This window comes from Athene noctua, chromosome 1 (assembly GCF_965140245.1).
Source record: "Athene noctua chromosome 1, bAthNoc1.hap1.1, whole genome shotgun sequence".
In the NCBI taxonomy this organism is placed as follows: Eukaryota; Metazoa; Chordata; class Aves; order Strigiformes; family Strigidae; genus Athene; species Athene noctua.
In genome coordinates, this window is record NC_134037.1 from 134,731,281 (window position 1) to 135,015,997 (window position 284,717).

The 284,717-nt window shown below is 46.7% G+C and overlaps 8 protein-coding genes and 1 long non-coding RNA gene across 18 annotated transcripts in view; 4 read left to right on the top strand and 5 right to left on the bottom strand.

Annotated features, from left to right (window-relative positions):
- The first annotated feature begins 35,747 nt into the window (after positions 1–35,747).
- Positions 35,748–40,770, top strand: NHLH2 (nescient helix-loop-helix 2). Its single transcript, XM_074927858.1, has 2 exons — positions 35,748–37,226; positions 39,109–40,770. The coding sequence occupies exon 2, from the start codon at positions 39,130–39,132 to the stop codon at positions 39,583–39,585; it is 456 nt and encodes a 151-aa protein (XP_074783959.1). The 5' UTR covers positions 35,748–37,226; positions 39,109–39,129; the 3' UTR covers positions 39,586–40,770.
- Positions 40,771–44,196: 3,426 nt separating this feature from the next.
- LOC141956504 (uncharacterized) lies at positions 44,197–95,498 on the bottom strand. Of its 2 annotated transcripts, none has more exons than XR_012632922.1 (3): positions 95,377–95,498; positions 45,251–45,348; positions 44,197–44,432 (listed from the first exon to the last, which is right to left on the bottom strand). It is a non-coding gene; the product is annotated as an uncharacterized LOC141956504 (long non-coding RNA). The 2 variants fall into 2 exon arrangements; XR_012632923.1 differs by lacking the exon at positions 95,377–95,498 and adding an exon at positions 87,620–87,819.
- On the top strand, positions 75,730–111,513 carry CASQ2 (calsequestrin 2). The gene is made up of 11 exons (XM_074897249.1): positions 75,730–76,176; positions 90,580–90,664; positions 92,117–92,217; positions 94,394–94,505; positions 95,922–95,995; positions 96,459–96,589; positions 101,712–101,757; positions 104,236–104,290; positions 104,983–105,083; positions 105,426–105,500; positions 109,289–111,513. The coding sequence occupies exons 1-11, from the start codon at positions 75,943–75,945 to the stop codon at positions 109,493–109,495; spliced, it is 1,221 nt and encodes a 406-aa protein (XP_074753350.1). The 5' UTR covers positions 75,730–75,942; the 3' UTR covers positions 109,496–111,513.
- An 8,734-nt stretch (positions 111,514–120,247) lies between these two features.
- On the bottom strand, positions 120,248–166,409 carry VANGL1 (VANGL planar cell polarity protein 1). The gene is made up of 8 exons (XM_074897277.1): positions 166,316–166,409; positions 158,530–158,821; positions 156,625–156,751; positions 153,217–153,824; positions 133,397–133,530; positions 129,919–130,051; positions 127,636–127,870; positions 120,248–126,469 (listed from the first exon to the last, which is right to left on the bottom strand). Exons 2-8 carry the CDS (start codon positions 158,610–158,612, stop codon positions 126,209–126,211), a joined length of 1,581 nt encoding a protein of 526 aa, XP_074753378.1. The 5' UTR covers positions 158,613–158,821; positions 166,316–166,409; the 3' UTR covers positions 120,248–126,208.
- A 7,585-nt stretch (positions 166,410–173,994) lies between these two features.
- Positions 173,995–197,249, bottom strand: CHD1L (chromodomain helicase DNA binding protein 1 like). 4 transcript variants are annotated; one of them, XM_074897299.1, is made up of 23 exons: positions 197,010–197,249; positions 195,316–195,428; positions 194,426–194,532; positions 193,071–193,185; positions 192,307–192,338; positions 190,217–190,299; positions 188,790–188,960; positions 188,289–188,444; positions 187,267–187,359; positions 186,711–186,807; positions 185,403–185,476; positions 184,208–184,318; positions 182,538–182,652; positions 181,944–182,097; positions 180,683–180,848; positions 179,233–179,378; positions 178,713–178,876; positions 177,790–177,995; positions 176,647–176,745; positions 175,824–175,894; positions 175,446–175,560; positions 175,088–175,196; positions 173,995–174,394 (listed from the first exon to the last, which is right to left on the bottom strand). In XM_074897299.1, exons 1-23 carry the CDS (start codon positions 197,104–197,106, stop codon positions 174,316–174,318), a joined length of 2,673 nt encoding a protein of 890 aa, XP_074753400.1. In that variant the 5' UTR covers positions 197,107–197,249; the 3' UTR covers positions 173,995–174,315. The 4 variants fall into 4 exon arrangements, with proteins under 4 accessions (XP_074753400.1, XP_074753392.1, XP_074753418.1 ...); XM_074897291.1 differs by having other exon boundaries at positions 188,790–188,952; positions 190,218–190,299; positions 197,010–197,248; XM_074897317.1 differs by lacking the exons at positions 190,217–190,299; positions 194,426–194,532; positions 195,316–195,428; positions 197,010–197,249 and adding an exon at positions 193,302–193,716 and having other exon boundaries at positions 188,790–188,952.
- A 15-nt stretch (positions 197,250–197,264) lies between these two features.
- On the top strand, positions 197,265–217,419 carry LOC141956532 (uncharacterized). The gene is made up of 20 exons (XM_074897327.1): positions 197,265–197,450; positions 197,533–197,589; positions 199,551–199,588; positions 200,827–200,967; positions 202,740–202,802; positions 203,946–204,066; positions 204,500–204,592; positions 205,827–205,987; positions 207,432–207,517; positions 207,734–207,817; positions 209,011–209,073; positions 209,209–209,286; positions 209,379–209,467; positions 210,208–210,244; positions 211,513–211,661; positions 211,871–211,933; positions 212,245–212,320; positions 212,990–213,074; positions 213,717–213,804; positions 214,364–217,419. Exons 1-20 carry the CDS (start codon positions 197,292–197,294, stop codon positions 214,472–214,474), a joined length of 1,842 nt encoding a protein of 613 aa, XP_074753428.1. The 5' UTR covers positions 197,265–197,291; the 3' UTR covers positions 214,475–217,419.
- On the bottom strand, positions 217,405–238,353 carry TMEM39A (transmembrane protein 39A). Of its 3 annotated transcripts, XM_074897339.1 has the most exons (10): positions 238,017–238,105; positions 232,519–232,604; positions 226,174–226,367; positions 224,446–224,668; positions 222,959–223,042; positions 221,391–221,533; positions 220,577–220,925; positions 219,568–219,755; positions 218,939–219,059; positions 217,405–217,838 (listed from the first exon to the last, which is right to left on the bottom strand). In XM_074897339.1, exons 3-10 carry the CDS (start codon positions 226,284–226,286, stop codon positions 217,605–217,607), a joined length of 1,455 nt encoding a protein of 484 aa, XP_074753440.1. In that variant the 5' UTR covers positions 226,287–226,367; positions 232,519–232,604; positions 238,017–238,105; the 3' UTR covers positions 217,405–217,604. The 3 variants fall into 3 exon arrangements, with proteins under 3 accessions (XP_074753440.1, XP_074753450.1, XP_074753460.1); XM_074897349.1 differs by lacking the exon at positions 232,519–232,604 and having other exon boundaries at positions 238,017–238,353; XM_074897359.1 differs by lacking the exons at positions 232,519–232,604; positions 238,017–238,105 and having other exon boundaries at positions 224,446–224,627; positions 226,174–226,282.
- A 7,948-nt stretch (positions 238,354–246,301) lies between these two features.
- On the top strand, positions 246,302–281,396 carry B4GALT4 (beta-1,4-galactosyltransferase 4). 4 transcript variants are annotated; one of them, XM_074927879.1, is made up of 8 exons: positions 246,348–246,417; positions 248,959–249,123; positions 264,680–265,161; positions 266,723–266,955; positions 271,099–271,286; positions 277,457–277,579; positions 280,218–280,322; positions 280,737–281,396. In XM_074927879.1, the coding sequence occupies exons 3-8, from the start codon at positions 264,894–264,896 to the stop codon at positions 280,876–280,878; spliced, it is 1,059 nt and encodes a 352-aa protein (XP_074783980.1). In that variant the 5' UTR covers positions 246,348–246,417; positions 248,959–249,123; positions 264,680–264,893; the 3' UTR covers positions 280,879–281,396. The 4 variants fall into 4 exon arrangements, with proteins under 4 accessions (XP_074783972.1, XP_074783980.1, XP_074783997.1 ...); XM_074927871.1 differs by lacking the exon at positions 248,959–249,123 and having other exon boundaries at positions 246,302–246,417; XM_074927896.1 differs by lacking the exons at positions 246,348–246,417; positions 248,959–249,123 and adding an exon at positions 246,765–246,782.
- Positions 281,397–282,460: 1,064 nt separating this feature from the next.
- Positions 282,461–284,717, bottom strand: part of LOC141970930 (beta-1,4-galactosyltransferase 3-like) — a 15,223-nt gene continuing 12,966 nt past the window's right edge. Inside the window, exons 5-6 of the mRNA XM_074927909.1 lie at positions 284,002–284,106; positions 282,461–283,058 (exon numbers count right to left, since the gene is read on the bottom strand). Coding sequence (XP_074784010.1) covers positions 282,917–283,058; positions 284,002–284,106 — 247 coding nt within the window. The 3' untranslated portion in view covers positions 282,461–282,916. The remainder of the gene's footprint in view (positions 283,059–284,001; positions 284,107–284,717) is intronic.

Below are 284,717 nucleotides of genomic sequence, written 5' to 3' on the forward strand. Positions count from 1 at the left end.
GGGATCTGGTTCTTCTGTTATTTGAAAGTCAATAGACACTTGCTGTGATCAGAGCCAGATCAGGCCTATGCAGAAACCACAACACCTGAGAAAGTTAGTTCTTGGCTTTAGGTTGGGGGATCAAGCTTTTCCCTAAGCCGGAAAAAGCTGGGGCCAGATTTGGATAGTCTGAAGTATTTTCACTCCATGTGCCACCCGATCCATCCATCATTACTGCCTCTAAGTGAGACTGTTTTAAATATATACTCATTAATTGCTGATTTCTGTGGAGTTCCAGTTGGGCTCACTGAATGAGTTCCATTCCCAATTATCTGTAAATAAAACATAACAGCTACACAGACACCAAAGGAGGGGGAAGGCAGAAATGGAAGAAAGAATAGTCAAGGGAGCCTTTTGGATGCAGTTAAAAGAGGTTTGTCCTTAATTCATGCTATACCAAATCAGTATGAGGCTTTGGGATTTTCTTAGATTGAAAAGTTTCTTGAAGTGATTCGAATCTGCACTTTGAAGTTTAACCCATTTCACATCAACTGGACACCCTCTACCCCGTGGTTGGTACTTCCAAAACCATATGTATTTTTCCTAGTGTCAATCTCAGATTTTCCAAGCAACACCAGACAAGCCATTTCACCTCTGTGCCTCCATTCCCCACCGTCCCCCCCATCAAAAGGAAACAGATTGTTCTCCTTGCCTACATGCCAGGATTTTCCAGAACCTACATATTTCCTTGTTTTGGCACTGATCCAAAAGCTACTTAAGGTCAACACAAAGATTTCAACTGATTTCCCTGAGCTTTACCTTAGTTAATAAATATACTCGGAAGTCTTTGGACAAATAGCACCGTGGAAACGCACTGTTAGGACTAGTGCATCTTACGCTGTCTTCAGTCAGTTCTTTGGCTGGCAATATTCCCACAGAAGACAGACTGAGTGAAAGCCAAGTGTCAAGCTCCAGATTTCACCCATTGTCTTCTAAAACAAATGACTTGTAATGCAAATTGTTCTGCTTTGTTAGGAATTAAGTGTAGCAACTCACCAGAAGTGTTTATTCCCAGGGACATTTCTTGATAGGCAAGATGCATTGCACCCAGGTGGGGAGATCTAGCTTTTTGTTACATCCTAGGCAGCGCAAATCCAAGGAGAGCTTCCCTAGTGAGCAGAACAATTCTTATTCCCTAAGTAGGGAAGAAGAGGCAATGACAGTTTAAAGCCAAGCTCCTGGTAGACAACAGGAAACCTCCCATTAGCCCCAGAAGTGCCCAGATTTATCTAGTGAATCGGTAACACACGCAGGGAAGTGACCCAAACCTTACATGAACACCAGTAGCTCTGCAGATTGGTCCCATGACTCTGCTCCTTTTAGCATTGTCTAAACTCCTTGCATTCATTTACTCGTGTTGATGAATGGTTGCAACTTTGGCCATCCATCAGTGATAATGCTGGGAAATGCTATGGAGGCACTTCTGGCCTTTTAAGTCCCATTTGGTTTAACACTGCTGTGCTGAGGTCTCTGTTTAGTGCTTAAGACCTTACAAGAATCTTTCTGTGGTGAAGATCCAGCACTAGTTAATACTGGAAAAGAATCCTGCCAGGCAGAGAAATCCTGCAACGTTTCCTCAGTGTCTCCCAGGCTATAGGGGTTTACCTCTTAACAAGATTGCCGAGATGAACAGATGCGCCCTGACCTGAAAATTCTCAGCATTTTAATCAGTGTATTAACACACAACACTGGAATTGTCAAAATTATTTACACCTCCAAACCACATTCCTTTTGCCAGGCAGTTGGAAGAAGTGTGTTGAATGTCTAAACAAAGCCACTGACCTGTATGTGAGACTCAGCTAGCTCTTTGAATTGTACACCCTGCAATGTTTCTTGTCAAAGCAGGACAGAGGTAGCAGTCCCTGAGTCTGAACTACCACTCTGGAGTCACACCAGCCACCCCAAACATTTGTTTCTGGCCTAGAAGAGGTGCCACATACAGAGAATCCCCTGTAAGCTTTCAGTGGTGCTGCTCATGCAAGCGCACCGTGTCAGATGGGTAAGCAGGGAAAGCCAATTGTGCTGCTTCTCACAAGCTGCTTCCCAGGGCTGGGCAAGAGGGGCAGCGTTTATGGTCAAATAAAAGTCAGGCATTGGTAGGTTTCAGGGCACATTTCTATGATCTGTTAATAAGCAAGTTCATCCTGAGATCCTGTTACAAAAATGTGCTGCAGCATTCATCCTCAGGGGTTGTCTTTGAGGGCAGAGGTTGAAGATTTCAGTTTCTGTAGCCTAGGATGTCTTTGAGAAGCTGCCAACATCTTATTGCTGTCTGTCAAGTAATATGCCAAAGCCATCGTTTCATCTCAGAGAGGACCCAGGGAGAAGGGAAGAAGTGGATAACAATAATTCATTATTAGACCTGGTCTGTTGACTCCTTCCACCAGTGGATAGTTTAGACATCAGGGATGAAAGACATTGCTTCCAGCAGGAGGGATTTGCACACACATCTGCTTGGCACTAACAAAGTAACTACTAAACAAAGTGGAGACTCCAGCCTTTGAGCTTTGTTTGGGTCCCGAGGCTCACAGTGCCTTGGATTTTGAGGATCCAACAAAAGGCATCTGTTCTGAGGTAGCGGTTTGTGTCAAAGTGGGAAGAAAATAAAGGGGGAACTGGAAAATCAGTGTATTTTAATGCTGGCTGCCATATAATTGTAAAAAGACATCTTCATCCCTAAGGAGTCTACTTCTCTTTTATAGATGGAGCCCTTTCTGGTTCTTACCCAGTGATCACGTGGCAATATGGAAGAGGATGACTTCCCTGCAGTCCTGTGAGATCCACGGCAAGAATGAGACTATACGGAAAGAAAGTAACTTGCAGAAATGGTGCAGGGAAACTCTATTTCCAGTCTCAAAACGACATACCCAAGCTTGCTTTGATGCTAACACTGTTGGTCAAGGGACACATGGACACAAAAGTTCCCTTTTACATCTCGCTGGAGGAAAAGGATAAGTAGTGAGAGAGATGCACTGGTGGGTAAACACCCCCACACCCACATGACATAGGGAAGCCTGCATTGGTGAGTACAGTGGCCCCAGGGAAATTAAGAGTTCAGAGAGCTGCTTTTGGGGAAGTAACAGTGTATTGGTGCTTATACAAACATAGCACAGAAGAAACGTACACTTAAAGCAAGAACAACAGCAAAACTGGCATTAACACTCATTAAAGATCCCTGCAGATGATCCCATCTCTGAACTGAGAGAACTCCAGTTTGTCCAGAGACACAGACCCAGGCTCAGGGAAAGAGTATCAAGGGCTGCTGAACCGAACCGAAAACAGCATCAAAACAATGGCTGCTACAGTAGAATAAGTGTATTTGCCACAGCTAACAGTTTTCATGAAGCAGGAAAGCCAACGAATAAATCATAATCCAGTGCATACCCCACAGAAACAATTCAAGAGACAAGGAGGATAACATACAGGTCATGAACAGGTGTGGAAGATGTTGGAGAAATAACACCATTTCACCTCCCAGTGGGGTACCTTCTGTGGAAAGAAAGCACAGCTGTGTAATGGACAGTAAGGTACATAACACAGACTTCCAGCGAAGAGGATTTGCGTGGTGTGATAACAGAGCCAGGGAGATTCACACATGCTAGGCACATCTCTGAAGACTGCCATTCAGCTACCATTGTAGTAACTCTGCTCCAAGATCAATGGCCAATCTGATTTCTGCTGGACTGCACACCCAGCTGCCGTGTAATACTAACAAAAATGATAAGCAGGAAAATGAGCTGGGAGAAGTACATCCATGTGCTGACGGTATGCATTGATCAGTGCAGGGCAAATGCAATTCATTGTAGGAAATGCATTATTCTGGACAAGAAACAGCAACCTAATATGTGCTTGAAACAGCTAAATACATCCTGCTCTCAGGAAGGATTCAACGTATGCCACAACCACACCTCAGAAAGGTCAGGAGCAAAACCACAACAGCAGGAAGTATTTCACTATTGATGTGTGCAGCATACTAAAGCAAGCTTATCCGGGTGCCAGCATCCCCCTGAAAGTTAGAGGCATGATGAGTTCCTTGTGGTAGACCCAGAGAAACAACAACATCGGGCCACTTCTCCTGACAACAACGAGAAAGTTCTCTGCTTTTTACTGCCATGGAGTTGACAAGACAAGACATGCCTGACAGTACCAACAGGAGTGGCATGATAAGGGCTACTCCACAAAGGAGGGCAGGCAGGGAGCTGAGGGTAACCCCAACACAGGCAGGGCAGCACCTTCACCAACACAGTCTCACAGGAGTAGTGATAGGCCACTGGCAGTCCCAGACAAGGTGAAGTGATATATTAGGTCAGGAAGCCTGATCAGGAGCAGTAGGAGATGGGGTCAGAGCCAGAACAAAGCTGCTTACAACATAGGTCTGACATCCAACCTTGAAAAGCAGGATGAGGCAGAGGTACACCAAGGACACAGCACAGCCTAGATCTAGAGGTACCTGTGCCCTGAGCTTATATAGAGTCCGTGGGCCTATGGGCAGAGGGTGTTTGGGCAGAGAGCCTGATAAAGGCTGGGCAGGGCCATTAAAGGCAGTTGGTGCTCTCAGGTCCTAATAGCACCCAGAAACACCCTTTTCAAGTACTGAGTATTTAAAATTTTCGGTTTGAAAACCTCAGGAAACAAGCAGTGCTATTGCTTAGTTTATGATACAGGATCATGGTGGAATGTCAGAACATCCTCGCCACGTGTAAGGATGAAAAGATTATTGTAAATCTCACCCCGTACTGTAGCAAAATATTTCAAGAAGCTCTGTGAGGCTAAGATGAAGTTAGATATTGACGTCTTTGTGCCACCTGTGAGACTACTGAAGTATAGCGTTCTGCTGGCCTTGACCATCAAGCCAGCAAACAACAGCTCCACATCTACAGCCATCTATAGACTTTTTATGACAACATGAAGAGGAAAAGCCAGTGGCAAGGCAAGCCCTGGTTGTATAGAGAAAATTAAGTGTGTGGTCTGCTACACTCATACACAGCGTTAAAATAACTCCTGAAAATGACTGGACCCTTAGAAACCAAGATACAAGGATGAGATGGGAATATAGGAATTTATAAGACATATATTCTGCCTACACCCTTGAGAAGTGTACAAGTCCTTGAATCGTGCTGCACACTGTGGGTGTATCTACTGTATTTCAAGGGCAAATCTAGACATACACTTAAACTTACCTGATGTCATCAGCACACACGTAAGCAGCATCTACTTTCAGTGTGGGCAATGGGAGACACGCTGTTTCCAGCCTGAGGCTGCCACTACGGTTCATGTGTACCCTCACAGTGATACCACAGTGTTGCGAAGATAAGACAGTTCAGTCCTTACAGTGCCACACACTGCAAGGGTCCTTGGGAACTGGAGGAGGCCCAAGGTTGGAACATCCTTATAGCAGTGTGATTAGAGGAGTCACAGGCTGGTGATGGACATACATGGAGCGTGGTGAGGGGAATCCTCCACAGTTTTTGCTCATTTACCGAAAGTGCATAAACATAACCAGTGAAGCAGTGTGAGAACAGCCAGGGAGTTGCAAAAAGATTTCTGAAAGGAAATCACACGGAAGGAATCAAACGTGAAATGCTACAATTTCTGGGACTTTTATTTAAGAGATCACTAAACTAGCAACACTGGAAAAGGTCCCTCTCTGTTTATCTTATTTTTTACATTCTTCCCTAGTCTGCTGCTGCTGGCCACTGCTGGAGGCAGGACACTGGGCTTGAAGTACATTTCATCTGATCCAGCATGGCTATGTTTGCAGGATGTGTGAAATGAGTGATGAGTATAGCAACTAGTAACAGAATCTACATAGATGTAAAAAAGGCAACCCATCTCTAGAAAGAGCCAGAGGGGATGCTCATTGTTCAGTGACAGGATTGTGAAAAGTTACTCAAGCAAGGACTGTGATCAGGATGTTGACGGTGAGTTTTGCAAGGGCTGGCATACCAGACCCACCTTACTCACACAGTGGATCAGAGGGCACTGCAAGACGTGACTAATTAGCACTAATATGGAACCTCTGTTCCAGATGCTGCTCCTTTAGAACACAGCAATCTTTGGGAAGGTAGTCAGTAGTGGAGGCAGCCACAAAAGCAAAGGGAGTGGAAAGGGATGCATGCCAAGCCAGACCATCACAGGACAACCTTCCTGCGTAACAGAATCACCCAGTGTAAAGACTTGGCCAGAAGAGCAACACTTCTTCACCTGAGAAGTAGTAACCTGCAACCCATGGCAGGTATGATGTGTGGGATGCAGAAAGGGCTATCAAGATAGGCAGGCCACTGTTACAGCAAAAGAGTCTGAGACTGTGCTCAGGAGTAGGTCTACTTCAGCTATCAGGCAGTTACACAAAGGGTGACTTTTACGATTTGAGCTACAGTGAGATGTAAGTGCTGAGGTAGCTCAGGATAGGGGGGCAAACACCAACTGAAGGCAATGGAAGAGAAGCAGCAGAGAGCACACCCAAAGAAACAAGAGCCATGTCCAGAAATGGGACCACTTACAAGTAGCCTCTGCCATCAGCTTGCTTGACATAGGAGAGTTGGGTAGAAAAAGCTGTGAGAGCAGCAAGAAGGGTCAGCAAAATGATTGCAGCAGCAAGAGGAAGAAAATCATGGTCCTGAGGACAGCAACAGTGCAAACAGTGGGTAAGAGAGGGATTCAAAGTCTGGCAAACAGTAACAAATGTTCATTCTTGATGGGGCTGTGCGCTGGTAACTGCAGGGTATGGCAAATCAGCAAACATTCAAACAAAATAGAGCAACAAAAGCAGCTAAATAGGAAGCAATAGCAAGCTGCATGGGCCAGGGAGCAGTGAGGCTTGGAGGAGGCTAGAGTTTAGAGGATGCCCTAGGAAGTCTGTCCAGCCACATGCAGGTACCACACCTGCTGTAGCTGGAATGCCTCTAAAATAGCTGTTGCCAGTGAAGCAGAGGTTTAGTCTTAGGACAAACTGTTCCTTGCTGTGTGTCCTACTAAGCAGTGCATTAAATCATCTCAAAAGCTCTACTCCAGGTTGAATTCGCTGCCAGTGGCCCCAGAGAGATTTAAGGCTCTCTCCTCCTGCCTCAAACTGCATCAACCCCAGGACAGGGCAGGATCCTAGAAGAACCTCAGGTCCAAAACATACCAAACCATACCAGGACCCCTTGATTTTCCATTTGAATTGGCTTTTGGGCTGCTGAGGGCGAGCAAAGCCTTGCGATGTGACAAGCTGAAACAGCCGACCCAAAGTCCCAGTCTCTAATTCTTTCAAAACAAATAGCATGCAAAAAAAGGAGCAGGTTTTAACCAGCCTTGGTTTGCAGCCAACATGGGCACATGGTTAGCTTTAGCAGGACTGGACAGCATATGGCACAGCGACCTGGCTTGTTGTGAATAATGGAGTATAATAAAACCTGTCAAACTGCTATTGGCAGCTAGGGTGAGGAAAAACTCTCTGTGCACAGACAGTTTGAGAAAGCATACTTGTCACTGCCATGCAAAATATTTCATGGCAGTAAATATACATTCTAACATGCCTCTCAGGCTAGGGTGTTTTATCCCCAGTTCCTGAATTTCTACAGGAGTCCTGCACTGCTGTGGGGATGGTGAAGTGGGGAATGCTAACAGCTGGGAGGAACAAAAAACAGGTGCACGGGGACGGGAAGGAGAAGGAAAAGAGCCAAGAAGCAGGTCCAGAAGCAAGAACAGCAGGAGGAGCTAGAAGGGGTGGTAGGAGGACAGAGGAGAGTCATGGCCACCAGCAGGTGTGTTGGCTGAGAAACACGAGGGGGCTGCCTGGTGACAGGGATGGAAGATGGGATAATGGTGTGTCCTCAGCCTGGCAAAGGGAGGAGGAGACAGAGTCCTGCTGGAGAGGGCAGCACTGGCTGGCTCCGTGATTGAGGAGGGCTCTGTGGGTGAGGGGAGGGCTGCATTTGGAGTGCTAAAGCTTGAAGGCAAGGAATCAACAGAGGAGTTTCTTTGTAATCCATCCACTCAGCCAGTACCAGAAGGGAAATGTGGGATGGGGGAACTGCAGCTCTTTACCTGTGAAAGTTCAGCCAGTGCCTGGCCTCTGCGACATCTCTGCAGAGCACGTGGGGCCATGAAGTGGGCTTGCAAGTGCAACTCCGGCTGACATGCAGGGGACTCCAAGTCCTAGTTCCACCCCCAGCCTGAGAAGGCTGAACAGAGCTCTGCCAGAGCAACACAGGTCAGAATTAACCTTGAATTTTCATGTCTTGAGTCATCAGCCTGAGCTTTGATTTTAAGCTGCATCTCTGGACGAAAGCAAGTACCGCAAGGTTAAGGGCAGCTTGTTTGTGCCCTGCAATGTTCTCCCTTTGGCCTTGGACTTGGCTGGTTTCTGCAGTTGTCCTGCTTCCCGACAGCATAACAGGGAATCAGGAGCTCTGCTTAGTCATTACATCCTGCCGTTTCAAACATCGCTCTTGGTTTTCTGAAGAGAATGCTGAAAGTGCCTCCCTATAGCCTCAAATGACTTAAAATGTTGCTACCGCTGCTTGGGGTGGCTGGTTTGTAATATCAATGACCTGCCTTAGCTGTGCTAAATGCACTTACATGGGAGCAATAGCAACAACCTGGAATTCAGAAAGTCTACAAACAGGCAGCCTCGTTTTAATTAGTTGAGTACAGAGACTAATTAATATGCAAATGAGGAGCTTACCAATATTAATCATCTGTTTTACTAGGCTGCTTTACTAAAGAGTTTCTAACGAATTTGCAGGTGAAGTTTCCGTGACATTAAAACTCAGATAAACACCTATCTGAGAAACACTCTCCACTTAATATACTGGAAAGAGAGAAAGGGAGAGCGGGGCTTTTTTTTTTTGGAAGGAAAACAGCAGTGACTAAAACTAATTTTGTCTTTGGCAAGTGTTGCATCGGCTGACTGAGTCAACCTTTTCCAAACCCTAATTGAAAGCATTTCAGCAAGCTGGACACCAAAAAGCTCTTGGACCAGTAGCCACGTACGCGCATCCCTCTGTGTGTGTGTGTGTTTGTGTGTGTGCGCGCGCACGCATATCTGTCTGTGAAGCAAGATGATTGACTAAAAAATTACTATCTACCTTTGACATCTCTCCATAGCTGTCAACACTGTGGAACGTAACCCCCAAGTAAAATCACACTGGAGTGTATCTTCTGTGATTTCCTATCTCTATTCCTGTTACAAATGCCTTAAAACATGGTAACTGAAATCCTGCCCCTGAGCTGTGCCACTCTTTACTCTGCTACGTTTACATTTTGCACTTCGCTGAGCCTCTAGGTGAGTTTGGTAGAGCTTCTTGTCAAATTCACTCTCTGATTCTCATGCATTACTTCAGTACAATTCCATATGGGTTCCCCTCACTGCCCCAGGGAACGCAGAAATCAAATAAAGAATGTTTTCATTTCTAACAAATCTGCCAAAGAATTTCTGTACCTTCTGGTTTTCTTTTCATATCCCTTTACCCCCATGTTCCCTCTATTAAAAGTGGAGGCTAAATTCTTGGTGTGATGTGTCCCTTTAAATGGCTGAAAAAGTGAAAGTGAGATTTGCAAATCTCTTCTTGTGTCACAGGTGGGACTAAAAATCCACCAGCAAGATACTTCAAAAAATTGAAGACAGCCTTAAAAATGAATCCAAAAACACTGGCTGATCTTCAGTGCCAGTGAATGGAGCTTGGCGGGTGGTTTGGATTAAAGAGGTCCCTGAGGTTGCAGAGCTGGAAAATGGAAATAGCTCGGCAGCACCTGCCATCACTCCTGAGATAGGCTTCTCCCTCCCAGCTGACCATGTGGAAGATACACATTTCATTTATTCTGAAACAAGACCTGGGCTGAGGCTGCCTTTGCTCTTCATTCACCTGCACTTAAGTGACAACCAAGGCATCTTTTCTTCCTGTGCGGGGGAAGGATGGCTCAGCCCTGTGCTTATTCCCAACGTCACCTGAAAAATCCTACTGCTGCTAACTGGTAACCAGTTTTTCTACAGCTGTCTGCAACATGGAATATTGCTTTAATTTCAGTTTTTGCATTTAATGGAGGAGCATTGCTCATTGTTCCTTCCTGCACTGTCCGTTCTCATTGCTCCTTCTGTGACGCTTTTAGCTCCCAGGCTCAGGAGCTCTTGGGGCAGTGCAGTAGTGCCAGGGGAGCTCCAGGCATGGGGGTCACACTGAGGTGCTTTAAGGACATTGTTGGGTATAGAGAAGTTGCAACGGAGAAAGAACAAGCAGTGGATGCATGTCTGGAAGTTCTTGGTGTGCCTGGGAGTAAAGAAGGGAAGCAGGGATTGGGAAGTGAGGACTGGAAGATGTCATGTTAGTGTGGGAGGCTCTTCAGGCTTTGAATCTACCGGGGGAGGAGGCTTTACTCCTGACTGCCCCGCTGTTGTGAGTGTGTGAGCTCCAATAGTCCTCATTGTCCTAACTAACCCAAATCCAGTTTTTGCAGGAAGAGGTGAGGTGTGCTTTTGAACCAAGGACACTTCTCTGGGTGTTTCAGCTCTTTCTGAGGGGTTGGGCTATTAGGCAGGTAGGTGTGTAGTGTCTCCGTCTGTACTCTATGCAGTAAAAAGGACTTTGATTTCTTCTCTTTCTTCTTCCATAATTTTTCTGGGTAAGGCTTCCCTTGTTTGCTCATGTCTCAACATCACTGGGAGAAGGCCTTCTTCCTGATGGCAGGAGTGTGCTGGAGGGACTGTGCCCCTCTCCTGCCTCAGCCTACCCTGTCCCACCTTACACAGCCCCCCCCACCTCGGCCCAGGATCTCCCCATCCTCCTGTCACAACCCTCACCCTGGACCCCATCTCCATGCTCCCACACACCTCCCACATGTGAAGATCTGAGCCTCAGCCCTTTGGGTACTTGTGGCACATCCCATCTGCCCAGCTTGTGGTCTCTACCTCTGCCTGTGGAGCCAGAAACACTGATCCTGGCACCCACCGAGTCCTCAGCTGCATCTTGGGGATGGAGCAAGCCAGGGGATGGGAGGCTGACAACCTCCTTGTGTAGATTAAGGATCCTCTTCTCCCGGAGGGATGCCTTTCTGCCACCTCTCAGTCTCATCCCCCTGGTCACCAATGTGATAGAAATATCTCCTACAGAACTGCTGAATGGCTTGGGCTCATCTTTCCCAGATAAATCCACCTTGGAGGGGTCACGAGGAACTGGCAGGTTGCAGTCTCCAGAATGAACATTTTAGAAAGTTATGAGTGACTGAAAATTGGCGAACGGAAGAAAAATGTTTAGCTGGCTTTAGCTGTAGCTGTCACTAGCACGACACCCACATCAGCAGGCAGAAAGAAGGCGAGCGCAAGAGGCAGGGAGGTGCAATAAATACAGCCAAGTACTCCAAAAAGCAAAGACCTCTGATTTTGCTGATACGAGCAAGGTAAAGGAACCTCAAAATTTAGGGTCTGTGAAACAAGCTCTTTCTAAGCTTAAGACTAATAATAACATTCTCATGGGGGGAGGGGGAAAGACCCCATTGATTGGAGAGATTTTTAACAGGGAAATGTTTTCTCTCAGTATTAGCAAATAACAACACGGTGCTAGAGTTTGGTAATGGAAGGATGAAATCATGTAGAAACCAACAGGAAAAACCAGAAAAGCATGTCTTTTTTTTTCCTTTTCCATGGAAAGATAAGCAGAACTGAATGAGAGAAAAAAAAAAAAAAAAAAAAAAAAAGAGGCAGGATGTTTCAGACTATTTTGTAAAGGAAATTTCCACTGTGTCATTAGCCAAACTTCTGGGGTCATTTTGGTTTGGGCTTTTTTTAAGGAACATCTACGATTTTTGATACGGCTTCATTATTTTTACGACATGTTAAAAGTTTCAGGGGAAAATGAGGAGCAATCTTCTTGTTCTTTTAAAGAAGTACAAGGATAGGAGAAAAGACAGAAAGAAAAAAGCAAGTCTGGATAAACAGAATCAGTGAAGTGTCTCATCTCTGATACAGAATCCAATAAAAAATACATTGACATGGTCTTTCCAAAACCTGGTGTCCTGTATCTGTATAATCCCTTCAAAATAGCGTAAACCTCAGGGATTATTAATATATTTTTGGTGGTTTAGATGAATCTTGAGGGGGAGAGGAAGCTTCTGCCATTTTAATTCCTTTGTTAATGTCTTTATGAATGCAATTAGCACTTCATTCACGCTTCTTTGTTTCTGGATCCCATTACGATATGGCTTCTGCCAACTTCTCTCTCCCAGGAGAGGTGAGGCATCATGCAGCACTCCACTCAGCTGTGTGGCTGAGCACTGACAAACTCAATTTACTAGAGGAGACCGTGAGATGACACCATGCAGTTGCCGTTGCTGTGATATGAACAAATGGCCTCTTTCGTTCCAAACAAGACATCACCTGTCCACCTGTCCTGGGGAAACTTGTCTGTACATACGTAAGTGAATGAAAAACAAGGTTGATTTACCTGACAAGAAAGTAATCTACTGCTGCTGGTCTTAAAACTGAAATATCTAATTATTCAGTCCCTTTTTTACGTTGCACCTCACCTGCTTACAAGATACCCATTCAGTTGCTTTTTATTTCTAAATATGACACTGAAGTCTTCCCTCTTACAACCCCATCAGTCCCTACAGTCCTAAACTAGAGATGGATTTGGCTCCTCAAATTTTTTTCCTGTCTGCTCCAAATGGGCTTTGATGTGAGCTGAATGCCACAAGCTCCAGCTTCTGAAGCTGCATGGCTGGAAGCTGGACTTTTACATTATCGGGGTCTGGGGCTCACTCGGGTCTGATCCTGACCTCGTGGTCCATCGGTGTAAGTCAGGAGGAAGCCCAGTGAAATGAGTGAGCTTGCAGTGGTGTAAAACTGAAGTGAGAAGGACCTCAAGCCTATCAGTCTGTGAGGGCAGCTGTTCAACACTACATTACAGATGCAGGGACTGTAAGCGTTAGGTGCTCGAGTGCTGCAGCACCCATGAGCAGTGAGGAGTTTCTAAATACCCCCCCAGGTACCAATTCACACCTAAATGCTTTCAGAAGTACAGTTCTGAACTTCTCCGAGGCAAGGAGCCCAACAGCATCTCTGATTTAGGAGTGTGCTAACTGTGCACAGCCAGGAAAATCCAGATAGATTTGAGCCCGTTGGAGCCCAGCAGTGCTCCCAGCTGCAGGGTGACAAGATTTTTGCCACCTCCATCAGGGCAGAGGGTGGAGGTGGATGCAGTTTACCACAGGATCAATTCTTTATAATGACTACAAATATTCCGTGAAGGGTGAAGACTTTTCTCCCCAGACAGCAGGATGAGGGCAATGAACTCCTGCCAAAAACTTCTGGAGAGGGGGACTGGAAGAAGCTGGTTTACAGTGTTGTAGACCCTTTCTCCATCTTTTTTATGCTGGTCCCAGGTACTCTTTGCCTTCCCCAGTGCATCCTGGCACACAAAGCACATCATCAGACACAAGTCCAGACACTCCCTGTGGGCTCCAGATCCCCTCCTGCACTGCCCCCACATCCCTAAGGAGCCCGCAGCCAGGTAAAGGGGATCGTTGTTTCCATCACAAAACAGAAGAGAGAGAAAAACTGTGGGCTAAAAGCCCAAGGAATAGGGACAGGAATTCTTTATCGCTTATTAAATGTGCAATTCAAAACCTCGTGAATAGGGAGATGAAAAGCTCCTGCTGAGAAATGGAGAGAGAAATTGCATTTTGGCCTCAGGGAAACCTGTGCCTATAATATTAAAGATGTGCAAATAAATAAATAAAAGCAATAGCGAGATTTACGTGTCTAATATCCTTGCATGCCGTGATCAATGTAGATATTTTACTTTTTTATGAGGTTCTCCAAAAATCTATGGCCCTTTCCTTTATTAATTGTAGATCCTCATTGCAAAGGTCTTTCGCATGTCTCCAGCAACTAGGTCTTAGCTGTCAACTCCATTATATTCTATTATAATATGGCATGATTGAATGCTCCAGTGGGATTGGCCAGCCAGTGTGTATTAATATATTATGGAGCACGCAGAGGCAGGCACCAGCACCTTGCTGCATTCACAAAGATGCTGTTGTGTTTACATTTTTTTTTCCTCTCCTTGTACACGTCTGCTGTTTTAGTGGAAACCAGCTTTACCGTAAATTATCTCTTGCAAAAAGAACAATGTAAACTGCGAGGGAGCTTTCCCCGGGACATGGAAGCCAGCGGTCTTCCCTCAAGTGAACAGATTCTTATTCTCTGCCTGGGATGTATTTGTACAACTTTAATTAGTTTGTGTTTGTACAGTATAAAAATCTAAGAGGCCCATGGTATTTAGCGTTAAGGAATATTGAAAAGCAGAGGATTTTTCCACCTTGCTGGTTAGAAACAAGGATGTTGTGCTGCTGGGAGGAAGCAGAATACAAATAGATGGGATCACAGATTTTTTTTAAAAGTAGTATACACTGAAACATGACCCGTGGCTGCCTACAAATGAGGAAATATTTCTAATCGAGACAGCTTTTACTGGGGTGGTGGGAGGTTGTGTGACATATTTTTCAAAGACTGGGGAGAGGACTTTTGTGGCACAAACACCACTTCCTTCCACACCAAAAGCTCTGTTTGCTGTCTCCATGGGAGGAGGAACTACCTGATATGGCTACAAAGCCCATCTGCCAAATCCCTTGCTTCTCTTAGAGCCCAAGCAGCCAGCTAGTGCAGAGCTCTGAGCTGGTGTGAGCTGAAATGGCCCTCCTGCAAGCTGCTCCCCTCTACAAAGGTGAGGAGAGTCTGTGACATGCCACCCTGCCTCCTCCTACCCCATCACATTTCATCTTCTGACACCCAGCCTCACCCTTCTTTGCACATGTGGATATGGCCAAATCCTTGCACCTCTTGGATATCTGCACCAATTCAGGCTGACATTTTGCTCCAAGAGTCAGGCTGGGGCTCAGCTGCTTGCATGCCTGCTGGTCTTTTAAACCCCTATAGCATACAAAGGAGTTTGGCAGATCATACATAGGCATAGTTGAAGACCTGTGCCTTTTTGGGGCAGTGCATGTAGGCTGGATAGAATGTCACCTGCAATGACACCATTTAGATGATTTATTCCCACCCTCAGTGCTTATTTTCAGCCTGAACTGAGCCACCCAACTTGGGCACCTTCTGCTTCTACTAGGAAGGCAAAAAAAGCAAAGCAAGGCCACCGGCTCCAACTGAAAATCATCTTGATTCAGAATTGGGGAAGAGAAAAGACATGTAAAGGCGTATCCAGCTCCCAAACCATGTGTATTTCTGTGATGGGATGCTCTGACCGGATACATTTCATAATCAGCAGCAGTAAGTCAGCACTTCTAGGTCTCTGGAGAGCTCTGCTGGGTCTCCAGACTCTTGGGCCATCTCAGCTGTGTACATTGGTGCTATTAGCTCCCTTTGCCTGTGTTTGCACGTGACATTTCCAGAGCCCTATGTGCCACCATGAGCAGGAACGTGGCCAGGGCGGCACCAGCCACAGAGGTACAACAGATGAGCTTTGATGAGCATTAACACTGTGGCTGCAGCCAGAAGACAGAAGATGTAGCTTGCTTGCCTTTTGGGAGCCATGCTGAGGTCAAATCAAAGACTAATTCATGTCTGTGGCTGTCGGGGAACCAGGCAGGGCTCTGTCTACCTGGGTGATGCACTCTAGGCAAACTTCATGAAATTTCTGGATTATTGAGGGGCAGCTGCCACAGTGATATTGCCCGAAATGCAGCAGCAGCATCCTCCCTCGATTCATGCAGGATCATATACTGCACTGCGTGGTTGCAGTTCCTGTGCTCCTGATGCACTAATTGCCATGGTCAGAGATGTTGCTGTGCCCAAGTCAATCTGCTTTTAAAGACAAAAAACTCACCTAATTCCATAATTCATCCTTAGCATCACACTCCAGTTGCTTTCAAACAAGAATCATAGACAGATTGATTGATCTGTCACAACAAGGGCTAAAGATGGTCTAGTGTTAGGGGCTGAGGCCAGGGAGAAAAAGATGCTGCTCATACTAATACATTGCAGTTCTTTTCCCAGAGGATACCATTGCCTTTAGCCAATTCAAGAGACTAACCATCCAATTTAGAGGAATAAAAATAATCATTATGGTTACAACAGTGCCAGGGGAAAAAAATAAAAAGTAAAACTCAAATCTTTCTGAGAAGCAAAAGGGGAAAGGGTAGCTTCTGCTTTCCCAAAGATGTGCTTCACCTTTATGCCTGCACCGCGCAGAGAGGAAAACAAGTCTGCTTTGTTCCTTCTGGAGCTAAGTCAAGGGGTAACATTGTAAAACAGAAACACGGGCTACGTTTTCCTAGATCCGAGGAAGATGTAAATGCGTAAAATGTGATGGAAGAGGTTTGATTTTTTTTTTCTTTCTTTCTTCTTTCTTTCTTTCTTTTTTTTTTTTTTTTTTTTTATTATTTCTCTCAGGAATGGTCTGACAGCCCCAGGCTGGAGTATGTGTCTCTCCCAACTACTCTGTCACCCGGGTAACCATGGAGACCATGACGATCGATTAGATGCCATCTGATCTCAACCTCATAAAAAAAACCCCACGTGCACCCGCGCGCGCGCATACGTGCACGCACTCACAAAAAAAAAACCCAGGCAGCAGATGGCAACCAGGCCACTAGACCTGTCTCCAGAGAGAGTGAGCCGGGGAGAGGACTGAGAGATGGAGGCGGAGGGAGATCGTGAGGGAAAGGAGAAAAAAAGACAAAGACAGAAAAGGTGGGGAGGGGAGAGACAAAGAAGCGAAGAGATCAGGAGAGAGAAAAGAAAGAGGGAGAGATGGGAGCGAGTCCACAGCTGGTGGGATTTCTAGGGGACCTGTTTGGGTGGAGCAGCGTTTATTTACACTGTCTGCAAGTCTGTCGTGCTCTGATGGTGGAGAGTGAGGCTGAGAGAGATCAGAGAAGAGGAGAAAAGTATAAAAATACCATGTCAAATCCAAGCAAAAGCCTGTGGAAGTGCAGTAAAGGCACCTTTGCCCACTTCTGCCCCTGCAACAGCTAATCCCCCCACCCCACAACTGGTCTGTGCCACCAAGGGGGCTGCTGCTATGTTCTGGCCATCCTGCTGGGGATCTGTGAGGGACAGAGCCAGAGGAGCCACCTCACCTCTGGGGACCCATGGTTGCCTGGCCAGACACTCTCACTAGCCTGGAGGTGACTGGCAGGAGTAAAACTGCCTGAAATCCCTCACAGCAAGAACTCCTGTGTCTGTACAACACCTACAACGACTGAGTCCCTCCACCTGCTGTAGCCTCCTGTGGAAATGCCAAATAACCAAATAAATCATAAAGGGATCTTGGAATTGTAGGGCGAGTGATTGGATTGAGGTCCCAGTAGTGTCTGGGAAAAATACCTGGGGCTCGGTCTCTGTAAGGAGATACCAAAATGAGAGAGGTTAGAGCCTCTCTGAAATCCCACAGCAAGGGTCCTGGGGTCCATTTTTCTGCTGCTGTCAGCTGGAGAAGAAGTGGAAATGCCTTTTTAATATGAACTGATTTGAAAATAATCAGGCCCAGAGTGAAGAAGCGAGGGTGCAAGGAGAAGATCAGGTGAGGAGAAGGCCAGGACTACGTATGTGACTGCACAGGGCCTCTTCTGGAAGCCAGGACTGGGTTTTATGTGGTCAGCACTGAGTGTCTCCATCTGCAGTCATCAGTCTGGGCTCCCTTTAATGGGGAGAAAAAGGTCCTTCTGGTGGGTATGTCACCTCGCTCGACCACAAATGTCTAAAATAGTCTAGATGAGTTGCACCATCACAGTGTCTCCTTTTCTCCAGTAAGTGTAAAGGGAGCCACGAGGATCTATCTCAGATGAAGTGAGGACATAAGAAGTTAACTGAGACAAATCCCACTCCAGGTGTGTCAGCGGCACCAAGTCTCCTGCTGAATGACTTATCTTTCTCCTTACTATCATCCTTTTACAGACACCTATGCAATCACATCTCAGCAGACAGGAGCTAGTCCCTAGGGATACCTTCCTTGGATACTGTCAAGAATGGTGGGCACTGTGTGGATGATACCTTCACTGTGAGGACATTGTCAGGTGAGGAAAATGGTTTGTGTTCAAAACATGTTGACTCGGGTGAGTTTGAAAATTGCTCTCAGGAACAGTGGACACCTTGAGAATTCAGTAACTGACAGCACCTATAAAGTTAACCATATATAGTTTAAATAGGGAAATGAGGATCATCCTTTCCTGAACATGGTACCTACCTGGTGTTTGGGGAGGGTGGAGAAGGCAAGGGGCTGATGACTCTCTGAAGTGGGGCTTCTTTGAGACTAGTTCTCAAGAAGGTGCTAGCTTGCCTTTACTTTAAGGAGTAGGTGAAGAGGACCAGATATGTATTCATGCTCCATAGAGATTAGTCATATATATGTTCTACCTTTCCTGGTGTTTCCTGAAACAGGAATGTTCAAAACAGGATGCTACTTACACTGATATCTAAGTTTGCTTCTTAGGTTGACCCTTACCCTAGTTGACAGAGCAATCCAAACTTGAGTCAAGAACACTAACCATGAATATTAGTGAATTCAGAGAATAGTTTAGCAGAATCCCAGGATGGCCTACAACCCAAATCCTTATTTTCAGAATTCTCAGTTTTACTGATTTCTTCTCTGAATCACTCCCAGTAAAAGAAAGCTTCATTTACCTATCCTCAAGTAAGTATAGAAGGGAAATTAATCATAAAGCCAAGAAGAGGTTGGTGATGGTGAACTGTACCCCTGGAAGCATTTTTTCCTAGATACCTTCAAGGAAGATGAAGGCACAAAGTCATCCTCTGTTCTCAGCTACCCCTCTGAAAAGTCACACAGAATATTTCTGCAGCCAAAAAGCTGCTCTTAATTTGCAATGAAGAAACTGAAAAGGTAGCATGAGGAGTCATCTCACAGCAGTCTGATCAAGTCTAATGTAATTCACCTGACCACGCTGGTTATTCTGCTCAACCTTAGTCCTTCATCAGGAAAGTGTCCTGCACTTCTCTGAGTGTAAGCCAGTGACACTGGATTAGTGTCGCTAACCAAGGGATGAAATTGCTCTAAAGAAGGCTCAGAGTCTAGCTATCATGTGTGTGATTCTTGAGATGAATGGGCAATGGCTCAGGCACCCAGAAAGAGCTGAGTTCCAGGACCGTTAGAACAGTGTCATGTCTAAAGACTAGTACTGTTTCAGATAAAATCCGTTTTATTAAGTAAAGTGCGAAATTAAAAGCACAAAGAGACAAGGAATGTTCTATGACCCGTATTACAAAATACAAAACCCCACCCAAACCTCAGTGTTCAAGTCCACTTCTCAGCCTGGGGGTAAAATTCTGCTCCCTTGAAATCGAGAGCAAGTTGTTCAGTGGTTCAGATTTCCCTCTCTGGATTTTCCTAGCAAATGAGTAATGGGAAAATAAGGGATATGGCACATGTTACCCAGAAATGTGTGGCACTGACCCAGCCTGCCTTGAGACACTTGTCTTGTGAGGGAGGAGGTTGATTAGGTTTGGTGTTTAAGCAACTTCTGTACTTATCACCAGCTCCCATAGCATTTTTTTTCTGGGATGACAGGCCCCAAACAATTTCTGGCTTCACAGGGAGATGACAGAACTGATGGTTCTGGTTCTCTTAAGGGTCCACCAGAGGCTCATACCAAACCTCCCTGCCCTTCACAGCCTTTCCCAGGTTGTACCAACTGATGGAGCCTAAGAGAGGGACCACGGCTCTACCCACATTGATCACACAGTAAGATATGCTTCAGGGCACCTCAACAGCACCAAGGACAGATGTATGCCCTAGTCAGAAGGATATTTTTTTTAAGTTAGCATCAAGTTGGGTGTAGATTGACAGGGTGGAAGCATGTTCAAACATTTGCTAATTGCTAATGCATCTATCTTCCAGCAGAACTGAATATTCATTATCATCGGGGCGGGGGCAACATTATTGCTGCAGTGTTTTGTCACCAGGGTACCATGTCGAGAGGTGGCAGAATGTGATACCGTATTTTCAGGCAAATGATTCTAAATTCCACCTGATTAGCAAACAAATACAAACACGGGCTCAATTCCACTTCAGAAGTACTGCAAGAGGAACAGGAACTGGACAATCATCTGAATTTGGTCTGTTGGGTCTCAGGGGCTTCCTTGACAAGCAAGCTGTATTTCTTTCTCCTGCCTGCCAAAAGATGACCGAGATGCCCAGTTTGGAGCAAATCACCAGAGCATTACCCAGGGAATTTTCTGAAATGCACAATAACGGAAATCAATATCCCATAACGATGTAACACGGGAGAACAAGAAAATTGGCATCTTTGGTGTCTGTGACAAATTCTGAGCAGTTCATTTCTCTGGTTTGGATTAATTGCTGTCAATTACATGACCATATTCTTAGGAACAGAGCGCAGAATGTTTTGATTTGGGTTAAGTTCTCAAAAATCAAGAGGCACTGAAACAAATATGGCCTGATCTTCAGAGCTCCTGGACATCCATAAAGCCTCTAGCCTTAGCTGCTGTGAAAAATAAACGACATTTTTACTTAGATGGTAGAATCTGAGGGATTAATTTTATTCATTCGGGTATAAGAATATAATCAACTGTGCTTGCATAGGTAGCTAACAGTGCTTGTGGGGATTCCTCTTGAAATGACACCCATGATGGACCCTCACCAAACAGAACTCACTGTTCTTGCTCTTTAGATAATGGTTCTTTCCCACTGGCTTAACTGGGAGAGGTGGCAGATTCCTCTCACAAGTAAGTACTTCCCTACAGCCTGTTATCACCTGTCCCCATTTCCAAGAGTCCTACCAGCCACTCTGTGAGCCACAAGGCGTCCCTTACCTTCAGTGGAGGGAACGTACCCTCCACTTTTCTTTTCTTCTTTGTCTGTTTTCAGCTGAACTCAATGTTTTCCCACAACTCTGCCTCCTCATCCTGTATCTCATTTTCTACTTGCACACTTAGCCCAGCTACCCCAAAAGACTGTGACCATTCCAGACTCCTCTATGCCAAGACCCACTCCTCCTTCAAATAACTTCTCAGAGCTTTCCCAAGTCTTATTTAACCAACAAGGCAAGAAAAATATTCTTGCTTGAACCCCAGGCTCTCAAATTCAAAAGCCTCAGCTTACAAAGCAGGACAAAGACAGATTCAATTTAAAGATCTCCAAAATGCCCTCTTTGCCTAGTGAACTCATCATAAATACCTGATTTCCACAGAGTCAAGACAATCTATAAGGGAGAAACTGAAGAGCAATAGCAATACCCCTAGACTGGGGCAAGATGGTTTTATCTGGGGGAAAGAGTATGCACGGGAAGAGTACCTAGCTTGGCTAGGCAGCAAGCAAGGGAGAGCACAGTCTGCAATTACTCATAAGTACAAGGAAAGTATCATGGGGGTGCAGTAAGGAACAAAACAAGAAAGCATACATGGCATAACAGTAAGAGAATCTGAACTGGACTCTTAAAGATAGAGGTTGCCAGGGGGTGGGTGGCCAGGCACACAGGCCTGAATTACCATGAGTGAAAGAGTGGTGGGCACTGCCTGATGTCAGTGGAGGACCCTGGTGGCCCACATAGCATGGTCTTACTAATGAGAGGTGTAAGACTCGATTAGCTTCCTGGGAAACCACCCCTGCTAGCACTCTCTGAGACAAAATAGTCACTGAAATTGAACGGAACAGTACTGAAATGCTTCTGAGTGTCTGAGTGATGCCACGGCCTTTTATTGGGGTGATAGCGCTCAAGCAGTAACTGGGTAAGCTTTCAAGCATATATGCTCTCTTTGGGTCTGACTCAGGGTGGAGGACTGGAGAAGGTCTCATGAGGCACCTGTCTGCAATGCTGGGTTCCCGAGGGTGTGAGGAGCACTGGTTGATGGAAAAGCCTCCCATGGAAGTCCTATTGGCTAGAATATTTAAAACTAGGCAAAACACTAGTGAAGGTACTTAGTTCATAAGCATAGGCCAGAAGAAAAAGGGAACAGACGGGACATCATAAAACTTTTCCATCTCTAGTTTTCATGAGCCCCTTTTCTAGTTTGAATTGCCCCATGCTGCATGCTGTATATGTAAGGGAGTCAGCAGATGGGTGACCCTACCAATATTTGAAAAATGTCACTTATACCTATGTCTGCTTAAAGAAATAATGACACTGGTAATAGTGTGAACTGGGAGCTTTGAGGAGGCCCAAGCTCTGGGCCAGAAGCAGCAGGGCTTGGGAAAGCCATTATGAGCAAAAGTCTTCATCCTGGGCTGTCCTTCTGAAAGGGCGAGCTTGCTTCTGGGTTGTTTTGTGTCTTTGCTAATGAAGCTAGCTAGAGTTTTACCAGGTCTCTGTACTTACTCAGCCATCCTGTTCTTATGACAGAGGGCCTTAGGCTAAAGAGCAAGAGGGCTGCTTACTCCCAGCTGCTCAGGCTGGGCCACTTCACTAATTCCAAGCCCTTCTAGGTTCATTTGCCCGTTGGCTGGCCACAATCATTGAGACCAGCCATGAAGCTCATCTTTAGATCCTTGTTTTTCAATACTACAAGTCCCAAGCTTTGTTTCCATCTCAAGTCAAAAACCATGCAAAATTCTGAAGTGTGAATAGTTTACATTAGGGAATGGTGTGACAGCCAGTTAGATTAACACACTCAGATAAGTTCTCACCCTTCAGGGATGCTTGAAGCTCAACATGACCAGATCTTACTGCTAGGAACTCTTTTTAATTTTTTTTTTTTCCTTTTTTCTTTACCTTCTCCTTCCTCTTTTTGTACTCCTTTCTCTACCTTTTTCTACCTTTTCCCTCCTTTCCTCCTTGCAGTACACTGTCACCTCTCCTTGCCCTTAGGACAAAGCCCTTTTTTATCTCAAGAGAGCAGGATTCAGACAAGATGACCCGGAGTGGGCACTCACAGCTTCCAGGCCTCTTTCAGACAGCGCTTAGACCAACAACTCTCTTCCTCATTCAGCTTTTTGTCAAGGCTTGCTCTGGATTTGATTCCCCCCAGCCTTCAGGACTGCATCCCACCAGTTTGATATAGTGCGATGCCAATTATTTCAGCTGTGACATGTGAGGATAAGGTTGTGGGGGAGGAGGCTGAATCAGTCCCTGAGAAATCACACCGGCCAGATCTTCAGAAGCACTGACGAAACTAATTCCCTTCAAAATCAATACTGCAATGCCGTTGAGAAATCAAAGCAATGTACTTGAGGGAAAGCAGAGCTGAATATACCTGTGAACAAGTGTCCTGATGGCGTACACCACAGTGCCTGATCCGCTCTCCCTTGCAATATTACAAGTCACAAGGAAATTAATTGCAGTCCACAGGGCAGTGCAATCATAAAGCATGGGTAAATGAGTGGAGACTCAGGGCCAATAAAAATACACTCACGGTGATCGAAACACTCTTTGCCAGCCCAATTTTTTCCTCTTCTATTTTTTGTCTTCTCCTCTTCATGCTTAACTTCACTTCTCAGGCTTCCTAGCACTATGATTATTATTATTGCTATTATTATTATCATTGTGCTTTGTGGGCTGAGAGTTACAGATCTCAAGAATAAAGCAGATGTCAGCAGCTCCGAAGGATCCTATTCTATTACACAGCAGAACAAATGAGTATGTCAAGGAAGGGCTTACCAATCTAACAAGAAAACAGCACAAACAGACACAAAATAAATAAATAAAGAAACCCTGCGGGGACAGGCAGGCTAGTTCTGATTAGATATTATGCTAACATGATGCCTACTTTCTACGCTAACAGTGTTTTAATACATTTAAATGATACTGGGGAAATAAGTCATGAAATAGGAGAAGAAGCCTTCATGTCAGAAACGATTAAGATTATCCAAGGGGGCCTCTCTCATGGAAACACAGCTCATGGTGTGGGATTACGAATGTAGCCCAAACGATATTTACATAGTGCACCCGATGCCATCTCATTACCTTTGCCAATAATTGCTTTTCCCAGCTGCTAGAAGAGTAGCCCAACTGGTGCAGAGGAGGCCAGCACCAGTGTCTGCACCACAGTGAAGTCTCAGACTCTGCTGGGGCTTCAGGATGCCCCTGGGTTTTGCAGGATGATGCCACAGGGAAGACGCCCGGGCTGGCATAAGAGGGGCTGGAGCCAGTTGCCACATTGGTTCCCGCTTTCACGCAGAGGGACCACGAGCAAACTTTCTGAGAAGGGAGAAAACCAAGTCTTGCCTGACTCAACCTGTAGCCTTCCATCTCCTTCTTCTCCCCACTACCTCTTCATGCTCCCCTATCCCACAGACAGGGAGATGTCTTTTCTCTTGACAGCCTTGCATAAAAATCCAGAATACACTTGTCAAGCTCTGTGCAGCAATGATAATTCTGCTTGTGAAACTGCAGCCTTGGAAGATCCTCCATCTCTTAAGTCTATGTAGCCCTGGTAAGGGGCCATTTATTAGCTGCAGCCCATAATTTGCCTCCTCCTGTGACATATCCTGTAATTTTCCTTGAGATGACAAGCTCTCAGTGAGAAGCATACTCGTTTTCCAGCAATAGCATATAAAGTATGGATATGGGCATGAAATCTTGAATCCATCAAGAAAGCAGAGACTTTTCCTTTGAGGACCTAAGGCTCTAAGGACCCAGGGCAGGGCCGGAGCCTCCATACCCTGCGAGCTGGAGTCTGCTCAGGCTCAGAGCAACAATACCGATCCCAATTAGCAGTAACTTGATTCGCTCAAGTGCTCTGACAGATGAGCTTGGCCGGGCCCCGCAGCAGCAGTTTAAGAACTTCCTGGTGACCCTCCTGCCATTACTCCCTTTGCAGTTTCGGCAAACGGGAACATGTGTCCTCCTGTGGCTCTGCCATGGAGGAGTCTGGTGCATTAGCTTAAAAGCACTGAGACACCACATGATGAACTGGAGCTGCTGAGACTTTCTGTCACAGGGGCAATAACTTGTGGCTGATGGACGAGGCAGACAGCTGGATATGAAAGTAGCCTAAACTGCCACAAAAAGACTTGCCAGCTCATCTGTCAACCCTAAGTGAGCGGTGAATCAGACCACATTAGCTTCTGCTCAATACCACAGATCAGCAGTTGTCAGGAAGATCATACCCAGTACGCACAGGGGGGCAACTCACAACAACTCAGCCCTCATTTTAAGAGACAGTGGAGAAAGTGAGCAGAGGAGAGACCATACATGAGAAAACAAGAAGAGGATCTCAAGATGGCCTAGCATACAACTTTATTTCTTTAAACCTAGACCCTGAATACAAACAAACTACGGCCAATACCAAGCTAGAGTCATTGCATTCTAAAACCAGCTCAGAGGTTTGATTTTGTGGAGCTGAGGACTTGGGGATGCTGTGCTTCATAAATGCCCCTATGGAGGCTACGGCTACCACCAGTATGTGGATGAATTCCCTTGAGAATGTTCCTCAAACATCAGGGACAGTGAATGACTGCATCAACAGACCTGGGAATCTGATCTCATTTGGTTTAGCAGAGCATCAATAGATACTGCTCTATCCTAAGCCACAGAGGTAGGCAGCGGCCTGTTCTCCTCCTGGATACAAACGCCTGACATCTGAGTCTTGGTGGAGAGAGGTTTGGATCATGTTCCCATCTGTCCTTTACCAGATTTCTTCTGTGCCTATAACTCACGCATCTTGCAAAACCAGTGGAGCTATTTACCTTTTAAAAATAGTTTGAGATCAATGGATAAAAATCTCCTCTGTGAACAGGTGGTATTGTACTGAAGCCCTTCAACAAGAGTTTCTGGGGGCAATGGGTATAGGCCTGGCAGGGATAAGAAGGGCAGCTGAAGTGGAGCTACACAGAACTGAACATTTAACTACAACCTGCAGAAATGAAAATATCTTCTCCCCCACAGCCTTCAACACTGGGCACACTACACCACCTGGAAATGCATACACTGGCTAAGCTGTATGGGCTTTCAAGTGCTTTACAGGGTCCTGCTATGACCTCTAGCTTTATTAAAAGTTTTATGAGTAACTTTCCGTGGTGAAATGAGACCATATCAAATTGTTGCAAGATACTTTATATCTCATAGAGTAAAATATGACCTCAGGATGCTACAATACACATTCAGCCTTCCCTGCATCGAACACTCTCCAGGCATATTTTCGAATTCATCTGAAAGCCAGGAGGGCTAGAAGCACTTTTTTAAGAGGATGCTGTAATTTTACGTAATCATGATTCCAGAAGAAATCCAGACTCCCTAACTAGATATAAGGCTTATCCTAAAACTGCAGAGATGAACACACAGGCCACGGAAGAAGGAGTAAATGAGAATGTGAATTATAGCATGCAATTTCATAGACATACAATTTTTCTGCTTTTTTTTGTTTCCTTCTTTAAATGTAGCCCTAAAGTGGAGTTTTCTTGAGAAGACAAGCAGAAAATCTGGAGCCTGAGAGGAATCTAAAGAAGCAGCCTTACAAATGTGCTTATCTGAATACATATGTATATTTTTATATATATATATAGTTATTGCCCTAGGAGGATTTGGTGGATTTCTTATAAATATCAGGCATTTTGCTAGATACAAGTAGGTCTGGATTCATGAAGAAATCCTAAAAAGATAATAGAGGTTATTTGATCCTTCATGGAGGCTGTGTTTTTGGCTTGGACTGAGCCCTGACCAGCCAGTCTTCTTGGTAAGACTTCTTCCCTTCAAACAAGGGACCACTCAGCTGAGCGGTTTGAGGATCATTTATGATGAACAGGAACAAATAACAGCATGAGGAAACAAAGGAGAAAATAGGGGATGCAGGCAGGAAAGATAATTGTGGCCAACTGACAGATTTCATATTGAAAAAGATGTGAGGAGGAAACACGTTCAAGAAGAGGATGCAAAACCAACTCTAGAGCCCACGGCAGGAGACAGAGGTCACAAATAGGGGAACAGACGGAGAGGGACATCCAGCAGTTTGTGACACAGCTGGTCTAAGTTCAAAGAGGATTTCAAAAGTCCGGAGGGCAGTGCTACATAGCCTCAGTGGGATGGGGGAAGGTGGTCAGTGGAGATGAATGAGAACAGAGAAGGCCCAGCACCACCTTCTATATGCTCAGGACTAGAGAACCAGAGGTCTGGAGGCTGAAGGAGAAGCAGCTGCTGGAGCACAGAGGAGCTTAAAGCCTGCACAGAGATGAAGCCTAGGATATGGTGTGAACCTCTGTGGGAAGGGAATGGCTTTTTAGACATTTGACTGTATTTCCTGGGAATATTTTGTTAGGAAAAAACATTTCTTAGGCCTGAGTGACTTCTTGGAGTGAAAAAAATTTCCCTTCTGTGCCAGGTAGGACCATACAGCTCACAGGAGCCAGTGTAAAGCCAGTTACAGCTGGCCCAAGCTATAGAATTGGAAATAAACTGGTCGGTCTGCACCCCTAAATGTTCTGCACACTAGCAATACCCTTGCTGCTCATTCCAGGCATTAGAGCTGTTTGAATTTTCATTATGCTTTTTCATTATTAATCAGTTAGTTTCAGTCCCTGTTTACAAGGGAGTGAGAACACAGGGAACACAACAAGCCAGGAAGAGATGCGAGGAAGAGTGTTACGACTTTCATTGTGTGAACATAATTAGGGCTGACCCTAATTAACACTGGTCTTCCCTTTCCTGGCAGCATTCATCCAGGGATCTCAGACACACCTTGCTTCACACTGTTGCTTCTGCATTAGGTTAGGAAACTCCCCCCTTTCCTTGAGACACAACTGAGGCACAGAGAGGTGAAACTGTTTATTTGAGACCACTTTCTGTATCATTTGTGGGTCTGGGCTTAGACCCAGGAAGTCTTGGCTTCCTCTTCATCCAGTATCACCCCCAGACACCTCTGGACCTCTCATCCAGGCATAAAACTACAGGGAAGGAAGGCTGAACAAGGAGCCACCTGCCTGTGCCAAGCATGGAAAGAAAGGGGATACATGACATCACCAAAAGCACCGCTGTGTCACCATATGAATCTGTGATGCGTCCACATCTTGAAGAGTACATTGTGGTGCTATCCCCACACCAAATGACATAGCAAAACTTGTCGCGGGAAAGGAAGGGCAACAAGGGTGGACAAAGGTATGCAGCTTCTCCCATGCAAGTTACTACATAGATAAAGTAACTCCATAGACTTGGGAATTTTGTGGCTGGAAAAGCGACTGCAGGGGGGAAGATATGATAGAGGTGTACAAAAGCAGGAGGAGTGGAAAAGCTAGTGCAGGGGGAAAGAAAAGCTGAGAATGGTTGTTCATTGTTCCTAGAAATCAAGAAGTAGGATGTAAATTAAAAATAGCATGTTTAAAACAAGCAAAAGGAAGGAGGAGGGGTGTGGGGGGGTGTGTATGACTTGAAAAAATAAAAAAAAAAGAAAAAAATAATGGAAAACAAATCCTTCAGGGTTTTTTAAACCCCCCCAAACCACTTCTGACCCCAGGAAATAACTAAGTCACAGTTTGCTAGAAGACAGGAGAACATGCCTGGTGATGTTACTCACCTGTTCTCACCCTCCTCCTCTAAGCCTCTGTTACAAACCAGTGTCAATACGGGGCAAGACAGCCCTTTGACACGGCACAACAGAGCCACTCAGGTATCTTTAGGCTAGTGAATAGCTGTCTGTCTGATTAAACTGCTCCTGAAGAGCACTTACCTGGTTGCCATAGGCCACTTGCATGATGGGGTGAACCTTAAAATGACATTTATTACTGCCTGGTTGCTAGGTGCCCATTCTGTCACTCCTACAATCACAGTCTTAACCTTTGCACTCTGTTTGGTATGGGCACATCCTATTTTCAGATTGCAACACCAAACGTTTGCATCAGCATCTTCCAGAGGGCTCAGTGCACGCACCTGTGAGATGCCCAGTACTGGCTGTGGCTGGGGAAAGGACACTGAGCTGGGCAGAGCAGCTGGATCCTCCAGTGAGGCAGTTCTTATACTGCACGTATCACATGGAAGGGTTTTTATTCCCTGGTCAGCTGGCCTAAGCTGTCTAGTTATGATCACTTAGTTTTACAAGTTCTTCTCAGTGAAGAAAGGAGACGTGGGGGCTGGGGGGTGCGTGGCGTCACTGGAGGGAGAAATATCTGCTTATGGAATGCAGGTGGCTTCAAAATCTCCTTCCTTTTTTTTTTTTTTTTTTTCCTTTTTCACAAGAAAGAGCATTCCCCATGGCTACACACACAGACATCAGATTTAAAAATAGCCAAGTTCCACCTCGACTGTGGGGGAGTGAAAGACAGAAGACAGATGCATTGGCTGCCAGCTAGACTTGACATCCACTTTTTCTTTCCTCACCCAAGCAGCCAGCAGTTGCACACACATGCACAGGTAAGGTCCTCTGTGGCAAAGCACATGGTGTCTGCCTCCCCCTTGATTCCCTGACTGCTGCACCCCAGCCATGTGTGTTTGGGAGCTGCGTAAGCTCCCCCACACTATTTAGTACACCAGGCAAGTATCACAATCACCAAGTTCCTCCTATTTGTCCTGCTTAATTCACAAACCACTCACTAGTCATTTGTGTGTGTGACTTGTTAGAGCATTGCAAAGGTTACCATTCACATCTCTGTTTCTGGCTTGTTTTATTAACTGCTTTAGTGCTCGCTCCACACAGCCACTTTCCATGGCTCTGAGCTATATAACAAATGTGTGTGTGTGTGCATGACTGGTTGTATTTGCAGACCTGGCCCGGGTCAATTTAAGGTAATCAGCTGCTTTCAAGGAGCCAGACCTTGGTTTTGTAACCTTAGGAAGTAGGAGATTCCTCCTCTTTTCCCTAACTGGCTATAATCCACCCACTGTTTATGCTTTCAACCAAATGCATTCATTGAAAACATAAGGCACTACTGCCCACATACTCAACACTCTTCATGTACTCATCAGTAGTAGAAGCCACAGTAATACAGCAAACTTGGCTAATTTATTTGCAAACATGTTTACAGGCATCTCTTTATGCATTTACCTATGTTGCTTGGCTCACAGACAACTCCTTGCCATGGGAAATTCTGGATGTTGAAAGTTTACATGAATTCAAAAAGCAACTTGACAAATTTATAGAAGAAAAGTTCATCCAGTGCATTAAACTGCAATTAACTGGATGTCAGAAGAGTATTTGGTCATAGTACCACTGTAGATTTATGTTATTCTCAGGGGTTTCCCAGACACCCTCTTTTGGTTCTGCTGAGAACAAGATACATTTGGTCTAATCCACTGTGGCTGTTCTTAGGTTCTTATATATGTTTTTTGTGATTTTAGTGTGATATGATTTCTAATACGCCTGTTCCAGGAGCATCCAGGCTGCATTAGGATCTTACAGACACACTGAAAAGCATGATATGCGTTTCTTGTTCTATATTCAGAGCTTGGCATGCCAAGCATCTCATTTCTGGGCTAGGATTATGGATGGGAAGAATGGGAAATATCCCATACCAAAACCACCTTAAAAGTTAAGCAGGCTTAGGCTCTTCTGCATGATGACATGGCATTCAAACCTGCTCAGTTTAACAAAAAGGACGCAGAGTTGATACGGCCACTGCTAATGAATACTGACCTAGGAAGGACCAACAGATGTCTGGGTTTACTTAGGCATGTCTTCTCTTTCTGCCCAAAATATTTTCCCAGGTGGAATTTCCCCGTTTGCCCAGAATTTCCAGGCGTCTGTCTGGAGCAGCAGCAATAGCTGTATCTAGGATCCTCACGACCAGAGAGTCCAATCTAGTAACTGGTGCATGCAGGCATATCAGCTGTATAGCACACATGCATACACCTGTTTGCAAAATCCCTGCCTAAACCTGATCATATGATAATAGGGTACTCTTAATCCAGGGGGCCAAGTTATAACAGAATCTTATGGCTGGATGCTGAAGGTGTGCACACTCATTTTCCATAATAGTGTTTTCAACAGTGGGGAGAAGCAGCCAGTGGAGTAACTTATCAAGGGTCATAGTGAACCCTCCAACAACAACGTTTAGACCAAACAGAATATTATTTCCGGAAAATGCACGCTTATTCATATAGGAAGCAAATAGGGAAGTCCTGTGGCCTTCAACCACCAGAGAGATGCTCACAGTGGTCTCTTCTGCTTTTAAAAACTCCACATCATCCTCCATCTCCAGAGACACCCTACTTCAAGAGAGCTGTGAATATTAACTAACATTGCAAGGATGATCTTTGGAGATGTCAAGACAATATGGCAGTCAAGATTCATGAACACCCTCATGATGGCACCTGGCTTTTTGAAGTAACAGCTAGAACTTGATCTTAATTTCATGGCTCCTCTAGTCCAACAGGCAAAGGAAAAGACTGGAACCAGAACAGACACCAAGGGACATGAGGCAATGGCTGCAACAAGGTAAAAAGGATCGGGATTTACAAAAGCCATCAATTCCAACTATTAGCTGGCCTGGTGACTACTGGTTTAATCATAGCAGCCACTCCCAGAGACAGTCATGCTCCTGTTTGCAGGGGGGCAGCTGAGGGGGCCTGCCTGTCCCGCAAATGCTGGCAGATCTCAGCCAGGGTGGCCTCGCATCCAGAGCTGGTGGCCCTGGTATCTCTGTTCATGGCGCAGAAGGGAAACTGTTTTTTCACCTTCCCCAATTGCAGGTCAGTCCTGCCAGCAGCCTCAAAGCTCCTGACCTGTTATCAGAACAGCCTCAATCCCACTGCCTAGAGAAAGCAAACGTGACTGGTGGAAAACAAAAAATATCACCCAAACACCCAAGGAACCATGAGCAGAGGCACCGAGCTATATCCAGCACAGATTTTTCAAAAGGACAAGGATTTTCATGGCTCAGCGTTCTAATTTGTTTGACCGTTTATTTCCAAGGAACACATCCAAGAGTGACAAGCTCCATTTATTTCAATGGGCAGCATATGCCAGCAACGTGAATGGCGTATGCTATAAAAGAGAATGGATGTTCTCAAGCATCCTGGAAAGCTGTCCTTTCGGCAGATAGAGGACGTGTCGGTAATGGAAGCACCGCTCTGCTCTGACAAGCAACGCCATAAAAGCAGGTTGTGGGTTCCCGTGTTTGATGTCTCCCCATGGCAGCCCTGCGATATTTGCTCAGGCTGCAAGTGAAAAACGATTTTCCTAATACCTGGCTCAGCGCTGGAGAGCCCCGCTGGGTTCTCTCGTTCTTCTGCTTTGCCAGGCCACAAGGATATCTCCTTCGGACAAGAGTGTTAGTGCTGCACCCTTGCAGACTTTTAGTGAGTACAAACTGACCCAGGCTATTTTCACAAAAGATATTACCTCCAAATGACCGTGTGACATGAATCGGAGACATTCACTCAATGAAGTGCCACCTTTCCATAAAACGCCATCACATGGCAGCACTGTTGTCAGTCTTGTCTCTTCCAACTACACCCTGAAGTCAATTCCCTTCTGAATCTTGCCTTTCCAAACCCCATCCCACCGGTCCCCTGGAAAACCCCGGGTTGTGTGTCTCTGTCGCAGATTCAGTGCCACCAGTTGCTTGATATCATTTGGTGGCCTGTGAAACTTTGCTGTAAGTCTCAGAGCAGAGAGCAGCTTTTATTCGCTATCATTAATGAATTAATTAATATTAGTTCCATAATAGGTCTTATCTAGTGAGCAGTCCGGGTCATAAGGTTTTATTGGCTTGTCAGCAAGCGCTGGAAGTCAAAACCAGCGTGATTTTCTTCTTGCTTTTCAGTGAGATGGCTGCTACAAAGGGGGGAAGTAGGGTTTTTTGATATTGAATCTTTCTCTGGCCACCTTTCATTTTCATTAAACTTATGAGGTTGCTGGGAATGAGATAGGTGTTGTGTGAGCTGCAATGCCATCCACAGGAAACCGCCCTCACTTCTCCTATACCTCCAGCCCTGGGAGCAATGTCTCAAGCTGGGTAAAGAAGAAAAGATGCTCATGGCTCCCTTACAGCCCCACAGCATGGCAAAATGTAGTCCCAGATTCTCCTCCAGGAGGTGTCTGTGCACTTGTGCTTCAAGGCCCACTAGCCTGGATTTAGCCTGCAGTAAGGCCACAGTCACACAATGTCCCTGGACGTCCATTGTACAAACTGGAGACCCTTGTTATGCCTCAGATTTTCCTATTCACTTTCTCTTCATCAGGTGCAGCTTGGAGGCTGTGGTTGCACCTTTTATGGAGAAGCCAAACCAGTGCTATGCATGCCACGGAGGTCACCTCTGATACCATTTGGGAATTTCAGCTTGTCTTGTTGCCAGTGAGGTGCTTGCTTAGTGAAGAGACCAACCGTAGGCTTGCACTGGCCATGCTTGTAGTGGGGGCTACAAGTCATAAGGCAGCCTTGCATCCATGCAGCTTCCTTTGGGACTACACTGATACCCAGAGTGCAGGTCCCCATTTGCATCACGTTGTATTCTAAGAAAAAGACACAGAGATCTTGAGGAAGAGCTTTGGTCATCCCTCCGCTGCCAAACTGGAACAATTTTCATTTCTATCAACTGCACTTTTGTCCCGTAATTTCTGATCATTTTGGGTGACCTCCACATCTGGTGGTTGGCCCCACGAATGTTGAGCTCTGGAGAATGGCATCTTCTTCCAAGTGAGTAGTGGAAGGCAGGAGAGCTCTCTGATGGGAGAATTTGGGCCTTTGTCCGCTCAGAGAAGAGACAGGCTGTCAGCTCCAGCATTTCTGACCGGCTTCTTAGGGCTAAAGATACAGAGGCTATACCCTGGCTCTCGCAGTGAGAAGATTCACAGGATCCCAGCAGGGCTGTTCAGGTAGATGCTGCAGGCCTGGCATGCCCAGGGCAGGGTGGGAACCTCTAGATTTAACATGTCTGGGAGCAGAGCAGCGGGGTAATCAGATCACCGTGGCAGCAAACAGCCCGTTATGATGTGTCAGAAATGTCCGCTCATAACCGAAGGGCATTGAGAAGCAACTGCTTGGTCTCTTCCTGGAAATTAAAAATAAAAAGCAAGCCATGTGATGACAGCATCTGCAGCAGAGAGCAAGGTGGCTTGCATGAATTAGCAGCCTGCTGGCTGTTATCTGCGGCAGCCTTAGCCAGCTACTCGTTCCATCACCTGCAGCTTCTGTGGGCTGAGGCCTCAGACTTACACCTTGAGGAGGGCTGCAAGCCAAAGCCCCCAGCACTGAGCCACAGCCAGGTAGGGGCTGGAGAAGGTCTCCTTCACAGCTTGCACCTTGACGGGTGGGATGGTGGTCATTCGATGGAATGTGACCCCGGGTCTTTCAGTGTGGAGCACAGGGACCTTGAACTGCTCAGATCCTGATCTCCAACGAGCACCTGTGAAGGTTACCAGAGAGCTGAGCTGAATGGGGATGTGCCACAGCTTCGGTGATATGCATCTCCATCTTCCTGGCAGGGTAGCTGAGGTTTTAGTTACTTCTCTTCACAGTAGCAAAGGGGTTTACTGAGTGCCTAGGAGCTCAAACACACTCTGAGCACCCAGCAAGGCCTCCCTGCTCCCCTGGAGCTTGGCAGGAGGTTTTCTGCAGAGCTGGGGACTGGCAGAGAGGTGAGCTGAGGGCACACACCTTTCAGACCCTCCCGGCCAGAGGCTGGACCACATTTCTACACTCAGTCTTCCATGGAGGGTCCTTGACAGGCCATGTCCCATGGCAGCCAAGGATCGCTTAGCCAAGCACCTCCAGAAGCCCCACTGGGATTGTGTTGGATTTCCATGAATCCATTGCTGGTCTGTAGAGTCAGAGCACCTACACAAGTGACAGGCTCCTGCTGCCTTGGAGACCTGGTGTGGGCAGGGGAAGGGAGAGAAATTCCCACATTTCCCTGGAAGGAATGTCCATGAGGAACCTCTTGCAGGCTTTCCTTTGGCTAGTGGGCCAGGTGACGTGCAGGGCGACTGTATTCTTTGCCAGAGTATCTATCACTTTCAGAAAAATTGACAAACCCCGAAATTATTCAGGCACGTTACTCATTCTTGATAAGGTCCTGTAAATCATATCAAGAGCAGAACCTCTCCCCATTTGGAGATCTCCCGGCCTGCTGCATATGTTACTGGACGAACCACAGGGCCCCCCACAAGTGTTTTCCTGCCACCTCGCTCCCGATGGGACCCAGGGAGAGGAGAGTCTCTGGCAAGACCAAGCACCCACTGAGCTGCCAGCGAGCAGCAGGACCAGCTCTGCTCTGCGCAGGAGCCCTCTGCCTCGCCCTTTTGGGGGGCTCCGGAGGGAGCCTGCCAGCACAGGCACAGAAGAGTCTCCAGGGAGGAAGATGATTACACGGGAAAAAAGTAGCTACGATCCCCATTTGATGGGAGCTGTAGGGAGGGAGATGGGGAAAGGGGGATCAGAGTGGAGAAGGGGCTGCCAGGTGTGGGGGGGGGGCAAGGTGGCAGTGAGAAGAGTCACCTTGGTCACAGGCGTCCCCTGACTCCAGCACGAAGGGGCCTGGCTCCATCCAGCCTCTGGCGAGCAGAAAAGCCAGAGACCCGTGGCCGGCTCCCTCGCCTCATTGTGTGCCGGAGCGGGGAGGGCGGGGGGCAGAGGGACCTCAGGGGGGGCCCCTCTCTGCCCCCCAGGTGCACACACCGGGATTGGGGGTGGGTGGGAGACGGGGCAGGGGGACTGCAAAAAAATAAACGTACTAGAAAAAAACCCCAGTCTGACGGTTCTCCGCACGCTTGGTGTACGTGATGCAAATTGATGTTTAAAAGCTTATTTATTATCTTGCATGGGAAATGCCAGCGGTGTTTTTCTAGATCAGTGGGTATCCGATATTTTGGGCGGGGGGGGACACAAACGACAGCGGTGGGAGCGAGCGTGGCTAGAGACTGTGTATCCAGAGGCGAGGGTTTTTATCGTGGGCTGCTCTCGACTGTTATAATTTGTGGCACAGATTCAGCGAGAATCTGATCTGCTGAAAATATTTGGGCTGTGAAAACTCCCACACTGTGACAGATGTCAAGTCCAATTAAGTGACTCGTGTCCGGGTTTCTGGCCAATAGGCTTTCCCATTAAATATCAATTTAAAAGGGAAAAAATGCCGTCCCCTTTTCCCCGAGCCTTTATCTCTTCCGACCATCTCTAGGCTGAAACCCTTCGGCACCAGGAGCGGATCCGCAGGCATCTCCGCTCTGTCTGTCTGTCTGTCTGGCCCCTGCCACCGTTCGCACCCCTCCTTGGCTTCTTTGCCACTCCGGGAGGGGGTGGGAGGAGGAACCGCACTTTTTTTTTTGTGCGTGTGAGCGTACCTTTCCCCGCACCGACGTTATCTCTCGCAGCCGCTCGGAGATTTTCGTTTATTTTGTTTTGGTTTGCTTGCCGGCGTTCGCGTTTCTTTCTTCTCACTCGAGAGATGCAGGAGGAGTTGGGAAGCTCAGGGACGGATGGGGGTTTCGTTTATCCTTTTTTCCCTCCCCCTCTCGCCAGCTCTTGAAGGACCAGAAGAAAAACTAAACCAAACATTTATTTATTCTCCGACGGCGTCTCCCCTTCCTGCCCCTCTCCGCCGGACCGCTGAATTAACAAAAAACGCCCGTTACACCCCCAAAAAATACTAGAGAAGAAAGGAGGGAGCGACGCATTGTTACCCCGACCCGCGGCGTGCCTGCGCGCCGGGCCGCGGAGAAACAAAGCCGGCAGCAGCTCCGCGCCCGGGGCTCCGCGCAGCGCGCAGCGGCCGCCGGGCTCCGCGCCCCGGCCCGGGAGCGGCGGGGGCGGGCGGCGGCGGCTCCTCCGTGGGCCGCGGCCGGGAAGGAGCGGCCGAGGGGGCGGGGGAGAAGGGAATAATCCCGGCTGGTGCTATCGCCGCGACCCTTTTGTTATTTATCGCGATCGGGGAAGAGGAAGGAAGAAGAGAGGGGGAGACGGCACTTCGCAGCGCGGTTTTTGGGCGCCCCCCCCCCCCTTCCCGTCGCCCTCCGCCCCCCCCCCCCAAAAAAAACCCACCCGACTCGCAGCCGCTGCCGGTGCGTGGCAGCCCGCTGCCCCGAATTAACGGGCGGAGGCTGACTTTGAGGGGGGAAAACGGTTTTTCTCCCCTGATGCATCGTAAGTAACTTAAGTTGTTATTTATACTCCGCAAAGAAACACGGCGGGAAGATCTCGCATCTCTGGAGCGCTGGAGGCCGCGGCGAGGGATGAGATCTGCCTTTCCCCATCCGAGCAGGACACTTTTCCGCTCGTAATTCATTTGATTTTGATTTTTTGTTGTTGTTGTTGTTTAATTTTTCCATGCTCCGCTCCCGGAGGGTCAATTGAACTGTAAAGAAAATCGCCGAGGGGGCGAGGGGACCCGGAGAGAGAGGCTGTCCAAAGGACTCCGCCGAGGTAAGCAGCATTAACCAGATCTCCCTCTTCCAGGTAGCACGGGCATGGGTTTACTGAAAGAAATAAAAAATAGGAAGGGGGGGGGAAGAAAAAAAAAGCCTCTTTCCGGCTCAGCTGGCCAAAAGTCAGCTTATGGATAAACCCAGACCAAAGGGGAAAATTCAATACATGGAGTAGAGAAACCTTTAAGCAACTTTCTCCGGGAAGCACCGCTGTAATTTGCCCGTTTTGGTACAATCGCCCTGCAAATCCTCCCGCTGGTAGTGGGCTCTCGCATAACCCCCTCGGCTTGGCTCTCAACTGAAAGGTGATTTTAAACCTTTTCTATTTTTTAATTTCCCCCCCCCCCCCCCCCCCCCCCAAGAGATGGCTGGCCCCTGACCTGCGCTCTGGCCGGGTTTCTCCCCTGCCTTGTGGGCCTGATTAACGCTCCGGATTAAAAATAGCAGTGGACGCGTTTCCCATGGCCCCTGCAAGCGGCAGCCCCTGCCCGGGGAAACAAGAACTCCCCTCGCTTCCCCCCTCCCCGGGCCTTTCCCCCCGTGCCCCGCCACGCGTGTCCGCGGCTCACCCCGTGGGGGGGGAAGCTCGGATCTAGCCCTGCCGGGAAGTCCTCTCCTGGCCGTCGTTTAATGTCTATTATTATTGTTGTTATTATTATTATTATTATTGTTGCTTTTAACTTCTTCTTTCCTAACCGGGTTTGAGGCCCGAGGGGACTTTGCCTGGAAACTTTAGATACAAACACTTGACCATCTGAACTGAGGGGGACGCGCTGTTCCCTCCCCACCCCAGCCCTACACACACACACACAGACACTCGTGTCCAAGGTTATTCACGAGTTGCCTGATGTATTGTTTTATTACATACCGGCATGTCCACGGACGCGCTCGGGTTTGTATTGCTGTCTACATGACAGATGGTGCTCTGTGAGGCCGCAAGAAGATACGATTCAATTTTCTTTTGAAAGGCACGTCCGCATTTATTTATTTATTTAGCCTCCCCCTTCCCCTCCCGCCCCCCCCCCCCCCCCGCCCCGTTTTTTCACGCAGGGAGGGGAGAGGAGGGAAAATTTAAAGGAATGGAAAAGTTGGGTCGTTGCTTTGAGGGTTTTGTTTCTTTTTTGAATCTCAAGCTTAAAAAACCGGAGCGTCTCCAAAGAACTGAGTGGTGGCAAATCGCTGCCCGCACAATTAGCAGCAGGAAAGGGAAAAAAAAAAAAAAAAAAAAAAAAGAGAAAAGAAAAATGAAGAAGAGCAGAGGAAAGAGCCAGGGAGGGGGAGAGCCCAGCAGATACATCAGATTCTGTAGTTTTGATTGGGGAAATAAATTTCCCCATCGGCCTTGTTATGGTTGGGGGGCCTTGAGCTGTGTCTGTACAAGCATCATGTCTGTAACCCGGATCCCAGAGAGAGCTACCGAAGGAGAAATGGTTCAGCAGATTGGCAAGGGAGGAAATACGCTATTAAAATTCGGGGGGGAAAAAAAAAATTAAATTAAAAATCGACCTAATATTGAGCCACTATATATGAGCTTGTTTGAAAAAAAATATAAATCTTTTATTGCTCTGCGGGCCTGTTCCTCCGGCTGAGCAAGCCCGGGGAATAATGGAAGAATATTGGGTTGCAGCTGCCGCCAGGCGCTGGGAGCGGGACGGCAGATGTCGGGGCGTCGTTCACCCCCGGTGTTACTCGTCGCGGTGCTCCCCGGAGGAGCAGCGACCGGCCCGGCTCTCCCGTTGCTCCGTCCGCGGGCGGAGCGGGGCCGGGGCGCGGGGACCGGCGCGTCCCCCTCTCCCTCCCCCGCCCTCCTCCCATCCCACATTCTCCCGTGCCGGTGCCGGTGCGCTGACCCGCTCTCTCTGCTTCTCTGTCCCGGGAAGGCTCCTCCGCCCCCCGCCAAGATGATGCTTAGCCCGGACCAAGCTGCCGACTCCGACCACCCCTCCTCGGCGCCCTCCGACCCCGAGTCCCTGGGCGGCGCGGACGCCCGGGCGCTCAGCTGCTGCGTCTCCGACCCGGAGCCCGCGGAGGGCGGCGGCGGCGGCGGCGGCGGCGGCGGCGGGGAGGGTCGGGGCGGCGGCGGCGGCGGCGGGGAGGGCCGTGGCGGGGGCCGGCCGGGGCTGCACCCGCCGCCGTTGAGCCGGGAGGAGAAACGACGGCGGAGACGCGCCACGGCCAAATACCGCTCGGCCCACGCCACGCGTGAGCGCATCCGCGTGGAGGCCTTCAACCTGGCCTTCGCCGAGCTGCGCAAGCTGCTGCCCACCCTGCCCCCCGACAAGAAGCTCTCCAAGATCGAGATCCTGCGCCTCGCCATCTGCTACATCTCCTATCTCAACCACGTCCTGGACGTCTAGCGCCGACCGACCCCCGGGCACCCCCCCCTGCCGCCCCCCGCCGCCCCGGCACCGGCCCCGGCCCGACGGCAGAGGGGGCCGCCCCGGGGTGGGCGGAGGGGGGGGTGTCCGTCCGTCCGTCCGTCCGCTCGCCACGGGGGCTTCTCCCGCACGGCGGCGGCGCGTTCGGGGAAGAGAAGTGTAAAACCGGATCGTTTCTTCGTAAAAGCGGATTGTTTCTTCAGGCTGTCAAGTGCCCCTTTATATATATCCAAAAACATCTACTTGTGACCTTAAACGTGTGACCCATGGGTGCAGTTACAAATAACTATTTTTTATTTATGGTAGAAGGAGTCGACAATTTATTTTTTTCAAGATTTATTTATTTTTCAGAGTGGTGGCAATTTTACTTTGGATACTTTGTGCCAATTGGTTTCTATAGTCGGGTGTTTACACTTTCTCCTGTGGAAAATTATGTTTAACTTTATGAGTGTTTGTTGGGATCAATGCAGTGTTCCTTTCCCTTCTCTCTCTTTTTTTTTTTTTTTTTAATTCATTTTCCCCCTCCAATTATATTGCACTTGTGTACTACAAAGCTCCCCTTCCTCCCTCTTTATAAGTATATTTTATATATATCAAGGCATTTGTTCTTGACCCTTTTTCTTTTTTTTTTTTTTTTTTTTCTCGTGTGGGATCGACAACCACTAGCACTTAATTAGGAGAGGTTTTTTTTAAACTTGTTGTTATTCTGATCTATAGTTATGTCTGAAAAGTACTTTGCAAATCGTTTATAAGGGAAGTAGTTTCTTTGTGGGTGTATATGTGCGTGTGTGTATACATGCATGTGTGTGGGAGTGAGCGTGTGCGTGTATGTGTGTGGTATATTTTTAGGAAAGGACATTTTTCCTAAAAAAAAAAAATGAAAAAAAAAGAAAAGTAAATCCAGGACTGCTTTCCTTTGTGACAACCAAAAAAATTCTATAACCTGAAAATGTTTCATGTTCTTTGCTGTGAATCTCTTAAAACAAGAAGCGCATTTTAGGGACGAAAGAGAAAAAGAAAAAAAAACCACATCTGCTATCCAAAGATTTTAGTCTTTTTCAGGGTTTTTTTGTGTGTCTCTGTTGCTTTATATAATGCAATATTTTGTAGTGAAAATAGATAAATCTGGTTTCTATCTGATGCGTTTTTCATATCTCTCATGAATGGTGAGCTGTTTTGCATATAAATAAAAGTATCGAATAAAAGCTGTTTTTTCCTAATTATTATTCCCTGTTGGTCTTTCCATAAGACGGAGATGTGATGCCCTTATGAATAAGGAAGGCGAAAGCTCCTCAAGCCGTGGGCAGGGAGAAAGCTTCAACAGGTTACCTGCCTCTTCCCGGGGGGGGGCCCTGGTCCCGCTGCTCTCTCTGCCCAGCTGCGGAGGGGCCACAGGGCCGTCCCTGTGGCTGCCTCCCGGTCGCATGGCGACAGGCAGCTGGCCGCACGTTTCGAAACTTCGGGCTGTAAAATCAAAGCCGACGCTTGCAAGCACCTGTTCTGTCACATCACTCTTCCATACCTCCAACTTCACAACCCCAACCTACATGTTTCGTCCTGCCTGAGCGCACCGTTTTTTCTTTCTCTTGTTTCAGTTCGGTTTTCAATTCCTCTCCAGCCAGGTCCAATTCTACTGAAACCAAGTAAAAAATCTTGAGCCCCTTCCCTATTTTTGGATGCCTCAACCGCACTCCTTTATCCGAGCCTTCGCTGCCAAAGCTTGTCATTTGAAACACAGCACAGATACAGACTCAGTAACAGACAGGGTACTTACTACCCGAGTACCGTGAGACCTCTGTGCCATCTCATTTATTAAATCCTTTTCTTGCTTACTGCAAGGGGTTAATTTTACCTATCATTTGAATATCGCCATTGACACGGGCAGCTGTGTCGTCCATTGTTGCTTGCTGGAAAGATCAAACCTTCCCCCCCCCCCCCCCCCCCCCCCCCATTTTTATGGCTGACACTTTGCACAGTGGTTTAATTAAGTGTGGGCTTGACCAGCTGAAAAGCTCCATGCAGAAAACCTGTCAGAGAGGCTGTTAATTCCACTTTCTACCAATGCACGCTTCCCATGTCCCGAGGGAGCACATGCAGGTTTGATAGCTCGATGCACAGTTTTCAAATCCTGCATCTTTCGGGGCTGAAATAACTCTGCCAACTTTGGAGCTGATTTTCTTTGGGACCAACTTGTTTCTTTGGTTCTGTCAACACCTGGACGCTGGGTTGAATTTGATGCTAATTGCCTGAGTGATGTTATAAAGCCTGCTACCCAGCATGACTTTGTGCTACCAGTGTTCAGGAGGACTTAGTTAAGAAAAAAAAAAACAAAAAACAAACATATTATTTTCTTCTTGAGCGTGGGAGCGCATGTTTTAGGGAAGACAGCACTTTCATTACCTTACTGTAAGGTACTGTGGCCGCAGACAGTGGTGGCTGATTCAAGCACACAGTCTGTGGGATAACAAGGTGTGAACCCAGCAGCCCCCCTGGCCATGCTCCCCCCTCTCTGGGGGTCTTACAAACACCTCAGGTCACAGGCTGAGAGGTGCTCAGGCTCAGTCCATGCAGCGAAGATGCTGTGGACCGAGCAGCAGTTCTTAGCCCAGGGTTTTGAGCTCCCAGCCACAAGATCTTGTGCCCAAGTGATGAGCCAGCGATCCCCCAGCGTTGGGAGCACAGCTTGGGCTTGGAAGTAAGAATATCCTCTGGGTCATCCCATTCCTGCCATCCCCTGAGACATCAAAGAGCCAACATGCAATCAGAGAGAAGGTAGGAAGGGCTTTGCTTTGGATGGCATCCACAGGATCAAGTCTCAAGTCTAACCTGCAAAAGAGTCAGTGCACTTCCAGTTGACCTGGAGATATGTCCTTTTCTTCCAGAGGTTTGTGTGATGAAATAAATTGCCCTGTCTCACTTCCATCTGCTCACCTCCTTGCTTATATCCTCTCACCACCATAATATCATCCCAACCACTTCTATTTTTCCCGCTGGCACCAAGAAGGAAACTCAATTCTTATCTAGCAGCTGATGACTGTTGAATTCAACAAAATGTAGGTTTTGCTCCCCCATCCCACCCCTTTTTTTATTCTTGAGAAAGATCTGAGTAGTGTGTATAAACTATTATACAAGGCTGATGCAATAACAAGGCTCCACAGCTAAACACTCAAAAGTCTGGATTGATGAAGAATGGGTAAACAACTTCAACTCCACCTCATTGCGAGTCTTCATTAGATAGCAATAAAGTCTAATTATATAATCAAAGTTACTCTGCCTACGCCTACATTCCCTCAGTGATACAGGAACGAATGACCTCGAATGACAATGTTATAGGAGGAATGGGGTGGAACTGCTCAATGGAAGTTTATGTCATGCGTGGCCAATCCAACAATTGGCAGGGAAGAAACACAGAGGTAATAATTCCTGGTTTTTTTAGGGACTAAAGCTAAGATTAAAGCTACATCCAGATACTTTTATTTCACGTTTAGAGGAGCTCATCCTACCATGAAAGAAAGCATACTCCAAGACAGAGAGGGCAGTGCCCTACCTCTGGACCTTTAGCTGAGGCTAAAAGAGGTACTTTAAGCCTAACTCAATCCGATGTATAAAACACTGCATGGAAACCTCCAGCACTGACAGAGAGGGAGTACTTCCAATGGATAGATTTAGAATACCCCAGTACGAGGAATTTCCAGTGCACCCTTAACATAAGATGGTAACACCTACCGAGACACATTTGCAGACCGATACGGACACACACGGACATGGGGCGCAATACGCATTCACATCGGTGTCGTTAGGAAACGGGACATCCAACACATTCATCTGAACCCTGGAAACAGTTCCCTGACCCAGGGCACGAGGACAGAGAGCAAGCCAAAAGCAACTCCTACTAATAATGGTACTGATTTCCGCAGGGCTGTACAGCTAAGGGGGAAACTTCTATGAGTATCACGTACTATGCCAAGAGATTAAAGGATCTAGAGCACAAAATACCCCAAAATATAGATTTGCATTTATGCTGCTCTTAGATACACGTATACAAAAGGAAGGCTTTCTAGACACGGACCACCACTCACCAGCAAAGTGCCTGGTACACGTGTGTTCAGGATCATGCCGCTCACCAGCCACAAAGTGGTGCCTTATTGCTTGTGTTAAAAAGTGGGCGAGCCAGGTAGGATATTACCACTGATGCTTATGGCAGAGAAATTCTGAGGGTCTTGGATGTGATTTGATATCTTTGCTGTATTTCTAGCAAAGACTCTGTGTGTGCGTGTGTGTGTGAGAGAAAGAGGTGGGGGGGTGGGGAGCTGAAGAGGATGTTGTATATGAAATTCAACAAAGAAATGGATCTTTTCCATTATATAGCCAAGAAGAAATACCAGTGACATTCTATCTATCTATTCACGTATCTATCCATCTAGCCATTCTGTAACCCAATTAACCCAGTCCTTTTAGGGTGAATAAATGTGTTCTAATATCAGCCATTATTTTTCAGTACTCTCAGTTTATTCTCCAGGGTGGGACAGATCAATAACCACAATAGCAACCGACCCAAAAGGAAAAGGCAATCTCCTGGCACTTCTTATTTATTTCTTCAGAGGCGATTTTGTTTTTCCTGCCTCTTTCCCTGGTGACGGATTTTGCCTTTCCTGCCCAGAATGGCCGTGTTGTTTTATCCTGGGCTCTATTTGCATGTGGGCTTCAGATTCGTCTTTGGCTCCTTGCATGGTTTGGGATGAGACCCTCCCGTCCCCAGAGAGGGGGGCAGGTGTTGCTCCAGTCGAGCGAATGGAACCAAATTACAGGACCGTCTGTCGCCTCCTCTGGGAGCCGGCGGAGGGAGGGGAAGAAGGGGAGGGGAGCGGGATGCCGTATGACAGAAAAGAAAAGCAGAACATCATACTGATGCCGATAAGAGCCTGAAAACATGAGTCACCCCAGCCCACAGCCCCACCCAAAACCAGGCAGCAGCCACCTGAAAGAGAAATGTCAGGAGCAGAGACAGAAATAAATTGAGTCACTGGGCTGGAATAACTCAGGCTTAAAATGAAAGAGAGCTCAGGCCCCATCCACTTTCAGACACACCAGCGCAGGCACAAAGTTGGGCCAGCTAATGCCGCTTTTTTCTCAGCTCCCTGCTGCACACTTTGATGTCTCCTCCTCTGTCCCTCCCGAGCAGGCTCCTCTGCCCACTGCTGCTCCCCACCACCTCTATACACAGCTCCTGGCCTTCCCTCCTGCCTCCAGCCGCTCCTCCTGGCCTCCCCACAGCCCCCCTGCCCTTGGAGGGGTCCCCAAGAGGTGCACAACTACACTGAGGTCCTGCTCCTCCACCACCACCGCCAGCCACCGGGAGCTGCTTGGTGCTCCAGCTCAGGGGCAGAGGGACAGGGCTGGTCTCTCGCCTGCTCTCTAACCTGTGCAGGCTTTTACCTGACTGGCATGAGGGAGCAGGTGATGTTACAGAAGTTACACTCTTCTCACACTCACCCGGCTGCTTCAGGCATTCTCAGAAATTTAATACAACCCCTCACCCTTGGTTTTGGTGCTTTTTCCTCCCAAGCTTTCCTACACACACACCACACACATTTGTGTGTGTGTGTGCAATGATAGCTCTTGGAGTGGCAGGGCACAGACTCACCTGGAAAGCAACAGGTGACAGTTGTTCTACTGTTCCTCACTGAAATGTGAAGATGATCAGAGAAGAGAGAGCTGCTCTGTGGAGAATTCAGAGGAGACCTGGGAGAAGGGATGAAAAAAAGGTGTCATTAGAAGTGCTTAAATCAAAGCAAAAGCAGCGCAGGGTGAAAGAGAAAGGCAGAAGAAGCCAGGGCACAGAGGTGGAGGGGTCACACCAATCAGAGACAAGGCAAAACATGAAGGATCTTGCATGAGGGTGGTGGGGTGTACATATGAACCTGGGGCATATGCAGATGGAGCGATGAGAAAAAAAGTGCATGAAAAGCAGGCAGCAAACATGGGAAAAGAAGGCAGCAGAAAGTGTGAGGAAGGAGAAGGATATAAGCGGCTGGGTGGAGCTGCTAGGATGGGTGGATGGGGAGAAGATGCTCCAGCAAGCCAGAAGCAGCAGCTCGCTCTGGAGGGTAGAAGCAAGTTCAGTACAGGAACAGACAGGCACCAGGCAGGGAGAGAACTGGAAGGAGTCGTTAGACATCCAAGACTACTGAAGAGAGATCACCACAACTTTAATCATTGCCAGAGGGCTGGACTGCCACAGTAGCATTTTTTCAAGGACCAAAAGACAAGGCGTTTGTCATATGACATCTAACCTCCAGAGAAGTCCTCCATCTTTCTCCTTGATCAAAACTATTCTGTGCACGAAGTGGCAGAAAGATTTGCAAACCCCAAGGCTAGAGCTCAGGAAAGAAAGAAAAGAGAGAAAGAGAGAAAGAGAGAGAGAAAGAGAGAAAGAGAGAAAGAGAGAAAGAAAGAGAGAAAGAAAAAGAGAGAAAGAGAGAAAGAGAGAAAGAGAGAAAGAGAGAAAGAGAGAAAGAGAGAAAGAAAGAAAGAAAGAAAGAAAGAAAGAAAGAAAGAAAGAAAGAAAGAAAGAAAGAAAGAAAGAAAGAAAGAAAGAAAGAAAGAAAGAAAGAAAGAAAGAAAGAAAGAAAGAAAGAAAGAAAGAAAGAAAGAAATGCAGAGCAGGAGAGAGCAGAATTCGATTGTGTGCAGACACAACATTCGAAGACAAGTCTTTGCCACATTTCAGGCTCCATATTCCCAGTATTAAGGGTCTTCTGCCCATTTAAGCAATTTCAAGATTTAAGACAGGTGTCAAGACTTTCCCAGAAATTACCCCTATAGGATAGAGCCACAAACCTATATTGGACTTTCATTATTCCAGATAATAAAGACAAGGACTGACCATGAAAAATTGCAGAAGGACTGTGCAAGACTGATAAAATAGCACAAGAAATTCAATCTAAATAAAGTGATAAGGTGATGCACACAGGGAAGAACATGTCTAACTTCACATATAACTGATAGGTCCTGAGCCAACCATAGGAGCAAGATTTTGTAGTTATGATATATTGTTTCATGATAACATCAGCTTGGTTCTTGGTGGCATAGAAAAAAGAAAATGAAATGTCAGACATTATTATCTGTTGTGGAGAGAACAGAACAGGTAGAGAACAAGACAGAGAGCATCATTATGCTATTGCATCAAACCAAAGTAAGTCTGCAGCCTGAATACCATGTGCAGCTCCAGTCTTTCACTAAGAATACAGTGAAAGTCCAGAAGCATCTGAGAATGGCAGCAAGGATAACCTAAAGCATGGAGCAGCTTCCATATGAGAAATGATAAAGCGAAAATGATTGAGTCAGTGGTGATTTTACAGAAAGCTGTTGTATCTCAGTTAAGAAGGGGATGGTGGAAGGGGATCAGTTGTTCCCTGTCTCTTCTGATATAATTTGATAGCAGGAGGCATCAAATGAAACTGTCAGGTGCCAGGTTCAAAACAAAGAAAAGGAGGTGTCTCGCCACACAAGGTGCAGTAGAGCTGTAAGGCTCCTTCCTCGGGATCTTGTTAAAGGAAAATTGTTATAGAAGTTCAAGGACAGAAGCTCATGGAAGAGAAATATGCTGAGGATTTTTAAACGTGTAGAAATTGCTTCCAACTCAGGCTCTCCTCAAGCCAGAAATGGCTGGAGCTCAGCAGACTTCTAGCAGGAAATATCACATGTACCTCCACTACTGTGCTATTCCCCGGGCATCTGGTTTTGGCCCCCGTTTGATCTGGGATGCTGGGCTCAATGGATGCTCAGTCTGGCTCAGTGCAACTGCTCTTACCTACATTTTCATTATCTGAAGGAAATGGATCTTTGACAGATGCCAACCTCTTTCAAGCCTCAGTCTCTTTGGACTCTGTCGTGGTTTAACCCCAGCCAGCAACTAAGTACCACACAGCTCACTCCCTCCCACCGGGATGGGAAGAGAATCGAAAGGGTAAAAGTGAAAACACTCATGGGTTGAGATAGGCAGTTTAACAGGTAAAGCAAAAGCTGTGCGCACAAGCAAAGTAAACCAAGGAATTCAGTCACTACTTTCCATCAGCAGGCAGGGATTCAGCCATCCCCAGGAAAGCTGGGCTCCATCACGTGTGACGGTGACCCAGGAAGACAAATGCCTCCTATCCTTCTTCTTCTCCTGGCTTTATATGCTGAGCATGATGTCATATGGTAGGGGATGTCCCTTGGGTCAGTTGGGGACAGCTGTCCCAGCTGCGTCCCCTTCCAACTTCTTGTACACCCCTGGCCTCTGGTGGGGTGGAGTGAGAAGCAGAAAAGTGTAAGGACTGTTCAGCAATAACTAATCTCTGTATTATCAACGCTGTTTCCAGCACAAATCCAAAACGTAGCCCCATACTAGTTACTATGAAGAAAATGAACTCTATCCCAGCCAAAACCTGCACCAACCTGATCACAAAATCTCTCTGTACGGTAAGTCCCCAGTGGGACAATGTGACATGATAAATATGATCTTTTAGATAGGGAGGGAGGAGGACTTGATCCCTGGGGCAATAAGCAAAACAAATCTGGTTTTCCTGAAAGCCAAAGGGTTAGAGTTTCATGCCAGACACATAAAGGTAAACCCACAGCAGTTCTGCTGATCTCAATGGGGTTACTTATGATTGTCACCAGAGTAACAATCGTAAGAAGGATCCTAAGAAGGATCATGGTACAGTAGGATTGTCAAACACAAGATGGGGTCCTGCCTTGAGTTTGGTCCCAATCTTCTTGTCCTGGCATTTTTTTCAGTCCTTACTTGGACAGGATTACCTTCTGAACAGGTAGCTCCTAATAGTCAAGGTCACAAGTTCTTGCCTTGCTTGAATTGCCCCAAGAAAACCTAAGCTCAGGAGACCTTCAATAAAATTAATCTAGCAAAGTGATTAAAAGAAGAAAGGACTGATGAGAGACTCGAGAGTTTAGATTCAGCCATCCTGGTCATCAAAATGTACCAAAATTTGACATACTTCAGGTTCAAGCTGCAGAAAGGAGAAAGAAACAAGGAAGAGGAAAAGGAAGGGGAGGTTAAAATGGTGACATAAAGAGGAGAAGTGAGAACAGGGGACTACATGAACTGTGGGGGGAACGGTCAATCATCTTCTAAGACCAACCCATTGGGGCTTCTTAGATATTCAGAGGTGTCTCAGATAGACAAGCAGTCTCAGACACCGTACGTAGTTATTGAGACAATCCCAGTATAAGCAGTCCAGCCTAAATTTTGTGGCCAGAGGCAATTTCCAGTGTGAATCAGGTCTTACGGCTCAGCTAGGTGTGGAGTCTCCAAAAGTGGTTTGGGGACACACACCCCTGATTTCTTGATGGGGAAACAGAACACAAAAATGATCCAGAGGTTCAGAAATTACCTTTAAAGGCAAAACTCACTTTCCTGTACATTGTCATATGACTGTCTCAAAGTCTACACTCCAGTCTATATCAGAGAAAGCATGGCTTTCAAAGAAAGTATCTCAAAAACCTGCAGAGCAGCCCTGCTGGCTCTTCTGGTCCAGGGCTTCCCCACACAAAGGTCTTCAATACCAGAGGACTTCTTGTGAAGAACTACCAGATTTCTTGACCCATGAAGTAGCTTCAGACAATGTACAAAATAAATCATTGCAAAACTTCCCTACTCCATTCACCCTGTAACAGTATCCAAGATTTGAACCTTACTCTGTAAAGGTGAATTTACCTCACTTGACCTTTTCTTGAATCACTCTTAAAGCAGCTCTTGATGGTGGGTTTTACAGTGCATGCCTGACCTACAGACACCCATCATACCTCCTCTCTATCATTTCAAGACATCCAGGACTCTTGCTACCAAATAACTCACTTCTCAGTAGCATCCAAAAGGTGGAAGTACTAAATGAAAGAGGATTCAGAGTACAGATTTACAAGATCCCAGAGTGAATAGTATAATATTACGAGTGATGAAGGCCAGGGTCAGGTCCCACCAGTTGCACAGGGATTCTAGCACAAGACTGCATTGTAGCCAAAGAGTAGAACCCCCTTGCAACCTTTTTAACGAGGCAGATGGTGTCAGTAGTCTCTTAAATATTTCCATCAGAAATAGAGGTTCAGGTGAGAGCCAGCGCAGTATGAGTTATTGAGGCAGAACCTAGTGGGATGAATATTTCAAAGTCTCAGAATCTGAAACCCAAGGGGCATTCATCAGCAATCTCAGGAGATGGCCCAAGGACTAAATGCATGGTGAAGCTTGCATATGGCCTGAAACACAGTCTCTCTAGGGTAGGGTTAAGCCATGCTGGCAGGATGGCACAGAGAAACCTGCACTGCTTGCTAGCATAAACAAGCCGTAATAGCATTCATTGCCTTTCTACTCAGACAAACCGCATTTAATTACCGTGCGTCCAAGTTGCAGTAATCTGGATGCAGATAGATCTGAAGTATAATGGAGAGGAAATGGATTTTACGTGACAATGTAGAAAGGAAAAGCACATTAAGAAAAAGATGATTAGGTGGATTGGAAGAACCTTGTAAAAGATAATTGCATTCAAAACAATAGCATTTTCGGCAGGGGAATTTCTGTCAAGGGAAAGTTACACTCAGAGAAGTGTCCACACCAGATTGGCTCCTTCTTACTTTGCATGGTGGCTCCTTGAGTTTCTCTAAGAGTTGCAGCTTCTGACTTGACTGACACTAGCAAAGCCATTTCTCTGAATCTCTGAATCTCGCAGCCAGTCTGGTATTTCTCCGTGTCTCACGTCCTCCGGGGAGACAACATATGCTTCCCTTTTCCACCCTTTACGTGTTTCGACTGCAAACGCTCTGTCAGCAGTATAAGGACCTGACCCACCCAGCGGCTGAATTTGCAACCTGCCTAGTCCCACCCTGTCTCTGAAGCTGACCAGTCCCACCTGGCTCCATCCCACCACGAGAGGTATATAAACCCTTGGCTAACACAGGTGCTTGCTCAGTCCCATGAGGTGACTGAGCTATGCTGGTGTGGGCCTCTGGAGAAACAAGAACTGGCTCTTACTGTCTGAGAGTAGTCACATGAGGATCTAATCACTGTTTTAGCAGGGATATCTGAAGCAGAGAAAGGGAGCTGAGCAGGGCTGTGTTTGCCCATCTGTAGTCAGCCAGCTTGTTAAGGCATTATTAGAGCCACCCACCAAACTAGGAGCCAGCTTCCAAGCAGTTCCACATCCCAGGCTGTTTTGATCCAGAGCTGTGCATTAGCCAGTTTATTGCTGGCCACTGCGCTAGAAGAGCAGAAACTCTCTCTAATTACTGAGCACAAATAAAACCCTTCAGCAAGTACTCAGAAGCAAGGAGGCCACCATCATCCACTCCTGGAGTGGACGGTACAGTATGACGTGAGTCTCCATGTGTGCTGCACCACAGCTGTTCTTGCCTGCTTGTCCCAAAAGCCAGTTACCGATAAGGTTCACCGTATCACAGCATCCCTGCTTGACATCCCTGCAGCACAGAACTGTCAATAAATACCGACAAAAAGTAGAAATATCCAGTTAGTCTCTGGACTAGCTGGTCCAACAATACTGAGTCTACTGTGTCTTAATGTCTCCTTTGAGAGAGGAGCATGGCTGGTGAGGAGCAGTCATCTGCATGTTGTGGTCATGTTACGTCAACTGCCTCATCACGATTCTGCTGCCTTTGCCTGAGGCTCTTCTAAAAAAGATGGCTGCCTCACTCCAGCGCCGTTTTTACTGGTGTTGTGAGAAGGTGCTCCTTATTTCTTCACTGTATGCATCTATCTAACAAGTCTATTTGACAACAGTCTTCCATGGTGGTAGGGCTAATCCCACCATTTGCAACTTTAATCCCACCATTTGCAGCTTTGCCTCCTATCATAAGAATGCATAATTGCAACTCCTGTGCCCCTGAATCACACAGAGTATTTGTTTTATCTTGTCTTTCTGTATGCTAGAGCTCTCAGGGACTCCCAGCGTTTTTGTCAGGATTTTTCTGGGTTTTCCATTTCCTGTTGGCCGTGTGACAACCCACACTGCTGTGGTACCACTCTGAACTGTAACAGTGCTGAGCATCTGTCTGAATCTGGGTCTGTGTCTTTCTTCAGTAAGCACTTTAGTAGCTAATCCAAGAGATTGGGGAGTACAGATACTTTGGTGTCAGGTACACTGAATCCAGGAAAAACTGCTTCCATGCATATACAGAATCTTGATTGCTGACAATTAACTGGTTTTGGAAGGGTCCTTCATACCTTTCCAGAGTCAGCAGTATTTATGGGATGAGATTTCGCTTCAGAGACTTGTTCACTTCAGCCTCCGTAAACCTTAGGCATGGTTGGCGCCCAACATCTCCGATTTCTCATTTTGGGCATCTCATGGTTATTTGCCTGCCTTCCTTCTGGGATAACAGGAAGATCAAGAGCAAACGTGCTGTTGAATGTGCTGTAACATTGCTGCCATCCTCCTGTATATCAGAGCCTGTATCTGCTGAGGAGGTATCTCTGCTGTTGAAGTCCAGGCCTAACATAAACAGCATCTTCCTCAATGTCTTCAAGTCTGATTGCGGTCAGTCATACCCTTGATGCTCAATACAGACCAGCCTTTCTACCCTTGCTCTATTTTTTTCTCCTTGTGGTTTCACACAGACCCATATTCCTATTCATATTTCGTTCATGGTAATCTTACTATTTCACTCGTGGTAACCCTACTATTTCTGTTACTTATCTCCAGATATTCGACAAGCTTTATCAACTTCCTTGATGCCACTGGCCTTCTGATGCCAGCATGAAACACCTTTGGCTCTTCTCTTTGATTTTTTAAGTTCCTGAATACCTTTGATGCATCCCTTTGAACATATTTTTCTTGCCTACCTGGCTGTCTTAACTTCTCTTTCAGGCACATCATTTCCATCATAAGAAATACACAGTTTTGCTTGTTCAGCTGGAAACTCTAGCTTTTTCCAAAGATGTTCCAAGCCACCAGTCATGTTATTCATCTGTTCGTCCCCATATCCAAATATCACCTCTGCAGACCTAAGTATCTTTATACCACCAGCCTTGCTGCTGTTTTCCTGGGAGTGGGGGTAAGATGTGAAACACAGCCTGAATGACAGTCAAAGGAAGGGATGTTTCCCAGAAAGGTTGTTGAACGCATGCCAACGAGCACTCTGTTTTTCTAAAGCCTTATGCCAGAAGCCTGCTGATACATCACGTTCAGGTAATATATTTGGGGAGCACAAAAAAATGTCTCTGATGACCCGTGGTAAAAATATTCCCTTTAGTTTATTTGTTTCACATCAGGAACTAAAGGAATAATTTTATCTGTTGCACCTATGACAGCAATATCTACTTTATTGACTTTTCTCCTTGCTCAGTGACTCCTGAAGATGCAAGTCTATCCAGCTACACTTTTGGCTATCAGTGAAATGCAAAAAGACACTTTCCTGTGTGCGCCTCTCAGCTGTATCCCCACAATCAGCACTTCACGCTCTCTCTGGTGGTACTTGGCATGAAAGTATTCCCCACGGGGTGAAGCACATTGCAAGGAAAATGCAGATCAGGGCTTCACACTCTTTCGTTCCGTAGGGATGGGTCACGCACAACAGTCAGGCATGCCAAGGATGGACACACAGTTTGACTGTTAATCTCTGACAAAACTCTATCGGGCAAGTGCAAGTGAGATTTACTTTGGTTTTCTGTGGAGGCTCACAATCTGGCCAAACTGGGACAGTTTTTCAGGATATGACAGAAGTCATATCCCCCGCAGTGGAGGCCCTTTCAAGCCAAATTTCTAGTCTCTGCTCCACAGAAGCTTTAGATCTTCTCAAAGAAAGGCACTGCGAGTCAATTTTAAACTACAGATACATCTGTTTCTTTTTCTCTAGCCTCGTTCTGAGAAACTGCTTTTGAACTGCTTCAGATTAAACTCAGCTCCCCCATCCAAACCACCAGAGACATCCACCACGGCGGATCTCAACCTCAAGGGTTACATTTGGCTAGGTTGTAAGACATTGGGAACAAATTCTTATAAAGCAACCAGCCTTGTAGAAAGTGTTGTCGAAAACTGTGTTTTCTTGTTTTCTACAAATAGCTGTTGCAGAAAGCAAATAGAGGAGCTGAAAGCATCCACCTATTGATCTGTACCTATCTGCAATGCTAAGGGCCCTATTTCTGCCACATTCATTTTTCTGTTTTTTCAGTAAACCAGCTACTACTGTGATCTCTTCTCCTTTCAACCTCTGCATACACCCACCAGTACATTAATCCCTCGAAATCACCTCTTGTGGTTGCTTGATGGATGAATTCAGCAGAGGCACGTCCTGCTAATATATTGATAATGCGCTGTTAGGCCAGGCTCAAGGGGTCTGCTTTTGAATGACAGACGGGAGGGTGGCTATAGTGTGCACTCTACGTGTGAGATGGATCCCCTGTACGAAGACGTGTAGAGAGGAGAGGGGATGTGCTGCCCATGCAAATTTTCTAAGTTAGATTAGCCCCCTGCATCAACACACAGAAGCAGGTTCCTCCCGCCTGCTAGAATTCAAAAGGAAAGGGACACGAAGGAGCAGTCCTGCGATCCCACACCTTGTTTAATCCTGCCCTGGAGAAGAATAACTGATGGAACCGAAACAACTCCGATCTGAAAGGAGCATGTACCTGCCTCACTTGGCATGGGAGATGCCAACCAAGGGAGAATTTCATCCATAAGGAAACAGCTTCACCTGTGTGATTGAAACGAGATGTGAGATGCTGAGAAAGATGTTAAAGATTTCTAAAGGTTACATGAGCACAACCACTGCTTCCACCCATTGCTTTTAAAATGCATTTATTTGTATTTCTATTGGTGCAAACAGCTCAGCTTCAGCTTGCTCACTGGTTTTGAACTGTTTCATTTCTTCTGGCTCTCTCTCTTTGTGCCAGTGGGAGTCAGGCAGCCCGGAGTCAGGCACCCGCATGCACGTCAATGAACCTGCTGAACTGGTACAGGATGATGGACACATTTGGTGGGATCTGCTGTGCGCCCCTTCTGAAGAGGAGGCAGAGCCACTAACACAGCACTAGGAATCTCACTTGAACTGACCATTTCTGAAAATCTTGCCTGGGACCAGATCTTGTGCTTTGTAAAACTCTTTCTTCTCCTCACCAAGACTATTACTTCGTTGTGTTTATTGCGGTCTGGGTGCAATAGGTTCTCATGGTGAATATCCCTTTAACAGTCCTACACTGATTACTCATGTGCTACCTGCTCAATGGAAAAGAACCAGTGGATCTCATTTCTTCACTCACTACAGATTCCCCTGCCTCCCTTTCCATCGTTACATTTCTGGAAGCTCTTTTCCTCCTTTATATTTTAGTCCTGGGTGTCCCCTGAGCTCCGTGATTGCATTTAAAACAGACACGACGACATTATGAAGCATTAAACTAATGGCATTTGAGACCATATTTCTCCCGTAAACCATTACGATGTCCCTGGAATGGCTGGCAGAGGGCTGAGCACCAGTGCCGCCATCCAGGGCTGCATCTCTCTCTGCCACTCAGTACCCGCTATGGGATTTGAGGTGCCATCTCTTGTGCTGCTCTCTCTGTAACAGTCCCCGAGAAAGCTGTTTTGATCTTCAGATGAGTTGTTTGGCACGACCATAATGACAAATATGTGAATGGGGGGTTAACCATGAATTGCAAAGTACCCATCTAATCCCCAAGGTGGAGAGGAATATATCTTCCTTCACACCCTTTTGATGTATAGTTAATTACACGAATCTGGAACTGTTACCATGTGCAAACACAGTGAAAATTGACTTTCTAAGCCATCCCTGGCCCCTCTGCATATGTCGCTCGCACTAGCCCAATACCGCGCTCTGTCTGTACACACACAAATATATAATCAGTGCTGGTTTAGTCCCTTTTTTATAGTCCAGCTTTATAAAATGTTAGAGAGATAGAATGGAATGTAGCATCCTTCTGGCCTGATGCAGCTTTTATAAAAAGAAGAAAAAAAAACTTATTTTATATTGGTTGTTCTTTCTCTTGCCTGAATAAAAGCTTTAGCACAGCTTGAAAGGGTTGCATGTGCTGAAATGTAGCCCAAGGATATGTGTTATTATCCATCCCCTCTTGACCAGCAGGGTCTCGGCTCTCTCTCCCTTTCAGCCTTTTGTTTGAACAGATGGGATTGGGGAACGAAGGGAAAGAAAGGCAGTCTGTTCTCATTAACGCTCCCAGTACACAAACACAAACCTGAGCACAGGGGACCTACAGAACAGGACTGCTTCCACTCCATACACATCCACTGAGACCATATGTACCCGCACACAAAGGCAGACAGAAGACCCACATCGAGCCAGCTACTAGGCATTTACCAAGGATGACTCCTCACCAACTAATTAAAAATAATTTTTTTTTTTTTTCAAAAGCCCTCATAGGTCATTTCCTTTTTATTCAGCTGCACAATTTAAAAAATAACCTTCAACTGATGTGGTGTTGAGGCTGTTTTAAAAGAAGGATTGTCATCAAATCAGCCTAAAACCTGAGCTGGGAGCATTTGTTGTCTTGGTTTGTCATGAGTTATGTGAAGAGGTTTCAGGCTGAACCTCCCAGACCAGGGATAAGGTTCATCCAGCCCAGCCTCCTGGCAAGGCCAAGGCTGCTTCTTCTGGAAAAGGTGCTCAAATACCTGCTGTTGGCCATAACTGACTACCTGTCCATTGAGAACTTCTCACAAACTCTGTGGCCAGGGTAGGCTGTAACACCACAAAGCTGAGTTCTTCTGTTTCCATCGTGGCTCTTGTGTGATTTTCTATATTTACTTATAGAGCTCTTGGAAGCAACATTTTAACAAATATTTGATGCTTTTTTGAATCGTTCGTGGTCATTGGCCTTGGTGATCTCCTGTGGATGCCTGCATGGGCAGCATGTGGAGAAACATCTCCTTCCAGCAAAGCTTGGCTCTTCACTTTGGAGAAGGACAAGCAGCTCCAAGCTCTGCAGCCTGGCGGCTCACCACTCCAGAGCAGCTGAGCAGAGGTGACCGCCTGCAGCCTGTGACAAACTCAAAACCACCTGAACCAGTTTGTCTTGAGAAGACGGGGAGGTGAAGTGGGTTCCTCAGCATGCCACCACCCGCCACACATCCGTCACAGGTGTAGGGCGCACACAGACGGCTACCGCAGTGCGGCTGGCACATGGCAACTCATTAAGCTGCTGTACCGCAGCTGCATGCTGGGCTCAGACCATGCCTGGAGCCACGGAAGAGCAGGTCTTTGCCTGAGCACAGCAAGCTCCTCCAGATACAGAGCTTCTCCTGCTCCCCTTCCCGGGTGGTGACCCTCACCGCAGCACAGAAAGGGATTTGGGGCAACTCAGGTCTGGCTGCCTCTTCCCTCCTCTCCAGGTCAGCTCTGGCTCTGTTTGTGCTCACCTGTCCTCCCCAGCTCTGGGTCAGGCCTGAAGGGAAGACGTGCCAGACATCTGCAGCTGCTTAACAAGGAGCCCCCAGATCAGAAGCATGACGGGCACTTGGTGGCTCTGAAAGAAGCACCGGCAAAAAAGAGTGGAGTCAGGAACCAATCCCCCAAATAGAGTCCTTGGTTAAAGCCCCCGACTGACCTTTGTATTTGATCATATTTCCCCAGGGGCCTTGCTATACCCTAACGAGCATCATATCTTTATTTAGCTGGCGGGTAACAAGGTGAGAGAAGCTTAAGAGTGGCTCCCTTCCAGCCGCAGTAGGCTACTGTGAGCTGGAGACATGGCAGGCTCTTTCCTCAAGTGTATAAGGAAACACCCGTGTATTATGTCCGGCATCAGGTAGATCTATATTTCATTACAGCCCCGGGCATTTGACATGTAGTCTCAAGAAAAGAGAGCTGTCATTTTTTCCCCAGGTATTGCGAGCATAGGGAACGCAGACCAGAAAATGAAGTGGTTCTCCCCGCAGGGCTGTTTGCAGAAAGATCACAAGGGGGCCAAGGCAGAGAAGCATTAGTACCTCTGCTCGCAAGCTCCCACGTGCTCTCTGGGCATGCAGAGGCAGGTTTCCACAGCCACACACCTCATCTGAACATCATCGCACCAACACGTGCGCTTCAGGTTATTGCCAGCAGACGAGCGGCTGGCAAGGCAGCCTCTGCCAACTTTTTTCCACGCACGGTTGCCCAGTTTCCACAAATAAGAGCAGCAGGGGCAGAGCCCAAGTGCAGCCCCCCCTGCTACCCAACCATGGACTGGCACAGAGCGAGCTAAAGGCTTACAGGCGGCTCTGCAGGCAGTGGGTCCAGGTTCCACGTGAGCTATATACCATGAAGGTGGAGGCCCCGGCGCTAGCTCTGTGGCAAGCTGCCTCAGGCCCAACTGCTCTGATTAGCTGAAGCACAGCTTGCGGCCTGAAGCAGCACCATGTCAGCATGGTGCAGAGCACAGCTAATAAACCTTGATGGGCCTGAACCTGCAGCAAGCAGGCACAGCACAGCCCTCCTCTGATCCCTGTCAGTGAAGGCAGCACAAGTAGCACAGCAAAAGGAGCCCGGGCCAGGACACATCGCTGGGTACAAAGCGATGTTCAGGAGAACCCCCCAGTATCTCTGCAGCACACCTCCCAGTTGCTCCCCAGCCCAGGGCTGGAGCTGCAGCGCATCGACACCTGCTGTTAGCAACATTCCCCCTAAGGTCTGCCTACACCTCGCAAGCAGCGAACATCAGCTTTAATTGCACGGCACTTTAGTCAGGCAACAGTTATCAGAAGAGACCAAACCACGGACCACCATTTTCAGCAGCCTAAAATAACAACATCGTTGTCTCTGGGCTGACACTTTGCCCATTAGCACATCGGCAAGGCATCAAGAATAGAAAATAGATCCTGCTCTTAAAAACCCAGTCAGCCAACCAAGGAACACAGGCCCCCAAGCTTTGCAAAGCAAAACACTTGAAGTTTGAGCTCGGCAAACATGTTATGGCTCAGCAGCTTTCACTCTTCCCAGCAAGGAACAGCAATGCTTTCAGCCAGATCATTACAACCTGTTTATAAGGGAAGAAAATACCCCCCCCCCCCAACAATCCAGGAAAATGAAAACTTTGCAGTCAGAAGGGTCAGTTGAAGTCTAGGAGTATCGAAGTTCCTTAGTTTTCCTCTGTCATTTTGGCAGAGGCAATCCTACAAATTCAACCGTTGCTTTCTCCCCAGAAGAGCAGACTGGAATTTGAAGTTTCACATCTAAACAAAAACTCTTTGCAAAGAAACCAGTTTCCTATCAATGAAAAAAGTTTGCTTCACCTTAAAAAAAAGCACCTAAGTGACAAGCTTCTCAAAAACGAAATATTGAAGCAGAGCATTTCAATAAATTGGAGATGTTTCACTTTTAATTTACCTACTGGGGGGGGGAAGTGCCTGTGTATAATCTAAAGGAGCTCACGGTACAGCTGCAAAGATAGTGAACGGCTTTGCTGTGAGTCATCATCTTCAGTTATGCTGCATCACAGGAAGATTAGTCAAACTCCTCTGTGGGTATTTCTGAAATGTCCCAACGCTATAGAGGTAAGCCTGATAGGTACGAAGTGATCTCCCTCCTAGTAGATGCACCTTTTCCCTATGCAGCTCCTACTAGCCAAGGAGTAGGAAACGGGATGCTGCAAACAGCTCTTTTGGTCCAATAAAGTTGTCACAAAATTGCATATGATGTTTTGCTCTGTCGTGTAAGAGAGAATCTCCTTCGGACCATCTGTTCCTCAGAGCACAGGACAGCACTGTGCTTCCAGAGCCTGCAGTGCTGCTGGAGAGATCAGCCCATGCCAGGCTGCGTCCCAGTGCCACCAGCCAGCTTGAGCTCCATCCTTTGACATGTGCTTGGGTCAGCAGCTCTCAGCAGCTGGATGTGCCCTGCCATACCCCAGCCCTCACAACGTTTCATATGTCTGGAACAGAAAAAGGACCTACATCCAGGGTGCTACCATCAGTGGGGCTCAGGGGGATAAATTCCAAATGCCAGCTAGCAGACAGGGGGGGGCACCAGTGCCACCAGGAGCGCTGCTTGGGCCTATACAATATGTCAGCATAGATATATCTGTTTATACCCAGCTGAAAAGGACTGAGGGGTTACAAACGGAGGCCAAGCAGAGTGCCCTCATTGCAAATAATGCCATCCACACTCTGGACTACGTTAGGAGGAAGGTGACCAGCAGATCAAGAGAAATTACTATCCCAATCTACTCAGCACCAGGATATTTTGTATTGTTCAGACACCCACCCACCCCACCACCCCCAGTACCAGAGGGATGTCAAAAAACTTGGAAGTGTCAATTGAGAAGGTGAGGAACCTGGAGCACATAACCTGTGAGGAAAGGTTATAGGAACTGGGCTTGTACTCTGGTGAAGAGAGACTGCTAGGCAATACAAGATCAGCATATGCTAATTTCAAAGGGAGCTCCAAAGATGATGGAGCCAAACTCTCATACAGTCCCTAGTCTGTGGAGACAAAGTGGAAAAGCTGGAGGGAGATTTCACTGCGAGAGCTCCTAAAAACAGGCAGAGCCATTCAGGAGCCAGAGCCACTGCAGGCAGAATGCGATTGCCCTCTCTCCTAAGTTTTCCTGGGATCAATAGCCAGAGGTCTGAGTTCAAGTCAAGGGTCAAGTGTTTTCATTGAGCTTTAGAAGTTGTGACAACTCCTCTGTGCAACAGAGACTGCTCCAGAAATATCTCAGATGTGCAGGGATGCTTTTAAACTGGTCTTGGCTCCAGCTTTGCATTATTTCCCTCCATCTTCCTGCATAATTCCCCTCCAAATGAGTGTGGGACCATGACCATCCTAATCCATCTACGGTGTTTAAACTTGGATCACAGCTAACACAAAGGGGCTGGAGACAGCAAGTAAAACACCATATGTTAATTAGCTTTGAAAATTGCACAAGTCCAAAGCCAAAACTTCCCTTCATCTGAACTCTGCAGAGCTGCTGCTATGGATGGAGATCTGAATCTTGTGCCTGGCTTATCCAAGCGCTCCTAAGTGGCAATCCCCTATTGATGGGGGAGGATGGGCTGGCTGCTGGACTGCAGCGGCTAGCTGCTGCCAGTTCCCAGTACCACAGTTCTGCCCCGCCTGCCACTGGCTCTGTTGCCACTGAAACAGCTGAAGCTGGGATGTTCAACTTGCAGGAACCCTCAGCTTTGCTGCCTGAACCAGTTCCTACCTGACAGCTTGCTCTTACTCCCAGTTACGTGGAAAATCAAAGCACCCAGTGTAGCGATGGTACAGACTGGCACAGATTGGGGCTTGGGTGCCAAGCTGTGAAAGAAAAGGGAAAATGGGGTGGGTAAGGAGGCCCATCTGAAAAGAACAAGCAGCTCATCTTGCAGTCCAAAATGAAATAAGAGGGCTTGGCAATGTCAGCACTGACAGGAGGAGCAGTGGCCCCTCCGTGCTGTCTGGGCTATTTCCCAGAAGGGACAGCACGGCCTGTGTAATCAGGCTCAGCTGGCAATCAGGCAAAGTCCAAACCAGCATAAAGACTAAATTATCCCTTAGTCCTTCCAGCTCAGGGGAAACGATATTGATAGGGGAGGTGAGGACGGCTGCCGGAGTGCAACTGCCAGCAGCAGCCCATGCAGAAAGAGAAATATCTTTCTACCTAATCTGCCCCTTGCCCTGTTATCATTCAAAATAGCTGGAGCCTGGCCTGAAAAGGGCACACGCAAATCCTGTGCACCCTGCTCAGCCACACACCAGCATAGCTGCGGGCACCCTGCAGCCCTCCTCGGGGGGAAATAACACCATCTGTGCCTGCGAGCCTCCACGGAGAGCTGTCTGAAGAATCCGCTACTCGCTGGTGTGGTTTGCCCCAACGTTCTCCTCTCTCTGGCCTACAAAAAGGGGGAGCAATGCCAGGCTAACCAAGTTGGCCTGAAATGCGGGCCCAGCAGAGTAGGCTAAACCCAAGTCTAACAAGCTGAGCAACCTTGTTTCCATCCTTGTTGGGGAAGTGTGCAATATCCTAACGTGGGAAAGGTAAGGGTCTGCCTTACTGCTGGATTCAACCTTGGGAGAAGGGTTTATCACACCTTTAAAACATGGTAGACCCGTCCCCACCTGTTCAGAAATCATAGCCCTCGAAGTTACGTGATCATCTTGAAAATACAGGATTTAATTTAAATAAATAAACTTTCAAGTGTGCCTTTGGCTGGGAGCGGGAGACCCTTTTTACACTTTGATTTCTGAAACTTTAAAACCCTGCCATGGATCATGACTTCAAGCTGTCCTCTGCTCCTGCTGGGCCTGGGGGGAAACCTTAGGTTTTAAAACTGGAAAGCCAAGACCTGTATTTCTCACTAAGGGTCACCTCTGAGACCCTCAGACTTTCAAGCCGCTCCTTCTCACCTTGTGGCCACTGTCACCTGTGTGAAAGTTGCTAGCAGGGACTGCACTGGACCCCAGACCTCTGCAAAAGAACTGGCTAATGCCACCCCATGAAACAAAGCAAAGGTCCTTCTTGAACTGGGCCCATTCTCTGATTCAGACTGTGTCATCAGTCAGAGAGGGACCTGGGGGGGTGATTGACAGCCGGCTGAACAGGAGTCAGCAGTGTGCCTAGGGGGCCAAGAAGGCCAATGGCATCCTGTCTTGTGTCAGCAATAGCGTGGCCAGCAGGGACAGGGAAGGGATCTGACCCCTGTGCTCGGCACTGGTGAGGCCGCCCCCGATGAGTGGGTTCAGTTTTGGACCCCTGACCCCAAAAAAGCCATTGAATGACTCGAGCGTGTCCAGAGAAGGGCAACGGAGCTGGTGCAGGGTCTGGAGCACAGGTCTGATGGGGAGTGGCTGAGGGAACTGGGGGGGTTTAGTCTGGAGAAGAGGAGGCTGAGGGGAGACCTCATGGCCCTCTACAGCTCCCTGAAAGGAGGGTGCAGAGAGGGGGGATGAATCTCTTGAACCAAGAACAAGCAATAGGACAAGATGGAATGGCCTCAAGCTGCACCAGGCCAGGGTCAGACTGGCTCTTAGGAAGCATTTCTTTGCAGAAGGGGTTGTTGGGCGTTGGAATGGGCTGCCCAGGGCAGGGGGGAGTCCCCATCCCTGGAGGGGTTGAAGAGTCGGGCTGACCCAGCGCTGAGGGATCTGGTGGAGTTGAGAACGGTCAGGGTGAGGTTAATGGTTGGACTGGATGATCTTCAAGGTCTTTTCCAACCTAGACAGTTCTGTGATTCTGTGGTCCCAAAGGCTGCCAGCACAGCTGAAAGAGCAGCCCCCCAGCCAGCAGCATTAGCGGTCGGTAAGCTGCGAGCTGGTGAGGCTGGCCAGGGCGGAGACGGCCTCCTCCGGGCATGGCCTTACTCGTCGGCCCTCCCCGCGGGGCCGCGCTCTCCAGCGGGCAGGCGAGCGGCCCTGCCCTCACGGCTCGTTGCTGCCGCGGGCGGGCAGCGCGCGGGCAGAGCCACGCGCGGGGCGGCGGCGCCACCTGGCGGCCGGCGGCGGCGGCGGCGCGGTGGGCGTGGCCGCGTCGGGAGGGGGCGTGTCGGGGCGGGGCGTCGCTCCCTGGACGCCGTGTCGCGGGCAGGGGGTGGCGGGCGGGGGCGCAGCGGGGACACGGGAGTGTCACAGGAGCCTTTAAGGGTCAGTGGAGGCCCCCACCCAAAGGGAAAGGAGGGATTAAAAAAAAAAAAAAAGGATTTGATGGCGTCTCTGCGTCTCTTTGTTTCGCAGCGATTTCTCAAGGGGGCGCGTGTTTGTATTTCTGCGGGTGTAGCGGCTCCCCCCATGGATGTCCCAGCAGCGTTGGAACTGGCTGGGTGGTTGCCTAAAGCTGGTGGAATGCGGAGGGTCTCTAAAAATGTGAAATAATGCCTGCAGGATCCGTGCAGAAGGGTGGCCAGGCAGAGGGGTTTTTTATTGCCAGCGTTAGTGAGCTGCTCTGCGAGCTCAGCCCCCACTTGAGCTGGCGTAGCCCCTCGGAAATGTGCGACTAGACAGAGGTCTGCAGGGAGCAGGGGGTTGTCTACATTTCCCCAGTGTCTATGCGCAGGCTGACCATGGTCACCACTTCTGCATCGTCCCCGGTGCGTCCCTCACCTTTTACTGTGGCAACCGGCTACGTTGCTGCCTGTCCCTGCCCTGTGTTCCTGCAACACGTAGCACAGTGGATCTCTGCTCCTAGAGCGGGCTCCTCAGTGCTCTGGGGAAGCAAGTCAGAAATACGTGTTAGATGTTTTTCTGTTTAAGGAAGCAGACCCTACAGGACTTTAGGAACAGGCAACGGGCAGAAAAGTCAAGGACAGCAGGCTGCAGGGAGCAACAGGGCAACCTCACCTGGAGGACGTGGTCATCCCATTGCTTACTTTGCCTGTGTTGGAGGAGATGGAGGGATCAGTCCCTGTCTCCTGCAGTGGCAGGCACACCACCATGCAAGTGACACAGCTATATCCCACCACCTAGGAGACTCGGAATCACAGAATCGTCTAGGTTGGACAAGACCTTGAAGATCATCCAGTCCAACCATTAACCTCACACTGACCATTCCTTACTACACCATAACCCTGAGCACTATGTTGACCCTACTCTTAAACCCCTCCAGGGATGGGGACTCCATCACCTCCCTGGGCAGCCCGTTCCAACACCCAACAACCCCTTCTGGAAAGAAATGCTTCCTAATATCTAGTCTAAACGTTCCCTGGTGCAATTTGAGGCCATTACCTCTTGTCCTATCACTTGTTCCTTGGTTCAAGAGACTCATCCACCCTCTCTGCACCCTCCTTTCAGGGAGCTGTAGAGGGCCATGAGGTCTCCCCTCAGCCTCCTCTTCTCTAGGCTAAACAACCGCAGTTCCCTCAGCTATTCCTCATACAACATGTGTTCCAGGCCCTTTACCAGCTCCGTTGCCCTTCTTTGGACATGCTCAAGTAATTAAATGTCCTTTTTATAGTGAGGGGCCAAAAACTGAACCGAGGAATCGAGGTGTGGCCTCACCAATGCTGAGTACACAGTGACTCGAGACCCACTGGTTTGGTCTGATGACCTGGTCACTGCAGTAGCTGCTCTCAGTCTTCTGACAACTCTGAGCTAAAGCAAAGTCACTTCTGAGCTTTAGAGTTTGGGTCCTAATTTAAACTTTTCAAGTGGGCACTGGGTCTGAGAGAGGCAACAGCCTTGATCGGCTACAAAAAGACACCCCAGAAGAGACTTCATTAATTAGAAATTGCTGATGTGTGTATAGCTGATAGTTTGTGAGAAACTCTTGATGATTGGATGTGTACTTCTAACCAGCCCAGCCTGCCCATCACAAATCAGCCACTAATAGAAAAGAGAGCAGAATCCTGTTATATTAATTGCACTGTATCATTTAAGAAGCTCTATCTAGCTAAATCTTGAAGGACCTTCAGGAGTTGGGCTCTGATCCAGGAAAACAGTGACCCACATGCTTAACTTCTAGCGCAAGGGCAGACCTAATGGGATGCAAAATTAAGCACAACCCTAAGTGTTTTCTCTGGGTTCAGGACCATACAGGCTAACCCTTAAGAAAAGGTCAACATCTTGCAGCATGTCAGCATCAGCAAGGAGACGAATGGAGTGCTGCTTCCTGATTTTACTTATGCTAATAAATTCCTCACCTGTGTCCAGTAATTTACAGGCAAAAAAAGCCAACCTACTGTCACTGGCTAGTTATAGATAGCAGCTGGTCATAGTGTTTGGTTCATTAGAGTTCAATAAGTGAAGTCTCTCAGGGCCTGAGGACTGTGGGCAGCTTTTGTTGCTCCTCACCCTCTCCCTGGGTATCAGGCTCACCAGCTTTCCTTCACAGTGCTTCCAGAGAATGGAGCGGTTTTGGGCCTGATGCTCAGGCAGTGGTCTCCCAGCTTTCATCTGAGACACAGGTTACGTACAGGAAGGAAATTTTGGCTAAAAATAAAAATATTGCATTAAAAAGCGCCAAAAGAAATGCTTTCACTCTTTTACTGGAACAGTTCCATCAAAACACATTTGGGAAGTCCTTTATATTACAGGATCTGTGCTTTCTGCCACTGGAGAGTTTCAGCTGGATATTTTTCAATTAGCACCTCAATTAATGTAATTGAGGGTCTGCCTGAGACGATTCTTAGGTAGCCTTCCCTTTTTTGGCATGTGCAGTTTTTTGGGTTCACATTGTCAGCATAAATGATGTAATTCAAAAGCATTAAGTATTTGGGGTCTTTAGCAAATTTGAAAAATATTAAATTCATCAGGCCCTGCCCTGATTCATTTAGCTGCCTAAATCTCTCCTTTGTGGGTCTAATCTGGACAAATAGTAATCAGAATGAACTGTAGGAGCAGCAAAGAAATAAAAGTTTCACATCTTCACAAGGCTAGACTTAAATATCTAATTGTCTGTTTAAACCCAAAATATCTGCTTCTTGCAAAGTGAAATGATGATCCAGAAATTACTGCAGCCTGAAATTGGTCTTTAAAAGGCCATTGTGTTTATAATCTGCAGGCTTTAACTCATACGAAATAGCAATATAAGTAGTCCAGAAAATGTCACTTTATAGCAAGGCAGGGGTTTGTATGTTTGTCAAAATGTCCCAGATAGCATAAGGAAAGCTCTGTAATCCTCCTGAGAATCTTTCCTTCTGTACTAGATTGAAATGAAAAAAAAAAAAAAAAAAAACACCACACAGAAAAAAAAGGAAGGGAAAGAAAAAAAAACAACAAAAAAAAACCACCACCAAGAAAAAGATCTTGGCTAAAATGGTTTATTTATAACCAAATGGTTATATTTACTAATTTAAAGCTACCTTGCTATCGGCTGGTAAGAATGGAGCACAAACTGCCGTGCTAGATCGTTTTAGATTCTCTTTTCACATCTGACATTTGCCTAACTGCACTAACTAACAGTAACTCCAGCTCAAGTTACTCCATCCCTGCCCTGTATATCCGCACCTGCTAATCTGGGGAGCTTTGTAGGAGCTTAGCTGCAGCCCTCAGCATGTGGATGCTACACACAGCTGCAACGTGCGGCTCCTGAGAGCCGAGTTTGCAGTGCTGGTTCCTGACACCATGCACGTGCTCTGAGACAGAAGGGGACGAAGAACACTGTCAATGTGTTACCTAAACATTGTTACCTCAAAGTTACCTCACTTCTTACCTAAAACCTGTCACATCCTCCAAGCCAGCTTGTATCTCCTGCCCACCAAAATACCCCCCATTCAGGGGTCTTCAGCCTTCACTGGGGCCATAGCACTCAGCAACGTCCTTGTTTGTTCTCCCTGTCAAACCATGAGGAATAGCTGAATGTTGGCCACAGGCTGGCATCTTCTCTTTGGTACAACTCTGCTTTGGAGTCTACCGTGTTGTACAGCTGGCAGCTGTACAAGTGAGTCCAAAGCCATCTTTTGATGAGCTCAGAGGAGTCCACGCAATATCCAGTTTTTGAGATTCTCCTTACCTGCAGTGCCAACTAAGATCACAGAATCACTGAATCAACTAGGTTGGAAAGGACCTTAAAGATCATCCAGTCCAACTGTTAACCTAGCACTGACAGTTCCCAACTCCACCAGATCCCTCAACGCTTGGTCAACCCGACTCTTAAACACCTCCAGGGATGTGGACTCCCCCCTGCCCTGGGCAGCCCATTCCAACGCCCAACAACCCTTTCTGCAAAGAAATACTTCCTGACATCTAGTCTAAACTTTCCCTGGTGCAACTTGAGGCCATTACCTCTTGTCCTGTCACTTACTACTAGGTTAAAGAGACTTATCCCCCCCTCTCTGCACCCTCCTTTCAGGGAGCTGTAGAGGGCCAGGAGGTCTCCCCTCAGCCTCCTCTTCTCCAGACTAAACGCCCCCAGTTCCCTCAGCCGCTCCCCATCAGACCTGTGCTCCAGACCCTGCACCAGCTCCGTTGCCCTTCTCTGGACACGCTCGAGTCATTCAATGGCCTTTCTGGGGTGAGGGGCCCAAAACTGAACCCAGTCATCGATGGGTGGCCTCACCAGTGCTGAGTACAGGGGTAAGAAAGCAAGATACACCTGAAGAAGAAAACTCTTCGCTGGCCTGGAGACATTCTGTTTCCCATGGCGGTGTAGTGGCTCACACTTTCCCTGCACCACTAAAGAAAGCCACACACCTCCTAGAGTTTACACTAGAAACCAGGTACTGTATCTGCTGTGCACCCCTTCTACCCAGTCACTTTCCCCCCACCAAGACCCTCCTGCCATGCCCCCAACCCGGCCACCCCAAGGTCCTGTCTGCCCGTGGGTGGAAAGCCCCTTGGCACATGGGAATGGAAACAGGAGCACGCTGTGTGGAATGACTCCCCACACTCGGGAGGAGAGCTGACCTCTGCAAGCTGGCATGCTGCAGCGAGGCAAGCGTTAGAAATACGAGCGAACCCAACAGCCTGCTATGGAAGCCACAGCCCAGGCTGCAGCTCGGGGTGCTGCTAGGTGGGGCTTAGCTGGGAACCTCAGGTTAGAAAGAAAAGCAAAGCCATGCTCTGGCACAAACCCTGCTGGCCCTGAGCTTGAAGAGACACAGCTATTGCCTTTTCTCCAGGAAAGTGCTGGCTGCATGTTTTTGGGTGTGTTGGGCTTTTTTTCTGGTGTGTATCGCAGGACTGGGCTGGTGCAGGAAATTGCAGCTGGGGTCTCTTCCCAGGATGAGGAGACTTCAGCAACACAAGCCCGTGTCTCTTCAAGCGCAGGTAACAATTTCTGAGGAGAGGTGCGAGAAGATTCAAAAGGAGCTCTGAAGTTTCCTCCAGCCCAAAAGCTGCTATGCACCCTGAACTGCGAGTAGCAGCTTATTTTCAGTAAGGCAGAGACCTGCCTCTTCCCACCATCATCTGCAACAGCAGTTTTTGTCCATCCTTAAGGAGCAAGGCGAGGTCTCCACCTTTTTCCTAGCTTCCACAGTATCATCACACAATTTGTGATTTTCAGATTCTTCCATGGCTCTTGACAGCACGTTTCATGCTATTGTTCAAACATTCCAGCTCCCATTTTCGGAGACACTTTAATAGAGAAGCTTTTCCCTCTTTTGTGGCTGCAGGTAAAAGCTTGAGCACAGGCACCCAGAACCTGCCACGCTGGGGAAAAATATCACAAGCAAGACACTTCTCAGATCTCGTGGTTTCTAAGCCGATTTAATGATCTGAGGGAAGGGGATACCTGAGTCGTTACTTCTGAAATCTTGGGAACATGCTGCAACTGTACCCCAGCTACATTCCAAAATCCACGGCGGGTTTGCTGTCAGTAGGGCTGATTCACATAGAAGAATTTGGATTAAAAAATTGCCTGGCATTAAAAAAGAAAAGGCACGCCCAGAGCACGCGTGAAGGACTGCCTGTAAAACATTGGTACTACCTGGAAAGATATTCACCCTAGAAATGCAACCGCCTGACAGGTGCCAACAGACTTTTTAGAGATTCGCGGCTGTCCCAGACTGTACAAAGTCCAGTTAGAGAAGAGGGAGGTCAAAACAGAGCTTAAATTCAAGAGGAGCAAATCCTTTCTGTCCCCTTACAAAATTAAGGAGTGCGCTAAGCTTGTTCGGCTCATCATCCAAAAGGAATGAGGTTCCTGGTGGCATAGTGAGCTCACCCCAGCTCTTCACAGCCCTGCCAGCTGCGCCCTGGCTGGCGTCACAATCCAGGCAGAGGAGGAGGAAGGTTTTGAGGGGGAGTGCAGGAGGACAGGAGTGGAGGAGAAGCCGAGCAGCCACTCCAGTGTAACAGGTGTAAATCTGCTGGGCATAGCTCTGTCAGCAGCAGCTGGTGCCACACCGCTAAATTAAACACTCCTCCAATCATCAAGATGTTATTAAATATGCTGATGCTCTCATGGCTAGGAGAAACCTGAGGTGCAAGCGGCACCCCAGACCTGGCCACCCCAACCCTGCCTGGTGTAGGATCCTTGGTTTAGGCCCTGGCCCCGGAGGGCTGGGTGGAAGCAGCAGGGGTTCCAGTAACTGGGTGGTTAATGCATGCATGGCTGCGTGCAGGCAGAGACACAGACGTGCTCCGACATACCAATCGTGGTCACAGCTAGGGAGGAGTCCGGTGATCCCACCTCCTCCGAGAAAAAGGCAGGGGACCGATGGAAATGGCCAGACTGTATGTGCCCTGTTGAGTTTCCAGAAGGAAACATACTATGTCAGACCACGTGGTTTATTTCTTTCACTTCATTATTAGTAATTATATTATTACTGTATCATTTGTAATTGCTGAGGTCCCTGGGCCAGAGCTCAGCCTGCACCCATTTACACCTCAGCTCTTGGGGGACCACCTTTGGGCCACACTTTCACACCGGTTCAGGGCTTGGCTGTGGATGATCACGTTTTCACAAAGGTTGCCCAGAGCTCAGCTCCCAGCATCTCTCATGGGAACACATCTGCAGCCTGCTGTGATTACTGGCAAGGCAAAGATTTTAGTAGGGCTATGGCTGTCACATCTCCCCATTTTCAGGTTAGATAAAGACAGAAGACCAGAAGTCTCCTCCAAATGCTATTTATTTGCTCAAACAAGGCTGCCTTCCTGTGGATCTGAAGAGGCATTGCCTATCGGACCTGACCAGAGCCACAAACAGAGCTCCCCTGTGCCCAGCTCCGTAGAGGCAACATCCTGCAAACTGCAGGCATGGGCTCCCATTAGACGCTCAGTGAATAAATCTGGGTCTGCAGTGAATAAATCTGGGTCTGGCTTCTCTAGGCAGGGTGCCAGTCACTCCATCCTAGGAGAGAGGAATTTTTGCAGACAAAAGCACAGGGAGCAATGGGACACCTCAGTGTAGCCCTGCATGCTTACCAAATACGATTGGGGTCTGCGGCTTATGAAATGGTCTTTCTTGGAACATTTTCAGCTTTTTTTTACCCTTTCTCTCCCCATCATTAGTAGAATTCAGGCTTCTCCTAACATGTCTAATGCAATGCAGGTACGGCCAGGCGCAGAGCTGTTGCCCCAGCTATGATTCATATAATGCCAGTTTTAAGCTCTTCTTTCTTGGAAACTATCTGAGTGTATTAGCCATCTGTTTGCTGGCTCCTGTACAAACAACAGAAACAATGCAGAAAATCCTTCCATCCCAGTGCTACCTGCAGGAAGCCTCTCTGGGAGCCCCTCCACCCTTTCCGGGGTGGGTTTGTGTGTGGATAAGTTGTACCCTGCTCCCAGGGGCTGGCAGAGTTCCCAGCCCAGCCGGGAGGGGTAGGCAGGTTACTGCCTCTGTGTCCTGCCACAGGCTATCTGATGCCTTTTCCAGTCCACCTGATGGGTCCCCCAACCACCGCAGCAGGTTGCCTTCAGATGTCTCTTGTCAGACCTCTGCATGAAGAAGAAGCCTTGTCTGCTTCCAGTATTTCTCCCTATGCTTTTCATTTTCGCTTCAGTGCTCTGCTCCCCACCCATTTCCATCCATGTCAATAGGTTCATTTCCATTTGGTGCCAAGTGATGTCTGAGTTAAATCCTTTCTTACTGTGTAGCATTGATAAATTCATTAGGAGGTAACTATACAAATCCTTCTGGGACAGTCCTAGTTTTGGCCTTCTGAAGTACTTTCTGAACTGTATAAGACACAGGACCCAGACCAACTCCCAAAGACAGAGGGGTGCAACAATCCCCATATGGTGTCACAGGGCAACTTTGTTTGGGGGGACATGATGTCTAAAAAAGACGAGACACTTGAAATATCAGAGACCCTGCATGGTTCAGAGTGTCAGGACTCCTGAATTATCTCATTAACCTTCCCTTTAGAATTTCTATATAATTATGTACAAGTGCTTTTGTCTGTGCTGTGTTTTATTTTTCTCATCAAAAACAGTGGCTGTGTGTCAGAAAACAGGAGGGTTTATAGCATCTTCTTATCACACAGCAGATCTCAGGACACCTCAGGCAAAGCATTGTCAAGTGCTGCAAAGATCTCTGTCAGTTTAAAATGAGAAAAAGGGGAGGGAGTGCAAATGATACAACTTCTCTGCCTTGTACTTGCCATCACTGACATGACTGCATCGGAGTACGGGCAGTGTAAAGAACCATGAAGGACTTGTCACCTTTCAGGGCTGAAGGGAAGGGACAGAGAACTAGGTTTTCTCACACTGCAGAGCTTTCCTCGAGATGACAGTGATCCTCTCAGTCTCCTTAGAAAGGCTCGGTGCATCTCTGAGGCTCCCAGCCTAATGACGGCAGCACGTTCAAAGTTATTATGAGCTGTGACCTTGCTTGGCTAGCTGGTGGCAAAAGGCGTATTTTCTGAATACTCCTATCTTGCAAAACATACAAGGTCTTAGAAGCTTGAAAAGAGATTAGCTAAAGCAGAACCTTAAATCCTGAAGCCCTGGAAAAAAAGGCTCACCAAAGCATTTGGATCAGTGGTGGCTGGGGACCTCCTTTACCGTGTGAGTTAGAAAGGACAATGAAGGTGAGAACGGCAGCGTGGAGTGCAGCTGCAGCGGCCAGGAGGGAGGAGCAGCACATGCATATCCATAACGTCATACAAGTAGGAAAAAAAAACCAACAAGAAGGAGAATCTTATTTATCCTACATCTCTACCCAGCATTTCTGCAAGCCCTAAGCGAAAGGCTGAGATTGTACTATTCTGAGCACTGCTGTTGTATTACTGTCGCTAGCTACCTATCCTCACAAAACTCAGAGAAACAAAGTAAAATCCTACTTCAGTGCATGTCAGGGGTGGTTGTGCAACCTAATTCCCTGGAACCAGGATTTTGTTCAATGAATATACCCCAAAGAGCCTAGAATAGTGGATAAAGCCACAGCAAGCTTTTCCTTTAATTCTCTCTTTCTTCGCCTGAAGTTTTGGGGCCAGTTCTGAAGGTTGTTTGAACGACATGGCACCTGCCCTATCAGTTCATTTCTCAGAGAGCTTTCAGGTGGGTTTGACTAACCCATGCCAGCTTTGCCAGGAAACGAGCTGAAAGGCAAACGTCCGAGGACACAGCGCTGACTGTATCATTCCTTTGCATGGCACTGGCCACCGAAACAGATATGTTGCAACCACGGTCAGCTAAATAGGATCAAGAAGACCTTGGACTATGCAGAAAGATAGCACAAAGTAGTTGTGTGAAATGTAAAATCCAAGATTTCACAGAGAAGCTCTTTGTCCCGCTCATCTTCCCCTCCTATGGGGAACTGCTATTGCTCCTACCCTATGAGGGGGGATCTGACACACAGAGGAAACTTATGTCAGTGTCCTGTGGAAATGGGCCTTCAACAAAACTCATATTCCCCATATCCATGAGGTCTACACACTGTCCTTTTCTTGACAGTGAGCCTGACCCGAAATTCCCAATCTAAAACATTATCTGAGTGTGGATGGACATCTCTGAACTCCCAAGATTTTCTCCTGGGGCCGTGATGGGCACATTTCAGTGTGCTGCTATCAGGACCCAGAGAGATGATAAAGACAGACACATTACTTAGGGCCTTTGTCAGGGTCTGGGAGAGTCTTCTTCAGTCCCAGCTCTGCCTCTGGCATCCTACAGCCCCCCCCCCCCCCGCCCCCCCATCAGAAAAAGCAACTCTGTTCAGGCTCAAGTATTTAACTGCTGTTTTGAACATTGCAAAACACGTGAATCCAGGATTTCAGATCTATATCAACAGGATTACAAGAAGACCATCTGCTTTGACTAAGGCTCATTAGATTAAGAAATTCAGGTGATTGAAGCAGTTGTTCAGATTTTGAGGAATTCATCCTGACTGTCTTCATGGTTTCATCCCTTTCTAAGTCAAGCGCACAAATGCTGCCTCCTGGAAAGCACACAGACATTTAAACTATTTCTGACTTAGTGAACAAGGTATCTTGAATTTCAAATAGATGCAGCTAGAGCTAGAAGACCACAGAAAACGTCCACTGGATTTAGCACTAACAGTCCCACTGAGGATCTGAGTAGCGAGACAAAGGGATGGACTCTCTGGTGACCATGACATCCAGTGTCAATTGGCTAGAGGAATTCCCTTTGGAGCAGGGGTGAAGCCTAACAGTCACAGGTCTTTGCTACTCATGCCAGGGACAGATAAAATAGATGGGTCTATGGTTAACAAAACAGCATTTTTGTGAATAAAAAGCCTATTTTTTTTTCCTTTTTTGACAGCAAAAAGAGGAGAAAATGAAAATTGGATTGTATCTATTTTAGGCAGATTGAAAAATTATTGAGACTAGAGAGAAAGAGCCTTAAAAATAGCTTGAGCGATATGAAAATGGAGCAATTGCTTAAGACCTACAAGAATAAAAGGAGGGCAGGACCCTGGAAAACCAATTCTGAAGGAGCTATGAGCATTTCGTTTTTACAGCCCTGTCCAATGTGTGCCTGCTTTAAAACAGACTCTGATGCCAGCAGAAGAGTGCTCCTGCACCCCAAATCCATGGGGTCCTTCAAAGGCAATCAACCAGCCTGCTGTATTCCTGGTCATCCCACAAGCTCCATTGTGCTTTTTATAGCCTAAACATTCAGCCAAATTCTAACCAGCCATTTCTACACACAGTGAGACAAGTCTTGCATCTCCTAATAAGAGCAATCAGGTTTGTCATATCTCCTTCTAGAAATGACTGCCCCGAAGTGTGCCTCAGTAGGGGGTGAGTTTCTGAGGTTGTCTTGCTCTGGCTTCTATACAGATTCCTCAGATTTTGTCATTAGGACGTGAAGTTGCAGGCAAACATTGAACTTCTGAAAAGGCATGGCTAGAAACTAAGAGGAGGCTTTGGAAATAAGGTGGCCTTGGAAACTGTTTCCTACAGAGTTTCAGTCAGTATGCCACGGGCTGTTCAGGTTGGAAGTGGAAGCTGAGGGGGATGCGTGCTCCTAAGTCACCCAGGAGATGGGTATAATGGCTAATTAATGCTCGTCTTTTGCCCCAAACTTTGAAATATCCCAGCCATACAATGGGAACAGCTGGTTGCATGCACCACAAAAGGACATCATCTCTTCCCCGGTGTGGATGGAGCAAGGCTGTGATGGAGCAACATGCGAGAAGGAGGCCTGATGAGTCCACGTGTCTGCACATCACTTTGGCAGTGGGGGGAGACCCATGCCCCCCCCAAATCCTCCTCTGCCAGCCCCTCAGTGTGTCTTCTCCAGTAGATCTGTGCTGGCCCCGGCGCTGGCTTGCAGCCAGCTGGCCTACCTCCACCTGCCTGCTGCTGCCAGCCGTGGGGCAGCTGTGACACCCTGCTCAGGGGAGGGGAAGAAGTGAAAGTCTGTGCCACCACACTGTTCTCAGGCAACTCAGCAAAGCGGCAGCCGGCGCTGAGCTTCCAGGAAAGGGGAACCCATCAAGCGTTCGTGGGAAATGAAGAGGAAGGAATATGCAGGACCGCTTGCTGGGAAATGCAACAGGGTTGTGTGAAAAACCCTGCTCAGGGCCAGCAGGCAGGTCCCCTCAGCTGGGAAGCCAGCAGCAATGGTGGCATCTGTCCATCATCCTGAGGAGAGCCCTGTCTCCTGCCCCAAGACAGCAGCCTGGGCACATGCCTCCAGCCCTTCATCCCCCTTAGTGTGATAAGGTTTTAACCACTTCCCAGCAGTGTATGGGGCTCGGTAACTGCTGTGGTAATGGGAGGGTGCAACGTAAACTGCCCTCAGCTTTGAGATTACAGGTGCAAAAGCCAGCAATTCTCTTGGTACCCCACAAGCAGAGAAGGTGCTTCAGAAAAGAGCTTGAATGTCAGCTCCAACCGATGCCCCAGGCAGGAGGAGGAGGAGGGATTCCCACGAGTACTCACCTCCTTTGCTGCTGAGGAAACAGGGCTTTTTCTCTAAGAGTGCAGCTGAGTCTCTGAAACTCTTTAACCTCAGATCTGTTATCCAAAGCCTAATCACTGTGATGCCCAAGGGGTTACAAAGAGAGATACCCTTATTAAAAAATGCAGTAAATACCTTCTATTTTTGTTAAGCCCTAGTAGGGCAGGCTGTGCCTTGGTTCTCTATACAAGTGAAGTCTGTCCCTTCGCAAACCCTGCCTGCGTATTCCCAGCATCGACATCTTCCACTCCCTCCCTCTTGCTCACTTGCTCTCTCTCAGATGATGCAGAGTGCCAGCAAGTCCCTCAATGGTGTCATATCTGTCCTTTTTATTCATTGCAGGGTTTATTTTTAGCCTGAAACAACTGCTTCCTAAAAATGGAGTTCCTAATGACACGGGAGCTGGACACAGCTATGTAAGGTATCCAGGGCTTGGCCTGACAGCTTCTCCTGTCTGTCTCTTTGTTGTGAGCCCAGGACAGCAAAGTTTGCTGCTCCCCACCAGCCTGGCAGTGTTTGGGCTGATCTCTAGGAAGGCAGCAGAAAGAGAAACTCACTTTGAACTTCACCTGGAGCCTTTGGTCTCCCCCACTTCCCAAATTAAGAAGGAGGAAGGCATTTACCCGTCCTCCGCTGCACTCCAAGGGCTTCCCTATGAAGGCGACTTGCTGGATCCTGGCAGGTTTTTACCTGCTTTTCTGCTGCAAGGCAGAAGAGGGACTGAACTTCCCCACTTATGATGGAAAAGACCGAGTGATTGACCTGAATGAGAAGAACTACAAGCAGGCCCTGAAGAAGTATGACATGCTCTGCCTGCTTTTCCATGAGCCCGTGAGCTCTGACAAGGTGTCCCAGAAGCAGTTCCAGATGACAGAGATGGTCCTGGAGGTAAGCATCACTGCATGTCCCTGCTGGGGTCAATACCACAGCATTATTTGGAGCCATGGAGAGGAGCCATGGGACAGGACAGTCAAAGGGTCTTGTGCAGGGGAGGGTTGAGCATCCAAAAGTTTAGGTTTGTTTACTTGCATCTGGGTTAACCCTGAGTTTTGCAAAGCCCAAGAAAGAGCCTCTTTTGTGCTCTTCTGAGTTGTTTGCTGGGAAATAGTGTTTCTGGATTGTGCATCAGAAACCCAGGCAATAATGAGTAACCTTGCAAACCTCAGCAACGTGAACTCAGCTCAGCTTGTTCCCAAATGTCAGCACAGACCTGAGTCCATCCGTAGCTTGAAATTTTTAGATCCTGTCTCATTCTGTGCAAGACAGTATTCCCCTTGCATTCTGGATTCGGTCCAATTTTCTATCCCACTAGGAGTAATCAGCCAAGAAGCCTCACTAAACTGTGCTGCAAACAGGCGTTCTAGCTCCCCATCTCAAAAGCTCCCCATTGGTGCAGCATTAAATCCCTTTTTGTTTTTCTGACACTGGGTTGCCTGCTTGGAATCAGTCTGTAGGCGCTTGTTAATGCAACCATTCACTTCTGCACTGGGAAAAAAAAAAAAAAAAAAAGTGTTGTTAATTCTTTGGTGAAAGAATGATTAATTAATCTTCAGTGAAATAAATCATGGTAAAAATTGCAAAGTAGATTCATAGCATTCTTTCTTGTAGTGTAGCTGTAATTTTTGGAATTATATAGCTGCAAGCCTGGATTGTTAGGTGTTTATTTCCTACCAGAGGCTTAGAAATATTCCCTCTGAATTAAAAGACACATTTGGAAAGAAAGTGAGAATTGCAGAAGAAACACATAAACTTTATTTATCACATCCAGAGAGAAAATGCATTGCACCCCTAGAAGTATAGCAAATGTGAATTAGAAAATACATTTGCTGAGGGTTAGGACGTGAAAACGTCCAATGTCAAGTTCAAAGTCTACTGACATCCTCAGCAAGCCTGACAGCAAGAAAAAATCAAAAACTAACCAGATTTTACTCACTTGTCAGGAAACAGTTGCATGCTCCACGTAAGCAGTAAAGAAAAGAAAAAATAACACTGGAACTCCAGTTGAAATGTTGATGGTTGGTAGTATAATTGCACTGTTATTTAATAGGATAGCTATTTCATGCTCAATAGATGGCAAGCGGTTGCTAAATACGTATTTATAGAAATCTCACAGAAGCAAGTATCTGTTGTGTACTATCAGTTTTAGTCCCCATGACACCTATACCCATGTTAACAATCAGCCGTACCAAGGGTGCAATGGCTACAACACAGTCTGGCTTAAAGGTTTTATTTTGCGGTGTTTGATTCAGCAGTGAGAACATTAGCTTAGGAGTCTGGTGATTTGGTTTCCAATTGCCTCCCTGCCATGGACTTCTTGTGTGACCTTGGGCAAGAGATTGAGGATTAGATCTGCAGCAGACTTTACATAATTGTACTGTTCCAGTCTGCTAATGCTCAACTCCTGGCTAACCATGCCACGCAGCAACCAGCACTTGTGGCTTTGACCTCAAAATTTCCAGAGCACTAGCAATGCTGATTCAGTGCATGTCTTGAAGTTTCACAGTCGTCCCCCACCCACCCCCCGGACTGGGAACTGCAGCAGCAGCAATCTGACAGCCCGAGCACAGGAGCAATCTGCAGACTGAGCACTCCTTTGCCTCTGTCACCCAAGGGAATCAGATGGGGAGAGGGTCTTAGAAGGCAACAGAGAAGACAGGATGTCTCTTATCCTGCATAGGACACAGCCCAGCAAGGTACTCCCAGTTTCTGTACTAACTCGTAAAAGGAGTGGGCAAACCAGGTTGTAATCTGCTCCCTCTTGTGACAGCATTCACCTCCCTCACCTCAAACCGTAACACGTTGTGCCGTGGGGGTCACTCTTAACATCCCCTGCCAGAGCTCATCCAGCTGTGGGACTTCACCACATGTTCACCAGGACAGGGAGAAGTAAAGAAATGTGTGCAGTGGCTCCATGGCTGAGGTGTGGAGCCATTCAGCCGGGAGATGAACTGCCTGGGATCAGTCTCCCTGGAGGCAGTCAGCAGCTGAACACAGCTCTCTTGTAATTTGAGCAAGTACTGGAAGGAGTGAGCTGCTGGGTAAGCACAGGAGCAGTGACAGAGCCTCTCCTTCCAGCCAAACCTGGGAAAAGTTCACTCAGGAAAGCTTCGTGTATCTAATTTCAGTAGAAGGTTCAGGGCTCTGAGTGCTGAAGGTCCTTTACGCCTGAAATAAGTTACCCAAGAGGCAAACACTCCAGCCAGCTTGGGGGGTTCCTGGAGTAGGGTGCTGCCTGTGGTAAGATGCTTTTCTGGAGCATCCTCATGTTTTTCCATCTTACTGTCCTGAGAATTCACTTGCTGAATCACAAGATGTGCTGCTTCCACAGCCTGGAAAACATGTCCTTAGCCGTACAATTGGCACTGGTCTCCACCATTAGGAATAACAAGGAGACTTCATCCAAAACAGAGGCAGGTGTGGAGATAAGCAAAGGTTTGAGCTGGGTGGTTAAGGGTTGTTCTGTCCTACTGCCTGATGAACATGAATGTGTGTGCACATGGGAAGGAATGGATTTAATGGATGTCAAGTCCAGAAAACCCCCAAAGAATCTACCCTTTCTGTTTCTTCCACATGTACCTTATAAGAAATTTATAATTCCTTATTATTCCAAGAAAAGGAGAGATCCCAGTGCCCAGGTTTCTGCAAATTTGCCAGGAAAAGCTTGGAGATGTGTCCACGTAGTATAATAGATGGATTGGCATGTTACTGAAGCAAGCAAAAATCCCAGCAGTACAAACCAGTTCCTTCCTGAGTTGATTCCAGATTCAGCCAACACTTCAGGCTTCAGCACGTGAAAAAAATCCACAGCTACAAAGCACCCAAAAAGGTCAAGATGGGTGTAGACAAACTCTCCTGTGACCCAGGAATAAATTGTCCCTTGACCGTGAGCACGGCTTCCTTGAAATCTGTAGCTCATGGTCAGTAACAAGCTCTGACTGGGCCTTCCCCCCCCAAGTGAGGAGCCCCTGAGGCTCTCTCTTACCTGGGTCCTTTGGAGTTTAGCAGGGGTTGAGCTCACATGGCAACATTTTCTTCTTTCAGGGCACTTCAGTCCTTGCTCTTCCCTTCCAAGTCCTAGCTCTTCGTAAAATTTACATTAACTTTATTATGTTAACAGCCCTACCTCTGGAAAATTTGGCCAATAGCTAGGAAAATTATTAGGGGAGCAGCTGACAAACAGACCTGGGGGGAGACAGAAGAGAATCAGAGAGGTTTCATATCCTTAGGATATCAAGCTGAAAACCTGACAGCACATGAGTAAAGTTAAGCACATATTTAAGGACTTTACCAAACCATAACTACGAATAGCAGCCTGAGGAGAAAGATATAATAGGAATTTTCTTCTTGGGACAAAAGCCCAGCATGGAGGACTGACTGGAGCTGTCAAAGCACATCAGCTATCACCAGAAAAGGGATGCCATAGTTACGCTAATACTACAGTGGGAGAGCACACGGGGTCTTCAGCTCCCTGCACCCAGGCATGCTGGGAACTGCCACCAGATTGCCTCCCAACCCAGGTTCCCTTTCCAGTTTAGAAAGGGAATAAAGGTGAAGACTGTCATGGAGCAACCCTGACAGCTTCTGCCACCTACACTGCTGGGTGCTACCTGGGGAGGGACAAGGTGTGGGGACAACTCCTCTGGGAGCAACAGCAGCTTCTTTGGGCCATCCTTTGTGCATGGCAATCGCTCCAAGGATGGCAGTGGTCAGGACGGGAAAGCTGTGGCTGTTGGGTTAGTCTGTCAGGAAAACAGTCAAAGCAAGGATTGGAGATGCAGCTGCCTACTGTTTTCTCACTAGGGTGGAAAAGGGTTGGGGAAGGATTGTTATAAGACAACCCAGGGCAGAGACAGCATGAGCATGGGCTATTTCACAGCTCTGCCTCTTCACCTTTGCTTGCCTTTCTCCTATGACTCTGCTCTGCACCACTGACTACTGAAAAGCACCTGCAGCTTGGGTGGGGAAAAGCATCTGTACAGGGCAGTGCAGAGGTTGAACCCAGCAGTCCTGGAGCTATCAGTAATTGCTCCTACTCTGGGTGATGTTTACAAGAGCCCTGCATGCCCTGTGAGCTGAGAACAGTGAAGAAACAGATGAAACAGCCAGGCATAAGGCTTCACAATAAGTATTTAACAGACAAGTAAGAAAAAAAAGCTAGTTGTCCTAAAAGGTCTCAGCTTTAATGAAGCAGGGGCGAAAGAGGAACAGACCAAAGCAGTGAAGCTGAGAAATATCTGTTCTGCTTTCCTTCTCCTCTGTAACTCCTGTACTTTTTTCCTGTCTTATACCACCACTTCTTAGACCTTCTTCCCTCTCCCTCTCATCTCTCTATCTCCTAAATACTGGGATAGTTTCCAGTGGACCAGCCCCTGTCTCCAGGAATCATGTAGCAAGAATAATGAGCAGTGGGGTTAGGGGCTTTCCTTTTGCATTGAGAAGCTCTCTACAGCAGCTGAGGTTGTCTCACTACCATAGCAGGCTGCCTGCAAGGCAAACCATAGTCTCCATTACCATCTCTTCTGCTGAAACTCGCTCAGTCCTGGCTCCCCTGTCATTCTTAGCTCTATGCATGTGTAATATCCTTAAAAAAAAAAAAAAAAAAGAGGTTCATCAAGCCCAGATATTTTAGGCCCTTCAAGGCAGCAGTACCTCTGGGCTGAAAATTCATGGAGAGCTGCCCTAGCACAAACCAGTCTGATTAGAGGTAAAAGAAGAGGGACATGGTACTCCCCTTTCCAGATCAGGTCTAGGATCATCTTGGCCTCTAGCAATAAATGGCAGAACAAAGTGAAACTCCTTAATCTTAACTGCCCAGTTAATGTAAGGGAAAATTTCTCATACAAACCTGGGAATATGAGTCCATGAGATTACAGAATCACAGAATCATCTCGGTTGAAAAAGACCTTGAAGATCCTCCAGTCCAACCATTAACCTCACACTGACCGTTCCCAACTCCACCAGATCCCTCAGCACTATGTCAACCCTATGTCAACCCCGTTATGTCTACATTGCATGAGATCCTCCCAGTGCCCAACCACAGTTAGTAGCTACCTGTGGTGGGAGATGGAAAGAGGTTTTGAAACCAGTAAAAGGCGAGGGTTAAACTGGGTGTAAGGTCTACCTCCAGTTCACTTCAGTGCAAGGATTTATTTTCAAGTGTTAAAACTACTGCAGCTTCCCGCACAGGATGGAAAAACTGGTGCAAGATCAGCTGATTTGGGGGCAGTTCCACCCACATGGTCTTGAAATCTCTTCAGAGCAGATGGTTCCCATGAGAGTTCAGAGCCATGTAATATATAGCAAGAAGTCCTTCTCTGCTTCTGATGTAACACAGAAAAAAGGTTTATAAGTTTAGGTCTGTGTAGTTTAGCCCAGAAATTCATAGGAACCAGGACATGCGATTCTAGTTTATCCCCATCTCTAAGTAGAGTATAAATATAAATATAAAAAATATAAATATAAAAATATAAAAATAAATATAAACCCAACACTTTCCTTTAAGCACCCTTCTCTCTTGGTTTCACAGACGCAGATTTCAGTCTTTTACTTTGAAAACGGACATGTTCATGAGACAGGGTCTCAACACAGTTTCCCGGGCTGGGTAGACATGTTATACAAGACATGTTCACTGAATGTCACAGAACCTGTCAGGTCTCTGGGTCCCTACAGAACAAGTCCTCAAGGTGAGAGACAAGGCACACCTGGCTGGATAGGTACATGCAGAAGCCTACAGTGCAAGTCCCTTGTAAGAAAAGAGGTGGTTTGGTTTCCATGGCTACTAAAGCAGTGGCTTCCACTACAGATAAGTTAATGCATAAATAAGGAAGGAAGGGAAAGATAGGAAAAACTGTGCACTGATTACTTTGCCCTTTGAGACCATGTAAGTAGGTCTCAATTCATCAATGGCCAGCAGAGCGCTGATTTTTAGCAGTAGCACCTAGGAGGATGTCACTCACTGACATGCCAGTCACAAAAACAAGTTACAGAGAGCTCCTCATTTCTCAGATGGGCACATCGACATCCAGGGACAGGTATGTGATTTTGTCTTTCTATATAACTGTGGCAGAAACAATTTCCAAGGCTGATTTGCCTGTTATGGCCCAGTTTCTTTCTCTGAAATCCCTCTGCCAGTTCCCAGCAGTGAGTTTAGACTGGCTGCATGAGCAGCATCTAGCATAAGATCTTGCTTTCAATGCCATACTGCTCTTTGAAAGGCAACTTTCTCAGGTGCTGAAGTATGACTGGAGAAAGGTCTACTGACAGCCGATCTCAGAGCAGAGATTAACTGTAATCCCAGGATCTAAAGAAAATCAAGCTGGTTTCATCCAGAGACCCAACCAACTTTTATGCAGATGTCACCCAGAGACATGGTAGACCTCTGTGAGCTTGGGTTTGCTTGCTGACACAGTGCAAGGCCAAGTCTGCCTAGGCTTTGCAGGCTTTCTTGGCCCTGAAGTGAGGAGGTCTTCTCACTGTCCAGCTGTTGTCGACAGCCTCTGTAGGTGCCATGCAAGACTTTAAGCCTCGCAGAGACTTCTTCTGTGTCACTCTTCCTTTTGGAAATGCAGTTAGGGAAAAACATTGAAAAACCCATCCTCTCAGGTCTTGGCCATCCTGCCACACTAGTCAGCTTCCCAGAAAAGTGCTGGAAAGGGTTCCCAGTGCCTTCCTGCTGGGCTGGTTCCCGGGAGGCAGAGTCTCACTCTTGTATAATGAGGTGCCTTTGCCCCATCCTGAGTGGGTGGCCTCAAAAGGACTAGATTGAGCTCACACCTGCCTACTCAGTGGACACGTGAGGTATTTATAGTTATCATGTCACCTTCTCCGCCCCGTACCTTGACATTTCTCAGGAGCCTGCCGGTGGGCTGGGGCAGCTGTTGCTCCGTGAGGCAGACAGGGTATGGTGGGCATCACCATGCTCACCCACTGTGACCTTACTCCAGAGCTTGGCCTGCCAGTGCCCTTGATCTAAAAGCAAACTAATCAAAGCCTGTGACTGCTCTTCCTTCATTCCTGAGCTTCTTTTGTGGGGAGAATGGAAAGGGGATACGATAATTCCCTTTAAACACCCAAGAGGGAGGAGAGCTATTTAAGCATAAAGCCTAAGGACAAATGGGTTATGAATAAACCAAGTCTGGAAACTAGGAAGTCCCTAATCACCAGAGGAGGAAGACGTCAAGGGGAGAACAGCCCAGTGAGTTTTAAATGGACATTGACAAGATTGTGATAGAGATTGAATGACATGGTCCCGGGTTTGATGACCAAAGATGTCCTTTTGCAGCCTCTGTCCCTAAATAACAGGCACCCAGGCAAGGAACCCACAGCCTAGGAAAGAAGTGACTTAGCAAGGTCCAAGTTCTCCTTTTTTATTTTCTTTTGCACATTGGGATTTGCCTACATACATGAGACAAAACCTTGCCCGAGGAAATAGAACAAGCAGCGACAGCAAAGAACTCAATTCCTGGGGGGAGATGCAGAGCAGGCGTTCTCCCCTCCCCATCTCAGTGCCCCGGGATGGCCAGCGCTCCCTCCTAAGCACTGCTGATGGTGCTCATTCCTCTCTGGCATAGCTCTGGAGAAGGCCAGCTGCCGTACATGATATGTCCTTTTTCTGGGAACCCTGTCCGGCCCTGGCAGGAGACGGACTGCTGTCAGCTAGTGGATCTGTGATATCTCAAACCCTGCGCAAAGGGGGCTGTGTATTTTTAAAGCTTTCCTCAGTTATTTCTCTCTGCTCACTCCTTGGGTAAAAGGCCTTTCTTGTCCCAAGGAATCCTCCATTCCCCTATGGCCCACCCTCGCTTACCCTTCTCATGGATGCAGGGTGGGATCTCCCAGCTCTCGCCTGCAACATCCTGGACTCTCTGGGGTTTCAGAGCCACTCGCTCACACCCACTTGGTCAGAAACTCAACAAATGTGGCTTGTCCTGGGAGCTGGAGGCGTAGGAATGACATGGGCAATGGTCTGCGGAGGTGAACAGGCTGAATATCAAGCATTCTTCCCTCCTCCAGCACCTACTGAAAGGACCCAGCTTGTGCGCTGCATGGGCTTCATGGCAGCATCCAGCCTTCAGTTTCAAAGCAGCCTCTCTGCAGCCAAAAAGACAACAAGGCAGCGATGGCCTCACTTTTGTGAAGGACAGCCCCCATATTGTGCCTCTGGTCTCTGTTTTGTTGAAGGGGAGCTTAGCAGGGTGGCCCCCGGGCACCGTCCCAGACCCCACAGCCTGGGTCCGCACATGCATGCACGCACACACGGGCTGTCCTCGCCATGCAAGCTGCCCAGCTGAGTCGGCAAAACATCTGTGATACGATGCCAGCAAGGACTGGCCAGGAGCAAGTGGCAGGTGGCCCCAGCACCCATGGGTGCTCGGTAGCGTGGGCATCAGCCCCGGTTAACTCACGGCTGGGGAGGGAGGCCGTGCTTTGGCTTACAGCTTGCTAAAATTAGGGATGCCCGGTGCAGATAAAAATACAGCCCTAAGTATGCAAAACCTTTAGGGAGGCCGCCAAAGAGCACATCGTATGCCTGAGCGGACTGAGTGGCTGCATGGCAATTGAAGCCCCCGGGAGACGTTCTTGGAGTGTTACCTGTGAAAGGCACCTCCATGGGAGTGACCTTTGGGTGTTCCATATTTGGGGACTTGCCTTTTAGTCCAAGGAGCAGAAATCCCCTGGGAGGGCAGGTTCAGCCATAAACAGCCTCTCCAGGCAGCTCAGGTGGTGGAAAAGGACAGGAAGGTAAGACCAACATGCTCTCCCATAGGCACCTCTGCTAGCAGTGTGGCTTCTCTAGTGGCAGCTACTCAGAAGGCTTCTGCCCCTTTTCTGATCACCACGAGACTTCAGGACCCCTAATTCACCAACCTGAATTATGCAACAACCTGAAACGTTACTGGTGGGGTATGCAAGGGGATGCTACAGGAGACAGTACAGAATTAAGAAGGGAGAGATATCCCCCTTTTCTCTCCAAGAAACTGCCCACCAGCTGAAACAACAGAGAAGTCATCCGTAAAGGCATGAGTCCTTCATAAGGATTCAAAGCTTTTAGGGAAATACCCTAGACTTTTGCCACGTCCTCCTGCTTTTTCTGAAAATACAAACAGAATCACAAAAGCATCTAGGTTGGAAAAGACTCTGAAGATCATCCAGTCCAACCATGAACCTCACACTGACCATTCTCAACTCCACCAGATCCCTCAGCGCTGGGTCAACCCGACTCTTAAACACCTCCAGGGATGGGGACTCCCCCCCTGCCCTGGGCAGCCCATTCCAACACCCAACAACCCCTTCTGCAAAGAAATACTTCCTAAGAGCCAGTCTGACCCTGCCCTGGCACAGCTTGAGGCCATTCCCTCTTGGCCTGGTGCTTGTTCTTGGTTCAAGAGATTCATCCCCCCTCTCTGCACCCTCCTTTCAGGGAGCTGTAGAGGGCAGTGAGGTCTCCCCTCAGCCTCCTCTTCTCCAGACTAAACCCCCCCAGTTCCCTCAGCCGCTCCCCATCAGACCTGTGCTCCAGACCCTGAACCGGCTCCGTTGCTCTTCTCTGGACACGCTCAAGTCATTCAACGTCCTTTTTGTAGTGAGGGGCCAATCTAACATTTTGGGATGTAAAATTATCATTATTACATCAAACAGGTTCTGACCATCAGCATAAACTTCATCTTTAAAGAGAGTAGGAGAGAAACAGCAGAGAAATATAGATTGCTTGAGGGATGTTCCCTCATCATCATCTCCTGTTGCTCTTCTCCTTGCATTGCTTGCATTTTGTTCCTCCACCGTTGCCAGCTAGGGAAACAGAAAGCTCCCCATTCTTAAGAGAAGTTTACTCATGATGGTTCTCACAGAGCCCCAGATGTCCCCAGCACCCTGCCTCCCAGCCTGAGCAACTGGGGAAGATGAGCCTTGCTGTCTGTGGGAGCTCTGGGCAGGTGCTAGAGAAGAAAATCCAGGCCAGAAAGCCATAATGTCACTCCACAATGAAAACTGACCATGCTGAGATACCCACCCCTCCCACTCCTATTTGTAACCCTCTCTGCTGGATTTTGTCTGCCATTTAGCAGCAAAACTGACACCAAATGCAAGGTTTGGCATAGTCAGTGTTGTCTGCAGCTGTAATAGGAGTGTGGTGAGGCAGCCATTCACACTTCTGCTGCTCTGTAACCTAGGATTTCAGAATGACCTCGTGGGACTCCTTAAATCTCCCCAGAGCTTCCCAGCATCACACCTAGGTTCAGATAGGTGTAGTAGGTGTGAAGCTAAGATGGTCTGGCAGGGAGTTCTTTCCATCCCCATTATTCAGGATGTCTGTAGCTGTTGACACCATCCAAGATGAGGTGGTGCTTGCTTACTCGGTGTTATTCAAGCTGAGCTTTGGGCTGGCACCTCTCACACATCCCAGAGGGCCAAGCCTACCTCACACTTACTCAAATGCAAGTACAGCTATTAAGGGGAGTGGGAGGAAGGAGGAGTGCTCCCAAACTCACAGCTCCTTTTCCCAAGACTGCACAGGACAGCTTGTGATCCCATGTGGCTAGAAAGTGTGCCTTGCAAAGCCTTCATGCACATGAAAGGAAGGCTGCAAATCTAAAATGAGCTTACAAGCTACTGGGATGATCTTTGTTCACGCTCTCAGGCAGCTCCGTCTGCCCAAAGCTCTGGCTATTCCTCAGGGACTGCATGACCAGTTAGGTCCAGTTCTTTCAGGGCAGTTTCTCCCCTCCATCTCCCCATGCAGCTGTTGAAGCTAAATTATTCACTATAGAGGGTGACACAAAGGCAAGGGCTCTGGCTGGCCAAAACTTCAAGAGATATGAATTTAAAGGGAGGAGGAGGAGGAGGAGGGGAAGCAGGAGGTGCTGTGTTCTTACATTACAGCCACCTCTGTCCCAAGGTCCTGAGCCAAGAGGACTGTGAAGATTAGAAACATTATCTGCATTCAAATCCCACTAGCATTATGGAATCAGAGAATACTGTAAGGGGATATATAAATGCATGATACTGTAATGAGCAGGGGGAAACCAGCCAAGCTGCCGTGCCTCTGACATACTCTATATTTTGCTGCCTTATGGGGTTCAAATGTAGCTGTGGGAATACATCCTCACCTAAGCACTGGTCAGACCCACCTGCTGCAGGGAAAAACAGGGAAAGCAAGGGCAGGAGCTACGCCTACTCCTGAAAAAGCCACCATAGGTACTGACACCCTGCAAAGGTCTCCTGCCTCCAGACCCTGCCACGATGGAAACAGGTCCTGGGCCTCTCATGTTGCATGAAGATTTCCCTGGTGCAAGAGCCCAGTGCTCAGCGGATGGGCACAGGCTGTACCGCTCACCTCATTATCTCATTAGCATGGAAGTCCCAGCGAAGGCGGCAGGCTGCCCGCTTAGCTCCCAGCTCCGTCCCCGCAGTACACATGCCTTCTCCAATATACACACGCTGTTGCACAGCTCTTGGGATGAGCCTTTTCAGAGGAACACCTCCCAACACTCGTACCCACAGTACATACACTTCCCAGAGATAGTCTCTCTAGACACGGTCACACACCAGCAGGCACACCTCCAGCATTACTGTGACTTTTTTGCCTCCCAAGCCCTAATGAAGTGGACACTCCCACAGTCTCTCACAAAGAGGCTTTCATCCCATCACCCACATTTTCTTGATATGTTTACTCTTTCCCAGCAAGCTCCCATGCTCACAGCTACACAGCTGCACCCACACCCCTCTGAAGAGCTACCTTGAGTATGCTGCATGCTGACATACATTACTCCTGATCAATGCCTCTTTTGCAAACATCCCTGCTCACGCCCAACCATTTGTCTGTAGTAGGTGTTGTAGCTTTTATGCACATTTCTGAGCTCATTCAAACACCCCCAAGAAGCCCTAACCATCTCCTGTGTGCAGGAGTCAAGAACTATTGGGCTTAAACTGCCTTGACTTTGTCTGGCACATGGCTAACATAGCTGTAAGTAGCTAGGTCAAGCATGGACTGGACATGACTGAAATGTCTTCTTCCCTCGGGCTTTCTGTGTTTTACCTCTGGACACAGTGCAGCCAGAGCCTCAAGCATTGACTTTGAGGAACCTCTGGCTGGTCTACACAACTACCAACAAGTGGGGACATGCTGAGAATGTCCCCAAAAGCTGATGAGCCTACAGGCTCCATCCCTTTGTCCAGTAAAGGCAGATCCCCATAATGGGGACAGAAAACAGCTGCTTCTCATCTCTACCCACTTACAGATATCTAGGGAGCTCACAAGAGGTGTCCATCTCTCCCTGCATTATTGGGTACCAGCTGCTCTCACGTGCTCTAATGTGGATGGCCACAGCCTGAGCCAGGAGATGGGATGCCAAACTGGTCAGACCAGTGTTCAAATGCCTTATCAATGGATGTGCAAACACGGACCAGTGCTCTGCTCTGTTCAGGCAGTATCCATTGTAAGCACAAGCCCTGAACATGCAGCTTCACCTTTATTTCAAAGTGCTGGCAGAGTACAAGGAGAGAGCAGCGAGACTGCCTGTTTCCTTCATAAAATGAGCACCCCTTTTGCCTTACGTGGTGGCATTTCCCCCTAAAGACAACAGGCCAGGCATCTGCAGGGGGATCATGGTTGCAGTGATGCTGTGGTGGTTGGTGGTCCTTCTGGAGAGCTTTGTGACAGGCCTGGGGACATGTATTTGGTGGAACGGAGAAGACAGCCACATTCTCCATCGTTCTGCTTGGCCCAAGCAAGGTCTCTGAGCCCTGCTCACCAAGGTGCCCACTGTTGTCCCCCAGGATTTTGGTGAAGGGCGGGGCACTGCCATCATGGGGGTCTGGATGGCCACATAACACCCCGGGAGCACAGGCATGGGGACTGCCTCATGGTTTTTGCTCCCCAGTGCCTTTAATCACTGCTTGCTCTCGCAGCGGCCGGGTGCAGGCAAAGGCTATTTATAACAGGGGAGCCAAGGGGCCATGCAGCCGTGGGGGCAGGGCTGCTGGGTGACATTCAAACAGGCTTTGAGGCTGGGGGAGGGTGCAAAAATGGGTCCTGGGTGAGGGTGTTCCTCATAAATCAGCCTGCCATCTCTCTGGCCACGGCTTTTCTTCTGCCCCCCTCCAGCCTCCCACTGCCAAGCACAGGCAGCTGTGCCCTAGTAGGGACATTCCTGTCCCGGAGGCCCCCTGCCCCTTGTCCCCATCGCCCCCCCACCATCTGGCAGGGTTGGGACAGGGGACAGAGAGAAGACCATCAGCATCAGAGGCATTTGTGGAGCAGAGAGGGAGAGGGAGGAGGAGAGGGCTCTTACAGCTCCTTAGTGGTCTCAGAGCTTCATTCCTGCCTTTTAGGGTCTCTGGCGTGCTTATGGTGGGGCTAAGTCAGTCATCTATCTGGTGGTAATGGGGCTCATTTCCCGGGGTCACTGCATCACTGCGGAGCCCATCTGGAATTCACAGGGTCTCACCTGGGGCCAGTCCCACCACGGGGCTCTTGCAGAACGTCTCTCCTTTCATCACATATCTATTTTCACAAAACAGGCAGGAACTTGATCTCTTCAAGAGGCCCCTTCGTCAAAAATGGTGGGAACAGGAATCAGTGGTTTTCCAAAGCTATGGGGAAGCAAACGTGAGTGTGGCTGGGATTAGACTTGTTTGTTTAGGAAAAAGAAGGGACGAGGAACTGCCAGTTGACTGCAGCCCAGACAGGAGATATGACAAAGCATTTCACAGGAGAAGGGACCGCTTTTGCAAAGCCAGGAGTCCCTCTGCTTTATTTTGCTTGGAGCCTGCTTTGGCCACCCCATGACATGTATGAAAAAAACATGATGCTGCGGTGCCCTGCGTCCCCTCCAGTTTGCAGTCACTGCTGCCTGGCACCAAGCACTTTGAGAGTTAAGATGTCCATGGTGCCCACATGTCATGCTCCCCCACAGGAGGCCACCGAAGTGCAACAGAGGAGACAGATTTTGTGTCAGTGGCACTTTCTCCCAGCCATGCCTACTGCTTTGGTGTCCCCGATGCGGTCAGGAGCCCTCTCCCGATGCCTGAGTGTCAAACAGCAGTTAACAACACGTGGTATCACCAGCAAACTTGGTGCTTCGACACAGTGGGAAGAAACCCAACCCTTGTGACCTCCAGGCAGCGTTATCTCAGCAGGGAGGCAGCATGTGATGCATCCCACCCGTTGGTACTGTCCAAAAGCAGAATATGGGTCACTTGTGTCTGTCGTGCCACACTAGCAGGGCAGGATGCCCTTTAGCTACCCTGTGGTGTTAATGTCACTAACATTAGGCTCTCTGGTTCCTCCCACAGCTGGCAGCTCAGGTCCTAGAGCCCAGGAGCATTGGCTTTGGGATGGTTGACTCCAAGAAGGACGCCAAACTTGCCAAAAAGTTAGGTGAGTCCCATGTCTGATATCTCTGGAATATCTTGGAGAGAGTGTGGGAGTGATGCCCAACAGCCAGCACCACTGAGGACAGCCAAATCCTTGTCATCAGGATGGGGAAGGTGATGGTGGCAGTTGCACACTGACCACCTGCCCACCCCAACATGGGCAGGATCAACTGGGGATGGGGGGGCAAGGATGGGTGAGATGAGCTGACATCCTTCCAGCAAAAATCTTCCTAGCTGAGAGTGTCAAAACAAAACCAAACCAAGTGAAAAATAAAGCAAATTCACTCCACAGTGATGACAGGGTAGAAGCTCACAGCTTGCTGGGCAGAAACTGTAACTAGGTGCCATGGGGTCACTCCAAGTTCTTCCTAGACAGAGACAGGACTGGCACAGCAGCACAGAACCAAAACCTACAGGGCAATCACATAGGCCCCCAAATGTCACCAGCTCCATGGCAGGGTGACCCCTGGCCACTAATGGGGGAGCCGCAGCCTTGCAGTGGTTTGGCAACCAGGTGCCAACCCTTCTGTCTTCTCCCCAGAGCAGAAGAGGAAACCTGCTGTAAAGGTGAAAGCATTCACCCCTGGAAACAGCTGCCTTCCGGGGGCTGGCAATCCTTCCATATTTTAGCCCACAAAGCAATATGGCCCATAAATACAACAGCACAAAAATATACCACTAGGCTTAAGGTCAGAGACTGTTTAAGTATACCAGACTCTATACCAGACTGTAATTTTCTTTCCTAAATTAGAGGCTGTATGTGTTGGTGGAAGCTAACCTAAAGCTGAGAGCTTCTGCTTCTCCAAAAACAAACAAAATACCGGCCTGTGGTACCCTACCATCATGCATTGCAGGAGCTCAGTGCTACTGATTTTGGAGCCTCCACAGAGATTCTATGGCACTCAGTACTCAGTCCAGTGATATACCATTCAAATCTGCCAGCCTGCCATCTGCAGCATCTCTACCATAGATTTCTAACCCTTTTGCCAAGGGTCAGAGAGGCTGAATCTTGCTTTGACTTTCAGGTCACTGTTTATACTCACATAGTTCAACCCTTTCCAGGCAAAGAGCACAACCCGCATCAAAACGTATTTTCCATCTTGTGACAGGTTGTCAAAATTTAGGATGTCAGTTAGAGTCCAGTATTATTTACAGCAAGATAGATAGCCAAGCTAAAACAAGTTCCTGGTACAGAATTTTTCCAGCTGAGGCTAAACTCTGACCTGGATGAAAAGTTCAACATTTGGGAAGAAGCTAGCACAAATTTTGGCTGAGGTCTCTCCCTCGTGCTGTGAAACATCAGTCACAAGATTGTTTCTAACTGGACAGAGTTAGAAAACAGAGAGTTGGCAATTGTGTTTTCCCAGGAGGCATTGCTAGATTAATAAGCAAGATACTCTGTAGTAAAAAAGCTTTTAGTGATGTGTTGACCACATTGTTTCCTGTCTCCTTTCAGGCTTGGTTGAAGAGGGAAGTCTCTATGTCTTTAAGGAGGAGCGGTTGATTGAATTTGATGGGGAACTGTCCACAGATGTCTTGGTGGAATTCCTCTTGGATGTAAGCACAGATAAGCTCAGAGATAGATAAAGCATCTCCGAGAAGACCTTGAAAATACTCACTTTGCTAAAAACCACAGGTTTATCTTTATTTGAAATTCCATCCCTGTTTGCTGGTAGAGATGACATTTGCCAGCTTCCCAAATACTTATCTGACCGTGAGTTCCTAGGAAAGCTGGTAGCCTTATAATGCCATCAATCATTTATAGTTTAAAGATGTTCTGCTCTTTTTCCCGTTTATGGAGTATTTGATTGGAAGCAAGCAACGGTCCCACATAACTAACTGCTAGTCACCCATCTCAGTTAGCAAGATGGTGTGCAAACACTTTGCCATTTACAAAACCAATCACTCTCTTGTTTTTGTTTTTGTTTTTAAAAAAAGTTATTAAAAAAATACATCCAAGAAGTAGTATTCTCATAAAACAACTAAAATGAGCTTGAATCATTGAAAAAGGTACACACTGCAAACTATTTCCCCGTTTCTAGATAGAACTGCACAAATAATGTAGTGTACTACCGCCTCTTCAGTGAACTTACCAAATTGCGCTGCCATGAGTTAGAGAAGATCAAGGCCCTAGGACTTAGTGCTCTGGGGTCATGTTGTATATAGGCACAACTACCTACTCACCTTTGTGCCTAAATCCAAAAGAGATGCTGACTCCCTTGTTGATGTGTCTCACTTCTCTTTACATTTTAACCCTAGGAGAGGCAACAGCCCCCCCAAAAAATGGTCTTTGCTTTATAGTGAAAACATTTTGCAGCAGCTTGGCTTTCCTTTGAAATGAGGCTCCCTTTATGAGCAGCCATGCAATAATGCAGATAAGGGAGGTAAGGCGAGCAGCAGAGCTGGCAGGGTTTGTTTCCCAGAGTGGCAGGTTGCCTAAAGGGTCAGCTGCAGGGCAGGAGTACTGGTGGGGAGAAGCATGGCCAGGGAAGAGGAACAGCTCCCTCGGACCTTAGCTTGCCTATGGCCATGTCTGTGTGGTTGCGTGCATCAGGAACGCCAAAGCACACGAGTGGCTTCAGGGACAGAAACAGGCATCTGTCCCATGCAAGAGGGCCACCAAGAGGGCAGGACTTTGCTTGACCCTGGCAGCAGTGGGATCCCTGGTTCCAGTGGCTCAGGCCACTGTGGCAGCAGCGAGCTGCCCATGCTGCTGCGGACACAGCAGAGGCACAGATGCTGGAGCATCCCTCGCAAGGGGTGTGGTGTAAGGTGCTTTGTGAGGTTTTGCTTGCTGTGCTTTGTGGTGTGCCTCTGAAAAATCATGTTCTGCGAACAAAGAGAGCAAGGATTTCTGTTCGTGTGTTTTCCACTCAGGAGGGAAAATACCCAGCAAAGCAGGGAAATAAAACCAAACATATCTGTGGTACCTCAGCAGCCTGATCTCAAAGGAAAGCAAACCCAGAGGTTCTCTACTCCTCTGTAGGCTGTACAATGGTCTGCCTGCATTATTTTTCCCTAGTGAAACCACACCTGATTTACACCAATGTTTCTGGGTAAAAATAACCAGTCTGAATCTTTTCACCAGCAGTGGCTAGTTAAGAAAACAGAAAAAAAGGCTGAAGCAGCAGATAGGTCTTCCAACTTCCTTATCAATACTGTGAGGTGTCTGCCATAGCCAAAGCATGGGTTTAACCCATTCTGCATAGGGGGATCAGCCAGGAAAATTCACATCCAGACTTTCTACTGCTCCAAAACTCTGCTTTGCCACCCTCTAGTGTGCCGGGCTTAATGTTTTCCAAAAGCAAGTTCTTTGCGATGGCCTCTCCCAGCAAATGACTCTTGAAAACAAATATATCCATCATTCACAGAAGCTCACAGTCCCAAAACCTGTCCCGTTCAATTGCTCTGTTTTCTTCTCAGCCTTGCCAACACCAGCTGCAATTGCCACCCCTTACCTCTCATCACAGTAGATTGATCCCTCAGCATCCATTTGGGTTAGCCAGAGCTCTCTCCACTTCCCTCTTGATGCTTCAACCTATGCAGTGAACAGCTCCCTCTGAAGGTGACCTGCATCTCTCAGTTCCTCACATTAAGAGCACTAAGTAGGGTTTCCAGCAGCAGAGAAATTGGGTGACCTCTTTCTCCCCACTTAGGCTGCTAGTGACACACTCTGCCGGGCATAGGTTGGTGCTGCAAATCATTGCGTTATCAAATACATTTGTCATGGCAGCTGCTAGAAGACCCTGTGGAGATCATAAACAACAAGCTGGAGCTTCAGGCCTTTGACCAAATCGACGAGGAAATCAAACTCATCGGCTACTTCAAAGGAGAAGACTCTGAACGTAAGATTAATATGTTCCTCACGGGGCTTGGAGCCTGGCTGGGGACTCTGGGGGCCGGGCACAGGTTCTTCTGCATGAATATTAAGGGTGTTTAGGGGTATATGGCAGGCTGTGACAGTGCCAAAGTTACTGGAGAATGAGGTGGGGTTGCAGGCAAGTTTCTGCTGTTACTACACATGAGCCCATTCCTACACCACCAGCAGTGACCCTTCTACAAAGTGTCTGCTGGCAAAAGAAAGGGGTGATAATCCAGGGGCTCCTGAAGCAAAGTAAATCTACCTCACCCGAAGGCAGCTGAGGTTACAGTTACACTGAGTGAGCACCTAAAAGGAGGAAAGCTTCCCCTCTTATGAGCAGTGAGCCCAAAAGGTCAAAGAAAGAGGGAGGAAGGCAAAGGGAAAGAGGGGGGCACACATAAAATACTAACTTGGCAAACACAGCAATAAGCAGCCTGGCAAAGGCACTGACCTGGTTCTCCTGGCTGAACCCCAAGACCAAGATAAAGCTGGTCTCATGCTCTGAGGGATGTGCAACTCAGGGACCTTTCCAGGCAAAACCATCAGCTTTCACAAGGGTTGAGACCCCCTCGCCTGAGACTCTCCCTGGCAGTCTCCTCTGCCAGCCTCGAGCACTCCCCCTGTTCTCTGGGCGGTGCTGGCAGTCTGCACCCCATGCTTGTAGGGCTTTAGCAAAAAGACAAGTATTCTTACCTGAACGAGCAACGTATCACCAGGTCTGCTGCACGGCAACAGCCCATCCACCTCTCCCTTCTTTTCCTCACCTGCTCAAAACGGGCTGCAGGGCAGCTCAGGCAGGGCTGTGCCCCTAATGCTGTTCAGTAATAAGTATTTTGAAGAAAGGTGGGAAATACCTGTTGTAAAGAGCTGCCGCCAGGCCGAGAGCATCCTTCCTGATCCCAGTTGAGGACCTCATACCAGTAACAGTAAAACCATACCTTGCTCCTGCCCCTCCTCCTGCAGCAGTAGGGGGTGCCTAATCACGCTTGGTGACTGTTTAGGGAATGACAGCAATCATTAACGCTGGAACAACTCCCTGTATTTCCCAGGCTGAAATACTGCTTGTGCAAGGGGGCAGCTGCAAACACCCTTATCAACAGACTAGAGTTTTAACCCCTGGGCCTGCTTCCCAGGGCTGCTGATTCCAGCCCAGTTTGGTGTGGTGTGCTGGGATCTGTAGTTTTCCTGATCACTGTGGGGCTGCACAACCAGTGTCCTGTTCACTTTGCATGAAATGGTCCTTGTTTGTGAACCCTGAAAGGGTGGAAGAAGTATAGTGCCATCATCTGATGTATTTCACAGTAATTTATATTTGTTCCTTCCTGGTGCCTTCTGTGCTGATCAGAGCATGGCCAGCTGTCTGTGAAATCTTTTCTTCATCCTTCTTTTCTCCTTCCAGATTACAAGGCATTTGAAGAAGCTGCTGAACACTTCCAGCCATACATTAAGTTCTTTGCCACTTTTGACAAAGGGGTAAGCATCCATGGACCTCAGTGGAAGCTCACAGACTCCACCACCTGTTTTCCAGAAGCTCAGGATGTTCCCAGATTTAATATCTGGCTCCAGCTTCTCATTTTCAGTGTTCATGTAATTTGTGGTGTCTGCATTTGGATTTGGCCCTGTCACAAGATAAAAGTCCATTTCTGCAGCGTGGAGGTAGGTCCTGATCTGGGTTTGGAAACCAGCCCTGTTATGTTTGTGGGACCTTGACACTGGCCTTGCTCTGTCCCAGTGCTTGAGGCCAGTAGTGTAGAGAGCATCGGTGGGTTTTTTTTAACTGAGGAAAGATCCATTCATATTTTGTTGGCCACCCCTAAGAGTGCATGCTCTGAGAGAGAACAAGCACCTTGACCTCAGCTCTGCTACCAGGAGAGACTCGGGGTAGGCAAAGAGTCACGTCAGGTTCCCTCACCTCTGACTATCTTCACTGCGACAGGTTGCCAAGAAGCTGGGTCTGAAAATGAACGAGGTGGACTTCTATGAGCCATTTATGGATGAGCCTGTTCACATCCCCGATAAACCTTACACAGAAGAGGAGCTGGTTGAATTTGTGAAGGAGCACAAAAGGTATGTAGCATACAGGACACTCCTGGACATGGGAAGCTGTTAAAGGTGTCTGTCATCACAGGCTTACCCTTCCAGGGCATCCCTCTCAGAAAAAATCAGGATGACGACCATCTTTTGGCAATTTGCTGGCCCAGGTTTGAGATTGTGGCTGGTCTTTTCCTACTTCTAGAGGTGCAAGTATCTGTGCTGCAATCAGAGCCCACCACCACGGGGCTGTGATGACACAGCTTCCCTCCTCCTCCTGCCTGGTCAATCCTCCCTCAAAGAGCAGGGAGGCTTGTAGGCAGTGGAGACCAGAAACAGTGCCCTACTTGCCCATGCTTTTAATTTAGAAGATGATCTTCTCCAAGGCCTCTCAAGCCAAATCCAAATTCTGTCCAGTTCCCTCCTTCCCTGAAACAGCTTCACTGAAGGGTGTATCCCTCTCCTCATGTCACAGAATCACAGAATCATCTCGGTTGGAAAGGACCTTGAAGATCCTCCAGTCCAACCATTAACCTCACACTGACTGTTCTCAGCTCCACTAGATCCCTCAGCACTGGGTCAGCCCCACTCTTCAACCCCTCCAGGGATGGGGACTCCACCCCTGCCCTGGGCAGCCCATTCCAATGCCCCAGCAACTCCTTCTGCAAAGAAATACTTCTTAAGAGCCAGTCTGACCCTGCCCTGGCACAGCTTGAGGCCATTCCCTCTTGTCCTATCGCTTATTACTTGGCTCAAGGGACTCACCCCCCCTCTCTGCACCCTCCTTTCAGGGAGCTGTAGAGGGCCATGAGGTCTCCCCTCAGCCTCCTCTTCTCCAGACTAAACCCCCCCAGTTCCCTCAGCTGCTCCTCATAGGACATGTGCATGTCAGGTATGTCTGTAGGCAGGCTCTGAGCTCAGACCAAGCTCCGAGGAACCATGATGGACTAAGAGGGTCCTGATGACCACAGGAACAGAGAGGAAGCCACTGCTGTTATGGCTGTGTTGGGCCTCATGTGGCAAAGGTGCTGAGCAGCTACAGTGTTCAGTCAACTCAGCAGTAGCTGTGGATGCCCCATGCTTTTTGTGATCAGGTTTATTGCACATTTGTTTAGGGACTCAGCTATCAACAGTCTGGAAATGACTGGAAACGCTGATCCCCTTTTAAATACAAGGGCACAGCTACCTATGAGGTGTGCATTTTTACACCCTTAAAAACAGGCGCTGTATTTTTACACCCTTAAAAATACAGCTCAGGATAGTCACACAGACTATCTGCTGCTCCTGCAACAGCATTTCCCAGAAGACATTCAAGGGACTAGAAAAGAGTTCAAGAAAAGCAGAGCCATCAGTATGGTTAGGGGACCCCAAACTGGGCTGAGCTGGAGGTTTGTGTTCACACATACAGAGGGTTTAGAGATGGGAGATCATTTCTGGAATCTGTCAGTCACCAGACTTGGAAACAGATCTCTGTTTTTTCTGAAATATGAAGGGGTCCTCTATCTCCCATGTATCCACAGGTCACTTTTGCTGACCTCCTGGACTTCATGACCTCAGTCCTGCCCATTTTTTTTTTTTTTCCCCAAGCTCTTTCAGTCAAGCAGCAGCATCAGAAGGCTGATTAAACACAGTCAGCTAAATGCTAGCCTAATAAGGCAAGCTCTCCACCACCACCAAATTGTGGTGGAAAGCCCCCAGGTCTTACATATTTCGAGATGCTATGTGGTGCTTGGTAGGAGCAAGGGGGTGGGCCATGTATTTTGCAAGTGCCAAGGCTCAGAAGGGAATTAAAAGGAGACTCATGGAACGGGAGGTCTGAAATCCCAAACCTGCCACAGTGCTGCCATGGCAGGGAAAAATAACCTGAGATGACAGTGATATGTCCCCACAGTTGATGCTGAGTCTCTCAGAGCAGAAGTGCTTCTTCCTGCCTTGTAAAGGACCTAAAGCCAAAGGCTGGAAGTGGAATTAGTCAGACACAGAGATGATCACGCCTGTAGAGAAACACAAAGTGACCTCAGCAGCTGCCAGGTGCTGGTTCCCTGTGGACAACTCGGCAGGATCTTCTCCCCTGCAGGAAGGTGTAGAGGACCACCCACCTCCTCCCCCTCACACAGCAGACTTTCTTACCTCACCCCAGCCTGCAGGCATGAGCTATCCCTCCGCTGAGGTGCAAAGCCCCACTGCCACTTCTCCATCCCCCAGAAGGATCCCCATCACATCACTGGGGAAAGCTGCCAATGCTCAGCAGTACCCAGGCTCTTTGGCACACTTTAAAAAGACCTTTCAAAAAGGGTTCCCTGCTGCTGTACCCAGGTGGGTTTCATCACCTCTTCCTCTGCCCCTGCACAGAAATTCTGATTTGGTGAGCTGTCATTGCAGCCTCAAGACAGCTGAAGCCAGAGCCCAGGAGGAATCCGTATGCAGCCTCACGGCTGACGTTTCCCTGGGCAGCTGCATACGGTGGTGGGAAAGTTCATCCTCTCCCAGGCTGGTGAGGAATCCAGAAGGGTGGGGTGACTCGTCCGAGGCTGCATGGCAGATGGGTGTCAGGCTCAGGATGGTGGCGAGGCGCCCTGACTTCAATGGCTCAGCCCAGATTTCGCTTTCAGTTGCACAGATACAAATTAAATGGTAGTTTCTCTGCCTGCAGCAAGAGGCCTCTGGGTTTAGGTCTGTTTTGCATGCAGAATGCTGGGGCTGGACATCGCCCACCCCTCCACCCCCTAGTTGTAGCAAAGTAGGGGGCTGAATTCTGCTCCCTCTTACTCATATAAGCCACGCTTACTCCACTCCCTCCAGCATAGGGAAGTAACCACAACAAATCTTGAGTAACTCCGAAGCAATCAGTACACGTGGGTGTGATCAAACCCTTCCCACTGAGTTTCCTTTCTCCAAGAGCTTCCCCCAGAGAACGGCATGGGAAAGTCTCTTGAAAGCCAGGTGCAAGTACACGTAAATCCATAATATTCATTCAGCTGATATGATCTCCGGTTTCTGACAATCAGCAATGAGGAGACTAGCTGGGTCAAAAAATATATCCCTGATCTTATGCTTAGTGGCTATTTCTTCAATTTCTACAGTCATTTGCCTCGCTTCTATTTTGATGCTGAACACATTCAGCTGTAATGAGTTCAGCAGCTGAATTGTGCATTGCATCACAAAAGCATTTGTGTTTGTTCAGTTTGTACATGCTACTTAATAATTTTGCTGTGTGACTGCTAGCTCTTATAGAGGAACAATGACTAGACATTACCTGTTGCACTTTTTTCTTTTACTATTCCTGATTTTTTAGACCCGCTGCCAAATCCCTCTTCAGTTACCTCTTTTACAAGATACACTCTTACCTGTTTAATCTCCACCAAACAGAGGTCATTCCATACCTTCATTCACCACTGCCATGTTTCCATGTCCCTTTTTCAGTCATTCCATACAATTTGTGTGATAGGATGACCAGAACCACACATACATTCACTGTGGAGGTGCATAGTGTAGCTGTCCGCTGCCATAATGGTATGATGCGTTTTACTCTTTAGTCATTTCCCTACTGTTTGGAACCTTCTTTTTGCCTTTTGCCTCTGGAGCTGATGCTTTCTCCATTTGTGATATCTGGGCCCCTTTCCTGAGAGATAATAATTAATTATAAATCATTTAGAATCCACTGTTGCACCTGTATAATCAGAGTTGGTTTTCTACCTATCATGCAGACACTCAAGTCTCAGGAGATCGCTCCATATCTCCTCATAGTCAGGCCTGTGTTGGTTGTCAAAGAATTGGATTTGATAAGCAAACACTGCCATATTCCTATTTCCCATCTTTTTCAGATTATGTGAGAAAATGTTATGCATATGTTCACACCAAAGCATATGCTATGAATCTTAATTGGTTAATTCCCTCTGTAGCAAAACCTGACCATTTACCTCCACCCTTCATCTCCCAACGGCATTAATCCACAAGAAGACCCCTCCTCTGATCTGAGAGCCCTTAGCAAGGGACCTTGTCCGATGGTCCTCTGAAGGAAGCTCACTGACCATCATACTTTCCCCTACTTGTTGACTTGCTCTGGGAACTCCAGCTGATCTGTGACCATGACTTTCTTCTCAAAGGCCATGCATCTCTTGTTCTGTCACGTCAGATTCTTTCAAATGTCTGTTAACTCTACTTTTGCTGGTAGCACTGTGTCCATAAGGGAGTTGCCCTTCCAGATCTGTGACTCCCCAGGTCCTTTAGGAACCTCTAAAAAATGCTCCTTGTTTTCACTGCTCTGGTAGCAAGGCAAACCAGGTTACACATCTTTACTGATGCCACCTGGTTCTGGCAACACGCTGCTACTCCCTTTGCCAATCTGTTCTAGGACCTCATCGACTGACATGTCTCTTTGCAACAGCTCTTGGAGCTGGTCAGACAGGTGGAGCCTCCCTGAACGCATGATGCCAGAGCGAGCAGAGGTGCAAAGCATTGCTTGTGCTTGTCTGCTATGGCCTTGTGTTCCTTGGGTGCCCCTTTCGCACCCCAGTCACCTCTCAGCCTGCCAGGCTCTCTGACAGGTTTCCTGCTATGGATGTGGCTGAGAAGATTTCTATTCATTTTTATTGTCCTTTATGAACTACCTGTCAAAAAGATTTGCTTTGACCAGTCTTACGGTTCACATTTTGTTGCCAGTGGTTATTAGGATCTGAATTTTCTTCCCAGAGGTTATTCTGTCATTTTTGCTTCAGCAGAGTTTGGAAGGATTTTTGTGGTGGAATTATGCTTGGTAAAACCAGAAGAAAAGGGGAACAAAGCCCATTAGGAATGTCACAGGGACTGCAAGACAGAAGTGAATGGGTCACCTCATGCTCTCAACACAGACAGAACAATCTGCCATGTGTGGGTATAATTCACCAGCACATCCCAGCACAGAGAGGCATCTCATTGTCCCAAGCAAAAATAGCAGCTGCAATGACTCCAGTGGGGGAAAGGGCAGGTTTTATCACCATAAATAAAAGCACAAGCCAACTTACTGTGCCCCTATGCTTGCATTCAAAACATGGCAGCCGACAGCACTGACTCAAGACACCAACCAAACGTGCCACAGTGACCTTTTCCATGACACCATCATCATCATGTGTGACAGTGCTGGACGCATCCTCAATGAGTGTTTCTCTCTTCCTTTCAGGGCCACTTTGCGGAAGCTGCGCCCAGAGGACATGTTTGAGACATGGGTAAGCATGTGCGGGTGGGAAGCCTCGCACCCCCTGCTAGCTTCCAACAAGAAACTGCTGCTCAAGACCTCCAGCCGCTGGCTGGGCAAAACTTTATCTTTCCTGCCTCACAAAGCTGCTTTCCCTCCTCTGGGAAGACAGGAAAGCCTCAGTTATGATACCCAGTGCCTGGGTTCAAACAGTGTGCTCAAATGCTTTGCTCAACAGGGGTGGATGGCTGAACTGGGTCCCGTTTGCTCCACAGAGGGAACAGGGAAAGCTAACCAAGCTTGCCAGGCAGGTGTTGAGCCTCTGTAGCAGCCGTGACAGGAACACTATCATCTCGTCTAATGGCTGTCACTGCTGGTGGTGGGATGATTTCAGTGGCCCGCTCGCTGGGTGAGCTACGGAGATCGTACTGAACAGATGACTCATAGAAATTGTACCAGAGCAGTTGTACAATTCAAAACGTACAATTGTACAGTTCAAAATTCAAGCGAGGGTGGGTATCTCAGTTAATTATATAGATTACGGAGCAAATCGTGCATTGGTTGCACTTCTCACGGTGTGAACAAGCTGGAAGTCAGCAATTGTGACGAACTAACCAGCATTTTGGCATTGATGACACAGATCTTGGTCTGCAAGGGCAGGGAAGAGGGGAAGGGTGAAAATGAAGGGAAAACCGTGTATAGCAAATTATATCTCTGCTTTGAATGAGTACGATGTTAATAGCCAGGTAGGGACCTCCAAGTGTCAGTTGAATGCTGAAACCAAAGCTGAACAGGTGCTTTACAGACCCTAAGGAAGATGCAGTCATTCCTCCAGAAAGCTCGGCACATTTATAACAGCATTCAGTTGCCTCCTTGCTTGGTGGTGTAACATGAAACGCTGCAGGACTCAGAAGCACCAAAAGCCTTGGGAGTCTTTAATACAACAAGGCGAGAAGTAATAAAACTGAACCAGGAGTTATGAGGCACTTAGGCCTGATAGCTTTTCATTTTGTTTTGAAATACGGATTCTGTACAGAAGATAGCTTCCTACATCCACTGAAGCCCCCTGAAGTTTTTTCATGGGGCTTCAGTGGGACAAAAATTTCACATGCAGTGGTTTTGTTTTCATACTGAACATATTCTAAATAACCTCAGGAAAAGTGTGGATTGTCAGCAGTTGGATGTTTTCTTTACCAGCAGCCTGGGAATACAGAGTTTGCCTCTGCTGTAAACAGGGGACTTGTACCTACAGGAGACAACAGGCTGGATTTTGATCTCACTGCAAATTCAGAACATCCTCGATGCCTTCACTGGAGTTACTCCAGTCTGGCTTGCTGCCTTGGAGGTCAGAATAGAGCTATATTATACACCTATATATAAAATTATATATTGCATATATATATATATATATATATTATTTTGCTGTCTGACAATGCTGCTGGCAAATACAGAGAAAAAGCAACAGTGTAGACTTTGCCAGCTGTAAGTGGTCTGAATCCCAAGTAAATCTTCCTAGAATGCCCCAGTGAAAACGTATTCCCTGAAGATGCCAGCAAAGGCCCAGCATCCGCTATTGTTTTTAAAGATAATGTTTTCCACTTAATCTTTCAGGGTTTTTTTTTCCTTTCAGTTTTTGATGGTGGCTTTGTCACCTCTGGGCTCAGAAGGGAAAAGAAATTAGCATTTAGATGGGAATTTTTTCGTGCATTAAAACCAATTGAAATGGAAACCAGGACCGGCAGCGGGTGAGGAAGGCGAAGCTGATCTGTGGGATAATTCAGAGATGACATTCATAGCAGACGGATGATGAACCGGCTGGCAGATCCATTGGCCTTTGCCAATATCATTACCCATTACTCACGTGTCTCATGGAGAAAAGCAGTCCACCAGGACGTCATTTCTGTCCTCCAATCCTTGGAGTCCTGAAATGAGCCTTTCATGCAATTCCCGTCATTGCTCACAGAGACCCTCACCTACAGCAGAGACCCTCCACCTCCCAAAAGTGGCCCAAGTGAGCCACATCACTTCTCATATTGTGAGGAAACCTCCTTTGCTGGCTCCGAAGGAGCACGTGTAGGGGCTGAGCATGGTGGCAGATATTTGTTTCCCCTCAAACCATCTGGCAGCTGCAAATTTATGAGGGTAGATGGACTCAGCCATGGAGGGTGAGCCCATATTCCCATGCTAGAGAGCCCTTGACATTCTCTGCAGGCAGAGTTTTGCCCCAGACCGTCAGAAGCTTCCTTGCCTTTGCCATCATGATGCTCACCTCATTTTTTGCTGAAGGGTTTCAGCAACGCTACCCAAACTACCTGCTTCAGTGCCTAATACCTCCACAACTCAGTCTCACCTCAGGTCCTAGTTCTGGTGTCTCAGTGGGGCTCCAGCCAAGCCTTCCTTTGCAATCATTGTGTTTGTTTGAAGGCACCCCACCACTCCTTGTCTCCAGCAACCACCCAGACTTTGTCCTCCATTCCTGGCCCATTAGTAAAAGCTTTGTTGTTTCCAGGAGGACGACATGGAGGGAATCCACATCGTGGCCTTTGCTGAAGAAGATGACCCAGGTAGGAGGCCACCATTTCCTTGTGTGATTCTCTGTCACTCAAGAGAACGTAGTTTCATGTGCTATGGTTGCATTGTGGAGCCCAGCACCCTGTCTGGGATGGGGAGCTGGGATTCTTCTGGGTGTACTAGCCAGGATGCAAATTCTGGATTTAAATGGATGGATGGATGGATGGATGGATAGATGGATGGATGGATGGATGGATGGATGGATGGATGGGAAAAAAAAAAAAAAAAAGTCATCCACTCCACCCTACTGCCCTACTGCCAGGATTTGCTCCCTAACTCTGTCTATCTTGCTGCATGGCTCCGGGAAAGTGCTGAGGGATGGGTGTGTGATGGGCATGTGGGAAACCCGTGGGCAACAGGTCCTGAAAAGTCATGGTGTTGGTGCTTCTTCAGCATGCTGAAAAGCTTTGGCCTCTCAGGGCTCAGTTCTTCCCTTGCCACAAGAAAATAGTGACATTGTTCCACTCCATGGAAGGATTACAAGACTTAATTCATGTGTAACTAATTTCAGTACCCAGGGAGGATGCTCAAAATTAAAAGCCTTATTATCAGAAGAAAGATCTGGGAGACAGCATTTTAATGAGAACTATAAACAACTCCTGTGTGCACAGCGGGGTGAGGGAAGTTGAAAACCCCACAAGCGAAAATTGTCTGCGTGTTTGCAGCAGTTCATGTATCGTTTCAGATGGTTTTGAGTTCCTGGAAATCCTGAAGCAGGTTGCTAGGGACAACACTGATAATCCTGACCTGAGCATTGTCTGGATTGACCCCGACGACTTTCCTCTGGTGAGTGGCAGGGGCTCCTTGCCTTTCTTGGTTTAATACATGAATTGTGGTGGGGGTGTGGGGTGTGCACGAGCACAGGAATAGCCCCAGGGAATTTGGGACAGGGAAGGACATGAAACCAGACCATGGTCGATCCCTGAGAGCTACTCATTTGTGTCTGTCTCCCATGAAGGTGGTGACCTGGGAACATTTCCAGAGTCAGCCCTTTCATTGGCCATGTGTGGCAGCCCAAGCTTGTGTTGAGCCTCTCTGCTCTCCGGTGCACTCACCGATGCATGAATTAAAGCAATGGGGTATTTCAAATAAACACCTTTGTCTGAGCTTTGTTTCTCACTCCTGCAGCTGATCACTTACTGGGAGAAGACATTCAAGATTGACCTGTTCAAACCACAGATCGGGGTGGTGAATGTCACAGACGTGAGTAGCACATGCCCAGAAAATCCAGCAATCCTAAGATTAAGGTGCTAGAAAAGGTGGGATCTGAGGCCCTCTGGCATCAGTGGCATTTCTGCTGTTAAATGCAGGTAGATCAGGCTTTTTCCCCAGGAAAAAGTATAAAGGCTTCACAATTCCCACGTGCAGCAGGGTTGATAACACCTCCAACACTGGGCTTCAGGGCTTCGGTCTGAGCATGTTTCTGCTGCCGAGTCACACACAAACCACATCTGCTGAGGTCAGGACCAGTCCCTGCGGTCTGAGCTTCGGGGCTTTGCCTGGTTTTGGTTTCAAGGTCTCACATGCCCAGCCCAACCCACAACATGCACCCTTGTCAGTGCCTTGCGCTGACTGAACCTGGGTGGGTTTGTGGAGGAAAAGCGTGTGTGTAGGGGGGAAAGCAAGCTGTGCTTAGGGGAGGTGAAGAGGAGAAAAAGAAGGGTGTTTTTGCAGCAGAAGCAGAACGGCACAGCTTGAGTGTAGGAGGGAAAGATAGTCTCCAACACATGTCAGGGAAAAACTGCACAGCTTGAAAAAAAACAAATAAATACAGAGCCTTAGTAAGAGTACGGCATAAACTGCTAATGGAGGGATGCTGCTGGGGCAAAGAGGGTATACTGGGGTTCATCCAGGCCTTCCTCCTCCTCAGCCATGTGGGTAGTGTCAGAGGGATTTGGTGGGAAGAGGGGACATGTTCACCCCATGCCCAGTGGCACTGAAGGGTTTTCACAGCTGGCAGCCCTGCAGAGGTGTTGCTGCGGCACGGCCACAGTGATGGTGGAACCCACAGCATCCACTACCGTGCTATCAGGCCAGCTTTCTAGCAACTACAGTTTTCACCATGGTTGCCTCGAAGCTAGCAAGCCATGGGACTGCTGTCAGGTTGCCCAAACACTGTGAGCTTTTAAGGCAGGTGGGAGAAGGACCTGCTGACCCCCACCAGCAGAGATCTGGGGAGAGCTGCTGAGTGCAACGTACCGTGTATCACAGCCCTGATATGACTACAGAAAGAAAACATTTTTCCTCTTTCTGACAATAAGAACCCAGACAACTAGAGCATGTAATGCAGCGTGCTGCAACCTGGCTCACTTATTACCTTAGTTTATTTTCAATGTTTAAGTGCTGGCTGTTTTAATCTCTTTAAAATGAACCTGTGTGGATATGTAAGTATCTCTGGAAGCAGAAATCTCTCCACTGCAGAAGTATTTGTAATTCAGCGCTTGAATTCGTGTTTGAAATTTCAGCTCTATGGGAACCTGATGTTATGATAGAAGAGAGCAGAGAGGTACTCAGAGTTGGGACAACTGTCTGGGGCTGGGTGCTGGTCCTGGCCACACCACTGACCTTGCTCCGGGCCCCCACATCCTCTCTCCTGTAACTCTCCAGAAAAAGAGGGACAGCAAGGGTGTGCTGGATGATTGTGCCTCCTATTATAACAAATGCTGCAAGACCGTAAGATGAGAGATGTGGTAGGAGAGGCAAAGCAATGGTATTATGAAGAAAGTGGAAACCCTTTATCTTGCCCATCCCATTAAGGGGAATGAGAGGCTGGCTTGGGAGTCATAGAGCAGATGTGGTGCTGGCTGGATGTGAGCGATGCTTTAACTGTACTAGGGCAGCATTTGCCAGACTGTGGGACAGACACCTAGAGAGTGAGGATCCAGAGGGTTAAGGCTTGTTAGCAGAATTGTTAAGAGAGAGACAAAAGGAAAGAAGGCCAAGATAGCATCTGTCACCTAAGATCACGAGAAAAATGAACAGAAAATCCAGAAATAGAGCCCAAGTCTTCCAGTCTTTTGCCCTTATTACTAGTCTGCCGTATCTTCCTTCATTACATTTACTGCAGTTGGCCATGTTTAAGTCATGTCAAAGCTACATTAAACAGCTATCAATAGAAATTCATGGTAATAGGATTGTCAGTGTCAGAAGAATCATATAGAAAGCAGTATTAGGCAGGAACATATGCCTTATTATCCAGCAGTCACTCAGAGACCTGTAAAAACTCATGCATTATCTAGCTTTGATATAGCAAATGTTTCAGGTTGTTGATTATAGTATTTTCTGGGTTTATTTCATTCCTCTTAAGTCTGTTTTCTATTCCTCAAGAGAGAGATTTAAGAAACTTCTAGGTTGGCAGGTGATATCTAAAACAAACACTGAGCTCATTTCATTATTTCAGTGTTACATCACTGCATTCAGCCAAGTCACACAGGTACAAAGTGGGGCTTACACAATGGAGTAAAAATAAACACTGTTGTTGGCTTCGGTAGACATAACCCCTGTGACCCCATCACTTCTCTAAAAACCTGCCAGTACAAACACTAGACCTCCCAGTGTCCCCCGCTGGCCCGTCACATCGTAGTGGCTCAGGACCAGGGCCATGACGCTCTGCAAAATATTGCTGCTCTATTTGCACGGTATCTTCTCTAGGTGCAACGGGCCCACTCCTGTTCCCATTATTTAAAGGTGTCACTTTCTGCTGCATGAACAGTCCTGAGGTTGGGGACAAGATCCTGTGCGTGAAGCAAGAGCTGCATGCCTCTCCGGGGCTCTTTTTTATTACACTTTTGGTGTTCTGGGAGGAAAATACTGTAAGGGAGAAACAGCTGTCCTTGAGCAGAAATTGGGTCTGGCTTTTTAGCAAGCCATAAACCAAAGAGAATTAGGTACCACAGACAGGAAAGAAGTTGGGTACATTGGCAAAAGCCGGTAGTTATCTTCTGACATATGGCAAGCATTTGCTTCTGCAACATCAAACGCTGAACGAGATAGCCTCACAGCACCTCTGCAAAATAGGAGGCTGATCCTAATTTATGGAAGGGAGACAGTGAAGGGAAAGGGGCTTACCCAGGCATTTACCCAAGGAACCTATAGCAAAGCTGAGAGAATACCTTTCATTTCCAGGCCTCAGAGATTGTCTAAGCTAAGCTTCCTGACCCTGGCTAACAGCCACAATTTAGACAGCATCTTTTCACCACATTTTAGCCATCATCCTTTTACTGAATCCCCCTCATCCCCTCCAGTTTATGGAAGTAATGCAGACAGCTGGAGAGAAAGAGCAGGGAGCATGTGTAGTCCAGGTCATCAGTGTTTTCTAGCATTCTTCAGCTGGAGCATGGCTGAGATGATCTGAGGAAAGGCTCTTCCAAGAGGAAGAACCACTATCACACGTGGAGAGTCCCGAGCATTGTTCTGAGGCAAAGGTGATAGTAAAAGAGACTGGGAAGAAGGGGTGCTGACAGGAATGTGTAAAGTCTCAAAGGAAGATGTCCCAGAAGGGCTCTGGAAGGAAGGAGGGAAACACTGTGATGTCCTTTAAGCTGAGGCGATGCAGGGGGAGCTGGCATAGGTCTCTTTATGGTCTCTGTGTAGACCTGGAGTCTACAGAGCTGGCCAAACAGCGTGAAGACAATGCATCAGGTGGATGATGCTCTTGCTCACAAGTGTCAGCAGTGCAGGAGAGGAACAGGCAGTGTGCACACATCTAACCTCGGGCAAACAGTACAACACACTCATGTAAACCTCCTGACCCGTCCCAGTGCCCCCCAGTCAGAAGCAACAGCACTTCAGGGGGAAGTGATAATCCCAGCACGTGGGCAGCGAGACACTGTGGCTGAGCCTGCCCACAAGCTGTGGCCGAGAGGGAGCTAAAGCCACCACGCCCCCTGCATCCCACCCGTGGTCCAACCCTTACCCCCACAATAGCAACGAACACCACCCCTTCCCTGATTCTCTGAGGGTGGCTAATCCCCCAATCCCTGTCCTCACAGGCTGACAGCATCTGGATGGAGATCAGAGATGACGATGACCTGCCCACAGCAGAGGAGCTGGAGGACTGGATAGAGGACGTGCTCTCTGGGAAGATAAATACCGAGGATGATGACGATGATGACGACGACGATGATGATGACGACGATGATGACGATGATGATGATGACGATGATGATGATGATGATGATGACGATGACGATGACTAACTGTGACTGTGCAGTTTGACTTGTGGGGACCGAGAGGTCTTCCCCTGCAGCAGGTCCCTCCATCGGAAGACCTGTGTTTGAGCGTCAGCAAGCATCGCTGCTCCTCTTTCCCCCCTGCCCCGTTCCCCCTGCCCCTGCCCTTGCTGGGACCCCCCCTGGCCTGATTCTCAGTGGTGCTGAGCCACCGGGGCTGCCCCTGCGGCGGGCAGCACCTGCAGGCACCCAGCACCGCTGCAAATCATGCCTCCTTAGTCAGGACAATAGGAATCTGCAAGGGAATCTGCCCCAACTGTCCCAGGGCAGGAGAAAAGTGCCTGCCTGCTCACTGTCAGAGGGACACAGGGAGCCAATTTGTAGTTTCCACACACATCGGCCCAGCACTCAACATCCAAAGACCAAATCTCACTTTAAGAAATAGGGAAGGCCACCGTAAAATTTAGTCCTTTTATTAAACACAATGCCCTTTGCAGCTACTCTGCCAAGGCTGCTCAATCCTGCAAGTTCTGCTGTGGGAGGCTGTAGCTACTCATTAACATGCTAGGAGCAGCAGAGAGCACTGGAAGAGGAGGAAGGTTTTAGGGATGCTGTTTGAGGCTGCAGTGACTCCATATAATGACAGGATATTCTTGTTTGGCAGCGCAATGTAAAACCAAACACCACGGTCCCTGGTTGAACATTTTTCTTCTTGAAAGCTCAGGCCAAAGGTAGGGTAAGTGCAGGTGGTCTGATATGGGACATCAAAGCTGGTGAGTTCCTGAGCTGTTGGAAAGGCTGATCCGGGTCTGAGCCCAAACTCGTGAGGCTGAAGATCGTGGCACTCAGCCGTTGGTCTTAACCCCAAAGAAACACACAAAGCAGACTCCAGGCCTGTTCCAAACATCCACAGCCAGGTCTGAGCTGGGACTACCTTCCCTTTCAGGTGAACCTTCGCCGGATTGAAGGTGATGCACATAAGATAGACAGCATACTCCTGCCAGTGGAAACATTCATAGGGGCCCACCCTGAAGCCCTCCTATTCCCCATGACTTTCCAGCTTCAGCCGACTTTTAACCCAGAGCTTACACAGTGTCTTTGCCCATGACCAAGGTGTTGGGAGAGAACACATCCATCCAGCCATATTAGATGCTGGATAACGTGCATCGGGCAATGAGCAGTGAAAGGATTCAAGCTGTTAAGCTTTTAAGTATTCAGTTGCACTGTTGCTCCCTGCTTAGAGACTCGGGTGTCCCATGGTAGCCCATGAGAAGCCTCTTTTGACTGCAGGCTGAGAAGGAGCTCCGGGCACCATCTCACAAAGCAAAGGGTCAGCAATTCAGTCCTGGTGAGTGCAGCACCATCCATGGGCAGGTCACTGTGACAGAGACCCATTGTTGGGTCTCCCTGCTTTCCCATGCCGGCAGATTTCAATTGTCTTAGCTTATTAGGTTTGACAATAGTGCAATGAATGGAGAGTTTTATCTTTATAAATACATTTATAAATATGTTGTCCAGTTGTTCAGACTTGTTAGCATAGGTAGGGTACACATGTCCTCTCTTGCTACAGATGAAAACCATTGTTCTGACCTTTCTTATACTGGCTTATGTCAGAGGTAAGTGATGTCAGGGGAAATAACAGTGCGAGGGACAGGAGAATCAGAGCTCATTATACAAATGCAAATCAGCCTGATGAGAAATAAGGTTTACACACTAAATATTATTTCCTTTATCAGATGAACTGCAAAGCAAGATTTTATAGATTTTCTTTTTTTCCTGCCTGTTGATCAGCCTCTTTGACTCTCTCTCTCTCTCTCCATTAGCTGAAATAGAAATTTGAAACTACTGGTATAAAAAAGGCTGAAGTACTGATATATTCCTACGTGTGCCATATCCCCTTGGCAGAAGTGCCAGCACGAACAACATGCAGTTGGATATCTGTATCTCTCTATGTGTATGAATGAATACTGTGCTTGTATGGTATATGACTGTAGGCCATGTTAGCTCCTCATTGAACATTAAACACTCAACCTGTGCTTTTAAGGCACAGCCTGTTAGAAGAGTAGACAGGACAGCAAAGCCCCCAGGTCAACTATTTGCCTTTTCTTGCTTCTTTACAATGTATAAGTGCTGCCTGGAAGACTTGCACCGAGTGTGTTTGGGGAGACCATCCACCTGGTCACACTGGAGTTTTGAACAACTTGGCCCCATCCCAGAGGACCTAGTGGAATCTTTCAAAAGCCTTAAAATGCAAAGTGCTCTCAGCCTGAAGGTCTCCTCTTCTCCTTCACTCACACACACCTCTCTCCTGGCTGGAGGGATCCCAGCACCCTCCTTCTGCTCTTTCCTTTCAGCTGTTTCCTCAAGAGGTTTGCTGGAGGACCCCGGCTCAGAGCAAGAGGGAGCAAGCAGGACTCAAGGTCTCATTGATGCACATCGATAAGGAGCAAGAACAGGCAAAACTAGCCATTTAGTAGTCTCCTAGTCTGTGATTAAGGGACAAATACTCACGTGAGAAAAGTATTTGTTTATCTTTACCTTGGGGCTATTCCCAGGACTAAAACGTGCACAGTTTCACCCTGCACAAGGTAAGAGCCTGCCCAGACCCTGCAGCTTCAGGTCAGTCACTGCAAAGTGCCATGAATTTCTACAAACGTGAAGAATAAACGAAGAGTTGCTCTACTGCCTTTCCTAACTGGCACTGTCTCCCGACATCCCAATTGCCTGGATACTTTTCACGTGCCTCCCCTCCCCCTGTGGATGCCCATCTATTCTGATGTACCCCTTTAGATGCTCCGAGAGGCACAGCTCACACAGGCAGAGCAGGCAGACCCTGAAAATGGCACCACAGGCACGTTCAAGTGCACAGGTGCTTCACAGACACGTACACGTTTCAATGCAGCCAGCAAGAGATCTCGGGGGGGGGGGAAATAATTAACGTCGTGGTGCTTAGGCTGAGCTCATACTGAGGCTGGTGGACTGGTGTCAGTAGTTTATGCAAAGTTTCCATTGAGTTATCAGAGAAAGGGTTAATCCTATGGCTGCCACTGCTTCAGAGTGCCAGCACCGTCCTTGATGGGGCGACCCTTTCTCTCTTACCTCATCCCCACACTATGGTTTTCATCATTCTCTTTGCCCATGAACTTTTTATCACCAGTTTTTGGGATGAACACATAAAAAAATTAAGAAAACGTTGCAGCAGAGGAAGGATTGCAGCAATGAAGCAAAGCCTCTCCCGTTCACTCATAACACCTGGTGTGCCCTGAGTTCATAGTGACCGAACCACAGCACAAGGCAATAGCTCTTGTGAAGGAGCTGGCAGCTGGAACTTGAGTCTATTCCTTGCAGGGACAGGTAAGATAGTGGTATGGAGAGGAGCATGGGTGCTCCTGGGCTCCTCTGCCAGAAGCAGGCACAACTGGCATTTGAAAGGTGCTGGTGGCCCTGAGGAGCAATGTCAGCCTAACCCTGCCCACTAGACTCTGGAAAGCAAAAGGTCGGCATGCTCGATGAGGAACCAGCAAAATATCCCCTTCTTTATTTAAAAAAAAAAAAGTAATTGTGCACGTGGGCAGTGCTGAGCATTTCTGCAGGCAAGTCTTAAGACTGTCCCTCTCTTAGCAAATAGTTCTTTACCTCCAAAGTGCTAACTGACATTTATATTAAATGGGTCTTAATACACATAAAGACAAAGAATCATATTTTGCCTTCATCCAACTGTGAATGCTTCAAGCTGATCTGTTACTTCAAAGCACCCAAAAAACTAGCCCCCAGCAACAGTGAGGAACCCCCTCGCAAATAATACACAGTGAGAACGCAAAGTCATACACCACCTCTTCCCAGTCCCCAGACATAGGGGCCGCAGAAGAGGGGTTTATTTGATGTGCTGTACCACAGGCCACCCCATGCTGCCCACAGACAATGACCAAGGGAGAGGGAAACCCCATCAAGAGCCACATACTGTAGCTCTCATAAAGAAGCACGAAGGAGAAAGCTTCTGCCTTTGCAGTGGACCCAAGGACACTGATGGAGAGGCTCTGTGAACCCACAACTGCTCTGAGCTAACGTCAATAACAAGGGAAACAGCTCCAGAAGGAGAGGACAAGGGAGGCACTCTGGAAATCACAGATTACTCCATATTTTCAGGGTCAGTGTTTTTTGTGATGTTTCTGAGGAGTGGTGAGAGTCTCCTGTGGTGCCCTTGGGAGAGGAACAGCCCTGTAGTGAAACCAGAGATCTCGGCTGCTTCCCATCCCAGAACGAAGCTGCTCCTGCTCAGCCAGACGCCAACATGCACGTGCAGCCGAGGACACCGGCTGCTTCTCCGTGTCTGTCTGCACGTCATACCTCAGAAATGATTGATTACTGAGACCAAACGTAAAACATCGCCTTTTATTACCAGGGAAATAATTAATTAGAGAGGAACATATCACTTCCCAGCTGCCACTGACTTGCAGTCCTGTGAAAATAGGCCAGGATTTCATCTGTATTCCTTCCTCTCTGCGCCACCAAAACTTTGGCTTTGAGGAAAGCCCACACACACCCAGTTGCACGCTGATGCCTAGACTTGGGGGACTGAAGAGGAGGAACCGGGAAACCGGTGACAAGTACCAAGGCCCTTCAAGGCAAAGCAAACTTCCCCCTGGCTACTTCTACACCTCAGGTACATCTACACTGTGCAGTGCAACACCATCTGCCAGAAACTGGAAGCAGCAGAGCACAGCAGGAAGGCTAATTAACCTGGGTAATGAGGCTGCACGAGGAGGACTGTGTCCTACCCGAGACCCATGACTCTGTGTGTCAACCCACTACGCTGCAGCACCCCTTGCCTTTTGCCTGCTCCCTTGTACAACCAGCATTCAGGCAAAGCAGACCTTCAACAGGCAGTACCCCTTGGGGCCAGCCGTGGGATGGCTCTCCCACCTGTTTGGCAAAAGATGATGTCTAATGACAATACAGACTGCGGGGCAGGGTCCAAGGCAGAGCCAGCCCTCTTGACCCAGCTCCCAGAACGCTCCCTGCCAGGTTTAAAAAGGTGCGAAACTATTTAAAGGGGGATAAAAAAAAAAGGCTACAGAGCTTTCTTGCAGCTTGAAGACTCATTTCTGGAGTCAGATTACAAGTAGTTTTGGGGATGCTAGCAAAGATCCTTCCAGTGCCTTGCTCCCCCTTTCAACCTTCTCTTGCCAAGACCCTGTGATGGAGATCAACAAAGCACTCAAAGGGCTTCTGGTATTGTCCCTAATGCTATGGAAAACAAGACCACCACATAGCTTTTTCACCTTCTTTTCATCCCTTGTGACCTAATACTCTTCTGGTCTTCAATGGCTTTCCTAGATTTTTTTCTCTCTCAATTTCTATTTAGTCTGTCGTCCTCTTCTCAATCTACCCCACAGCGTATGGTATCAAGGATCGTTTAAGGACAAGGCCCTGCCCTGTCCCTACAGCTTGAACTCATCCCCAGCCCAAGGAGACAACAGCCTCATTCATGCTATGGCCAGGAGCTGGCCGTGGTGGACACCCTCATGCCATGAGCCATGGCTGTGAACATGGGGAGGGACAACATTTCCTTCCCCAGGAGAAAGCTGACTGGACAAGGCTGAGACTGACTTTCCTCTTCCGAGGGACAGATAGGACACACTCAAAACAAAGCTGTTTCTCACCAGCTGGGCACTGAGGAAACACAAGGATTTTTTAAGCTGGGCATCTTTTCCCATTGTCCCAAAATCCAGGTGAGGAACCATCACCCTGTGACCAAGCGCCAATGGCTGCCACTGTGGAAGAGATCAGTAGCCTCCAGTGCCATCAGCAGTCACACTACCCTACCACCGGAGCAAGTGTCATGACTTCACACACGAGAAATAAGCCTCGAGGGTTAAATGAACTGAGTTTGCTGTAGGGGTTATCCCATACTTCAACAGCAGCCAGAAAGCCAACTCCCTGCCCAAGAAAACCAGTAGTTGTCCTGACTCGGCCCTCCTTTGGTTGTGGGTGGTAAATGACTTAAATAGCCATGGGCGACCCCATCCTCTGCTTTTGGATTTGGAGGAATCCCAGCTTAAGTCCGTCCCTCCCTCAGTAATGCAGGTAAAAATAAAATTATGTTTGACCAGAGAGCAGCCCTGAAGTTTGCCCGGTCTTAGATTTTTGCTTTAAAATTCAATCCAACATATCAAAACCCTGCTCCTGCTAGTGACAAAGAATGACGCTATTGAATGACAAAAGGAACTAAATGTTTGGAGAACATTTTGGTCCCCACAAATTGAAATTGCTGAAGGAATTTGCACAGCTTCCCACAGCCTAGTTACTGAATTACTAAACCAGTTTCTCCCAACCACTTACAAAGCAAAATTATAATCAACTGTAGGATCTGGTATTATGAGTACTCAAGAATGAGCTTTTACAAAATAGAAGCTAAAAGGTTTGCAGATCTGTTTCACATCTGTGGCCCAGATATAATCAGATACTTCTCATTCCCTCTTTTAAAGCATGCCCACAGAATCTGACTTGTGCTGAAGAGAGGTCCAAAGAGCTAAAAAGTTCTGAGTGTCTCTTAAAACTTCCAGAGAGGCTGAATCAAGTATGTTTTAGAAGTCCCCTCTCTCCACGTATCTACTTTTCATTCCTGCTACCTTTTCAAGTAGTACGAAAAAAATAGAGAGACAAAAAAAGGCAACCAAGACTGTAGCTGTCTAAGCCTTTAGAAGAGACTTAAAATGCTTCAATTTACAGAACGGTTTCATGCCTAGAGCAATTTGTGGTGCCTCTGTTTTTAAAATCTTTGTACCTTCATGTTTCTAAGGATGCTGGAGGGGAAAACCACACCCTATGCTCCAAGGTCTCTTCCACCGACTTCACATTGCCTCCTCCTTCTCTTACTGACCTTCTCAAGGTTTTGCTACTTCCATTTAGATATATAAGCAAGGTGGATGTACTGAGCTATCCCAAATGCACACCCACAAGGTAAAAGTTATCTCCCTTCTTCCTCTCCTAAATAGTATTTAGTGCTGCCCACACAGAGCCCAAAGACCGCTTGTTCTGTTCATCTTGGCCATGGCCCCACCATTCTCATCCTCCTGTGGGTAGGACTCACCGGCTTTGGGAGGCCAGCAGGCAGCGGTAGGGCTGCGTGAGGGGTCTTGGCATCCACAGGTTATTTGTATTAGCTCCCCAGATTTTGGAAGAAGGGAAGATCAGATCATGGCTTTGGAGCCTGGCTGTCTTGCAGTAGGCCCCAACCTGATCACAGACTACCGTGTAAGCCAGAAGGAAAAAACCCCAAACAACAACCCACAACCTTTTCCAAGTTCATTATGGAGGGGGAGAGGGAGATGGGGAGAAAAAGTAAAACAGCTTTCTTCCTGCTTAAGGTAGTCTCCATTTTTACCAGCAATGTATCAGCATAAACCTGTAGGAGTTTCACCAAGGGCAAATGCCGGGTGCTGCCCTTGGGCCACAACAACCCCCAGCAGCACTACTGGCTTGGGGAGGAGTGGCTGGAGAGCTGCCAGTCAGAGAGGGACCTGGGGGTGTTGATTGACAGCTGGCTGAACATGAGCCAGCAGTGTGCCCAGGGGGCCAAGAAGGCCAATGGCATCCTGGCTTGTGACACTAATAGTGTGGCAGCAGGGACAGGGAAGGGATCTGACCCCTGTACTCGGCACTGGTGAGGCTGCACCTCGATGAGTGGGTTCAGTTTTGGGCCCCTCACCCCAAAAAGGCCATTGAATGACTCGACTGTGTCCAGAGAAGGGCAACGGAGCTGGTGCAGGGTCTGGAGCACAGGTCTGATGGGGAGCGGCTGAGGGAACGGGGGGGGGTTTAGTCTGGAGAAGAGGAGGCTGAGGGGAGACCTCATGGCCCTCTACAGCTCCCTGAAAGGAGGGTGCAGAGAGGGGGGATGAGTCTCTTGAACCAAGAACAAGCAATAGGAAAAGAGGGAATTGCCTCAAGCTGCACCAGGGCAGGGTCAGACTGGCTCTTAGGAAGTATTTCTTTGCAGAAGGGGTTGTTGGGCGTTGGAATGGGCTGCCCAGGGCAGGGGGGGAGTCCCCATCCCTGGAGGGGTTGAAGAGTCAGGTTGACCCAGCACTGAGGGATCTGGTGGAGTTGGGAACTGTCAGCGCTAGGTGAACAGTTGGACTAGATGATCTTCAAGGTCCTTTCCAACCTAGATGATTCTGTAAACCAACACACACGCTCATAGCAAGGCTGTAAAACTCATTACAGCATTTTAAAGCAACTCTGGTAACCTTTTTCATAGATAGTGATTTATGCATATGCAATCACCCCTCTGCACCATCCCTACCTACCTCTGCAGACACATTATGCTCACTGCTCTCCTCCCTGCACCTCCTGACCCAGCAGCACACTGATGTACATACGAAAAGGGAACGGACACCTTTGCCCCAGCAGATTATCTGTCAGTACCGGAAAGGACTGTAACCCAAACCCACCACCTTCCGAGTCCAACACAAACTCTGGAGCCGTGTTGAAAGCCAAAATCAAAGCACTCTGCTTGGCCATCTCCCAACACACCTTCCCTTCCTGCATGCTGTTGGGAGACACCACATCCTGCTGAGAGATCCTCTTCCCCTCACACCCATCCCACTTTCCCTGAGCTCTGGGGCACCCTGGAAGCCCTCAACTTCAATCCCTCTCTGCACCTCCCAGGAGTTCAGATCTGGTGCTGAGACAGCAAAGCCAGTACATAGCAGCAGGAGGTAGTGTTTTGGGGCTTGAAGCCCTGCTCGCCTCCACAGACAGATATTTTCATTCAACTATTAATGTAAGAATATCGTACGATGAGTTGTTGCTAGTGCTTCACGCAAGGTCAGTTGTCTAAGGTGACAAAACCCTTTCTTAACCCGTCTACCCTGACTGCATGCAGCCCCTTTGTCCCATACCTCCCTGATGAATTCCTCAAAGCTGACGTTTTCTGACCATCTGTAATTGTGAGGCCTGATCCCATCACCTACTGGGGGTCAGTGGATCTTCTTTAAAGCACATTTTGGCCACCAAATATTCTACCCCAATGGTTGTTGCTGCGCTGACTCAGGGTAGTGACAGCCCTTATGGTCAGGAAGGGCACTGCAGGAGAAACATTTCCTTCTCAAGTGACCCTAGTCTGGTACAGCCCTCAAAGCAGAAGGTGCTCACCTCTTGTTCACCATGCCACCAGGTACCTCCGAGCGTTGTTTGCCAGTGAAAGCCTCCATCCCCTTTGTCAGAGGTTTGGGTTGTTAATACTTAACATTGCACCTGAGGCTCCATCACACCTCAAAGCCCCTTAAAACTTCTGTGAAAGACTTGGCCAAACCAGAACAGCACCCTCAGCTCTGATTTCTGCTGAGCTACACACCACAGCCCCTTATGATTCAGACAGCTGAGCTCTAGGTGAAGGCCAAGGGAACTAGTCCCTCTAGCAAAGCCTGTTCCCTCCATCGGCTCTTGCAACCCACAGCAGAAGAGAAAGTGCCACAAACAGCAGTAATTGGGTGTTGATTTGGTATCAGCACTAAGCCACAAATGAAACAGAGCACACTGAGCTCAACATAAAGACACAGCTCTCAGGGCTAAGAGTTCAGAATGAGGCTGACAAGACCATTACCTTCTTTGTGCTAAATTCCTGCTTCTTACACCTTCCCATGACAACACCTGTACAGAACCTTTACCTACACAGCTCCAGTCGGGCAAGTCAGGTCTTCCTCCGAGGGGCAGGAGGGGACCAGCAATGGCTGCACAGCCACCACAGGCTCTGCAGGGTTGTAACAGTGTTGTTTCCTTTCCCTGCCCATCTCCCCGAGCTGCAAACAGCCCGGGGCTGGGCACTGCCAAAGCACGAGCAAGGTGAGGGGGACAGATCAAAAGCAGAGAGATCAAGAGAGGGCAAGAGGCAGGACGGAGCACACCCCCCATCCCACCCTTCCTGCTTCCTCCTGGGCTTCAGTTCAGTGCTCTGTAGCCTAAACACATCCATCTCCCCCAGGCAGAGAGTTACCCACGTGGCTGAATCTCTCCACCAGCATTCATACTGTATTTTTCGCTGCACAGCAGCATCCCGTGGATTTTCCAGCAGTTGAAGCCACAGAGATCTGCTGGGCAGGGCCCAGCTGTGAGGCCAGGCACTCCCCATTAAAGGGGGCTTTCCAGAAAAGCAGGTACCAAAGACTATCTAGGTGAGAAGGCTTCTCCTGCATTTCCTCAGGCACGGCCCCTCCGTCTTTCTGAGCTCTCAGCATGCCAGTGATGGAAACAGGAGGTGGGGAAAGCCGCACCCACGGGTGCTGTTGAGGCGAGAGCCCCGCACACTGTTTTAGCAGAGCAGAGGCTCGTGTCCACACAAACAAGGAGCACTGGCTTTTCTGCCTCTTGCCACTCCTCCTCCCCGCCAGGTCCAAATAAGGAACTCGGCAACGAATCCTGCACTTCATAATTTGTGTGCAAACTATGGGAAGACAAGAGGCAGAAAAACCTGTTCCCACGCCAGTCCTGCCCTCCCCCTCCAGCTGCATTTGCTCCCCATCATTTGAGATTTCAAGGTGTTCAAAGCAGTCACCTACCAGTCATTCTTCAGGAGTGATAAATGAGTTTGCATTTTACTGTGGCAGGGCAGATCAGAAAGGTCTAGAATGAGGGTGGCAAGAAGCCTCAAAAAGGTTAAACCACATGTTTGCAGGGCCCCTCCCAGCCACAGCTAAGGAACGCTTGAAGGCCAGAAAAGCTTTTTTTTTTTTGTCTGAAACGATAAGAGGAAGGAGTGGGACTATCAAATCTGGTTTCAGTTTATTTCCAGAATTTTACTGTACAAAATATGCGAAGTGTAAAACGGTTTTATGTTTCAGTTTAAAAACAACAAAACCCCATCCAGCTATAACTTAAGAGAACCCAGCTTGGAACAGAACAGTTTACTAGGCTAGACCCACAGTGCATTAATGTCACAGACACCAGGAATTTGCTTACTTAAGTTCACAATTAGAAAAGAACAGAAAGATCATGTACCATTGCAGCTAAAGTCACATGTGCAATGAACAGGAAAGAAAAAAAGAAATGCTGGTTAGTGTCTATTATTTAGAAAACCTTGGCAAAACCCATCTTACTATACAGAGTTTGTGTAGAAAAAGAGTATTACACAGTGATCAAAAGAGGGTGAGGGAAGGGCATTTGCACCTACCCCCTTCCCCAAGACACAATAATGCTGAATCAAAGAAACAGGCACAGAAGAGTGTAAGATTCCTTCACAGTTATGTCTGTGCAGGTAGCGAGCCACAGCATCCCCCCGTGCACGCAGGAGACACCCCCAAGCATCATTAGGGCTGGTGAGAGGTGCCCGGGAAGCAGCCAGAGGGAAGGATTCCCTCTCTGGACAGGGCACACACAGGGCAGGGCTGGCTGCCCTCAGGGCTTCGGTACCTTACAGGGACAAAAAACCCAAACAGTCTCTTGGAGGGATGCAGAGGGATGGCAGGGACCCAGCTCAGGAGTATCCCAAAGTGATCCACATGGGTCACAGAGCAGCTGTTGGAAACGGCAACTTTTGGTCATCATCTATAGGAGGCAGCAGCCTGAACGCAGAAGAATACATATTCCTGTAGGAGATTTCATGGTCCAAAGCCATTTCTTTTCAGAGAACAGAAATTTGGGGGTTTTGGGAGGTTTTACTTTTTTTTTTTAAAAAAAACCAAAACACCAACAAACACCTTAAACCCAAGAGTGTTTCCTTCTTAACACAGTTTAAACACTGAACCACCAAGCCTGTCTTGAGGCTTTAGACATGTATAATGCACACATCTCTAAGGAAAAAAGCACACAGACACACACAAGCTGAGTGAGAAAGCAGAGATCTGCACACACACCTCAGGAACAGCTTTCGTACGGCAGGGCAGAGCTGAGCGCAACTGAAGAGCGGAGTCTAGGGCCAGACTACAGCATTTTTGCCAAAGACTGCAAGAATTTTGTTTTACCTTTGACAAGGGCACATTTACAAGTTTTGGTAAGCAAGATGAAATCAGCTCGAATAGGTTTCCACGTTTTGCCAGGTATGGACCTTTCTGGTTTCTTCAGCAGCAAGTGCTGGAAACCAGCACATCTCAAACAAGACTTTTAAATGCTACTTTTGCAGGGCCAGCTTCAGAAACTGCTTCCCTGCAGATTTAGGCTACTTGGCAACAGCAGATTCCCAAGGCTTTGTGTGGAGATCCCCATCCCAAAGGAAAAGGTTAAGAGGCTCCGTGAGGGTTGGGATTTGTTTTGATCTCCCCCAAACTTGCACCTTATCACGAGCTGCCCCCAAGCTCCAAACTGCAACCCTAGCACCTCCCACCTCAGCGGATACTTGTTCTGCCTCGCTCGGGAACTTCGGGGAAAAAACACAGTGAGGGAGGACGGGAGCTGGAGTGACTGAAGTTGCTGGCAGGAAAATGTTTTGAGGCAGAAGTTAGAGGAATAGCTGGCAGAGGCTGAGATCTGCTTTTCTAAGACCTCCTTTCAGAGGGGGTTGCTCCTGAAGGCACCCAGGACAACTCCAGTAGCAGGAGATGACCCCACTCTATGCACAAGCTGCACCACACCAACTTTCCAGACAGTGCCCCCCTTCCCAGCTCCCCTGCTGCCTACAGGGCTCTGTGGGTAGCAACATCTCCCCTGCCCCAGGGTGAAAACTTGACAGCAGCCCCCCCCACCTCCCCAAGCTGACCACGGGGGCTCGGTCAGGGACAGGCACACTATGGAGGGCAGTACTAGGATGCTAACACTTCTGAGACCACTGCCTGCTCTGCTCCCGTGAGAAGGAAAGGAGTCCAAGACCCAAGGTAGCCCCACCAAGCCTACACATGGATGGCTGCAGCCACATGGCAAAGAGGAGCAAACAGATGTGCTAACAACTTTTGCCCAGGCCTAGCTACAGGACTGGTATTAAGGGGCTAATATCTCCCCCTACACCAACAGAAGCTGAAAGAAATCTGACTTTTTCACTCTTTAGCCATGAAAGAGAAAGCCAGCCTTCGTGGAAACCCACAGCCGTTTCCATCTGCTCTGGAACAGTTGAAAGTCTTAGCTGCATCTGGTTTGGGAAAATCTCAGCATGGTTTTGGATTTAGGCTGTAACAAGCCTGAGAGCAAAAACAAAGCCTTTGAAGTATATGAGCAGCATACTTGAAAGTCACAGGAAAAACGCCAACATGGAAAAGAGGAGTGGGGCAACACCACTCCTGGCTAGGCAATACAGCACCCTACCAAATGGTTCAGCCTTTAGTGAAGGATGTCCAGTGCAAGCATCTCCTCTGAGGGGGACATTGCCCACTTCACCACAAACAGGGTTGTCTTATAAACCATTTGAATGCTAAAAAAACCCTAATTCCCAGCAAGGTACAACCATCCAGGCTGGGAGAGAGGAGGGAGAATATGTGCAAGGAGACAGTGCGGGATAGGAGAGGCATTTGGAGGAAAACAGCCTGCACTTGGCTGGCAAACCCTACAAGCCTTATTTATGCTCAGCTCTTGGCAAGCTCTGCAGAAGTAAGGACTGCAGGATTTGGATCAGAGCTTCGTTCCCTGTGATTCGATTCTTACTCATTAGCTGGCTATAAACAGAGTTAAACAAACCAGTCTGCTCCCACCGCTCAGCATTTTCATAAAGTCTGAATTCCTATAGATGCCACAGATCCATCTGTGCATCTCAAAGCACTTGACGACAAGTTGAGTTTAGCCTCACAACACCCCAGTGAGGTAGGTATGACAGTGCTCCCCTGACTTTGCACGGAGAGGGGGAACAAGAGAGACCCTGAAAAATAAAACGTCATAAAAAACACCCCACCAGGAGTCCCAATTCGCCTTTTAGTCTGTCCTCACCCCTAGGCAGGCTGCATCTCTAAAGAGACCGTTCAAGAGGCCACGTCCTCTCCTTCAGATTTCATCAGGCAAAACATTCATGCTGCTGACACAGGGCAGAGCTTGTGCCCCCCTCCCTTGACAATGTCCTTTTCGACAGCAGGCAGAAAAGGCAGCGCTGAACCACAGCGCACAGATGAGGAAGCAGATGCAGCGCAAGCACACGCCGCTTCCGTCTGGCTCTCTGTGTGTTCAAGGATTTAACGCAATTAAGACATGAGTTTCCTGAGCAGATACCGTCAGACAACCCCCCTCGTGGGGGAGGGAAAAGGAAAGGGGAAGGAAATCCTGGGAAAGTAAGGAAGTTTTGTGGAGGTGCCTGTGACAAGGTGCTCTCACGCACATGGCACACCCAAGCCCCCAGAGAGGTGGTTCTTGTTCTGGCTTCACAGAAATGAGCCAATTCAGCCACAGGCAGTAGCCTCCACGCAAGTGTAAGTGCTCCATAGTCTTCCAAGCTACTCCCAGTCTCTCCCACCTTGCTGGTTATGCACATCATGAAATTCAGATACTTTAGGAGAGCCAAGTGGGAGATACTATATGCTTCCCCCGTTGTTTTTTTATTTTTTTTAAAAAGTAATAAACCTATTTTTTCAAAACAAAATACTGCAAAGGCCCCAGTCAATACATGAGTTCCCACACAGACTACCAGAAAGCCTGACTTAGAAAGAAACCCAAACACGAAGTTTAGAGAAGGGAAAACTCTACCTATTTCCCATCCTTTAAGGAACACGGGCTTGATCCCATCATGTACCAAGTCATTTAGTTTCTTCACAACCCCGTCTGGTACATTATGTGGAGAAGAGAGGATCCAGGTGACTAGCATGCACTTGTAAGAAAGGTGCAGGACACTGCAGCTGTCACCTGGATGGGGAATCTCCACTTTGGACCCTCGCTCACCAGGATGCTCCCTTGATCCCGAGGGGACTGTCTGCAGGTGCCACTGGACACGCAGCTCTGTTGCTGCTGAAGCTGAAAGAGGCTGGACCCCCCCTGCCGTGAACCCAACACCCCTGCTTAAGGTGGCTGCTCCCTCCCACCAGCCTATGGTGGGCACTGGCCACTGTGCGCTGGTGGGAGCATGGAAGCAGCTCAGGGAAGGCCAAAGGGGACAAGAGGGGTTGTCGCAGCCCCTGGGAAGAGGGTGTACCCTGGCAATGAAAGGCACTGGCTTTACCTTGCTGAACTGAGGCCCTCTGCGTTAAGACATGGGTATTGAGGGCACAGTCAGATCCTGCCTGATAAGAGATATTTGCGTAAAAGACTGGGCAGAAGACACCCAGCATTTGCATTCACACATGCAAATCCACTGCCACAGAGCTGGCATGGGGGTGTGTCTCAGAGGGACCTGAGTGAAGGCAGGTCACTGCCAGCCTCGGAGCTGCTTCCAGAGTCACGATGCCCTGTGCCAGCAATCGGAGTTCAGACACCGCTTCAGGCTCATCGTTAAAACATAAAAACCTTCCAAAACCCCACAGAACCCAGGTGATGCTACAGTTGCACGTGAAAGCTGGCCTGATGGGCAAAGGCAGCCTTACAAACAAAACTGCACCTCTTGGGAGCAGATCCCAGCACTGAGCAGAAACTCTTGCAGTACAGAAAGACCAAGAAAGGCAGGTAGATTTTCAACATTCAGAAATAGTTTGGTATTTCTTAACTACAGCTGAAGGCGTACGGTGGGAAAGGACACACTGCAGTGTTTCCAGAGCACAGCAGTTCTCCAAAGCAAGTGCACGTGGCAGAGGTCAGCCCTTCCCTGACTCCTCTCTTCAAGGAGGGAAGTGCATTTGCCCGTCTTTTCCTCCAGACGCCCTTGAAGCCAGCTAGAGAGGGAGAGGCACATTCCTGCCTGCACCCCCCTTGCCCTCAAAGAGGCTGTCAGACATAGGGAGGGTCTGTGATTTATCTGAGGAGAAGCCAGCTACTTACCCACCCTGTCCCAGTGCAAACATGCAGCCCTTGCAGGTGCAAAAGGAAGCAGCGGTAAGGCAGATCCCGAGGGGACCGTGGCTGAAGAAACATTCAGAAAGCCAGACAGAAGGGGACAGAAACAGGGAACCTTGGGAGTGCCTGACAAAGATGCAGGCAAGCAGGAGAAAGGAAAGCAGGTAAAAGATAACACGGAGCTGTGTCACGCACAACAGTGTCAGTAACAAGCACTGATTAAAAAAAAAAATAAAAATTTGAAAAGCTGCAAGATGGGCTGATCCAGTTCAAGACAAAGCAACTTCACAGAGAGACAGAGAGCAAAACCATCCCGCTATGCTCATAAAGGTACACTGACAGAAGAGGGCACATGGAGAGGAGGAAAAGCATAAAAGTCTTCAGTCTCCAGATCAGGTGGCTCGCAGAAGCAGCCCTCTCCTACCCTGCCTGTGATACCCTCTCCTCCCTGAGTGAACAGGGACTGCCATGCCCCGCTGCAAGCAGGCTGCTATAGCAGAGAGGTGGAGCAACGCGCTCTCAGAAACAGCTACAGGTAGCAAAAGCAGAAATGCAAAAGCGCAGGGCGTAAGGCAGCGCTCCAACAAAAATACCAACGCTGCAGTCGTGCGGAGAAAGAGTGAGCATGAGATTTACAGTATGCCTGGAAAGGGGCGGGGGGGAAGAAAAAAAAAATCTGTTCTGTCTCCAAGGCTGAGCTAACCGAGCCAAGTCACCCTGCCGCCTCTTACGATACTTCTTCTAGATAAGATATCCCAGCTTCCCCCTCCCTTTTCCAAATAAAGTGCAGATGGTCAAATATTACTGGTCCATCATCTGCCAGTTTCAGTCAGCATTGGGGAAATTAAACCCAAAAGCACAATATTGAAAAAAAAAAAAAATCCCCAGACAACCCACCCTCAAAATCCCTTAGACTGAAGTCTCAGACTGTAAGCGGAGGACAAATTTATGAGACTTAGGGTCTATGAACTCTTCTGAGAGTTTGATGAAGGGGATTTTCTTCACATTAACAACAAGGCTGAAGTCCAAGCACTTGAGGACAAACACGATGCCATCTTGTAACCCGCTTGTGACCGCTTCCTCGCTGACGAGTGTCCACTGCTTGGAGAACCAGCGATCCCTGTCGTACTGGAGGGTTGGGCCTGGGTTGAGGTAACGCTCCAGGAATGCCTGCCAAGAGAGGGACACACGTTAACACCAGCCCACAACTCGCTCTGCATCAACGCTCTCTTCCCATCCCCACATATGGCTTCGTGAGCACAAGCTTGCCACACCGCAGATTGTTTCAGCTTCCATGCTTCAAGAGACATCCTCTCCCCCACCTCCCAGCTTTTCAGACCCCAGGAGCAGACATGACCACCAGGAGATCCTCTTTCAGTCCACCCCAGCAAACTTCCAAAGTTACAGCCCCAACTTCTGCTGTCAGCACTGCCCTTGGCAGCAGTTCAGTAGAGTAGAGGTCATTTCTCCCCTACCAACCCCATAACCCATCCCAGAATTGCAGTCCCAGACAGGCAGATGGGAGAGCTGGCCCTCCCTTCTTCAGGCCAAGCTAAGGCAAAAAGCAGAAGTTTCCATGTTTACAGCCTGAGGCTGCAAACCTGGAAGCGGAACAGGGAACGTCGCCTGACATCTCGTACATTTCAAAGTCTTTGCATTCTTAATGGCAGCAGAACTCCCCCTTGCACACCTGGGCAAGGGCTCCAGTGGATCCCAGTGAGAGGGTACTAAGCCCCATTTCCTGACAGCATTTCTGGTCCTAACATAGCAAGTCCTTGATCAATGCCCACAAGTAAATTCTCCCATTTCTAACCCTTCTCTAGGATCACGGGGTGTTCTGAGAGGGGAAGGGGGACAGTGGGAGGGGGACTGTGTGACCTATTTCCCCCATCATTCATTCCCTCCCTCTGTCTGCAGGTCAACAGTCACAGTCGGGGCATGAAGCAGCAAACTGACATTTGACCAAGCGGCCCATGAATGAGAAACACTGTCAGACAGACAGGCATTTAGGCAATAATTAGAAGCAGACCAAAATGCAGCACTGCAGAAGGGACATAAAAAGTCACCATCTCAAACATTTCTTTGGTACTCCCTGTGCTGAACTGGAAAGGAGAACAATTCTCTCATAGACACTTTCAGATAAAACAGAAGATGCTGTAGAGGAAACATTGCTTCCCTTTAAGACCTGATGCAACCTACAATGCACTGACCATATCACAAACAACAACTACAAAAGCATCCACTCACCTCCCTTGACTATTTTCTGTTCTGCATGCACACAGATGTGCCATCCCTTTTCCCCCTCCTTCCTGCACCAGCGTTAGAGAAAGCGTTACCTTTGGTGTCATGTTATTGGTGATGCAGAAGGACAAGTGCTGCAAGATGCTCTCCATGCTATGGTACTGCTGCTGGCGGGTGGTGCGAAGGTACTTCTGCAGAGCTCTCGCCATGGAGGGGAAGATTGCCTGGGCTGCTTCTCGGGGGTCCATCATCTCTCCTGGAGCTTTCTGCTGTTCCTCTGCCTGGAGGCGTTTGATGTGAGTGAAAGCCTCTTCTACTGCAACCACAAGCCTGCAGAAGGAAAATCAGGTCATCAAGAGCCATAACAGCAGAGGTAGGATGGGTCTGTGGTTAAGGCAGAGCCTGGGAGTCAGGATTTACAAGCTCCTACTCCCATCTCTGCCACTGAGTCACTGCCTGCCATCAGGCAATCTACATAAAACATTTGCCACTGATGGTCTGAGGAGTAGAGAGCAGCTTTTCTTTCCTTGCCCAAGCCATCCAGCGATTGAGGGTCATAAACCAGGATTAAGACTTTAAAAGCCCAAGTGTCATACTTGGTTCTGCCAACACAGCATAAACATCAGCTACATGACTCAAACAAGACACAGCTGCCCTTGTGTTTAATGCCTGTCTTTGAAAACAACGGTTTCAGCACACAGTACTGCAGTGTGAAGCCTAAGGACAGGCAAGCAGTCGGGAAAAGGCTGACTATAAACTAACATGACCCAAGACAGACTGCTCTGAGACTCTCTGTGCTCACAAGCTGCAGTCTGATGCAATTTACACCAACTGAGTACCAAACTGCTACTGAATGATTGCTCTGCACCCTTCTGCTGCACAGTGATGGGGCTCCTGTCTTCATTCCTAACACTGCAGCTAAAGACATCCTCTGCAAACCGTTTCTGGCACAGGTGAGCAAACACCAAGACCACACCATAAAAAGGCAAACAGATGCCATATGCCACTTGCAAGTTAGCCCAGTACTAAGTAAGAAGTGTGGGAGGGGGCTACACTGCAGTTAGTGAGGAAAAAACAATGATAATGGAAGAGTCACTCAGCAAAACTCTTTCACCCCTCCAGATAGTGCTTGTTTCACACTAGATTTCCACTCAAATCACCAACTCCTGTCCATGCTGCCCTCAATACCAAAAGCATCTTAAAGCCAGGGGAAGCTGCCTCACAACAAGCAGAGCTATAGCATATTGATCAGACTACATATGAGGAACAGCACAAGAAGCCCTGACCCCTGTCCGTTTTGTTTAATTGGACTTGGGGTAGTTGGGGGGTATGTGGAAATCAGTTTCTAATCTCCTCGTGTCTCTTTGCTGCAGCTCTGATCTTCCTCCTTGGAAACATCTGGCCTGATATTCTAGTGACTGATAGCGTTCCTCTGTCTAAGCAGCTGTTCTAAAGAAAGTCATCAAGCAAGAGAGTCGTGTCTGAGTTCGGATGCTACACTGCACAGAAAGGAAAATTTAAGTTCCTATTGCTCTGAGGCTGGAAGAGAGCCCAAAAGACAACAGCTATAGAGCACAGGTCAGACCAAAGCAGGCTAGCAGGACAGGGGACCCTGTGCCAGCACTTTCCCAATGAAACATAAACTGCCAAAAGAAAACACAAAACAAGCCAGCTCCTTCCAGTTATGGCACATTCCTTCCAAACACCGCTCAGTTCAGGGGTATCTGTCCATAAGCAATTTGCCTTCAACTGTTAAGTATGTTAACTACAAACGGTAATTAGGCTCCAGAGCAAATAGAGGCACTATCTTGGGTCATCTCAACAAAGCATCAACTCTGCAGCCTAAATGTGACTGACAGAAAACATAGTTGTGTCCCAAAATAAAACAAACAGCTCTGGTCATGTCTTTCCTCCCCAACTCATTGAAAAGGGCAATCGAACTGCCCCTTTTTACTAAAAAATGTTGCAGACTGTCTGCAAACACAAATAATCTCCTCGCGCATGAACAGGCAACAACACCAAGTGCTCCACCGATCCTGTCCCTGGATTACTTGAGCTGAGATGACAAGCCCTGGCATGGGGGAAAGCAGTGGGATTTCCTACAGCAAGTAACTACAGATTTGTTAAGCACTGGACTGTTCCCTAATCCAAGACATTGCATTAGCTTATCTGCGTAATATGCATGAGCTCTGCTTTATGCATGTTCTTCAGATAATTCCAGTTGCAAGCTGTCACCATCCCTTATGCATCTGGGTTTCATACGCTTCTTCGCCACAACGGATTTACAGCCAACCCCCAGTCCTTAATCACAGGTCCCCCCCCTCTTCACATCAGCCTCAGATCATCAAGGAGCAGCACTCAGGAAAGGATGGCTTTACCTTGCACGGCGTTTTTTCACCCGGCGCTCATGGTCGGCCTCTTCGTAGTAGAGCTCGTTGTGACTGGAGTCCCTGCGACGGGCTGCGGCTGCAATCATGGCACGGGACTGCCCTGATGCATTGTTACCTGGGCCTTCAGGAGGTGAGGACGAGCAAAAAGGAGACGAGAAAGGTGGTATTACTGACACAGGGCTGGGGCTGGGACAGACCAGCACCCCACAGCATCTGTCACAAGTGCTCTGCGGCTCCAGCCTTCCCAGTCAAAGCTATAAACTCTTCCCCGATCCTGACAAGCTCTGGTAGAAACCCTGCTAGGCAGTGCAGGCTTGGAGAGGGGGCTTTGGCACGTGGACAAGGGAAGTTAGTTGGGATGAAGGATCTCGCGCAACACAACACAAAGGCAGAGGTGAGGCGCGCATGCCAAGGATGCAACTTACCACCCATTATATATGTTTTCAGTTTGAAGGCAAGGACAGCTGGAACACACCACATTTCAGCAACAAGACAGTGTGAGAGAACAAGAAGTGAGGAGTTGGAAAGAGGAGAAAGACAAACACAAGAACATCATGAGATGTGGAGATGAATGAACGAAAACCAAACTCCAGTTACACGCAGAGAGGAAAAAACAGGATGCAGAGGCAGCAGGGTCACCTTTAGCCAAAGCATAAGGCTTTCCAGAAAGGCAGATGCTGTCAGAGCAGCAGTCCTGCAACAGGGTAGGCTGGGGTCTATGTGTGTAGCAGCTTCCTATGGCACTCTGAGCAGCACCTGCCACTGCAGCTTCTGTTGCTGTTAACAGATCCTACACAGCTACAGAAACAGGGAAGCTGCAGCCTGCTCTGTAACACCCAGACAGAGCTGTCCACTACAAGACCTTAACTAGTGACCTTAAAATACAGTAGCAGGTTCTGCAGCTCCCCTATGAAGCTCACAGCTCTGGCTGTTTGGACAGAGAGAAGGAAACAAACGTTGCCCCAGAAGAGTCTACCAACCCTTCTATCTAGATAGAGGATAAAGGTGGGTCTACCCAGAGGGAAAAAGGAAAAGTCTAGGACTGTCTCCAAAACACTAAGAGCTGCTTTTCTGACTAACTGCTCTGAAAGCATATACTCTCAACTGGCAGTGGTTAAGGCCAATCAATTCCGCAGACATGCTTAAAATTGTTCTACTCGTGCAAAGGAACTTTTAAAATGTTTTCCTAAAAAGCACAAACCAGATTCCAAGACAGAATCCTGAAGCTCAACAGTGGGAAGGACAAACATTCACACAGACAGCTTAAGAGTCTAAACACTTTAGACTTAGTTTGACAGCCCTGAAATGGTGAATATGACTCAAGGGAGACACTAGCTCCCAAATTTAGGTTAGAACTGTAACTTGTGTTGGTGACTATGCCTGGCAATGAAAACGCTGGTTCTGAAGGTGAGCCTCCCCACTCTGTATAAGAGAAATTACAGCAAGATGTTCTGCCTTCCCAGCTGCTCCAGTATCAAATACAAAAGCTGCCAATAAACCAGGCTGCCTTAATAGCATTACTGTTTTTTCACATGGAGGGTGTAAGAGACTGTCAGGATGCCAAGGCAAGCTGCAGCCAGAACTACACTCTGCTTTGTAAAATGGATGGGAATCTTCTTAAGGACATGCCTCTAAGCCTGAGATTCCCACGTCCGCAAAGGCAGCGGCACTGCACAAGGAACAGCCCAGGCAACCAGTACTGCTCCAGAATGCAAAGCATAGCTTTCAGGCCCTGGCAGGCTCATGAGCTTGACACTTGGAAAGGCCTGCCAGCCAGGAGCTTGCTTCTGGTTCCTTCTCTTCCAAAGTTTTGTGACCTAGCAGCTCCTAAACTACTATTGCTACTAGACCAGCAGTTTTTCTTCTGAGCTTGGGAGTCCTGTTGCCCCAGCAGGTACTGCAGGAACAGAGACCCTGTCACCTTCTGAAGAGATGCTGCAGCACAGGAGAAGATGAGCCAGCTAGTAACCAGAATGGCACATCCTGCAGCCAGCCAGGAGGGCCACTGGGTTTAAATGGTGTGTAGACACCTGCAGGATCCAGAAGCCCTCTCTTTCTACAACAAGCCTCACAGAGTGAGCAGCTGGAATGAAAGATTTCACCTCTCGAAAAGTGCTGAGCAAGTCTGTTTGCTTCCCCTCTCCAACCCATTCTCTCCCACCTGAAAGCTTCTTCACCCCAGGCAGCAGGAGACACACAACAAAGCCTGTCCCTCTCTCTCCTGCCTGCTTCCCCCTTCCTCTGTCAGGATAGGGACTTCTCACCAAGGATCTAAACCTCCAATTAATTTTATGGACTCAGGAGCGCTGCATCAGGTTTGGGGAAACATTAAGAATAAGGTCTTTGAAATTTATGAAGTCACCAAAAGTGAAAAAAAAAAATAAATTAAAATACCCCCATAAGGCAGTGAAACTTTGTTGAAGGCAAAACAATCATGTGTCATGTTTTCCAATGTGACTGATATTTTTCGTATTTCAGTTTCCACACCTTGCATGCAGAACTACCTTGCCCAGCTAAGTCCCTTCAGTCCCTTCCAGCTCTCAAAGCCTTTCAATACTAACAAATTCACAGGCAGGATGTGCTTTACTACATCTTGCCACAGGACTTCAGCTATCCTTCACCATCAAAGCTTCCCTGCACAACTTCAGCTCTTCCATCAAAGGAATGCACACTTTTATACAGGCTGTGATGGCTGGGCACACTCTGCTATCAGTGGAAGCTGGGCTTGATAAGGGGTTAAGAGTGTCAAATGATTAAGTGCAGTTTTCACTGCTCAGTGTCCACAGGGATTCACCCATCCATCCTCCCGCCGGCCTCTTTAAAGCTGGAAAGTTTGCAACAGGCTTGGAAAATGGCAAAGCTCAAGGGGGATAGTTATCTGCCTCTGAATTTCCATGAACTGCTTCACATCACGATGACTTGGGAGCATGGCCATGCGTATGTCAGGCTCAGCTAATTCAGCGCTAAGGCTGCAGGCTGACAAGCACTGCTTTTGCTGGCAACCTGCTGCTTACAGAGTTGCTTCTTCCCACACTGGTATCGACCTCCTTCACCTTCCTGAAGGCTGGCTGTGGAAGCAGCACAATATACAACTGGGGAACTCATTTAGGTTAAAAGTTGTGTTTATTGTACTATCAACAACCAAGGAGATGACCCAAGGGTGACAAAAAGCAGTGGCTGCCTAAAACAAGCAGTGGTGCTGAAAAGCACTTGTCAAGCCACATAATAATTAAGCCTGACCCAAAACTTGGCCATTTCACCTGGCAAAGACAAAAACCTTATTGTGGGCTAAATACATCTGCAAATTCATCTGGAAGCAGCGAACTCAGCACCATCAGGAAGATTTCCAGCAAGAGACAAGGATTTGGCAAAGCAAAAAGGTGAGAATGTGTGCATAACAAAGCATAAAGCCAACCCAGCCCTTCCCCAACCCACCTAGTCTCAGACTACATTTTACCTCACCTACCATCAACATTGTAGACTTTCAGGCCAGCCATGTGCTTGGCTGCACGGGATTTGGAGGCTGTTAACAAGGCTGGGTTGTAGACTGTGAAATCTTTGTAGTAATTTTCCAGAACCACCAGTGCAGCTCGCTGGATGCTAGGGGAAAAAAAACAAAACCAAACAACATAAAATCCCCCAATATGCAACAAATTCTTTTTTTTTTTTTTTTTTTTTTTTAAGGAAACAAAAGAGGTAGCCACATTATTTGGAACAGGGTTGTCACGTCCACAGACCTGAAATTTCATTTGAGATGCAAGATAAATGTCTCTGCCCTCACCTCAACAGAAGAATGACAGGAAATCCCTAAACAAGGGCAGCACACAAACTGAAGCACTGGGCTGCCTGAGTATGGGAAAACACAGAGCAAGAGCTCAGCCTGCCTCAGCAGTAGAATAGGTGTGACGCAGAGACCTTGCCCAGGCTGAAGATCAGAGCACCACGCTGCTTTTGCTGTAGCTGGCTGGCCTAGATGGAGGGATCAGCTCAGGATGGATGCTTTTCCCTTTGAGTCATTTCCAGCCGCACCTCACAGCTCCTCAGATCTCCTCCATCCCAGCACTGACAAGAGCCCATCTCTCTTCAGCTTTCACAGCAAGATAAAAATCACTGCCTGAGGAGTATGGCTGCCAGAGAAGGGATTACCTCAGTATTGCTTGTTAAATCCCAGGCAAGGGACAGAATAAGGAGAGTGACACTCCCTCCATTCCTTTGAAGGGATGCCTCTACATAAAATGATGACACATGGGAGCAAAACAGCACACACGCCAGCAGCAGGAAAGGCTCAACCCAGAGCTATCTTCCTTTCAATCATTTCAACAACATAGATGTCTGTAGACACTGCTACCAACAAATAGGGCAGTATTTCAAAACAAGCCAGAGCTATGGTGTCTAAAATGCCAACACACACGTGGGATCTAGGACACATCTCTCTCCCCACTGCTCTGGCTCCACGCCCCAGCGTGGCGTCCGGCCGGCAGCAGATCACCAGGATCACCGATTCAGCCAGCTGGAGTTTGCCAAGAACCCACACTTAATTTCATTTTGAACCCACAAAAATTTTAAAGGGAACTGCCAACACATTTGTTGCCAGTTAATTGTAAAGTTTACACTTACCAACACCACCTCTCCTAAGGAAAGCAACCAAGTATTCTCACACATGTTACAACATAGGAAGAAAGCATTAGGAGGAGAGTAACGTGGGAAAATAAGACATCAACAAATTAAGACATAAATTCAATTCTCAGCACTGCCACTGATTCAACGCATGCTCCTGAAGGAGCAGTTTAAATCTTCCTGTGCCTTGTGCTAACACTAAACTTCTGCATCACACCCCAGTAATTTAAACACACACCCCACACCACCACCCTCAGTCTCCAGCTGCCCCCCCCCCCCCACTGATCAGTGAACACAAAGTGTAGATGCCAGCCCATTCAGAAGATTCTGAGAGAAAAACAAACCCAGACTTTTTCACTGTATACTTTCATCAGTCAGTATTATGGTACAGCACCATACATTTCATTAGCTGTATAGCTTTAAGATGATGAATTTAGCTTTTGAAGCAAATTCCATCTGTTTGGTGGGGTCTTTTGCATCCAGCTAGAGCATCTTAAAGCAGCTTTACCTTTCAGGTGACGATCCTTTTTATTTCCTCATATCAGGTTTTTCAAAAAGTAGCACTCATCTACTGAAATGTAACAAAAAGTCACTACTTCATCAAGGAAATAATTTTCCTTTAATGAAGTAGTACAGACTGACCCACTGCCACAGAACAAATGAAAGTCAGTTTATTTCTCACTGCCAAACTTCTGATTTCTACTTTGAATTTGCTGCAGCTTAAAAACAAAATTTCATAAAAAGTCATGAGGCAGCAGCACACATTCCCCCTTCTGACTGCATTCAAACATGACCGAGTTTTTCCATGGCCACTTCCCATAGAGTTTCATCTCAAAATGCAATGTTTGGAAAACTAGGACCAACTGAATACAAGAAGACAAAAATGAACAGTTATACCCTGCTAATACACTGCACTCAGACAGCGTTGGGACTTCCATCCCAGCAGTGGGAAATGTCAGGGAGGTGCTCCATTGACCAACTAGCTCTATTAGGAGAAAACAAAATGTATCACAGGAGAGAGTAATTTATTTTAATACATACATATTTTCCCTGGACCCCACAGAGAACATTATCATCAGGATGCCAGCCTTCCCCACCCACTACCCCTTCCATTCCCTCACTAAATAACTCACCCCACCAACTCACTGACACATGTACCCAAAATCCAAATGCAATAAAGCTTTTACATCTCTATAAGCAACCATCATTACCCTGAAAATTAAAGCCCAGCTATTTTTTTTCACTGATGAACACCGAGTACAGGCTCAGTCCCACATAAGAGATACCCCAGCCACACAGAGGGTCTGCTCTCTAGGGAGAGAACTGCAATTAAACATCAGTTTCCTAAATTTCTACCAGGCCACTTCTGTTTTCCATGTAGTCTGTCCTAACCATGGCAGGTTAGGAAGACAGCTGTACTGTGACTCTTCAAATTTTCATTTAAAGAAAAAAAAAAAAAAGAGAGAAGATGCTGCAGACAAGAAAATTAGAAGGGTCAAAATAATTAGCAAAGAGCAAGGAGAAGGCTGAGTCAGAGCCTTCCAGGCTGCGTTGCTCAACCTCTTCACCCACATCAAGGGGAAAGCCTCACCCTGCACAGCACAGGACAGCCAGCCCTGCCCTGTGTGGGAGCTGCAAAGCAAGAGGACCCCTCGTCTGACCAGGCACAGCTGTCCCAAACAGGGCAGAAAGGGACCCAACACACACGTGCAACTCAACATGCAAGGAAGAGGGTAACTGCAAGAAAATAAGGATCCAGAGCAGCCCTCAGGAGCGAAGCAAAATGCTAAGGAAGCCTGCTGTCTCGCAACAGAAATTTAGGGGGTTTGGGGACTTTTCACTGCAGGGCAGAGCCTCTGCTGCCTTGTGAGCAAGGTGAAGGGGCTGCAGCAAGGCACCTCTCCACCTGCACACCAGGTCCGATGGGAATGGAAACTGGCAGCTTTCCTGGAACCCGCGCTCAGAGGCTGTTTCCGTGCAGCAGTGTCTCGGGAGGAGCTCAGCACCGCGTCAGTCACTGCATTCATTCACCCCGCACTTCAGCAAACGGAGGCTTTCCTTCCGTTTATAATTTTAAAAGAATGGGGAGGGGCAGGAAGAATATGAACGGAAAGTCTCAATGCTTAACTGCCTGTTTGGAGAAGAAGGTCAGAGTGAGGATCCTCCTCCTGTCCTACAAAGAGGATCTGGCAGCTCACTATATTTCAGGCATTGTAACAAACTGCGAGAATAGAGAAAAATGTTATCAGGACACAGAAAGCATTTTCATGCAACAGTTCAGACTCAAAAACCTGTGACATGAGAAAAAAACCCCAAACACCTCTCGCACAGGACAGTTGCCTACTGGAAACCCCGTTTTCCTTGTAGGCAGTATCAGTAAGGCTCTACATTTTGTTGCTTTGCATTTTGTGTAGTTGGAGGGTTGCTTGCTTTTTTTTTTTTTAATTTTTATTACTACCCTGAAGAAGGCCATGTCACAGCACACTGCCAAGAGGGAAAGCAAACAAGAAGACCCAACAGAAATGCAGAGTACCTCAGTGGCATTTGGCAGAGAAATGGCAGAGTCCTTTACAAACAGTAATGAATTAACTTTTACAGGGCATCCAAGGAAGTGGAGGAGGGGACATGTAACAGAAAGGCAGCAACTATTGCCAGGTTTTCTTCTCTCAAAAGTTAAGTCAGGAACAGTTTTGTCTGAATACTTGCTGCTATACAGGATTTTGATATTTGAGGTCTTGCCATACTTTAACTCGGAGGCCATTTTGGCTTTGTATTTGCCTTCTGTGACATAGCTACACTAATACTGAAATTGGCTTTTTTTAGAGGCTTTCCAGGAAAATGAGCCAGTACTATGCTGAGGCAAAGCACAAGGAAAGAACCCTGTTTATATAACCAAAATACTGGCTTCGGGCCCTACTCATTTCTAGAAAAACGTTTTGAGTCTTCTGAAGTGGTGGGAAAGGGTTAGTGAAAAAGAAAAAAAATTGAAGCCACACCTCTACACCCAAAGTTGCCAGTAGACACACTAGGGTCAAACCCAGCAGGCTGCAGTCCTCATTCACATAGTTTTAGCAGTTTTGTATTTCTGGCTAAGCTAGAAATGTGACCTGTCATGGTACTGTACCAACCATCAGCTAGACACTGCCAATCATCAATGGCAGAGGAGTGCCTTGGGCTTTTGCAACAGATATAAATTCACATTCAGAAAGAGCTGAGCTGTTTGCTACCAGAGTGCCCACTTCCCTACCTTGCTACGGAGGCAAATCCTGCAGCATCAGAGCTTAGGGTGAGTTACACACCTAAAATCCACAGGGATAGTCAAGACAGCCCTGGTCCCTGCTGTGCTGAGGGCTGAGGGTAGAGAAAGACTGGGGTTATTTAATCAAATGGTTCCCAACACAGACTCCTCCAAACAACATCTTTTTGTGTTCTCCAAAACAGACACAGTACCAAAACAAGCCAAGGTCTCTGGGCATGTAAAATACATGCCACAGCCAATTGGGAAGCTTTGGCACCTCAAAGAGAAGCTGAGCAAGGATTGCACAAAGCAACCTTCCACACAGAGCCAACTCTGCCTTACCAGCTGTCTCCAGTCTACAACTGCATAAAGCTTATCTACTGCAAGAGATGCTGAGGTCTCCTGGAGTGCTGAGTTGCTCATCCACAGCACTTCTTACTCTCTAGAAGTGCTGCCAGCTCATACCCAACAGGCTTAGAAAACATCTGTGCCTTCCCAGAAACACCCTACAATCACATCTCCCTCCCAGAAAACCCTTTTCCTTCACGTGCTCTTTTGCTTGGTGCAGAGCTGAGGCTCAAGTTCCTGGTCCTTCACCACGCTCGACTGCTCTTCCAAAGCAAAGTCACCAGGACCAAAGCCTTGGAAATAAAACTGGAAATAGACAATTGCAATTAAAATGCTTCCCACATCAACATCCCCACTGAAAACGATTATAGAAGGTATTTCCACCATCCTCTACACAGATTTGCTACCCAGCTCTGCCTACTGTAGCTAGGGTTGAGGCCAGCGTAGGCTACCCAGACAGATGCTCCCCAGGCAGCACTGCCAGGCCAGTGGCTGTCTCCCGCAAGCTCCTCCAGAGCACGAGGGATGTGGTACTCACTATCCTTCCCAAGCAGCACCTCGGAGCAAGGCTCGTGAGAGACCCAAGGTTGTGCAAAAGCGCTTCACAGCACTGATGATAACACCAATGCCTTAGATACAGTTTTGTTCTCTCCAGTAAACAGCCAGAGACAGATCTCAGCAGAGATGCCAAGACAAGAAACTCCTTCAGCAGCTGTGGCCAAACAAGCAGAGCAGAAAAATGTCTTTTGATCATCTTAACTACAACACCATTTCAGTTTGGTAGAGTCAAGAGAACAAGACCGCAGCCCCTAGGAACAGGAAAACCACATTTTCTTGTCAGACAACCACAACTTAAGTCTCGGCTCAGCTAAGGCAGGCAAGTGTGATCCTCACCCTCCCGGGAACAGGCACCGGGTGACGGGGATGCAGTGAGTTTGTTTTAGATACCAGACTTGTGGCATTTGGTCAGGCAGGGAAGAGAATTTGCAAGGTCAGGCCTTTACTGGGGAATGGAAGGACACCTCAGCATAGTAACAGGTTGTCACTATGTCCCAAGGGAGCAAATATCCATTCATTAAGGGTGCAATTGGGGCTCCATATAAAAACACACACAGGGTTTGTCTCACAGTTTTTCAGCAACGAGTCCCTATCAGTTCTCTTTGTCTTTAAAAAAAAAAGAAAATAATGTGTTCCCATCCATCCCCAACACTGGATATCTGAACAACTGTCAAATGGATGTTGTAAATTTAAGGGTAACACCAGCCCAGTTTCTAGCCACAGATCTCCCCTTTTGTACTCTGCATGGTCCAAGACAGAGTGTGCTACAAAACACACACTCTGTCAAGTCTCCTATTTTGTGAGACAAAAAGCCAGAATCCACACAACAGCTGAGCAACACTGGTTCAGCGCTGATGCAGAAGGGATTTCAGTGTGCAGATTTTCTGAATGAGAAGGGGACAGTACAATCCATTTTCAGATGTGTTTTTTTTGTTTTCCTCAACAGCAGTCTAGCCCAAAACTGTCCAGTATGGCCGAAAAAGGATCCCTGCAAGCCAGCTACTAACGTTGCTGTTATGGTTGAATCTTTTTATATGGAAGACCTGTGAGTACAGAATTGGGAGCTTTTAAAATAGAGGATTTTACAGGAGGGTATGACCAAACTTTTGGGAAAAAAAAATAATCTACTCCTTTATGGCATATGACCCAAACAAGCTACTTATTTAAGCCTCCCTGAAGAACCCTATAAAAGTATTCCCAGACCAGTACTAAGAAGATGCTGCTACAGAAGTACAGAGTGCTAAGTTTCAGCAAGCAGCTATAAAACCCCAGTAAACCCACAGGCATGCTCCCATTGCAATTCTCCCGAGAAACTTTCCAGCCTGATACTTCAGGAACTTAACTGGTCTTTAGGGTACCAGCACACAGGCTCAATGTTTTTCTCAGTCACCATTATTGGTAGAACTTCAAATTTCAGTAAATGCTTTCCCAACAGCCACACTGCCCTCACTTCCACTTCAAACAGCTGAAGGTGGCAGCTATTATAATTAGGACAAAACCCCAAAACTAAAGGTAATTTATAGTGAGGAGGAAGAGGAGGAGGAGAGTGTAATCCTCTCACTCAAAGAGTGGTCCAAAAGGACCAGTAATATGATTTACCAGGACAAGACAGTCATGGTGCTGAGGCCAGATACTGTGACAGCACCACACTTCTCTTCCTCAGTTAACACAGTAAACATCTCACCTCACAGTACACAGTTATCAGGGGAGGGAAGGATCATAGGGACACTTGTTATCCCCAACATCATATTCAACAGATAGAAAATGAAATAATAAGGGGCAAAAGCTTAATGTGAGTTTTAGAAACCATGGAGGTCCCAGAGAACCAGAAGAGCTTCCTATGGGAGGAGGGTACTCTTTTCACAAGAAAGGAAAGATTTAAGCCCTTACTGAGCCTAAGCTTCTTCCCAGGTTCACTGTATGCAGTTCTAGGATGCAATGGGTCAGCCTAGGTAACCAGAGGGGCTGTCGTCCAGCCCCCTTGCAGAACAGCAAAGGGGAGTTTGTTAGCATGTGGCAAAGGTACGTTGCACCAGTTACCTCAGCCCATCCATTGGGACGGGTACACGTGAGTGTACAAGAGCAGCTTCAGGGGCTGTATCTGAAAGAGCAGCTTGTGAAAGCCTGAGCATGCAGCATGACAAACCTCTCCTCCAGAAGGCTGAGGAAGTCAGCTGCCAGGAGAGCGGACTTCAAAGCAAACCACTCGCATCCTCCTATGCCAAGACCGTGGCTCCAAGAGGAACAGTGTGTGTGGTGGGGTGTTTTCAAGCACTTACTCACCATGCAGATACCTAGCAGAACCACTAAATCCAAACGGTATAGCTCATGGATTAGCCAGTGGACAACAGCAGCTTTCAGGCACTAATACTTGAGCTGGATTTCAACCAGTTCCTCAGACACCCACAACCACATGCAGATGTCCCAACAGCACTCCAACTAGAGACATCCACTTCCTTTGATCATACATAACACATTCAAACAGGCAAAGGCACTACCTTCTCATCAAGCAGAGAGTGAGCCATAGCTACACCTCAGTGCCCCAGGGTCTGCTGCAATGCAGAGAAGAAAGATGAGAGCAGAGGAGCTGCCTGTGTCTGGCCATGTATCTGCCATGTCCCAGGCGTGCACAGTGAACCAAACCAACGCCTGGCCAGACACCTACACCACAAGCTCAACCCAGCACCCTCAGGAGCCAGTAGTAGTTGAATTGGATCTGGAGAGCAGCAACTACTGGATCCATATGCTCAGAAATGGTTTTTCTAAGCATGCTGCTGGCACATCAAGCAGTCTGCCTTCACACCACCGTTTTGCAAAGTGGTGGGATATCCTCAAGGGAGCTAGTGAGAATACTAACTTGCTTATTGAGGAGGGAAAAAAAAAAAGAAACCCAGCTTACCGTCTGCTCACACTGAATCAAAACCAAAGCTGTGAAAGGCCTGCTTTATCTATTGAGCAAATTGGCAGGTTGGGAAGGAGGGCAGTGAGAGAAAAGCACAAAGGTACAACTTAAGCGAAGAGATGATGGGAGGAAGCTGCTGCTGAGCTGTCCCCATGAACCTGTGCAGCATGGCAGATACAGGCACAGCAGACAGACTCACGGGCAAGCCAGCTTCCCTGGGCACCTGTGGGTGTTGCACCCAGCTGCCAGCAGCCCAAGCAAGCTCCTCTTGTCCACACCCAACTCGACACAGACTTATGACCAATTTGAGAGAGTCAGGGACACTGCTGAAGTAGATCTTACTGTTGTTACCTCCACAGTTGAGCAGACTATTGAGGCCCAACAAGCCTTGTAGAAGGAGACCTGTGTGGCTCAATAACTTAAGAGTCCAGTCTCACAGCTGGAGATACAACTCTACACTAAACCCACAGCAAGAAGATGCCATCCATGTGGAACACCATGTCCAGATCTGTACCTTAAGGGACACGGCCTGGGGCAAGAGACCTGTCTCTCATGCTTGGGCCACAGCTGGTCCCCTGCAGGCCTCCGGGGAGGAGAAGCAAGGACATTCCTCAAGCTCAACAGAGGATCACACTTTTGCAGCCAGAGCCAAGCATCACTCTGCGGGCAGACTGCAGAAACACACGTGTACAACCTACCTCCTCATGTAGGCAGCAGCAGGACCACTTTCAATGAAACGAGTACCACCATGAGACGCTGCTGTCCTGCCTCTTTCCCTCTGGCCCATTGCACCTTTCCTCTGCCACCACAAGCCTTTGTAACCCTTAAGCACCCGAAGAGCAGTTAAAAAGACAGCAGAAATTGAGCTGGGTTAAATAATCCAGGAAGAAAAATATATACGTAAATGATAAAGTTACATAGATAATACAGAGATATAAATGACCAGTTTCACCATTCAGATCCCTGTGCAACCAGACAAGATTTCTTTGGGAGGGGTGAGGAAGGATCAGTCTGTTGACAGGCTATTTTTTTGCGGCAGCATTAGTTTAAGTAGTGATGTGAAACCATGATCAAACATTTATGTAATTGAGGGGTATACTGAGTATTTATGAGAGGCTTAACCTCCTTCAAAAGTTTCTACACACTTGAGGTTATATTTAGGATTTAAGGAGTTTCAAAGAAGTCAAGGGGGACAGGATGACACCAAGGTGTACTTTACCTTCCGAACATGGGAGCTGGGAGCAAGACCAAGAATTTACCCTGCACGCGAGAGTGAAACAGGCACTTAGTGCAGACACATAAGAGATGAAATACCAGACTCCCCTGAGCCCTAAAATACAGGGCACCCATCAGCTTCCAGCTTGAGCCTGTGTCCTGCTCATGAGCCTAGGAACCTTGCAAGCAGCCATAATACACAGTACTCTGGATTACCACTCCCAGTCCCTGGGAGTAGAATAATCTGTTACAGCAATGCATTTCCTCTTCTCACGATACATGTACGCTATGCCTCTGATTAGTCTGAGCCCCAAAAGAGAAAAAAAATATGCAGGAACTGGCAGGTATGGCAAGAAGTTAAGAGTCTGCATTTTCAAAAGATAATTTAATGCCTGACCATACAACAAATAAGGCCAGAGTCTTTAGACAAGGAATTCTTCAAGTTACATTAATAGCTATGAAGTAAATAAGGGTGGGGTTTGGGGGTTTTTTGGGGGGGGGGTTGGTTTTTGGAGGGGTTGATTAGGGTTTTTTTTAAGGGAAAACTGAGAAATGCTACTTTAATTCCAAGGAAACAATGGAAAGGAAGCGTTCAAAGCTTCCACTGGCAGCAAAACTTCTGTGTTCTAACAGGACTATACATTGAGATGCTGCTTCCATGAAACATCAGTATTCAGCTCTCATTCCAACAGCAGCCTGGTAGGGTGCTCTCTCAGGAAAGAGGACCACCTCTTACTTGACCCGCAGCAGGGGATGGGATTAACGCAGCCAGACTTTAAATGAAGTTTGCCATTTGAGTCAATAAAGCAGCTTTAACTTCTTCTAGGATTTCTCTCAACACCTCGGAGCGTTATTTCCCTGCAAGGCTACACAGACAGGCCTGAAGAGGCAGCATCGATGCTATCTGCTAGCAGACCCTTGCATGCAGAGGACTATCAGCTCTCAAACTACAGCCCAGCCCTCCCTGCCCAGCATCCCTCCACCACAGAGCATCCCGCACCCAGTTCCATCCCAGCAAGCTTTGAACAAGCAAGAGCTGCCTCATTTTATAGCCAGCACTCAGCAACCCTACAAACTACGCTCAGGCTGCAGGGACATGGTCTGCAGTTGAACTAAGCATCAAAAATCCAGCCCCAACAAGGATGCAGATGACCCTGGCAGCCCCCAAACCACAGCTAAGGTCCTTATTGCTGTGCCACAAGCCCTGTTTCGCTGTCAGCCAGGGAACAGTTCTCCTCACACTCTCAGCTGAGGTCCCCACTTGACCTAAACTGTACAAGGGGAATTTGAGCACAGAGGTTAATTTAAGGGGAGGGAATGCTGGAGGGACAATCAAAGTTATAAGCAAAAATATTGCCCACAGTTTTGTGGCAAAAGCAAACAAAAACCCCCATTCTTTTACTACCACCCAACTCCCCATTATTCTTCCTTTTTCCTTCAGGGTAGGGTCAGGCATCAGCTTCCAGTGTTCTTGGACCATTACTTGGTTGTGCTGTACAAAAAAAATCTAAATTTACAATTTCTTGCACTTCTAACAAAAAGTGAGCCTCCTCCTTTCCCCCAAAAGGCACACAGCTCACTCCTTTGCAGAATATTTCTGTTTCATCATTCACCACAAGAAACAGATGTCAAAGGTTGAGGGGGTGGATTTTTTTTTTTTTTTTCAGCATTTGAAGATAAAAGTATCTTCATGGCCACAAAATTTGTTCAGCAGCTTTGGGAGACCATCTGTCTCTGTGGGTGGTACACACAGGCGCTTTGTGGAGGGCACCAACATCAGGGGAAATTACATGACAAACCCCTTAAGTACAGGGTAAGCTGGAGCGCATACTGTTCTTGTACTTCTGGGCAGTGTTGGTTTTGAAAGACAAGCCAACAAGAAGGGAAATCCCTGCAGATGAAACCAATGGCTTTTCCTCCACACCATCTCTTTCAGAAGGACAAAGCCTACCAGCTCCCCGTACCAGCCAGAGGGATTAATAATTGACAGCAGGCCCTTCACTTAAGAGTAGGCTTGTAAACTTTTAAAGTATTAAGTATTTAAAAAATGTGAGACTGCTCCAGGGTATAACAATCACCCTCCACCACTCACCCTTGCTGCCTGGTGCATCCGCAGGAGCACAAGACAACTGGTATCTGGGCTGCATTTAGTACTCTCAGCTCTACACTCTTCCCCATAAAAAGGAAAGGAGAGGAGAGGTGGTGTGTGCACAAGGGGCACTGGGCATGATCAAAGATCAAGATCAAACAAGGGAGGAGAATTAGAGATGACCGTGGGCACTTCAGTTCCCTGAGCTCTGTCATCTCTATCAAAATGAAGAGCAGCTCCACGTGTAAAGCCATATATAAAATCTTCTGAAAAATGTATGCAGAAAGTCAAGGGGCTAGGAAAACATGTTCCTTTCAGAAAAGCAGAGCCCTCACAGGCTTGGGAGACAGGCTTTACCACACCAGAAACTCCCAGATGAGCTGAGCGTGCAAGTCAGATACTGACAGTCCATCCTGCTCTGCCCCAAGTAACTAGTCCTTGCTGAACTTTGCTGACAACAAACCCCATGCACCACCAAACAGACTCTCATAAAACAGAACAAGACACCATTCCCATAACTCATCTGGAGCATCAAAGGAGACCGTTCCCTCCTCAGCAGGGAACAGCATACATTCTTTTTTCAGAGGCTAGTGCAAAATTCCCTTCTGCAATTCCACGGGTACCCTCGTGGCAAGAGCAATCGGGTAAACTGCAACACTATCCTCCCGGAGGCAAGGCAGCAGACTCAGGCAAGAGGGGGAAAGGTATTGCCTGTGACTAAGAATGCGGCTGGAAGTCTTTTCCCATTAAATCACTATTAGTTCAGCCCCAAGTCAGACCCTCCTTCACTACTCCATTGCACAGGGTGTTTGAATGCTCAACTGCCCATGTCACAGAGCTGCAGACAGAGTTCTGCAAGCTCAGGAATGGTAGCATGGGGAAGCAGCCCAGCTGCAGAGATGATGAGTGTAAAAAGGTGGTTGTAAACACCCAGTTATGTGAAGTGCTGCTGGAAAGACATGGGCTTGGAGGTCAAGTCTGACACCTCTCAGTTAGTGCTAAAGAAGATGCTCTGGAGCAGACCCCTCAATTTCTTCAGGAGCTTCACACCTGCAGATGCAATTAACACCCATTTAGCCAGCTATCCCAGAAATTCTTGGGAGGAGAGACTATTCAATGCTGGTGCTCATCAGCTTTGGTGATGGGCAGGGGCGGGGGACACTCACAGAAATGCGTATCAGGGTGACTTGTAGAGATTTCAGGACAGAGAAAATGCATTCAGGAAGGAGGCTAATTTTGCACAGGCTTGAGGCTCTGGCGACAGAGCTGCTCTGCAAAATCGCTAGTCTGTGGAACATGCTGTTCTAGGAAGCTCCTGTAATCAAGGCAGCAGGACAGTTAATAAGATGTTTTGCTACAGAACAAGATAAAAACTCATCAGCTCAAATCTCTTTCATCACAGCCTTTACCACTATGGAAGATGGTGAGGGCTGAAGAAACCCCAAGGAGAAAGGACGGTCAGTGTAATTCCTCTAGTCCCTGGGAATGCAGACCAAGCCAACTGCACACAGGGTAGAAGAGCAAGCCCACAAATCCAGGATGCCTCTGCTGAAGTTTAAACTTTTAGAACAATGTAGCAATATTATGTTTAGCTCAAGGAAGATGTTCTTTGTGTATGTTAATGCCAAAGGCATCCCTAATCCGAAAACAAGTAGGTAGCCTTCTTTGAGCAGGGACATCCTGGACTGATTAGACCTTGAATAAGGTACATGGCCAACTTGGCAAACTCAAGGTCCACGTGTCCTTAGCTGAACTACTATTATTATAATACTAAAAGTCATGTCTATAAGGCAACAAGACCCTTGCCCAGGTGAAGACCCTTCCCCTGAGCATGCATAGTAGTAGAAATATTATATCAGCAGAATTTTAATAGTCTATAAATTACTAACCAATCATGATAGAGAGGATGGACTTTGAAAATTATTAACTCTACAAGTTTTGTGTATAAATACAGGGCAAAAAGTCCCACTGGTGTGCTTGATTTATGGGAGACCACCAAGCACCTAGGCTTATACAACCCTAAAATAAATAAGCAATGTCTCTCCTGAGTGTGTGATTACTGACCTACTGCACACTGGGAGATTAATCTGTTTTTCAGACAACACCTGCAGTGGGATTTAGCTGGATAGGTACAGCATTGCTCTAGGTAGGCACCAATGTTTGTTCTGCTGTCCCACTTCTGAGTGCTTGACTGGAAACAGAAATAGCCCACAAGTGTATGGGATCAGCCATGCTACAGATGACCAATGCCACTGGACACACGTTAGGAATTTCCTTTGCCAGGAAACAGAAAGATTCCTGCCTCAGGCAAGAGATCCAGCTTCCTAAACCCATGGTTAAACTGACACATCTCACCATCCTAAAAACAAAACCAAAGATGTCTATATGCCATGGAAGCCTTTCTCTTGAGCGATAGGGAGATTTAAGACAACATAACCTAGACAGAAGTGTTGACACAACTCGAGCACTCTGTGCAGTTCAAATGCTGACCAGGTGTTCTTCATTAGAAAAATTTCACCCGTGGTAAGGGGAGGCATATTTGCACAACACCACGCTGTTGCAAGATCAGATGTGTGAGGCTTACAAATGCAGTCTAGAGCCTGAAGAAGCTTATTCCTGCTCCTTAGCCCTCTACACACTTCCTCACTAGGCCCCAGTGGCACCAAGGGTCACAAGACAAGAGAGCACTCATCAAATTAGATCAGTAAATATTGACAGCCTAGAAATCAGTTTTACAAGCAACAGGTTCAATAGATACAAGACTGCCAATCCAAAGCAGCTGGGTCAAGAGTGGCATCAGCCTCCACCACATAATCCTGTTTCAGATCTGGTTTGTATTAAAGGTAAGGGCTCACACACCACCTAAGAACAGCAATTCTGCTGCCTCCAGTTCAGCTGGGAGACAGGCTGAGTATTTTCCTCTTCCACAAAACATGTATGCATCTACTTTGTGCAAGTGCATGTGCAAGCCACAAGTTTTCTCAGTGAGATACTGATAGTTCCTGCAGGGAAGATACAGGCTCTTCAGAGACAGGTACCTGCTTTGGGGAAGCAGCTCCTCTGCCTTCATGGATTTTTAAACCACAGTTCAGCAAACATCCATCCAAACACAGATGGATACCATGGGCACAGGCAATGCTCTAACAGACTTTTCCCTTACAGAGCTGCTATTTCTGAATACTGAGCTTCTCTTGATTAGAGAACGTCAACCAGCTCACAGCTGTCTGCAAAAGCTGTACCCTGATTCCAAAGCCATACGGTGACCTCTCCGCTAGCTTCCCAGCCAGCTGGCTCATAAAGGCAAACCCATGCCAGGAAGGGCACAGAAAAGCAGACTGAAGCACTCAGTACTTCATACAGCCTGACACAACAAACCATCATAGCCCTGCTCCTCATATCCCTACTGCAAGGATGAGCAAAAGGGAGGAGAAAGACCCACTCTTAGACATTTCTAACCTCAGAAAACCAAGACTATACCAGAGCCCAACATTCAGTCTATATGTAAGATCAGTAATTACCACACTCGTTTGAAGCCATTCATTTTCTTGAGCTGTCTAGACTAGCAAAGCTCTAGGGTGGGGAAAGAACATACACTGGAGAGGAAGGGAGTATGTTCAGCACCTTAACTACAGAAAAGGAGCGTTTTCTCCAGCAACACCCTTTTCCTACATAGTTTGAGCCATCCAGAAGGTACTGAACTGTAGATGACAGATGCCATCATGTCCCTATATGTAGGGACAAACCAAAGCCTCAGCTCACAGAACTTTCAGCCTTTCAACTGAAAAGTTACCTACTGTCATCCCGTCGTCCTCCCCCCCCCCCTTTATTTCCCTTTGTCATTGCTTTCAAAAGTCTCACCAGCTTCCCCACCCAACCTCTCACACTTTCCCAGGCTTGACCTTTCTTGTATCTTACTATTCCCTGCTCTTTACCCATATATTTCACCATGAAACATTCCCCCTGCGTGGCAACCCCTCCTACCAGGAGCAGCAGAGCAGTCAGCGAGCTGAGACCTGGCACCACATTCATTGGGACTCCAATTTAATTTTTACACACACCCCCCCCACCCCAAGCTCCTGAATCAATGCCAAAGGGAATGCTCATTTTGGCAGTCAAGTCTCCCAGAAGAAAAGTTACAGCCAAAGTGCTGGGGGTGGGACCAAGTCAGCCTATTAATAGGTTGATTATAACACGAATTTGGGGAACTACTCCCAAATATGCTTACCCTCCTGGACCTAGGGCCCTCAGGGGTGGAGTGGAATACTTAACTCAGCACTTTCAGCTTCTTTGCTGTGTTTGGAGCCAGGGAGGGTGGAAAATCCTGTCTGTACCCTGCCTGGCAAAAACATGGTTTTCCAGAAGGGTGGCTGAGCTATTGTTTTCTTCCCTTCTCCCCCCAAAAGCCTGTTTTCCTCATATTTACATAGCAGCTCCCTCAGCCTCATCAGAGAAGACCTAGAATTTGAAAGTTTCCACCTTGGATTAAAACGGTTGATAACAATTTTCCTGTGGAAAATCCAGAGCTACTCTGAGAAGCAACACAGAACAAGGTAAGATGCCTCATGAGCCTTCTCACCACCAGCTTCTTCGGAGCACACTGGACTGTTGAGGAAGACAGACTCCACGGACAGCCAGGGAGCAAAACTTTTAGGACATCTGAGAGCATTTAGAGGACAAAAGGTTGGGCTGAGGCAGCAAAGTTCTGATTTCAGGACACAGTCAGATTGCTGTACCTGTTAAATCATGCTTCCTCCTTCCAGGTGGCAGCCCACAACCTAAGACCCCTTTAAAACTGAGGCAAATATGCGCAGTGGCAAATGGGAGAGCCCAGAGGCAGCAACAAGTAGTATATGCATACTCCACCACAACTACCACCACCTCTCCAGCACAACCACAAGGCTGCTTCTACGGTCTTCCTGATTAATCCCAACTGTCTTTGCATGTCTCCACATTTTCCCACCAATAGACCTCCAATCCCAGCCCTGTGCCTCACCCAGAGAGCCAGACAGATGCAGAGTGCAGCCCCTTGTGACCCTGACTGATATTTCGCTGACCAGCATGTCAAACCCTTTATGGAAACTTTGAGAACTTACGCTGCAGAAATGTTCAGAAGTTGCCAAGTTTCTCATGTCCTAAGCCTGGAGAAGTTGAAGGAGATCCCAACTACATTAACTTCTCACAGTGTTTGTCACATTGGGGCCACACTCTGTATCAAGACCAGCAGGCTCTTACCATTAATGCACAAGTAACTCTCCCTCTTGCTTGTAGCAAGAGAGGGAGAGAGAGAGAATGAGCTCTCCTTTAGTTGGGAAACACTTGGCCACTGATCAAACCTACACAGTTCTACTTTATTGATGTAAAGGTGGAAAGACACACAGGCTGCAGAACGTGTCAATACACATTATACTCATCTGTCAGGAACTAAGGAAAAAGTAACACTAGTTTACCATTAATAGACACGCTTGGCAAGACTCTCCTGTAACACAAGACACTGAAGCATCTACATGCTTCATGGTTTGGATTCATATGCCAAACAAAATTGCAATCACCTTGCCAACAAATGAGAAGTTATTAAATTTCATACATCTCAGATTTCACCCTAGGTTTTACAACTCTTTGCTGCCTTCGCATCACCCAAGGCATTTCAAAACCTTGCTGCAAAGGGAGAATTTGAGAGAGCACTGTTTCTAACACATGTGCTCTTAAATATTTAGGCCTGGATTCTTGAGCAAATTCTTTGCTTCCAATGACAAGCTTACTCACATGGTTAAAGGCAGACACACAGACTTTGGCAGGCATAAGATCTTAATGCCTCTGAACACAAACCCACAATCTACCACCAAGCAACCAGCAAGCTCTCTCAAACCAAACCTGCACACTGTGTGTATATATAGCTGTATATATAAGTGTACCAAACTTTCTGGGCAGAATTCACTTATGGAAGAGCTGTCCTGGCACACCTCATGGCACAAAGCTGTGGCACAGGGGAACCCTTTGGTAGTCACCTCTCCATCTCCCTAGTCTTAAAGGCTACACTGGAACTGTCACCACAGCAAAATTTTAAATTTTTTTAAAAAAAAGTTTCCAAGGAAACACAACAGAGATTGGTTCATTTTTTTAAACCCTAGTCATTAAGTTAATAGGAGCACTTCCATTACAGAAGGGGATGTCTCCTTCACATTTTACAGAGAAGGAAAATACAGCAGTGTCCAGATGTAGTTCACCCAAAAGGCCTTGAGTTCTTCCATTAAGCCAGAGGACAACATCCAGGAGTCAACTCCCAGACTTGAGCTTCAACCACTAAATCTGCTTCAAAGCAATTCCATTGCTAAACTAATGGCTGCAGGAGACTCTTCCTACATCCACTTAAACCAGCAGACACTAATCTCTCCATCTGCAGTAGATATGCATGCCATAGGGGTCTGGACAGGATAAGCAGAACAGATGTTTAAGTGCACATACAGTCTGGGGAATCATCTTCAGAGCTCAGCTGCTAGCTTCACAGGGCACAGGAACGAAAAGATTTCTAGAGAACTTCACAGGACACAGGAACTAAGGACACTGAGACACCAGTCCTTTCTTGTACTCTGAGGCTGAGGGAAGCATTAACCCCATCAGGAAGGTAGAAGCAAGCATGCATAAGTCATAACCTTTGGATTTTGCACAGCTCCCAAACACTCCCAGATACATATGACCTAGTAAACTGATCCATACCTATGATGAAAAGAGCATCACGGTACAAAACCAAACCAGGAGCAGGATAGCACTGCCAAAAAAGCACGCACATATGGTCAAGTACCCATTAAAAATATTATTTCTAAATGCCTGAACTGCTGGGAGATTTCAGATGCATCAATGCAATTGCTTCAGCAGGACTAAATGCTATTTCCCTCAATCAAACACAAAATAGTGGAAAACTGCCAACCTCAGAAACAAGGAAAGAGTCCCCGGTCACTGGAAGGAGCTTTCAGATCCCATGGCGTAGCTCTCTGGCTAAACTCTCCAAGGTAGCCCCAGCCTGTCATGGTAATAGGCCTCCAAGCACAAACACCTGAACAAGCATTTCAACTGCCCACAAAAGGGCAGGATCCAAGCGGCAGTGCTTGATCTAACCCAAGGGATGTTTATTCAGGTTTCCTGCACAACTCGTGGCTGCACAGGGCAATGAGGACAAATGGATGTTTTCAACAGCACAACAGGTTTCTCACACAGGGCCACTTACTTCTTCCTTCAGTCCCTGACACATGGGCTGCTCTCAAAGTGGCATCTGCCTTATACAAAGAGCACGAGCGAGCCCCAGCTACACAAGGAGGTCTCTGCCCTTTCCTCCAGTAAGGAGACAGGGCAAGAAGTGCAGAGAAGGATCTTAAACAAAGACGTCAGAATCAGCGAATCATCTCGGTTGGAAAAGATCTTGAAGATCATCCAGTCCAACCATTAGCCTCACACTGACCGTTCCCAACTCCACCAGATCCCTCAGCGCTGGGTCAACCCGACTCTTCAACCCCTCCAGGGATGGGGACTCTCCCCTGCCCTGGGCAGCCCATTCCAATGCCCAACAACCCCTTCTGCAAAGAAATACTTCCTAAGAGCCACTCTGACCCTGCCCTGGCACAGCTCGAGGCCATTCCCTCTTGTCCTATAACTTGTTCCTTGGTTCAAGAGACTCATCCCCCCTCTCTGCACCCTCCTTTCAGGGAGCTGTAGAGGGCCATGAGGTCTCCCCTCAGCCTCCTCTTCTCCAGACTAAACCCCCCCAGTTCCCTCAGCCGCTCCCCATCAGACCTGTGCTCCAGACCCTGCACCAGCTCCGTTGCCCTTCTCTGGACACGCTCGAATCATTCAATGGCCTTTTTGGGGTGAGGGGCCCAAAAATGAACCCAGGAATCGAGGTGTGGCCTCACCAGTGCCGAGCACAGGGGTCAGATCCCTTCCTTGTCCCTGCTGGCCACGCTATTGCTGACACAAGCCAGGATGCCATTGGCCTTCTTGGCCACCTGGGCACACTGCTGGCTCCTGTTCAGCCGGCTGGCAATCATCCCCCCAGGTCCCTCTCTGACTGGCAGCTCTCCAGCCACTCCTCTCCAAGCCTGTAGCGCTGCTGGGGGTTGTTGTGGCCCAAGTACAGCCTCATCAGGCTTAGCCCAATGACCAGCCTGAAGTTGCACCATCAGGTCTGTTTACAGAAACGCACAGGACTCCTCTGAAGAGGGACCACCTCCCATACACACAGAGGGGTTCAGCTTGGTAACTTTGGAGAGACTAAGACTCTCTGTCACACTTATCTATACCACTGGACTTCAAGGGCTTGTAACCTACCTCAAGTGCCCCAAGCTGTAGTATCGCGACTCTCCGTCCGTCGACCGAACTACCTTGACAGTGAACATGGGCTGCAGCTGCCGTAGCTCCAGCAGCACAATGGCCAGATAGTGAATGAAGAGCAGAGCATCCACCAGAGACACCGCATACTGTACTATTCCCTGGTAGTTGGTGTCCTTCGAGTCCAAGATGCGAACGCCGTAAAACAGCCAGTAGGAAAACACAAACAGGAATATGAGGACCAACAGAAGGGCCCGAAACACAAACACCCTTGGTAAATCTGCCTTGGGCTGACGGAAGAACAGAGCCCAGGTCCCAATCAGAAGAATGAGGAGTTTAAATGCCACAGAGATGAAAAGTCCCTCACAGACAGTACCACACGGCTCCAGATCATCCCGCCACAGGATCTGGGGTAACAGAATGAAGGCGATGGGGGTAAGGAAGACAAGGAGTCCAAGAACAGCTGCCACTGTTAAGCCCAGGTAACGTTTGCAGTCCAACCCAACGCTGTCCTCCAGATCCTTACTGATCCGGGCAATGTCCTCCTGGGAAATACTGTGCTCAGAGGTGCCTGTGATTGCTGTTGTGGTCTCGCCCCAGTTGTCATCCTGACAGAAGAACAGATAAACAAAAATAATATTGAAACAATCAGGACATTCCTTCCAGGTCTTCTTTTTTTCTTGCCTGGAAAAAGATTGCTACAACAGACTTAAGTCCCAGAAAAAAAACTGCAGCAAAAGAAACACTTTCAATATATTGAATAATCAGCCATGAAAATTAGCAAAGGTTTGGAAACAACAGCAATTTGTCTAAACCAGTGACTATAAACATTAGGTGTTAAAAACTGTAGAACAGGTAGCTCAGCTTGCTATGCCACTCACTGTACCCCAGAGGTTCCTCTTCCAGCACACTTAACGAGTAATATCACATAACTCTTGGAAACTACAGTAATCATCAGTTCCCATGTGCAGGGCAAGGACTAGCTCTCTTTCAGCCCACAAATTCCATGGTGCAAGTGTACCACAGAAGCACCTGGAAGGGAAATTTTCATTTCAGTGTTTCAAGCCGGTTGTTGTTACACAACCAAAAACATGTTCACACATTACTTTTCCATCCATAACAAAAGCAACCGCACTTCCAGCAAGTTCCTCCACTTCATTTTCTTTTATTCTCCTTGACAGTGGCGCTGCCCTCAATAGCTGACGTTCTAATAAAATTTTAGTTAAACCAACAAATCACAGGTGGTCACAGAGGATATTTTCAGGTATGGGGCTTTAAATTTAGAGGATTTTAGTTGCTCTTTGAGGATGAAGTAGCTCCGGTATTACAGTCCAGGACACTGTCAGAAGCCACTCGGCCACAAAGAAGCTTACCTGAAATATAGCTGCCATATAGTCAAGCTTCAGATTACATTATGTTTTCTGAAAGTCTAATTTCTTCCCTAGCTAATATCAGAGAACTTCTGCAAGCTACTTCTCCCATCCCACGATGCCTCCAATTGCTCCTTCCTGGTGCTGGCACAGCCAAAGAGTTACACTGACATGTATGGATTTGACTCACAGCTGCTGCTGGAGTGACTCATGCACACAAATGCTCCTGATGCTTCCCACAAATGCACAAATACACATTGCCAAACAGTGGCAACGCATGTGCTGTGTTACTTGGTGCCTTTGTAGCTGCAGCGCTCATTCAGAAGCACACATTTTTGCTCTTCCTCCTACCCTCCAGAGTGTATCTTTCTGCAGTCTGTGTCATTAATAGGATTTACACCTTCCCCCAGACTTCTGCAGCTACACATGCTGATCAAACCATACTGTTTTAAGGAAACAGGAATAATTTTAAACCTTTATTCACTACCTTGAAAGAGTCTTGAAGAATCTTTGGGAAAGGAGTAGCAAGAAGCAGCACAACTACTTTGAACAACTTCAAGGATTTCACTTCTAATGCACTCCAATACATGAATACCTCCCATGCCTAGAGCAGTAGGGTTTTGAGACAGACCAACCACAAACAGTCAGCATCTTGAATTAATATGAGGGGGTTTTGAGTCACTTCTCACCAAAACAGAGGCCCCAGAAGAGATATTTGCATTGTAGCATGTCCTGAAAGGCAGCATAATCCTATCACATTTCCCTCTTTGCCAGTGTCTCCAGTAAAGCAATCTAAGCATTTCAACGATTTTATGCTTATGCATGAAATAGCTCTGTTTCTTCCATTTGATGAACTGAGAAACTGTGCAGAAGAGAGAAGGGACAGAAGCGCCACAGCATCTTAATGCTACAGCCCAGAAGACAGTAGGTAATCCTAGTCTCAGTCTACCCCTTATTACAGCTCTTCTAACTTAAAGTAGCAGAAGCAAAAAACCGTGCAGTTATAGGGAAATATGAGCCTAAATCTCTAGTGGTACAAAGCTGTTGGACCCAACCCAAGCCACCCTGCTCCCTAGGAGTAAAGTCTTGCACATGCATCAACTTACGTTGCTTTGGCTTTAATTCACATTGAGGAGGTTTACATGGAAATATGAGCTTAAGAATTCACCAGCACCTTTAGATCTATTTGAAGTAATATCAGGGACTTATGAAAATAAGCATCTGATTACAAAATACCAAACGGCAATACATGAAGTGAGCCCACTGGCAACTACATGGATACTGTTATCAGTACAACCATACACAGTCTGGGTAGAAAGTGGGTATCAATTATTTTATTTTTGACAGGGCAGATGTGGAGCCTCACAGCCAAGGATTAACACACACCAAATCCAACCCGGGAGGCACTGAAACATCCTGCATTCCATGTCTTGCAGCATCAGCCATTCTTTGAAAATGAATATGCACCTTCACATCAACTGCTAAAGCAGAGAGTACAGGATCCATCCTGGGTGCAATCTAAACTCAGCATTATTCCATTCTTTATTTAAGCCAGTGTTAACATACCAGCTTTCACTGAGTTCACCTTCGTTCCCAGCTATTTCGCATTACTTTTACATTTCTCATCTCCTTTCCCTACTGGGATCCTGGTCCTAATGTGCTTTACGTGATTACCTAGAGCAAATCCTGCCTAAAAACCAAAAGTGCACGTACAGGTGAAAGCACCGACCTAAATAATGCACAGTGAGATGATGGAAACAGATGTTTCTGTAGAGCTTGGCAGATGACGCTCTGGAAACAAGAGGCAAATTAGTGCCCCAGGAGTAGTCACATCAGCACTGGTGCTGTCTAAATAATGCTCTCAGAAAAAGACAAAATGGATTGAGACCTTGCCTTTGTGCATGAATAAAGGGCACCCATAAATTTTGTTTCCTTACTAACAGCGTGTGAGCAACACTTTTTTCCTACTCATGTGCCGGTAAGTCACCTGCTCTGTTCCAGAAACCACACTCCACGTTTGCTTTCATTGTCTCCTTACCTGGCCCTCCTCTGCCCGAGAGGCATCGTTCCCAAGCAGTGGCTCCGCAGGAGGTGTCTGGATAGTGACGGACTTCTCAGACCGACTACCATCTTTGCTTCGTGGTGATTTGTGCCTGTCCCGACTCCTTTTCCAAACAGAGCAAGAGGAGAACAACATTACCAGGTAGTTTCTGGAGCAGGGCCTGGAATCTGCCACACCTTCACTTGCAGCAGGTGCCCTAAGCATTAGGTTGTGGTCATGCTTGCCCATCTCTTGATCAATACTGACTCAATCTGTGACAAAAACTTTGGAAGATTAGAAAGGGCCCTTGCCCAGAGCAGCCTACAGCCTGGCGGCTGAGACAGTCTACACTCTCCGTGATTGGGGAGGGGAGCAAAGGGGACAAGGGTATATCCCCACCACCTCATCTTCTCTTAAAACAGCTTCTGCCAGTGCTGCACTTGAAAGGAAAGCTTGCACGCTCCAAACAACGGGCAACTCCATTTGGCATTAACTGGTCTACACAGCTCTCCAGCAGCAATCAAGAGTCTCACAGAGACATGTACAGTTAACACAAGGAACTGACCAAAACAACTTTAGTTCCCACAACGTAGAGCCTACTCAACTAGGACCTTAGCACTGTAGGAAAATTGGTGAAGTTTATTTCTGCTGGTTAATAACCCCCAGTTAATCTCTTAGAAAGATAGCAAGAACATCAAGGGTAGCAGGCTAGCGCTTACTTCCAGAGTACCCTCGTAGGCCTCACGGCTTCTTGGTTTTGAGAACACCTCAAGATGAGTTAAGCCCCACCAATATTTTTCTCCACATTCCTACCTGGACAGGAAAGCAGCAGAGACCCTCACTGTGCTCAGGAGCTGGCTTAAAGCTCAGCAGCATCCAGTGTCCCAACTCTGCTCTCTCCACTGCATCTCTCTTGGAATTACCAAATACCAGAGGTTTCAAGGCATAAGACTTTTTCCTGTTTGGAGTAAGGCTCTAGGATATTTGTGTCGTTTTGGGAACTCTGAATGCATCTTTCCACATGGCATTCTAAGCTTCAAAGGGCAATCCATATCGGGAGTGGGAGTGTTAAAGAAGGGAGAAAAGGCAAATGAGAAGTTTTACTCGGTAACTGGATTGCGAGAAAAGAGACTTCATTTCATGGAGGAATTATTTTTCCAACTACACAAGAGAATTGCTTCCAAAATGCAAAGTTATTTTGGACCAGCTCAGTTCTAAGTTGCTAAGACTGTTAAGAGGCACACATTTTACAAGTAAAACTAATGAAGATGCAGAGGAAAAAAAAAAAAAGGATAATGTTTCCAAGTAATCAGAAGTTTCAGAGCAAGATGTTTTTTGAGGTTGCTGAACCACAACAGAGAGGACTTGCTATTCAAGTACAGAAAAGCCTGACTTCTAATCCAATCAATGCTGATAAAGAACTTGTGGACTCAAGTACCACTCAAATTCTATTAAAAAAAAAAACCAAACAAAACAGCACACCAGCAACAGAGTAGCCAGAAGGATGGTGTAGAGAGATAGGAAACCTCATTATTACACAATAAAGAAATAGCATCAGAAGAGAAAACAACTGGCAATTATCAGTTTAGGAAGTCTGGCACGTCTTCTCCCCAGACACTATTCCCTTTGCACTTTAAGAGCAGAGTTAAAGTGATCTTTTCCTTCTGCTAGTGCCATCCCAATCTTTCTGGTCATACATGACCCCAGCATGCATCCAGCAGGTTGAATATAATTAAATTAAGCAGCATTATTGCTTCCAATCTCCTCATGAGGACCCTCCACATGTATCTCCTCCAGAGCTGTGGCCCCACCCATTTCATTCTGGTTTACAATTTATTTTTTTTCCAACAGGACATGCCTTAGCTTAGAACAGTAAGTCATTAAAAATAAATGCTTCCTTACCCTTGTCTGTGGGCTTTTTTGGAGTGACCTGAGTAGTGGGAGTATCCCGAATATGTTGATTCTGTATCCATTGCAGCAGACATGGGGTCTGCACAGAAGGGGCACAGATTTTACTTAGAAGATGAGTTCCTGGTGCTCCTGAGGTGGAGTCCGTGGTAAAAGTGCTTTCCTGGGTACTCTTTGCTTCCCAGTCATCAGTGAGGTTTGGTCCTCAGAGAGTAAGTGAGCTTCACTTACAAGGAACTTGACCAGAAGGGAGGGGAGGGAGGGTGCTTGGCTTCTCACAGTCGACCTAAGGAAAGAGAAACAGGTATGGAAGTGCACTCTAAGCAAAGCAAGACATCATTCCTACTGCAGCAATTCCCTCACCCTGGCCACATGTCACCACTCATCATGCTGTTCCCAGTTGGCGAGCTTGTCCCGGCCAATATCTTTTTCCAGTCTAGTGAAACACACACATTTGTAGAGCTTTAAACAAAATGTATCTCTGTTTTGCAAAGTCTAGCCCCTTCATCTAAAAATCCAGAAGAAATGTCTTCAAGTCACCTGGAAAAGATGGTGACTTGGAGAAGGCTCAGCAGGCTAGATACAAAAATTCACTCCCAGAAAAAGTACAGGGCTCAGTTTTCACACCCCCATCTCTTCACCTGTGTAACACGCAGCCCAAATACCCCCTGACTCAGAACAGCAGCATTACAGCCTATACATAAGGGGAAGAGGGGGGGTGGGGGGGCTGAGGGTGACTTTCCTAGAAGAAATGCAGGAGAGGATCAGACCACCATGTCTGAACCTGCTTTGTTTTCACAACTGCAAGGTGTGCCCATTTTACAAGCATTAGTTACTATACAATCAATGGCACTGTGAGCACCTCCCTTTCTTTGTAACCTTTCCCTCCAGAAGCTAATTTAGGCCTTGATGAATTGAATTTTATTAAAAATTGTCTCTATATATACACACACTAAGAACACTGGGGAGAGCTGATTAGAGATCACATGTAGCTTATATGGGACAATGGTTCTTACAACGTATTTCCATTTGGAACAGAAGCTTAAGTGCCATCCGTAAAGGGCAGAAGAGAGTCATGTTTTTTGGAACAGGAGCAGGGCGACATCAGAACAATTCCCAGCAGTGACAGGTCGAAAACCCTGAACCCTGTGGGGAAGAAGGTGCAACACCATCCCGCTTTCCAAACCCACATCCTGTGTTAGGTGAGAAGAGAAACGGAAAAGAGGGGATTTAGTCACCGGTTTGGGGAAACGCATGCAAATGGCAAAAAGGTGCAGACGGAGGGGTTGCAGCTACGGGTGGAGGTACCTTGGTACAGACCAGTGTTTGGCACGCAGGAGCACTCTCACATGCCTCCTGCCCAGACTGCTGCCTCCAGCCAACACAGGACTACAGCCATGCCGTATGTTCAGAGCAGGCAAAGAACGCTTTAAAATTAAATTAGATCCCTCCGTTATTTTCTGCTCACAGCAGTTTTCAAAGCTGTTAGCAATAAAACAGTCAGCCACTGCTTTCAGCCCTCTCCCTCCCCAAACACAGAGGGACAGCAACAGAAATCAGGCTTCATACTTGGCCAGCTATTCTTTCCAGACGTAAGATTCCTCCACTAACACCTCCAGAAAAAGCTCGTAACCAAGCACAGAGCTCTACCACGCGCAAGCCGTGCCAAAGAAGGAAGCCTCTTCCCCACAGGGCTCCTTGGCTGGTGGTGTGATCTACAACAAAGTATTGAAGCGTTCCCGCTGCATCAGGAGCTGCAGGTATTTGCACAATGCTTGTGCTTGCCAGGGCTCTTGGAGAGGAGAAGGCGGGGAGGACCTTTTGGGTACAGGAATTCCCAAGCTCTAAGCGCTTCTCATGCCTGGAGAAAGCTCCTTAAAGGCAGCAGAGAATCTAGGAAGGACAAATAAGGATGGGAACGTAAGGCCCAGTTTGGAGAGGGGAGGAATGAGGATAGATTTAAACACAACAAAACATAAAGCCAAGGCACGGCAGTATGGAAAATGGCATCACTACTGTAACAGGAATAAAAATCCCCCAGTCTGGGACACTTGATGTTACCACTGGTTAACTCCCTAGACTTGCACACAGCCTGTAGTGTATGGCTCCAGCAATAGGCTGGGACTCGTTAAAGCTGATTTTTACCTCTGTCCTGCTAGGCAATCACAGAAAAAATCCTTCCACTGTCTCCATCCTCCGATAAATGGAGGTCAGGCCACCACCCCCCACCTTCAAAAAGTGCTGTGATACCAACAAATGAGATGGCTACACAGGCCTTTCAATCACTAGGCATTAGAAACCAGAAACACCCTCCGTTGGACAAAAGGGGATAAGTATTATACAGGCTTAAACCACTGATGTTACTGGAGTCCCTTTGAGAACCATCACTCTCTTCACAAATACATACCACCACATTACAGGAATAGGAAAAGCAAGGAAAGCTGCCAGCATACATCAGTAAGGGTTACACATTTTTCCTGGGCGTCTAAAGCATAAACTCCAAGCCTTTTCCTCTAACCACATAAAAATTTCCCCCCCCAACTCCCAGATAGAAGAATCGGAGCCGAGACAGGGACTGGGAACAGAGCTCCCCTTCTGAGTCCTCTCACCCCCAGCAGCACAGGGTCACACTTCTCAGGAGAGGTGAGAGAACGTTTCAGCAGGCAGAGGCTGCTGTGGAAATTCAGAGGCTGCCTAAACAGGCACCATGAAGCAGCAGCACCTATTTGACAGCGGGTGAAGCAAGGCAGTGCTGGGCACTAGGCAGAGAAAGCAGACTTGTGGGAAGACCAACACAGGAACGTCGGGGCAGGCTGGATCATGCCAACTTTCGTTTTCTGTGTAAACAAGAGCAACGGTTTTGACACAGCTCTGCGAAAAGTCAACAGGGCGGCCCCCAGAAAATGTTAAGTCTCCTGGATTGTTGTCAAAAGCAGTACAATGAATTTAGGGACTCTGTACCACCTCCTTGCCCCAGCTGCAGGACACACTGGTGGCTAAACAGATCTTCCTGCTGAGGCAGTTACAGGGCTGCCGGGAAAAAAACATATCTGCCCAATTTCAGCTGGAAAAAGCAGAAGACCACTGGCTTTGTCTGGTGCCCAAGTGAGGCTGATTATCAAGAAGACTTTCTAGATTTGGCCTGGGCTGCTAGCTGGACACCACTCCCAGCCTGAGCAGGATGGGATGAAGAAACCAAGGAGGAAGGAGCACAGTCCAAACACATGCTCCTCATAGCCAAGACAAGCAGGTTATCTACCTCTTGGTCTACTTTAGAACAGGAAAGGGACCAGCCTTCTGGCAGAAAAGCTTTTGAAACTACTAGGGAAGAGGTAGGGAGGGGACCAGAAGACAACTAACATATTAAACTGCTTCTCTGGGTTGGAGCTCTTTCAATGGCATAGACAGAAGTTAACTCTGGATTAGCCACCAAGCCAATAGTGCTCACCACTAGAGCCTGAGCAAAGCTAGAGAAGACAAACCGTACACATATTCTTCATAGAACAACCATATCCAGGCTAAGACCTCCACTACTAAATCACTATTAATGACGATTCCTACCCTACCCATCTAAGCAAGAACAACCGTGCTGCGTAAAGAAGCAACCCCATCATCTGGGGCCTCACGCCTTCACAAACAAGTGTGAATCAAGAGACCGATTTAGCCAGCTGAAACGGCTTCACAAAAGATCATTACATCTCACAGGACTCCAGTGTCTCCATGGTCTGTTTGCAGAGCTTCTGGCTCCGTATGAAAGAAAGCTCCTTTGGCCCAAGGGTACGGTTGCACTGTATTTTGGTGTTGACAAGAAAGCCGGTGTTAGTAGCTTCCACCTCCGCACCACAGCTCACCACTTTTGGTTGTGTCAACACAATTCTCAGCGAGCAAACAGCACCGCTGGAAAACAAAACAAAAAGTCCCTTTTCTCCCCCTTGCCATGCTTTTGTCTCGGATCCTTTCTGTGACCTAGTTCACAGCACAGCCCCAAACAGCAAAACCAACACCAGGGTGAATAACAACACAAGTGAATAGCTAGAGGAGAGGTGGGAATACCTCCGCCCCTCCAACCACAGCAATTGTGTAACTGCACACCCAGCACTTTGCTCCTAGTAGGGCCGGCACTCTCCCTTTGCCTTTCCCTTACCAGTGACAAAAGGATGCCAAGTACTATATGGAAAACAATGCTAAGGATGCCCCAGAGGAAATTTTGGGACCCTATTCAGGCAAGAAGGATGGCTGCATCCTGCATGACAGTGGAGAAATGTAGCTACCCCTGAATACCACAGTAACTGTAGTTATAGTTTCTACGAAGCTACACAACTCATTGTAACTCCCTCTTTTCATATGCTCATAAATCTCCAAAAAAAAGAGTTCTTTTGAATCGCTGCTATTTTCCACGCTGGGAGCCCAATGCCATTTCCAATGAAGTTCGCTTTGTGATTGTCTTCAAGGGAGCACAGTTTGGCACCCAGCCCAAGGGAAATTTAAAAGAGCAAGTTACATCTTTAAATCAAAGAGGGCAAATGCAAACAAGAGCACTCTTACATCCCATGCTTTCCCGCTGGATTTTCCCCTGTGAAGTTGGGGCAAATAACTCCAAAGCATCTCTCACTCAGCTTTAAAATCCTTGTGTGTAGTTTCAATCTTACTCCGTTTAAAACTAGCAGTCAATTAAGAGTTGATTTACCAGTCGGTTCATGAAGTTACTTATATTTGGAAGTGCCATCTGGAACACAAGCAGCCACAAGTGTCCATGAGGATGTGCACACATTCAGCTCAGTAGTCTGTCAGCCTCACTTGTTAAACCACACCAGCTGTCTACAGGGTAACGGATGCCCATGAGCTATCGCACCAAGAAGTCTTTTTTCTTCCTTTACTGAAATGAAGAACTTTACAAATTAAACATGCAGAACTCCAAATACCAAGCTATGGGACAGTGTTAGGGTTCAAGAGTAAAAAAATAATTAAAAGATGGCTAAGCAGCGAGAAAGACTTCTAACTCTGGCATTAACCTGGCTGCACAGTACAGCTGCAGCTTATTCCTATTATTCACTTCAGAAAAACGAGAAATTACGTAACTTGCTACGTTCAACTGCATATATAGGAAGACCTATGAGCAATGCCACTGGAACCTTTTGCTTTTGAATTTCCTGAGCAGGCCCCAATCCAGCCATTTGATCTGTAAAGACAGAAGTTCACCCATGCTTATCTACTTGCAGAGCCAAGGCTTTCAGTTTTAACAGCCAACCAGCCTTGGGAAACCAGGTTTTTCCTAAAAGCTTTCTACTTATATTTGCATGTCATTAAATAAGGTTAATTTTGGCCTTAAAAAAAAAATATTTATATATATATATAAACCAGAGCTTTTACTCTATGGCAGTGTCTCCTGATTTTCAAGCCCCTCATCCTAAAAAAATGTTTAGTAGTCAGCAAATTCAAGCCCTCTAGCAATAGGTTGTCTTTTCTTTTGCTTCTCGGTGGCTTCTTAGAAAGATTTCATAGACCCCTAGGAATTTCCAGCCCCCAGGCTGAAAACCATTAGTCCATGACATGAATATTTCAAAAAGAAAAGTCACTTGGTTTAATGAAACAATCCACCTGCGTGTTTAATCAGAACATGCAACAACACAGGTCTGAAAACAGCAAGGCTGTTCCAAGTGACAACAGAAACACCCAGCCAAAACCACCACCCAAGCAAGCCATGTTTCTAAGCAATAAGCCCCAGACTCTTGACCCTCTGTTACACAGCTGGAAGTTGGGAAGTTCTCTGCGTAGAATCCACTGGTGAAGCACCTCCCTGGAGGATGTCCTTTGCCCACGCCTGGGACACCTGCGCTGTCCAAGTTTCTGATGCACAAGCAGCATTCAAGCCCATCATGCAAATGATACCTCAGCGGCCAACCCACCAAGCTGGTGAAAGATTGTGCTTCCTCCCTTGTACATCTCCCGTGTCGTTAAATCTTCAAGGGCACCTCTTAATCCCAGAGCCATGCCACATGGCTGAGGGTAGAGCCTCACCCTCATGATACTAGAGCACCTGGGACTGTGCACAGGAATGGGGTTTTCCATACTGACATTTAAAGCCCAGCAGCCTTACTGAAACGAACAGGGGAAAGACTCTTCCCAGACTCTTCAAACTCTGCCTATCCAAGCTGGCACTACCTGTACCTTACTTTCAAAGTTTACTTTTAGCCATAGCATTAAAGGAGATAAATTACAAAGGGTTCCTCTAGTGAAAGTACAAGGTCTTAATTTGTCCTTCCAGCCAGCATGACTTAGCTTCTTAACTCTTTACAGCTGCAAAGATCTTGTGGGTAATTCATTATTGACAAATCCAGGGCTAAAAAACCCCACTGCTTCGAGCACAGAAATCACAGAATCATCTCGGTTGGAAAAGACCTTGAAGCCTCTCCAGTCCAACCATTAACCTCACACTGACCGTTCCCAACTCCACCAGATCCCTCAGCGCTGGGTCAACCCGACTCTTCAACCCCTCCAGGGATGGGGACTCCCCCCCTGCCCTGGGCAGCCCATTCCAACGCCCAACAACCCTTTCTGCAAAGAAATACTTCCTAAGAGCCAGTCTGACCTTGCCTTGGCGCAGCTTGAGGCCATTCCCTCTTGGCCTGGCGCTGGTTCCTTGGTTCAAGAGACTCATCCCCCCTCTCTGCACCCTCCTTTCAGGGAGCTGTAGAACAGTCATACCATCGCTAATGCTGCCTCCCCATACTAAAAACCCCACCATCGAGTCCTTCACGCTCTCGTAGCCCGGGAAGTCACAGCGTTCGGCATAAGAGAGTTGGTTTACGACCCTGACAGTCTTCTAAGTGAGAAGACAGTGTTGTTTCAGAGCGGCTCTCCGAAAACGTGCCGTTACTGAAACCGCACAGCTAATGCCATAGCTTTGCCCTCTGTTGGGCGCGTTCAGAAGCGGGAGCTCTGCATCCCAGGCAGGCCCTACCAAAGCAGAAAGCCACTCTCCTCTCGAGGGCTGTCCCCAGAGCAGGTTTATCTCCGGCCACGCCAGCCGGAGCTTCCCCACACCGTAACTCGCGAAACGGAAACAAGCGCTCGGTCCTGCCCGACTTCGGGCATCACCTCCGCGGCCAAGCCAGCCTCGAATCTAAGCAGCGAGGCGGAATTGTGTCCTCCCTCACCCCAACAGTGATCCCCAAAACATAAAGCAGCTCGTTTCATACAGTCCGGGCGTTTGAGGGGTCCCGGGAGCCTCCCCACCGGCGTGGGTTCATCCCGCCGGTGCATTCGCGGGTTCCTTCGAAGGCGAAGCGGGGCAGAGAAACCGCTGTCCACCGTCAGCAGCTCCACCTACGGCCCCCGTCGGCGTTCCAGGGTTTCCCCCGGGAAGCCGAGCCCTCTCCCGCCCGAGGCATCGCAGTCGGGACCCGCCGCCGGCGGGACCCGCCGCCCCCGGCAGCCTCACGGCGGACAGGAGGGAGAGAGCGAGGGGGGGGGGGTGGGGGGGGGGGGGGGGGGGGGGCGGCGGCCGCCCCGCTCCGCCCAGCCACGGGAGCCGGCGCCCGGCGAAGAGCCCCGGGCATGGGGAGCGGGGCCGCAGGCAGCATTACCGGAGCCCGGACGGGCTCTCACCCCCCCATCCTGGCCGGCTGGCGCGGGACCGCAGGAGGATGCCCCACCGGCACCCCGGGGGGGGGGGGGGGGGGGGAGGAGGAGGAGGAGGAGGGCGACCCGGTGGCGGGGGGAGGGAGCCGCACACACCCAGGACCGACAAGCAGACACACAGACCGACGGACGGGCTCACCTCCCTCCCGCGGCCACCCCATGCCGCTCCCGGCACCGACCCGCCGCCTTCCCCCGGCGGCGGCCGCCGTCGCTGCTGCTGCCGCCGCCGCTTTCCGCTTCCTGTGCCCGGCGCCGCCCCGCTCCCCCGTCCCTCCCCCGCCCCGCCGCAGCCACCACCCCCCGGGCGCGGCTTTCCCGCCCCGCCGAGCGGCCGCCGCCGCTCCTCGCGGGACCCGCACCCTGCCCGTGGGGCAGCCCGGCCCGCGGGGTTCCAGGGGCTGGAGCCGCGGCTCCCCCCCTTCCCAGCCTGATCTTTTCCCCCTCTGAACCTCTCCCTGCAGCTCAGCTCTGCCGCTGAGCCCCTTGCCCGGAGCCACCCCTGGCCCCTGCTCCCCGCCCTCCTGAGCCCCCCAGCGCCTCCAGGGCTGAGCCCTTCGGCCCCACAGCTCTCCTCCACCCAGCCTCGCTCCTCACCCGTCCTTAGGCCGTCACACTCCAGCAGGCAGAGCAGTCCCTTTCAGCTCTCCCATCCAGGACAGCCGCGTTCTCGGCTTTTCTCACAGGCTGAGTAGTGTATCGCTAGGGCGCTGTAACGCCTCGCCTTCGGGTCTGCTCGGTCTGTTCCTCCACCCCAGCGCCTGCAGCCGCAGCACGTTTGGCCCCCGGGTCACAAGAGTCTGCGGTGAGGAAGGGCCTCCAGCCCCCCAAGGAGAAGGGGCTGGTTTGCCCGAAGCTGCTGCCCACAGCCTGCCTTGGGCACCAAATTCCTAACACCGCTGGCTTTGGGCAGCTGGGAAGGAAACAGGCAGAGTTTTGCATGTCTCACGAGTCACCTTTTCTATATTCAAATGTTGCTCTTTTAGATTTAATCTTTGGGTTGTCATACCCTTTAAAACTAGCTAAGTTTTCAGGCTGTACAGTGACCCATCAGGTGGGAACGCATGAAGAAAATCTAGACCTCCAGGAGTCCAGCCCTGCACCTTGAACAACTCAATAACGATCCAGGTTACAACGGGAACAAACGCGTAAGATACTGAAATTATTCCTATCAGAGAGTTTCTGTGTTGCATTATTGTGGCCTGCTGTAGACTGCGTCTTTTATTTCTCCCCTCCGATTTCCCCTCCACTCCCTTTTTCCAAAATAATGCCACAGTTTTCCTTGTGCCGCTTGCCCCCTACTCAGCATCCCTACAACACAGAATGCCTTTACAATGGAACAGACAACAGGGAATTAGGAGAAACGTTCCCGTAATTACTGATTTGGTAGTTACATTACCTCCTGTTTTGTGTGGCGTACCTGCTCACCCAACCCCGTGACTGCCTGGAAGAAGCCGATATCAAGTGATAGGCTCCATCTTGTATTATGCATCAACATGTGTCTAAACTTGCCCAAGGCCTGAGTACTCTGCTGCATTCCAGGCAATGGCCCTGCCCTAGAAAGCTCTGACACCCTGCAGAAAGCCTGACTCTCAGCCTCGCGGGCTGCTGATGGCTCCCCATCACAACAGGCCTTGCTTCCTCCCCGCTCAGAGGTGGAGGGAAACATGACAAAAGGCAACAGGCTGGAGTTTGTGCAGGGCATCCATCGGGCGCAGGAGGGACACTCAGTGCAAGGAGAGAGGTTTTACTTCTGCCGCAAGGGTAAGAAGACAAGGGGAGATGCTGCCCTGTCTGAAAGGCTACAGAAACTCAGGGGAAAACTTCAACAAGGGACTTTTCCAAAGGTCTTTAACTGGACTTCTTTGAGACCAACCAAGAAATTCTGCAAAGTCTGTATTTTCTCTCCTACTATGCTGCCCCAGAGGCTGCTCAAGAAGATTTAGAGGATTTGTAAACACTAGATTTATGGTCTAAAGCAGCAGGACTTGTTGCAGTACCCCACAGAAAGATTGCTAAGAGATCCAAGCTGGGGATGCATACAGAATCACAGAATCGTCTCGATTGGAAAAGACATTGAAGATCATCCAGTCCAACCATTAACCTCACACTGACCGTTCTCAACTCCACCAGATCCCTCAGCACTGGGTCAGCCCGACTCTTCAACCCCTCCAGGGATGGAGACTCCCCCCCTGCCCTGGGCAGCCCATTCCAACACCCAACAACCCCTTCTGCAAAGAAATACTTCCTAAGAGCCAGTCTGACCATGCCCTGGCACAGCTTGAGGCCATTCCCTCTTGGCCTGGCGCCTGTTCCTTGGCTCAAGAGGCTCATCCCCCCTCTCTGCACCCTCCTTTCAGGGAGCTGTAGAGGGCCATGAGGTCTCCCCTCAGCCTCCTCTTCTCCAGACTAAACCCCCCCAGTTCCCTCAGCCGCTCCCCATCAGACCTGTGCTCCAGACCCTGCACCAGCTCCGTTGCCCTTCTCTGGACACGCTCAAGTCATTCAATGGCCTTTTTGGGATGAGGGGCCCAAAACTGAACCCACTCATCGAGGTGCAGCCTCACCAGTGCCGAGCACAGGGGTCAGATCCCTTTCCTGTCCCTGCTGGCCACGCTATTGCTGACACAAGCCAGGATGCCATTGGCCTTCTTGGCCACCTGGGTACACTGCTGGCTCCTGTTCAGCCGGCTGATACATACAAACCTCAGAGAGGACCAGCATCTACGCCCTGTCCAGACCTAGCTGGCATAAGTACCTGTTAGACCCAGCAGGGAGCCCCACTTGCACCCAACTAGGTCAAGCTGTTACACCGAATATTGGCAAAGGAGGAACACCCCGAAGAGGGGCTCAGGGGCAGATGCTGAGACACTGTACACATTGATCACTCATCATCTGTTTAAACCACCGAGATGTGACAAAATGTTTCACCTGAGTCAAGCTCCTTGTATGGTAGGGTCATAGTTCAGAAATTTGTGAAGTGCTATACTCCTGTACACTACTGAATAGGTAAAATGAGAGGGTTTTTTTTTTTTATATAGTACCCAGAATGGATCTCAGACTTTCACAGAAGACTCATTTAAGTTGGAATGGACTTTTGGAGGTACAGTGTCCCCACTCAGAGCAGGATCAGCTACAGCAGGTTGCTCAGGGCTGTGCCAAATTGGGTTTTGAAGCATCTCAAAGAGTCCACAATCTCCCTCAGGAACCTGTTCCAGTGTTTAACACCTGCACAGTGAAAATTATTTTTTCTCATCTTTAAGTGGAATTTCATGTATTTCAGTTTGGACCTACTCCCTCTTTTTCTTTCAGTGGATACCACTGAGAAGAGTCTATCTCCCTTTTTTTACTCCCTTCCATGAGGTTATTTCCACATGTCGATACACATTTACACACACTGATTCCACTCTGAAACCTCTCTTAAAAAATCCCAACTCTCCTAGCCTCTCCTGGTATGCCACATGCTCCAAGCCCTGAATCATTTTAGTGGACCTACACTGGAGTCACTCCAGTATGCCCATGTCAAACAAAGATGGTTTCTGGTCCGGAGTGTGCTCTATCTGCACGTAATGCAAGACACCTTCACTGTCCATCCCTTCTGTTTTGATCTTTTCCCCATTCCTGCTGGCATAGTGGCCAGGGGATGTTTTAGGCAGGATCTGTAAGCACATGGACTGGCACTGCTTTATGGCATGCTCTTAGATGTGCAAACAGATAGAGATGAAGAGATAGGACACTCGTATGAAGCCAGGCACTAACTTGGCCTGTTTCATGATATGGCACACAGAAAAGGGATATGATCTCAGATTCTCTCTCTTTCTGCAGTGGACTTGCATGAGATCATAAATACCTTTGATTTGCTCCTAACTTGTCTCTCATATTTAGAAAAAAAAAAATAATAATGTGAGTGCTACAGCCTCAAGTTCACTGGAAGTAGCAGAGGAAGGCTGGTAGATGCCCTGCACCTACTTCAATAAATAAGTTAATAATATTTTTCTGCTCAAGGCAGCAAAACCCAGATGTTTTCAGATCTTACATGAAGCAGCTTCTGGATTTCCTTAACACTCCTTTGTTTTGTTTTTCCAACAGAAACACGACTGGCATTCTCACTTCACGTAGTTCCTTGAGGGGACTGTTTCTATCCATAACTTTGAAGAAATACTTAAGAAAATGCTAGAAAGTGCAAGCAGGAACATTCTTTTTCTGGTTGAAACACGAGGATCAAGACAATTTTTGTCCTCATCGCCTTTTCAGAAGGTTCTATTTGTCCTCCCACAAATGCAATATCATCTGACCAAGGCCAAGATGGGTGGATGGTCGAGTCCAGCATGGACAACACACACGAACTCATTCATGCAGGGTATTCAAAATGATACAGAGATCTGCTTATTCAGAGGAAATACTAATCTGTATTGCTACTGCATTTCTCAGGCTTGTATTTTTCACTCTGAAAAGGAGTTGGACAGAAGACCAGGGAGAAATGGATTTTCAGTCACAGCTGTGGAACACAGGTGATCTTGGGTGTACTAGAAGATACTTTTCGGAATGTGGACATTATCCCTTCTTATAACAGATCCCTTAGTGTTTCAGATCACTCCATTTTACATTTTGATTTGCTGATCACAGTGTATGACCAACCTTCTATCCGGTCAAATTAGCTAAATAAAGGTCTACACCTTCTCTTTTAGGATCATCTATTGTAAAGTGGTGTCAGTTTTCACATGACTTGACACACTTAAGTCATCTCTTTGCTCAAAGGTTTGCTTTCTTTTTTTTCCTCCAGGACCACTAGATTCACTTATTTTAAAAGAAATCCATCTACTTATATTCTTCTATTGATCATTTTTGTGGGCCAGATTCTGCTTTGTTTGGAGAAACATACATACAATATTTTTAATAAGATACTGGGGCTGAATATGCTGTAATTTTCTCCATCACCTTGGAAAACACTCTTCCTCTTTCTTTCCCCAAAATCTAGACTCCTCCTTCCGCAACACACATTAACATATTCAGATAATTTTTGTCTGTGACAAAATTCAGTGACAAAAATCACCTATCTACACATGTCTGTAAAACTTGATTGGTTTCTCCATTTTTTTACTGTTTCCCAAGTAGAATGAAAAGATAATTTTTAAGTTACAGGCCATAGAGATTTCTCACCAAAGACAGAACTTGTCTGCACAGTACTTGGAGAATCAGAGGCAGTGCCTTTTCAAGTAAGAAACATAAGGATGAGCTGAGCCAGCACAAGTATAACTGTCATTCTGAATTATTGCCCACTCTTATATGGCATCAGTAGAGACTCTAGCATGGGGCGGAGAGCAAAGTTTTTCACTGAGCCTGGATGCAACTTCATAAGTCCTATCTGATTAAACTGCTCATATAACCAATCTGAACTGTGCATGATCTTGCTCTGTGCCACTGACCTCAATCTAGCAGCAAATATCTAAAGTTTCAGTAAACGTGCAATGAGAGATAGGCACAAGGAGACACATTTCAGCTCTTAATGCTGCAGAAAATCTTTTTTAGAGGAAGAGAGAGGCCAGAGGTTCACGACTACAAAAGGACACCTTCCTTCCCTTTTTGGGGGGTTGCTATTTAGAAAGGGAAAATGCATAGTACTGCACAGCTGAAGAAACAGCATGACACATTTATTTTTCATAGCAACTTGCATATGAGCTGCTGAGCCCTTTATGGAATTAATTATCCAAAATACATGATTTCTGCCCAAATAAAGAGAAATGGTGGTGGGTAGCAAACACTAGAACAATTTCACTTGGCTGAGACTCTGCAAAACCCAGTTCTTTCAGTTGAAATCTCACTTCCATTTCAAAGCAGATAGAGGTAGAACTTTTCTTTGGGCTCAGCAGATATAAAGTATATTAAAGAATATTGCTTAAAAAAGAAAAAAAACCCAAACCAAACCAACAACTGCTCCCCAACCAGCATTTCCTAAGTAAATTTAAAGGGAAAAAAATAAGGTAGATTTCATCTGCACAGGCCAAGAGGACTAGAGAGCGAAAAGAGAACATCTTTTGTCTGACTTGCCTCTAAGTTAGAGGACTAGAATCTATTGCATACCATGACCTTTCCTCTGTGCATGCCAGGAACTTGGCAGCCCCCTTCTGGAACTTACCTTAGAGGGTAAGGGACATCAACAGGCAGGTAGTCATGCTCTCCTCTCCTTTTTAACACAGAGTTATAGCTGGGTGGGGGGCACAGGACAGAGGCAGAACTGCATCTTCTTGTAGAAACAAAGGAAAACATGAGGCCTCAAACAGGAAAAGGCCCTAGGGGTGGTAGATGCACTACTTCAACCTGTTCTGGAGGACTCAACCACAAAACAAATCTTGTCCATGTGTAACTGCTTGGCAGCCAGAGAACCCGTGGTCGGGCTGAGATTGGGCCATAGGTGTGTGTGAAGCTGAGGAACAAGACTGCACACACTGGAACACTTGGGAATGAAACTTTTTAAAGAAAGGCAATAAATATACAGGAAAAGAATAGGTGGAGGAACAGTGCCTTAAGTCTGCAGACTGAAATTACGTGTTCAGTTAAGCTGGCAAAGAGAAAAGCATAATTGGTGTTTTAATTCTGGCAAAGAGGAAGGGTTTTTCCAGGCTGGAGATCACTGCCCTGCTCTCAAATGAGGCCGAAGAGCAACATGTGCTGCTGTAGCTGATTAACAGTGCCACCAGCCGGCCTGCTGGAAGACTGCCAGTTCCATGACGGGGAAAACAAGGTAATGTACATCTACCCACCACCTTGCACCCCAGAAATCCTCACAGTCAGACTCTGATCCTGCAAGTCCTTTGCCAAATATCTAGGGGCCGTTCCTGCAAGCAGCTGCAAGAAAGGACTTACCTACAGAGGTGCTATGCACCAAAACTTCATCAGGGTCAAGGAGATCAGGAATTGGGGTTCTCTGGTGGAGCTAAGAGTGAATGACAGAGTAGCCAACTCAGGAGGACTTCTAGTGTGGAGCCCACTAGTCAGTGTGATGAGTCAGGTCAGAATCAGGCCTGAAATTATTAAGTAACCAGATGGTGCTACAGAGGCAGTGTAAATGCAGCCAGCGAGATGTGTGTTGGCAATTAGATATTTAAAGACATACTTTCCACTGCTCATGGGGTGATTTCCTATTGGAAGCTAAATTTTAAGCTGAATTAAGTTTGGCACCTCACAGTCTCTCTAGTCAAAACACTTATTATGAGAGCTACTATTGCCTGGTTGTACTAAAAAAACCCCAAACAACCACAACCTAACAGTGCCAACAATGCAAAAACCAGGAAAGTTCTATTACAATAAAGAAAAGACAACATCAAAACCTCTGCATTAATATTTCCTTAAGGTGAATCAAAGGGTCATGGAACCTTTCACACCACTTTTGTAAGGAACTGGTTTTGCCCAACAGTTGCAACAAAGAACTGCGTAATGAAAAAGCAGCTGTGGGAGAAGAAAAGGTGTCATTTATAAAGCCAGTCTCAGGTTTTGGCAGCCTTGCGCGCCTTTGCCAAGAATACTGGTCAGGATTTTGCTTGACTGTAAGCATGTGATTATGCAGCTGAATTTTGTATTTGAACAAATATAAAGTCAGATGGACTTCTGGGGAACTGGAACAGTATGAACTGTTTTTACTCTGTGGTTGTCATGTGGTGGTGTTAATGCAGACAGCTTCCTTTCCCCTAAGATGTCTATGGGGACACGTATGTGGAGTCCCAGGTAACCACTAAAAAGCTGATTGAAACGAGGTATAATGAGACAAAGGATGAAATGTGGAGAAAAAATATGGCCAAACAATACCACATTCCAAGCTCTAGCAGTAACTTAATGTAATGAGTAAGAACTGACCATCAGTGAAAGTTTAATTTTCAATCTCCAAAACAGATTCAGGGATTAAGCCAACATCCTTATCCAAAGACTATCTGAACAATTAAGCAGTCTCATTCCTCTGCAGAGCAACTGACAGTATGTAAATATTCTGGCCAATAAAGGCAGAGAGACACTGGGGCAAATAATGGCTGTGTAAGGCATGTTTATGAAGTGGATGCATACAAACTGTTTGCATGATGTTGAAAAGATCCTGGGCTTTTTGCACGTTTCTGTCCAAAAAATTGAGGGAACAATGAAATTACTGCATCTTCATGGCTTTGAGACTGTCATTGAAGATGAATATGGTTGTGAAGTAGAGGAAGAGCCTTTATTCCTAGGGAAGTAGTATCTAATAAGAAGTGTCAAGGAAATGCTGTCAAGGAATGTCAGACAACATGTCCACTAAGAGATTCACCAAGGAAGGAGGCAGAATGCTTTGAACACTATTCTTTGTTTCAGGTTTTCAGTTTCACAGAATTGCTGACTGTGGCAGTACAGCAAATGCATATATTCCTAGAGAAGTCACAAAACACAGCCTCCTTTGTAACCTCTGTTTCCTTTCCTGGAAGGTGAAAGCAATGAGCTATTTTGTTTTAAGAGCCTGTCCCAACACACACCAACTCCACCATGTTCAGCCAAGGAAGCAGGTTATCACTTGCTTGGAACATTGTAGTGGTTTTTTCACATTCTCACTTCTGCTATTTTCCGAGTCACCTCTGTTACTCTAAAATTCCAATCATCTCCCTCACAGATGTGGCATATACAGATAAGTGGATGGCTGTCAACAGAAGACTAGCACCTAGCTCTAACAAATTCTGACAGGTATACTGAATCACACTACTCTGTCATTATGCCCTAAAATGGGGATTCCTCACTGTGGAATGAGCACCTGGGCGACAGCAAAGTCAGAGACATGAAGTTTTTAGCTGGACTGTGGCATCTGTGTCTTGCCTCGTTTCCTTGCTTTGCATTCACCAAGATATTTACGGGATCATTTCAATATTATATTGTGAACAACATAAGACACACTCCAAAAGGATACATAAGAGTGGGGATACCCCGTGTTGCCAAATATTTTCGGATGAGCCGCTCAGTGCCATACCAGTTGAAACCTTTTGTTGCATACCCAATACGTGGAAGATGTACTGTTGCTGAGGAGGAAGGAACAAAGAGTGCACATTCTTTAGGACAAGATACACACAAAGAAAGCAGTCTAGATAAGGACTTCAAACTACCCCACAAGAACAGAAGAAATATTGTGGAACACAACACATCTGCTGTGGAGATCTCACTCTTACCTCACTGTAGAAAAAACAGTACAGGAGAGGTGGAAATTGGTTGCCTTCTTTAGGTGAAATCACACATGTAAGGATTCACTGTTCTGCTGCACAGACACTTACCATTCCTTTTCTTGGCTGCTAAATAAATCTTCTTCAGGCCCTTTTCCAAAGCAGACAGCTTAATGCCAGACAAATTGTTGGACCGATCCCGGTGCTGAGCCACAATCAAGGCCAGCTAAGGAGAAATCACACAAAAAACTGAAATGCAGTCTATATACAGAGCTAAGAGACACAGTGATAGCTGCTGGAAAATTGCATTACTAGCTATTAGCTTTAATAAATGAGAAAAAGATCTCGTTTTCTCTAATGTTTAACTGCAACTTAGCCATGTTCAGTATGCAGTGTCACTGTTACCAGGAAAAGGATGTAATGTTCATTTCACACAGCTTCAAAAACATGTGCACAGAGCAACAAAAAAAAGGAGCTTCTCCTTCTCACCAAGTCTTGTCCTTTTTTCCTGGATTTTTTATCATCAATGGGGAATAACAGGGTTCCTCCCAACTCAAGGTCTGTCCAGAAAAGAAGAACAGAATAACAACAACAAAAAAATGAGTCCTGAAGAGTCAACAGGCAATCAACACAGCAGTGATTTCACTACCACATTCTGAATTATTCTCTTGGCTTTCTTTATCTCATGATGGTTTCATCAGAGTCAGACCCTTTGCCCAGCGAAACAAGACAGACATTAACCCCCTCCCACCCACCCCAAGACACCCATCCCAGTTAAAGATCACAAATGGAAAGAGAGACACTGGAACAAGAAAGCATCTCCCGGGAAATTAGAAAAAATAACAGGTCCGCCTTACAGCAAGATGTGTATTTCTCACCAGCTGCAGGTAGCTCAAAACTGCTAATACATGCTCAAGAGAAGATTAGTGCTTGGAGGGAACCAAAGGCTCAACTGAGTACTGCCTGAGGTGGCTTTCATCCTTCTTAAGAGCACTTTGACAGAAGATAGTGCTTTGTCTTATAGTGTGAAAAAATCCTGTAAATAATGCACTAGCTTGGGGTTTTTTCTGTTTTTCTTTATTATTTGCAGCATGGATCAGAATGGCCAAGCCCTATGCAGAGTTCTCACACTCCAAACAAGTCAAGTCAAAGCAGCCACTGTATTGCTACTTTAAAAGCTAGGGAAGCACGTATCTAGAGAAAGAGGAAAAAACATGAGTTTGAAGGTATCCAGGCCCCTCACTCCTGTGACATAGGTGCGATTTAAGCATTTTCAGGTATCTTGGCCTAAGGTCATGTTTTAACCTCTTACCTTTCATCTTTCCCGCCATCTCATATATTTTCCTTGGCTGATCAGAACGAGCCTCCAGAGCTGTAAATAAACCACCCCTTCCCCAGCGGCCGGAGTCATCTAGAAAAGATTACTTTTAGAAAGTGAGGTTGAAAACCACCCCTGCAGGAAAGGGACCCACTCTGTATAAACACAATGAATGATTATCAAAAACGGGAACCACACATGAACTTAAGTCAACCAGTAACTCAAGGGACCATCCTAGAGGATAAACCTCAGCCCTTGAGAAAAACAAACTTGTCACAGTTCCCTGAAAAACTCTGTGGGAAGAATTCCTTCTTACTGTCCACTGAGGATGCTCAAACAAGCACCAACCATGGCACTGAGCATATAAACCTGTCAGTATCCTCACATATGTGCATTCAGGTGCACAGAGCATGCACCCAGTATGTGTCCAGATTGGTGCCTTGGGCTTTTCCACTTTAAACATTAAGTTTTGTGCTCAGTTTAACATAAACCAAAGCAGATTATAACGTTCTGCTGGAGCCCTGGTAAAAGAGAGGCTCCTAACCAATTCAAGAGGAATTCTGTAACGTGACTAGATGATCTTCAAGGTCTTTTCCAACCTAGATGATTCTGTGAGTCTGTAAATTTCTCTCCCTCAGCTTTAATGTCTTAACATAGGTCCTTCAATTAGGAGACCAGCCTAGAGCTTCTGTACTGTCAGTGTTGAGACAAGCACTGGTAAGAGAAACTCTGACCTCAGTCTCTGGAAGTGCCCATTTCTCTCTGCTGACTGTGTAAGGGAGATGGTTTTCAACCCCTACAGCTGCCATGGGATGAACAAAAGGCCCAGCTCTCAGGAGGAACTGTTCCCACTTGGCCACAGACAGAAAATTTCAAGCTGTACAGGCACCTTTCAGGAAGCTCATCCATAAATCCAGAGAGGGCATGAAACACCCAAGTACACTTTACTAGTACTTGTGTGGGGGTTATACATGGTGGAGTAGAGGCTGTATTGCCTCTGAACCATTCAAGATTAAGTCAGACTCAAATCCAAATTATTTCAGTCTGGATGGGAATTAGAAACTACTGAGCTAGTAGGGACAATTCAGTCCCCCTGTCCACCTCACCCAACAACATTCCTGTTGTTAGAAGACCCACCTAGGCAGTGGACAATGATGGCATCTTCCTCTTCTGCTTTGGGATAAGTGACATCTCCCATGACATACTTGATATAGTTCAGGTCTGCATCTTTGTAATCTAAATCCACATTCAGCCCAGCCTCATCCTCAGACTCTTCCTCAGAGTCACTTTCCTCTGAAGGCAGGCAGGTAGATGTGTAATGATTTTCCTCCCACCAGGCCTTCCTGAAACAAAAGAGAAGATGATGTTCAACGAAAATCAAAGACTGGGGGCACACACCTTGTTTTACATCATTGCAGTGAAACACAGGAGACTGAGACCTGCATTCCCTCTGCTCCCCTCCCCTATTTTAGACCAAAACAAATTTTACAACAGTTGTTATCTGTAATATTAAGAGCCACGTGCCAGTGTGATAAACAAAATGCAAAATGCATGGAAAAAGTGAGCATATAACGGGCAAGGAGCTACTTAGAGTGGTGAAAAGGAGGAACATCTAGGAAACGAGGAGAAATTTAAGACACAGGCCAGAGTCACAGATGTCAGTCGAATACATAGGGGCCAACCATGACATTTCAAAAAACTTCTCCCAAAATCTCACTGTACATTCAAATATGGGGTTCTTACTCAGGCCACAGTCTATGAATTAAATTAGATGGGAACTAAGGCAGTGCATTCAGAGGAAAAGAACCCTTGCTAGGGGCTCAAGCCATTTTCCCACCTTCACATCCCTGTGTTATACAGTTTGAGTACACACAGAGAAACATCCTGATGTATGAAGTTATCTCTCATGAGGGTGGCCTGCAGTCATTTCGTCATCTCCTTCTCCCCTCATTCCCAGCCCCACCTGCCAGAGCAGATACAGAGCACGACTTGTTCTCATCAGACACACATTTCTAGTGTAACAGACATCAGCTTACTACTAGATGCAGTACAAACCATACTTTTTCTTGTGTTCAGCCTCTGCTTTTGCTGCCTTCTTTTCCTCCATGAGCCTTGCTCTCTTTGCTGCTGCTTCTTGGCGCTTTTTCCTCCGAGCCTCCAGCTCCTCTGCGCTCAACAAGTGCTTCCTCCTCGCTGACTGTTCCCGGAGGCCTGTGAGAAGGGCCTGGAGGAAGAAAGAAGTATCATGGAAACAAACTGCTCATCTTAAAGCCACGTCTGGTATGCACCTTAACCTACGCTCCTTTCCCATTTGTCTACTTGTCCACAGGTCCCAACTGTCACATAATATGTGGTTTCGTGACCTAAGTTTATGACTGCCCTGCATATCGCATCTCTGATCTGTTATCAGAATTGCTGAATTGTCAAGCCCTCAGATTCAAGAGCCAGCTCTACTATATTGACATCCAAATCTTTAAACGTGCCTTTTGCAAGCTGTGGGTAAAGAGAGAAAACTGTCAGCCTCATTTTCCACAAGCAAATGAAAGAGCATCATGTGCCTTGTCATGTCTTTTGTCTTACATTTGCTTTGTTCCGGAGAGCTCTCCCTTCCTTACTGGTCTCTTCCCTCAAGGCTTTCTGAAGATCCAAAAGCTGATCAAATGCCTTTTTGTCTTCTCTGCTGGGTTCTTTTGAATAATCTTTGCCTTCGTACACGTACATGTGATCTTTAAAAAATAATTAAAAAGTGTAAAAAGGAACTCAAAGCCACTAATACCTAAAATGTACAGTAAGATCAAAAGAAATTTGGCTTCTCTGTGACACCCTTCAAGAGAAAAAAAATGTTCACTCTCGTAATTTGTGTCAGCATCAAGTAAAAACAAGAGATTCATCATTTGCTTCCTTACTTTTAATTTAAGTCATTTATACTGGCAAAGAACCTTTCTTCCTATTTTGGTCAATTAACTATTTTAAGTTGTGGCTCCATCACTGTTCTCTTTGGTCATTCCATCTCTGCAGCATTTAGCTTTGCTACCTAATTAGAGGCAATGCTTGTAAAGGGACAGCAAGCTTTTGCTTTTGAATTCCCAAACAAAATAAAAGCACAGAACTCTGGCAGCCAAGAGTTACTGCTCATCAGATGAACTATCTTCCCAAGAACTATTACACAGTGTGGTACCACTGCTCCTCTAAGTTACCAACAGAAAATACCACTCTTTACTAACTCTCAGCAAATAATTACTTGTTGCTGGTAACTGCTGCAGGATGGACAATACCTAATCTGCAGGGCCACATTTCTGCTTCAGTCACAGATCTATATTTGAGTGTTACTATGTACTCAGAACAGAAATGCAGTCTTTCTCACCATGACACTAGAAGAGGGAAAGTATCCTTAGAATTTATTCTCAGATAGTATGGGGCTATGAAAAACTACTCACAATTGTGACAATTCGGACTGGAAGGTAGAGTACTAAAGACAGACTAGGTTTGTTCTAGTTTAGACTCCATGACTCTGTGGTTCTTATCTCACATTTCAGATTTTTTTAAGGTTTTTTTAGCTTGTGATTTTCATGGCCAATGATCTTTTGTTGGGAGATAAATACAAAACACCTGCTATATAGCCTTTTCTTAAGTTACCATTATATCTCCAAAACTGTAGATCTATCTTAACAGTTCTCTGTGGGAAAAACAGCATCTACAATTTGAATACTTCTCCTTTTCTCGTGAATTTCATACGGGGTCGCAAAATATTTGAAACACATGAAGGAATTCAGCTCCCCAGCCACCAAACTGGGCAAGTGTTGTTACTATTCTCTTACAAATAGGCAAACAAGGACACAAAAAGAAGAAAACTAACAATAAAGGCTTAGAAAGAAAGTTTGTAGATAGGTCACAAACAACATCCAAGTTGCTCACTCAATTACAAATCCACTTTTCTTGTTGCTTGAAAAATGTCACCCCTGCCTGGGAAGCCTTCTCTAAGAGCACCCAAGCATCATGCATTTCATAGGTATTTAGATTCTTAACTTACTCTCTGTATCCTCCTCTTCACTCTCTTCTTCGTGTGGCAGCACAACATCTGTTACCCACTTCCCTCCTTTTGTCTCTCCAAGGATGTTCTCTAGCTCCACATCTTGTATAGTACTTCCCTCAGAGGAGAGCAATTTATCCAAGCCAAATTTCAAGATTTCACTCAGCTTTAACAGAGAGAAGGGGAAGTTCAGTATTAATATCTCCTAATTCCATGCCAATCCCAGTCTCTTAAAACTTCTCAGGCTTAAATGCAAAGGATGTAGGAGTAGAGAAATCTAAGTCTTAATATTACCTGTCAAATACTTATGCTTCAACACATTTAGTTCTCTCAGCACCTAATGGGACAGGCCCTTACAACATATCTCCCTCAAACAAAACCCATCCAGACTTGGTCTTTTTTTTTCAGGGCTAAATGACAAAAGAGCATTGTACTGATTGCATTCAAGAAGCTTTCCTCATAGCCAGAAAGATCAGGCTTGGTTTTGTCCCCAACACCTTTAAAACAAAAGCTTAAAAACCACAAAAATCCACGGGGAGAAAAATATCTGCATGGAATTTCCTATGGGCTCAGTTCCACTTCTCCCATGGAAACTGCAATTGCTGAGATACATGCTGATGGGGCAGGGAGGGGAGGCAGCAGGGAAAAGGAGACACCAATTCCAAACCTCTCTGAGGTTTAGCTGCACACAGGGGATATATTCTCCTAAATGTCACTTTGCTTGAGGTTTTCAACCCAAGTTCTCAGAACAAATCTCAGCTTTCTGGTCAGAATTATAAATCATGCCCTGACTCTTGAGACACTGTATTTGCCAAGAGGTCAACAGAAGGTTGACCAAGTTTCAGACTAGCAGCTGAAAGCTGACTTAAGTACTTATCATCAGCTCTGTTTCTGAGAGAAAAGTACCAGAGACAGATAAGTTCTACAAACAATGAGTCAGCTTCCAGTTTAGACCTGTTACAATTGAAAATAAGCAAGTAAACCAAGGCAAGGTTATGCCTTTCCCTCTTCTCCAAAAAAACACACCCTTTTTCAGCAATGCATATGCCTCAATGTTGTGAAAACTGTCTTCAAACATCAGATCTTGTCTGGACCTGAGATGTCATTTTGGTTCCTAAGATATGCAAAAGCTGATGTATCAATGCATATCTCCTCCAAAACATGTTTGGATAGGTTCATATCAGACATAAATACAGAAACACTTTGGGACGTTACTGGAGTCAAACTGAGATGTTACTGGAGTCAAATACCTCTATTTTACCTGTAACTCTGCTGCTCCCTGAGGCTTGGGTGCTCCCAGAGCAAACTGACCCCCTTCTACGATGGCATTTGTCAGCCGGAGCTTAGAAGCAGCTCTTCGGTAGATTATTTCTTCAATTGTATCTCGCCCAATCAAGCGGATAATTTTTACAGGCCTTGCAAAGTTTAAGAAAATGCTTATTATTTTGCTTTTTTGAGGTGCACTAAAGCTGTTTCCTGTCATGAAGCACCATCCCCCCACCCACTCCTTTGGTAGAGAAAAAAAGGCAAGAACAAAATCAACAAAAATAAGCAGCAGAAACGTAATGCTGATACAATTGCTTCCTGACAGAGAAGAAATGCTCACTGCAAAAGTACAAGCAAACGTCCAGATTCCCTCTCCTCCTCCAAATCTACAAAGCTCCCACCCTAGACATATGACAAGGTCAAGACTGCATGAGGCTGCAACAAAAAGCCTATGACATAAAATCATCTTTGCTCTCCTTCTTTGATCTTCAATCTATCGTCCTTTAACCCTCCACTGCCTATGGACAGGGAAAACGATCCTGAGAGACCAAGAGTCAGCAACCACACCAGAAGTAGCAACATTTCTCACTTGTGCTGTCCAATCCGGTGAGCTCGTGCTATTGCTTGCAAGTCATTTTGTGGGTTAAAATCACTATCGGTAAAAACAACTGTATCTGCTGCTGTCAGGTTCATGCCAACTCCACCTATAAACAAAGAAGAAGGTCACAAAATATGTCACCAGCAGAAAATAAAGGAGAAGCTGGAGAATTTATGCTATGCAAGGTTCTGTCAGATCTGACCCACTCTATCTAATTAAATCCATCTCCCGAGCCCAAATCTAAGCCTCTTAAGGATCTAAAAGGATAGGTAAACTTTCAATTTCCAGCTTCCAGCCTTCTGCAACAGCCCCAAACAAAGCTGTACTGTGCAACGTAGTCAAAAAAGATAGGGTGCAAGTGAACCAGTCACAATTGATGAACTCAGACATATTCTTCTGCTGGCAGGCAGATTAACGCAACAAGGACTGGCTTCACTGAGGCTACAAGGGACTGCCCGAGTCATGACTTGGCTGCAGCACAGAAGCTACAGGTAAACACACTGCTGAAACAGTGGAAAACATCGGGCCCAACTATACAATAACCAGAGCCTAGGTATTTACATGACTCAAAGTTGTTGAGGTTAGTTTGGGCTCTCATGGAATGAAAAAAAAAAAAAAAAAGAGTTAATTATATTTTTGTAAAAACCCACTATTATGACTATATATTGTAGATAAAGAGGAGGGAGCCTGCTGCCTTACATTTCTTCCAGCTCATGCCAAGCACCTCTTCACAGTAATCAGAACATCCCTGCAAATGGAGACAGTTCTGCACCTGAAAATCTTGGTCCATAACATAACAGTGATGGAAATACTGTTAGCACAGCCATTCCCAGCTGAATACAAGATGCTTTGGTCAGATGTAGCAATGTGCAGTAAAAAACAACTCTTAAGTCTGGCTGACATGGGCAGGGAGAGTTCAGGCACCGTGGTGAGAGATGCACTTCTTCCTACCATCTAGCGTTAGGCACTTCTCTTTGGTCTCTCTACATACTCTCCTCAATGCACTGCAGTATCACTGGAGCCAGGCTCATACAGGAAAGTCTGACCAGAAGCCCAACGGAAGACTTAGTTCAAGTTTGATGTGTGGATCCCTCCTCTGAAGACAAGCCTGCCTCGGCACTTGCTTGAATAGAGAGACAGGGAGGTTTGAAACTGTGTAGAAGACAGATCTACCTGAGGAGCTAAGAGGGGAAGAAGCACAGATGGCAGTCCCATGGTGTTCTCTGCAGTCTCAGGATGGTAAAAGACTCTCATTTGAGTCTGTCTGCCAGCTAGAGAGCATATCCATGCTCAGCAAACTTGGGAAGCAATTCCACCAGCTTACTTAAAGGAAGCCTGTGCCCGCCTAAAGTCTGGTGCTTGCAGAAACAAGATGCTAGTGAGATTCCTTAAGTCTGGCACAGGGACAGGCACTATGGGACTTGGAATCAAAAAAGTAACTCAAGCGGCTGCAATATGAAAAGTATCTTGGCATCAGATGCCAAAAGGAAAGCAGAGAACAGATACCTTAGCTGAAAGACCCAAGTTCAGGATGTGTCTTGTCTCCCTCAAAAATCTCCCATGTGAACAGGTTCTGCAGGACTCAGAATTCCCCAAAATCTTGCCAGAGAGAGCAAAAGAGTACAGAAGCAAGATGGGTTGTCTCTCATTTCCTTACTCACCTGCTCTGGTGCTCAGCAGGAAGATAAAGATGGGCTGTTGACCAAAGTTCTTAATGGCAAGATGTCTCTCTTCACCTCTGACGGAACCGTCCAGCCGCTCGTAGCTGTAGCCTTTTCAAACAAGCAAAACATACGTTTCTGAAATTCTGTCTATGCTCTTACCCTCTTACCTCATTCTCTGTTGTCTCACTGCTGTCCTGAAACTTTTTAGGCCAAATCCTCAAGCCTTGATTCTCATTTTATTGCCTTCAAGTCCTTCCTTCTTTCCCAGTTAAGTCTGGCATAAGCTTAAGTAGTGACCCCAACTTCCAGATTGACTGTCAGCAAAGGGTAATTTAGCCAAGTCTGAAGCAGAGAGTCTTAGCATTTCATTTACTGCTTGGAAACACAACAGGAAAATTCAGAGCCAAAGTAAAAGAACATTAGCACACAGTCCCATTTCAGACTATGCTGCACTGCCTCCTGGCCCCACAAAACAGGCCAACAGCCATTGGATCCTCCTTATGCAAACTCCCACGGCCTTCAATGTGTTGCTGTGGGCAAGCAATATGGGATACGGCCCTACATTTGGCTTTATCCCGCATTATTACTTGTCCAAAACCATAAACAACAAACAAAGGCCTCTTTCATGAGAAATCCTATGTAGGCATGAAGCCATGTGGATTGAAACAAAAGAAAATGTCCCAAGAACACTTTGGTAACCTGGCCAAAAATGGTCTGATCCAACCTGCCCTTGCAGACATATCAGGGCCCCACTGCCAACAACTGTTTTAATCAAAATTTAATTTCCTGGTATGAATGTGTCCCAATTCATGTTTTGTGCTGGACAAACTGAGTCTAGAGCAAGACTACTGCCTTTAGTGCGATTAGTTCAGGACTCGGGTACATAATGAAATGTTGCTACCCTGCCATCTGTTCGCTCCATTTTATCAAGGAACCAAAGCTGAAAGTACTTTGAAGAATAACATTTAAGAGTCAGCTCATTTCAGGCAGGTGGTAACACAGCAAAGAGCTGAACTCAAGACCCTCCAACTCATAGCACCATTGTGGGAATATGGTTTCTATATGCTGAGAAGCAATAAATCCTCACCACAGTCCCTTCTCCCTCCCAGGCAGATGAAACAAAATCACAGGAACAATATATGGCAGAGATCATTAGGATAAGCCCTCTGCTGCCAAAGCATGCAGAACATACCTCTATAGTCCATGTAGTCTTGCAGGATATCAAGCAGTTGAGTCATCTGGGAAAAGAGCAAGACACGGTGGCCACTGGAAGAAGAACATGAGACACCATGAGCCTCAACATGCCGTGACAGTGTTTCACAGAGTGGTAGCCGGGTTACAATAGTTTAACCAGTCACTGTTATCTGGCAAGGCCTCATCACTCATGTAGTCTAAGCCTCACAGAGTCACGGCCCATTCCCTCACCACATTTTCAGCCCCACGTCCAGAGGCAACCAGTCTGCCTCATGTGCCATCATCAGTCACCATGTCTAGTCTGGAGTCACAGAAATGTAACGAGGCTCTGGCACAGCTCTGCCAGATGGATGCAGCCTGGTGAGTATCCAAAGGAGCCTTTCTAAAAGGATCCTCAGCTTCAACCTAGCATCAGGTCTTCCTCATCACATGACCTGCCACACCAGACTGCTCTCATATCATACATACAGAGCATCTTAAATGCTGGGAAAATGTAATACAGAATCTCTCTGTCAGCAGAGCATTTCTTCCTCCAGCAAATGACCCTCAAAGATCAAACTCTGCCTATAATCGTGTATAAGTGAGAAATCAACTCTCCTCCCTTCCAGCTCTAGGCCTCAGTGCTCTGTTTAAATCAGACTTCACTGTAGAGCAGAACACAAGCATTTTTAAGTTCAGAATTTGCATAGGGCTAGTCCTGTGGCACAGACATTCAAGGGAGAAGCACCCACTCACAAGGTGCTACACAGCAGAAGGACAAAGACCTCCACAACCACATCAGAACTTCCCAAGGTCTGCTGAAGCTCTGTCAACAGAGCACAGCACCACGAGTTCTGACTGCCATTCCCAAAGCTGACGTTTCAGTTTATCCTTGGTTTTTGGTCTTTGGTCAAATTGCTTTTTCACAGTTGCTATGCATTCTGCCTCCCAGGCTAACACAACAGAAGCTACTCTCAGGAAACCCATGGTCAAACCAGATATGCTGAATACCACGTCAGATGGTTATTCTCCCAGGTTCCCAAACATGGCAAATATGAGAACACGTGAGAGAGTTAGTGAAGTGTTTTGAGAAACATTTAAAAGGAAGCTACAAAAATCTTTGAGGTTCCTCTACCAACTCTAATGCAGCTCCTTATACTGAAATGACTTCTTTCAGGTAGTCAGTAACGTGCAATAAATAGGGCAGTGCTTGAGTTGTGATGAATATCTGCTCAGTCTATGGCTACATAAGGTAGTCTGACCTCCCAGTTTACCTGTTCTCCCTATATCAACCCCACCCTGTCTTCCCCACTCCAACATGACATACCCAGCATACAAGAATGAAAGTAGTTTATCCAACAAACACAGCTTGCCACTGGCTTCAACAATATGGTCCCCAATCTCAAAGGGTTCTGGTTCAACACCTGGAACAGAAAGGAGTTTCAGAAGCAGACCTAATGCTATGCAAGTAACAACTCAGTCGTCAGCCTCAGTGTGTATACACCACCATCACCAAGCAGACCCCCATGATGCTTCCTTGAGAAGTGATGGTCCTTCTCTGTCTCTAAAGAACACCTTCAGTAGTTCACAAAGCATCGTGATTTCATTCTTTAGGTGAGAGTAGGTGCATTGGTGAGGAAACAAGCAGAGAGCTTTGCTCTCAGAGTTCAGAGACTCAGAGTTCCCAGAGTCCCCTACTTCGTTCCTCATTATTGATGAACTGTCATATGTTGGAACTGGTCACAAACTAACAGCTGGTTCTGATTCCAGTACAATGTTGTTTATTACTTGCTTCTTCTAAGCATTGCACTGCCAAGCAATAATAGAAAAACACTGTGCAAATCAAGAAACTTCTATTTCAAGAGAGAGGAGTGCTTTCTTACCATTGAAAAGGTATGGGTGGGCAACACACTTCCGAAGCTGAATTAAAACATTCTGAAGTGTAACCTTCCTTCCTGTTTCACTTTCAAATGCATCTGGAACAAAGAGCACAGAAAAGGATTTGAGCAGCAAAGCCCACACTCTACCAATGGGCGTGACTTGGAATGTCCGGGCACCGAGCGCTGCTCTGCAATGCTTCAGCACTGGAGTATCTCTTTCTGCGTATCACATCTGCATTTGAATTCCCATCTCAAGACTAACACATCTATTTTTGTGGGCCGAACAAAATTTCCCTCCCATTCTTTGGATAAGCCTTTAGAAAAAGACCCTGATGAAAACTACTCTGCCTTGTCAAACTCCCTGGAACTTTCCAGACTCCCTGGAAAGGGTCACTATCATTTTTCCGAGTGAATTGTAGATCTAGAAATCATCAAAAATAGTGAAAATTTGGTGCAGTTCATTTGAATTTTCCAGCAAAACAAAGTAGTACAGCAGGACGTTAAGAAGGGTTGCATTTTTGCAAGGAGAAAAAGAGGGTATGTGCACATATGCTGACTTTAGAATGATCAGGCTGCCAGGTGATGCACGTTCGAAGTGCCATTGGCTCCTTGATGCACCAGGCATTAGCCCTAGAAGAACAAAGGGTCTCCATCCTCCCAGTTTTACTTTCCCTACATAAGCACTGGCAAGCCATATGATGTGGTATGTATAGATGGAAGAGGAGGAATTCAGAGAGAAGCAAACACTTTCTCTCTCATATCTCAGGGTGCTTTGTTACAGTTAGTTCATATGTGAAGTGACAAGGAGTGAGCTATTAGGGTAAGAGTCTGTGGCTGCATTGTCTATATGGCCCTGTGGTTTCCTAAGGAACTCACATCTACATCCAGTACATTTAAATTTGCTGTATGGCATCTATACTACTACTGGAAAATTTGTATCTTCTCCTTCACTATAACAGAGCACAGATTTACAAAATTAATTCTGGTTATAAAATTAGCTGATAGGGTTCAAACCTCTCAGTTACCTAGATCTTTTGTCAAAATGGCCTTGTAGTACTTCCTTTGCAGAGCTGACATTCCATGGTACAGAACCACTTCCACCTTCTTTGGCAGCTCTGCAGCCACCTCAGACTTGACTCTTCGAAGCAAAAACGGCTGCAGAAGATTGTGCAATTCTTTGGCTATGCAGAGGCAGGGAAAAAAAAAAAAAAGTTATTATTGCATTAAATGTAAGAAATTTTTGCAGTACCTTCACAACTATACTTTCAAAATAAATGTATAAGGAACTTTACATCTATCACTGAAATGATTCAAGACCAGTTTTACAGAAAAAGCAAACTACAGCTGCATACCTTAAATATGCATGAGCTACATTAACGTAAGTAATCATTACTTCTAGTGGCTTTGTTTTAAAGCTACTCAGCATTCAAAAAAAAAAAAAGCAAATAAAGGGGACACAACATGTCTGCTTCCTAGTCAAGACAACAGTGGGTTCTGATTCAAGTATAGCATTGCTTATTACTGACCTGGCTCACTCTCCTTTTCAATCGCCTGGTAATACTCAACAAACTCTTTCACTTGTTCCCTAGGAAAGATGTCAGGCTCAACAAGGCTGAGTAAGGAGTACAGTTCCTGGAGGCTGTTCTGGATCGGAGTGCCTGTGAGTAGCAGGTTGAAGCCTACTGAGAACTGAAAGAACCAGCACCAAAACAAAATTATTAGGATAAAATATCTGGAATGAAACGTTACTTAATATACAACTCCACCCACACCACTCTTAAGATGACACGTGGCACAGAACTGCCTGCAGAATGCTGCAAATGTCTGCCAAAACCATCCAACATAAGGTATGGTGTGACAAACAGCTCCACCAAACTGACTAGGATGGCACCCATGCAAGGAAGACATTGTAAGCAAAATAAGAACAAAGTGCAAAACTAACACCATTAAAGTTCTCAGATACATGCACTCAACAGTCCAATACTGCATACTCAGTGTTAGGTAATGAGAGATGACTGGAAAATGCTGTTGGAATACGATAGAGAAATGAAACTGCAAAAGACTAGGTTCCATTTCTGTTTGCTGGCAAACTGACAAACACAGAAACATTTTCTGGTCCAAGTTGCTTACAGTAATCCTTGTAAAGAGACTTGGGGATTATGGTTACCTTTGAAAAAATACAAGTCTTCTCTCAAGTTTGGCGATAGAAAATATGTTAAAAGGAGAACTAAGGGGAATCTTGCCTATTTCTTTGTGGCTACAACCAATCTGAAATACAGATATCACGCACAATACATTCGGAAGATGTAAGACTTTCAAGGAATTTAATAAAAAAATTTAGTTTTCAGAGTACTGTTGTAGTTCATTGTTGCTGATACCAGCTCAGACCTAACACATGTTTCACCAGCATGACAACAAGTGTAACCTTCACTCAGACAGTCATTGTACTTTGGCAGGGTGCTTTGGAAACTGGAGTAATTCTACTAATTTCAGTTTAAAAAGGGTGGTTCCATTAAATGGGACAACAGAAGTCAATTGTTCATGACGTGAGGTCCCATGAACTAGGCAAGGGTTCCTTCTCCCTCCCACAGCTGGAGACAGCCTCTTATTGCTTTAAATTGTCTTAGGTCGGCCAGACTTCTCCCACATCAGTAGCACAGCTGTGGTTCAGCACTATGTCGGACTGCTTTACATTTTTTGGTCTCTCAAATGGCATCAACGTACCAAGCCCAAACATGATTCACAATGAAAGATAAGCTCCAAATACTGCCCACCTCCATGCAAAGCCAACAAGATTACGTCTCTGCCACTAAATATGAGAATCTGTTCACCAACTCTGATGGCAAGTGGTTGTGGCCCAGAGCTTAATAAATACTCAGAAGAACAGAGAATCTGTATGTTATACTGAAGAGAAAAAAGGCTTTAGACACTAAAAGATGGATGAGTTCTTTTACCTCAGAAAGCGTCTTGTAAAGCAGAGAACTCTGGTTTTTCAGCCTGTGAGCTTCATCTACAACCAAGGCAGCCCAGTCAAAGCTGAAAAAACCAGCATTCTTCAGTTAGGGGCAAGCAATTAATTCTTGTCATGATAAGAAGACTGAAATAAGTGGTGGCTCTGCTTGGCTAAACTTGAGATGGTCCTACCCCATGAACCACAAGCAAACATCACAAGCAGGGTGGGAGGAATTCACCAAGTACTGGTTTTCAAGAGCCAACGCAGCTTCTTAACCATAGCCTGGATGAGTTTTTCTGAAACTAAAACTAAATTCACTCAAATTTGTTGCTTCTGTCTCCACCCCTCCTTTCTATGGGGAAAAGGACATAAGCACAAGTTAGTCAAACACTCAAGTAGGTCTAGAATTTTTAACAAGAGACATGTGAAACTATGCCCTGGCACCTCTGCAAAAACTAACAACTGTGATCAGGTAGTGATGGCAGAATGATTACAAGACTTTTGCAAATCACCCAAGACATGACCTACACCTTGTTCTGGCCTTGATATAAGCAGTGTCTCATCAAGTAGGCTGCAGAATCACTGGTGACCTAGTAGATCTACTAGGCTTAATACAAACTCCAGATCTTTTCAGTCTCAGTGTTCATGTCTGCTTACCACAGAGTGATTTCCACATAGTCAAGTCTGGCTGATAGGTAGGCAGGGGAGGGAAAGCTGGAGGATGATGCTTTTCTTACCCACACGCTTGTCTTCTCAGTGGAATACAAGGCCTGGAATCACAGGGACCTACATTCTCCCCACAGCTCTTCTGCATCCCTTGATTCCCTTCTTTGCTATTTAAGAGTGGTTCTCCACTGCCAGGACAGTGAAATGTCATTATTCTTATTCTACAGGCTCAGCAACTGAATATCTCCACATGAGATTAGAACAGGGCTCTTGCTCAACTCATTTTGTAGTTACACTGCTTGTAAGTGGTGGTAAAGACATCTGATAACTCTGACCCATCTTTACAAGTGCTCCAGGTGCGCTGACACAGGACAAGGTACAAATGATTAGCACTTTTTTCAGAAGGAATACAAGGGAGCAAAAAAACCCTTAAGTGACATGGCTTTGAGGTTATGTGTAGCCTTAGAAGTAGGAATTTGCACTGGAGCTGACATTTCTGTGATACTAGGGCTAGTTACTTGCTTCCTTGGGTACTACATCTCAGGGCTAGGCTGCAAAATAAGCAGAATCATGTGCACCAACGCAGGACATGATATAAAACTGTAAGGACTGTATGGCTATGGCTACCTTTCATAAGGCCTGGTTTCCACCAGTGGCCAAGGGGCAGGTGCTTTGCAGAAAGACAATGGGGCACCCACAGTGGGCTCAGCTAGTTCTGGGAGATCCAAAATTGTGTTAGTGGGGGCCACGGGGTTTCTGCTTCTACAAAGATCTTGAGCCATTCGTGGTATCTGGCTGCCCCCAGCATTTGTCACAGCCCTTATCACTCTTGCAAGGCATTGGTGCTATTACTTAAAAATATGAGCATTCCTCCCCATTTCAAGTGTAGGCTTCTGTATAATCCTGCACAGCCATGGCAATACTTCCTACAGGCTGAGCTTCAGCTGTGTGATCAGTCTTGCTGGAAAGCATAATGCTCCATAAACCCTCCACAGTTCTGACTGGTGGCAGGAGGCAATAAACTTCAGGATATGGTATTAGCACATGATCACTACAGTATAATGCAGGTCAATTTCAGCAAATTTTGCATCTAATACCTTTATAATCTGAAGCTTTTGAGGACCTCCTGTTCTAAATATCAATCGTCTGGACTGATATTTAGTGTACTACTATAAGCCACTATGTATCACATTATTTTGACTCCACTGGCTTGAAAACTGTCCTTGGGGGAAGTTCATGTACATCTTAGCTGACATTAAAGATTCTTCATTGAAAGCTGATAAAGGCAAAGCTCTAATCACAAGCAAAGAACATCCTTGGCTCTTGTGAAACAAGTGTTGTATCTTACAGACATACAAACATGCACTTAAGAATCGCTGACAGATGTGCAGAATTAAATTTGAAACAATTAAAACCAGACTCACGATTTTAGAAATGCTGCATCCTTCAGACAAATCTGCAATGAAAAGAAATGAACGGTGATTTATGACTTAAGTTAATACACCAGTTAAGACACAGAACATCTTTTTGTCTACTTGCAAAATGTGGTGGAATGAAGCAGAGGGGAATGAAGCCACTTCTCACCTGAGAAAAGTAACATGACAGTATTGTAACCACAAGCTGTTGTGGTCCTAGATTTTAATTCTTGTCTGGCAAAACACCAGCAGTAGAACCTCAGAGAATTAATGGAAATTTACACACACCATAAATGCGCCTCACCTCTGCGAAGTTTTTTATATCTTTCTGACTCAGTAAGAAGCACCATGCACTGTCAGCATCACTCTAACCTGCTTCAGTGGATTAATCTAAGCTATTACAATGTCCTGACAGCATCCTAAAGCACAGATATTGCTTGCCCAACTTCAGATCCAGAGGAAATCAGGTCACTCAAGAGAAATCCTTAAAAAGCACAGAATTTTATCATCAAAAGCATGTGTTTTCTCTATTCAAGGTGTGATACAGCTATGCAGTAAAGATGGAGTTAAATTAGATTATCCTAGGGACACAAAAACTGCACAACTTAGATGAGTTGGTGAAATAGGTTACAGAGTAGATTCTACAGAGTAGAATCACTGAGGAAGGTCAGAGATGAGTACAGAGGATGGGGCAAGAGCTGGGTGGTACAGTTATGGAAAAGGTGAGGGAAAACTTGAGCCCTTCTCTTTCAAGTAACAAAGACATCATGTACCTCATATGTTGTCAAGAGTGCATGGAGGTGAGATCGCTCTTTCAGGTTCTGCTGCAGTTTGGGGCGCTCCTCCTTGTTGCCTATATATGTCACAAAGGAAAGACCTGGAGCAAACCTGTTGTCAAGAGAAAGATAGAACAAAAATGGTGAGCCAACCTGTCTCTCATGTGTTTATGACCCTGGACCCCATTCTCATACATAGCTACTGCACAGATAATGAGAACCTCCTACCCAAACAGCCTGCCCTCCTGTGAGATCTGGCTGGATCTCAGCTTCTGAATCTAACTCCTTCCTGATTCATTTGCATCTCAGGTTGGCACCTCAGCTGCTGGTTCTGGTTCGGACAAGTCCCAAATAAACTGCATTCTCCTAGGTCTCAAAAGTCCAAGGCACATGACTGAAAACCAGTCTCATGGCCCATCTGCTATTCTGAAATGGAAAAGCTCATGAGAAACAGGTGAATGAATACAGTTTGCCCAGATGCAACCAAAGAATCGGCCTAAATAAAGACAGACAATGTCTGCAGCAAACAGGCCCAAGTTACGGCCTCAAAAATATATTCCTCTTAGCCAAAAAGCAGATAAAATGAGTTCCATGGACGAAGAGCTGGAAACTTAAAATTCTTCCTCATTCAATCCCACCACTGATATTTGCCTAATATTGCTCCTGGACAGTTGCTCCCTGTTGACCTATGAAGGTATGCACCTTAGCCCAACTATTCCAACCACAAGTCTATCCAAATCGGGCCAACTTGTTTTGGAATGTAACCTGGATGACTTCAGATGCTGAGAGACAGCATCACCCAACAGCCACACAGACAGGCTTTTGCTCTAATCTTTAACTTTCTGTCGTCCCACTTAAAAAGAATCTTTGTGCTCCAGCTTAAAAAGGTACACAGCAAATGTGCCATGGGCACAGTCACTGCGCCCCAGTGAAGATGGGTTGCATGCACAGATGTAATGTGTTTTGCATGCATATGTGAGCATGCCAGGAAAGATACTATTCAACTTGGGTCTTACCTTTCATCATACAGAATCCTGGCTGTCTTCAGCAGATTTTGCCTAAGAGAGGCTGAGCATGGAGGGTTACAAATCAACAAAAATCAAGGAGCTAGTGGTGGCATTTGGACCGAAAGTCAGCCAATCCTATAAGTTAGATGAATTCATGTATATCATGGCATTGTAAAGACTATGAATTAACTGCATAGTCTGCATTGACTTGTTGGTTTAGAAGCTTCCTTTTTTACTTTTTTTCCTTTTGAAAGGAAAAAAACTGTTGGACTGAGCACCTCTGAAGAGAATCTTTGTAACCTGCTGTGCAAGAATATGATGAGCTGGGCAACTGTTGAAACTTACCTCTCAAGTTCCTCCTTCCAGTTGCTCAGAATGGACAGAGGACAAAGTATCAGAAATCTCTCTTTGTTCGTTAATTTTTTTGTCAAATAAAGAAGTAGAGAAATAGTCTAGAAGGCAAGGAAAATAATTTTTTTGATAACAAGGAAAGGGTTCAGCCCAGTAGCTTGAACCTACATCAACTGTCCCCTTTCTGAGCTCTGTGGCTATTTCCCACAGGTTCTCTAGCACAAAGCATAGCTAACAGAATACCAAATGAGATCCACCATCAATGACAGAAGTGCTTAGATCCCAAAATGTGACCTTGATATCTGGAGGCCCTTTCCAAATACCTTTCCCTCACAGTCACAAAAAAGAAGATCTACCATACATCACTTCCTAAAACTACCACTTTGTTATTTAAGACCACTGAATACCACCAGCTGAACCAAAGCGCAAGCAGTCATTTTCCAACAAAACTGAAACCCCTTGAAAAACTTACCAAAAAAAACCAACTCTGAAAAACTTGCACCTGTATTGTATTGCATCCATGTGTTGACAAACTCAAAAATCACCTTGCTGCAGGTGCATCAAAACGACATCATCCTCTCTGTACTGGCTGCGTATTGCGCCTTCAACTCTGTGCACTATGAATTATGCATTAAGGTGTCTGTATAAAATGACCATTCATCTTTCTATAAAACCCCCAATCATTTTCAGAATGCTACTCAGGACTTAACAGTTGTTTTAAGTGATTAAGGAATGAAAGAAACAATGAGCTCTCAGAGTATGGACTTCAGGATGGGGCTGCTTAACTGACCAATCATTAGGGTGCTTTTTCTTTTTCATTCTGCAGAAACACTGGGCTAAAAAATTGTTAGGCAAAGATCAATTTCCAGAATAAGATGACACACCTGACAAGTCTTGCCAAGACCCATCTCATCTCCCAGGATACAGCCATGCTGGACTTTGTAGCATTGAACCAGCCAGTTCACACCTTCTATTTGATAGGGACGAAGCTTAATGCCTGGGAATAAAAGTTAATTTGTTACATTTACACAATCATCCAATACACTCTATACACAGTTACACCCTGAAGCCACCAAAAACGGGTCCTGACCAGAACAGGCCTTCCCAAACATCTGCCTTACAGGAAAAGCACACCAGTTTTCAGCAGGAGCTGGTTTACCCTGCTGGAGAGCAGAGACACCGGTGTTACAGCAAATCCATTAAACCATATTCAGGAACTTGTGCATACACAAATGCCCCAAGTCATTATAAAGGCCTGTACAAGGAACCTAATCTGATAATTAATCCACTACTTTGCATGCCTAAAAGACAGCTTGATTTTCAGCTCCAGACACTTTTAAAAATATGTAAGTACTAGACCCAGGGACACGCTTTAGGCTACTGGACATGTTTCTAATAATCTGCTATTGTATAATAATAATTTCTCAACAAGATATTTTCCAGTATTCCTGCAATTGTAGGCCACTGTAGCTACTACCACCACTGCAGTCCTTATTATGGGGCACAATATGTCAAAACAAACACAAAACGAGTTGGGCAAGAGTTCTCAAGATCTTTCCTTGTACCTGGACTCAAGTGCTGTGTATTGTTAATAACTCTATGGCACTGCTGCCATCTCCTTCCTGGGGAAACTGAAGCCCTAGTAGCAGAGGGATTGAAAAATGGGCTCCCCACAGCTAAGGAAAACACGCAAGCAGGCTGGATAGCCCAGGCGCTCCCCTTTTGCATCCACCCTCCAGGCAGTGGAGAGCACCTTAAAGCTTTCACACTCAACATCAAACCACTCCGAGGCCTGATGATCTGCTCCTGAAGCACAGAGTTGTCTGTGCAGAGCCATGGCAGCCCTAAAAGCAGGACTCGGGAAGCCAAGGCTCTGGCCTAACCACCCGCCTTACTGTGAGGCTGAGGAGCATGGGACTGAAGTTGCCAGGGAAGGCTTGCACAGAGCAGCAGTAGCCTGATTTACAGGCCCGGAAGCCACATTTATTTATTTTTGCCTTTATTTCACAGAATCATCTAGGTTGGAAAAGACCTTGAAGATCATCCAGTCCAGCCATTAACCTCACACTGACAGTTCCCAACTCCACCAGATCCCTCAGCGCTGGGTCAGCCCGACTCTTCAACCCCTCCAGGGATGGGGACTCCCCCCTGCCCTGGGCAGCCCATTCCAACGCCCAACAACCCCTTCTGCAAAGAAATACTTCCTAAGAGCCAGTCTGACCCTGCCCTGGCGCAGCTTGAGGCCATTCCCTCTTGTCCTATAACTTGTTCCTCGGCTCAAGAGACTCATCCCCCCTCTCTGCACCCTCCTTTCAGGGAGCTGTAGAGGGCGATGAGGTCTCCCCTCAGCCTCCTCTTCTCCAGACTAAACCCCCCCCAGTTCCCTCAGCCGCTCATTTCTTTCAGACCCGGTGTCTGTTCACACAGAGCCCCGGCGACCCACGGCCGCACAGCCCCAGGGCCCCTCCGACATCTTCTCGCACAAACCGACCCCCCGACGCGCGTTCCCGCTCCCTCACCACCCCTTCCCCCGGGGGCAGCCCGGGGCCTGGCCTGCTACCGGCGGCGGCCCGCTGACCTGTCAGACCCCACCGGTAAACGTCCGCCTCCTCCACACCCGGACCCCGCGCCCGGGCGCTGCCTGCGCGGCAAAGCGCCTGGAAGAAGCGGGACATGGCGGGAGAGCCCAGGCTCGCCGCGGCCTGACAGGCACCGCTACTTCCCGCCGCTTCCCCGCCGCTTCCCGCTCCCGGCGGGGCGCAGGCGCTCGGGCGAGGCCGGCCCGCGGGCGGGACGAACCCCGAGCACCGCCCCGGTAGGCGGAGGGCTGGCTGCTGCCGGGGTCGGCTGAAGGACGGTCATGGCGCCGTTGCTGCTGCTGCTGGTTCTCCTGTCGCTGCTGCCGGCCGCCGCTTACCTGTGCTGCGTGCGGCGGTACACGGGCAGCGCCGGGGCCGTGCTGCGCCGCCGGGAGCCGGGCCGGGCCGAGCCGCCGGGCCGTAGCCCGCCGCGGGACCCCGTGAGCACCGGGGAGGGAGGGAGGGAGCGGGCGAGCGGTGGGGAGCGGGGCCCGGCGCTCACCTCTCGCCTCCTCTCCGCAGTGGGCCCCGCGGCTGTGCGGCGCCGGGCTGCGCCTCTTCGTTCATGTGGCCAACACGGTGAGTGGGGGCGAGGGGCCGCGGCGGCCGGTAAACGGGGGAGGAGAACCCGAGGCTGCTCTGGGGAAAACCGGGCGAGGCCAGGACTGCCGGGGATAGCCGAGGGAGGGAAGGTAAAACCCGCCTTTCTGGGGAAATCGTAGGGAGGTTGTGGCTCTCTGCCTGCTGTCGGGGTTCACCCTGACCCCCAGGTGGGATTCCGTGGGGAGGGAGAGAGCTGGCCTCGGGGCGAGGGTGTCGTGAGTGTCTCCGGGCGTGGAGAGACCGAAGCCGACAGCAAACTTGGAATGCAGCCGCCACCAGCTTTCCTCAGACGTGAAGGGATCCGGGTCCTGCAGCCCTCTGAGGGGGGGTTTCAGGAAGGTGCTGAAGGCAGCTGTTCCCCCCGAGCTCTTCCTCCAAGCTCTTCCTCGCGTGGGCTTTGGTGCTGAAGGCAGCTATCCGCCCTCCCCAAGCTCTTCTTAACATGGGCTTTGGTGCTGAAGGCAGCTGTTCCCCCCACGCTCTTCCTCGTGTGGGCTTTGGCATTGCAGGCAGCTGTTCTCCCAGAGCTCTTCCTCGTGAGGGCTTTGGCACAGAAGGCAGCTGTCAGCCCTCCCCGAGCTCTTCCTCACGTGGGCTTTGGTGCTGAAGGCAGCTGTTCTCCCCAAGCTCTTCCTCGGGTGGGCTTTGGCATTGTAGCAGCTGTTCCCCCCGAGCTCTTCTTTGTGTTCACTTTGGTGCTTGAAGGCAGCTGTCTGCCCTCTCCAAGCTCTTCCTCGCATGGGCTTTGGCAAGCCTGTGGGTTGATTCCCCACAGCAGGAATCAACCCACAAGCCCGCCAAAGCCGGTGTGAAGGAGGTGTGACCGCTGTGAGCAGGGTGCTGGTGCTGCATCCCCTCGGCAGTGAGCACCTTGCAGCATCAGTCACCCAAAAGGAGGTGGATTTTGCTGCTGCTGCTTGGCCTTTCCTTTTGAGACAGCGTCAAGGTTAGGCATGGAAGTCATTTCAGCAGTGCGACCTGTTACAGAGGTCTGGCTGGGCCTGGAGTGAAAGCTAGTGAAGGGCTGTGTTTGTTCGTGAGAATACCTTGCAAGTGGCTTTCTTCCAGGATATAACAACCAGAATACCTTTTTTCCTTTGCTTTGTGGCCACTTCTGGTGCATGGCCATGCGCTTGTTTCCCTTCCTGACGTCTCCCTTGGAGAGGGGACGTGAGATTCTCAGTTTCCTACAGGATTGTGCTGGTTTAGATTAGGCCTAGATTAGGAGCAACGTGTTTTCAAAAAGTCTGTAATTCTTATGTAATGTGTGAGGCAACATATCACTTTGTGGATCTAGGAGTGTGAGTCTTGCTTCAGACTTGTACTGTATTTGTGCACCCCTTAACATGTTTTTGAAGTCCACTGTTGAGTTACGAAGACAGGCCAGAGCAAGGGTGATCTCTTTGGGACCACTGGTATTGCTACAGTGGGAATCAAGGTATTCAGAGAGTGTTTTCTGCTGGCTGCTACCATGGAGTCTCTAAATTTCTCATGCTTTACCAAGTTGACTTGGTTTACTGCAGGAGCTGGTTGAGCAACAGGAAAGATCCTAACAGGATAAACAAAATAATAATAAGTTTCTCCTTCATCCAGTGTTTGCATAATCCATGGAACGTGAAGGAAGTAAGGCATGGGAGCGATGTTGATGCCTCTTAACAGTGTTGCAGCCTGCGGGTGCAGGCTTTTCCGAGCCGAGTTGGGGAAGGGCAAAGGCAGGAGAGCCAGAAGAATATGCTCTTTATAATTGTGGGGGAAAGATTTCAGACCAGTTTTGTGGCCTGAAATACAAGCATTTGTGCTACTTTTTTACTACGTAACATTGCATGTTCTCTAGGGTCCTGCAGCAATTGTGAGCACATTCAGCATTCCTTGTCTAGCGGGAAAGGTGTTCAGGTCAAAGTTACTGCAAACCAATGTTTCTGCTTACTTTCTTCTAGGCTTTTGGACAGATCTGCTTACTGCCACTCTTAATGAGGTAAGAGTGGAGAGTTTTCTCCCCCTCCAAGTTTTTTTCTTTTTTTTTTTTTTTAAAGGTGCTTACATTGCACATCACTTACAAGTTATCTGAAATGACCTTTTCTAAGAGGGAAGCTGCATAACTTGATTGGAGAGTGAGCAAGATTATTTCATAGATGTTTTCAAGATTTTTTTAACTATTCTGGTTTGAGTGGGTCTCTACCAGAAGAAGTTAACCTTTTTTCCCACTCAGGCAGGAGCATAAAAGCCGAATTCACCACCTTGCCTCTTTGCCTTTCTGTTCTTTGCTAAAGAGCAGTCTTTCTTTCAAAGCTTGTGGATGTGCAGATCTCCTGTGTTTATCACAAGTACAATAGTAGTAGTGGAGAAATAAGGCCAGACATGGAGTTCAGGGGTTCCAATAGATTCCTTTCAAAGATACTTACTTTTTTAGGTCAGCCTTTTTTTCTCTCTCGCATTTTTGTTTGGAAACTGTGCTTTTAAATGTACATTGCACTAAGTGCCACTCAGGTAAGAGGTGTCAGGAACTTCAGGCTCATGCTTGGCTCGTGTAATTTGCTCATCATTTGATGGGTCATCTGTGCAGATCCCAGGACTCTGGGATGTCACACAATTGATTACACAAGATTGCACACAATTGGTACCCTTGAATTTTTATTTGGGACATGGGCTTTATGAGTGAATCGAACCCAGACAAGTGTCACTGCTCTTAGACAGCAGATCATTCCTTGACATCTGTGATAGGGTCTTGATTTCCTTGCTTTATGTGTTCCAAACCCTGAACTTGTGCTGCAGTATTTGGTTGCAGACAAACTGTGTTGAAGAAGGTCATGGAAAAGGCTGAAGAGGTGCCTGTTTTAACAGGATTAGTGCTTCAACACATGGTTTATACTACTTTCTCCTTTTCTTTTCCTCTCCATTCCTGTCTTTATTGGTCCGTGGGTGATATGTCTAATTAAAGTGAATTGAAAACTTTCACCATTTCTTTCTGGGCTTTGGTTTACAGAGGCTGTCTGGCCTTATGTCAAGAGGTGGGAGGCTTTGTTAAGCAAGCAGAATAGATTTGATGCTGCCTTTAGGAAAGGTGTGAGAGATTATCTTGTAACTGTTGCAACTCCCTGCTGTGAGAGCAGACTGCTAAAACAAAATGTTCTTGGGTAAGGTTCCCTCTGAACACTCTGACAAATTAGTCATGGTAGAGCTTGCAAACTCTAGCCGTGACTCTCTCTCTTTCAGGCTGAACAACTTCTCTCTCATGCGTTCACTTGACATTCATGAAGATCCCACATTTCTCCCAGAGGTTGCTGCGGAGATTACAGAAGACAAGTCTGAGGCTAAAAGCACTTCAGATATTATTGAGCAGCTGATGAATGCGAGGTCAGTGTGTGATGTGTAAGAGTGGAGTGGAAGAAAATGCGTGTTGCCACTATTATATTAGTGGGAAGCTGTCACTGTCGATAATCTGGATTAAAATCTTTTTTCCATGCCTAACTACTTTACAAAACAAATAGGGCTGTCTGTCTCCTTTTGCAATTTACAAATCACATATGAAGTTACAAGCAACATCAAGTTTCTTCAAGCTTCGGGGAAGCTGCTTACTGGCGAGAGACTAAATTCTGCCCTTGCCAGGGCTCTGACTGCCCTATTAGAGCAGGTACACTTGGTGGTTGCTAGTCAGCACATATATGCCTTTAAGTGAGTTTGCAGGTGTGCTGTTTCTGACCTGCAAGGAATCTCACACGGGTGATTTGGAGGAGAGAATGAACACAGGTTATTAAGAAAACAATGCACAAGAAATTAGGTTTTGTTTGTTAAGTTACCTGTTCAGCTTGATTGCAGCCTGCACTTGATTAAATCCCGCTAGATTCCAGGCAACAGTTACTCAGTGCCTTACTGAGGTCTGATGCTGAGGTGGGAGCAGCTGGGCTGCCATGAATGCTCTCCCCATCTGGTTTTGGTTCTTAGCTGTGGGCCTATCCAGGAGTTACGGAAAATGTCTGAGCTGTACTTCATCAGCGTCTCAGAGTGGGATCTCTGCATGTATCTTGGCTTTTAGCAGGACTAAGCTTGCTCCAGGCTTGAGTTCTTAAGATGGAGCAAGGAAAAACTTTCAGCTCCTTCACTTTAGAAGGAGGGATGTATTTTCTGCAGGCACTGTTCAGGGTGAGTGCAGCCTTCTGGTTCTTGTCTCCCCATCTCTGCCAGTGATATATTGATTATAACAGGGCAGGTTAGTGGAGCTGTACCTCTGCCCTGCGTAGCACTTTATGGTGCCATGTGCTGTCCTGTTCCAGGGTCTGGCTTCTAGTTTGGAGGATGATATGGAGATATTTAGACTGGCTCTTAGGAAGTATTTCTTTGTAGAAGGGGTTGTTGGGCGTTGGAATGGGCTGCCCAGGGCAGGGGGGAGTCCACATCCCTGGAGGGGTTGAAGAGTCGGGTTGACCCAGCGCTGAGGGATCTGGTGGAGTTGGGAACTGTCAGTGTGAGGTTAATGGTTGGACTGGAGGAGCTTCAAGGTCTTTTCCAACCTACATGATTCTGAGATATCACAGGAGTAGTAACAGTAGCTAGCTCTTTATATGATCTTATGCTTATCCTGTTGTGATGCGAAACGGTCTATTTCTTATGTGCTAGAGCCATCGACCTAGTTTTTAAGTGGTTTGTTGATGTGTATCCTTGTGTGTGCTGCATAGTGCCTCCTCCTGCTCCTGCACTACGTGCTGTACGTGCTGCTGGCTATCTCTGGATCAAACTTGTGACAGAGATCCTGGGAGTAGGTTTACCAGTATATTTTGGATATCCTGTAAAGCTGCAGCAGTGAGTAGCAAATGCAAGCCTGGAATAAATTTTGAACAGTTTAATGACTGTTGTATCGCAGTAGAAATACGAAACAACTAGAACACGTAAGCAAGACTGTCCCCTTATTTTTGTGGCACCCTTAGTGTACCTGGTGTCTCGCACGTGTGCAAGGAGCCTGACAGAGCGTGAGCTGAAATGTGTAGGCTAACGGTCCAAATGGTGACCAGCAGGTTTACTGGGAGAGAGGGATGCCCAAAGCTGCATTGGACTGTGATGCTGAAGTCTGCACGTCTAAACAGAGGTGTCTTTGGTGGTTCACAGTTGCCCCTTTAATTATTTCTTTGCAGGTCTGATTCTGCTAGCAATGGGTTTAGCTTCAAAGGGATCAAAGACTACCTGGACTGCTACAGGTAGGTGAAATTATGGTCTGGAAACAACCTATCTTGTATGATCCCCTGCTGTGGGCTTCTACTGTTCCATGAGCTCTCAGCCATCTCTTTGTTAGGATTGTCCTTGAGGTACCACTCCTGAGCATCACCCTCTGCAGCCCTTTCCCTCTAATAGAATAACAAAAGAAAGCCAACTAGGAGAGCTGGCACAACTTTTACAAGCCCTGCAAGGATATTTAAATGCTGTTTCCCTTGGCTTATTGTCAGTCTTCTCTGGGAGAGATTTCTACATACCTTGTTTGCCCAAACACATGAGAAGGAGAGGAAGGTTCATCTGGATGATGCGAGTTGCACATACTGCGGGTCTCTGAAGAATCCCTTGGTTCCCCAGCTGCTTGTGCTCCTGTGAGCAGTCTGCTTTCACCCAGTAAACATGTCCAGCCTGAAAAGAGCTGGAAGCACATTCCTGACTAAGGTTCTGCAAGCTGTTGGCTTGTTCGGTAACTCCTGGTTGCCTGTGGGACATGTGCCAGGCGTGGAGTGCTCAGATAGATCCTCTTGTGCTCCTGGAGCTTCTTCCTCAAGGGCCGCCTCTGCCAGTGGACTGCAGTCTTGGAGCCAAAGGCTGACCCTACAGTCTGGTGTTACAGGTCCATCCTGACTGCCCGAGTTCTGTGTCAGCCAGAGATAGATGTGTTTGTGGTGTAATGCAGCCTATTACTAGGAGGTAGGGAAGGCCTGTTTGTTAAAGGTGAGTTGTTAAAGACTGGGAGCCCCTTCTCTGTAACAGGAGACCTGTGTAAAGGGGGCTGGCCTCTTGGTCTGAGCTCACCGAGCTGGGAGTTTCATAGCCTCAGGCTTTCAGCTGCCATCTGTCCTTCCCCGTTTATCTGGTGGTTCAGGAATGTCTGGGTAACTCTCCTAGCTCCTGCCCCTACTCTAAGGATTGGCGGTGTGCTGTGTAGGAAAATTCTCCCCTTAAGGAAGGGAGTCTCCTGCCTCGATGGTATCAGCTGTGTTGAAATTATCACCACACACAGATTCTTACCTAGTTCTCGCTTACAGATGTTACAGCTGTTGTCTTGCTACATGGAAGAGAAACCCTGTGTGTGGGTGTGGTGTGGGGGGTCTTGTAACAAGGTCCCAACTTCTCCTGTCCTGTAGGAGTGGGAAGCTGACGCCATCTCAGGTAGCAAAGAACATCATTGCCATGCTGGAGGACTGCGACAAATCCACGCCCCCACTCAGAGCGATAGTGCAATGGGACCAGGAGCAAATAATGCTGGTAATGTCTGCCTCTGGTAGGAAAGGGGCCTCTGCCACCCCAAGAGCAGGTAGCATCCATTAGAAGGGGCAGAGGCTCTTCTGCTGATAATATTGCACAGAAAAATATGTATGATTTTCCTCCCTCCTTGTGTAGAGGACTACAAACAAGTTTGCTTTCCTTCCTGTAAAGAGAGGTAGCATTAAAGCAATCTGTTTCCTGCTGGATTATTATGTTTAAAATGGATCTTCTGTGCTTCTGTGGCATCCATTAGCATAGATGCTTCCAAGTAGTAGTTTCCCATCAGCATATGGTGGAAGAAGAAAGAAACTTATAGTTTGGCTTAGTAGCAGCCTGAGAAAGCCATTTTCAGTATCTGTTCTGATACTGGTAATGACCTTCAGCTCAACTAAATATATATATAACATGCACTTTTTTTTTTTTCTTTGTGCAGATGGCTGAGGCCTCCACCGCTCGTTACCGGAATAAATGTACCCTGTCTTATCTGGATGGCATCCCAGTGTGTCTGAAAGAAGAGTTTAAAGTAGTGAGTTTCCTTGTCTAGCTGTCAGTTCGTGCTGCAGGTGGTCAACCTGGACAACTCACTGTGACAACGTTTTAAGGCCAACTCCTCAGCCTGAGAATATGTTTGCAATAAGGGGTAGTGTGTGGGTTTGTAATGAGTAGGATTAACAAGTTTTGTCAGGTAAAGACAGATCTTGGGTACAGTAGATGTGTTCCATATCTTGTACCAATCTCTTTAATCCATGGGGAGTAGAGGGTGGAGGTGGGAAACAGTCCCTCTTATGATGAAATGAGAATGTATGAAAGGTGTAACTGTATTTCTCAGGCACGTACTCTGCTCCACTGGTAAAGCATCCCCCTCTCCTCACCTTAAAGGATGTGTGTTAGAAGGATGTGTGTTAGAAATATGCAAGTTACTTTGAAAATCCCCACTCACAAGGAGTTTTGCCTGTGGCTGGACAATTATGATGAAGTACTCTGGCAGTGCCATCACGCTGTAGTAGGCCCTGCAGAGACCTACCCATAGGGTGGGAGTCTTCTTTATGTACAGATTCTTCCATTGCTGCCTTGAAGTGAAGAGTACTTAGCATACCCTGAAAATTACTCCATCTGGTATTTTGGCATTCATCTAATCTTGGTGCCTTGCTTCAAAGCACTGCAGCTCTGAAACACTGCAGCTCTGTCTGTAGAAAAATGGAAAATAGAGCCTCTGTGTGCTGTGGGGCCAAGGTGCCTCTGGGCATAGCAGTTGCATGGCTGCAGAGAGGCAGACTTTTTGACCATCTACTGGCTCTTAGGAAGTATTTCTTTGCAGAAGGGGTTGTTGGGCGTTGGAATGGGCTGCCCAGGGCAGGGGGGGAGTCCCCATCCCTGGAGGGGTTGAAGAGTCGGGTTGACCCAGCACTGAGGGATCTGGTGGAGGTGGGAATGGTCAGTGTGAGGTTAATGGTTGGACTGGAGGATCTTCAAGGTCTTTTCCAACCAAGATGACTCTGTGATTCTGTTTCTGCTCTTCTGTATTATGGTATTAAAAAGACTCTTCTGCATGGAGGAAGGACCAGATATTGAAGGGTTAAGTGTCCCTCCTTAACAGAAACCAACAGGACAAGTTGAAGAGTGAAGCTTCCTAGCCCTTACTTACCTCTGGTCATCCTAACGTCTGGGATCTGTTGTGAAGTGTGCATGTGAGGCATGCACATGTGCCTGCCTACCTTGCCAGGGTTTGAGAATGAGTAATAAGGTGTCTTCTTGCTAAGGTACCTTACCATCAGCGAGTGGGAACAGTGTATCTTGGGACAGAGCCTGAAACAGAAGATGCTACTGTGGCCAAGAAGCTGCGAGAGGCTGGGGCTATCATTATTGGAGTCTCAAATATGCATGAACTGGGGACTGGAACAACTGGATGCAACCCTAATAGGTAAAAATCTCTTTCCCCTCTCTTCCTCCTGAGTGTAGAAAGACTTAAAAGTCTGTCCAGAACTGACAGGGAAAGGAACAAAAAGAGAGCAAGCTTGTGAGAACAAAACTGATGGAAGCACCCTGTGCAGAGAGCCCTGGGGGTATGAAGCAGCATTGTAGATTGAAGGGTCAGAGTAGCCATGAAAGCCTGAAGGGTTCTGAAATCAAAGGGAGGAGAATGGTGTCTGCTGAGTAATGAGCTTGTTTTGCCAGGCCTTACAGGCCTGGAGGTGTGAATGTTTACAGGATGAGGGGTAGAAAAAAAGTGACAAAACCCAAATAAATAGTAATCTAATGCTCAGTCACAGTAATGGCTAAAGGCCCAGAACAATGAGAAAAGGTACAGTCATCTCAGCAGAACATAGTGGTTTTATTTCCTAGCTAAACCAGGTTCACTGGAATTTACTGTTGTGAATTCTCCAGCTGTAGCCAAGCTGAGAGCCTCTATTCCGCAGCGGTGGGGTGCTCGGAGCCTTGATAAGCCATGTGCAGAGCCATGCTTTGTGCATGTGCAGCTGGATGGAACTGGGGTTCCCCCTCAGCTGCAACAACGTGCCAGGGCATTTGGTTGTCTGGATACCCTGCTGCCTGGCAGGCCTCTGCGGTGTCTGGGGACTGTAGTCAGGCTGGAGGCTTTGGGAGCTGCTGCTCTGGGATAAAGAGCAGAGCTGGGGATGCGGACTTGCTTGTCTGAAGAATTGCTGGTCACCAGCTGCTCCACCCTTTGGAATTGCAGTAGTGCACTGTGGCCTGCAGTAATGGCACAGTGCTGTCGCTGGCATCCTTTCTCCTGCTTTGAGTGTCTTTTTTGGATAGGCTGCATATGGTAATGAGGTTGGACTCTGAGGCAGAAGTCTTTTGTATCGTGTTTTCTGGGGTTTTTTAGTCTGCAGAAGAGGAGGCTGAGGGGAGACCTCACTGGCCCTCTACAGCTCCCTGAAAGGAGGGTACAGAGAGGGGGGATGAGTCTCTTGAGCCAAGGAACAAGCACCAGGACAAGAGGGAATGGCCTCAAGCTGTGCCAGGGCAGGGTCAGACTGGCTCTTAGGAAGTATTTCTTTGCAGAAGGGGTTGTTGGGCATTGGAATGGGCTGCCCAGGGCAGGGGGGAGTCCCCATCCCTGGAGGGGTTGAAGAGTCGGGTTGACCCAGCGCTGAGGGATCTGGTGGAGTTGGGAACGGTCAGTGTGAGGTTAATGGTTGGACTGGAGGATCTTCAAGGTCTTTTCCAACCGAGATGATTATGTGATTCTGTCATTCTAGGGACATAGCACTATCTGGGATTAAACAGTATCTCTTTACTAAGAGATCAGAATCTCTGAACTGTGTTTCTGAATCTTTTTCTGCCCTGTAGTGCATGGGGTCCTTCCTAGGAAAATATTCAAAACTATCTGTCTGCTTCAGGTACCACAAGATCCCAAGGAATCCCTACAAGCCTAACCACTTCACAGGTGGGAGCTCCAGTGGGTCAGCAGCAGCTGTAGCAGCAGGTAGGTGGTCCTAAATGGAGCTCAGGGGTGGTGGGAGGAAGGTCCTGAGCCAAAGCACCTCAGTCATTTAGTTTTTATGAGGGGGTTTAGAAGCTGGAGGGAACTCCTAGCTGAACAGAGAGCTCTGTGTGCTGCCTTGGCCACAACTGTTGGTAGAATGGACTGGGCAACACAATGTCTCTCTGATTACAGGCCAGTTGTGTGGGTTTCTTGTAGGTCTCTGCCCAGTGGCTATTGGCACAGATGGAGGCGGCTCTGTGAGGATTCCTGCTTCGTTCTGTGGTGTGGTGGGGCTGAAAGGTAGAGACCTTTAATCATGGAGGGGTGTGTGTGTCTTGTTTGCTGTATCGGATAGAATGCCACAGGCACAGTCCATCAATTCCTGTCAAGCAAAACTTGATGCGAGAAACTGGAGTATAACAGCCTGAGAGTCATGTGGGTTGGACTGGCAGAGCGAAAGTATTCTCGATACTGGCTATTGAACAGATGTTCTAACATACTAACTTACTTGAGTCAAATGCTAAACAAAACACGCATGCTACTTTTCTTGCTACCCACTCATCCCTCTTCAATCTTCCTTCTTTGCTGAGAGGTTTTCCCAACATAGTTGGGTATCTGTAGTGAGCTGGTGAAAAGCATCTCCACCCATGATGGTTTGCCATCACCCCAATTATATGGAGAGGCTGATGCTGCTCAGATTTGTATCTGGTAAGTTGAACCGGGTAATAGGCTTGTACCCATTCCCTCTTCTCTCAGTGTTACATGAAGTAGCAATGCAGTTTTTGCAACAAAAATTAAGGTAATCAAGGAGAATGTGCAGAGGTCGTGAGAAATACACAGTGTCTGCAGCATGGAAGATGGCGAGGCAGGATTGTCACTTGGAAGAGATGCCAGCTTTTGGGAATGGTTTATCATTCTGAAGGATCTCTGCTGCTTCATCTGAGACCAGATACTCAGCTCCTACTCTGTTTTTCCATCCTTCACATGTGATCAACTTGATTAATCATGATTCAGCTGAGGAAGATAATGATGACAATGACAAAAAAGTTACTGGTCAGAAAGGTGACACGAGTGCTTGCAGAAGACAGCCATTGTTAGGCATGGAGTTTCACTGGTGAAGTGAGTGAGATCTCCCAGGGGTGATATCTCCTGCTGTTGATAATCCTGCTCCTGCTTCTCCATCCTCCATACCATAGATGCTGCTTCTGCATATTTAAATGCGTGTATTTCAAAACGTCCCTTCATGTATTTCCCCTCAAATAAATAATTTCTTATGGGGAAAACAGTTTTAACTGTTTGTTGAGTGCATCTGTTTCACTGATGGGACGGATCGTGGTCAGCAGAACAGGGTCCTCAAAGATGAGTGGGCTTTGGGCTTTGAAACAGCAGATGTAAAAGTGAATGTTGCTTACTGACTGGGTGCGCCAGAGGCCATCTAGGTCAGATCTTATTGGCGACTGCTGATAGCTAACTGCTCATTTATTTTTCTCTAGGTACGTTTGGGCGCATCAGCTGTCATGGCAGCTTGCCACTCTCCTACTCCACAGTCAGCGTAGGTAAGAGGACTTGTGCTCCACCTCAGGGACCATGTCCTCAACAGGGAGGGAATCTGTGCGTTCAGAAGACCTTGGGAGGGAGGAAGGTAGTATTTATCACTTGTCACGTATTTATAACTGTTCTCTCTTTTACAGGCCCTATCTGTACCTCGGTGGCAGATGCAGCCATTGTTTACAGTATCCTTGCGGAGCCAGATCCACTCTATCCATATGGTAGGTGAGCCCTCTCCCTCCCTGAGCTCAGGTGCTCTGCCTTCCTAGAGACATCCTAGATAAAAGCCAGAACTCTTGTTTGTTCCCTGCAGGACTAAAACAGCCCAAAGCAACCCTATCTGGTATGTGTGCTCCTGACCTGAAAGACTTAAAACTGGGAGTGGACTGGACGTTTTTTAAGGTGCCTGTTCTACCTCTTTCTTTCTGCTGCTTTGCCAAATGAGATTTTAAAGGAACTTGGTGCATTCACTTTTCTCTTGCCTGTCATCATTAGAGTTTCTCATATTTAGTCTCATAATTGGAAGTGAATATTGCCTGGGAGAAAACATTGACAGGGATAGATTTTTTTTCCTGAGGCAACCTTTTGAGTAAAAGTCTGTTGGAGGCATGAGGAAAGGTAATGACTGTACAGTTGATGGTAGTATGCTTCCTCATATGGCTGTTTCTATCAGAAGCAATGCTTCTGAACTGATTACAAAAGGCAGTTAGTTTAAAATCAAGTGAGGAAAATTAGTGTATCCATTTGGTGACAGTGATGTAGCCACGGAGGGGTATTTTATCATTCCAGTGTAGAAACAGGGCTTTGCAAGTTAGTGTCACTTACTGATTGTAATGTGACCCCACAAATGTGCTCAGGATTTCTTCCCTGGAAGAAAACAAGGACTCTTTCTGGCTCTGCCTCAGTGCAGAGGAATATCCTCCTCTGGAAAAAGACAACCTTTCCTTTTCCTTAGGGGTATGATACATAAGCTGTTCTCTTGGAGCAGGTGGCCTAAGGCAGTCCTGGAGGGCTGTGTTTCACTGCCATTATGGATAGGAACAAGGAAAGCTCCATGAGGACAGAAGTCCTAGTGAGTGTGCTCACCAGGGAGAGGAGGGCAGTTACTAAAGTCTACTTAGTTCTTTCCTCTTATTCTCTAGGCATGTGATGCTGAAGTCCTGTCCATCTGTGAGAAAGGTAAAGAGGAAAAGTCTGTAACTCTCTTATTCTGCCTGATGTCATGGTATCATTCTGTGCTCCTCTTCTGTGTGCATTAAAAAGATCTCGCCTGTAGTCCTTAAAGGCAGATGCTTGAAGAGGTTTGGCTGGACAAACAGCAGTAGCTTTGTATTAGGGAAGCCATCCTGACTGCTGAGGGTTAAAAATCTCAACGGCTGTAGGCTTGTCAGGTTACAATGGAAGAATGCAGTCCAGTGTGCTAAGCCTCCATCTGTATAAAGACAGATCTGTGCCCAGTAATACTTATTTTGCAAGCTTTAATGGTAAAAGACTTAAGGGAGAGACTTGTTTCACAACATAATGTTGAGTAGGAAAGACAGGGCTAGGTCTTTGTGATAAATTCAGTCCTCTGGAATTTCCTTGAAATCAGCCAAATGGTGCCTTTAGGGTGGCTTTGTCAGATTTTAGACTAAGAAGAATTGACCCTGGTGAGTACTTGGGGGTGGGGGAGAAAGACTGTACAGTGCCTGGTATAGTGGTTGGCCTCCTATGCATTGGAGCTGAGAGAGTTCACAGTATTCAGGCTTTGTTTGCCTGGATTTTCTTCAGACATTTCCACAGACACTCATGCTTCTACACACTGTGTAGAGTTTTCTTAGGAGAGATGCACCAGAAGCCAGTGAAATAGGCAAAGTTGGGTATTTATGAAGAAGTTGGGGGTCAAAGAAAGAAGGCTGTTCTTTTCTGAGTGCAAAAGATTTACTTTTTGCAAAGTCTTGGTGTTCAGCCTTGCTAAAGTGCATCAGGGTTTAGCGAACCTGTACTGCTGACCTGGTTTGAGTATCCCCCGGGTTTCTCTACCATTATAGTTCAGAAGAGGCTTTGAATGGGAATCTGATGATGCTAAATAATTACTTCATGCTGATAGAATACCAGTCATGTCAAGTGCTTGGAGAAGCATCATCAGTCCACCTTTACTCTTTTGTGTTAACTGTGGGGCTAGAGGGAGGAGAGGAACTTGCCCGAAATGTAGTGGGTAAGCTAGGAACCTGTCTGCAAGCCCCTACCCCTGCCCTGTTGGAATATTGAGATCTAGTTAGGCTGCAGGCTTTTACCCATGAGAAGCAGCTGCAGCAGTCTGCACCCCACACAATGCACTGAAGATGCTCGTCTTATAATGGCCCGTGGGGTCTCTTAACTTCTCAAGGGGGTGGAGATTTACAGCCCTTCGATGGAGTTTGGTGAACTCAGGGATGCTGTCTGTGCTTTACCTGTTCTATACGCAGCCGTGGAATACCTGCGGAGTCTGGGAGCCAGCGTGGTAGAAGTGTTTCTTCCAGAGATGGAAGAAGTGCGAGTAGCACATGCAATCTGCATTCTTGGGGAGATGAGGGACTTCCTGCAACCTGACTTCAACAAACATTTCCAGGAAATGGTAAGTAGCAGCAGCTCAGATCAGTGGCAGTAGTTGTCCTGGCTGATACAGAACAAGCATCATGTCAGTGAGAAACCTGAGGCTCTCCTGCTTTTTCTGTGACAAAAAACACCTGTTGGTTGATACAGGAGAATGGACCTGGAAGAGAACTCCTGGGCTGTCACATTCAGTTTCTTGCAAACAGAGCATGATGGATGTTTCTCTTTCAGAATTTGGACACTCGGGCTAACCTGGCCTTGGCTTCCCAGTTCACAGCTCTGGATTACATTACGGTAAGGGAAATGCTGTGGGAAAGGCTGAAGGTAGGCACCTAACAAAATCGTAAAGGTGGGGTAGAGGATTCTCTTAACCTCCCATATCCTCCATACAATAGGATATTGCCCAGCCGTACTGGCCTCTGCTGTGAAAGCATGCTGAGTGGTAGGGTACCACAAAGGACGTGCCACCTGGCCTGCTGGCCTGCATCTTGGTTCCAAACTGCAGGAATGGTGTCTTCTTTTCCAAAGGTTCTAACAGGCAGAGTCTGCCATCATGGAACACGAGTCTCATGAACCCAGTCAGACAGTAGTCTCTCTGCTTGCAGGCAAATCGACAGAGAACTCGGAGCATGAGATTTTTGCAGGAGATCTTCACCTCTGTGAACTGTATCCTTACACCAGGTATTGGCAGCCTTGGCCAAAGAGCTGGTCCCTGACAGCCGTGTGGTGCCTTTTAAGAACAGTCACTCCATTAACCACGCCACCCCCTCCCCCCGAGTTTTAAGAGCAGGTCTTTTTTGCAAAGACTTTGCCTTGTCTCAAGTCTTTAGAAGAAGGTGCAGCCTGGTTAGGAAACCTGCTGTATATATCTGGATTTTCTGTGTATTTCTAGACTTACTGCCTATATCCATGGCAGTGAGAAACTCCTCCTTGGTACTTTAACCAGGAGCTGCAGAGCCAGCACATTTACAAAGGAGGGACTCAACATCTACTTACGTATGAAGATGTTCTTGCTCAGAATAGAAACTAACCGCTTAATTCATAAATCCTAGCGACTTGATTGCATTTCAGGGGTGTGAGTTTGCATCACCAACATGGTTTTAATGTGGTTTTAATGAACTGAGCTGTTCCTTGAAGATTGCCCACTGCCTGACTCTTCCTTTGCTATTTAAGCACTGGATTAGGTTGCCCAGAGAGGCTGTGGAATCTCCATCCCTGGGGATATTCAAAAGCCATCTGGCCATCATCTGGGACAACCTGCTCTGGCTGACTGTCCTTGAGATGGAAGGTTAGACAAGATGACCTCCTGAGGTCCCTTTCAGTCTCAATCATTCTGTGATTCCTCCACAGGTGTTGCTTGTACTGCCCCAAGAATCTTTGAATCTGACCTCTTGTCTGGGAGCAGTGATATGTCCTTCACAGTCCGGTCCATGAGGTAAGAAGAGTGCTGCTCGTACTACAGAGCAGAAGTTTGGGAACGGCTGGAGACTAGCTGTACTAACTGAAGGAGCTCAGGCTGTAGAGCAGGAGGGATCGATCCTAGCTGCCTCTCCCAAAAAAGAATGACTTTGCTGCTGTCCCAAGGCAGGAATGAATTACTTGAGCGTGTCTTGAGAAGGACAACGGAGCTGGTGCAGGGTCTGGAGCACAGGTCTGATGGGGAGCGGCTGAGGGAACTGGGGGGGTTTAGTCTGGAGAAGAGGAGGCTGAGGGGAGACCTCCTGGCCCTCTACAGCTCCCTGAAAGGAGGGTGCAGAGAGGGGGGATGAGTCTCTTGAGCCAAGGAGCAAGTACCAGGCCAAGAGGGAATGGCCTCAAGCTGCACCAGGGCAGGGTCAGACTGGCTCTTAGGAAGTATTTCTTTGCAGAAGGGGTTGTTGGGCGTTGGAATGGGCTGCCCAGGGCAGGGGGGGAGTCCCCATCCCTGGAGGGGTTGAAGAGTCGGGTTGACCCAGTGCTGAGGGATCTGGTGGAGCTGAGAACGGTCAGTGTGAGGTTAATGGTTGGACTGGAGGATCTTCAAGGTCTTTTCCAACCGAGATGATTCTGTGAATGCTGATGACAGCTTTTCCCCCAGGTTCATGCAGCTTGGTAACTTCACTGGGATTCCAGGCCTTGTGGTCCCCATTGGATATTCTACAGCTGGGCTTCCTATCAGCTTCCAAGTGAGTATTGGCTCTTTGTGAATGCTGGGTCACAAAATCTCCAACTGGCTTTGTCCGGAACCACTATAACCAGGTTCCTGCTGTTCCACACAACACACTTGAGGAATGGCAGGTACTGGTAATAAAGTTTTAACTTGTGGGTGAAGAGATTTTCCTCAGAGTAACTCACTCCTGAATGGCAGAGGGACTCTTCCGGTATCTGGGAGATAGATTTCTCTGTCTCTCTATCTACTTGCATCAGTATTCACTATTTGTCACTACTCCTTCCTCTATTTTCCTATTCCTCAGTTCTGTAACTTCAAGTCTTTCCTTGCTGTCTCTTGAAAAGGGTCTCATGTAAATGAAAGGCTCATGTCTTTTAATTAAGTCTTACAGCTGCCTTTATCCCAGTTACACTGATGCCATACCTGCTGGGGGAGAAGGGTAAATAAAACGTGTCCTTTTGGTGCTGTTGGGGAAAACAAAAATCAGTTACGTTTTGCAGGGCTTTCAACAGTGTCTATGTGATGATGCTTATGCTTTTTTTTTTTTTCTTTTTCTGTGTCTTATCTTCTCCCAGGTCATGGCAAAATGGTGGGATGAAGCTGTTCTTCTGAGGATTGGCCTGAAGCTAGAGCAGTTTCGTTGCCAGACCAAAAAACCATCCATTTATTACGACGTCCTCGCATGATGGAGTGACCAAGAGGGAGACTAATTCTTTTTTCTCCTAGTCTGACCTGACCAAATATTAGAGTATTCTTGTTTTCATTGTTCACCCAAATAAGGCTTAGTTACAGGCCCGTTGGAGGAGTAGGGAGGAACACTGATCTAAGCAGGCACTGATGCTGGGCAGACATAATTTCTGCTCCCCATTGTTACCACATGGTCCAGTTTATACTGGGGAGACTAACTGTGCTAGCTAGTTCCTTGCTGTGTTTTTGCCAACAGGGGAAGCTGCAACTATCTTCTGCAATTTCTTTCTATGTAAGGGTCTTGTATAAACATGGAAGACAGTTGCATCTACAGGACTGCATGTTGGCAGTTCTTACTATGCATGGAAAGGTACAATCCCTAGACCTTAAACTTTCTCACAAAAACTCCTGCTCCAAGGATATAATGAAGGTACTTTGAGGGGGAGAGCCAGCTTCTCTTGAGAAATAATGCCTAGCTCCCTTGGAATGAGGAGGATCTTAACACACCTGCAATTAGATAGTGTGTGTTGTGTTATACAGTGCATCAGAGCAAAAGAGAATGCCTATAGCTATGGGAAGTGTCACTGTGCTTCTGTCCCTTATGCTGTAAGCAGGGTAAGGTCAGTCTAACTCTGGCACAAAGTATGAGTGTGTTCACTGCAGGAGCAGCTCCTACCTACCTTCAGCCTCACGTGCAAGGGGAGGGAAAAACCGGAGCATGAACCCTTATCAATTCTGTGACCCAAAGCCCTGGTTGAGGGTTCTGGCTTCCTGTTGCACATCTCTATTTTTCCCACCTGAAGCCTTGGAGAGCCTCTTTTCTCCCACTGGTTGCTTAAATATAAGCCCACTATCATTTAGGCATCTAAATTAAATAAAGTAATTGGTAATGCTGTAGAATACTGCTTAAGGGGTGCTGAGCTATGACAAGCAGGTGAAATTTGTGTGGTACTGAAAGCAGAAAATGCTACTGAGTTGCTGCAAGAGCTCAGGGAGACTTTTCACTGCTTAAAGGGGACTTAGAAGAAAGATGGGGACAGACTTTTTAGTAAGACCTGTTGCACCAGGACAAGGGGTAATGGTTTTAAACTAAAAGAGGGTAGATTTAGCCTAGATGTAAGGACAAATTTTTTTACGTGGTGGATTTTTTTAGGGTGGTGAAACACTGGACAGGTTGCCCAGAGAGGTGATAGATGCCCCATCCCTGGAAACATTCAAAGTCAGGCTGGATGGGGAGCTGAGCAACCTGCTCTGGTTGAAGATGTCCCTGCTCATGGCAGGGGGTTGGCCTAGGTGACTTTTAGAGGTCCCTTCCAACCCAAACAATTCTGTCGTTCTAAGAGTGGAAGCTTGGTGCAAGAAAGGTGTTGCACAAAACCATGTACAGCAAAGAGCCTGTTCTAGAGAAGAAACCAGCCCCCTCTTATCCCAAGTGCACTTCCTGAAGTAATCAAGGAGGAATTGAGGCGTGGATTCAAGACAAAGCATGATATTACAGGAGGAAGAGCTAGAGAAGACTACACTTGTACAAGGGTAGGCTGTAAGCCACAGTACTGTGTTTCGTTGAAAGGTCCCAGACTGTAAACTCCCAAGTCCCTGTGTCCTGCCAGCAGCACTGGGGCCCCAGGAAAGATGAGAAAAGGCGTAGGAGTAACCAAAACTAAGCATTTGTGTTCATTTTGGAGGAGGTTGTGGTTAATGATCAGAGGTATCTCCTGTTGCCTACCTTATCAGGTATCCCAGGCTTGTGACCTTGTCCTACAGCCAGAAGCAAAGAAGACTGCTCTGTTCTTACTTAGCTTGGAAGGAAAGAAAGAACAGAAAGTAGTTGCAGTTTGTCCCAAACTCCATACAATTTGTGTGGCTTTTTTCTCATATATACCCATTCTTCAGAGCTAGCACTTTACTAATGGCTAAATTTAAGTCAGATGGCATCTGAATGGAAGAACATTGCATTGCTGCCTCCTCCTTCATTACCTGAGTTAAAGCATCAACTCCTACTGTCAGCTGTCACCAGCATTCACAGATTAATTAATTATATGGTTGATACTCTCCAATTCCTCTGTGATACTGCCACACTGGATTCACTAGATTCTAGTATAGTTCAGCTTTATGAAGACCAGTTTGAAAGCAAAATATTTTCTCTAATATTGATGATAAGTTATTAAACACCACCAGCATATCTTAGAGTGAAACACTGCTGAAATGCATTGTATAGCAACAAGGGAGTTGGTATCAGACAGTAATACATTTCTGCCAGAACATTATGGCTTGAAGGAAAGGGCTGAATGTTCCCTAATTTAATGCTGTTACTCAAGGGATTAGAGATGGATGTTTAAAATAATCAATTACCATCTTGCTAGATGAAGCTATTTATTTATTTAAAAAAAAAAAATCTTCCTAAATGACACACTACCCTGAAATTATAGTTTAAATATTTAGTTCATTCTCTGGGTAGAGTGAGGGAGCTTAAGTTACTAGGCAGACAGACAGGAGCTAAAGTAAAGAGTTTGTTATTTTTTAAAAAAAGTATTTCCATCCTGCTAACGCTGAGAAGAACTGAGAACTTTTACTGACTGACTAACTTAGTCTGTCTTTCCACACCCTGCTTCCTCCCTTTCCCTAAACTGGTATCACACCAGTGCACATTTCCAAGGCAAGACTTCCCTGGAACTGAGGTTAGTAAGATAAACTTTGCTCATCTTTGTGAAAGGCCCCTGTGTTTCCTTTCTTCCCGTGGCTGTTAGATTATCCAAGTTCTAGAGCAAACCAGTTCCTAATTAACAGTGTGCAAGAGCAAGGCAGTTGTGTGAGCAAAGCAGACACAGTGACCACACACACAATCCTGTTGCTTCACATAGATATATGTATGGGTATAGATATACGGTATATACACACTGATTTGTTTTTATATATATAAAATAACACCTTGTTTATAAAGCGACATTTAATTGCCACTGGTTCCCTTCCCACCCCACAAAAACAATAGTATACAAAATATAAAATATTTTAAATATTTATAAACGCCGCAAGAAAAAAAATAGAACTGTACGAAAATATTTTTTTTTTTCTGAGGTTCCCTCCCTGCCATGTGAGAAAGGAAAGAGAAGGGGTACACATTTGGCCGGCCTAGTGTGCCTTGAGTCCATAGTTGTTAAGTGGGTAGGAGTATGCCCTGCCTAATACTATCCGGTCCCGGAGGAGCTTAAATAAAACATAGTAATTGCAGAAAAGGATGAGGGCCATGGAGAGGGTATGGTTCCACTTCTCTGAGCGCAGCAGCGAGTAGAGCTGGTAGCAGACCACGCTGCCTTCGATGAGAATCAGCAGGTTGAGCAGCCGTAATGGACGGTGAAAAAGGAACTGCAGGAAGACAGGGAAAAAGGACACGATTTCTATGATTTGTTGAAGTGTTAAAATGGGGAGGGAGATGTACATAGCGCTGTTGTGCAGAAGTTTGTACTCTAACCACTGCCAGCTGCTGGGGAAAGCAGCACAAGAAACATGGCATGTAGAAGTGTCATTGTGCTTGAGAAGGGCAGGACAGGTGAAATAAGCTCTTGGCCAGCTGAGATACTTCCCCATTTCCCTGGAAGATGTTAACTAGAACCCTCTTAATCTGCCACTGCCTGATTGGCAAGATGAATCATCATGCTGACGAAGCACCAAGAAGGCAGCTATGGCTTCCATCTTGCCCAGCCACTACTACAGCAATAGCGTGGCCAGCAGGGACAGGGAAGGGATCTGACCCCTGGACTCGCCACTGATGAGGCCACACCTCAATCACTGGGTTCAGTTTTGGGCCCCTCACCCCAAAAAGGCCGTTGAATGACTCGAGCGTGTCCAGAGAAGGGCAACGGAGCTGGTGCAGGGTCTGGAGCACAGGTCTGATGGGGAGCGGCTGAGGGAACTGGGGGGGTTTAGTCTGGAGAAGAGGAGGCTGAGGGGAGACCTCATGGCCCTCTACAGCTCCCTGAAAGGAGGGTGCAGAGAGGGGGGATGAGTCTCTTGAGCCAAGGAACAAGCGCCAGGCCAAGAGGGAATGGCCTCAAGCTGCACCAGGGCAGGGTCAGACTGGCTCTTAGGAAGTATTTCTTTGCAGAAGGGGTTGTTGGGTGTTGGAATGGGCTGCCCAGGGCAGGGGGGGAGTCCCCATCCCTGGAGGGGTTGAAGAGTCGGGTTGACCCAGCACTGAGGGATCTGGTGGAGTTGGGAATGGTCAGTGTGAGGTTAATGGTTGGACTGGAGGATCTTCAAGGTCTTTTCCAACCTAGACAATTCTGTGATTCTGTAATACTACCATGGAAAAGCCCCTCTGCTGCTAAAAGGTATTCTGTTGAGCAGCAACAGGCTGTTGGGCAGCACCAAACTCTGTTTTGCACAGTCTGCTCTGCTGCAGCTAGGTTTGAGCCTCTCCTCCCTCCTGCAATTGTAACATGGCAACTGAGAGGAGAGATACTTGCATAAAAGCGGGCGTGGGACACATCTGAAGGCACTGCTACGTTGTAAGGCCCAACTGCTTTATACAGGCATCGGCTCCGTCGCACCAGAACTCCTTGTGGCCATATTGTGTTTTCTGACCAGCTGTGGGGAAAGAACACCAGAGCATTAGCGTCTCTGCTCCCAACTCCCTGGATGTGGATCCACAGGAACGGACTGCACCCTGGAAGATACCAAAGCCTCTGCCATGAGGATGTGTCCTAGCTGCCACTGGGAAAGGGCAAGGAGGTGATCACAAGACCACCCGATGGACTCGCCCTGAACAAATGGCTCCCCCAGGGTTAGAATGTGCTGCGTCAGAGGGGGCCACCCCCTGCCCCTGCACAAGCAACTTCTCCAGTTGGCCAAGCAGAATCTCAGCATTTGTTTCTGGGAAGGAAGTACCACTGACTAGAGGAGCTCAGACAGCTCTCTAGAGCAGACAATTCCATTTCTAGCAAACAAAGACCAGCAAAGTTGTATCTCTGACCCCAGCGCTGTGGGGAATGGAGAAGCACCGTCAGTAGATAAGCACTGTGATACCTGCTTATCTACTAGAGCGTCTTCTCACCCCTTGCTGGGCACGCCAACCCCTCCTCATCCCCACACTCACATATGCTGCGGAGCATTGCTGTAGGAACCGTGTTCTAGTTTCTGCCACTTGCCGAGGTGGGCAGCTGATCTGTGGAGCAGGTCACAGTACTTGGGAGGCAGCAGCTGAGTGGTGAGCATGACAAAGGCGTTGATCCACACCATGATGAGGTGCTCGCAGGACCAGCGCATGTCGTAATACTGGGTGCTCTGCAAAGAGAGCAGACAAGAACTTGGCACCACTGTTCACAAAACAGAGGAAGGACGACAAGGGACGTACTGCATGTACATCCCGCAGACCCACACCACACGTTACAGGCATGCGCTTTTGGACCGGTGATTTCAGAGGGTTACAGCTTAGGAAACACTCAAGACTCCCTTCTCCTTGACCTGAAGGAGAAAGGGCAGGGGGATGATGCTGCAGCTGGTGCATCTCCTCCTCCAGCAGCAGATAACAAGGGGGTTTGCTTGCCACAGGACTGCTCCACAAGCACCAGTTGCACCAAGACTGCTACATGGATTGTGGAGCCCTGCCTGTTTCATTACACCAACTGGAGCTCATTCTAAGTTAGAAAAAACAACAGATTGAAAAAATACAAGTCCCACATTGACAAGAGGGTCTTGGGTTTAGCTTGCCAAGCATCCTAGTTGGCTGTTTTCTAACAGGCTGACCATCAAAGCCTCTGATCCAAGCGCTCGAAAACCAGGATGCTGGATCTGAGACAAGTAACAAGAGCTTCCCTTTTCTAGGAAGAACACAGCTATCCATCTGCCTAGGACAGGGGGCGGGAGCAGGGGAGTTAGTAAGTGGGGTGATGGGACTAGAGGTGCATCACATTTATGGCAATACCTATCCGCCAACCAGGAGCAGTACTAGTGCACTCCGGATGCAGCCATGCTCCGCTATCCGGGCTGCCAAAGGGGAGACAGAGAAAAGGGGAATTAACCAGGAATCTGGCCTGGCAGCAATTCACACAACATTCAGAAGGAGACGGCGGGCAGGGGCACAGAGAGAGCCTGACAAGAGCTACCTTCACAAAACACAGTGGCAGAAACGCCACGTAGTAGGCACTGAAGAGAGAGTTGAAGAGAACTTCCTTGATCCTGCGGTTGAAGTCTGCTTTTAGGCACTCCACCTCATTGCGGATGAGATCTGGGGAGAGGGGGCAGCTGTGGGTGGGGATAGATGTAGGGTTATTGAACTGTTCTCTCAGGGACTCCCACAGAAGCGAGAGGAAATCTTTGGGTTTGACCAGGCTGCTGACAGCTGAAGACCCATCATCCACCATCTGGTCCTGTACCAAGTAACCACAGTCTGCAGGAAGGGGCTGTGCTCTGCTGTCCTGGTGGAAGCAGCACAGAGGAACGTAGACACCAAACCTGTGGGGAAAGAAAGAAAGAAAAAGGGATGAAGTGACAGCCATTCCAACAGGAAGCAGGGGGCACCTTCTCAACACATGTTGGCCCTTCAGAGAGGGACGCCACATAGGAACCCTCACTCCAGAACCTAGTGGCCAACTCTTCTCCTCTGTAAAAGGCTACACGCTGCAGCTTTAACAACTGTGCAGAGAAGCTGCTTTAAATCCCATTTGTGGAACCAATGATCCCAATGGCTCAGTCTTCAGTCACAGTAAAGGCCCCTCATGCAAACACACTGAGGCAATATACTTCATCAGCTCAGCACTACCTCCCCTCACATCATCCCCTGGCCACTCCTACTCCCCCTTTAACCAAAAGAACAGGGAGACAGATTACAGCCAACACCTCTGCTTGCTCTGGTGGCTCATGCCACCCCCAGGCAGCCATGCTCCCCCCACCCTGAAGGTACAAGGCGGTGTCACTCACGGGTAGCCCAGGAAGAGAAGGTTGAGAACAGAATGGCTGCGGAAGAGGTTGACCAAAGTCCAGCAGAGCACCCATCCACAGAGGGTGAGCAGCACCAGGCGCACCATGTAGTGAATCACTGATGTCGCACCCACCTGAGAGGCCTGCAAACGGAGGAGAAACATTCAGCAGCCCTCTAACACTAGTGCTAGAACAGGGGGTGCCTGTGGAGGAGTAGCAGGGAGAAGGGTGCCTGGAGGCACTGTAATAGGGATGGATGGCTGCCCTCTTCCTCCCAGAAGCAGGAGACTGACTCTCTTACGAAGGTGGACACCTTTGATTTTATTCACGATTGAGAGAATCCAAAAGATTCAAACAAGCACAAATTGTAATGCATGACTAAAATTTTTTTTTAAAAATTCAGACCTGCAAAGTAGAAAATACTGTTGCTCAAGTCCCTTATTTCTCCGATGATAGTTCCAGGATAGCCTGAAACATATTTCCTCTTGCTCTTTCCTTTAGAAGGATCAGGTCTCAGCATTTATTTTCCTAAAGAACTGAAATGTCACAGTTCTCAGCTGAGGGAAGAGAAGATGGTGCACCTTGGCAATCTTTAAGTTTCCACCACTCATCTATACAGGCTGCACTCTAGTGAGGAGGCACCACCTTCAAAAGGGCAGCAAGAAAGCTTGTTCCGGTCTCCATGGGGGAGAAGGCAACTGAACCATGGAAAGATTCTCAGGGGTTAGAGCCAATAGAAGTGATGCACAAGAACTTGCATGGAAGGTTTTAATGCAGAAATTTCAGTCTATGGGAAGTTTTACGGGAGATGTGATCATAAATGAAAATGGCAGGAATTGGAGATGAAAAGAGAACTTCAGAGATTCAATCTTCTCCATTCACCTACTCAACAAGACATAATTGTTCCTTTATTTTATTTTTAAACTTACTGCTTAGTTGCTTAGCCTAGAGTTCTATTAACAGTTTCAGTGGACAGAACTGCCATTTTCCTCAAAATGGCCTTTCTCAAACGTGTATTTGGCCTGATTCTGCTCCAACAAACACAGAGAGGGTCTCAAAATCTGAGGTGACATGATCAGTCTCAGAGTTACTGAGTAACCTGGACCAGACAAGCAGTTCTACCATCTACTCCTATTTCCCTTTAGTGTACTCAGACATCCTCCTCCCGACCTTTCCCCTCTCATCTCCTGTTCGTTCTTCCAGTCTTGCCTAACCTCCCCATTTGCCTTTCTGCTACTTGACTTGCAATTCTCTCAGCCACTTCTCTGGCACAAGATATCGAGGCACAGCATTGTGCCTGCACGGGTAAGGCAGCAAGTGGGACCATTTCATCTCCTCCTAGCTGCAGAGGCAACAGAGCTACCCAATACTGCAGGGCATGAATGATCTCAAGGAGAAAACTTCAAGGCAGAAGGGCATCCCAAAAAATCTTAAGTCCTTCACACCCAGACTTGTTCTGGGGGAAGAAAACCTCCAGCTATGCAACTTGCAGAACTTTCTCAGGCCATGGATGGTTGTGCTCTGCAATCAGTGCTACAGGCAGGAGAGGGAACATTTGGGAATGTTACCTCAGAGATGAGGGCCCACACCAGCCTCCGAGCCAGCATCACTGTGATGAACGCCGCCAGGTGGTAGTCAATGAGGTGAAAATTCTGAAGAAGGAAAGAAAAAAGGTCTTCACCAGGGGAAGGAACTCTGAAAACACCCAGCTGGGGTGGGACTAGAAAGCTGGCTGCTGAGAGTGCATTAGGACCTCGTGTAAGCATTCCCCAAAATCTCTCTGTTAGGGATGAGGGAGAAGGGATAAACATCAGTCACACAGGAATGTCTCCAGAAGCAAGATCTTCCCCACACGGAGGTTCCTTCCCATGGAGAGATTTCCACTGAAAACAAAACAAACCCACCCTTCAGGCAGGTATTTTTGGGGTCAAAGGGACATTTAGGACCAGGATCCTACTACAGAGAACAGCTTGCATGTTCTTCCAGCAAAAGCCACTGAGCAACCAGAGCAAGGGCAGCCAAAATGAAGTCCAGAGTGAGCCCACCAGCTCACTTTAGCTCTTAGTCTCAGAAATGGTCTGTAGTGACCCCAATAATCAAGTTGATCTGAGAAATGACATCTTTGTGGGCCACAGATCTGTATTAGAAGTTTAATGTTGGCTCTGGCTGCATCAAGCTAGATACAGCTCTTGGACCCCTTACAATTTTTCGGCGAAGCTATCAACTTTGTTTTGGCTAGAACAGTTAGCAGACTCTGAATACTGCTATTTGGGACTTCAAGGACATTTTGGGTAAAAAAAAGAATGCTTGACTTCCGATGGGGACAAACGACCATTAAATCCTTTCAGTTTGGGAGCCTAAACCAGAACGCTTTTTTCTTCAAAGCAATCCGTGTCTACCATTGAGTAGCTGAACTTGAACCTGATAACTGGAACACCAGCACCACCTGTCGGTATAGTTACCCAAGGAACCACCTCATGCTTCCAAGCAGCAAGGACACAATACACACTGAAGGACTGCTTCAGAGGCTAGCTTCTCTCAGACGAGGTTTGCCAGCTCAAGGACAGGTCACTGCCAGGCTGTGCAGCTTACCAGGAAGAAGACTGAAACCGAGGAGGCTGGGAGGTTTACACAAGCTGAGGATCTGACACCCTCCCCAACTCCTCTGCTGCTGACCTGCTGTGAGATCCTAATAAAAACTTGCATCGTCTCCCTTTTCTCATGCTCTGTTGTTTCCACTGGGAAGGGGCACCTGCAGTAGGAGAAGGCAGGTTCCTGGACTCTCAACTCCATTTCAGACCCTAGGGGTTAGCTAAGCCATGCGAGATTCTGCAAGAAATTTCCACTGAAGGAGTCCTGCTGACACCTCTCTCACCTTCCATGTGTTTTTTCACCTGTAAAATGGGGGATGACATGGCCCTGGCTGATGTGGATGCATGTGAATTCCTCTTCACTCCCTTAATGTCAAATGATTGGTGATTCCTGGCCTGAAGATGCATGAAAAGAAGCTGTGTAATGAAAAAACACGAGTGATGGCATTTGCAGGGGAACTCACCAGTGAGGTGCAGGATGCAGGGTGATTGTATGGGTACCACCAGACAGTCTTGTAGATGTTGATGTACTGAATGAAGAGGGCTACCAGTAGGTAGATGAAGAACAGGAATTCAAAGAGAAGGCTCCCATCCAGTGGCAGTTCAGGGATCCGGCAGTGACGTACAGGCTCCGGCGTAATCAGCGCTGTGATCGGAGGTGCAGAGAGGCTGATGGCACTACCATTCCTGAAGCAGACAGATATTACTCACTTGTAAACATTCTACCTCATCTCTACCATTTTCCAGGATGGGGAGTGCTTGAGGTTGTGAATTTGGGACTGAGCATTGCTAGAGGAGAGATGGCTGAAGTTTTGTATTCATATCTCTGGTGGTGAGCTTCATCGTCATCTTGGCTCAGATAAAACCCTTATCCAGCATTTTCTCTAGACAGCAGATTGGTCTGCCAGAGGTGCTGTGACAAACCCAACAATATTTCAGTAAACTTGTAGATGGAGGAATAGAGGTACAAAGTGAGGAAGCATCTCCAAGCAAAAACCATTGAACGCTCTGTGCCAGACCGAGCCCTTAATGCTGGCTCCTTCCACCCATCACTAGGACATCACAGTAGCACCCAGCCTCCTTCTCCAGTATTGCAGTGCCCATCATCTTTCTGCTCACACTTCCTCTCTTAAAAAGAAGGGTAAGTAAAAATAGAACAGAGGAGTTCAGCCACTTCCTAGAGTGACCCCTCAAGTATTCTCTCACTTCCTTCTTTCTTAGCCTCCAGAGGAGACTAGGACAACTAAAAGCTCTGGCAGACTAAACTGATGGAGGAAGTTCAGACATGTCTGACTGACACCAGGATAAGCAATGCTCCCCCAGAACCTTGGGGCACTGACTCTATGGTCTCAACAGTCACTTGTTCCTCATATAAGACTGCCATCCATTAATCTGTCCCAGACAGAAAAGTCTTTAAAGGCCAAAGCTAAATGGCTCGGGTCTCTCTACTCTGTAAGGATGAACCCATAGGAAGTAGATCAGGGCCTCAACACGCAGCAGACAGCTTCTCTAGTCTGCTAACTTAGGTATGGAAGGAAGCAACGCTGGGCCCTTTTAGTCTTTATGCCAAATGTGGAGATCTAAATGTCACCATGTGTTCCTTTTTCAGCCCCCAAGTTCCCCAGAAAATGGAGATGGGCTTTGCCAATGGTAAGAATTAGTTTCATCTGCAGCCAGCAGGGCTAAAACAGTGCCTTTCTATCATGCAGGAGGGGGACTCACAGCTAAGCTCTCACTTGTCACACTGTGGCATTGCAGGCAAGTGAGCAAGAGAGACAAGGACTCATCATCTCCTAGGACTCACTGCTCTGGGAACTGCTGAGGGAAAGACAAACAGCGTGGCACGACTTCCACCCCTGGCCGTTGTGACTTCAGTGAGGAATGAAGGGTGGCTGAGACCACTTCCACAATCGCCCCCACAGGGCTGATTTTAATGCATGAAGTCAAGAGCGGGGACACAGTGGGAAGCGTGTGCCATGGCAGAGCTGGGAAGAGAAGCTAGAAGAGGTTTGTCATGCAGGGCACGTTCCCTCTCCTAATGCCACAGCAGTGGGCTCAAGGTTCCTGTCTCCCAGTTCCCTGCTTTAACCACGAAGCTACATTCCCACACAGAGTTCAGCGCGGAGCAAGGCTCCTAGTTTTTAGCACTATCCCAACTGCAGGTGTCTCAACCATCCCACCTTTGTCCTCACCTGTTTCTCAAACCAGTACCGTTCCCGCAGCTCCCACCAACCAGCGTCTGGAGAGAAGGCAAAGCTGAACGGCTTAGCTGCTGCCGGCTGGGTCCCCTCCTTCCACCGGGCATGACCAGGAACCAATCCACTTCCAGTGCCTCCGGCAGGCTGTGCCCTGAGACCCAGACAACGGTCCCGAAGCCTTCCCAGGTCTACAAAGGAGGCAAAAACATCACTTAAGCTGCAAACTGCTGGTCACTTAGCTCACACCCCGGCCAAGCAAGTTCATGCAAAAGGAAGCCACACTCATACACTCAGAGCCCTGTGGGACACCCATCACCACCCCAAAACACTGTGCTGTCTCAACAACACCAGATCAGCATCTGCTTGAATACACAGAAAAGGACACCACTGACGCTCTGTCTGTGAAAAGCAGCTGCTTAAATTAGCCACCAGCAACTGCTAGCACTTCCTGTTGGCTGGAAAGCTCCAGCGAGCATTTCTAGGGCTAGAGACCACACAAACACGTGCCTCATTTCAACCTGCAAGCCTGGGAAGAGCCCTCTCCCTGTTCTGATGCAAGGAATTATTACAGCTTCGCAGGTCTTTTTAACCACCCAACACAGCAGTTGACAGGCTCTGATGCTGATAGGTAACTTGGACACCCTCTCCCACAGCTCTGAACAGACAAGACTGGTCTCCATGAAGGTAATTGCATGGTTCAGCTCCCTTCTGTGCTAAGAAAGCCTGACACAATGGGAGGAGCCCATTGTGTCTAATTAGATAACTAGAACCACCATTTAAAAGTGGTTCTAGTTATCAGAGTACCACAGCAAAACACATATGTATGTATGCATGTATTTCGAATGCATGTATAAGTAATCACATATCCCAGCCCTCAAAAAAAAAAAAAAGTAAGCCTGTAAATATTTATTTAATTTTAAATTACACATCTAAATCAATCAGTTCCTTAAAATGAACTAGTATGAGAGAGGTTGGGCAACTCAGAATATCAGTAACAAAGTCTGGCACAGACTTTATCACTTCCCATATGGTTTTGCTTTTATTTTGTTGGTCTCCCAATGACACTGCAAGGATTTCAGCAGTCAGGTAAGTTTCTGATGGCTAGCAGACCTAAGAGAGCAAGGGGTTGAACTGGAGTGCAAATCTGGAAGTCATTCCAAGCGCACGTGCTATACAGAATCAAGACACTGAGCGAGCATCTCACTACAAGGACCCTGACCATGTCTGGAGGCTAATCAGCTGCCCTCCTGGCAAAATATCGTAGCCAGAAACAACCCAGGGTCCAAAAAAGCACCAACACCTTCTGGAAAACTCTGGATCTAGCTTAGAAATTTACAGATGGAACCTATCATCTATTTATAATTCAGTTATCACCTCCTTTAAAATCCTTAGAAATCACAGCTGGCAGAAATGCCAGGAAGTTTGCTCAATGACTCACACCACTGTAACCATGAGCATAGCATGCAGGAGAACTAGTCTCCCCCAAAGAATTGTCCTTTGCATTACAATTTCCTATCCTTCATCTCTATTCCAATAACCGATTCTTAAAATTTCAACAAAAAGATGTTTCAAAAGATGAATATTTTCCACATACCCCACATGAAGGTCTCTTGCAAAACAAAAATTAAACCAGAGATCCTGGAGGGGAGGTAAAAAAAGAAAAAAAAAAGAAAGAAAAGGAGTTGTGAAATTGCGTGAAAGGAGAGAGTAAACATTGGAAAATTTCAGTTTGAAGGCAAAGTATTTTGGCAGACTTCAAAACACTCACTATAATTCCAAGAACAAAACAGCAGAGAATTAAAGCCTTCCTTACCTTTCCAGTCAAGACACTAAAGCTTTCAGAGAACTTTCTCTAGGATGTTCTAGAGTTTTATTTGGGAAATTTTATTTTTCAGGGATTAAATATAAGCAAAAGAAAATTTTGCTTATATTTAATCCTTCTTATATATAATCCTGCATGCACAAGATGAGCAGGGGCAGCAACAGACAATGCAGAATTTACTTAGGGCATCCAGACACTTTACATAAACAGCAAAGGTGAAGAAAAAAAATGAGGAAAAAGCTCTAAAATAAGCAACTTGGAAAGCCTTTTCAAGACAAACTATTACAGGGACTGTGGAAGCTAAAACAATTGGTCTGATTCAACTTACAGGATATTTATGATACGTTGGTGGTCTAATTAGTGTTATTAACGGTGGAAGGTATTTTATGCCACATTCAGTAATTCATGTAAATAATTTAACAGCTCTCATTAGTAATATCTCATTAATATGCTTCACATGCTTGCCAACATAGACACTTGGACACCAAGTAATCACACTTCCACCCTCTGGTTTTGCAAGCGAATAAAATGCAGATTTCTACCAGTAAAAAGAATGCCTGTGGAAAGGAGCCCTCCTTAATGTCTGTGGGCCATATTTTAAATGCACTTGAATAAGCCTTTTCACAGTGATCCATGAACATATAGACTGGGTAGTTCCTTAAGCCAAGTATTAAATAACTTTCCTTCACTGGAGTCTGATCAAATTAGGTTGGTATCTGTTAGAGGAAAATCTGCCAAAGGACCATTCTTTTTTTGTTTGCTTTTGTTTTATAAACCTAGCCACACAAAACTGAAGTTCCCCAGATAGAAGTTAAATAAAGCAGTGAGATTACAGATCAGTTTGACTCTTAAGTCTGCTTTTTTTGGCCTTGAACCAATCAACAGCCCTCCTTTTTGAGGAGAGACATGGCAAAAAGCCTTTTTATAGTTTTCAATTAATAAACAAAGGCATGACTCTACTGTGAAAAATATGCTAACAAGAAAAAAAGTGTCCATGACCCTTTACACCAACAGATAAGATTTCTGTGTGCATCCAAGTCATATTAAGTATTAATAAAGAGCTCGCAGAGCTCGCTGGGAGTCTACCAGGCTCCCTTCTGTTTGCAGAGCCCCAGCCCATCAACGATCTTATTTTATATAGAGCCACTGGCACAAAAAGCAAGGAATGGAAGAAAAAAAGCGTCTACTGACGAGACTCTTTAGTCTATCAATGTGATTACACATCATTCTTCTCAGTTCACCTACATTTCCCTCAAAAATAAGTCACATACTTGCAGTCTCTTCAACCTCAACATCCTCAGAACAGAAGCTGCCTGCCTTCCAGGATCTCTCTCAGGCAGACATGGGCATCATAAAAACACACAAGAAGGATCTGGGGAGCAGCTGGAACAGTGAAGAGCACTCCTGCTCATGCACAGGGAATAGATATGGGTATGGACAGCTCTTGGGTCCTAGAGAGGGACTATGCTCTTTCTTGGGGACAGAGACAAAACCTTCAGCTCTGACATGGTTATAAGACAGCCCAGGAACATAAGGCATCAGGTCCTCTGATTTCCAATTCACACTTTTGGGGCTACAGAAAGCACTTGGGCATTTTGTTTCTCTGCACCAACACCCCTCCGTAGCTATCCTGATGAGGCAGGATCAAGGCAGTCAAGAAACACAGCTGTGAGCAAAGCTTTACTGATAAAGAGCGAGGCAGACAAACGATCCACCAGCTCAGAGGTGAAGCAGCATGCACAGTCCTGTCCTGCTCTCCAGGGACCATCACTCAGAATCAGGTTCCTGCATCAGCAGCTGCCCAAACAGCTCTCACAAGAGGCAAATCAGGAGAGAGTCAGTGACTCATCAGAATGAAAAGTCTGCCTGGTTCCCCATCTCTTTGCTGGAAACGCTACAATGCTCAGCCAGTTATTTTAATGGCATGAACGTTTTTTAATGGGAGAAAACTCTGAGCCTCCAATCCTCCTGGGAAGCTTGCTGCACTGAGGCGTGAGAACTCTCAGAGCTTGGAAAACATTCAGGAGGCTCTCCTTGGCTCCACAAGTCCTACAGCCAGATACTCTCAAGAGCAGAAAGGAAAATGTGGCCAACCTCACTTGAAGCACCGTGGCCTGAGAAGACCACAGGTGTCTCACTGAAATTTACCATCTTGATCAAAGCAGCCTTCTTCCTGCCGAGTAAGCACATGACATCTTGGGGTGAAGCAACACCTCTGCGACCGTTAGTGAGGGAGCTCTGCACGCCCCCTCCTCCTCAGCCACACAGAAACTCCCAGCGTTGCCTGGGTTGCTAGCAAGACTTTCCATTCAGGGTGCCAGTGCTTTATGGCTACATAGGTATGGAAACATACCTGCCCCCTGTACAGTGCTCCCTTGCAGGGAAGTTTGGCAGGCCACCCCTGTGACACAGCTGCAGAGCACTGACACAAAGCATGGGGAACTACCAGTGCTGACAAAACACCATCGATGTTTCCAGCCCCTCCAGGTGCTAGCAGTAATACCCTGAACCACAGTTAGCATTGAGTGTGGGAACAAAAGGATAAATTCACGCTTTCAGGAACTGGGAACAGTGCAGGAAAAGCACAGAGAGCTCCTGCAGCCAGGTATCTGGCAATTCCTCCCCCAGCTGCAGCAGCTGCCCATCCCCCTGATGACAGGAGCACTGGCTTCTAGGTCATCTTCCTTCAAAAAGGAACATATATCCTGGAACTGGGCTTCCTGGATAAGCTCCGAGCTCCCAGACCACGAAGGCAAGGGACCATTTAAGGCCTGGACAGTTCACGCTGGCCTGAGTGAAAGGCTGTCCCCAGGGCTGCCACTGAACAACACAGCCAGCACCTGTACAGCTTCTGTTGTTACCCCAGAGGTGACAACAACTGTGTCCCAGACGGTGGCTTATTCATAAAACCTTGTTTGCAAGGCTGCAAAAGACAGTTACTAGCCCCTGGTGAAACCATTTCTGGAAGGATGGGAGAAGGAAAGCAGGTTATGATTCTCTAACCTTTGGGATTAAATATATACAGTAACAGTCATGATTTTCAGCTGTCAGACAAACAGCTCTTTCTCCTCTTCCTCCCTCTCACCCCCATCAGTCTCTGAAATTGAAAGAAGCAATGTAAAAACATCTCTTGATTACTAACATCCTCGCTTCAAATTGCTGTAGCTGGTCAACCTAATCCCAAATTTGCACTTGTCCATCAATCCTATGCCTCTGCAAATGCAGCAAATCCAATTTACAGTCAAGTTTTCTTTTGAACTGCTGTGAGCCCTAGTTACTATGGCTTATTTTTACTTCCTTTTAGTGTGAGATTTTTATTTATTTAAATAAAAACATTTTGACAGATGGAAAAAGTGAGACACAAAGCTGGTAACTGATTCACCTAACATAATGCCAAAAAAAAAAAATAAAATTGAGAAGAGAGCCTAGGAACTGCGATGGCTGCACCCATGCCTCAGTCACGAGGCCACCTTGTCAGCACCCTTCCATCTGCCACACCAAAAGCCAAGAAGCTGCAAAATGTCTGTGGAAGCCTTAACTTGGTTTGGGAATAAAAAAAGCATTTAGTTGTTGCAAGGGAAGAAACAACAGACAGGTTATCAGATGGAAAGCTAAATATTTGGCTTCTGCAGAGCTCCCCCGGCGCTAAGTCAACACAACCTTTCAACTGGGGCTGGCTCCCAAGGAACACACCCACCACCTGGCCCAGAGCTTGGCCCCAGCACCGGGCTCGGAGGCAAAACCTGTTAGGAGGGAGGTCTCCCAAGTCAGCACATTTTCCATGTCCTCCTCACAATGTATGGAGCGATGGATTAAGAAGGAGATTTGGTGTGGAGAAAGACAGAAGCCCCCCTGAAGTGCAGTCCAGGGTCAGGCAAGGAAGATGAGAGCCAGGTGGTGAATCACCACCGTCATGCACCAGCAAGACTAATTTTTGCTCAGTGACTAAGAGCCAAGAACCTCCCCTGTAATAACAAAACCAATCCAGCAAGACCAAGTCAGTGTCAGCTTTTCTGATACAGCACAAGCCTGGCCAAAGAGATTCCATCTATCAGGCCTCTATGCACATGTCAAAACCAAAGGGTGAAAGTAAAAAGAAAAAGGCAACATTTCACACATGGCATATATACTGTATGACTCATTTCAGGCATCTTCAGTGACGAAGGCTAGAGCTAAACAGACACATTAAGTGGGGAAAAGAAAAGTCCTATCTAAAGACAAGGTGAAGGCAGCACTTGCTATTTGTAGCTGCCACGGTACTTCAAATACCAAGCAACACAAATGAGAGCAGGAAAGGAAAGTTCTCCAGGAAAAGCCTCTCCAGGTGAAAGTGCAGTAAGCTCAGTCCAGCTCGTTTTGCAGATGTGCTCTTTAAGGATGGGACATAGATTTAAGTTCTTAATACTCTAGACCAAGAAAATTATCCAAGAAATTGAGAAAGCAATGTTTCAAAATGGAGAAGGAATTTCCAAACCAAACCCTACACATTCCTTAAAAATCCCCCTCAAAGACCTTACTTCAGAAGATGCGAGGAAGAGATTTCCAGAGGTATGCAGAAGATACGGTCCTCTTCAGAATACAGATGAGTTCAAGTCTTTGTGAACTGGAGGAAAGAAGATACGCACACTAAGCACTCATAATGAAACTCTGGCAAGCACGAGAACAAAGCCGTGATTCCTGGAGTAATAAAATAATACCTCATAACCATATAATTACCTGGTGCAACTAACTGCTGCAGGAGGTCACAGCAAACAGCTTAGTAAGATTTTAATGAATGACTACAATAATTTTATGAATGAAGACAAGTGAAATTACATTCCCAAAAAAGTGAAAAAAAAAATACAACCCCACAATGTAAGATCCTCAGGGCTCAGCAGCTACACATGGCCAATAACACACTCCTCACCAAGACAACAGTATTGTACAGTTAGGAAGACATTTTCTTTGGCTGTTTCTGATGTATACATCAACACTCACAGCCAAATACTGGATCTGTGAATAACAAAAGATTGGCTTGTTCTTGTGTGAGAACAAGATAGAATTGCAAAGTAGAGCTTTTCCAGCAGTAAAGGAAAATGCAGGCCTGACCAGTTGGGTCATGATCTATTTTGGTCCTACAGTTCCCATGCTTCAAAATCGTGTGAGGAAAAAAGATAGCAAGTCCAGCCTCATCCCGAGAGAGAGGCTCAAACTAAAGAGCTGGCAGGAATTACTGAGCTAGATGTATAGTTCTCAAAGACAACCTGCACTGTCATCTGAAAGCTCAGGAGAGTGCCAGCTTAAGACCCAAAACAGGATTTGGGTATGTTAACACCACAGAAGTTTTAAGCTCCAACTCCATGTGCCTGTTACAGATAGAAACAAAAGTTCATTTTAGAAAAGGATGCTGGTTGGGAAGTAACGCTAAATCACAAGGATGAGGTATTAGCAAACACAACACAAGCAAAGCTATCAAAGCTGGCCGTTAATACAGTTTATCAACATGCACTCCTAAGCACACCTTGCTCCAAAGCTCTTCAGTAAACACTGCACACTGGCACAACGTTACCAAAACACAGCCACCAATCACCCTCCGTTACACCACGCAACACACAGCAACTGGGAAAGGAGAGGGAATTTTGGCTATGGCCATTGAAATTTTCTTTTCCAGCTTATCAGGACAAATGCACAGCAAAACAGATGGGGGGGGGGGGGGGGGGGAGGAGAGAAGGAAAAAAAAAAAAACCCGACACTCTTGCCTTAAAAGCCCACCTTAAAATTTTCAGCCAAGCAAGCCACAAAAATACACATTCCTCTCCAAATCCTGAATACATACACATGGTCTAATGGCCCAAGTACAGGACTCTTTGCTTTTAATCTCTTCAACCGACTTCCAGGGAAGTTGTTTTAGTGATTTAGACCTTAATTTCCTTATCCCAAACAGGATAAACTGTTCAGCAAGTATTTCTCCTCCCAGGGGTCTCTGCACGTAGTAGTGAATATTTTTTACAGTATTATTTTAGTGCTTTAGACAAGCTTTTTCAAAAACAAACAGAAGCAGCTTTCCTGCTGTTTTTGCTCCTCTGCCAATCCCTATGTTTAATTTAATGGAGATCAGCCATGATGACAAATCACAGGGAGTCACTAGGATTTTTCTATTTTGTCCTCACATAGCTAAAAATAAGGCAGGCATCTGCCATCTGTAGCAATGAGCTTAAAGGCATGGAGTAAAACACAAGGAAGAAACACTTCCTTGAGCCTTACCCCAAGCCATCACACTGGGATTCATACTGGGAAGTATCAGTGCAACAATGATCTGCAGATCCGCAACACCATGGAAAAGCAAAATTATTGCAGGGAATTCAAAATAAATCACAATTTCCTAAATTATAACTTCGCATTAAAATACAAACCACTTATGAGAATACATCAACTGCCCTCTACTTGCCTCTTAAATAACAGCTACACAAGTTCCTTGCAGAACAGTAAAGGTCTTCATATTCAACTTGCATTACTCTGGCAGGCAGCGCTCAGAACCTTGTATGAGCACTTACAGAGCAACTAACGTAGATCATCAGGAAAATGTAATAGGATACATTAATCCCCGATATAATTAATTATAGCAAGACTAATTTGACTGTCTGAATCTGCGTACACACTCTCTTTTAAGTATTTCCAAGCCACAGATATCTGATAATTTTTGTTTAAACCAACCATTTCAAGCTCCCCAGCATACATGGATGCTGCTGCACCACGCTAGCTAGCACAGCTTTTCTGACTAGCTTGCATAATACTTCCCACCAGAAGTCTTGTTTTCCGCTTGCAACATGTTCAGCCCAAAAAGTCAAAAAAGGTTGGAAATTACTCTCCAATGACTACACCCCACAAAGAATGACAGGAAGTCTTTCAAGCAAGTTTCTGATAGCTCATGAACCATTTGCCCAAACCACACAGCTACTAGAGATCAGCTGCTCTGATTTTAAAAATCCACCTGCTGAAAGCTCTATCACTTATCTAATTGTGGTACTGTTAGAAATAAAGGGACCTAAGTTTCCAATCAGCACAAGAGACTGGCTGCAGTTAGGTGAACAAAGAAGAGGAGAGAGCTAACTTCATGGCACCATCCATTATGGTGACAGGCCAAACTCTGCAGTCAGAGAGTAGATTAAGGGGCAGAGGGAAGGGATCACCAAAAGAAGATCAACTATCATAACATTGTATCTTCCTTACAGTTTTTTGCGCATGAAGTAGCACTGCAGTACCATCTTGACACCATATCAGTCCTCCAATTGAATGGCAGTGCAAGAACAAAAATTGGGCCTCAAAATGGAAAACACTTAGAATATCATAGCACAGAGTTAAGTAAAACAGATCAAGTAATACTGAAGTTGAAAGGTGCAAAGCATTTAAGGAGATACTACAAGTCAAATCCAACCCTCCTCTGTATCTCTCAGTCCATAAACATGCCAGGATGTAAACTTTCACAACAGACAGACAAGAGAATAGTTGGAAATTGGTAATGTTTTTAAGACCATATGTTCAGTAAGCAAATTCAGTCAAATCTCTGATTCTCACCAGTACTAAAAAGCACATAAATCTTTTGTGTTTACAAAATGTCTCTTCTTTAAATCCATCATACAAATCCAACTCCTCCAACTCAAGAGTTCACATCTGTAAAGTAAAACCGAACCCCATGCTTGTAACCGCCAGAAAAAAAACTTTTTTCCAGGATTTAATGATACTGAGGAACAGGGAGAGCACTGAGACTGAGGAGGAGGGCGGTCTCAGAATTAGTACTATCTTGTTGCTTTAAACCATATCCATCTTTAGGAGCTGTAACTCTCCAGAGCTATACTGAGTGGCCTGACTGGCTTCCAAGCTGAACACCCATGGAAACTGGAAGCCATCTTAAACTTTTCTCGCATATACACTCTTGTTGTATTCTCAAACATCCAGATTTGATGCCTGTAGAAAAAAAAAAAAATGAGTTATGATATCTAGACTTGAGTTGCCCAAGTGAATTTGCAATACAGACACTTTTGAAGAAAGATGAGTGTTCAGTGCTGCTCAATTCCAAAACCACCAGAAAGGTGTGGGGTTTTTCCCCTCAAATATTACATATGTAATTCTATTCTCTCTAAAGCAGTGTCTGAAGAAAGCATAGACAAAAGAGTGATTAGGCCTGTCTGAGTAATATATAACAGTATAATTATATTGGTGATGTTATATCAGCACAAATATTGCTAATATAGGCAGGCCACTAAGATGAGAATAGCTTTATTTCCTTATCTACTGCAAGATGCTATTATGTCCCTGTAAAAAGAATAATTCAGCAAGGTGCTAACCTCTACATTGCAAGAAGTTTTTAAGAGTATGTCTTCTTACAAGCAGGATAGAAACACACTCTGCAAAAGTAGGAAGCAAAATGTTTTATTCTCATTTTACAGTCAGAAAGACTGTAAAAAAGAAGAGTAAAAAATAAAAATAAAAGGCCTGCTTTTTCTAAATTATCAATGATTTTGAATACTCAGGTTGAGGCAATATAGACACCTCTATTAGTAGGGGCGTGGACACCCAGACCTTTCAAAAAATCAGGTCTCAAATGCCTGCAAGTGACTACATCTGCAAAGAGACAGCCAGGAATGAGCTGTACAGGAGGCACGCAGGCGTTCTATTGTCTCGAGGTTAGGAGCACACACTAAGCTGGACAGAGTTGACTGTGTCAGTGATATACCCGAGCTCCTCTGTCATTCCAAATAAATCAGACCTGGACAGCATCCCCATTCTACATGCTGGTTTGCACTGCAAAACCTGAGGCAAAGATGCTCAAGAACTTAATGAGGAGTGGCTGCACATACACCTGAAGAACTTCCAGCCTGATAAGGAACAAGAAGGAGCAGGTAAGGTTTCAGCACAACTCCCAGAGAGGTCAGCATCACCTGGCTACCCCTTTGGCTCCAGCGGGCCCAGGTTTAACCAGCAGAGCATCATCCGATCGCAACACCAAGTGTATTGGCTGAAGGAGCTGGAGCTCCAGAGGAGCCGCTGGAAGGAGAAAGAGCGTCAGAAACAAAGCTGCTCCAACAACAGGAGTGCCAGGAGGTGAGCAAAGGAGCAGACTGCGGGTGTCCTGCTCTGCTCTCAGCATCCTGTGGAACTGGAGCTGAGCTGTTCCAGCCCCATCCCCATACTACCACACCCCTCTGCCAGAAAATCCCTTCTGATCACAGGGAGTTAACCAACCTGAGGTGCTTGCAGAAGGGATGCCTTGTCTCTGAAAACTTTAGAACTCACTGCTTTGTAATACAGACACGTCATCCCTTCACTTACAGTCGTAACAGGTACCAGTGATATGAGGGACGGGCTACTGATAATGAAGCAGCACGCACGAGAGTGATCATAAACCACAAACAAAGCTGCCTGTTTCCACTACACCTTCACAGGTTAAAACAGTGCTGGAGCAGTGAAAGGGCTTCCTCATGTAGTAAGGAAAATCATCGGCCTAACTGCTGTCCTACAGAGTAGAGGATGATTGATAGTGGTACAAAAAAGAACGGGCATAGAGACGTGCGCCCACACCGACTCTGGAAACGGTACCTTGTGGCGGGTTCGATTTTCCTCGGCTTATAGAGGATTGCCTCAGTTCTCCATCTTCCGGAGGAGGGTGCCCTCTCCTACCTCCTTCGCAAGGCTGATTACGCAGGCACAGCCTTTTAAAAGCCCAAACCAACCTTCCCGCGACCCCCTGACCGCCTTCAGTCACGCCTAGCCCCCCAGCCCACCTACCACGGCCCACCCGCCTCTCCGCGACGCGCTTTAACCCGGACACACCAGGAAACGTCTAAAACCAGAAGCCCGGGACCGGGTGCCGTGACTTCACCGGCTGGACGGCACAAAGCCCGCAAGAAGCAGCCCCCCCACTTCGCTGCCCACACCCCACCACACGAAGTTTCAGGGTCCCGCATTCCCCCGGGGCAGGGTCCCGCACCGCCCGCTCGGGCTGCTCCCCCGGGGGAGCGGCGGGGCCGGTACTCACACATCCAAGCGCGGGCAGCGGCGCGGCTCGGACATCAGCCGGCAGCGGGGGTCCCTTCCGGCGGCAGCGGCCCGGCGGCGGCGGCGAGCCCCGACCTCCGCAGCCCCCCCGCCCCCGGACCGCCGGCGGGGGACGAGGCTGCGGCGGCGGCGGGTGCCCCGCAGAGCGTCCCTCCTGCCGCCGGACAGACCCACCTCGCCGCTGCTCGGAGCGGGAGCAGGGGCGGGCGGCCGCGACAGCCCTGTTGGGGAAGGGAAGAAGAGGCGGGCGAGCCCGGCCTCGGCGCCCCGGCGCGGCCCTGAACACCGCCGGCTGCCGCCGCAGCTGCCCGGGAGACGTGGCAGGGAGGGCTGATGCTCTCATCACAGGGCGACAGGCGGCGGCGGCGGCAGCAGCCACCGCGGCGGCCGGCGGCCGTGGCCGGCCCAGGGAGGGCAGGGCGCCAGCGGGGGCGGGGCGGCCGCGCCGCGCCGCCATCTTGGTGGTGGCGGCAGCCCCGAGCCCGACCCGACCCGGGCCTGGCGGCTGCCGCCGCTTCATCCATTCCGCTGTTCTTTTTGTTAAACCCGCGCGTCGCCGGCAGCTCAGCTAGACTCAGGCGGGGGTCTCCGGTGGAGACGCTCAGTCTCCTTATCTGCTCTTTGCCGCACCGAGAATATTTTTGTTGCCCTAGAATCTCCATAATAGATCCACGACGCTCCATGCCTTGCATCCTGAGATGCCAAAAAAAAACCCCAACCCATAATTAACTGCTTCATTACAGCCAAAAAAATTATTCATCCCATGACTGGAACACAGGTCTGATGGGGAGCAGCTGAAGGAACTGGGGGGGTTTAGTCTGGAGAAGAGGAGGCTGAGGGGAGACCTCCTGGCCCTCTACAGCTCCCTGAAAGGAGGATGCAGGGAGGGGGGATGAGTCTCTTGAGCCAAGGAACAAGCGCCAGGACAAGAAGGAATCGCCTCAAGCTGCACCAGGCAAGGTTTAGACTTGCTATTAGGAAGTATTTCTTTGCAGAAGGGGTTGTTGGGTGTTGGAATGGGCTGCCCAGGGCAGGGGGGGAGTCCCCATCCCTGGAGGGGTTGAAGAGTCGGGTTGACCCAGCGCTGAGGGATCTGGTGGAGTTGGGAACTGTCAGTGTGAGGTTAATGGTTGGACTGGAGGATCTTCAAGGTCTTTTCCAACCGATATGATTCTGTGATTCTGTGACTGGACACCCTCCGCCACTGTCACCCTCAGCCGATGTGATGGCGACACCTTGCTGGGGAGGACCTGGGCCACCCGAGTAATTTAGTAGTTGCCCACAGCTACTCGAGACAGCCCCAGGGCCTCCAGAGAAGGGTAGGCAGTGGGGAGGGGACACGGGGTAGTATCTGCAATAGCCACCGAGCGGCAGCAAATATTCAAAGGTTGGCCGGTGGTTGACACTAAAGCAACGCCAGGGCTTTCTCGAGCGGCGTTCAGCGACTGAGTTCTGGACCAACTTGAATGTGCCAGCCCCCGGCTGGGTTGCTGTGCCGGTGCAAAGGTTATCTCTGCGGATGATGGGCTTTCACAATCACAAGAAAGCTCTCCCATGGAGCGAGAGGAAGGACTGGAGGAAAGAAATAATCTTGTGTGTGAGCAATAGACAATTCTGTGTGGGGATGCACCACTTAAAAGTCTTACCCTGAGAACCTGGTAACTCAGGCCAGTAAGTCTATGATAAATGGGACAGAGCTGGCCTGACCAACCCTCTCCATTGTTGTGTTTTACTTTTAAAACGATGGTCTGGAAGTTACTCTGATAAAGTCTCATTGGCTTATCAGTGTGGTTGGGCTTGTTTCTGATGCAGAATTCTCCCTTATTCCTTGCCAGCATACCAGGGTCTGTCCCTCATACGTTCACTTTTTTTACTCCAGCCTCAGCAGTATCTTCAGATAATATTCATGTCTGTGACCTGGACCACAGCTGCCACGCTCTGAACAGACCGCATATGCCTGTCTTACTGCCCTCACACCTCAGCTTTGCTCATCCTTCTCCCCATAGCCACAGAAATGACCAGTGACAGCCCAGTTGTACCAGCAGACCGTGGCCATAGTCCTGTGTCTGCACCTCTGTAAATACACACCTTGTACTAGGAAATCTGCCAAGGCATTCACTTGTTCTGGATCAGCTGGAAAAAAGCCCAAACTAAAATGTGAAATCTTTCAAAAAATAAATTGTTCTTAACCTCAGTCCAGGTGTCGCTAAGGCCGGAGGCCCCTGCTCCAAGAGAAAGCTGCTCTCTGTGTAAAATATGCCCAGATCTTAGCTGATAGATCTGTGTGACAGGGCACAGTAAAGTAGGGAACAGAGGTCTGTGCTAATTCCACAGCGGGAAATTCCTCCTCAGCTGCAAGTCTGAACACCAGTTTAAGTCTGGATACATGCAGAAAAATCTTACAACTGCTATGCATTTTGACTCAGAGAAGTAACTTTGTGTTATTTGTAGAAGTTAGGCTAATGACAACAACTCCAGCTGGATGTTTTAAGGTTTACACACCTTCCTCCCTAGCATACTGCTTATAATGGTTAGGCATACAGAATTCAATGAAATCTGACGGAGACTTGGGCACCCCATCTTTTTCTTTCTCATTCTCACATGGAAATGAACCTGGGACAATTGCGGAGTGACGATTTATTCCCATGTATCCTTGATAACACTATTTCAGAAAAACCTTTCATTTATCTGCCAAGGTCCTTGTGGCACGTTGTATTTTTATCACTGAGTTCATCAGAGAGATATGTGAACATTTGGGTCCTTGCTCTCCTCATATTTGTAAAACAGCTGTAATCCAGACTGAGCTAAGGGAACTAGGACTGAGGAACAAGGAGCAGCTCAGGCAGAATGTGAAAGACGAGACCACCCTTGTTACGTTTTGTGAAATCCCCATAGTGTTTTAACTGATCCTTGTGTGGGACTTTATCATGTGAAACATGGATTTTACATCCATGAAAATCCCAGGAAAGTACAGAGGCTTGTGTTCAAAAAGATCTTTCCTCTCTGATTAAAAGTGTAACCACTTTTTTTTAGTGTAACCACTAAAGGGACTTTGACAAAACACTTGTCCTGAGTCATTGTACCACCACTTCCCTCACCGGCCAGTACACCAGCAAATGCTAACTGTAACTTCTTACACGCTCAGCCAGTAGCACACTTGATTTTGCCCGTCTTCACCTGTTCCTGTTTTCTTTTAACTCTCATTTCCTTTCTGGTATTTCAGGTTAATGCTCTTTTCGTCTGCTTCTCACTTCTGCCATACTTTGTGTCGGTTTTCCACTGTCCCTTAGAAGACATAAACCCTTTTTCTTTGTCACTCACTCTCCATCCTGTTTCAAATCCCTTTCCAGTCTTACCGATTTAACTCCTTCCTTTGTCCTTTTATCAAACACCCTCTCTATCCTTTTACTCCAGGGCTATTGCCCCACAGTCTATGGGACATAAATGGGTGTGACTCTGGACAGTCCTGTAAATTTACCTGTTACTTAACTCAGAGAGTCAAGGCCTTACCTCAGCAAAGCAAAGGCCTAATTTCTGTCTTGTGTATATGCATCCAGATGAGGTTGGGTACCACTAACAGTGTGGCTGTAGCGACATGAAATTCAGCATGAACCAACCACTTGAATGTCCACCAGTCCACCATCCCCACCAGGGATGACTTTTGAAGTCCTCTCTAAGCTCCTGGCTACTGACACCACGCTATTACCGGCACCTGGCCCACGTTAAAGTGAGCTCTGCTTGGCTGACTTGCACAAGTCATCACCACCAGGGCATATTTCCATGGAAGTTATTCTGTGCTGCAGAATGTTTACTTGGTGTGTGCTAGAATTGAGCCCCAGGGTTTAAAATAGGGTGTAGCTGAATAAGACACAGTAAAAACAGGAGCACAGAACTCAGGGTTTAACACAGCTATATTAACACTCTTACAGAGAATACTAGTGTCATGGGGATCATGAGTCACTGATGTCTAAAAACATGAGGTGGAACTTCCTCTTGTGCCTGCACAAGCACCGGCTGGATTTTGCACACAAACCACGGCCTGGGAAGTCAAACCTCCCTTCCAAAAGTTCCTCTGTATCACATCTTCATGCAAGAAAGTGTCTCTGCTGTTGTTCACCTTTCGAGGCCACATTGCATCAGGCAAGCAGCTTTCATCCAAAAGATTTCTCAGGTAAAGGCTTGCGTTTAAACTGTGAGCCTGAAGAATGGAGACAAAAAAAGAAAGGCTGCTTTCACACTTGCTGCGGGAAAGAGCATCTGATGTGGACTTTGTGTCTGCATCCGGGAAAATGGTGCTTTCATACATCTTCTACAAGTTGTGTTATGGAACAATTTTACTTCAGGTCACTGATGTTTATGTGAATAGGAAACCAACCTGCAGGGCCTTAAAATCTATTCAAGCTCAGCAGATTGCTAGCAGAAACAGACCTGAATGACCCATGTTCTGATTCTGTTTGCTCAGAAATTCCGATATTTCTGACACTGTATTGAGATAAACTACATCCAGGATTGCTTCGCTGGTAAATTTTTAGTAGCGCTAAGAACCTGGTATGCATTTGCTTTCTGAGGGAAACCATTTATGCTGTGCTAAGGAAACTGATGAGGTATTAGGTCTTCTGTCTGATATCACGGCCTCTTCCTGGACAGGAAAAAAAAGTCCTTTCATCACCTCAATGTAATAATGTTTCTCAATATGCCCTATACTCTGTATCCTTCTCTAAACTGGAGATGTAGCATTCTACTGAGATACCTACTGCTAAGTTTACAGATAATTATTTATTAGATGGCATTATTTCCACAACTAATGATCTTTGTCTTTTTCAAAGATTTCAAAAATATCATTTTACCCTTTGAAAACCTTGAGTCACTGGGACATCTGGGGAAAAAAATAGCTTGTACTAGATTTGCATGTGGTGTGGGGCCCAGTGATACATGGCTGATATTCTGGGTAGCTTAAATGCAGTTCTTCTCGTATTCTACAAGTGGGATTAAAATCAACAGCTAAAGATCTCACCTAGGACAACCTGAATTTTCGAGGTAAGAGAAAACGTAAGGTTTTGCTTAATAAACGATTAAAGATAAATCACTGAAGGAGACCCCAGCCTCAGGACCTTTCTCAATACAGACTCTGTTCCTGGGAGATCCACAGGAGGGTTGTATTTTTTGGAACAAGCATAACATTTACTCCAGAGGAAAAAAACCTGATTAAAGAAAGAATGTTAAATTTGCCAGATAACAATGCTTGTGGAGGAAAACGTGAAGAGGGACTTTTATGCAAGTGTAGCCATAGTTTGTATCAGTTTAGCAGTGTTCCATGGGCCATAAATGGAGTTAATTGCTGCTCTGCGTGCATTCTTTCCCACCTCCCCTGCACTGCCTTAACTGCAAGGGCTCTTTCTACCCCTGTAACATAGTAATCCCGATACCTCCGAGTCTACACACCGCTTGCAGATCCTCTGCACATCCCGATTCACTTCAAGCATCTTCACACATTCCTTTGGCCTCTCTTCTCTCCCCTCATCCATCCTGTGAGACCACCACCATAAGAGCTTCGTGTCTCACCGTTTGCTTACCTGTTTTTGTTGGCCTGTAGGATGAATGAGAATGTGATTTGCTGTGTGCGTTGGGACTTAAGATACATGCTGATTAAATCTGCGGTATGCCTGTGGACTGACAAGCCAGATAATGCCAACACACTCTTGGCTGGGTCAAACGATGACTAATGCTCTCTGTCACTCTGTCAGCAGAGTGTCTTCTGTATCTATAGCTCTGATTCTCACAGCACTAATAGAAACTTGCTATTTTTGAGACAGATGCTGCTTTGACAGGTTTGATTACAATCAGCAAGTAGCATCTGGATTTGCAAATACATAATAATATAAAACTCAACTAAAACTATCAATAGGTGTGACTGATACCATTGGAAAGGTGATCACTCATACAGGTTTTCTATCATATATCTTTTAATTTTGGATTATCAAAATCCTTTGCTATTTACAAACTGAAGGAATGTCCAACTATCCTTCATTCTCCCTCCAAATCAATTTCTGACAGTTTCAGTGAAGGGTTTTTGGTTTTTTTTTTCTCGCAAAAACATTTGCAACATTTTGCTTTGTTTAATTTTTTATGCTTTTAAACAGAAGTTTTCTCCTCTCTGGTTCTTTTAACAGTAGTGATTTCTTACCACAAGAGAAGATTAATTTTGCCTTTTTCTTTCAGGGCTTTTTTAGTGCTTGACAGCAGATCCCTCTTCGGTGCAACTTTATGAGGTCTGGGTGGAGTATTCCAGGTCCTGACAGGCAGGTGTGCAGGCTTACCCTAGAGCCAGCTGGACTCAGCAGGACAGTACCATGGTCATCCCTGCTGCCCCCCCCTTTTGCTTCTCTTGCCATTATGGGTGAAACGGCTTTGCTATTTTGACCAAATAATTTTAAATAATTGTTCCCTTTTTTTGCGGGTAAGGGCAGGTACACTGGAAAGTTTTGCATGGAGTAACAAACAATGTTACATGATGGCAATAGGGACTTTGCTTAATTCATATGGTGATCCGATTTGTACTGCAGGCAATCATACCTTTAATATTGAGGCTTTTCTCAAATCTTAAGAAAACTTACTAGTAACATATAAACACTTTCAGCCATCTGCACGTGGGCATGCACACTTGAAGGGGTTTTGTTTGCACTGTCAGCATTTGACACAAAAAGCCCTTTTGTGATTGGATTTACGATTAAGGAAGGAGAACACCTTTCTCTGTGCTGTGCAGTTAGGTGATGGAAGCAGGCATCTTCAGTTCTGATTTCTGAGATTCTGAGATCTCCTGCCAAGCCCCACTTAATTTTGCTGTAAATAAGTGCTAAATATAATACATTCTGAGAGGAAGCCAAATGCTCAACTTTTGACAAGTACCAAGCAACACAAATGCTGTGATGCCCACAACTCTCAAAACACCCCTGCAGCTCCCAGAAGCCTTCTGCATCCCCGCCAACAGCGAGACCTGGCAGCGCTCTGGCACCCAGCCACAAACACCCTGGCCGGGCTGAGCTGCCGGCACCATCTGACCTCTGCTGATAAACTCAGGCCTGCCGAGTTTGCTCTGCAAACATAAAGCAAGGAGACGGAGAAGGCCGGCATGGCCCACTACTCCCACACCTGCTGAGGAGCTGCCATGGCTTGGGGTGGCACACATCTGCCATAGTGGAGGTCCATTGGGAGGGGAGGGAGGGAGGGAGGGAGGGAGGGAGGGAGAGAAGGAAGGAAGGAAGGAAGGAAGGAAGGAAGGAAGGAAGGAAGGAAGGAAGGAAGGAAGGAAGGAAGGAAGGAAGGAAGGAAGGAAGGAAGGAAGGAAGGAAGGAAGGAAGGAAGGAAGGAAGGAAGGAAGGAAGGAAGGAAGGAAGGAAGGAAGGAAGGAAGGAAGGAAGGAAGGAAGGAAGAAGGGAGGAAGGAGGGAAGGAGGGAGGGAGGGAGGGAGGGAGGGAGGAAGGGAGGAAGGAAGGAAGGAAGGAAGGAAGGAAGGAAGGAAGGAAGGAAGGAAGGAAGGAAGGAAGGAAGGAAGGAAGGAAGGAAGGAGGAAGGAGGGAGGAAGGAAGGAAGGAAGGAAGGAAGGAAGGAAGGAAGGAAGGAAGGAAGGAAGGAAGGAAGGAGGGAGGAAGGAGGGAGGAAGGAAGGAAGGAAGGAAGGAAGGAAGGAAGGAAGGAAGGAAGGAAGGAAGGAAGGAAGGAGGAAGGAGGGAGGAAGGAAGGAAGGAAGGAAGGAAGGAAGGAAGGAAGGAAGGAAGGAAGGAAGGAAGGAAGGAAGGAAGGAAGGAAGGAAGGAAGGAAGGAAGGAAGAAGGAGGGAGGGAGGAAGGAAGAAGGAGGGAGGAAGGAAGGAAGGAAGGAAGGAAGGAAGGAAGGAAGGAAGGAAGGAAGGAAGGAAGGAAGGAAGGAAGGAAGGAAGGAAGGAAGGAAGGAAGGAAGGAAGGAAGGAGGAAGGGAGGAAGGAGGGAAGGAGGGAGGGAGGGAGGGAGGAAGGGAGGAAGGAAGGAAGGAAGGAAGGAAGGAAGGAAGGAAGGAAGGAAGGAAGGAAGGAAGGAAGGAAGGAAGGAAGGAAGGAAGGAAGGAAGGAAGGAAGGAAGGAGGGAAGGAAGGAAGGAGGGAAGGAGGGAAAGAGGCCCATCCGCCCCCGCCCGGCCCCGCCGCCTCAGCCCGATCCCGCCCCCACGCGCTCCCCCGGCCAGCGCTGGGCGGGCGCGCGCGCTCGCCCCGCCCCCGGCACGCGGCGGCGGGTGGTGAGGGGGGGGTTGGATCGCGGCAGGGCGCCTGCGCGCGGGGAGGCGGGAGAGAGGGGGCCGGTTGTTCGGGAGCGCGCGGCGTGTCCGTGAGCGCGGCCGGCGGCGTGGGCCGCGTGAGTAACGGGAGTGGGTGACCACACGGGGCGTGCAGGGCCAGGGGCTGCCGGGGGTGAGGGAGGGCCTGCCCCCCGCCGCGGCGAGCGAGCGGGCCGGCGGAGAGCGGCGGCGGTGAGAGGGTGGAAGGGTGTTGGGACCGGGGTAAATTGTGGAGGAAGGGGGCAATGAGCGGTGGGGATAACTAGTTTCCAGGCGGTGTTTTAGTTTTAAATCCCTCGTGAACGAACGAAAGGGGGGGTATTTAATTGTGCCTCTTGCTTGGAGCGTCTGGTATGTGGAGAAAACTTCAGCTCGCCTTCTGCTGCTTATCCCTTCCAGGCTGTCCCCGGTCCATACCCCTCTGCAAGGAACTCTGATGAGCGTAAGGAGCAGGGCTTGGGGATGGGGTCCTGTGAATGAGTCTGCCAGTATATAATTTCATTGTGGTGAATATATCGTTACTGGTAGAACTGGGAACAGTTAGATATCTAACCATTATATACCAGGTGGCGTTGGGCTCAGGGTTCATAGGTCAGGAGGACGGATGTAGTGCATCAGTGTTTTCATTTTAATGAGAGCTTTTCAGTGGTTTTGTGGTAAATTCAGTACTGGTTATTCTCTCCATTTCACATATGGAGAAACTGGAGCACAGGCAAGCGGTGCTGTTCACTAAAATTTTTCTCCCTGATGAGACAAACTTCTCTCATTGCTCTAGATGTTATTTTGGAGGAGCCAGAACAGGGATCAGAGGGCTTGAGAGAGACTTGCAGAGGTTCATGCACAGCTTCACCTCGTTTGGTGAAAATGGTGATGATGGAAATGTGTTTGCGGGTCTTGAGGGGAAGCAGAAGTGAGGCTACTGGTGAGAATATTTGAGAAAGTTTGGTTTCCGAGTCACAATATGTTTAAAGTATAGCTCTGATATGGTTAGAAACCTTGCAGGCTTCAGATTTTCACAGCGCTATGGTAGTAATAGTCAAAAAGGAGAATACATATAGTCAGATTCTTACTAATACCTGCTTTTCTCAACAAGTTAACAATGGAGATCTCTTGTGGATTTAACATTCTTTTTACCTTGTCACTTAACAAATAAGAAGTCAGTTTGGAACAGCTCAGTATTTAACAGAGAAGATTAAAGAAAGGTGGAAGTTTGATGTCATTGAGATGATGTAATTAAAAAACCCCTGAAGATATAATCTTTAGCATCTGTCTACATTCTTTAAATATTTACACTTCTTATCAGTAAGGTTGGTGCTTAAGTGAGATGCTCTTCTCTGAAGATTTTTTTTTTCTCTGCAACTCAGTGATGGTTCTGTAAGTCTTCAGCCGTTAGTTACAAATACTCTTATTAAATTTAGAATGCTGAAAAGCATGGCTTCAGGGTTTTGTGTTATTCTCTGTCACTATTCAACTTGGATAATGTTTCATGAACCTTAACACTGTGAAGTATATCATCTTTCATACAAGATACTGTTACTGTAAATGAGTTTTCTTAACAAACACTGTCTTTAAGTATCTTGTTTCTCATTTATGTAGGTATTTCCTTGTGATTTTTGTAACAGCTGTATTTCATTTTCGCAAATACTTCTCAGTTGGAAGTAAGGAATTTGTTACTTCAATTTTGGAAGGCTTGGGTTTTTCTTTTTCTCTCTGGTTTGAGTTGCCACGTTCTTATCTTTTAAATAATATGTAGGGAGAAGTAGAGATTGAGGGCTGCTTGATTTGTGTTTTTTATTATGTGATCCTAAATCGAAGTTGCATGAATGACTTTGGTGAACTTGAGTTTTGCTAGTTTGAAGGTTGTATGTCTGTGGATTCTGAAGTCTTGTGGAATGACTGCCTGCTTTGATGCAAGAGTTCAATTAAAAACTTTCTTGTTTAGGCAAATATGTAGTCCAAAAGACACCCAATGGATGTGCAACTGGACTAGCCATTTTTTGTTTCAGAGATGTGGGGTTTTTTGTGCTGTGTGTAACAGGGACCTTGAAAATACTGTAAAACAATGGGAGACAGCTTCCATCGCTTTTTTCTTTATAGTTTTTAACATATTTAGGGGTTTTGGTAATTATTGTGTCTACATGCTTTTTCTTCTGCTGGAAGTGCTATGCCACACCTACAAGTAACATGCCTTACAGGTATGATTGTGTCATCGTAGTGTCCTTAAATCTTTTTTTTTTAGCATATATGCAGTGCTGTTGCAGAGATCGTCAACTGGGTAACATTTGTCAGGCAGTGAATAGTGGGATCAAGTTACATTATAATTCAAATAATCCTTTTAAACTGATACCATGATGATTTAAATGTATGCAACTCTAAACAACAACAAAATTTTCAGTTCTGATGTTGCTGGGGCGTCTGCAGCGCTAATCTTGTGTCCCCCTCAGTCTTCAGTCCTGTTGTTGACTCTGAACTCTTGCAGCTAATCGTATTCATCAGTGAGATGGAGAGGGATAATACCTGCACAGAAATGAGAAGTGAAGGGTTATAAAGGAACCACTTCCTCTACTCTGCTTCTGAGTTAAGTGTCATCCCCTTCTACCTTCTCCCTTTTTCCTCAGAAGGGCTAGAGCCTGGCTGCTGTTCAGGTGAGGAGGAGGAGGAGGGTTGCAGAGGCACAGGAGCTCTTCAACCATGAGGGAGTAGGAGAGGAGGAGGCCACACCACAGCTCACCTTTAGTTCTCCACACTCCCCAGCAAGATCTGATGAGGTGGGGAAAACACAGGTTAGTAACTGGGTGTGAGGAAGAGTGATATGCTACCATCTCCCACTGCCTGAAATTTTACTGAGCTTCTTGTCCAAAAAGCTTAATAGTATTCTGATTCTCGGGGGGTGGGTGGGTATGTTTTTAGAATTACTTCCACAAGCATTTGATTAAAATTGCTTGTTGCTGGGTTGAACTAGAATTATTGGAACAGTTTTGAATTCTGTCAAACGCTGTTCTAGGCCATGATACTTCAAAAAGATGGGCGTTAGAGCTCTTAAATTGTATGTTTGAAACTTTTCTCCTGCATAAAAATCCACCTGCAGATTGGATGAAAATTTGCATAGTTCTAAATTGTGTTCTAACATGGAAAAGGTTCTGTACATTTAATAGCTTAACAAAATCATGACATCTGTGTAGTGTCTTGATGGGTGTCTTTGCAGTATGCACTGACAACTTGTAATCCTTACTAAGACTGGAAAAAAAAAAGTAAAATCTATTCTTGCTTAAGGAAGCTTTGACTGGAATGTCTTTGGTGCAGTTCTCATGCTGAAGTACCTCCATGAGAAACAAATAATGGGATTCTGTTCTTAGTTATGCATTCATAATAAATGTACAACTGTATTAGTTTTAATTTTCTTACAACTTTGTAGGTAGTTGTAAATTGAAAATTATAAATTATCTAAGATTATAGACCTGTGGCTACTTACCTGAACTTTTGTCCTGTATTGCTTTAGCTATCTGTGGTTGACCCCTTGGTTTAAAAAAACTAATTGTGAAGTATTTAAAGCTAAAATAAGAATGTGCACTGGTTTAATACAGTATTTTTCTCAGATGGTTTTTTTGTGCAGGAGAAAGGCGAGTGAGGAATTTGGCCAGAAATGTGTTGAGGTTTGTTTTTTGTTTGTGGGGTTTTTTTTTAATTATTTTGACTTTTGTAAAGTGGCAAGTTCTCTGACATCTGGCATCCACTCCAGCAAGGCGGCAGCTGCCAGAAAAATAGAGGGTATTGCAGAGTTGAATCATGACCTTAGTTTTCCATTATACATGAGATTCCTGTGTTCACAGAAATCTGTTTTACCATGTGCTTTTTCAAGATATTCCACTGACCTTGGGGGGAAGATGTTTGAAGTTGTGCTGTGTTTTTTTAACAGATACTTTCTGTGGTAAGCAGTGAGGTAGTTGCAGGGTGTGCCAGTACTGTTCTCTGTATGCTTCGCTCTGTCTCTGACTGTACCCTGACAGTGCTGTCTTTTACAGTGAGGTCAGTGGCTCAGCTGTAGTTGTGTAACAAGAGAGGCCATTCATAAATGTGTATCTTGGCCTGGAGATGTTAGATTGCATTTCCTAGCATAAAATCAGGGTTCATTATCTCTTAGGAAAATGAAAACTGTATGGGAGTATTGGAGTAGCACCCGCTCAGTTGGCCTGTGCTTGATGATGATATTGGGTCATTTGCAGCAAAGGCTCCGTACTTGCTTTGTAGAGGAAGCATAAGCTTTTCCTTTGGTAACTCAGAAATCTTAATGTGATGTTTTAGGCGCTGAGTATGTGCCAAGAGTTGGTCCTCTTTTTTTTTTTTAAGTGAAACATGACTATATAAAAATGTCTGCTGGTTGCTTACCAGATTGCTTGGAAATGTTGAAAGTAGCTGTATATCCACTATCTAATATTTGAGAAAAATGTAAAGTGCTGGAACAAGAGTGATGCTAAAGCCAAGATTCCTCTAGGGCCCTGTATTAAGTGAAAACATCAACTGAAATTTCTTCTGCATTGGTGAAATTGTCTCAAGTTTGTCCACCTGAAGATAGATTTGCATAGCTATGGTTATGCCCTGTAGCGATGACTGTCTAGATGAACAGTCAGAAAGTGGCAGTCAGTTAATCTGAGGTGGTAGAAGTGTGTAGTTACTATTCTGAATGTCAGTAGAGGACAGTGAACACACATGTGGTGCTGTGGCTGGAGGTTCAGGGTGGAGAGGACTCTGTCACCTGGGTGTAGAAGACAGAAAAAATTACATGCATTCTGCGTTAATCTGTATGAGTAATCATTAAGAAGCTATGCATCTCAAGCGATGTACTGCATCTTTTAAACCAGTTTTAAGTCGGTATTTCACGTCAGCTAATGGAATGCTGTATGGAGTGCAGGTGGCAAGGTGGTGGTGCAGGGGTGGCCTCTGTGACAAGAGGCCAGAGGTTGAACCCGTGCTGAACACAGCCAGTTCTAGCCAGCCCTGAAACCCGCCAAGGCTGAGCCCACCACCTGAGCTGGTGGTGCCTCGGGGAAAATGTATTTAAGAAAGGGCAAAATGCTGCATAGCAGCTGTAAGGTGAGGTAACCAAACAAAAAAAAGTGAGACACAGCTTCATGAATGCCAAGGTCGGAGGAGGAGGAGGAGGCATTCCTGGTGTGGAGCAGATCTCTACCCACCCTACGGCCTGTGGAGGGGAGCACGCTGAGCAGATACCACCCTGCAGCCCATGGAGAACCCCACGGCGCAGCGGGCGGGCATGTCCTGGAGGAAGCTGCAGCCCGTGCAGAGCCCATGCTGGAGCAGGCTCCTGGCAGGGACTGCAGCCTGTGGGCAGGAGCAGGAGCCATGACCCATGGAAAGGGCCCATGCTGGAGCAGTTCGTGAAGGACTGTACGCTGTGGGAAGGACCCGCACTGAAGCAGGAGAAGAATGTGAGGAGGAGGAAGGAATAGCAGAGAGGAGCTGTTATGGACTGACCCCTGTTCCCCATCCCCCTGCACTGATGTGGGGTGGGGAGTAGAGGAGCTGGGAATGAAGGAGTGAAGCTGAACCTGGGAAGAAGCAAGTGTAGGGCAAATGTAGTTTTTGTCTCTCACCATCCTACTCTTATTTTTTAATTGGCAAAAATGAATTTTACCCAGGTCAAATCTATCTTGCCTGTGATGGTAATAGGTAAGTGATCTCCCTATCTTTATCTTGACCCATGAGCTTTTCCATCTTATTCTCTCCCCCTGTCCTTTTGGGGAGGGGGGATGTGAGAGTGTGGCTGGGTGGGTGTCTGGCAACCAGAAAATCAGTGACACCTATTCAGGGGACAAGGGACTTCACGCATAGCAGTGCTCAGGGACTTCTGCTTCTGTCCAGGGCATTCCCTGTGGAGCAAGTTGTTCAGCTCTGATCCTAAACCAAACCAGGTTGGAACACAGGAATAGCACTCCTTGTCTGGGGTAACGGTGGGTGGAAGAGCAATAGTGTCCAATTATAGGGATACGTGAGACACTGAGATGCTTCTATTTTCTTCTCGGCCCTGCATGTCAGTTAAAGGTGGATGGAGAGTTCTCTTTTAGCACTTTTCTGCTATGATGTTCCTTTTGCATGAAATTGATTTATTGTATTTGCCTGCCAAGCTCTCCCTCCATTACATCTGTTGCAGTCACTTCTTCTGTGATGCACAGATGCATCAATAAGTGATGTAAGCTAAGTATCTAGGTTATTTCCTGATGTGTTACAGATTCTTTATCTGTAATTCAGGGAGTTGGAGCTGCCAGTACTTTTGTTCTTTTACACTGACTATCAAGCAGTTATCAAGTAATAAATAAGAGTGTGGAGCTAGCACATCTGTTTGTATGCTTAACACATCTGGAATGTTTTAGCTGGCACGGACTTAATCTAATCAGGCCCCACAAATACACCTTGGTCTGTTTTTTTTTTTTTTTAACTCATACATTTCCTCTTTAAAACTGTCTGGTTGGAGACAGTTTGTAGAATGTTATTGCCTCAAAATGTATATTATCATCCTCCTAAAATAACCATTTCTGTTGCACTGTAAGCTGAGCTACTGTTTTTCTGCTGGTAGTTGTACAAGGTCTTCTGACCTTTTTCAGTGGGGAGGGTAGACAGAGGATCATGGGAGGTTACCAGAAATACTGCTTGCCTCCTGCTCTGGCTAACCCCATGTTTGCATGAAAACTGATGTTGGTGCAGAGAAAGCATAGTTTGGGGACTGGAGCAGAGAGGAAGGGGAGACAAGTGACAGTTGAGATCCAGGCTGGACTGACTTCTGTGACTGACTAGTTAAACCACACAGTAGGCCTAAAGGTTTTTTTCTACGCTACTGAATGTCTGAAATAAGGAAGTTTTTCCCAAAAACTCTTGTGCAGTTCTAATAATAAATAAGACCTTTGTGGCACAGAGGCGGCTTACTGGAGAGGCTTTGAAATATCTACCAGCTTGGAATGTACGTGTTGCACAAAGAGTTTAAACAGGTTTGAGTTACAGGATATTAACACCTGTCATGAGGCTGTACCTATCCTTTCTCTCCCACCTTTAATACAATCCGTCTTAACTGTGTACCCTGTGTGTACTCAGGCTTCATCCTTTCTATGGTGTTTTGGCATTATCAGTGTGTTGACTGGAAGCATGAGAAAATCCCACCCCTGACCTGACGCAGGTGTGCTCATAAATTTCCCTAATGTAGGTGTAACTCTACTGAAGGAAATCTGTTTGTCAGCTTGATATACAGTGGCTAGGGAGGAGGCTTAGGTAGTTTTGCAGCAAAACTGTTCCTGGCAGCTGTGTGCACGGCTGACATTGCCCTGCTGCTGCCCTGGTAGCACCCCAGATGGGCAAAGTGGAGAAGAGACATGTCGGTTGATTCCACCCTGCTGAGTCCATGAGGTTGCTAGAGGAGTGTTATGGGGCAGAGGGGTAGAAAAAGCACCAGTGAGGGACAACCTTGTAATAAGGTTACATGTTGTGAAAAGACTGGTCAATAAGCCAGGCATAAAGTACATGCTTCTGCCCATGGTGGCACTGTCACCAGCAGGTATGTCGGGGTGGTAATGGAGAGGAGTGTGGTGAGAGTATCTGGTCTCCTTCACAGATATGGACAAGAGGGTGGGCAGCTTGACCTATGTAAGAAGGATGGCATCTCTAACTGAAAAATCTCCAAATGGAGCAGATACTTAAAGGGTTCCAAGAGAAATTGTGGTTTGCTTTTAGGAGCAAAGGCTTGAGCCTTTTGCTTCTAATGGGATGGTTTGTTATAGTAGTTATTTGGATGCAGTATTGCTTCTGGCACAGCACTCTGTCAAGAGATGTCTGCGTGCCCCCGTGCTGGTTCCGCTGTGCTAGGGAGAAGGGAGAGAGGCAGTCTGCCATCCCACACTGGGACACGAGCCGAGGGAGGAGCGTGTGGGACGGCACTAGGGAGCCTTTTAGGGCTGGGGAAAAGCGGGATGTGTTCGCTCTTTTTTTTTTTTTTTTCAGTCATCTTGCGAGTTTTGACCTGACTGTTTCCTGCGGCATGTGAGAGGTAACACAGATCTCTTTATGGTGTGGGGTTTCCTGGATGAAAAGTGTCTGCTGCTTGCGTAGTGTGTTCCATACTTGTTGGAGCGGCTGCTCTACAGGAAGGAGGGATGTGGCAGCAGCAGTGAGTGGTTTAATGTGCTCGCCTCATTTGGCGTGAAATCGTGAGAAGTGGAAAGCTGTTTGTCTGAGGATTGGGTTTCTTTTGTTTGTTTTTTTTTTAATAGCCCATGACTTCACCATTTCTGAGTGCAGTTGGTGTGTTTTTTAATAGGAAGACTTAATAGGATTATAAGTGTTGTATAAAAGAGGTGTTAAAAACTGTTAGCTTAATGCCCTGCTATAAACCTGGTCTGCTGAAAAGAAGGAAATACCTGTGAAAGAGACTTGTAAAACTTGAGGACATGAACTGTCTTGCACAGATGACTGTACAGCAATCAGCTTTTCTTTCTACCTTGTCAGTTGTAAAGAATTTAATTCTTTCTTGGGGGGTTTAATGAAGATTGCTGTACTTCTTCGTGATAGTCCCAGAGCAAACTCATTACTGCTTTTGATTTTGGCCTAGATAAAATACCAAATAAAATACTGCATAGTACAGAGCTGATAAATGCAGTCCCAAGGAACTCTTTCATGGTTCATTTCCTGCTTGAACTTAGGAGGGTTTTTAAAGTTAGGTTAAAGGTAATCATTTTTGCGGCTGAAACTTTTTTGCTGTCTGTGGAATTTGTACGTGAGCTTGAGGAGGTTGCAGGGGCTTCTGGAAAATCCAGCATGATAGGAAATGTGTCCTTACTGGGCAGTGTGAAATGGGTAGAGTCAGAAAGTTACTTTGTGTACATTACAAATTAATTTTCCATTCATTAGATGAAAGTATCTCTCTGAAACTGTCCTGTAGATGTTCCACACAGGGTGAATTGTTTTAAATACAACCCCCTGAAAAATTTAGGCAGCGTGTTCTCATGATTATTTATACTGTTAGACATAACCTTTTTGATAAGTAATCATGTGAATCTGAGCTTTAGCATAGTTATAATGACAATTTTCATCAAAAATGTCAGGCAAAATAAGTGTTTGGAAAGTAATGAGTTTTAATGAACTCCAATTTTGTTTATAATGTTACTTTCCTTCACTAATATCTAGATCAGGGCTACCAGTAATCAGTCTTCCTGGTGATATTGTTGTCGTCTGTCTAGGAATTTTGCTTAGATGAAAAAGAACAGCCTTTAGAATATCTGGATATCTCTGAGCTTGGTAATGCTGGTGGCTTCAGTCAGGCTGCTAGGCAAATGGGTACATTGACCCTGCAGCCCTTACATGGGGAATCAGCTTGTATGTATGTTGCTTGCTTGCTCTGTTCTTGCACAGTGTGTTAGACTCCAGTGCATGTGTTTTGCTGTCAGGAAAACCCTGAATGAAAATGGATGGGGTTCTGATCTTCCTAGTTTGCTTCAGAAGAAGTCTTGTCTGTGCTGGAACCTTGCTTACTATTTTGGGTTTCCTGTATGGAGAGAAGCAAGTTAGGGCTTCATGTTCATGGAGGAGTCATGCAGCGCTGTGTTTCTGATCAGTTCCTACAGGTAGCCTGTGGAACCTTGGTGCAAGCAAGTAGGGTTTGGCATATGTTTCAAAAAACGTAGCAGGCTACAGGACCTGAGTTGGCAGAGAAGCTGCTGAGCGCAGGGACAGTTACTGGTACAGATATGATGTTGGGGAACACAGATCATGCAGTATTTATGTGCCTCAGTATGATCATGGATATCTTTAGAAGTGTGTTTGCAGTGTCGTGTCTAAGTAGGAGTAGGTCTACCATATAGATGGAGACCTTTCTCGTTCTTCATTGATTTTTGGACTTCTGGCTGATGTCAAATTTGGATAACTATGGTTTTCTTCTGTTTGTTTTTTTCATGGATTTTGAAAAAATGGGGTTTTTTAACCTTGTAGCCTGAAGTGCTGTGCCCTTCTAGTCAGCTGTAACTTTCTAAACGGGATTTGGTTACGCTTCATTGAGACCTTATTTCTCAAGAGTTGAACTTTATGTTCATATGAAAGCTTCCTGGTATCTTTGAAGGTCAAATCTAGCTAGAGTCAGGTTTGAGAGCAATGAGAAGCATTTAATTGCATCACAGATGTTTTCCCACCCATATTTGAGGGTTAGTCACCCTGACTTATGAAGTATAGAAGAAAGAACTACGTTTCCAGCATCTTGAAGATTATTGTTTATAGCAGGATTTGTTTAGTATTGAATTTTTGTTTGAACTATTGTTTGCACATGTTTTAACGTCTGACTAGGTGGTCTTTTTTTCATCCACCAACCAATGTATCAGCCATGATTTAGGGATATCATAGATGACAAGAAGAGCTTCTGTAAGTACATAGGTAATAGAAGATGAGGGAAAATGTGGTGCCATTGCACAGTGAGGTGGGAGACTTGGTTATGCGGAATGTGGAAAAGGCTGAGCTACTGAATGCTCTCTTTGCCTCAGTCTTTACTAGCAAGACTGGGATTCAGGAATCCCAGAGACCAGGGCAAAAGGCTGGAGTAAGGAAGCTGTACCCTTGGTGGAAGAGGATTACATAAGAGGTCATGAAATAATTAAGCAAACTGGACATACATAGATCCATGGGCCATAATGGGATGCACCCATGAGTGCTGAGGGAGCTGACTCATGTCATTGCAAGGCCACTCTTGATAATCTTTGATTGATCATGGCAACTGGGAGAAGCACCTGAAGACTGGAGGAAAGCAAATGTCACTACTGGCTTCAGGAAGGGCAAGAAGTATGACCCAGGGAACTATAGGTCAGTCAGCCTCACCTTGATACCTTGGAAGGTGGTTGGAGCAGCTAATCCTGGAAGCCACTACCAGGCACATAAAGGACAAGAAAATAATCAAGAGTAGTCAGCATGGATTTGCTAAGGAGGAGTCATGCTTGACCAACTTGATAAACTTCTACAGCAAAAAGAGTGGCTTGGGAGATGAGGGGAGAGCCGTGGATGTTGTCTACCTGGACTTCAGGAATGCCTTTGCTCTCTCCTGTAAGATCTTCATAGACAAGCTGTTGATGTATGGACTGGATAAGCAGACAGTGAAGTGGATTGAAAACTGGCTGAACAGCTGGGCACAGAAATTTATTATCAGCAGCATGAAGACTAGCTGGAGGCCAATAACTAGTGGTGTACCGCAGGGGTCCAGTCCTGTTCAACATTGTTGTTAACAATGTGGATGATGGGGCAGAGCATGCCCTCAGCAAGTTTGCAGACTGGACAAATTGTGACGAGTGGCAGGTACACCAGAGGGTTGTGTTGCTCTAGCTGTGTGGGGACCACCCAGCTGAGAAGCAGCTTGACAGAAAAAGACCTGGGGGTGGTGACACCAAGCTGAATGTGAGCCAGCAATGTCCCCTTGCAGCAAAGGTGGATGTGGTGTCATGGGCTACATTAGGTGAAATATTGCCAGCAGGTAGAGGGAGGTGGTCCTTCCCTTCTACTCAGTGGTGGTGAGGCTGCACCTGGAGTCCTGTGTCCAGTTCTGGGCTCCCCAATACAAGACATACTGCAGAGAGCCCAACAAAGGGCCATGGAGGTGATGGAGTGGAGCATCTCCTGTGAGGAAAGGCTGAGGGAGCTGGAGCTGTTCAGCCTGGAGCAGAGAAGGCCCAGGGGGGATCTTCCCAAGGTGAATAAATACCTGAAGGGAGAGTGCAAAGAGGATGGAGCCAGGCTCTTCTCAGTGGTGGACCGGAAGCCATGGACATCAACTGAAACACAGGAGGTTCTATCTGAACATCCTTTTACTGTGAAGATCACTGAGCTCTGGCACAGGTTGCCCAGGGAGGCTGTGGAGTCTCCACAATAAGCCACCTGGACATGGTCATGGGCAACTGGCTTCAGGTGGCCCTGCCTGAGCAGGGGTGTTGGACCAGATGAGCTCCAGAGGTACCTTCCAACCTCAGCCATTCTGTGACAGTGATTTGCGTATCCTCAACCCGTACTTAATTGGTAAGGGTTTAATTTTATCTAACTGGAAGTTATGAAGTGCAAAGCATCTGCTCCCTTATTTCATGTGAATTGCAGAATGGCTGTTGGGCTTTAAGGCTGCATGACTATTCTAGTCAGTATTTTATTAAGGCTATTCCATTAGTAATGATTTTATGGATGTATTACAAGTCTGTCTTTTATACTATTTCTCCAAGTGGGGCTTTTTAACAGCAGGCTCTGGGCCTAACATTGTTTTCTTTTTTATCTTTTTCTTTAAGAAGTCCCAAATTCTAGTGTTCTTGACTCTGGGTTAGCTGCCTGATTTAGCAACCCTGGTATTTTAAGCTTGCTGGTGAAAGATCACTTTTTCAAATGAAGAGTCCTTAGTGTAAAATGGTAAAACAACACCTTCCAGAGGGGCAATGATCAAGTTCTCTTTTTTTTTTTTTTTTTCTGACAGGCAAGTTTTTATTGAGGCTTAACCTCTTGCTTGTCCTTTTATTTCCAGTTACTCTTAAGTTCATGAGTTTTCCGTCTTTGGTGGGAGTCATAAAAGTGCCAGTTCTCACTGTGTTTCTCAGTTGCCTTCATTCATAAGGGTACAGTTCTTCATCGTTTGTTAGGAGAGTCAGACATGCTTTCTGTGCACACACCGTTCTTGTCTCAGGGGAAAGAAACCTGATACCTTTTAACCTATGAAGTAATAATGTAAGGTAAGTTGATGGGTGAATTGGGTCATTTAAAATACCCAAATATATCTGTGCATTCCACATTTTGAAATACATACTATATTCTCCATAGAAAACATCAAAATACCAGAGTGCAAGTTTATGAAGCACAAATTACACCCTTTTGCATGTGTGTTGTGATGAGTTAAAAGTGACTAATTGTGATCATGCATGCATGTTTATGCTGCTCTGTTGAAGTGTTCAAGTCTGTTTTAAGCAAGAGCAACATTCTGTTGCTGCCATAGAACTCAGTGGAGACGTGGTTTTAGTTATTATGGGAAGTAATTCCCAGTGAGAGGTAGTACGGTCTGAATATTTGTCAGAGGCCAGTACTGTGAACATTTAGTAATAACTGCTTCTAAAGGAATCTTGCAAAGCTGACAAAGGAAATTGCAAAGTGTAAGATTTCACCTAACTGAATAGGAAAGGAGGAGGGTAGAAATAAGGTTGGTGCAGTAAATTCAGAGTTTATATTCCTAACTTAACATCCTTATACCTTACCAATATTATACCTTCGTACTCTTTCAGATATTAAAAAAAACCCCAAAAAAACCAAAAAAACTCCCAAAACCAAAAGTATTTCAAAAGTTTGGTTTTCTGACTAATACCGTTGATCAATTCCTGATGTTTCATTGTTTTTCCATGGAGAGTTCACTTTTTAATTTTTTATTTAATTTGTGGAAAAAAGAAATTTCTTATGGAGAACAGACAGCCCATTTGCACTAGTGTGTGCATTAGAGCTAAGCAACTGTCAGCTTTTTTTTGAGAATGCAATCCACTTCTGATTGTGAGAAGCTATGAATAATAAATTTTTTTTAGCAAATACCTGTTGATAGTCATTCCCTGCATGTTAAGTTCAGTATCTTAACTTTATATTGTCCTTTTCAGCCCAGGTTAATCTGGAACATGTTTGGCTTGGGTGGTGGAAAAGGAAATTCCCTCCTGGTGCATGCACTTTCTGCAGTGATACCCTCGGTTTATTGTGGGTATTATACCCCTTGGGGGAAGTGTCTCACCTGCTGAATGCTGCGCAGTAGTCCAGAGGTTATGAAAGGCAGCAATTCAGGTTATTCCATGGAAACTTGCAGGTTGAGTTTAGATGAGCAAATTATAAAGTCTTTGATTTAATAATTAAAGGGTAAATTACCCATGGGGTCCACAGCATTTACTGTTCTCAGATCATTCATACAGCTTATCGCAAGTTTCCTGTATGCAACTATTGTGGACTATAAATTGGTGGGTGGTGGTGGACATTTTCTCTTTTATTTGAATGTCTGTTGTTTCAGTGATGAGATATGGTGGGATAATAGGGCGAAACATTTTAGTCCGTTATTCCCTCAGTTGCTGCAGTTGTGAATAGGAGTCCTGAGCAACCCGAGCTGAAACTTTAACAAAGCTGCAGTTCAGAATCGCTTCTGCCCTGCAAAATTCTTCCTCTGGTATGACAGGTAATGACAGCTAGCTAGGAAGTAATGCTGGCTTGAAAGGCATGCACTGATGTTTCAGCTGGTGACAGTCAAAGCCAAATGTTACCCTGTTTACAACGCATTAGTTGAGCTAAAAACTGGAACTATTTAACTCAGAGTGTATCAACATGGTATTTCTGCTGTCACCTCTTAGGGCACCATGGCTGTTAGTTTATGTTATTATGTCTGCTAGCAGGACTCAGAAAAATATAAAAAGTAAAATTCATTGCTGAAGCAAAATATATTAATTGAAAATCTCAGCATTTTTGTCTTCCCTTCCATTAATGTAGTTTTCCCATTTAATTTCCTTCTACTTACTTTTATTTTCCTGTTTAAGGGGTATCCTGGTTTCAGCTGGGGTAGAGCTTTTCCTCCATGCCTGTTGCAGAGACTGACTGAATTGAGACTTTAGAAACATGGGGAGATTTTTAGCTGGGTTTAAGCCATTTTTTCTGCTTGAGCCCACTTCAAACTTTTTGATTAATTTTTCTTAACTGTAAAACAGCAATTACTCTCATCCATTTTCCTGGACAAAATGGAGTGTCCTGTTTGCTGGGAAGTAAATCCCCCTGCCCTGTGTTTTTTCTCTCCTTAATTGAGATTTTCCTCTCTTCCTGTTGCTTTTTTGCATCTTAGTCCCCTTGCCCCCATCTGCCTGCATTCCCAGTAGTGTGTTTGTATATTGTTTCAGTACATCAGCTATAGCTTACAGCTGTTGTGAGGAAAAGCAGAATAAAGACTGTCAGAATAAATAGTATTGGTTATTGACAACAACTGCAGGAGTAATTTCTTTTTAAAAAAGTGGTTAAAACAAACTAGTATTTGGGGCTTACGGAGATTCTCATCTTGCAGGCCCCTAGAGTTAATGATTGTTTGTAGTCAGTATGGAAAACAGTGGAGTGAGGGGTCCCTTTCAACCTTTGGTTTTAAAATACTACCACACTTTTTTTAAAAAAAGCTAATGAAGCTTTTGTAGAACAGATCTGTCAGATCTCCCGTTGAGGGGTAGAAGCTGGAGAATCCCCTTCCATCACCGCCTTCTTCCTCATCTCTCTGGATTAATGAATTGTGTTCTGAATACCACCAAGACTGTGTTAGGACAGTTGTTCACAAAACCCAGAACCAATAGGAAGGTTACCAGGTCAAAAGAAGGTTTGGATGTCCTTTTGAGGGGAAAAGTAAGGGGGACAAATCCATGCTGTTCTTGCACTGATCTCTAGACTTTAGGATAGCTGTGTGACTGTATAATTCACCTTTAATAGCTCCACCTGGCTGCGTTCCAGTCCAGATTTGTTTGTAATACTCAGGATAAAGTTCCTGAGTCCTGCAGAAAGATGGGAGACTTGAGAATTGGTTTCACAGTGGTGGTGGTGTTACCCTCTCCAGCACTCAGTCAGCATGTGTCTTACCCTGAGCTGTAACAAAGGTGGTGTGACAGGTACCAGAAAGAAAATCAGACTGCCAGGTGAGCTGGTTTGGACGTGCTCATGTGCACGCTGCTCATGGTTAGCATCATCTGGCTTCTGTAGCAGAGTGTCAGAAAGCATGCCCCAAAATACTCAGGGTGGGCTCCTTCTGGGATGTGTGTGGTGGTTCTGAGATATTCGTATGTGTATTTTTAATACGGGACTGTATTGTGCCTGACAGAGTGGTGGTGGTCTGTAGTGTGATGTTGAGGCTGAATATTGCTTGTCCCAGGGTTGTGGTGAAGGAGGATTGAGTGCTTGCAGAAACGTGGCTTGGTGGCGTAGCTGTCCGCAGCGAGAGCAGTGCTCTTCCAGGGCTATGAGAGACCCCTGCCAGCTACTTCTGTAGGAAGAATTCATTGAACAGCTCTGGTGATGCAGAAGGAGGAAAGTTTCTAGTTCGCTCTTCTGTGTCAGTGTTGGCTGTATAGGAGAGAACTGGTAGAGGTATGATTTTACCTCAGTATGCAAGTGCATACAGTAAGGAGGTGTGCTAAGTCAGTGTGAAGATTTTTATAACTGAGGCCTGAGATTTGTTTGCATTTGGGTCTGAAGTCTTTATTTGTTCTGTGGGATAGTGCAGAAGCTGGATACTGTTTTACTCCTCTTGGCATTATAAAATGAATTACCTACAAAAACAAATAGTTGAGCTTAGTGTGTCTGTGAACCATGTTACTGACTGCCCCTCAAAGTTGCTTTCCAGTTATTACAAGCTGACAGTAGAAAGTAGCTTGTGCTATCAGCATGCAGATTAGATTTGCTGATCCTCTTGATTATTTTTTTTCATGTATATAGTGATCCTGAACTGTGTAGATTTCATTATTTTGTAGGTTAGTTGGATGTTAGGTGTTGCTGGTGTTTTCTTTCCTGTTCTGACAACAGAGCTAATGGATATCATCAACAGCAGAAAAACTAGTTCTGTTTGTTCTCAGGTTTCCTTTGGAGAGTAGCAGAGACCCATGCTGTCAATACGTACAGGCTGTTGTAATGATTTCCCATGTGGAAAATCAGGGGAAAGGATGTAAATGAGAGCACTCGGCTAATTTTTCCGTGTCTTTTAAAACAATGAGGCAGACACCCATGTGGTCTCCAGTGTAATTTATCAAAGAACAGAAAGAATTCACTGGAAAATGTGGTTTCAAGGGCCAGGAGACATGGAGGGGAGGACTAAGAGGAACTAAGGCTTCCCTTCATATTTGTATAGGTGCTTCTGTCCTTGTGATCTTGAAGACCAGATAGGAACCACACACCCCTCCATAAAACCTCTCAAATAAACTGTGGTTATTAGTATGACTGCTGTGGGGTTTTTTCTTAACCTCTCCTTCTTATCTGGTTTTTTCCCTTCCTTTCCTTGTAAGTAATATTATCTTCAGTGTAGCCTCTTTTTTTGCTCTCTTCTCTGTTTGTGCTTGAAGTGGGTGTGAAGATCCTTCACTGAAAAATTCTCCTGTTGCATCCTGTGGGCTGCCTGTGGGTGGAGAGAGCACTCCGTGGGGTGCCTGCCAGGAGGAGCAACAGCTGGTCACTTCCAGCAAACCCCGAGAAGCTCGGGCAGTACATCTTGTCAGTCCTAGGTCTGGCTCCCACATACATCCCTATGAATCAGCAAACTTTTCCAGAAGACACCTGGGCTAAACTAGTGGAAACGTAGAGTTAGTGTTCCTTCTGCCTGCAATATCTCTCCAGGCTTTTATGTGTATCTTGAAAGCTGGTACAAAATAACCTTCCATGTTTTTGTGTTTCTTCTCTTTGATTCAGCCTGTTTTGTGTGCATTGTCTTTAATCACTGCCTTTGCTTCACGTAGCCTCAGTCCTTGTTCTTCTTACAGGTGGCAATTTTATTGTGTGTTTTACATATCAAAGCTTTCTTGTATTAAAATTTCATTCTTTTTCTGCGATGAGATGATAATAGACAAAAGTATTAGCATGGTAACTTTATAGTGTGATGGCAGTGAAAGGCTGGATGAAAATGGAGCTCTTGAAAGACAGCAGGAAACAGAACAAAGAATTGGATCCTAACAGACCTAACACTGAAAAACAACCTGTCCATTGAAAAGCAGGAAGATTTGCGTCCTGCAGCAGCATGTGAGAGGGGAATACTGGGCAAAGATCCACAAGGTAGTACTGGCAGGGAGTAGATGCAGAGGAATGATTTCTGATGCCAGTCAAGTATTGCAGGGTTCACTGTGTTATGTAGCATCAATAATATTCTCAGAAGAAAACAGTTTAATTCTGCAGAGGTTCATGTGGTTTTGGTGGTGTGGGAGCTGACTTTACTCATAGCCAGCAGAATCTCTTGCCTTGCAGCTGTTGTTAATTTTGGTAGGAGAAGTAATAAAGCCTGTGCATTGCTAGGCACTGTACACAGACATAACATGGGGTACTGGTTGCACTTTCAGAGTTTGAGGGGGAAAAAAAAAAAAGTCTGGAAGTGGAGAACAAAGCAGGAGAACGATTTGCCTAAAATCATGCAGCAGGTTTGTGGCTGAGCTAGGACCAAAGCTCAGAGTCTTAGTTTCTGACCAGTAGTTCGCACTTGCTGTTCACTTCATGTTTTGTCATAAGCTGTTTTCATCAAGTCTGTGAAGGTGGAGCAGTGGAGAGCAGTAGAAACTAACTCCTTCCTTTTTTTTTTTTTTTTTTTCTTTTGCCCAGGTTAAGGCGTGTTTTCTGACGTTTGAAGAGCAAACAGCACCAGGGCTCCATGAATTTCAAAACTGCAGGAAGCGTGGCAGCCCTCCCTACCTCCAGCTTCCCTTCCTTACTGTGACATTCTTCTCAGGACCTTTGGTTTCATCCTCACCGGGTGTGCAGTGGCCTCCCTTGGCAGCAGAGCAGAGGAGGAGGCAGTTTGCCATCAGGGAGAGCCATGGCCTGGAGCTTGTATGTCTTTCACCTCTTTTATAAGTTCAAAGTATTGGTGCTTGTCACTTTGTGTTTGATGGTGCTATGGGCCACATTCAGTTACTTTGTGGACTCCAGACAGGAAGTTTCTAAAGTGAAGAGCATGGTGAAGGATTTCAGAAAGGTAACTAGCCTGGAGGACAGTCAAAAGGAAGAGAAGATGGAATCAATTGCAGATGTCTCCACGGTGAAGCCATTTCAGGGTCACTGCCCAGCGCTGTCTCCGTACCTGCGTAAGTGATGGTAACTTTGGAGAAAGGAAAGCACATCATCTGCTTTGGTACTGCTGACTTGTTTTTCTTCCTAGACACTTCTCCTGTGAAACAAATACAATGCAACCAGTTGCAGTAAGCACTTCTGAGTGAAGAAGTGACTTGTGGCCCAGAGTGCCTGTGCAGTGTCTGGCTGGGATAGCAGCCCCCGTGGTGCTGTGCTTCACACTTGTGGCTAAAACCGCTTTGGTAACGCACCAGTGACCTGGCTGCTGCTGAACGGTGTTTGCACACTGCTGAAGCTTTGTGTCTCTCTTTCTTGGCCCCCTAAAATCTGGTAGGCTGGGGGTGGGCAGGAGTTTGGGAGTGGACACAGCTGGGACAGCTGACCCCGAGTGACCGAAGGGATATTCCCTACCACGTGACCATACCCTTGATCATGCTCAGCAATAAAAACTTGGGGAAAGGAGGAAGGGGGGGTGTTCATGGTTGCAGCTTTTGGCTTCCCAGCAACTTCTCTACATGCTGAAGCCCTGCTTCCTAGGACATGGCTGGATGTCTGCCTGCCAATGGGAAGTAGTGAATTAATTATTTTTTTTTGCCTTGCTTGTGTGTGCAGCTTTTTTTTTTTTTTAAATTAAACTATCTTTATCTCAACCACGAGTCTTTTCACTTTTCTTTAATGTTTTGCCTTTACTTGATTAGATGTACTTTTTGTCTCTATCTTGACAATTGAAGGACTCCACAGCTGTGTTGGGGTTAGCACTGCTTAGGATGAAGGTTCAAATAGGTGTCTGTTTCCTTGGTCTGGCCATTTTTATTAGTCCACTCCCCCCCCCCCCCCCCGTCTTGGTACTACTAGCAGCACCACACTTCTGCTTTGCAATATCATGTCATTTGTCTTCCTTTTTGTGAACCTGATTAGGGATTTGTTTGGGAAGCTGGATTCTCCCCTCTTTCCCCATGTAGTCCAAAAATCTGCTGTCTAGCTGCACACCCCCACCCCTGCCCCCCGAGACAGATTTGTTTATGTAAATGCAATGCAGCTGTAGCTGTCACAGTTGCCTGCATTGTTCTCTTTCATGGGTTTGCTGAGTCTGGAGGGGCTGGAACTAAAGCTCAGTGCAAGAGAAATGGTGAAAATTTCATTTGGTTACAGAAAGCCTTGGTACATTTTATCTTACAGATTTATAGCCTTGAGCCTGTGATGCTTTTGTTCATGCTTTAAGCAGAGAAGAAGACTTACAGCCCCAGTCCTGTGTCTCATTCCACTTTTCTCTCCTCTGCTTTGCCCTGATAGACGTTTCTGGCCAATCGTCCTGCAGTAGGGTGGAACTTTTCTTGATATTTTTTTTTTTAATTGTCATTACTCTACAATCAGTTTAAGCAACTAAACACTTGATACTCTCTCCTTCCACTGCCTGCGTAATATCGTTGTAGCACTACTTTTGTCTTGGAAGGGCAGGGAAACTAACGGGCTTGAACGTGGGTTTCTTATGCTGGTCACAGAGTGCCTCATTAGGTTACTGGACTAGCCACAACCAGAAATGACTCAGGAAAGCTTCTTGTGCTTCTCCTACAGGAGGTGCCAGCAAACTCACCTTCAAAGCATCCCTCACACTAGAAGAAGTGCAAAAGGAGAACCCTCAGGTCACCAAGGGCCGGTATCACCCAACAGAGTGCTCAGCATTGCAGCATGTGGCCATCCTCATCCCACACCGCAATCGAGAGAAACATCTACTGTACCTCCTGGAGCACCTCCACCCTTTCCTACAGAGGCAGCAGCTGGACTATGGCATCTATGTTATTCACCAGGTGAGGCAACTGTGAGGAGATGGGTTTGGGTGGGGATGATGCTGGTGCTCTGCAGCCTGAGGAGAGGCGTGCTGCTGCCTCTGCTGTCTAATGTCAGACCTCCATGCCTGCTTCGAACACTTCTACTTGTTGAGGGATGCAGTGGTGCATGCAGCCGTTGTTGGTAGCACGATAGGATCTCTCTCAGCTCCTGTTAGCAAGGCTGGGAGGTGTTAATAAACAGTGTCACAGAATCACAGAATCGTCTAGGTTGGAAAAGACCTTGAAGATCCTCCAGTCCAACCATTAACCTAGCACTGACCATTCCCAACTCCACCAGATCCCTCAGCGCTGGGTCAACCCGACTCTTCAACCCCTCCAGGGATGGGGACTCCCCCCCTGCCCTGGGCAGCCCATTCCAACGCCCAACAACCCCTTCTGGAAAAAAATACTTCCTAAGAGCCAGTCTGACCATGCCCTGGCACAGCTTGAGGCCATTCCCTCTTGTCCTGGTGCTTGTTCCTTGGTTCAAGAGACTCATCCCCCCTCTCTGCACCCTCCTTTCAGGTAGCTGTAGAGGGCCATGAGGTCTCCCCTCAGCCTCCTCTTCTCCAGACTAAACCCCCCCAGTTCCCTCAGCCGCTCCCCATCAGACCTGTGCTCCAGACCCTGCACCAGCTCCGTTGCCCTTCTCTGGACACGCTCGAGTCATTCAATGGCCTTTTTGGGGTGAGGGGCCCAAAACTGAACACAGGAATCGAGGTGTGGTCAGATCCCTTCCCTGTCCCTGCTGGCCACGCTAGTGCTGATACAAGCCAGGATGCCATTGGCCTTCTTGGCCACCTGGGAACACTGCTGGCTTTAACTGCTATCCATTTCTCTAAGTACTTTATTATTTCTGAGTTAACATTCAAGGTAAGCTTCTTTTGCGTTACTAATGCAACTTGGTTCTCTTGCAGTATACACGTATGTAACTAGGCTGATGTGTTTTCTATCTTTTAAAATTTGGAGTTGTTTGGATTGAAGGCCTCAGTTTGTATCTGTCTCTTCTTTCCCATCTGCTTGCTGGCTGTCATGCTTAGTAAGCTGTGCGTATCATGTTGTACTTCTGCTGTCTCAAACTAAACACAACAGCTACTGCTTGTAGGTGCTTTACTTGCCAAGCAAGGGCCGTGGGAAGTAGTAGTCCATGGAAGAGCACTATGTTCCTGATTTATTAATTTTATTTACTTTCTAGCTCTGCTGAGTCAGCAGCTAAAATCTGAGCATACAGATTTGTGCCACATTCTTTCATCTAAGGTGCTTATGTTCTAGTTGCATGAACTAAAAGCAGTATAGATTTCTTTTGCAATATGTTGTCTTTTTCTTAATCTTTCATTGTGTTTTCTTTTACTGTCATTTACTTATGTGTTCTGCTTTAACTCTAAACAGATTTTTCAGACAGTGGGAGAAAAACGTGATAAATCAATATAGTTTCTCTTCCCTTCTGTTTTTAAGAGGCTAAAGTCAATTAACCAGTACGAGGCAGTGCATTCTAGGTTGAAGCTTATGCTTTTGCTCAACGGTGCAGCAGAACAGCAACAAAAGTCATGGCAAGGTATATACTCCAGTTGGAACAGACTGTTCTTTCATTGTTTAGAGTCACCAAGCGACCTGTAGAGTGGAAAACCAGGCTTTTTTCTGCATTAGTATGTACCGTAACCATACATATAATGGCTCAATCCAGCTAGCAAGCAGTGGTTAGCAATAAATCATTGGTAGAATGGGCATATGCACTTTATTTATTTAATATGTGAGGTGGGGAACAGCTGTTGTTATGGTAGCAAAAAGTAATACAGCAATATGAAAGTGCTGCTCCCATCAAACAAAAATGTCGATCCTGGACTTGTTCTATCAGAGTTTTTCCCAGAAGACTGGAAGCTTTCACTTAGCCTCTCCATGTAGATAGGTATGCCCAAAGACTGGAAAGTGGGTCTAACAAAACTCTTTTTATGGCACATCCATTTGCAGTGTCCATTTGTGATGTCATTAGTTATTTTAAGTATCTTTTGAGGAAAGATATAGCTAAAATCAGGATTTAACTATTAAAAATACAGAGTTTACTTTGGAGGAAGATTAAGAAATGGGCCTTCTATATTTTTCTCTGTAAGCCATTGAAGGGCATAAGCCAGATCTCTTGTTTATGGGCTACTTGTAACATCCTGAAAATCGTGTTTCTCTGCACAAATATGTGGATGAATGAGGGAAGTGCTGAAAAAAATGAGTTTGTAATACATACATTGGGAAAGTATTCACCCTTTAACTTTGTATTGTGGTCAGTGTTCTTCTTCCTTAGAAACAAGGGGACCAAGACTCTCATCAATAAAAGATGAGTGTAAACTTTGCTGTTTGTTCAGCATGTGGTCTACAGTTGAAAACTGCCCTTCCTGGAAAGCAATTTTAGCTGTCGCTTGGCAACCTTTGTGCAGGAAGTGGGCTGTGGTGCCTGACTACTGATGGGGGTGACAGAACTGCAGCAGACACTTGATGCTGCTGCTGAACTGGCCTGGGTTTGTTACCCAATACGAGTGAAGTTCCCCGCAGGTTCTTCACCAGCCATCTGAACTGTTCACTGAATCATCTATGTTTTCATCAGCGGGAGAAGATTATCTGACAGATATTTTCATATACAGGATGCTTTAAGAAACCAAACAAAACCCAACAACAAAAGCACACACCAAAAAAACGCACTCAGAAATTTAGCATCATAGATTTTGGGTGAATTGTATCTGAATTTTTCTTGGAAAAGTCTTTCCCTGACTGAGAATGGAAGCAACTGATTATCCCTTTTGTATTTCTCAGAGTGGGCACGAGGTTGTATTCCCTAACTGTAAGTATGGAGCCATAAATCCCATAAATCATCTCTTTGCAGGAGCAGATGTCTGTTAGTGATGGTGAACAAATCAGTGCTTCTGAGCAAAGTATTACTTTTTAGAACAATAAAGCATGCTTTTTATATAACTGCTCTTCCCTACAGGTAACCTTCTCTCAGTCTGGGAAGGCCAGCTTCTTTCTCACCTTCCATGGAGCCTCTATCAGTCCAGGCACCTTGTAGCAAATGATCTCTTTCTCTTGAAAATTGCTTTTTTAATTCTTTCAAGTACACCATGTTCCAAGCTCTGGAAAATGACTGTCCTGTCAGTTTGTGGGAGCACAGGGCTTGGCCTTCTGACTCCCAGGTGGCAACTTGAGGCAACTTGCCACCTTGTCCTCAAAGAGCAGAAAGCCTTCTACAGGCTGGCATGTGTGCACTGCCCCGTAAAAAATAAATAGCAAGATAAGCACTCCTGTTGCTCTGGTGAATGGTGAAGTGGTAAGCTGACAAAGCTGCCAGGTGTGTGTGTGTGTATATATATATGTATACCTCAAAGATGAAAAATGGTGTTTTTGGAAAGCAGAGATGCACTAACATAGCAAAAGCAAATAATGAAAACTAGTAAAAGTCAAGTGGAGCTGTGTGCTAGGGGGAGTCCCTGTGCAGCAGCATAATTAGATCATAGATAGGAGTTAAAAATAGAGAGACCTACTTTTCATTTCCCACTCTGCCACCTACTGTGTGACCTCAGGAAATACAGTGAACTCTTTAAGCACTGCAGTCCTCTAAACTCAGTGGATGAGCATAAATCATCTGTGGCAGGTGCTCTGACATCTGTAAACTAATTAGTGTGAGAGTAATGGTGGTTTTGATTTTTTTTGTTGTTGGTGGTTTTAGCTTTTTAAAAACTCCGTAAGCCTTACTGACATGACAGTATGAAGCGCCAGATTCTAAACTGTTTACTGGTACCTCTTTTGTTACGTAGCCTGATGGGAACTCCAGGACAGGAGCAGCAATAGTAGTGAGAGTGCATCACGCAGCATGCATGCTTCTGGTGTGCACCTAGACTGTAGCTGTAGACTCTCCTAGCCCTGGCTGTGTTTGTTCGTGACAAGTAGAGACTGAACAAACTCTCTGCTGCTGTATCCCATGTTATGGGGCAGCACTTTGTGTAGCTACTGCTGTAAAGGCTGTGACACACAAATGTGGTTGCAAATTAAAAGCTTAAAACAAATGCCCAGGAGTGGTTCTGGTTCAAAAGAAAAGGCTTGACACCTTCTTCAGAGGTCTTTTTCCATTCTCTTCCACAGGCTGGCAGCACCAAATTTAACCGTGCTAAACTGCTGAATGTAGGATACCTAGAGGCCCTAAAAGAAGCGAACTGGGACTGTTTCATTTTCCATGATGTGGATCTGGTGCCAGAAAATGACTTTAACATCTACATGTGTGACAGACAACCAAAGCACCTTGTAGTTGGCAGGAACAATACTGGATACAGGTAGGAAACCAGGAATATGGAAGGAATACCAACTGGGAAATGCCGTGTTACTGATAACGTTCCTCTTCTGATGGAGCTTTTGCTGGGATCTACCCTTCCTCCTGCCAGCAGGTTTCTGGTGGTAATGCTTCGTCTCTCTGGAGTGTCTTCTGACAAAAGAGAACTGGATGCATACCTCTGAAGTCAGCCCTGTGGTCTGTACAAATGATCGTTGTCATTGTTCTGGTTTCTGGGGTGAGGTGAAAGGTGTTCTGAGAAGAAAACAACCTGCCAGTGGTTGTGCAGAGAACTTCTGTTAAAGCTAGAAACACATTTGCAGACTTCTGGTTCTGTGATTTGAGGGTGTGATCTTACTATAATGAAACTTGCCACTTACCTTTTGCTGTTGAAGAGGTAATGTCTGCTGTTGAGCACTCAAGTGTGAGAATTTGCCAAGAGATAGGGTTGTCCTTTATTTGGCTGGACAGTGTCTAATACAGGATCATTCTGATTTTTAAATGGGTCCCCTAAGTGCCAGTGTGATATAGATAATTTAACGTGAGAAGCCGGGTGCAGCCCACCTCAGAAAAAGGGTGACTGAACTTGATGAATTTAATGACTACAGTGTTTTCACTGAACTTGTTTCTTTCAAGATTCACCTCTTATGTCACTTTAAACATTAATTAGAAGTGAGCTTTTCAAAAGCTGATCTCAAAGTACTCTGAAGTAAAACTCTGCTTCACTTCTGGGTTTCCTTTGTCAAATACATGAGAAATAGGTGGGATGTGCACATTCTGGTACAGAATAATATTCACTTTGCAGTCATTTAGTGAAAACTGGAACAAGCACACATGAACTAGGCTTGTGATGGGCTTTGGAGCACTGTGCCTTGCAGAGAGAATGCTGAGGGCTATTGGATGGTCAGTGCACCAAAGCAACACAAACACTGCTTTGATTAACTGACAAGCATGTATAGAATCCAGGCTAATCACATGGCACAAAGCTTCAGGTGCTTTACTTAACCTCCTGTGCCTTAGTCACTGCAAGTGTTTTTCTTAGTTAAGCATGCAGATGGATTTTTGCTTGCTTTTACTAAGGGATCTTCTTACTTTTAATTTCCTCAGGCTTCTCCTGTTTGTGGAAGGGAGCTGTTAGTAAGGTCAGCTTTAAGCTTTGGCTTTAGAGAGTATGAACAAAATGTTTTTGTTGTGAATACCTTGCACCAGTATTCACTAAGGATACTAGTGGCTTAAATTTGATTCATACTTTCTTTTTTTGTGTCACTGCCTCTGTTTACACATCCATGAAGTGGGAATAATAATGCTCTACTTCCAAGGGAATTCCTGGGTACCTCTGAAGGAATTCAGATCCTGAGCTCAGGAATGATACCTAAACTGAGCTGAGACTACAGGTTGAAAGCCCAGTTGGGTGACCTCCATGTTTTGCTTGGGCCAAGGTGAGCATACCGAGACGTGAGGAGGCTGAGCAAACTGAAGTCACGTGTTCTTCTTTTAACACAAAATACCTTGGGCAGGAATGTGAGGGTTTTGTGGGTTTCCTGGAGGTTGTTGTTTGTCTTGTTTTCCTTCCAGGGAGGTTACCTCCCATGGTGATGGTGTGCATGGTAATCTTAACAGTTGTGCTTCTTTGCAGAGCGAGTACCTTATGTCTAGTTACATAAACTAAACTCAGTTTTAGATACTTTGGGAAAGAGATTTATATATTAAAACTTTGAAGGTAAGGGTGGGAAAACTTTTTTATCTTAGCGAAGCTATTGCCTTGAGACCAGCACAACATCCTTTCCAAATGACCATTTCTACTGTATGGTTTCTTCAGTCCAATTTTTAAAATCCCAAAGGAGGGAAGAGGTGGTTGAACACTTAGAGGTGCATTTTTTGCAGACAATCTCACCTAGGAGCAAGATATGCCTGGGCCCTGCCAGGTCTTCCCTGACTGGGGTTGACCTAGCACTGAGGGATCTGGTGGAGTTGGGAACGGTCAGTGTGAGGTTAATGGTTGGACTGGAGGATCTTCAAGGTCTTTTGTGACCGAGATGATTCTGTGATTCTGAGTGGGCAGCACCATCCTGGTTACATCTTGGGCTCCTTCAGTCTCTGCCTCTCCAGTGGTGTAGTGGAATTATGGGATGCTTAAGCAAGCAGCGGGGTGCTTATGTGGCTGTGTGGGTGGGCAGTCAGTTCCCAAATCCTACCAGGCTGCTGGAATGGGGATTGTTGGTGACTGGCAGTGCAGCCTGAAAGCACGGCTGGAGAGGGCTCTTCACTGCTGTCACTGTTTATGGGACCTCCTTGCTGCCTGTCCCACCTGTTCCCTGCATTTTTCTAGAGCACCCATCCATAGCAGAAGTCTCAAGGTAGTAATGCATAATTAAAACTTAATAGGCCCTCCCCTGCCTTATGGTTTGTCTCCTCTAGGAGAGGAGATAAAGTGGAGAGATCAAGGAAGACTAGAAATTCCAGAGGTAGAAAAAACTGCAGGTAAAGCATGAGAAACTGCATCTGCCTAGAATGATCCTTTTTTGTATGTCTATATAGATGACACCATCTTTTAGGAAGTATATCACAGTCCCAGCACATGACAGTTGAAGCTCTTTTCAGACAACTGGAAGAAGCCTTATGTATACAGGCCCTGGTCCTCATGGAAGACTTTAATGTTCCTGGTATCTGCTGGAAGGGCAACACAACAGGGCACAAGTAACCCAGGAGATTTTGGCAGTGAATTGATGATAAATTCCTGACACAGGTGATCAGAGCTGATGAAGGGAGGTGTTCTGCTGAACTTTATACTTGCAAACAATGAAGAACGGGTCAGAGATGTGAAGGTCAGAAAAAAGGAGGGAATACGGCAAATAGCAGGATCAACTAAGCTGGACTTCCTGTTCAGGGATCTGCTTGGAAGAATCACTTGGGAGATGATCCTGGAGAGAGGACGGGTTCAGGAGAGCTAGTAGATCTTCAGGAGTTGCCTTCTTCATGCTCAAGAGTGGTCTGTTCCCCTGTGCAGGAAGTCAGGCAATGGTGGATGGAGGCCTGCATGGATGAGCAAGGAGCTCCTGAGAAAACTCAAACAGAAAGCATGAAAGAGGTGGAAGTAGAGTCAGGTGACTTGCCAGGACGCACAAGATAATGTCTAAGCGTGCAGGGATGGGGTTAGGAAAAACAAAGCCTCTCTGGAGTTGCCTCGCAAGCAACAGGAAGGGCAGTGTGAATGGCTTCCGCAGGTACATCAGCTGCTGGGAAGACTAGGGAAAATGTGTCCTGTGGCAAGACTTGCCTTCAGGAATGTCAGGTATCTGATACTAGTGAAAAAGTCTGGACTTACAAAGACTTAACTCTTGGTAGAGGAGGATCAAGTTAAGGAATGCTTAAACTGGGCACACACCATAAAACTATGTGACCTGATGGGATGTATCCATAAGGGAACTGGCTGCTGTCACTGTGAGGCCATTCTGTTATCTTTGAAAGGTCATGATGACTGGGAGAAGTTCCTGAGGACTGGAGGAAAACAAAGATCACTCCTATCTTCAGGACAGGTGAGAAGGAGGATGTGAGGAACTACAGGCCAGTCAGCCTCACCTTTTAATCCCTGGAAGGTGATGAAGCAAGTATGTTCACAAGTCATGCCCAAAAAACTTCATAGCCTTCTCTGATTTGACTAGCTTGGTGGATGAAGGAGGTTAATGTTTATCTTTGACTTAAGGTGGCTTTCAGCACTGTCTTCCATGACATCTCCATTGACAAAGTGATGAAGTATGGACTAGTAAGTGGACAGTGAGATGGACTGAAAACTGTCAGAACTGCTGGGCTTAGAGGGTTCTGGTCAGTGGACCAAAGTTCAGCTGGAGGCCAGTCACTAGTGGTTTACTCCAGAGTTTGATACCAGGGCTGGGACTAGTTAACATCTTTACTAGTAACCTGGATGATAGGGCAGATTGCACCCTCAGCAAGTTTTCAGAAGATAGAAATGTTGGAGGGATGTGATTGATCACAAAATCATCTAGGTTAGAAAATACCTTGAAGATCCTCCGGTCCAACCATGAACCTCACCCTGACCGTTCCCAGCTCCACCAGATCCCTCAGCGCTGGGTCAACCCGACTCTTCAACCCCTCCAGGGATGGGGACTCCCCCCCTGCCCTGGGCAGCCCATTCCAACGCCCAACAACCCCTTCTGCAAAGAAATACTTCCTAAGAGCCAGTCTGACCCTGCCCCGGTGCAGCTTGAGGCCAGTCCCTCTTGTCCTATCGCTTGTTACTTGGTTCAGGAGACTCATCCCCCCTCTCTGCACCCTCCTTTCAGGGAGCTGTAGAGGGCGATGAGGTCTCCCCTCAGCCTCCTCTTCTCCAGACTAAACCCCCCCAGTTCCCTCAGCCGCTCCCCATCAGACCTGTGCTCCAGACCCTGCACCAGCTCCGTTGCCCTTCTCTGGACACGCTCGAGTCATTCAATGGCCTTTTTGGGGTGAGGGGCCCAAAACGGGTATCAAGGTGCAGGCACTTTTGTCAGGCTGGAGAATGTGGCCAACAGGAACCTACAGAAGTTCAACAAAGGGAAATGGAGAGTCCTGCACCGGGAGAGGAGTAACTCTGTGCACTCTGTGCTGGAGGCCAACTGTCTGGAAAGCAGCTTTTCAGAAAAGGATCTAGCTTTGCAGTATTGCCCTGTGATAGAGGCCAGTAGCATCCTGGGCTGCATTAGGAGGGAGGGTGCCAGCAGGTTGAGGGAGGTGATTGTTCCCTTCTGCTCAGCACCACTGGGACAAACCCTGGAGTGGTGTGTCCAGTTCTGGGTTCCCCAGCACAATAAAACCGTGGACATACTGGAGTGAGTCTAGAGAAGAACCATGAAGATGATTTGCAGCATGTGACGAGAGGCTCAGAGTGCTGCGACTGCTCTGCCTGGACAGAGAAGGAGCTTGTCTGTGTGTACACGTACCTGATGGGAGTAAAGAAGGCAGAGCCAGACCCTCCTCAGTGAAAGGCAAGAGGCAGTGGGCACAAACTGATACACAGGAAATTCCATTTAAACATACAAAAAAGCTTTTTTTACTGTGGAGGAGGTCAAATACTGGAACAGGCTGCCCACAGAGGTGGTAGAGTCTCCATAAGGATGGAGATACTCAGAACCTGAATGGACATGTTCCTCAACAACTTGCTCTGGCAGATCCTGCTCTGAGCAGATGGGTTGGACTACTTGATCTCCAGAGGCCCCTTCAACCTCCACAGTTCTCCTGTCATGCTATGACAGGAGCAAAAATCAGCCAGGAAAAATAGTTTAAGGGAGGTTGTGTGTGGTGTTTGGGGTTGGTTTTTTTGGTGTTTGTAAATTAGTAAACCAGAAATAGTAATAAGCATTGCACATTTGCTTGTCTGTCATGTAAACTGCCGTAATGGATATGTTCTAGCCCTGGCAATTTGTTAATCTGCTTGGATTCATGTACATCTAGAAATCCAAATGCAATCTGCAGCCACGTGCGCATCACTTCTGAAGTTGGCAGTGGTGGGGTAGCAGGGGTTGTGTTGGAATGCTGACCTTAAGGGCCAGGAAAGAGGCAGGTAGCATAAAAAGCAATTAGCAAAATGCTGTAAGATGATAAGTATGGTATGTAAATAATTTTTTTAAAGTAGATCCAGTTTCCAGGACAAGGAAGGTAGAAGGTAGAAATTAATCTCCTTCAGAGCTGAGCTCCATCACATTAACATTAGGTTCCGATGTAACTTGCACTGTGCCTTGGAATTGGTCCTGCAGCATCCCATAGCACATGCCCCCTTGCCGTGAGCTGACTTCAGTCTCAAGTTTTTCAGATTCAGCTCTAAGCTAAGGTAGTCAAAGGATTGCTATCAGTATTGCAAAGCTGTATTAGTGTGTAAGCTTTGTGCCTTTTCTACTCATCAGAGTCCTTGAGATGAAGTGCTGCCTTGGCTGATAAGGGCAATTGTTGAAAGAGAGGAATTACTGAAGATGGTTCCGTTCTCTCAGCTGGAGAGTGAACTTTTTCTGGCCTAAAGCCAATCAACATATTTTTATGAAAAGAGTACAAGACTAGCCTCATGGTTTTGTGCACCTTTAACTCCATGAAAGACAAGTCTAGATCAAGAGTTTCAGAGTCATATTTTCATTGTTAGTAGAATTTGACTTCCTGAATTCTTCATTCTCTCTTGTGTACTTCTAGGTTACGGTACCGGGGGTATTTTGGAGGTGTAACTGCTCTAACAAGAGATCAGTTTTCCAAGGTGAATGGATTCTCTAACAACTACTGGGGTTGGGGTGGAGAAGATGATGACCTTCGAATCAGGTAAAAAAAAAAATTTATTTTTTTTAAAGAAAGGCTAGACGGAAATGGATGTGAAAGGTGGAGGAATTGGTTTAAAAAAAAAAAAAAAAAAAAAAATTTGGGGTACTTTACACCTAGCCTCTAAAGGTGGATCTGTGCAGGAGCCTTCAGTTCAAAACAGTATTACAGTGGGGATTTGGAGTGCAAGATGCAGTTCTGTGAAGAGTTTCCTCTTTGCAAAGGTTACACATGCCCGAGACCTGGTGGTCTTCCTGACAGCATTCCTGCCTGGCTGTGGGTTTTGTTATGTTTGGTTGGTTTGTTTGGCTTTGTTTTTGTCTCAGCCACACAGTATTTGTATTCTCCCTTGGAAACTGGTTGTAACAGAAATAAGGAGACTGGAGTGTGATTTGCCAAAGAGACAAAAATGTATTGAGTTCCAATACTTTGCAAGAATGTGGGAGTGTTTTGGTTTTGGTGGGATTGGGTTTTTTGCATTCATTGACTATCATGATTTACTCCAAGGAGGGCTCAGTTTGCACATGGGTGGTGTTGACTATAGTTAAGATAGTGAGTAACTTGAATTTTAGACAGACTGCGTGTATATGCATATGTCCTTTGCTCTTGTTAAAACTAGTTCTGCAGATGTGTCTGTCAAAGTAAGAGAAACTTGTTAGTTTGAGAGGTTTAGTGGGACAAAGACGTCAACAAAACTTTTATGTTGATCTTCTTAGGCCCTTTGCCAAGGAAGAAATCTCTAATCCTGTATTGCTTTAGTGAAGGAAGGGCCGGGGGGAGAACAAACAGAAAAAACCCACTATCCTGCAAGCTCTGCTGGCAGAGCCTGTGAGTTTGTAACTTAGGTATTACTCTGTCATTCTTAAGTGTTTGTCCCTTTCAGTTGTGTAAATATGTGAACAGTTTGGGGACATAAAATTCATATCCATGGTGATGTTAAATGGTTATACTGGCTGCAATCAAGTGTGTTAAAGTTAAGAACTTCCAAATGAAAGTTGTTCTCTGTCAGTTCAGCAGATCAGTCAGCTGTATCTCAAGAAGTCTAAAAAGTCTAGTGGAGATGTGGATTTTTGTCCCTTCTTAATCACAACTTTTTTCCTCTGTAGCCCTAGCTGGAGACACCAGCTTCTCCTCTGTGACCTCTCGGGAGCTGGTTTTTATAGTAGTAAGGGATGGCTTGGTACCATCTTATTCCCTAGCTTCCTGAGAAGTGTCAGTTAACGAGTGAACAAAGGCAATAGTGGTGTTCTTTCAAATGTTGCTGTGAGCAGCAGAGCGCCAGCCATGCAGCAGATCAGCAGGATTTACTGAGGGTCTCTACAATGTTTGGAGCGGTTGGAATCAAGTAGTTCTTTGCAGAAGGGGTTGTTGGGCGTTGGAATGGGCTGCCCAGGGCAGGGGGGAGTCCCCATCCCTGGAGGGGTTGAAGAGTCGGGTTGACCCAGTGCTGAGGGATCTGGTGGAGTTGGGAACGGTCAGTGTGTGGTTAATGGTTGGACTGGAGGATCTTCAAGGTCTTTTCCAACCGAGATCATTCTGTGATTCTTTGAAAAGCGATCCTTCCTTGTGCGTGGTGCCTTGTAACTTTGCAGCTGTTGAGGTAGAAACGAAACCGTATGACCCAGAGCGCACACCACAACTGGGCTCGGCTTGTGCCTTTCCTCCTGGGTGGATCTCGGGCTGGGCTGGTGCAGTGGGTGGCGGCCTTCCTAAGCGGAGACAGCAGATGGCAGCAGCCCCCTCTGTATCTTCAACACCTCAGGCCGGAGTCCTCTTAGGTGCTACCGTTCTGTCTCTGGTCAATGTGATGGGCTCTTTTGGGCCCATCAGGGGTGCATCGCAAGATTTTTTTCAGATCGTTTGTTGTATTTGTTTGATAACTTACTGCTACAGTCACTGGAAACCTGTAAGGGGCTCAATTTCTTCAAGTCTTGGTTTTCTACTGCACTTTCAGCTGCTGATGTGACTAGTAAAGACTTGGGCTCTTCCTTAATTCCAGTGTCATGAAGTTAATCCTTTCTGCTGACAGCAAAATTGTTGTGTTCCACAGATACATTTAATAAGGCCAAAACCTCCAAGTGCCTGATGCCAGACACTTAAATCCATGCATGGGGCTTATATTTCCTTGAGAACAGTGGCAGAAACACTTTCTTCCATATGAACAAATAAGAACCTTTCAGCTGTCTACCAACTATTAAAAAAGAAAACAAGCGGGTTTTTTTCTTAATTGAAGAACTATCAAGTATAGGGGCTTATTGCAGGAGCTGAGATGAAGTTGTTGCTACAGCCCTCCCAGGTTAATCCAGGGCAGTAGAAACTATACCAGACAATACCAATTTAAACATACTCTGTCATATAATGTGTGTTTAAAGCTCTCCATGACCTGTACTGTAGTAGCTACCTGCTTCCGTTCAAAACAAGGGGGTATGTGTCACTCTATTGGACCAGTTCTCCAGAAATGCAACTCTGAGCCCCATTTCTTTGGCAAAGTGGGTTGTGGAAGGGATGCAGATGAGTTTCCTATAGTTCTCTGCTTGCTTCCATGGCACCTACAAGAGATGGAAGTCTCCAAATGTTGGTTTTTTCCTTAAGAGCTTGTCTATAGGTGATGTCTTGCTCATGGCACTATTGTTTCTTCCAGGGTTGAGATGCAGAAGATGAGAGTGGTGAGGCCATCTGCTGATGTAGCCAGGTACACCATGATCTTCCACAAACGAGACCATGGTAATGAGGAGAATGGAGAGAGGTAAGTCAAGAACAGTGTTCCAGCTTGTATTGTCTTGGTATGCAGCTAGGAGACGGGGGCCACGGTCTTTGCGGTACCCAAAGGCTCTGGGGGACACCCCTGTGACACCACCATTCACAGCTGGCAGCTAGTGTGTACAGGTCTGCCTAGATCTGACAGGGTGATGATGTTCCTTAAACTTACAAAGCTATAGTTATGTGGATCTGATTTGAGTACGTGATTTCAGAAATTAAACTAGAGGACACTCTTCCCCATGTCTGATTGTCCATGCTGAGGACAGCAAAAACATGACTTCATGGTCCCATTAGATACAGACTGGCAGCAGCTCTGCTTCCAAGTTTCCCAGTAGTGGGAAAGAGCTCCAACCTCCTCTCCTTTGCATGTCAGTGAAGATTTTCTCCTCTTTGTCCTCAGGATGAAGCTGCTACGTCAGGTATCTAGAACATGGAAAACAGATGGGCTGAACTCTTGTTCATATAAACTGCTCTCAGTGGAACATAACCCTTTGTATGTCAACATCACAGTGGATTTCAGCGTGCAGCCCAAGATCTCATAAGGGTGAGCACCACAGGTTATGGGAAATGGCAACAGGTCTTGGTTCTGGTGGCTGTTCCAGCAGATGATTCCTGGTGCTCTGTGTGAAAGAGGCCTTCAGGAGTGAAAGTTTTTCTTCACAGCATCTGATTGATTGGTTGAGACCTTCCTTTTGTGAGAACTGGAGAGATGGACTGACCCAAGGGACAGGACCTCATGTTCTGTGCACTTTCTGTTGGGACATTTGCAAAAGTGTCCTTGTTTGGGCTGGTCCATAGAAGGACTTGAACTAAGTCTCCTGAAAAAAAATTTGTTCTTGCAACTGTTCCTAAACTTATTTGTTGTAGGGGGAAGGCTGCCTAGCACTGCCAACACTGCTGTGACTTCAAAAGGAACAGGACAGTCTTTTCTCATTAAAAGCACAAGAATTCTTCAACTACAAACTTGCTGAGAAAAGCTATTTTTTTCCATCTGAGGGCTGCTTATGTGTGAGGGAAGGGCAGTAATGGTAATGGGGGAGGAGATGTTGAAAATCTCTCAATAAATACACTCCGTTGAATTCAAAAGGCTTCTCTTGTCCTGTGTGAGCTCAGCTCTCCCTGCTGTGGGACTGCTTAAGTGTCCTGTGGCAAAAGCATCTCAGTTCTGCTGCAGGCTGTGGTGTTCTGGAGAGATCTGGGAGGAAATACACTGGCCAACTCTGTCAGATGGAAAGAAATTCCTGTCTGCATTTTTTTAGTGCTTTAGGCCGCACTGTTAGTAGAGTGCGCATTTGTATTCATTATTATTTTTGATCCTTCTTTTAGAAGACTGGTAAAAGTCTGTGGATAACTAACTGTTCTACTGTGTTACAGGATTTCTGCTAAAATCTTGATTAGAGCACTTTCCTTACTGCATTATACCTAACTCTACACCCACTTGCTGGACACAGATCCCTTGCAGGTAGATGTGAAGCCAGGCTTGGGAGAGTCTTTTAGGACACAATGTGTTAAGAACTGCATGACAAAAAGCAACTTCTGCTTACTGTAATATAGAAGAATGAATCTCTGGCTGGTTGACTTATTATTCCAACTGTAGATAAGACAAACTTTAAGTTCTGAGGTGTTAGTGGGATAGATGCAGCTCTTCAGTGAACAGGGGATTTTTGTATCTACAAGTAACAAGCCAAAATACCCTATGTCATGCTGACAAAACAACGACCTGGTAGGCAGTGCTACTGCCTGCCTTACAGAGAAGGGGCAAGGGCTTGGGCAGGCACTGTCAGCCTCAGTTAGGTAAGCACAAATGCATTCCTGCCAGGGTCACAGCTAGACTTAGAAGAAAAACTAGTATTTAACTTCTCAGAAGTATTTTCTGTTGAAGATGGATCAACCCTGAGGGCTAATTAATGTTTGAACAACAGCTGAAATTAATTTCCCTACTCTGAGCAGGAGGTTAGGTTAGGTGACAGCTGCAGGTCTCAGCCTGAACTACTTACAGCTACACTAGAAACATTTAAGCACTGATGGTTTGCACCAGAAAAAAACCAAGGGCTTAAGCTCTGGTTTTCTCTAGTTTCAGGGCAACTTTCTCCTTTATTAGATATTCTAGAAAATCTTAACCCAAACATGTAACTCAATTTATTGTACTTAAATTCACAAAAGGTATTTACAGAACTATAGCAGGCTTCAACACTTCCTCAAAATACAGCATTTCAGAGGCCTGTCTGACAGAATGGCTTGTATCCGGATTTAACACTTTAGTACAGAAGCAGGCCAGAGCTATCCAGCTGTGGAACAAAGGTTCCAGAAGATTTGAGTCAGCTTACAAGGAGACCTTGATCCTCAAGGCCTGAGGGCTGGGTCTGGCTCAGTAGTTAGTTCTACAGTAAGCCACAGACTATTTCTTAGCCATCATACGCTGTTCCTGAAGCCTTTTCTTCTAAGTCCTAAACAGAAGTGAAATGCATGGAAGACAGCAGGTTTCGTCTCAGGTGGTGCAGACCCCACAACAGGAGGTAGAGGCTGAATGCCTGTGTGCATGCTGCCATCAGCCCAAACTCAGCTTTTGTCTTCATTCTCTTAAGAAAATGGAGGAACATATCCAATGTCCACAGTGATGTTGGTATAAAGGGGATGCTTTGTCCTGGAAAGGAGCTTGAATTCTAATGAATTCATTCCATCATCTTTCCATGTTTTCCTGGTGTTGTGGCGGGAAGGGGGCCTGAAGAAGGAAGAATACCTGTCGTTAGATAAAAGAAGTGATGTTTGCAGCTGAAACTGCAGAAGAAACAGTCTTCCCAAGAAAGCTGCTCGTGGGAAAGCCCCAGGGAAATTCTTCACATTACAGACTAGAGAAAGGTGGCGTTTTATAAGCCTAAACAGATTACAGTAAATTTGTGCTGAGTATTCTAATCAAGAAGGACAGTTTTGACTGGAACCTCATTAGACAGGGAGACCAGGCAGGTGGCAACAACAGCCTGTAAAAAAACCCCAAGAAACTGGCAGCAGCTTCGACCTGGGAGTGCACCACAGAGGCTTGCAGCAGTGCTGTACAGGCTGCTGGAGGGAGGTTTTAAAATAAGAGTTATGGAAACAGTTTTGAGATGATAGAGGGAAGGCTGCACTGTTGGTATGAGAAGCCTTCACCACACCTGACACCACACCCTCCTCCAGCTCTTTTATGTAAAACTGCCTCTTTGCTAAGGTCTCTCATAGCACCTTCCTCAGGTCTTTGAACTGGAATACTGCTTTTCAGTATTTCAAGGGCATGCTGTAAATCCACACGGATTGAAGAGCAAGCTTCTATTATAGGGAAGGTGTTACAAAGTGCCTCTTCAAACTGAGCTCTCCCTATTTACAAGGCAGGCAGTGGTTTTTTTATCCCCTGAATAATTTGATGCTCAAGTCTGAAATGTGTTAGGTTCCTAGCTGGCACGTGTCCCTAACAGTAGGAAATGAGAAGAAACCCTTCAAATGCAGAGAGAGGAGCAGAATGATTCAGTTGAAACTGACTGGGAGCCTTCTTTAAATAGCCACATTAAAGCAGAAAAGCAGGCAGCAGCATCAGGTATACTTTCTGCCTGTTCTGAGGAAGGTGATGGTAACAGTCAACCTGCCCCAAGGCTGAGTAGCCTCCTCACTGCCCCCCCCACCCCAACAGTTACCTCCTCCAAGGCTCTTGGGTCTCCATCTCTCCACTGTAGTCCATCACTTTGTAGCGTCCAAGGTGAGGTGACGTCCGGACTATTTTCATTCCTGCTAACTGAATCCTTTAAAACAACAAAGAAAATATCTGCTTAGGCATAAAGATGCCATTTCTAAGATTAGTTATAGGGAAGTTCAAAGTTGGAGATGATTTTCAATGCTTAATGCAATCAAAGCAAAATGCAGAAGCTGAAGGGAGCAGCTACTAGAGAAGATAACAGTGGTACATTATCTTCTCTAGTAGGTTCTAACCAGGCTTGGGCTCGAAAGCTCCCAGCTGCAGCATGCTTTGTACCCTGTCAAAGAGGATTATAGCAAGCAGGGAATGAACAACAGCATACAGAACATTCCAGAGCCATTCCTGTGAATCTGACAGTTAGGCATTATTTTCACTTCCTTGTAAGAACAGACTTTTACCCCCTAGAGGTCTATCACCTAAACTTAAAAAAAAACCCAAAACAAATTAAACACAGTTTCTGACAGGAAGCCAGTCTGGAGTTTCAGATCCAGATTAAGCCTCCCTGTTCTTTGAGAAATGCCATTCATTCACAGGGCCTGATTAGGAGGACTGGCTTCATAACAGGTTAGTGATAAACATGGGCACCAGACAAACAAATGTGAGCTGCCCACTGAAGGACAGTTAGATAAGAAAAAAAGGCTCAGAATTCCAGAACAG

Coding starts and splice junctions, on each gene's coding strand:
- NHLH2 (XM_074927858.1), top strand. CDS start 39,130: ATGATGCTTAGCCCGGACCAAGCTGCCGACTCCGACCACCCCTCCTCG.
- CASQ2 (XM_074897249.1), top strand. CDS start 75,943: ATGAAGGCGACTTGCTGGATCCTGGCAGGTTTTTACCTGCTTTTCTGC. Junction 94,506..95,921: donor CAAAGGAGAAGACTCTGAAC/GTAAGATTAATA, acceptor TTCTCCTTCCAG/ATTACAAGGCATTTGAAGAA. Junction 104,291..104,982: donor TGCTGAAGAAGATGACCCAG/GTAGGAGGCCAC, acceptor GTATCGTTTCAG/ATGGTTTTGAGTTCCTGGAA.
- VANGL1 (XM_074897277.1), bottom strand. CDS start 158,612: ATGTCTGCTGCAATGGATACAGAATCAACATATTCGGGATACTCCCAC. Junction 133,531..153,216: donor TACAGCTTGGGGCACTTGAG/GTAGGTTACAAG, acceptor TTTTTCCCCTAG/CATCCAGCGAGCTGCACTGG. Junction 130,052..133,396: donor GAAAGTCTACAATGTTGATG/GTAGGTGAGGTA, acceptor CACCTCCTGAAG/GCCCAGGTAACAATGCATCA.
- CHD1L (XM_074897299.1), bottom strand. CDS start 197,106: ATGTCCCGCTTCTTCCAGGCGCTTTGCCGCGCAGGCAGCGCCCGGGCG. Junction 184,319..185,402: donor AGACTACATGGACTATAGAG/GTATGTTCTGCA, acceptor TTGTTTGAAAAG/GCTACAGCTACGAGCGGCTG. Junction 174,395..175,087: donor CGGGGTATCCCCACTCTTAT/GTATCCTTTTGG, acceptor ACTTCTTATTAG/ATACTACTTCCCTAGGAATA.
- LOC141956532 (XM_074897327.1), top strand. CDS start 197,292: ATGGCGCCGTTGCTGCTGCTGCTGGTTCTCCTGTCGCTGCTGCCGGCC. Junction 197,451..197,532: donor GTAGCCCGCCGCGGGACCCC/GTGAGCACCGGG, acceptor TCCTCTCCGCAG/TGGGCCCCGCGGCTGTGCGG. Junction 212,321..212,989: donor GAACTGTATCCTTACACCAG/GTATTGGCAGCC, acceptor ATTCCTCCACAG/GTGTTGCTTGTACTGCCCCA.
- TMEM39A (XM_074897349.1), bottom strand. CDS start 226,286: ATGCCCGGTGGAAGGAGGGGACCCAGCCGGCAGCAGCTAAGCCGTTCA. Junction 221,534..222,958: donor TGTGGGCCCTCATCTCTGAG/GTAACATTCCCA, acceptor CTCCGTTTGCAG/GCCTCTCAGGTGGGTGCGAC. Junction 217,839..218,938: donor TGTCCCACGCCCGCTTTTAT/GCAAGTATCTCT, acceptor GTCTTCCTGCAG/TTCCTTTTTCACCGTCCATT.
- B4GALT4 (XM_074927871.1), top strand. CDS start 264,894: ATGGCCTGGAGCTTGTATGTCTTTCACCTCTTTTATAAGTTCAAAGTA. Junction 266,956..271,098: donor GCATCTATGTTATTCACCAG/GTGAGGCAACTG, acceptor TCTCTTCCACAG/GCTGGCAGCACCAAATTTAA. Junction 280,323..280,736: donor AATGAGGAGAATGGAGAGAG/GTAAGTCAAGAA, acceptor CTTTGTCCTCAG/GATGAAGCTGCTACGTCAGG.